This window comes from Engystomops pustulosus, chromosome 9 (genome assembly GCF_040894005.1).
Source record: "Engystomops pustulosus chromosome 9, aEngPut4.maternal, whole genome shotgun sequence".
In the NCBI taxonomy this organism is placed as follows: Eukaryota; Metazoa; Chordata; class Amphibia; order Anura; family Leptodactylidae; genus Engystomops; species Engystomops pustulosus.
In genome coordinates this window covers 101,663,174-101,951,531 of record NC_092419.1, presented here as the reverse complement: position 1 = coordinate 101,951,531, position 288,358 = coordinate 101,663,174, and the positions used below count along the sequence as shown (strand labels likewise).

The 288,358-nt window shown below is 47.2% G+C and overlaps 8 protein-coding genes across 19 annotated transcripts in view; 3 read left to right on the top strand and 5 right to left on the bottom strand.

The window, feature by feature from the left end:
- Nucleotides 1–5,609: 5,609 nt before the first annotated feature.
- OTUD5 (OTU deubiquitinase 5) lies at nt 5,610–40,184 on the bottom strand. 3 transcript variants are annotated; one of them, XM_072124930.1, is made up of 9 exons: nt 39,640–40,184; nt 24,490–24,580; nt 9,995–10,059; nt 9,761–9,917; nt 8,480–8,628; nt 7,511–7,696; nt 7,042–7,243; nt 6,346–6,459; nt 5,610–6,267 (listed from the first exon to the last, which is right to left on the bottom strand). In XM_072124930.1, the coding sequence occupies exons 1-9, from the start codon at nt 40,081–40,083 to the stop codon at nt 6,146–6,148; spliced, it is 1,530 nt and encodes a 509-aa protein (XP_071981031.1). In that variant the 5' UTR covers nt 40,084–40,184; the 3' UTR covers nt 5,610–6,145. The 3 variants fall into 3 exon arrangements, with proteins under 3 accessions (XP_071981031.1, XP_071981030.1, XP_071981032.1); XM_072124929.1 differs by having other exon boundaries at nt 24,490–24,583; nt 39,640–40,183; XM_072124931.1 differs by lacking the exon at nt 6,346–6,459 and having other exon boundaries at nt 24,490–24,583.
- A 3,167-nt stretch (nt 40,185–43,351) lies between these two features.
- On the bottom strand, nt 43,352–84,201 carry KCND1 (potassium voltage-gated channel subfamily D member 1). Of its 3 annotated transcripts, none has more exons than XM_072124927.1 (7): nt 84,122–84,201; nt 73,476–75,034; nt 50,517–50,679; nt 49,928–50,011; nt 49,087–49,179; nt 48,336–48,568; nt 43,352–46,741 (listed from the first exon to the last, which is right to left on the bottom strand). In XM_072124927.1, exons 2-7 carry the CDS (start codon nt 74,588–74,590, stop codon nt 46,540–46,542), a joined length of 1,890 nt encoding a protein of 629 aa, XP_071981028.1. In that variant the 5' UTR covers nt 74,591–75,034; nt 84,122–84,201; the 3' UTR covers nt 43,352–46,539. The 3 variants fall into 3 exon arrangements, with proteins under 3 accessions (XP_071981028.1, XP_071981027.1, XP_071981029.1); XM_072124926.1 differs by lacking the exon at nt 84,122–84,201 and adding an exon at nt 83,694–83,832; XM_072124928.1 differs by lacking the exon at nt 84,122–84,201 and adding an exon at nt 83,495–83,639.
- Nucleotides 84,202–114,524: 30,323 nt separating this feature from the next.
- Nucleotides 114,525–198,690, bottom strand: GRIPAP1 (GRIP1 associated protein 1). Of its 2 annotated transcripts, XM_072124917.1 has the most exons (28): nt 198,503–198,690; nt 197,063–197,129; nt 196,917–196,978; nt 196,412–196,438; nt 195,269–195,376; nt 195,055–195,199; nt 194,651–194,790; nt 194,517–194,565; nt 192,817–192,887; nt 191,451–191,486; nt 185,608–185,639; nt 184,601–184,648; nt 184,422–184,521; nt 183,929–184,006; nt 183,695–183,787; nt 183,047–183,181; nt 180,459–180,554; nt 180,163–180,375; nt 179,359–179,472; nt 178,681–178,758; nt 177,201–177,296; nt 177,012–177,068; nt 176,546–176,645; nt 136,421–136,548; nt 135,514–135,636; nt 134,491–134,584; nt 129,886–130,040; nt 114,525–116,308 (listed from the first exon to the last, which is right to left on the bottom strand). In XM_072124917.1, exons 1-28 carry the CDS (start codon nt 198,542–198,544, stop codon nt 116,219–116,221), a joined length of 2,577 nt encoding a protein of 858 aa, XP_071981018.1. In that variant the 5' UTR covers nt 198,545–198,690; the 3' UTR covers nt 114,525–116,218. The 2 variants fall into 2 exon arrangements, with proteins under 2 accessions (XP_071981018.1, XP_071981019.1); XM_072124918.1 differs by lacking the exon at nt 183,695–183,787.
- LOC140077621 (uncharacterized) lies at nt 189,258–190,724 on the bottom strand. Its single transcript, XM_072124925.1, has 2 exons — nt 190,649–190,724; nt 189,258–190,556 (listed from the first exon to the last, which is right to left on the bottom strand). Exons 1-2 carry the CDS (start codon nt 190,721–190,723, stop codon nt 189,258–189,260), a joined length of 1,374 nt encoding a protein of 457 aa, XP_071981026.1. The 5' UTR covers nt 190,724.
- Nucleotides 198,691–204,661: 5,971 nt separating the features above from the next.
- Nucleotides 204,662–218,292, bottom strand: TFE3 (transcription factor binding to IGHM enhancer 3). The gene is made up of 10 exons (XM_072124924.1): nt 217,941–218,292; nt 213,759–213,872; nt 211,269–211,488; nt 209,568–209,813; nt 208,908–209,000; nt 208,652–208,769; nt 208,507–208,563; nt 206,936–207,011; nt 206,451–206,598; nt 204,662–206,361 (listed from the first exon to the last, which is right to left on the bottom strand). The coding sequence occupies exons 1-10, from the start codon at nt 218,042–218,044 to the stop codon at nt 206,008–206,010; spliced, it is 1,530 nt and encodes a 509-aa protein (XP_071981025.1). The 5' UTR covers nt 218,045–218,292; the 3' UTR covers nt 204,662–206,007.
- An 8,304-nt stretch (nt 218,293–226,596) lies between these two features.
- Nucleotides 226,597–251,067, top strand: CCDC120 (coiled-coil domain containing 120). 4 transcript variants are annotated; one of them, XM_072124923.1, is made up of 11 exons: nt 226,597–226,669; nt 238,318–238,366; nt 242,270–242,342; nt 243,325–243,458; nt 243,972–244,088; nt 245,223–245,463; nt 245,544–245,594; nt 245,664–245,826; nt 246,601–246,702; nt 247,064–247,945; nt 250,287–251,067. In XM_072124923.1, exons 3-11 carry the CDS (start codon nt 242,306–242,308, stop codon nt 250,393–250,395), a joined length of 1,836 nt encoding a protein of 611 aa, XP_071981024.1. In that variant the 5' UTR covers nt 226,597–226,669; nt 238,318–238,366; nt 242,270–242,305; the 3' UTR covers nt 250,396–251,067. The 4 variants fall into 4 exon arrangements, with proteins under 4 accessions (XP_071981024.1, XP_071981023.1, XP_071981022.1 ...); XM_072124922.1 differs by lacking the exon at nt 226,597–226,669 and adding an exon at nt 228,344–228,443; XM_072124921.1 differs by lacking the exon at nt 226,597–226,669 and adding an exon at nt 229,134–229,259.
- Nucleotides 251,068–254,621: 3,554 nt separating this feature from the next.
- On the top strand, nt 254,622–269,351 carry UBA1 (ubiquitin like modifier activating enzyme 1). 3 transcript variants are annotated; one of them, XM_072124904.1, is made up of 26 exons: nt 254,622–254,776; nt 260,344–260,457; nt 260,538–260,596; nt 260,803–260,971; nt 261,055–261,189; nt 261,379–261,485; nt 261,993–262,083; nt 262,595–262,727; nt 262,836–262,933; nt 263,023–263,169; nt 263,252–263,428; nt 263,511–263,621; nt 263,716–263,796; nt 264,246–264,401; nt 264,722–264,887; nt 265,026–265,222; nt 265,853–265,917; nt 266,342–266,537; nt 266,626–266,700; nt 266,783–266,972; nt 267,062–267,150; nt 267,253–267,345; nt 267,596–267,787; nt 267,868–267,969; nt 268,176–268,276; nt 268,470–269,351. In XM_072124904.1, the coding sequence occupies exons 1-26, from the start codon at nt 254,720–254,722 to the stop codon at nt 268,603–268,605; spliced, it is 3,237 nt and encodes a 1,078-aa protein (XP_071981005.1). In that variant the 5' UTR covers nt 254,622–254,719; the 3' UTR covers nt 268,606–269,351. The 3 variants fall into 3 exon arrangements, with proteins under 3 accessions (XP_071981005.1, XP_071981007.1, XP_071981006.1); XM_072124906.1 differs by lacking the exon at nt 254,622–254,776 and adding an exon at nt 254,820–254,932; XM_072124905.1 differs by lacking the exon at nt 254,622–254,776 and adding an exon at nt 257,333–257,486.
- A 17,678-nt stretch (nt 269,352–287,029) lies between these two features.
- The window catches only part of LOC140077611 (transforming protein RhoA-like), a 4,779-nt gene continuing 3,450 nt past the window's right edge, over nt 287,030–288,358 (top strand). Inside the window, exon 1 of one of the 2 annotated variants that reach the window (XM_072124903.1) lies at nt 287,030–287,188. Coding sequence is in view for 1 of the 2 variants with exons in the window: in XM_072124902.1 (XP_071981003.1) it covers nt 287,329–287,365 (37 nt within the window). In the remaining variant the exon portion in view is untranslated. The other variant, XM_072124902.1, reaches the window with a different exon arrangement.

Sequence of the window (288,358 nt, the reverse complement as noted above, 5' to 3'; positions counted from 1 at the left end):
CCTGTTATATCGTCACATACACTGAATCTTCCGGACTATCAGATACCAGATTACTGGATGTGTGTTATAGAGCGAATGTACCAGTATTACTCTGTAAATAGAGACAGAGATGTTGGTTCACTGATAAAACCATTTCCTGTATTCTTACGAAGCCTAAAAATAATTCATCCATTTCCATGTGATACGGATCTGACTTCTGATTTACAGGTTTGAAGCGCCATGAGAAAAACAAACAAACATGTTTTTCTGCGATTTCTCGGGGTGAAAATCAGCAGAGATCAATCATCGGCAGAGATCTCTAGAAATGACTGCTCTGCGTCCTCCTATCATAGACTGACACATTCTGAAACCAATAGTTTGAGTCAGTGAAACTGGGCAGGTGTCACACTGTACCGACACTTCAGCTCTGACAACCGTGCTCGGCCATAACTATCTATTTGCATATGATACAAGGTTCTTCATAATGGGTCCGGACCTTTTCATCCAATGAGCAAGGGATATGGTGATTTGAAGGAGTTAATACTCTGTTGCAGTACTCCAGTATGGCCACTCTACAGTGGATGGAGCCTTGTGTTTCCTGGTTCCAATGACTGGGTGTCAGGTCCTGACCAGTTATTGATGAATAATTACAAGGATGTCCTATTTGGCCACATATTTTAGCCAGTGTCTGCTCTAAGGCTCATAAGTGCCCCCTAGTGGCGGCTTCATGAAAATAAAAATTTTACATGAAAGTTATAATTACATAATGTGGACCGAAATTCACCTTAAGGGTCACTTCACAATTGATGTAATTTTCATATCTTTATATATCATATCTTCTGTGGCAACCTGCAAAAAAAACTATTGAAATCGATTCGTAATGTACTTCCAAAACCTGCTTTGTGTGAACGTAACCTTAGGGTCATGGTCAGGACTAGATACATCCATGACCCACGTCATCACATGAATAGAAAGGAGGGAAGTAATTCTTGTTTATAGAATCCGAAATTATCTCGGATAAGTGTTTGATAAGCGGTTTCTGTTATTTCCAAGGAAAAATAAAAGTGGACACACCCGGAGTGCTCAGCATCAGACAGCTGCTGGGAAAGCATTACTATGGGGCAAGGTATCAGTGTGAATGAGTTCATGTAGAGGAGAGATCTGGGGCAGCTCCGGGGATAGCGTAGAATAGTAGTCCGTGTGTACTGGAGACGAGCTGGCAGAGGCTTCTACCACTTCCCTATCGCTATGTAGAACATGTGAGTACAGGACGGAGTTGGCGCACCTACACATGACAAGTGTTCCTTGAATACAGATGAGCAGCGGCACAAGATACACAGAACATCCCAGATTTCCACAGGATAACCGCACACATGCCAACAGCGCTGCTGCCTGACCGTACAGAATGGTCTAGGAAACACTAATAAGAACACTTAATATCAGCAGACATTTCAGTAAGGACCAGATGAGGGTGTGACTAAACAAAGGCCCTTGGATATGATGGCTATTCATGCCTAATGTGTAGTCAGGTTTGGTTTTCTGAATGGAGGATTGCCCAGGGCTAGTAAAATGGCTGCCGTCTTCCAACATAAAGCACCACACCGATCAGACAGGTCCCGATCCTAAAAAAGGGGGAGACTTGTGAAACCCCAAAGTTGGTGGCCCCCTGTCTAGGCCACTTTTACATGGTCAGTATTTAAAAGCCGAAGTGGACACTGCATAGTGCAAAGCTATAATGAAAAGATCTGGGTTTGGGCTTATAAATACAGGTGCAAAATACTGAACGAATACTGACTTTGTGAATGCAGACCTGATGCACATGATAGATAGCACTCCTCACCCCATCCCTCTCCATAGAAAGCCAAGCACCTACGCATTTCAGACCCGTCCTATATTTTGGGTGCGGCCACCCAGCTAGGTCACAGTGGAGTGAGACACTGTATGCGCACTTTACCGTGCCACAGACTTCTATGGGTGAAACCGTGCAGCCGTATCACCAGCCACCATACTGTCGTGTGTATGAGGCCAAAGGGAGAGAACACGCAGCCAACCACCAGGATGAAGTAGGTGTTAATGGAATCTGGAGCCCCTCAGGCTCATTTGCATATTCTTTCCTGGTGATAGATGTCCTTTAAACTTCCTATTCTACCAACTGTCCCACTGATGAGTAGCATTAGTTGTGTGTGATATTACCCTACAATGAACCAGGGGACAACCTAAGGGCACATTGTCTACTTGCAGAAGGCAGCCATGTTTCTTTTATTATAAATGTCACATTGAAGGTCTGTAATACACGTTTATAAACACATCGTGATTATTAGAAATCATTTACTTTTCAGACATATTTCTGTAAAAAACAGAACCTCCATTGGCCCCGAGCTCTGACACCAATAAAGGAGACATCTCAGTGTGGAGCTTGGAGCATTGCAGTGTCTGATGTGAAGTTCATGCGTCAAACTTAAGTCTTCCTCCGTGTACACAGCGCTAGGATAAACACAGACGGCTTAAGTAAACTGAAAGATGGCCGCCGTGTCAATATGTATCTTTATGAGATGCCCTGTCATACGCTGCTTCACATCCCCGGGCTAAGAGTTCACAGATACAAATATGAATGAACGTTCAACCGGCCACCATGCCGACACTTTAGAAGAGATCGGTGGGCAGACGTCATCAGCTGGTTCCATTTACCGCCATTGTCGTCTTAGCAATGACCGTCACCATCACTACGTCTTTGGCGCAACATGTCAATCCAGTCATTCCTTCATCACCCAGGGTCACATCAGGACCTCACATTTTCCTTCCTATTACCAGACTAAGGCAGTGAGAGCGTATGGCTTCTAGTAATCCCCCCCACCCCCACCATTACAGGGAGTCTTCTCAAAAGTCACATGGTGCGAGAGCCATAACCACATGGTATAACACCTATGACTCAGTGAAGATGCGGCTATTTTCTCGGAGCTCTGGCCACAAATGAGCTGTCGCTGTATGTTGTGAGTTGGATGGTTAAACACGTGGCGAGACACTAAAATTCTTGTGAAGCAACGAGGTATTATCTAGAAAACCCACAGACTCCCAGGACGCTGCTTATTAATGGCTTGTGCCGCCAACAGTCAATAAAGTTTATACGGACATCATCATTTATGGACTACTACATGCACAGGCTTCGTCCAGACACACTAGGCCTCAGCACACTGGTTTATTGCTCATAGCAACCAATATCAGAGTTTAGCTTTTACTTCAAAGACTACACCAGCAATTTGAAAGCTGTGCTGCGATTGGTTCCTATGTTATCTGCCCCACAAATGAATGTAAACACAAGTGATTGGAAAGTTGTAGTAAAAACTCGAGTCGTAGCCTCAAATCTACATCCAGTTACGTCACAGCTCATTCTTATACAAGTGCAATACCAGACACCGCCACTATACTACACACTGTGCTTTGTATGAAATGTTGCAGTCCTTTCAATTCACTGATCCTGGAAAACCCATATAATAAAACTTAGTTATGTGACATGGCCCTAAAAGCTTTGTGCACATTGAGCTGAATGGTTGCCCCTCAGAACTTTCTACAGCACATATTTGATGCTCAGATACCAGAAGATATATATATATTACCATATAGTATACAGATATATGGTGTAATATTAGCCCCTTCCCTCTCACGACCAGGGCTATCCTCACTAGCTTTCATACCTTGATGGTCTAGGCTGCGGCCTGCAGTTGCTCACATATATCAGCTACATAAATCTGTAATGGAATCAGAGATACAAATGATCATCCGTAACAAGTCACTAAACAAATCCTAAACATTATTTACCGGGGGATGAGCATACTTAGAATACCTCACAGGTCCATAATGGTGGCCTGGAAGCATTATAAAAAGATATCTGTCCGACTAGTGGTCTGCAGACCCAAACTTGAAGCACACTTCCCGTTCAGGTCAGTACTCCCACAGTCAGGAGAAAAATTGGTGCCATTTTACAAACATCAGAATGTGCCCTAAATTGTCTTATAGTAATATAAGCCCATGCCAACCAATGCTGTGACTCTTCCATTGCTGTGGAACCAAGTTGTTCAGCAAGTACTCCCATTCTGCAGCTGACAAGACATGCTGGGAGTTATAGTTGCACACCTGTAGAAGACCATAGGACACACTTTACTATTACAATTTGGCTATTACCTAAAGATAAAAACCATCTACAAATACAGAATATTCTGTATTCTAATATTCTAGCCACCACTAAGGGGAGCCATCGAGCTCAATGTATACAGACAACCTCCAAAGAAAACCCTGCCATTGCAATTTAGTTTTTGGCAGTCTCTTTGCTTCTCTTACTTTATGCTTCGCTATCAATATGTCTGAACACAGAACAACAGGAACATTTGTGCCAGCAGAAGGTGCTTTGGTTATCCTCTATATTCTCTGTACAATAGGTATGCAGTCAGGAAGGCTTAGCTCCTTATTCATAATTGTCTCATTATTATATCTGTGTGGAACAATTCTTCATACAGGAAGATCTACTGTCTGAGATAGGGCGACTAAGGCTAGGGTGAGATGGGATGACCTAGGCTCAGATATAGAAGCCGTGTCTCCAGATTCGCAGCACGAAATGAGACGTATACAAAGGGACACATGAGAGATATACACACCACCATAGTGATGAACATGGGAAGTTTTAGTTCTGCTGAGGGTCACTTAAGACATTCAAGGAGTGTTAGCACCACACTAATGAATATAACAGGACTCCCACCATGAGACCGTTAGTGTCACAGCGTTTTCTTTGTGCTTTTAAGCCACTAGCAGCTTTAATATGCTATAATATAGGACATTACATCTGCTTGATCTAATAGTTCACCTACAACATGTACTTAAAGGGGTTTTCCCACCAAATGTTCCTCTCTATGGAGCCAATGGAGATTGCAGAGCCCCCATTCTAGTGATCTGTGGTGGTCTCATCACAGGATGGGGCCTTTTTTGGTGGAAAAATTCCTTAAATGTGATGTCAAAGAAAGCAAGATCCTAGACTTCAAAAGATTTCAGCCAATAGCAGAACTCTGTAACCCCATTACTACAGCGACACTTTTGTCCAATGGCCGTATCTGGTATTGCAGCTCCGCCCAATCTAGCCTCATCCATGTGGTACTGTTTTTTTTTTTAACCAAACAATGGGTGAATTGGCCAGATTACCGGTCAGTGTATGCGCTAATATTCACATCATGTAGAGACAGATAATTCAGCAGAGCAGATACAGGTGATGACATCGGGAGCACATACACAGAAGATCTCCATCCATTCTTCTGGAGGTTCCTGACCCCCATTCTCCAGCGGGATACATTGTACCTTGCATCTGCATGGAAACCCCCATTATGTACATCAATGACTGATGCCTCTGCCAACCAACCACAAGCCCACATGTAATATATATGGGTTTCCCACCGCTATCATGACTCCTAGGTTGGTGGGACCATCTCCCATGAGTACAAGGTTGAGTAGCGCTCGACTTCCCAGCATGCCCTGATGGCCAGAGGTTGGGGAGCTTTCTATACCTTACACAGACCATGTCATCTATATGGGGGTGTCCAAACCCCATTCCCACATTAACTTTCCGGAAACACAAAGGAACAAGACACTTATTGTTCTGTATAAGATTTTTTTTTCAATTTTTTTTTTTTTTTTTTTAACTTTCTTAATAAGAAAAAAAGTTATTCCTAGGTGATTGGAACGTCCTCTTCATAAGATACAAACCAAAAAAAAAAAAATTCAGGAAGATACAAAAGTGGATGTAGCTCCACCGGCTGAGTCCTTCTCTCCCCTGCACACCCCATCCAAACCTATCTTCTAAAAAGGTGTTGCCACAAGTCAGGAGCCAGGCAGGCCGCAACGCCGTCGTCCCGCTGCAGGCCTTCAGAGCGGGAAAAAAAGTCTGGAAGGTTTTTGGGGGTTCGAGGAAGGGGGGGGGCTGTCAATATTTGCTGTAACATGCAGCTATACAAGTCCTCCGTAGGCTAGTAGGAAAGGTACGCTTACAGAAAAGAGTATCATTCATGTGGAGATCACAACGTGAGCATGATAAAAACTCGTTGGAGGAGGAAGGGGTCGGGAGTGGAAGGAGAGGCAAGCAGAAACAGGACGAAGATGGGAGAATTGGATGAGCCCGAGCTGGATATCAGCTGTGGTCGGGGGAGGGATCCCTACGCAGGGCGCTCTTCTTCACCGTGTCTAGATATTCCTGCTGTGACACTGCTAAAACGGAGGCCAGGATGTCGTCGTCGTCCCAGTCGTTCAGACCTGAAATCACATAAAAAGGGGGGAGTTATATAGCGGTACGGACCCCTCCGGACACACTCGATGAGGCGGCACACTCACCAAATGCTGTGGGAGACATGTGCTGCATGAGTGCTCTACACTCCAGGGCTGGGTACAAAGACACAAGGGGTGAGGTGGCGCGGTCGGCACCAGAACATGGCTGGTTGCTTGGGCCTAGGCGGAGAACAGACGTTGTGAGTGCAAGTGTCTGACAAACACAACTTTATTTACCCCATGTCATGCGACAAATCCAACCTCCACAGCAGCTAGCATCTCCTTTCTCATTTATGGGACCTCTCCAGGCCTTTCAAGTCTCTGGGTCTGGCCCAGCTGCCGGATGTAGGTATTACATCACTGGGGTGTGTCTACATCTACGCAACAGGGTGATGGCGCTTTAATTGCTGCAGCTTTGTCAGAACTTGTGTCCAGCATGCATGTGCCTGTTTACTACACATAAAGCTGATTCATAGTAACTTTCAATGGGAGCTGGATGCCGAGCGCTGTACCCAAGCTAGGGACCAGGGGGTTAAACTGTGTTTCTGCGGACTAAGGATCTGTAGGCAATGAACTGCAGGCCTTGCATACACTAGGGTACTGAACAATGATCTTTAACCAGTAGCAATACTACAACTCCCATCATGCCCTGACATGTCCATAGACCGGCCACCACCGAGCAGCGTGGATACAGTAGATGAGCACAATATGTGACATATTGGAAATTCAGCAGAAGTCACAGAAAGAGTGTCTGGCCGTTACCTGGCGCACATGGGGAAGGGGGCTTAGCTAAAACTAGAGTGGTCCCTGGGGAAGACGGCTTGGCTGCTTGCTCTCCGTGGACGTCTGGGTGCTCGGGAGACCCTGCAGTGCTGCGCTGTCTGGGTGAACGACTGCTCCACTCCTCAGGTCCACTGGAGGCTGCGGCTGTGGCAGAACTGCAGGTTGCACTCGCCTTCCGGGGCTGCAGGGGGGGAGAGACATGATTATTCTTAGCACAAGGAACCATGGACTGAAGACATAACATAAGAGAAACCAACAACAGCGCGGAAGAGGAAGCACATGTCCAGTTGAGGCTTATAATACTATAATCTCCGATACTACCACCTATAACACAGGTAATGACCGCACTGCTACTATTAGAAATGTAGAGGGCTGGAGATCAGACACAAATGCAGACAAGATGAAGCACGACAACAGGAAGCAGAGGTGCCCGCAGCCGCCATCTTACCTGTCTGGCCTGCTTCTCTTGGTCCCGTAGCCACTGCAGGTATGATTCCCGCGCCACTTGTTCCTCAATCGCCTCATTCGTGGCCTCCCAGTCTGTGGCCCTCTTTTTGTCTTCTAACATCTGTTGTTCGATCCAGGACTCCTCGGAGGTCCGGATGGCGTTTTTCATCAGGGACTGCTCTGCAAACTGAACACAAAATACACGGTGACCCCCTAATTCACTTACATAGGGACAATCCCAAGACTTTTGCAGATTGGCAGCTCTAAGATTTCATGTACAGGATAAGGTTACCTTCACACGAACGTATGGGGGACGTATATACGTCCCCTCATACATCGCAGTGGCCTCACAGCACCGTACGGGAGCGGTACAATGCAGCACACATGCAACACCGTACCGCTTTGTACCCCATAGAAAGATAGGACATGTCCTATTTTTCAACGGAATACGGCGCCGGGCTCAATGTTAGGCTATGGAGAGGGGCGGGGTGAGCAGCACTCTCCCCCTCGGTATGGCGAGCAACGGTAGTGTGAATGGAGCCTTGGGGGGGGGGGTTGATTGGATGCTGATTGGTGGGGGCATTAAAATTGGTAGCAGCATTAAAATGCTGATTGGTGGGGGTCTAATCTCTGGATCCTATTTCCTCGAATGAATGCAACAACACTAGACGCAACTCAGTGCTCCATTCATTGCACACCCAGTGATCAGTACGTGACATGTGGGTAGTGGATAATATGGCGTCTCAGGAACGGCGGCCGCTCTCTTCATACTTTCCATTCTGTGCCAGCCTAGTAATAGCCTCAAGGATGGAACATGACATGGGGGCTCAAACACACCATCCCCCATACACAGAACAACACAGCAAGTCTGGAGTATCCCTTAAAGAAAATCTGCTCAAGCCCCAATATAATACGGAGACTCGTGACTTGGGGGTTACAGCTGCCGGCCTGACCATGTTTTCTCTCTCACCCCAGGTTTGAAAGCTGGTAGACCCAGGCCGACTCCTATAGTGGCTTTGTTGGGGTTCACCACAGAGTTGTAGTGGATGTTCCGATGGTAGCTGACTCTGATTGGCTCGTCTTCATTTTGTTGGATCCCGTGGAATGTGTTGATTGGTTCTGGAAAACACAAAGCAAAAAGATAAAAATGGAAAGGACAAGATCTACAAGAGGAAAATCCCAGCCTGAGGTCATCTCCCAGAGGCGAAGACAACCCAGGACCTGTGCAAATAACAGAATTATTATTTTCCACGTTCAGATAAATTGTTAGTGGTGTCAAGCAATGAAGGATCTCATGACTCTATCCCTAAAAGCTCAGGCTCCTGGTTATTTGGTTAAAAGGTTGTACCACGTTTAACCATTACCACATTCTGATCAAGGCACCCCCCACAATCACGAAAGCTGGGGTCCTGCTCCCCCTTACTGCCTGAGCACCAGGCGGAGCACACGTCCTGTCACTCTATTCAATGCTACACATGCTCCACTCGCTTTGCCATCAATACGGGACACGGGTTAAACATAGCCCCTTTAATGATAGATCCACAGGTCTAGGAAAGGAAAGTGATTACTAAAAGTTTCCCTGGTGGTCTAGGGCATTGCTGCAGCCCATATTATAGCTGGGGATCTAGACCTGTAAAGAGACAAATACTAAATAATTGAAGACTTAGCCGACAAGTCATCCTTCCAATATAATACCTATAGAGATGGTCTGCATCTGGAGTAAAACTAAAACCCCCATCATGCCCTCACAGCTGGTGGTTTGTCTACATATTGGGAGTTGGATTTTTACTAGGGGTGCAGGAGGGAAACTGAAGGGATGCAGGCTAGACATCTCTACTGTTACCCCTGTACAAAGCGGGCATAAGGGACCCTATGGAGGATGTATGCACTCCTATACAGTGCCATATGTCCCAGGTATCTGCACAACTCAGCTGTAGGGACATTACCCCTGCACACAGCGGTCCTGAGGGACCCTATGGAGGATGTATGCGCTCCTATACAGTGCCACATGTTATTCCTGCACAAAGCTGGCATAAGGGACCCTATGGAGGATGTATGCGCTCCTATACAGTGCCACATGTTATTCCTGCACAAAGCTGGCATAAGGGACCCTATGGAGGATGTATGCGCTCCTATACAGTGCCACATGTTATTCCTGCACAAAGCTGGCATAAGGGACCCTATGGAGGATGTATGCGCTCCTATACAGTGCCACATGTCCCAGGTATCTGCACTAGGAGGGTGGCCTCACCTGTTCCATACTGATACACTTCTACGGGGCGGTTGTACATCTCGGCCATGGCTTGCATCTCTATGTGGTTCCCGTGGCAGTTGTTTTTCCTTTTCCGGTTGATGTAAGTGGTGAAGTCTTCGGTTACGTAGTTGGAGAAATAGTCTGCGTTCTTCATCTGCGTCACAAAGAGAAGATGTGAGGAGGACACTGCACCCACCCCTGCACCCCCACCCCCGGGGGCCGCGCACCTACCAGGTAATCCATGCAGTGCTTCCGGACCACCTCGTGCATGTCCTGGTCGCCGTACACCTGGTCCGCTGTGAAGGAGAGGGTGGGATACACGTCAGGACACATCACGTAACATACAGTCTAGGAATGGACAATATATTTCACCTCAACATTTAGACAATATTGTAATGCGATTAGATGTCTCAGGAAGGTGACAGTGATCCATAATGGAGGTGCAGATCACAAAGTATAAATGGCGGCTGTGATACATCAAGTGACATCAGGCCCAGCAGCGCCACTCAGGTCTTCAGCTTACGTCTGGTACTACAGCTAACATACACTGAAGTTACTGCTGCTAAGCTGCAATTCCACACACAACCTGAACAGAAGCGTGGTGCTGTGGCCGGGCTGATCTAACCGTGTACAAGCCCTTTAAAAGGACTTCATCAGTCCCTTTAAGAGCTAAACATACGAGATGTCCTTAAAGGTGAAGTGTAATGAATCAGTAGCATATTTTTTGGAGAAAATCTACCAGGAATAGCCAGAAATCTTCATTATTTATGTATAAACAGTGTATTTCAGTGCCCAGTGGGCGGGGCCCTAAGGTCTGGTGCGCCCACCACATTAAAGCTGATAAATTGTATAGACGAGCAGCAACAATGTATAACCAGTAAGTATACAGCGTGTGGTGATGAATCACACAGACCGCACTGGATGTAAACAATGTGCCACATGCTAATGAGGGCTATACATGGCTCTCATTCCCGCTCGTCACATGACCCGCTTTCTTAGAAGTTTGGGGGGGGCCGTGGCGGGGGCTCATTGCCGACCAATAGACTTGAAGAAAACGTTTCCCCGCGAAGAGAGAATTTATAACAGGAAACCACAACAGAAGACGAGTTTACAAACGCTGCAAAGAGATCGGAGCGCAGATAAGTGTCTAAGAGTATGGAGCAAAGTGGGTCACTGCACCGCCAGGGCTCATACTGGGCCCAGTGCTTGTAGTATGCATATACTGGCAGCACCGGGCCCCTGCTCAGGGCAGGGAAGCAGCGTGCCCAGAGCCGGGGACATTTTAGGTATCCAAACCTTTACAAGTGTATTCAGATGGGGCACAACCAGTGCTCTCCCCTGACATCTCTATGTGAAAGGCCCTGGCGGGGTAGTGGTAGTGGTAGTGAGTGTATGCCAGGATCATAGGGTCCAGTGCACAGCCCGTCATCTATGAACTGAACCCCGAAAATCCAAGCTCAATTAACATTGTGGGTTCAGATTGTTAAGACAAGAAGATCCAGTCTATTGCAGTGACCATGTGACACAGCCGCCATTGCTGCTTCCCCGGGGACTGTGTGTTCAGCAGCGGTGGTGGAATATACCTTGTGTGCAGGTGTCACAGGTCACCGAGCCTCGGGGATTCACAGAAAATGTTTTCATTGAAACTGAAACCTCTCGGTGGTCTGCAGCGCCGGGGGAAACGCTGAGTCCACAGATGTGACAATGCGGCTCACAGAGCGCCTGCTAATCGTATATTATCCCCAACCATTCTACATAGCACAGCTGCAATACCAGACATGACCAGTGGACAAGTGTGGCACCACCCCACCAAGCTGGCGCCAGACACAGAGGTGGTGAATGGGGTTGTACAATGGTGGACTATTGATCAGGCGCATGGACACTACCGCTACAGTCATTTGGGGTGATAGGACCCCCCCATTCTCATGACTGCTGACTGGTTACAGGGGCAAAACCTTTTAATGATGACCTTTAACTTTAATGATTTGAGGTCTACAATTAATGCCACAATGGCCGGTCACTGTAGAGTGCAAGCTCTTTGGGCAAGTACCATTTCTTGTAGAGATATAGGTTTTACCAAAAGTAGTGAACGACAGCTTATACTAACCTATAAGACGGCAGCACTATGGCACAGCATGGCAGCCAGGACGGCACAGATACCAGGCCGGCTACTACACTGACAGCTCATGGAATCGCAGCTCCAGTAACCGCAGGAAGAGAACACTACAGATGTAAGATTCTCTATGTGAGTGATAGGAAAACGGCGGCAGCACCCGGAGCCCCGCGCTGTCTGCGGTGATAATCATTATCAAGAGCTGCAGCCAAGGGAGAGGCGCCCCATACATCCACAGCTCAGGTACCAGCCCAACTTCTAAGAAACCCAACTCCAGAAGAGCAAGACTTCTAACATCCTACTACTCACCCCGATCCCACACTAGTAGTAATAACGCCCCTCCGTCACCCTCCCTATACTATACCAGGAGTAATAACCTCCCTCCTATATACACTATACCAGGAGTAATAACCTCCCTCCTATATATACACTATACCAGGAGTAATAACCTCCCTCCTATATACACTATACCAGGAGTAATAACCTCCCTCCTATATACACTATACCAGGAGTAATAACCTCCCTCCTATATACACTACACCAGGAGTAATAACCTCCCTCCTATATACACTATACCAGGAGTAATAACCTCCCTCCTATATACACTATACCAGGAGTAATAACCTCCCTCCTATATACACTATACCAGGAGTAATAACCTCCCTCCTATATACACTATACCAGGAGTAATAACCTCCCTCCTATATACACTATACCAGGAGTAATAACCTCCCTCCTATATACACTATACCAGGAGTAATAACCTCCCTCCTATATATACTATACCAGGAGTAATAACCTCCCTCCTATATACACTATACCAGGAGTAATAACCTCCCTCCTATATACACTATACCAGGAGTAATAACCTCCCTCCTACATACACTACACCAGGAGTAATAACCTCCCTCCTATATATACACTATACCAGGAGTAATAACCTTCCTCCTATATACACTATACCAGGAGTAATAACCTCCCTCCTATATACACTATACCAGGAGTAATAACCTCCCTCCTATATATACACTATACCAGGAGTAATAACCTTCCTCCTATATATACTATACCAGGAGTAATAACCTCCCTCCTATACACACTATACCAGGAGTAATAACCTCCCTCCTATATACACTATACCAGGAGTAATAACCTCCCTCCTACATACACTACACCAGGAGTAATAACCTCCCTCCTATATATACACTATACCAGGAGTAATAACCTTCCTCCTATATACACTATACCAGGAGTAATAACCTCCCTCCTATATACACTATACCAGGAGTAATAACCTCCCTCCTATATACACTATACCAGGAGTAATAACCTCCCTCCTATATACACTATACCAGGAGTAATAACCTCCCTCCTATATACACTATACCAGGAGTAATAACCTCCCTCCTATATACACTATACCAGGAGTAATAACCTCCCTCCTATATACACTATACCAGGAGTAATAACCTCCCTCCTATATACACTATACCAGGAGTAATAACCTCCCTCCTATATACACTATACCAGGAGTAATAACCTCCCTCCTATATATACTATACCAGGAGTAATAACCTCCCTCCTATATACACTATACCAGGAGTAATAACCTCCCTCCTATATACACTATACCAGGAGTAATAACCTCCCTCCTACATACACTACACCAGGAGTAATAACCTCCCTCCTATATATACACTATACCAGGAGTAATAACCTTCCTCCTATATACACTATACCAGGAGTAATAACCTCCCTCCTATATACACTATACCAGGAGTAATAACCTCCCTCCTATATATACACTATACCAGGAGTAATAACCTTCCTCCTATATATACTATACCAGGAGTAATAACCTCCCTCCTATACACACTATACCAGGAGTAATAACCTCCCTCCTATATACACTATACCAGGAGTAATAACCTCCCTCCTACATACACTACACCAGGAGTAATAACCTCCCTCCTATATATACACTATACCAGGAGTAATAACCTTCCTCCTATATACACTATACCAGGAGTAATAACCTCCCTCCTATATACACTATACCAGGAGTAATAACCTCCCTCCTATATATACACTATACCAGGAGTAATAACCTTCCTCCTATATACACTATACCAGGAGTAATAACCTCCCTCCTATATACACTATACCAGGAGTAATAACCTCCCTCCTATATACACTATACCAGGAGTAATAACCTCCATCCTATATACACTATACCAGGAGTAATAACCTCCCTCCTATATACACTATACCAGGAGTAATAACCTCCCTCCTATATATACTATACCAGGAGTAATAACCTCCCTCCTATATACACTATACCAGGAGTAATAACCTCCCTCCTATATACACTATACCAGGAGTAATAACCTCCCTCCTATATACACTATACCAGGAGTAATAACCTCCCTCCTACATACACTACACCAGGAGTAATAACCTCCCTCCTATATACACTATACCAGGAGTAATAACCTCCCTCCTATATATACTATACCAGGAGTAATAACCTCCCTCCTATATATACTATACCAGGAGTAATAACCTCCCTCCTATATACACTATACCAGGAGTAATAACCTCCCTCCTATATATACTATACCAGGAGTAATAACCTCCCTCCTATATACACTATACCAGGAGTAATAACCTCCCTCCTATATACACTATACCAGGAGTAATAACCTCCCTCCTATATACACTATACCAGGAGTAATAACCTCCCTCCTATATACACTATACCAGGAGTAATAACCTCCCTCCTATATACACTATACCAGGAGTAATAACCTCCCTCCTATATACACTATACCAGGAGTAATAACCTCCCTCCTATATATACTATACCAGGAGTAATAACCTCCCTCCTATATACACTATACCAGGAGTAATAGCCTCCCTCCTATATACACTATACCAGGAGTAATAACCTCCCTCCTATATACACTATACCAGGAGTAATAACCTCCCTCCTATATACACTATACCAGGAGTAATAACCTCCCTCCTATATACACTATACCAGGAGTAATAACCTCCCTCCTATATACACTATACCAGGAGTAATAACCTCCCTCCTATATATACTATACCAGGAGTAATAACCTCCCTCCTATATACACTATACCAGGAGTAATAACCTCCCTCCTATATATACTATACCAGGAGTAATAACCTCCCTCCTATATACACTATACCAGGAGTAATAACCTCCCTCCTATATATATACTATACCAGGAGTAATAACCTCCCTCCTATATACACTATACCAGGAGTAATAACCTCCCTCCTATATATACACTATACCAGGAGTAATAACCTCCCTCCTATATACACTATACCAGGAGTAATAACCTCCCTCCTATATATACACTATACCAGGAGTAATAACCTCCCTCCTATATATACACTATACCAGGAGTAATAACCTCCCTCCTATATACACTATACCAGGAGTAATAACCTCCCTCCTATATACACTATACCAGGATTAATAACCTCCCTCCTATATATACTATACCAGGAGTAATAACCTCCCTCCTATATACACTATACCAGGAGTAATAACCTCCCTCCTATATACACTATACCAGGAGTAATAACCTCCCTCCTACATACACTATACCAGGAGTAATAACCTCCCTCCTATATACACTATACCAGGAGTAATAACCTCCCTCCTATACACACTATACCAGGAGTAATAACCTCCCTCCTATACACACACTATACCAGGATTAATAACCTCCCTCCTATATATACTATACCAGGAGTAATAACCTCCCTCCTATATATACACACTATACCAGGAGTAATAACCTCCCTCCTACATACACTATACCAGGAGTAATAACCTCCCTCCTATACACACTATACCAGGAGTAATAACCTCCCTCCTATACACACTTTACCAGGAGTAATAACCTCCCTCCTATATACACTATACCAGGAGTAATAACCTCCCTCCTATATACACTATACCAGGAGTAATAACCTCCCTCCTATATACACTATACCAGGAGTAATAACCTCCCTCCTATATATACTATACCAGGAGTAATAACCTCCCTCCTATATACACTATACCAGGAGTAATAACCTCCCTCCTATATACACTATACCAGGATTAATAACCTCCCTCCTATATACACTATACCAGGAGTAATAACCTCCCTCCTATATACACTATACCAGGAGTAATAACCTCCCTCCTATATATACACTATACCAGGAGTAATAACCTCCCTCCTATATACACTATACCAGGAGTGATAACCTCCCTCCTATATATACACTATACCAGGAGTAATAACCTCCCTCCTATACACACTATACCAGGAGTAATATCCTCCCTCCTATATATAAACTATACCAGGAGTAATAACCTCCCTCCTATATACACTATACCAGGAGTAATAACCTCCCTCCTATATATACTATACCAGGAGTAATAACCTCCCTCCTATATATACTATACCAGGAGTAATAACCTCCCTCCTATATACACTATACCAGGAGTAATAACCTCCCTCCTATATACACTATACCAGGAGTAATAACCTCCCTCCTATATATACTATACCAGGAGTAATAACCTCCCTCCTATATATACTATACCAGGAGTAATAACCTCCCTCCTATATACACTATACCAGGAGTAATAACCTCCCTCCTATATATACTATACCAGGAGTAATAACCTCCCTCCTATATACACTATACCAGGAGTAATAACCTCCCTCCTATATACACTATACCAGGAGTAATAACCTCCCTCCTATATACACTATACCAGGAGTAATAACCTCCCTCCTATATACACTATACCAGGAGTAATAACCTCCCTCCTATATACACTATACCAGGAGAAATAACCTCCCTCCTATATACACTATACCAGGAGTAATAACCTCCCTCCTATATACACTATACCAGGAGTAATAACCTCCCTCCTATATACACTATACCAGGAGTAATAACCTCCCTCCTATATACACTATACCAGGAGTAATAACCTCCCTCCTATATACACTATACCAGGAGTAATAACCTCCCTCCTATATATACTATACCAGGAGTAATAACCTCCCTCCTATATACACTATACCAGGAGTAATAACCTCCCTCCTATATACACTATACCAGGAGTAATAACCTCCCTCCTATATACACTATACCAGGAGTAATAACCTCCCTCCTATATATACTATACCAGGAGTAATAACCTCCCTCCTATATACACTATACCAGGAGTAATAACCTCCCTCCTATATACACTATACCAGGAGTGATAACCTCCCTCCTATATATACTATACCAGGAGTAATAACCTCCCTCCTATATACACTATACCAGGAGTAATAACCTCCCTCCTATATACACTATACCAGGAGTAATAACCTCCCTCCTATATACACTATACCAGGAGTAATAACCTCCCTCCTATATATACTATACCAGGAGTAATAACCTCCCTCCTACATACACTATACCAGGAGTGATAACCTCCCTCCTATATATACTATACCAGGAGTAATAACCTCCCTCCTATACACACTATACCAGGAGTAATAACCTCCCTCCTATATACACTACACCAGGAGTAAAAACCTCCCTCCTATATACACTATACCAGGAGTAATAACCTCCCTCCTATATATACACTATACCAGGAGTAATAACCTCCCTCCTATATACACTATACCAGGAGTAATAACCTCCCTCCTATATATACTATACCAGGAGTAATAACCTCCCTCCTATATACACTATACCAGGAGTAATAACCTCCCTCCTATATACACTATACCAGGAGTAATAACCTCCCTCCTATATATACTATACCAGGAGTAATAACCTCCCTCCTATATACACTATACCAGGAGTAATAACCTCCCTCCTATATACACTATACCAGGAGTAATAACCTCCCTCCTATATACACTATACCAGGAGTGATAACCTCCCTCCTATATACACTATACCAGGAGTAATAACCTCCCTCCTATATATACTATACCAGGAGTAATAACCTCCCTCCTATATATACTATACCAGGAGTAATAACCTCCCTCCTATATATACACTATACCAGGAGTGATAACCTCCCTCCTATATATACACTATACCAGGAGTAATAACCTCCCTCCTATATACACTATACCAGGAGTGATAATCTCCCTCCTATATACACTATACCAGGAGTAATAGCCTCCCTCCTATATACACTATACCAGGAGTAATAACCTCCCTCCTATACACACTATACCAGGAGTAATAACCTCCCTCCTATATACACTATACCAGGAGTAATAACCTCCCTCCTATATACACTACACCAGGAGTAATAACCTCCCTCCTATATACACTATACCAGGAGTAATAACCTCCCTCCTATATACACTATACCAGGAGTAATAACCTCCCTCCTATATACACTATACCAGGAGTAATAACCTCCCTCCTATATACACTATACCAGGAGTAATAACCTCCCTCCTATATACACTATACCAGGAGTAATAACCTCCCTCCTATATACACTATACCAGGAGTAATAACCTCCCTCCTATATACACTATACCAGGAGTAATAACCTCCCTCCTATATATACACTATACCAGGAGTAATAACCTCCCTCCTATATATACACTATACCAGGAGTAATAACCTCCCTCCTATATACACTATACCAGGAGTGATAACCTCCCTCCTATATATACTATACCAGGAGTAATAACCTCCCTCCTATATACACTATACCAGGAGTAATAACCTCCCTCCTATATACACTATACCAGGAGTAATAACCTCCCTCCTACATACACTATACCAGGAGTAATAACCTCCCTCCTATATACACTATACCAGGAGTAATAACCTCCCTCCTATATACACTATACCAGGAGTAATAACCTCCCTCCTATATACACTATACCAGGAGTGATAACCTCCCTCCTATATACACTATACCAGGAGTAATAACCTCCCTCCTACATACACTATACCAGGAGTAATAACCTCCCTCCTATATATACTATACCAGGAGTAATAACCTCCCTCCTATATATACTATACCAGGAGTAATAACCTCCCTCCTATATATACTATACCAGGAGTAATAACCTCCCTCCTATATATACTATACCAGGAGTAATAACCTCCCTCCTATATACACTATACCAGGAGTAATAACCTCCCTCCTATATACACTATACCAGGAGTAATAACCTCCCTCCTACATACACTATACCAGGAGTAATAACCTCCCTCCTATATACACTATACCAGGAGTAATAACCTCCCTCCTATATACACTATACCAGGAGTAATAACCTCCCTCCTATATACACTATACCAGGAGTGATAACCTCCCTCCTATATATACTATACCAGGAGTAATAACCTCCCTCCTATATACACTATACCAGGAGTAATAACCTCCCTCCTACATACACTATACCAGGAGTAATAACCTCCCTCCTATATACACTATACCAGGAGTAATAACCTCCCTCCTATATACACTATACCAGGAGTAATAACCTCCCTCCTATATACACTATACCAGGAGTAATAACCTCCCTCCTATATACACTATACCAGGAGTAATAACCTCCCTCCTATATACACTATACCAGGAGTAATAACCTCCCTCCTATATACACTATACCAGGAGTAATAACCTCCCTCCTATATACACTATACCAGGAGTAATAACCTCCCTCCTATATACACTATACCAGGAGTAATAACCTCCCTCCTATATACACTATACCAGGAGTAATAACCTCCCTCCTATATACACTATACCAGGAGTAATAACCTCCCTCCTATATATACACTATACCAGGAGTAATAACCTCCCTCCTATATATACACTATACCAGGAGTAATAACCTCCCTCCTATATATACACTATACCAGGAGTAATAACCTCCCTCCTATATATACACTATACCAGGAGTAATAACCTCCCTCCTATATATACACTATACCAGGAGTAATAACCTCCCTCCTATATACACTATACCAGGAGTAATAACCTCCCTCCTATATATACACTATACCAGGAGTAATAACCTCCCTCCTATATACACTATACCAGGAGTAATAACCTCCCTCCTATATATACACTATACCAGGAGTAATAACCTCCCTCCTATATATACACTATACCAGGAGTGATAACCTCCCTCCTATATACACTATACCAGGAGTAATAACCTCCCTCCTATATATACACTATACCAGGAGTGATAATCTCCCTCCTATATACACTATACCAGGAGTAATAACCTCCCTCCTATATACACTATACCAGGAGTAATAACCTCCCTCCTATATACACTATACCAGGAGTAATAACCTCCCTCCTATATACACTATACCAGGAGTAATAACCTCCCTCCTATATATACTATACCAGGAGTAATAACCTCCCTCCTATATACACTACACCAGGAGTAATAACCTCCCTCCTATATACACTATACCAGGAGTAATAACCTCCCTCCTATATACACTATACCAGGAGTAATAACCTCCCTCCTATATACACTATACCAGGAGTAATAACCTCCCTCCTATATACACTATACCAGGAGTAATAACCTCCCTCCTATATACACTATACCAGGAGTAATAACCTCCCTCCTATATACACTATACCAGGAGTAATAACCTCCCTCCTATATACACTATACCAGGAGTAATAACCTCCCTCCTATATATACACTATACCAGGAGTAATAACCTCCCTCCTATATATACACTATACCAGGAGTAATAACCTCCCTCCTATATATACACTATACCAGGAGTAATAACCTCCCTCCTATATATACACTATACCAGGAGTAATAACCTCCCTCCTATATATACACTATACCAGGAGTAATAACCTCCCTCCTATATATACACTATACCAGGAGTAATAACCTCCCTCCTATATATACACTATACCAGGAGTAATAACCTCCCTCCTATATACACTATACCAGGAGTAATAACCTCCCTCCTATATATACACTATACCAGGAGTAATAACCTCCCTCCTATATACACTATACCAGGAGTAATAACCTCCCTCCTATATATACACTATACCAGGAGTAATAACCTCCCTCCTATATATACACTATACCAGGAGTGATAACCTCCCTCCTATATACACTATACCAGGAGTAATAACCTCCCTCCTATATATACACTATACCAGGAGTGATAATCTCCCTCCTATATACACTATACCAGGAGTAATAACCTCCCTCCTATATACACTATACCAGGAGTAATAACCTCCCTCCTATATACACTATACCAGGAGTAATAACCTCCCTCCTATATACACTATACCAGGAGTAATAACCTCCCTCCTATATATACTATACCAGGAGTAATAACCTCCCTCCTATATACACTACACCAGGAGTAATAACCTCCCTCCTATATACACTACACCAGGAGTAATAACCTCCCTCCTATATACACTATACCAGGAGTAATAACCTTCCTCCTATATACACTATACCAGGAGTAATAACCTCCCTCCTATATACACTATACCAGGAGTAATAACCTCCCTCCTATATACACTATACCAGGAGTAATAACCTCCCTCCTATATACACTATACCAGGAGTAATAACCTCCCTCCTATATACACTATACCAGGAGTAATAACCTCCCTCCTATATACACTATACCAGGAGTAATAACCTCCCTCCTATATACACTATACCAGGAGTAATAACCTCCCTCCTATATATACACTATACCAGGAGTAATAACCTCCCTCCTATATATACACTATACCAGGAGTAATAACCTCCCTCCTATATATACACTATACCAGGAGTAATAACCTCCCTCCTATATATACACTATACCAGGAGTAATAACCTCCCTCCTATATATACACTATACCAGGAGTAATAACCTCCCTCCTATATATACACTATACCAGGAGTAATAACCTCCCTCCTATATATACACTATACCAGGAGTAATAACCTCCCTCCTATATACACTATACCAGGAGTAATAACCTCCCTCCTATATATACACTATACCAGGAGTAATAACCTCCCTCCTATATACACTATACCAGGAGTAATAACCTCCCTCCTATATATACACTATACCAGGAGTAATAACCTCCCTCCTATATATACACTATACCAGGAGTGATAACCTCCCTCCTATATACACTATACCAGGAGTAATAACCTCCCTCCTATATATACACTATACCAGGAGTGATAATCTCCCTCCTATATACACTATACCAGGAGTAATAACCTCCCTCCTATATACACTATACCAGGAGTAATAACCTCCCTCCTATATACACTATACCAGGAGTAATAACCTCCCTCCTATATACACTATACCAGGAGTAATAACCTCCCTCCTATATATACTATACCAGGAGTAATAACCTCCCTCCTATATACACTACACCAGGAGTAATAACCTCCCTCCTATATACACTACACCAGGAGTAATAACCTCCCTCCTATATACACTATACCAGGAGTAATAACCTTCCTCCTATATACACTATACCAGGAGTAATAACCTCCCTCCTATATACACTATACCAGGAGTAATAACCTCCCTCCTATATACACTATACCAGGAGTAATAACCTCCCTCCTATATACACTATGAATACTAGTATTTACTCCTACATTACAAGTAATATCATTTCTCACCCTAATACCAGGCAGCCCCATCATCCTTTGCTGCGACCCTAGCCCCGGCTGGGACGCCCCCCTCCTCAGAGACCCTAGCCCCGGCTGGGACGTCACCCTCCTCCGTGACCCTAGCCCCGGCTGGGACGTCACCCTCCTCAGAGACCCTAGCCCCGGCTGGGACGTCACCCTCCTCAGAGACCCTAGCCCCGGCTGGGACGTCACCCTCCTCAGAGACCCTAGCCCCGGCTGGGACGTCACCCTCCTCAGAGACCCTAGCCCCGGCTGGGACGTCACCCTCCTCAGAGACCCTAGCCCCGGCTGGGACGTCACCCTCCTCAGAGACCCTAGCCCCGGCTGGGACGTCACCCTCCTCAGAGACCCTAGCCCCGGCTGGGACGTCACCCTCCTCAGAGACCCTAGCCCCGGCTGGGACGTCACCCTCCTCAGAGACCCTAGCCCCGGCTGGGACGTCACCCTCCTCAGAGACCCTAGCCCCGGCTGGGACGTCACCCTCCTCAGAGACCCTAGCCCCGGCTGGGACGTCACCCTCCTCAGAGACCCTAGCCCCGGCTGGGACGCCCCCCTCCTCAGAGACCCTAGCCCCGGCTGGGACGCCCCCCTCCTCAGAGACCCTAGCCCCGGCTGGGACGCCCCCCTCCTCAGAGACCCTAGCCCCGGCTGGGACGCCCCCCTCCTCAGAGACCCTAGCCCCCTGGCAGTATCTCCCCCTGGGCCTCTTGTTGCTTTCCTCTAACACCCATTGGACGCTGTGAAGGTGCGAGAGATGATCCTGTGTGACTACAACAATGTTTTTGATGTTACAGCCCGAGTCTTTGACGGCTTTCAAAAAGATCAAGTTTCAAAGGGAAAACCATGATGTCACTTCCTGTATGATATCTGGGTAATTACAGAGATTACGGCCCTCATGGCTACTGGAAATTACTATATCAGGGGGAAAACTCCCCTCCCCCGGCCAAGGAGAAAAACCTACAACAACAGGAAGATGAAGGCAGGTGCAGAAACTAATACAAAGGCTGCAACACGAGAACTTCAGCCGCTGTCTGATACACATGAGCGTATATCCCTCACCACATCTGCTTGCTGTCAGTGAATGAAAGATGCAAATTAGTCTGGGCCCATCTAGCTAACAATTGCAGTAAGTGAACCTTCTGGAATTCCTAACAGCACACGGTGTACATGGAGCAGAGGGTTAGGGTTAGACATGTTTGGAGACACCAACAAGGCAATGAGCAGAGGACTAAGACGATGTGTGTTCTGACAAATTGCAGTCATGTCTATATCCCTAGGGAGATACTGTGCCTGTACCATATGGGGGGGTTCACCATGCATGTTATTGCTCTGTGAGACATGAGCGATACAACTGAAGGCGACTTCCATTGTGCCTACAATTGTGACCGAGATAATACATACACAGAACCTATGGCCATGTGTGACCTGCTCATACACAGGGGTGTAATCTACATCCAGCACCTGTAATGTCAGGGGAAGAGAAACTAGCGCCCTCCGCAGTCCGCCAGCCTCCCTGCCCAGAATATGACACATCAGGATTCCTCCCAGCTGAGTCACTATTCCACGAGCCGGCTGCTGAGTCACTGGAGACGCCTAGCCGTGCCTGCAAGTATCTGGTACAGCCACGCATGCACAGCGCAGGCTGCAGGACTGCCCACACAGACTACCACTCCTAGCATCCTATGCCACCCTATCGCTTCAGAATACAGAAGAAGATTGAGGTGGGATAAGCGGCTGGAGTATAATAATGGGTGGCCGGTGCGCTGGGTGCACAGAGCAGGGACCTTCTGGCTCTACACCCCATCCATTCCTAGAATACACAATCCTATATACAGTGTGAAGAGCAGATCCAACAAGGGACTCACCGACCGCTCTGAACAGGCAGGCGCCATCTTCCTTCATCTGTTTTATGATAAATCCCTTCTTCTCCTGCAATGCCTTCTCAAACCAGTTCTCCTGCTAAAATAAAGATAAAGATGGTGAACCTGGAAGACTCCATACTATACATCAGTGTATAACCTAGAACAGTGATGGCGAACCTCAGAGCCCTCTCTGTGGGCACTCAGGCCATCAGCCCAGGATAGAGTTCACCAAATAGAAACAAATCCATGAAATCTTCCTGCAGTCCTAGGCAACTTATGAGAAGCTGCGCTCAGCACTATTTTACAGGGACACTTCATTGACTGTTTGGAACTGCAGGAAAAGTGAGAAGGTGTGAAAAGAAGTGCAGAGAGACCCTGGAGAGAAGCTACAATGATAGTCTGAATTTTCCCACCTTGTTTCAACTATATTGGTGGCCTCAAGTGGCCGATACAATTAAAGAAGTGGAAGAACAGGTAGCAATAAGTTACTGCTTAAAATGGCACGTTGGCACTTCATGGTAAATAAGTGGGTTTTGGTTGTCGTTTGGGCACCCGATCTCTAAAAGGTTCGCCATCACTGACCTAGAAGATGAGCAACATCTGTATGGTAGAGCAGCCACAAAAACTCAACAGTCATATATTTACTCTCAAGAAAGTTATCCAGACCTCTTCTAAGCAAGTGCAAAGTATCCGCCATAGCAAGAAAATGTATAGCGCTCCGGTAGTATGACCCCAAAACGCCGACAGTACAAATGTGGAAAGCAGAAAATCAATCAAATGCTTCCCCATGAGGCAGTCTCCTACAAACACAGGAATAGTCCAGATAAGTTCGGAAGAATCTGGGGCACATGGTGTGACTCAGGTGAGACACACTATTCACCGCATAGACTCAGGGCAATACCTGCATGTCCCTTCACTGACAAGTTACTTGGGCATGGAGTGAAAGGTGTGGGCCCCCTACAGCCCAGACCCTGGGGAATAGATCTGGGGCACTCAGACTAGAGCTCACTGAAGAGGCTCAAACTAAACAGTCATAAGATAAGGACCTACAGATCCAGAGTTACCAGAATGACCCACAAGTAATGTTTTGTCTGCATTGTAATGTTCATGTGGTTGCATTGTACTATGACATGGCGTCCACCTATGATACGACTGTAACACAGCAAACCACAGCTATGGAGACACACATGCTGTAGGGTAGGCGGTGCTAGATTGAGCGAGCAACTACTGGAACAAAGCGTTTCCAATACAGTTACAATTTTATTTTGTGTGTGTACCAAATAATTGTGTATAATGCAGCTGTATATTTCATGATTCTGGTCAATAAAGCAGTTTGAAAAAAAGGATCCGCCATAACAACCTCCTGTGGTTCCGCAGTCTCACTCTATAGTGAAGGTAGTATGGCCTCTCCTCTAGTAGAGCAGGGTTCCCCAAACTACGGCCCGTGGGCTGCATGCTGCCCGCGGACCGTTTTGATCCGGCCCCCCGGCGCTTGGCGCACCGGCACCGGGCACCCACGGCCTTTGACAGTCGGGCAGGAGCCTCCGTCTGGACAGGAAGCTCCTGCCCGTCCCTGTATAGTGCTCAGTGCGGCCGGAAACGGGCGCTCGAGCATTATTACTGAAGCGATGTGGCCGGAATACAACCCCGGCACACATTGCTCCATGAAATAAGCTGCGCGGCCGCGCGATGACGTCATCACACACCCGCGCACCCCTTCCTGCCCAGACAGGGCAAGAAGATAGAAGAATTAGGTGAGTACAGGGTTTTTATTTTTTATCAAAAAAAAGATTGTGGCGACTGGGGGCCAATAGTTAGTTATGAGGGGCAGCATAGGAAATAATGAATGGTGGGGGCAGCACAGGAAATAATTAATGGTGAGGGGCAGCATAGGAAATAATGAATGGTGGGGGCAGCACAGGAAATAATGAATGGTGAGGGGCAGCATAGGAAATAATGAATGGTGGGGGCAGCACAGGAAATAATTAATGGTGAGGGGCAGCATAGGAAATAATTAATGGTGGGGGCAGCATAGGAAATAATTAATGGTGGGGGCCGCATAGGAAATAATTAATGGTGAGGGGCAGCATAGGAAATAATGAATGGTGGGGGCAGCACAGGAAATAATGAATGGTGAGGGGCAGCATAGGAAATAATGAATGGTGGGGGCAGCACAGGAAATAATTAATGGTGAGGGGCAGCATAGGAAATAATTAATGGTGGGGGCCGCATAGGAAATAATTAATGGTGAGGGGCAGCATAGGAAATAATTAATGGTGGGGGCAGCATAGGAAATAATTAATGGTGAGGGGCAGCATAGGAAATAATTAATGGTGGGGGCAGCATAGGAAATAATGAATGGTGGGGGCAGCATAGGAAATAATGAATGGTGGGGGCAGCACAGGAAATAATTAATGGTGAGGGGCAGCATAGGAAATAATTAATGGTGGGGGCCGCATAGGAAATAATTAATGGTGAGGGGCAGCATAGGAAATAATTAATGGTGGGGGCAGCATAGGAAATAATGAATGGTGGGGGCAGCACAGGAAATAATTAATGGTGGGGGCAGCATAGGAAATAATTAATGGTGGGGGCCGCACAGGAAATAATTAATGGTGGGGGCAGCATAGGAAATAATGAATGGTGGGGGCAGCATAGGAAATAATTAATGGTGGGGGCCGCACAGGAAATAATTAATGGTGGGGGCAGCATAGGAAATAATGAATGGTGGGGGCAGCATAGGAAATAATGAATGGTGGGGGCAGCATAGGAAATAATTAATGGTGGGGGCAGCATAGGAAATAATGAATGGTGGGGGCAGCATAGGAAATAATGAATGGTGAGGGGCAGCATAGGAAATAATTAATGGTGGGGGCAGCATAGGAAATAATGAATGGTGGGGGCAGCATAGGAAATAATGAATGGTGGGGGCAGCACAGGAAATAATTAATGGTGAGGGGCAGCATAGGAAATAATTAATGGTGGGGGCCGCATAGGAAATAATTAATGGTGAGGGGCAGCATAGGAAATAATTAATGGTGGGGGCAGCATAGGAAATAATTAATGGTGAGGGGCAGCATAGGAAATAATGAATGGTGGGGGCAGCACAGGAAATAATTAATGGTGAGGGGCAGCATAGGAAATAATTAATGGTGAGGGGCAGCATAGGAAATAATTAATGGTGAGGGGCAGCATAGGAAATAATTAATGGTGAGGGGCAGCATAGGAAATAATTAATGGTGAGGGGCAGCATAGGAGATAATTAATGGTGAGGGGCAGCATAGGAAATAATTAATGGTGAGGGGCAGCATAGGAAATAATGAATGGTGAGGGCAGCTTAGGAAATAATTAATGGTGAGGGGCAGCATAGGAAATAATTAATGGTGAGGGGCAGCATAGGAAATAATTAATGGTGAGGGGCAGCATAGGAAATAATCAATGGTGAGGGGCAGCATAGGAAATAATTAATGGTGAGGGGCAGCATAGGAAATAATGAATGGTGGGGGCAGCACAGGAAATAATTAATGGTGGGGGCAGCATAGGAAATAATTAATGGTGAGGGGCAGCATAGGAAATAATTAATGGTGAGGGGCAGCATAGGAAATAATGAATGGTGGGGGCAGCACAGGAAATAATTAATGGTGGGGGCAGCATAGGAAATAATTAATGGTGGGGGCAGCATAGGAAATAATTAATGGTGAGGGGCAGCATAGGAAATAATTAATGGTGAGGGGCAGCATAGGAAATAATTAATGGTGGGGGGCAGCATAGGAAATAATTAATGGTGGGGGCAGCATAGGAAATAATTAATGGTGAGGGGCAGCATAGGAAATAATGAATGGTGGGGGCAGCATAGGAAATAATTAATGGTGGGGGCAGCATAGGAAATAATGAATGGTGAGGGCAGCATAGGAAATAATTAATGGTGGGGGCCGCATAGGAAATAATTAATGGTGAGGGGCAGCATAGGAAATAATTAATGGTGGGGGCAGCATAGGAAATAATTAATGGTGAGGGGCAGCATAGGAAATAATTAATTATGAGGGGCAGAGTAGGAAATAATTAATTATGAGGGGCAGTATAGGAAATAATTAATGGTGGGGGCAGCATAGGAAATAATTGAGGGGGGTGCCAGTGTATTATGGATGTGGTCACATGTACTGCTATTTATTTTTAAACTTTAGTCCGGCCCTCAAACGGTCTGAGAGGGATAGTGAACGGCCCCCTATGTAAAAAGTTTGGGGACCCATGGTGTAGAGGATGCCCCCGTCTATGGTGATGTTAGAAGCTCCTCTCCTCTAAGTGTAGAGGATGCCCCCTGTCTATGGTGATGGTAGAACCTCCTCTCCTCTAAGTGTAGAGGATGCCCCCTGTCTATGGAGATGGTAGAACCTCCTCTCCTCTAGGTGTAGAGGATGCTCCCTGTCTATGGTGATGGTAGAACCTCCTCTCCTCTAGGTGTAGAGGATGCCTCCCTGTCTATGGTGATGATAGAACCTCCTCTCCTCTAGGTGTAGAGGATGCCCCCTGTCTATGGTGTTGGTAGGACCTCCTCTCCTCTAGGTGTAGAGGATGTCCCCTGTCTATGGTGATGGTAGAGCTGCCTCTTCTCTAGGTGTAGAGGATGCCCCCTGTCTATGGTGATGGTAGAACTGCCTCTTCTCTAGGTGTAGAGGATGCCTCCCTGTCTATGGTGATGGTAGAACCTCCTCTCCTCTAGGTGTAGAGGATGTTCTGTGTCTATGGTGATGGTAGAACCTCCTCTCCTCTAGGTGTAGAGGATGCCCCCTGTCTATGGTGATGGTAGAACCACCTCTCCTCTAGGTGTAGAGGATGCCCCCTGTCTATGGTGATGGTAGAACTGCCTCTTCTCTAGGTGTAGAGGATGCCTCCCTGTCTATGGTGATGGTAGAACCTCCTCTCCTCTAGGTGTAGAGGATGTTCTGTGTCTATGGTGATGGTAGAACCTCCTCTCCTCTAGGTGTAGAGGATGCCCCCTGTCTATGGTTATGGTAGAACCTCCTCTCCTCTAGGTGTAGAGGATGCCCCCTGTCTATGGTGATGGTAGAACCTCCTCTCCTCTAGGTGTATAGTATGCTCCCTGTCTATGGTGATGGTAGAACCTCCTCTCCTCTAGGTGTAGAGGATGCCCCCTGTCTATGGTGATGGTAGAACCTCCTCTCCTCTAGGTGTAGAGGATGCCCCCTGTCTATGGTGATGGTAGAACCACCACTCCTCTAGGTGCAGAGGATGCCCCCTGTCTATGGTGATGGTAGAACCTCATCTCCTCTAGGTGTAGAGGATGCCCCCTGTCTATGGTGATGGTAGAACCTCCTCTCCTCTAGGTGTGGAGGATGCCCCCTGTCTATGGTGATGGTAGAGTCGCCTCTCCTCTAGGTGTAGAGGATGCCCCCTGTCTATGGTGATGGTAGAACCTCCTCTCCTCTAGGTGTAGAGGATGCCCCTGTCTATGGTGATGGTAGAACCACCTCTCCTCTAGGTGTAGAGGATGCCCCTGTCTATGGTGATGGTAGAACCTCCTCTCCTCTAGGTTTAGAGGATGCCCCCGTCTATGGTAATGGTAGAACCTGCTCTCCTCTAGGTGTAGAGGATGCCCCCGTCTATGGTGATGTTAGAACCTCCTCTCCTCTAAGTGTAGAGGATGCCCCCTGTCTATGGTGATGGTAGAACCTCCTCTCCTCTAGGTGTAGAGGATGTCCCCTGTCTATGGTGATGGTAGAACCTCCTCTCCTCTAGGTGTAGAGGATGCCTCCCTGTCTATGGTGATGATAGAACCTCCTCTCCTCTAGGTGTAGAGGATGCCCCGTGTCTATGGTGTTGGTAGGACCTCCTCTCCTCTAGGTGTAGAGGATGTCCCCTGTCTATGGTGATGGTAGAGCTGCCTCTTCTCTAGGTGTAGAGGATGCCCCCTGTCTATGGTGATGGTAGAACCTCCTCTCCTCTAGGTGTAGAGGATGCCCCCTGTCTATGGTGATGGTAGAACCACCACTCCTCTAGGTGTAGAGGATGCCCCCTGTCTATGGTGATGGTAGAACCTCATCTCCTCTAGGTGTAGAGGATGCCCCCTGTCTATGGTGATGGTAGAACCTCCTCTCCTCTAGGTGTGGAGGATGCCCCCTGTCTATGGTGATGGTAGAGTCGCCTCTCCTCTAGGTGTAGAGGATGCCCCCTGTCTATGGTGATAGTAGAACCTCCTCTCCTCTAGGTGTAGAGGATGCCCCCTGTCTATGGTGATGGTAGAACCTCCTCTTCTAGGTGTAGAGGATGCCCCTGTCTATGGTGATGGTAGAACCACCTCTCCTCTAGGTGTAGAGGATGCCCCCTGTCTATGGTGATGGTAGAACCTCCTCACCTCTAGGTGTAGAGGATGCCCCCTGTCTATGGTGATAGTAGAACCTCCTCTCCTCTAGGTGTAGAGGATGCCCCTGTCCATGGTGATGGTAGAACCTCCTCTCCTCTAGGTGTAGAGGATGCTCCCTGTCTATGGTGATGGTAGAACCTCCTCTCCTCTAGGTGTAGAGGATGCCCCCTGTCTATGGTGATGGTAGGACCTTCTCTCCTCTAGGTGTAGAGGATGCCCCCTGTCTATGGTGATGGTAGAACCTCCTCTTCTAGGTGTAGAGGATGTCCCTGTCTATGGTGATGGTAGAGCCACCTCTCCTCTAGGTGTAGAGGATGCCCCCTGTCTATGGCGATGGTAGAACCTCCTCTCCTCTAGGTGTAGAGGATGCCCCCTGTCTATGGTGATGGTAGAACCTCCTCTCCTCTAGGTGTAGAGGATGCCCCCTGTCTATGACGATGGTAGAACCTCCTCTCCTCTAGGTGTAGAGGATGGCCCTGTCTATGATGATGGTAGAACCTCCTCTCCTCTAGGTGTAGAGGATGCCCCCTGTCTATGGTGATGTTAGAACCTCCTCTCCTCTAGGTGTAGAGGATGCCCCCTGTCTGTGGTGATGGTAGGACCTTCTCTCCTCTAGGTGTAGAGGATGTCCCCTGTCTATGGTGATAGTAGAACCCCCTCTCCTCTAGGTGTAGAGGATGGTCCTGTCTATGATGATGGTAGAACCTCCTCTCCTCTAGGTGTAGAGGATGCCCCCTGTCTGTGGTGATGTTAGAACCTCCTCTCCTCTAGGTGTAGAGGATGCCCCCTGTCTGTGGTGATGGTAGGACCTCCTCTCCTCTAGGTGTAGAGGATGCCCCCGTCTATGGTGATGGTAGAACCTCCTCTCCTCTAGGAGTAGAGGATGCCCCCTGTCTATGGTGATGGTAGAACCTCCTCTCCTCTAGGTGTAGAGGATGCCCCCGTCTATGGTGATGGTAGAACCTCCTCTCCTCTAGGTGTAGAGGATGCCCCCTGTCTATGGTGATGGTAGAACCTCCTCTCCTCTAGGTGTAGAGGATGCCCCCTGTCTATGGTGATGGTAGAACCTCCTCTCCTCTAGGTGTAGAGGATGCCCCTTTGTCCTGATTTCAGGACTAGGTATAAAAAGATATATGGAGAGCTCCTTTTACTGACCAGTCAGATAGTTGTACATGGTAACGTGGTCTCCTCTGAATAACCCCAAATTGTATAATCTGCCCTTGTATTCCACCCTGCCACTAGAGGCGCATGTATTACAGGTGCAGGTACCACTGGACACTGTATAGGAGAGAACAAGGTTTTTATCAATATTCTGGGTGAATTTGCAACATCAAACATTACCCGTCTCCCTGCGAGGTCTCGGTGCCTCGCTGCGCCTCACTAACAAGAGTAGAATACTGCCCCCCAGTGGTGAAACCAAGTCAGTCATGGTAATACAGCATCACAATACAATGTAAAGCATCGTAAGCAGGGAAATGTAAGTTACCAAATCCTCCTCACACCCATAATATACAAGCTAGAACCGGAACCAGAACCACATCCAGCAGCATGAAGGCTCCGGATATACACCCAGGACCCGGGGAACAATGTGTATATAGAGGATGGCGGCTCCGGATATACACCCAGGACCCGGGGAACAATGCGTATATAGAGGATGGCGGCTCCGGATATACACCCAGGACCCGGGGAACAATGCGTATATAGAGGATGGCGGCTCCGGATATACACCCAGGACCCGGGGAACAATGTGTATATAGAGGATGGCGGCTCCGGATATACACCCAGGACCCGGGGAACAATGTGTATATAGAGGATGGCGGCTCTGGATATACACCCAGGACCCGGGGAACAATGTGTATATAGAGGATGGCGGCTCCGGATATACACCCAGGACCCGGGGAACAATGTGTGGCTCTAGGCACAGTCCGAGGTCTTGGGGTGCTCCCGGTATACAGTAGTCTTCTGTATGATGTATAATCAGTGGATGCAGGCGCCACCTGGTGGTGAGGATGGGCAGTGCAGACATAACCCTGTACACGATGCACCGCTATGACCGCAGCACTCGGGTGACACGGGGACATTGCTGAGGAAATACACTGTCACCTATTTCATTTCACATCAAACCAGATAACGACCACAAGTTACAGAGAAACCTAAAGACAAGAAGGATAAGAAGCTTCCTAAGTGATAAAATGGACAAACCCCACAAATGGAATAAATTATAAAAATGCTGAAATTTCCCTTAAAGGACACCTGTCATCAGGTCTCTGCCACTAGTCCTGTCACCTCTACCTGTTGGAGCAGCTCACAAGGATCCCATCCCAGCCTTTATCTAGTTATTTCATACATTATTCATTGTAAAATCATCTATTCTTTATCATGTAAATGAGGCTGGTCACATGGTCAGAGGCAGTGATGTCACCCCTGTTACCCCTCCCCTCTCCTCCCCCTGCTCATGTCTGTGTGTAATGTATAGTAAAGCATTGCTAGTGTGTGTGCTGCATCTGCTGACATGCTGCATCCTCCTAATATACAGGTGAGAGACACAGACATCAGCTACACAAATACCTGACATGGCTGCACCCTGGAGCGGTTGTATCTCTCCTACACACACAGGCTGCAGGGGGCGCCAGCACCAGGAAGCACAGCATTATACAGCCTCACACCATCATACAGGCTGTCAGTCATGTGTATAGGAGTATCTCATACACACAGTGAGGACACAGAGCAGAGCGTCAGGAGAGCAGCCGGGAGCAGTAAGGACAGTGCGGAGCGTCAGGAGAGGAGCCGGGAGCAGTGAGGACACAGAGCAGAGCGTCAGGAGAGGAGCCGGGAGCAGTGAGAACACAGAGCGGAGCCGGGAGCAGTAAGGACAGTGCGGAGCGTCAGGAGAGGAGCCGGGAGCAGTGAGTACACAGAGCGGAGCGGCAGGAGAGGAGCCGGGAGCAGTGAGTACACAGAGCGGAGCGGCAGGAGAGGAGCCGGGAGCAGTGAGGAGCCGAGAGGACACAAATCGGAGCGGCAGGAGAGGAGCCGGGAGCAGTGAGGACACAGAGCAGGAGGAGATGACTCGGCTGTACCCTACCCGGCCTCCTGCACCGATGTTCTGCCTCAGTTCTGGACGCCCTCATTGGACTGTGACTGTCAGCAGAATATGGGCCACCTGAGCCAGCACAGAGACCTCATAACATGTGCAGATCATGTACCTCTCACAGATGAGGGGTCGTTACAATACCAAAATCGTGTACTGCCCATTCCAGTGTCAGAGTGGGCTGGATCCAGGGTGCATGAGGATAAGCGTGTGACATAGTAAGGATGTGCATATGACAATGGGCCCGCAGCAGCCAGCACATTCCTGCCATATCCCAGCAGGGACAGGTGCCGGGTCACATGACCCCAGTACTGGCGGGTGTGTAACATAACCACACAAGTGCCAGGAGAACATACACAAATATAATATAACACGCACAGTACGGAGTATAATCTCCAGGACACATCTACTGCAACAACCGCATCTAATGCCAAACACCAGTGCTGGATTATTATATAAGTGGTTCTGGCAGTAACCCAGGGCCCAAATCTTCTAGGGGGCCCATAGTCACCAAAACCTCTCAAAACACATGTACACAAGAGACATTTCAGGGCTGCAGGAAGGTCCTCCAAAAGCTGCTGAAGCTACATAAACTACAGAAGGGACGAATCGTCAATCTCCATGAAGCTGATTCCAGGACCATACGGAAAGTATTCAGAGCCCATTTTTCGCTCTTTGTTTCGTTGCAGCCAATTCTTGTAAGTTCTTTCCTTCATTAATGTTCAATCTGCCTCCATCTTCATAGGGCAAATATAGAAGTTCTTTAATTAATCTGCAAAAATATCTACAAGAAAAACTGAAATATCACTTGGTCACAAGTATTCATCCCCTTTGTTCAGTTTTGACCTAGTACAGCCATGAGTCTCTCACCTCTGGATTTGGGGATCCTCTGCCTCTTCCTTGCAGATCCTCTCCAGTTCCCTCGGGTTGGATGGTGAACGTTGGTGGAGGACATTTTCAGGTCTTTCCAGAGATGCTCCATTGGGTTTAGGTCCGGGCTCTGTCTGGGTCAGTCAGGAATGGTCACAGAGATGTTGTGAAGCCTCTGCTGTGTTATTAGCTGTGAGCTTAGGGTCATTGTCTTGTTGGAAGGTTCGGCCCAGTCTGAGGTCCAGAGCTGCTGGAAGAGGTTCTCATCCAGGATATCTCTGTACTTGGCCGCATTCATCTTTCCTTCCATTGCCCCCAGCGATCCTGTCCCCCCCATAGCCTGATGCTGCCCCCCATGTGTCACTGCTGGGATTGGATTTGGCAGGTGATGAGCAGCGCCTGGTTTTCTCCATCACTTAGAATTATCACCAAAAAGTTCAATCTCATCAGATCAGAGAATCTTATTTCTCATAGTCTGGGATCCTTGTGTTTTGCACACTGTGTGCGGCTTTCATATGTCTTGCACTGAGGAGAGGCTTCCTTATTCTGCCATAAAGACTCGACTGCTGGAGGCTGCAGTGATAGGAGACTCCCATCTCCCTCCTGCATCTCTGGAGCTGAGCCACACGGATCTTAGGGTTCTTCGTCTTCCCCTCCGCTCCGCTCCTCGTGATGCTGATCCCGGCGCTGTCCTTTGCTGGTCTTTACCCACCCTGGGACGAAGCTTATCATCAGCAGCTCAGAGCCCAGGGATACCCCGCACCCCCCTCTCCCATGTTGGTAGGGGGACGTTACTTCACGCCTTTTGCATGACGTCACCCCGCTCCCCAATGCTCCCGGCACAGGAGGGGGGGGGGGGGTATCCCTGGGCTCTGAGCTGCTGATGATAAGCTTCGTCCCAGGGTGGGTAAAGACCAGCAAAGGACAGCGCCGGGATCAGCATCACGAGGAGCGGAGGGGAGTCATTTTTGGTTTTTTTCTAATGATTTCCTTTAAAACGTCAGTTTAATAAAACCCAGCCGGGCGCTAATGAAGGACGAGAACCATCTTACGGACCAGAAGGAAATGGGGAGCGTGTGAGTTACATATGAGCCCCCCAGCAAAGGGGCTGAATACTTATCACCAGGTGAGATTTCAGTTTTCTTGTTTAATAAATTAGCAAAAATATCTACAGGTTATTTTTTCAAGATGATGCAGAGAAAATAAGAAAAAAAAAAGAACTTTTTGATCTCGCCAATTGGCTGCAATAAAACAAACATCTGAATCCTTTCCGCTCTTTCTAGACTTGCTATAATATTCTGGCAGTCTTACTCCCCCACTTCCCGGGACACATCTACCACTACTACCACACAGTGACCTGCAATCATTATAAGGAGCACAGTAACTCCCAACTCTGTAGTTAGTCCAGGAGTAACAAGATAAGTCCAGCAGATGAATCTGTCATGTAACATGTGGTGGGCACAGGCCTGGCGGGCGAGGTCCCCGGGCACATGACAGGGCGAGTGTACCAGTGCTTTATCATGTTATCCCAATACAGCATCAAAGTAATGAAGAAACCCTGAAGATACAAATGATCACATAACACCGGCAGCGCTTAGTGCCACCGTCCCATCACAGGAGCGCCATCTTGTATGGGAGAAGCCACGTGACCACTAAACGCATTATTCAGAACATTTTTGTTGAAAACAGTTTTTTTTTTCCACAAATTGTTCAGCATAAACACAATTTCTTATACGGTAGTTCTAAGGTATAACAATACATATTCTACCTAAATAACTTGGTTATTGTATGATAATAAGCTTCATTACTACTGTACATTCATCACTTACATGTATGTGTTGTCTGCCTTCCCAACTCAACAGCCCCCTCCTCCCCCTGTCCCCGACATGACAGCTCCCTCCTCCTCCCCCCTGTCCCCGACATGACAGCTCCCTCCTCCTCCCCCCTGTCCCCGACATGACAGCTCCCTCCTCTTCCTCCTCCCCCCTGTCCCCGACATGACAGCTCCCTCCTCCTCCCCCCTGTCCCCGACATGACAGCCCCCTCCTCCTCCCCCCTGTCCCCGACATGACAGCTCCCTCCTCCTCCCCCCTGTCCCCGACATGACAGCTCCCTCCTCCTCCCCCCTGTTCCTGACATGACAGCTCCCTCCTCCTCCCCCCTAACATGACAGCTCCCTCCTCCTCCTCCCCCCTGACATGACAGCTCCCTCCTCCTCCTCCTCCCCCCTGTCCCCGACATGACAGCTCCCTCCTCCTCCCCCCTGTCCCCGGCATGATAGCTCCATCCTTCTCCCCTGACATGACAGCTCCTCCCCCCTGACATGACAGCTCCTCCCCCCTGACATGACAGCTCCCTCCTCCTCCTCCCCCTGACATGACAGCTCCCTCCTCCTTCTCCCCCCTGACATGACAGCTCCCTCCTCCTCCTCCTTCTCCCCCCTGACATGACAGCTCCCTCCTCCTCCTCCTCCCTGACATGACAGCTCCCTCCTCCTCCTCCTCCCTGACAGCTCCCTCCTCCTCCTCCTTCTCCCTGACATGACAGCTCCCTCCTCCTCCTCCTCCTCCTCCTCCCTGACAGCTCCCTCCTCCTCCTCCTTCTCCCTGACATGACAGCTCCCTCCTCCTCCTCCTCCTCCTTCTCCCTGACATGACAGCTCCCTCCTCCTCCTCCCCCCTGTCCCCGACATGACAGCTCCCTCCTCCTCCCCCCTGTCCCCGACATGACAGCTCCCTCCTCCTCCCCCCTGTTCCTGACATGACAGATCCCTCCTCCTCCCCCCTGTCCCCGGCATGATAGCTCCATCCTCCTCCCCTGACATGACAGCTCCTCCCCCCTGACATGACAGCTCCCTCCTCCTCCCCCCCGACATGACAGCTCCCTCCTCCTCCTCCCCCCCGACATGACAGCTCCCTCCTCCTCCCCCCTGTCCCCGGCATGATAGCTCCATCCTCCTCCCCTGACATGACAGCTCCTCCCCCCTGACATGACAGCTCCTCCCCCCTGACATGACAGCTCCCTCCTCCTCCTCCCCCTGACATGACAGCTCCCTCCTCCTCCTCCTCCCCCCTGACATGACAGCTCCCTCCTCCTTCTCCCCCCTGACATGACAGCTCCCTCCTCCTTCTCCCCCCTGACATGACAGCTCCCTCCTCCTCCTTCTCCCCCCTGACATGACAGCTCCCTCCTCCTCCTTCTCCCCCCTGACATGACAGCTCCCTCCTCCTCCTCCTCCCTGACATGACAGCTCCCTCCTCCTCCTCCCTGACATGACAGCTCCCTCCTCCTCCTCCCTGACATGACAGCTCCCTCCTCCACCTCCTTCTCCCTGACATGACAGCTCCCTCCTCCTCCTTCTCCCTGACATGACAGCTCCCTCCTCCTCCTCCTCCCCCCTGACATGACAGCTCCCTCCTCCTCCTCCTCCCCCCTGACATGACAGCTCCCTCCTCCTCCTCCTCCCCCGTGACATGACAGCCCCCTCCTCCTCCCCCCTGACATGACAGCCCCCTCCTCCTCCCCCCTGACATGACAGCTCCCTGCTCCTCCTCCTCCCCCCTGACATGACAGCTCCCTCCTCCTCCTCCTCCTTCTCCCTGACATGACAGCTCCCTCCTCCTCCTTCTCCCTGACATGACAGCTCCCTCCTCCTCCTCCTCCCCCGTGACATGACAGCCCCCTCCTCCTCCCCCCTGACATGACAGCCCCCTCCTCCTCCCCCCTGACATGACAGCCCCCTCCTCCTCCCCCCTGACATGACAGCCCCCTCCTCCTCCCCCCTGACATGACAGCTCCCTGCTCCTCCTCCTCCCCCCTGACATGACAGCTCCCTCCTCCTCCTCCTCCTTCTCCCTGACATGACAGCTCCCTCCTCCTCCTTCTCCCTGACATGACAGCTCCCTCCTCCTCCTCCTCCCCCGTGACATGACAGCCCCCTCCTCCTCCCCCCTGACATGACAGCCCCCTCCTCCTCCCCCCTGACATGACAGCCCCCTCCTCCTCCCCCCTGACATGACAGCCCCCTCCTCCTCCCCCCTGACATGACAGCCCCCTCCTCCTCCCCCCTGACATGACAGCTCCCTCCTCCTCCTCCCCCCTGACATGACAGCTCCCTCCTCCTCCTCCCCCCTGACATGACAGCTCCCTCCTCCTCCTCCCCCCTGACATGACAGCTCCCTCCTCCTCCTCCCCCCTGACATGACAGCTCCCTCCTCCTCCTCCCCCCTGACATGACAGCTCCCTCCTCCTCCTCCCCCCTGACATGACAGCTCCCTCCTCCTCCTCCCCCCTGACATGACAGCTCCCTCCTCCTCCTCCCCCCTGACATGACAGCTCCCTCCTCCTCCTCCCCCCTGACATGACAGCTCCCTCCTCCTCCTCCCCCCTGACATGACAGCTCCCTCCTCCTCCTCCCCCCTGACATGACAGCTCCCTCCTCCTCCTCCCCCCTGACATGACAGCTCCCTCCTCCTCCTCCCCCCTGACATGACAGCTCCCTCCTCCTCCTCCCCCCTGACATGACAGCTCCCTCCTCCTCCTCCCCCCTGACATGACAGCTCCCTCCTCCTCCTCCCCCCTGACATGACAGCTCCCTCCTCCTCCTCCCCCCTGACATGACAGCTCCCTCCTCCTCCTCCCCCCTGACATGACAGCTCCCTCCTCCTCCTCCTCCCCCCTGACATGACAGCTCCCTCCTCCTGACATGACAGCTCCCTCCTCCTCCCCCCTGACATGACAGCTCCCTCCTCCTCCCCCCTGACATGACAGCTCCCTCCTGCTGTGCTCGGTGACCCCCTTCTCCTCTCACCTGCTCCGCCATGTCGGGGTCTATGGCCTGGGTGCGGGCCGCAGTCTCGTACTCGTCCTCGCTGTTGTTTCCGGCACCGTCCTCCCGGTCCGGGGTGTTCCCGGTTCCCGGCAGCCCCCGCTCCCCGGTCCCGGTGCCGCTCACCCCCTGCCGCCGCCTCTTGCTGTGTCCGGGCCCGGAGCAGCAGCAGCCGGGTCCTATCCCCGCCCCATTACAACAACAACAACACGCCAGGCCCCCCAGGCCGTCCGCCCCGGGCCCCGCGCCCCCAGGCCCCCCCGCACCGGGCGGAGGAGAGGCCTGGGCCCAGCGCGGGGGAGGGGAGGAGCGAGGCCGGGCCCCGGAGCGCGAGTGAGAGTGCGAGTCCCCCCCGCCGCTGCCGCTCCGGTCCCCGTCCTCCGGGTCAGAGGGGGGAGGCGGCTTCTTCTTAGGGAGGATGGTCATCGGTCACCTTCACCGGACACCGAGCCTGCGTCACACCGAGCGCCGGACCGGGCAGAGCGTCACTACGCAACACGTCCTCCTACACCACGTGACGGGGCGGATCCCTGCCGCGGATTGGCGAGGATACAAAGGGGCGGAACCAGAAGCGGTGCGTGGTCAGCTGACGTCATGACGTACGTGTTTGCGTTCCAGAACTCGGCTTGGATGAAGAGTTACCATGGGAACCGCTGCAGCACAACCACGGCGTAAATGGAAGAGAAATCCAGCGCTGGTCACGTGATTTGATTCAAGAATCAAATACAACTGCTATAGGAGGAAGACCTGTCCAAATTATATGAAATGTATATGTATAATATAGCAGTAGAGCTCTCTCATATAATATGTGATGTATAATACAGCAGTACAGCTCTCTCATATAATATGTGATGTATAATACAGCAGTAGAGCTCTCTCATCATATAAAATGTGATGTATAATGCAGCAGTAGAGCTCTCTCATCATATATATGTGATGTATAATGCAGCAGTAGAGCTCTCATCATATATATGTGATGTATAATACAGCAGTAGAGCTCTAATCATATAATATGTGATGTATAATACAGCAGTAGAGCTCTCATCATATAATATGTGATGTATAATACAGCAGTAGAGCTCTCATCATATAATATGTGTTGTATAATACAGTAGTAAAGCTCTCTCATCATTAGTGATGTACATGTATAATACGGGAGTAGAGCTCTCTCATGATATAATTTGTGATGTATAATACAGCAGTAGAGCTCTCATCATATAATATGTGTTGTATAATACAGGAGTAGAGCTCTCTCATCATATAATATTTGATGTATAATGCAGTAGTAGAGCTCCCCCGTCATATTGCATGTGATGTATAATACAGCAGTAGAGCTCTCTCATACTATGTGATGTATAATACAGCAGTACAGCTCTCTCATCATATAATATGTGATTATAATACAGCAGTAGAGCTCTCTCATCATATAATTTGTGATGTATAATAGAGCAGTACAGCTCTCATCATATAATATGTGATGTATAATACAGCAGTAGAGCTCTCTCATCATATAATTTGTGATGTATAATAGAGCAGTACAGCTCTCATCATATAATATGTGATTATAATACAGCAGTACAGCTCTCTCATTTAATATTTGATGTATAATACAGCAGTAGAGCTCTCTCATCATATAATATGTGATGTATTATACAGCAGTAAAGCTCTCTCATCATATATGTGATGCATAATACAGCAGTACAGCTCTCTCATATAATATGTGATGTATGATACAGCAGTAGTGCTCTCTCATCAGATAACATGTGATGTATAATGCAGCAGCAGAGCTCTCTCATCACATAATATGTGATGTGTAATACAGTAGTAAAGCTCTCTCATCATTAGTGATGTACATGTATAATACAGGAGTAGAGCTCTCTCATCATATAATATTTGATGTATAATGCAGTAGTAGAGCTCCCCCGTCATATTGCATGTGATGTATAATACAGCAGTAGAGCTCTCTTATCATATAATATGTGATGTACAATACAGCAGTAGAGCTCTCTCATACTATGTGATGTATAATACAGCAGTACAGCTCTCTCATCATATAATATGTGATGTACAATACAGCAGTAGAGCTCTCTCATATAATATGTGATGTATAATACAGCAGTAGAGCTCTCTCATCATATAATTTGTGATGTATAATAGAGCAGTAGAACTCTCTCATCATATAATATGTGATGTGTAATACACAGTACAGCTCTCTCATATAATATGTGATGCATAATACAGCAGTAGAGCTCTCTCATCATATAATATGTGATGTATAATAAAGCAGTAGAGCTCTCTCCTCATATAACATGTGTTGTATAATACAGCAGTAAAGCTCTCTCATCATATAACATGTGTTGTATAATACAGCAGTAGAGCTCTCTCATATAATATGTGATGTATAATACAGTAACGCTCTCTTATCATAAGTGATGTACATGTATAATACAGCAGTAGAGCTCTCTCATCATATAATTGGTGATGTATAATACAGCAGTACAGCTCTCATCATGTAATATGTGATGTATAATGTAGCAGTAGAGCTCTCTTATTATAAAATATGTGATGTATAATGCAGTAGTAGAGCTCTCTTATCATATATTTGATGTATAGTAGTAGAGCGCTCTCATCATATATGTGATGTAAAATTCAGCAGTAGAGCTCTCCCATCATATAACATGTGATGTATAATACACGGTAGAGCTCTCCCATCATATAACATGTGATGTATAATACAGCAGTACAGCTCTCATCATAAGTGATGTACATGTATAATACAGCAGTAGAGCTCTCATCATATAATATGTGATGTATACTACAGCAGTACAGCTCTCATCATGTAATATGTGATGTATAATGCTGCACTAGAGCTCTCTCATCATAAGTGATGTGCATGTATAATACAGCAGTAGTATAGCTCTCTCATCATATAATATGTGTTGTATAATACAGCAGTACAGCTCTCATCATAAGTGGTGTACATGTATAATACAGTAGTAGAGCTCTCCCATCATATAATATGTGTTGTATAATACAGCAGTACAGCTCTCATCGTAAGTGGTGTACATGTATAATACAGTAGTAGAGCTCTCCCATCATATAATATGTGTTGTATAATACAGCAGTAGAGCTCTCTTATCATAAGTGATGTACATGTATAATACAGTAGTAGAGCTCTCCCATCATATAATATGTGTTGTATAATACAGCAGTACAGCTCTCATCGTAAGTGGTGTACATGTATAATACAGTAGTAGAGCTCTCCCATCATATAATATGTGTTGTATAATACAGCAGTAGAGCTCTCTTATCATAAGTGATGTATATGTATAATACAGCAGTAGAGCTCTCCCATCATAAGTGATGTACATGTATAATACAGCAGTAGAGCTCTCTCATCATATAATATGTGTTGTATAATACAGCAGTACAGCTCTCATCGTAAGTGGTGTACATGTATAATATAGTAGTAGAGCTCTCCCATCATATAATATGTGTTGTATAATACAGCAGTAGAGCTCTCTTATCATAAGTGATGTACATGTATAATACAGCAGTAGAGCTCTCCCATCATAAGTGATGTACATGTATAATACAGCAGTAGAGCTCTCTCATAAGTGATGTACATGTATAATACAGCAGTAGAGCTCTTTCGTTATATAATATGTGATGACTGATCACAATAATAAATACATTTCCATTTTTAAATTTTTTTTTATTTCGATTCCTTATCATCAAAATAATCAATTTAAAAGGACAAATGAGATGCAGATTCTGGAACATCCCCCTCCCCCATCCAGGTGACGACAGTCAGACATATAACATGCATGGAAGACAAAATTGTGACACTTGCTCTGAGTGGGCTCATGATTTGGGGGTCCGGATGGATGTGAGCGGCCGCTATCCATGGCTTTGGGAATATTAAGGAAACATGAGCGGTCGCCCATGGGGTTTGTGCTGCAGACATCCTCCAGCCGCCCCTTCATGTCTCACAGAGGCCGGGTGAGTGCTATCCAAATCTGTATTTTCCCTGTGCAGATCTTATAGATCACATGATGATAGATCATCAATATCAAAGTCCCAGAAGGCTTTAACCTCCCTGATGTAATAGCCGGGGGTTGTATAGTGCCCCTAGAGGGGGTATAGTGCACTACACAATTCCTGTGTGATGTATGGATGAGTCCTCCAGGGCAAGAGATGTTCTCCTCTCCGGCCATAGACCTCACATAAGCCAAGTGTGTGTAGAAGGGATAGCTGCTGGAGGTGAGTTATCCCCCGAAAACTAAAGGATGGAGCATGTTGACCCCGACATGCCTGAGCCTTTTCTCCCCTTTTTACGCAATAGATCCTGTGGAAACTGTGGGGGCCTGCAGCGTTTAATGGCATGAAGTGCAATGTTCTGCATCTACCGGAAGATATTCTGGACTGATATTGCAGTTACCATCAAGATTTTAGAACAGGGTAAGCATTTTAGTACACAGAGCATTCTGCACATAACATGAGAGCGATGCTCTGCAGATACTATGAGCAGGGTCAGCAGAGCGGAGCAATGACCTGCAGAGTGGCGATGGGTCAATGCCATGGACAAGGTGAGTGATATGCTAGGGAGACGGCAGATTCAATGCGGGATCTATCTGAAGACAGAGAGGTGCAATGCTCTGCAGCAAGGGTAGGTGAAGGATAACCTGCAGTTCCAATGGACTAGTAAACCTCACTGCAGGTTTTGTATAGAGATAAGACACGGCTGATGTTACAGGAAAGCAATGCTCTGCAGACATCATTGAAAGCGAGGGCAGGGGCAGGGATGCTATCCAGAATAGGAGACAATGGTAATGTGAGGACCTGTACAGAGCCGGATAGTATGTGACCCCCCTCAGTGAGGACGGATAACAGTAATACGCTATCTAGAAGCAATACAATGAAAGAAAACAATCCAAATATTCGCCCCAGGTCTTGTACATCAGGACCATGTGGACAGGTACCTAGAACGGCACCCTGTCAAGCTCAAAATACCCATACGTATCCCCCCCCCCCCCGACACCCTCACATATGGCTGTGTGTGAATTGTGCCCACATGTGCATATATGAAAGTCACAACATGCATAGAACGGCCCTTGTAATGCCCATTGCGAGCCTGCAGATGGCGCCGTCACACCCTGGCATCACCCCACTGTATTGCCACAGACTTGCGCACGTGTGACCTGATTATTTTTTGTTTCGTAGTCTTTGGCCGCACAATGATTGTACAACAATCGCACGATGAACATCGGACCTCAGCAAGAATCGCACAAAAGGAAATAAAATAAGTTGGGGTGGGGGTCCAGTGGTGCGCCCCTCGCTGTCACGCTGCGGAGTCGTCCTGGCATGCAGTGCTCACTGGTTGCAAGGATCAGACGGGGTTTTTGGGTCTTAGACATGAAGACCGACGAGAAAGGAAGAAGAAAATCTGTGTGTCCCTGAGTCAGAAGCTCTTACGGAGTCATCCCCAGTCCCGGGAGGGGGTCTCGGCCCACCACCCCGCTTTATTATGCATAGTCACCTAACCCACGCCTTATCCTGCTCTGCATGGTAGACCCTGGAACACATTGCCTTTATACAGTGCTGTACATCTATATACACATACATGCTGTACCTATATACACCTACAATGCTGTGCACCCTCCCATCTATACTGTGCTGTCTATACCTATAGATATATATACAAGTATCTACACCTATCATACATGTCCAGGCTCTGTACACACCTGTGCCCCCCAGCCATATACATGGGGAATAATATGTGCATAGATTTCCTCTCGAATTGTGCATTACTCTAGACTACAGAAACGTCCGTCCAATCAAGGGTTGTGTCCAATGTGAGGGGCGTATGATGGACAGGTGAGGGCGGAGTTTCCTCTCGGTTCCTATGAAAGTTCTTACTGGCAGGCCAACTAGAAGACGTGGCTCTGAGTATGAGTGAGGATGAATATGAGTGCACGGAGAATGGATGATAATGACCTGTACCTGATCCCATACACTGACCTTCACTTACCCATTAAACTGACACCTTAACTTACCTGCACCTGTCCCTTATACTGAGGGTAATGATGTGTGATGGCCTTGATACCTATAACTTGACCTTTAGGCCTCTTGCCCACATATACTGAGTTCAGTTCTGGTTTCTGAGCGATGGGTCAGATGTTCTAGCAAGTTCACAATGCGAGTGTGACGCATCAAACCTGCTCATGGTCAAAAGGCCTCACACCCATAAATGCTCTTCAGTTACCCCTTTAACCTGACCTGCAGGGTCTGTAAATGTCCACCCCATAACTCTCCCTTCAGGATCTGTAAAGGTCCTTATACCACATACCTCTGTAGAGGTCCTAAAACTCCATAACCTTTCCTTCAAGGTCTTTAATCTGTGACACCCCATATAACCAGTTGTCCTTAAAGGGGTTTGTGGGGGAAATAAATTACCTGACTCCACCCTGCTCTGCCATGTTGTACCCTACATGAGGGTCCTTGTGCCCAGCCCGGGCCACTTACATGGGGCTGTCACTCTGGTCATGGGGTCAGCACCCCCCTAATCTTTGGGGTGACCTACCTGATATCCTGCCAGTCACTACCACCCCCTTCATATATATGTGTGCTTTTAATATGCCGGTTTCCTTTAACCCTTTCATTCGGGTAGACGTGATGATGAGAGGATTATAGTTGTGCTGTTTTGTATGATGACGGTGTTTGTGGCGGGTGCGTCTCTGGTCGGATGGCTTTTTTGCGTCGGTTCTGTCCACGTGGAGATGGGTTGATTGTCTGGTCTATATGGTCGATGTGAGGTGTTCAGCGTCTGTGTGGTGTCACAGTGTGTTTGGAGAAATCACTCCCTCCGGGGTATACCGGACCCTACAAGCTGGAAATCCGGACAGTCTCCTGGTAGTATCTGGCGGTGACGCTGGAATTCCTCACAACGCCAGCGTTTGGTGACGAGGGCTCATCCGGGGTGTTGGCAGGCGGTGTCGGGATGCTGATAATGGCCGCCGTTAGATCGGACGTCTCGCAGTTCAGCTTCAGGTTCCCGTGGGTTTTGGCATTGAGACTGGAGCGACTTCACCCGAAAAGAGAAGACAAAAACCACAAAGACATAAGACACGGAAGTAACATCTCAGGATTTTGGGTGGCAGAGTGGCGCAGCTGGCAGGAGTTCTGAATTAGAACTAAATCAAGGAAAATGTGTCTGGTCCTGGCCCAATAAGAACTTTCCAACAGAGACAACAGGTGGCACCAGAGTCTGCAGTATTGGGCAGAGGTGTCTGTAATCGCACCCTCCCCACCGAAGACTTAAGATGGAACCTTCCTCGCACAGAGCAGCATATTCATTATTAATGGCTATTAATGTATTTATTTAAGCCATGAATTTCCTGTTAAACCCAGTAAGTAGCGGTAATGGCGGCAGCGCAGATCCCGGGACCTCGTCTGGAGCGGATTGTAATTATCTGGGTAGGAATGTATGGCCACCTTATAATATCCAGTATATAGTATACATCTAGTTTTACCGTATGGAAACAGTCTCCCTCAGGGAGGTCCGGCACCATACAAGAGGGGGGCGGCTCTGACTATTGGATCATTATTACATAGGGCAATGGCTCATACATCCTCATAGTAGAGGGCACCCAGTCCTACAGCATGTGGTTACTTGCCCTGCTGAGGTTGGCACACACCCCTTAGTTGGCAGTCAGGCTCTAGATATAGGACATTTTGCTAGAGACCTGGTAACCCGCACCTTTAAGAGAAGTGACATTAATATTTCAGAGTCTGTTCAGAATACATTTCCTTACTTACCTGTAAGTAGACGTTACTGCCAGGTCAGCGCTGACAGCCCACATCAGCAGCTGCCAATCTCCTGTCCATCCCGCAGTAAATGCCTGCCACATCCTCCCCCATTTCTGACAGGTCAGCGCCATACAAGATGTATGATGATGAATGGACGGGCAGCGGATGAGTTATACAGCGCCCGGGGCGTCTGACTGCCACTGCTAATGGGCTCACAGTCTGCCTGGTATTGCTTATGCGGCCAGTCTGACTGGCATCCGGCTGGCTCTGTTCTTACATATGGCGGTCACCCTCCAGCATTTATTGGTACTCTTTGGATGGCAATATTAAATATGACACTGCCTGGCAAACACTCTGAAACAGGCCAGGTATGGCACTACCACCACTGCCTGGCACTGCACACACAGGGCAACCTCTGGCATCTAATGGAGACACTTTCTAGTTGGAAATGTTAATGGTGTTACATACTGGCATTATCTCTGGCTGGCACTGATAGAAATGACTGTCTACTAGGGGAGCTCTCTGGCTGGCACTGCACCTGGGGCACTCTCTGGCACTGATCATAGGTGGTACTCCAGGACTGGCATTCTTTATGGTGTAGCACTGAGAATGGTAATACTGTCTGACTGGCATTAATATTGGGTGTACTGACTGGTGCTGTTTATAGGGGCACTCCCTGGGTACTGTATCACTGGCACTATTTATAGTAGGGGGCACTCTCTGGTTAGCACTGATGATGGAGATGTTTATAGGGGCATCCTGGCAGTGTCTGACTGGCACAGTGTGTGGCTCTCTGTAACTAGTGATATGCTGGGACCCCCAGAGTAAAATAGTTAATAGGGGGGGGGGGTCTGTGACATTTTGCTCACCTCTGGCTGAGCCCCTTCTGTACATGCAGGGTGTCCAGCTCTTGCATGCTGCCACGGCTGACGGAGACGGTGGAGTTAGCGAGTCGTATGGCGCGGCGCTTGGCTCGTCGCGGGCAGCAGGACATAGTGAGACCCTGCTGGGAGGAGACGGAGGTGCTGCGACTGGTGCGGTACCCGATGGACTCCGTCATCAGAGCTTCACTGTACGTGTGCTCATCTGTAAACTCATGGCACTGCGGACCAGAAAGAAGAGAGAAGGAGACAGCAACACAAGCTCAGGTCATGACGGGCAGAGTGGGAAGGCATCAGGGTGTGGGGACCCCTAATAGTATCATATTACAATGTTACACCTGAAATGGTGCCAGCTCCACCAAAACTACTGGGTTTTTTTTAAAAACAGGATCTAAAAATCAGAATTTATTAATATTACATCCAGTAAGCAGACACTATGGGGAGCTCCATCACCTGATCTGCACCGCCGTGTGCTCGACCGGATCAGATCCTGGGTGGGCCCCTCCATAGGCAGGCAAGTGACTGCACCGCAAATCTGACAAAGGCCTCATTCAGACGGACCTAATGGGGACCGATATCTGTCCCCATTGACACCTATGGCATCCGGTCACGGAACGGTGAGCACCTGTTGTATCAATGCACCGCGACCGTGGACGGAGAAATATAGGACCTGTCCAATATTTCGCCATGTTACTACTGGTCCCCGGGAGGAGTCTGCCGGGAGTCTGCCGGTTCTTACCGTGGTCTTCTCCAGGCAGTGCAGCAGGTGGTGGTGCTGGAGCTCGAAGGCCGAGCGGTTCTTTATGCAGAGCGCGTGCAGCTCCGTGTCCTCCTGGAGGGGAAACAGGGGATTCAGGGTGCAAGATATTAATGGAAACTGGAGAATCACAAAACTACAACTCCCAGCATATCCTCACAGCATGCTGGGAGTTGCCAGTCCTTGGGTGCCCTCATCCCCAGGATACAGACCACTTTTCTAAGGTCTTAAGTCTACTCCTTCCTCACATCTTCCTCTCCTCCTCGGCGTCGTCTTTCCTCGACCTCTAAGGAATCTCCGATTTCTCCCTAAGAACAAGTCTGCATCTTGTGACCATCTCTTCTGCCAACATAGCGTCCTGTCCTTACCCCCTCCACCACCTTATCGATTCTCCTCACAGTAACAATCTACAGAAACACCTTGAAAATTCATTCTATTACCTTCTTGTTCTAGTCTTACCCTGGTTACAACCAGAGCTGCATTCAAATGTCTTACTCTAGTCACATCCGAAGCTGTGTCAAATGTCTTACTCTAGTCACATCCAGAGCTGTATTCAAATGTCTTACTCTAGTCACATCCAGAGCTGTATTCAAATGTCTTACTCTAGTCACATCCAGAGCTGCATTCCAGTGTCTTTCTCTAGTCACACCCAGGGCTGCAGAACCTACATATTTAGCGTTCACCCTCTGTATCAGTGCAGGGAACGGATTTGAGGATGTAACACCACAGCTTTGAGAACTGAAGCCCCCACCATTGCAGCTTTAGTTGTGATTGGAGGAGTCAAAGTTAAGTCTATAAGAAGTGCAGTGCCCCCTGCTCTCACCTCCAGGCCGCCGCTCTCCTTGTAGCGCAGGAAGGCGTTAGTCGTGTTGCTCTTTGCTAGTCTTATCCTGGCCAATCGGATTTTCTGTAAAAAAAAAAAAACAACAACCCAAATCAGGGGACAAGTAACACCTTTCTCTTCCCCCAAACCTCACCCTATGACCCTAATTTCCAACACATTCCCTGTGATCTCCCCCCACCTATATCCTACAAATGAATGAGGTCAGGTGGGGGCGCTGTTGTATCTAAGCCTATTGCAGGTGTATAGTGGTGAAATGTGGTACTACAAGTTATAAAAACTGCTGCTTTGTGATACCCGACCTGTGATTTTACCTGAAAAATATGGCTGATATATCTCAGAGACAGCCGTGCGCTGAGCTGCAGTTCCAGATGCAGCCTGTAGGGAGGCGCCATAGAGTAGAAAAGAGCAGCCATGTTTTATTTAAATCCATACAACCCCTTTAAGAGGAGCTCTCACCGCTCCGGACACGGCTTAGTATATGAATGTTCCTCTGTTATTCCTCCGGAAATCCCATTCAGGAGGAATAACAGAGCGTAGTATAAAGCGCAGTGTGAACAGCGGCTCTTACCTGCTGTGCCCGGCGCTTGTCTGCCCTCTGGTTTTGGTGATAAATGCGGCTGAAGTTGGACACAATGACGGGCACAGGCAGCGCAATGACCAGCACCCCGCTCAGGGAACAGATGGAGCCAAAGATTTTCCCGGCTATGGTGTCTGGAACCATGTCTCCATACCTGAGGGCAGAGAGAAGGAAACTGTAAGCAGGAATTGTACTACAGAGGGAACCTGTCAGCAGGTGTGACCATGTAACACTGCAGCCAGTGCTATGTATTGTCCCTGGACTTCTGTGTAACCAGAACGCTCTGTATGTTGTTAGTAGCAGTAGGACTGTAGAATATGATCCTATAGTCCCATAGGTTGTATCGTCACACTGCTGTGCTCTTAGCTCTCTTCCCTGCAAAGCCCCTCTGCAAAGTGTGACAATTTATCTACCAACCAGGTATGACTTTTACTCAAAGAAGAGGAAAGAAGCTATGGAGCAGTGCACAGAGCTAAGAGCACAGCAGTGTGAGGACACGTACCCATATTTCACAGTCCTGCTGCTACTAATAACAACCACAGTGGTAGGATCACACATCTCTCCCGACACAATATCAGATTAGCTGAAAGATGCAGATTTTAAATGATGTAATTCTGGCTGTGAACACTAGGGGGTGTTTTGTACGGATTCGAACTCCATATGTAGTGAGCTCCACCTAGTGGTGACTGAAGGCAAAGGAAATTTTTTATCATGCAGGTTTATGTGGGAGATTTTTTTCATAGATGAAAACTTTCAGACAAGGCAATAATATGAAGATCCTACAGCACACTGGATGTTACTGTGTCACTGCAGTACCTCATGTGGCCTTCCATCCCTCATTCATCATCCTCCACCTTTCTTATTAGTAATAGTCGCCGCGCTATTTATGGCGTCTCCCATTTATCCGCGGAGACGTGTAATAAGTAGCTATTAAGGAGATATGACAGACACCAGCGGAATGTCATTATGAATGATGAATATGATGTGCACAGCAGCGCAGAGTATTTAAGACCAGGCAGTGTCCTACTTGGTACAGGGCAAGGAGTGAGGAGAGGGAGGAAGGACATGGGAATTCAGCAGCGCAGAGTATTTCAGGAGACTCATCATCCTCATCATCTCCTGCACAGATCTCTCGCCGCAGGATCGGAGCAAATGATTTTATATTAAGGGATTATATTGAGGGATTTACAGAACCGATCCAGACACGGCAATTACCAGCGCCTCCAGGACCTGTGGATAATGGATCTATAAGATGTGCTGCGTCCTGCGGGTCTACTTAGAGATGTCGCTCCAAACGGCAGGAGGAGAGGCTGGTGAACACAGCGCCACTCTACTGGCCGTGTCTGGTACTGCAGCAAGGGATGTGGGCCTGGTACAGCGCCACTCTACTGGCCGTGTCTGGTACTGCAGCAAGGGATGTGGGCCTGGTACAGCGCCACTCTACTGGCCGTGTCTGGTACTGCAGCAAGGGATGTGGGCCTGGTACAGCGCCACTCTACTGGCCGTGTCTGGTACTGCAGCAAGGGATGTGGGCCTGGTACAGCGCCACTCTACTGGCCGTGTCTGGTACTGCAGCAAGGGATGTGGGCCTGGTACAGCGCCACTCTACTGGCCGTGTCTGGTACTGCAGCAAGGGATGTGGGCCTGGTACAGCGCCACTCTACTGGCCATGTCTGGTCTGCAGCAAGGGATGTGGGCCTGGTACAGCGCCACTCTACTGGCCGTGCCTGGTACTGCAGCAAGGGATGTGGGCCTGGTACAGCGCCACTCTACTGGCCGTGCCTGGTACTGCAGCAAGGGATGTGGGCCTGGTACAGCGCCACTCTACTGGCCGTGTCTGGTACTGCAGCAAGGGATGTGGGCCTGGTACAGCGCCACTCTACTGGCCGTGTCTGGTACTGCAGCAAGGGATGTGGGCCTGGTACAGCGCCACTCTACTGGCCGTGTCTGGTACTGCAGCAAGGGATGTGGGCCTGGTACAGCGCCACTCTACTGGCCGTGTCTGGTACTGCAGCAAAGGATGTGGGCCTGGTACAGCGCCACTCTACTGGGCGTGCCTGGTACTGCAGCAAGGGATGTGGGCCTGGTACAGCGCCACTCTACTGGCCGTGTCTGGTACTGCAGCAAGGGATGTTGGCCTGGTACAGCGCCACTCTACTGGCCATGTCTGGTACTGCAGCAAGGGATGTGGGCCTGGTACAGCGTCACTCTACTGGCCGTGTCTGGTACTGCAGCAAGGGATGTGGGCCTGGTACAGCGCCACTCTACTGGCCGTGTCTGGTACTGCAGCAAGGGATGTTGGCCTGGTACAGCGCCACTCTACTGGCCGTGCCTGGTACTGCAGCAAGGGATGTGGGCCTGGTACAGCGCCACTCTACTGGCCGTGTCTGGTACTGCAGCAAGGGATGTGGGCCTGGTACAGCGCCACTCTACTGGCCGTGTCTGGTACTGCAGGAAGGGATGTGGGCCTGGTACAGCGCCACTCTACTGGCCGTGTCTGGTACTGCAGCAAGGGATGTTGGCCTGGTACAGCGCCACTCTACTGGCCATGTCTGGTACTGCAGCAAGGGATGTGGGCCTGGTACAGCGCCACTCTACTGGCCATGTCTGGTACTGCAGCAAGGGATGTGGGCCTGGTACAGCGCCACTCTACTGGCCGTGTCTGGTACTGCAGCAAAGGATGTGGGCCTGGTACAGCGCCACTCTACTGGGCGTGCCTGGTACTGCAGCAAGGGATGTGGGCCTGGTACAGCGCCACTCTACTGGCCGTGTCTGGTACTGCAGCAAGGGATGTTGGCCTGGTACAGCGCCACTCTACTGGCCATGTCTGGTACTGCAGCAAGGGATGTGGGCCTGGTACAGCGTCACTCTACTGGCCGTGTCTGGTACTGCAGCAAGGGATGTGGGCCTGGTACAGCGCCACTCTACTGGCCGTGTCTGGTACTGCAGCAAGGGATGTTGGCCTGGTACAGCGCCACTCTACTGGCCGTGCCTGGTACTGCAGCAAGGGATGTGGGCCTGGTACAGCGCCACTCTACTGGCCGTGCCTGGTACTGCAGCAACGGATGTGGGCCTGGTACAGCGCCACTCTACTGGCCGTGTCTGGTACTGCAGGAAGGGATGTGGGCCTGGTACAGCGCCACTCTACTGGCCGTGTCTGGTACTGCAGCAAGGGATGTTGGCCTGGTACAGCGCCACTCTACTGGCCATGTCTGGTACTGCAGCAAGGGATGTGGGCCTGGTACAGCGCCACTCTACTGGCCATGTCTGGTACTGCAGCAAGGGATGTGGGCCTGGTACAGCGCCACTCTACTGGCCGTGTCTGGTACTGCAGCAAGGGATGTGGGCCTCGTACAGCGCCACTCTACTGGCCGTGTCTGGTACTGCAGCAAGGGATGTGGGCCTGGTACAGCGCCACTCTACTGGCCGTGTCTGGTACTGCAGCAAGGGATGTGGACCTGGTACAGCGCCACTCTACTGGCCGTGTCTGGTACTGCAGGAAGGGATGTGGGCCTGGTACAGCGCCACTCTACTGGCCATGTCTGGTACTGCAGCAAGGGATGTGGGCCTGGTACAGCGCCACTCTACTGGCCATGTCTGGTACTGCAGCAAGGGATGTGGGCCTGGTACAGCGCCACTCTACTGGCCGTGTCTGGTACTGCAGCAAGGGATGTGGGCCTGGTACAGCGCCACTCTACTGGCCGTGTCTGGTACTGCAGCAAGGGATGTGGGCCTGGTACAGCGCCACTCTACTGGCCGTGTCTGGTACTGCAGCAAGGGATGTGGACCTGGTACAGCGCCACTCTACTGGCCGTGTCTGGTACTGCAGGAAGGGATGTGGGCCTGGTACAGCGCCACTCTACTGGCCGTGTCTGGTACTGCAGCAAGGGATGTGGGCCTGGTACAGCGCCACTCTACTGGCCGTGTCTGGTACGGCAGCAAGGGATGTGGGCCTGGTACAGCGCCACTCTACTGGCCGTGTCTGGTACTGCAGCAAGGGATGTGGGCCTGGTACAGCGCCACTCTACTGGCCGTGTCTGGTACTGCAGCAAGGGATGTGGGCCTGGTACAGCGCCACTCTACTGGCCGTGTCTGGTACTGCAGCAAGGGATGTTGGCCTGGTACAGCGCCACTCTACTGGCCGTGCCTGGTACTGCAGCAAGGGATGTGGGCCTGGTACAGCGCCACTCTACTGGCTGTGTCTGGTACTGCAGGAAGGGATGTGGGCCTGGTACAGCGCCACTCTACTGGCCGTGTCTGGTACTGCAGGAAGGGATGTGGGCCTGGTACAGCGCCACTCTACTGGCCGTGTCTGGTACTGCAGCAAGGGATGTTGGCCTGGTACAGCGCCACTCTACTGGCCATGTCTGGTACTGCAGCAAGGGATGTGGGCCTGGTACAGCGCCACTCTACTGGCCGTGTCTGGTACTGCAGCAAGGGATGTGGGCCTCGTACAGCGCCACTCTACTGGCCATGTCTGGTACTGCAGCAAGGGATGTGGGCCTGGTACAGCGCCACTCTACTGGCCGTGTCTGGTACTGCAGCAAGGGATGTGGGCCTGGTACAGCGCCACTCTACTGGCCGTGTCTGGTACTGCAGCAAGGGATGTGGACCTGGTACAGCGCCACTCTACTGGCCGTGTCTGGTACTGCAGGAAGGGATGTGGACCTGGTACAGCGCCACTGTACTGGCCATGTCTGGTACTGCAGCAAGGGATGTGGGCCTCGTACAGCGCCACTCTACTGGCCGTGTCTGGTACTGCAGCAAGGGATGTGGACCTGGTACAGCGCCACTCTACTGGCCGTGTCTGGTACTGCAGCAAGGGATGTGGGCCTCGTACAGCGCCACTCTACTGGCCGTGTCTGGTACTGCAGCAAGGGATGTGGACCTGGTACAGCGCCACTCTACTGGCCGTGTCTGGTACTGCAGCAAGGGATGTGGGCCTCGTACAGCGCCACTCTACTGGCCGTGTCTGGTACTGCAGCAAGGGATGTGGGCCTGGTACAGCGCCACTCTACTGGCCGTGTCTGGTACTGCAGCAAGGGATGTGGACCTGGTACAGCGCCACTCTACTGGCCGTGTCTGGTACTGCAGGAAGGGATGTGGACCTGGTACAGCGCCACTCTACTGGCCATGTCTGGTACTGCAGCAAGGGATGTGGGCCTCGTACAGCGCCACTCTACTGGCCGTGTCTGGTACTGCAGCAAGGGATGTGGACCTGGTACAGCGCCACTCTACTGGCCGTGTCTGGTACTGCAGCAAGGGATGTGGGCCTCGTACAGCGCCACTCTACTGGCCGTGTCTGGTACTGCAGCAAGGGATGTGGACCTGGTACAGCGCCACTCTACTGGCCGTGTCTGGTACTGCAGCAAGGGATGTGGGCCTCGTACAGCGCCACTCTACTGGCCGTGTCTGGTACTGCAGCAAGGGATGTGGGCCTGGTACAGCGCCACTCTACTGGCCGTGTCTGGTACTGCAGCAAGGGATGTGGACCTGGTACAGCGCCACTCTACTGGCCGTGTCTGGTACTGCAGGAAGGGATGTGGGCCTGGTACAGCGCCACTCTACTGGCCATGTCTGGTACTGCAGCAAGGGATGTGGGCCTGGTACAGCGCCACTCTACTGGCCATGTCTGGTACTGCAGCAAGGGATGTGGGCCTGGTACAGCGCCACTCTACTGGCCGTGTCTGGTACTGCAGCAAGGGATGTGGGCCTGGTACAGCGCCACTCTACTGGCCGTGTCTGGTACTGCAGCAAGGGATGTGGGCCTGGTACAGCGCCACTCTACTGGCCGTGTCTGGTGCTGCAGCAAGGGATGTGGACCTGGTACAGCGCCACTCTACTGGCCGTGTCTGGTACTGCAGGAAGGGATGTGGGCCTGGTACAGCGCCACTCTACTGGCCGTGTCTGGTACTGCAGCAAGGGATGTGGGCCTGGTACAGCGCCACTCTACTGGCCGTGTCTGGTACGGCAGCAAGGGATGTGGGCCTGGTACAGCGCCACTCTACTGGCCGTGTCTGGTACTGCAGCAAGGGATGTGGGCCTGGTACAGCGCCACTCTACTGGCCGTGTCTGGTACTGCAGCAAGGGATGTTGGCCTGGTACAGCGCCACTCTACTGGCCGTGCCTGGTACTGCAGCAAGGGATGTGGGCCTGGTACAGCGCCACTCTACTGGCTGTGTCTGGTACTGCAGCAAGGGATGTGGACCTGGTACAGCGCCACTCTACTGGCCATGTCTGGTACTGCAGGAAGGGATGTGGGCCTGGTACAGCGCCATTCTACTGGCCGTGTCTGGTACTGCAGCAAGGGATGTTGGCCTGGTACAGCGCCACTCTACTGGCCATGTCTGGTACTGCAGCAAGGGATGTGGACCTGGTACAGCGCCACTCTACTGGCCATGTCTGGTACTGCAGCAAGGGATGTGGGCCTGGTACAGCGCCACTCTACTGGCCGTGTCTGGTACTGCAGCAAGGGATGTGGGCCTGGTACAGCGCCACTCTACTGGCCGTGTCTGGTACTGCAGCAAGGGATGTGGGCCTCGTACAGCGCCACTCTACTGGCCGTGTCTGGTACTGCAGCAAGGGATGTGGACCTGGTACAGCGCCACTCTACTGGCCGTGTCTGGTACTGCAGGAAGGGATGTGGGCCTGGTACAGCGCCACTCTACTGGCCATGTCTGGTACTGCAGCAAGGGATGTGGGCCTGGTACAGCGCCACTCTACTGGCCATGTCTGGTACTGCAGCAAGGGATGTGGGCCTGGTACAGCGCCACTCTACTGGCCGTGTCTGGTACTGCAGCAAGGGATGTGGGCCTGGTACAGCGCCACTCTACTGGCCGTGTCTGGTACTGCAGCAAGGGATGTGGGCCTGGTACAGCGCCACTCTACTGGCCGTGTCTGGTACTGCAGGAAGGGATGTCGGCCTGGTACAGCGCCACTCTACTGGCCGTGTCTGGTACTGCAGCAAGGGATGTTGGCCTGGTACAGCGCCACTCTACTGGCCATGTCTGGTACTGCAGCAAGGGATGTGGGCCTGGTACAGCGCCACTCTACTGGCCGTGTCTGGTACTGCAGCAAGGGATGTGGGCCTGGTACAGCGCCACTCTACTGGCCATGTCTGGTACTGCAGCAAGGGATGTGGGCCTGTTCTAGGTATTGGGGTAACAATGTGTGAATGGGATACCATTCTGTCCATTTCTGCATATACATGTAACCGCCAAGTCTGTGCCCTCTGCGAGTGTCACAGGAACCGCCAAGCTTGATACCTTCTGTAAAAGCAATTTAAGGAGAGGTGCCCAACAATAAAGTGGCGCAATACCCCTTTAAGAACCTTGTGTGTACAGTCTTGTATATAACAATGGAGGATGAACATGTTATTCATGCAGACTGCCAGGCCCGGGAGGTGACAGCGATGCGAGCGTGTGTGACGCTGCCAGGCACATCAGATACAACCAGAATGAGCAAGAACCCAGAACCCTCACCCCCAGCCAGAGGAATTATCTACAGCACTGACAGAACCATCCGGACGGGTGAACTGCAACACAGAACTGCAATCAGACTCTGCGGATATTGTTTTCTTGGAAACTTCCCTTTGTAGAGCTGCAGTTTGTGCTCCAGAGCTGAACTTCTGACCATAGACTGCTGCCTGTAGTCACCGGGACATACAATGAGATCAGGGGATACACAGGGGCCCAAACTGGGGCAACTGCCTCTGTCCAAAACTTCTCTCCAGGGGTCTGTATGAAGGTTCTAGAACCTGGACATTGTGTAATAGCATCTGTAGCCTATACCTGGAAAGGCAATAGTTAAATGGGGGTGAGATGCTATCCAATTATGTGGCTGCATTGTTAGCTGAAGTGTGATTGGAGAGGTGCTACTCCAGGGGAGTATAAAACCCCTGTGAAGTCCAGAACTCAGGGTCCAGTCTCTTAGCACATGGACAGAGTGAAGAGAGAGACAGTGTCAGTACACCTTCAGTACTGACACAGAACCCAATCCCAGGACCTGAGTCAGGAGACTCTAGCCCAGAGCTGCAGCTTCCACAGTTTGGACACAGCTCCATCCCAGGCTGCATGTACTACCAGGCCGGTGCACTACTACTGAGGACCCTCTCCATGACCACTCCAGTAACCAGAAACCGAATCTGCTGCTGTTATGTTTGGCCGTTGCCTGCTGTTCAATAAAGAACTGTAAGTTGATTTGCACAATGTTGCCTTCGTCTGATCCCTGGATATGGCTGTCACCACCATGGGCTTCCCCATCCATTACTCAGGGACTCATCCTACAGACACTTCAGTGGTTGCCCCAGGGAGAACCAGTACCACAGCCTCTCCCTCCATATTTCTTGCACACACCACCTGCTGGAGACCTGCCAGGCTGTAGGACATCCCTCCAGTCCCTATACCAAACACCGTGACATCAGCGTGCCTAGGCCGCAACTGCCAGCCACTCCGGTATTCTGGGCCCCGGCTGCCTCCAGGCCCCAAGAAAGGGCTAGGCCCTGGTGGCGTCACGAACAGGATATCTACTTCTGTGCCTTATACTGGCTGTATAGACTGTGCTGCCATCCGGATTAAGGCCCAAATGATTGGGATTTACAACATAAGCTGAGTTATTTTCTTTCCACATGCTGTCAAGTGCTGCTCCAGCACCCAGGAGGTTAATCCCTGCAAAAGAACTGTGTCAGCTCTGCTACATCCGACGCTGCAGCCCCCAAAGCGTTAACGTCTGGAAGTCTGTGTGGCGCAGCAAGGCGTTCCAAAATCCTCACTGGCGGGAAACCAGGCTACTCACTAAGCTCCGCCCCCTGCGCATGTGGAGGAAAGTATGTTGGAGGAGGAGCCGGAGCGACTGCGGCCCAGCGAGGAAGAGGGTTAATCTTGGATTTCGGTGCAGGCCGCGACCAAGCCTGCCGATGTGTGTACCAGGGCCCCGTGGCCTATATCACAGTGACTGATATCATCTCTCCCTTAGCCCTGGCTGTGGTACAGTCCGGCCCCCCTGCAGAGGACCACCATTGTCCCTTAGGAGGCCCGGCTACAAAAGGGACTGTCTTAAAGGGGCCTGACCCCTTATGTAAAGATACTGACCAGGGTGCTGAGTACCCAGGACCACCTGCCAAGAGACCCAAGATGTCCGGTGAGAACGCTCTGCCAGCTACAGAGGCTGCCACCGCCAGCTTAGGAGCACCCCCCAAAAGCTGCAGGTCAGTCCGGGAATTACACTCTTCCTATTGCCAGCCACTCCAGTATTCTGGGCCCCCCACAATACAGACACCACTACAGCCCCCATCATCACCTGACCACAATACAGACACCACTACAGCCCCCATCATCACCTGACCACAATACAGACACCACTACAGCCCCCATCATCACCTGACCACAATACAGACACCACTACAGCCCCCATCATCACCTGACCACAATACAGACACCACTACAGCCCCCATCATCACCTGACCAAAATACAGACACCACTACAGCCCCCATCATCACCTGACCACAATACAGGCACCACTACAGCCCCCATCATCACCTGACCACAATATAGACACCACTACAGCCCCCATCATCACCCGACCACAATACAGACACCACTACAGCCCCCATCATCACCCGACCACAATACAGACACCACTACAGCCCCCATCATCACCTGACCACAATACAGACACCACTACAGCCCCCATCATCACCCGGCCACAATACAGACACCACTACAGCCCCCATCATCACCCAACCACAATACAGACACCACTACAGCCCCCATCATCACTCAACCACGAGACACTACTACAGCCCCCATCATCACTCAACCACAATACAGACACCACTACCCTAGTACCCCACATAGACAGCACTACAACCCCCATCATCCCCCGACCACTATACATGAACATATTACACTATAAAGAGAGCACTACAAACCCCATTATGCCCCAACCACATTATAGACGACACTACACCTCCCATCATGGACATGAGCCTAATATGCTATATAGACAGCAGTACAACCCCCAACATCACCCAACCACTGGACATGAGCATAAAACACTATACAGAGAGCACTACAACTCCCAGTGGACAGATGGGAGCACGTTGTGGTCTGTGTGCCTCCAGTAATATTACTAATGGGGTAATAATCACATCACCGCGCTATGTGGAAGCGATATATGTGCTGTAAATGAGCTCCGTTCCCGGATGCTGTAATATAATCCATGGAGAAACACTGGGAATGTAAGTGCAGAGCCTGATGTATGGAGCCCGTCACATGTAATGTCTGTAATATGTATATCCAGAACTGGCTGCTCCCTCTCCCCTCTCACAGCAGGAAGTGCCAGAAGGCAGGTTCACACTTTGGTACTACGGACCTGGGGGTCACCTGACTACCTTAAAGGGAACCTATCAGCAGATTTACTCGTCCCCTAAGGTTGGAGATGAAATGTTTAGAATTCCATAGGTTCTATAGCACCTAGAAACATGCTGCTGGTGTCATATTAAAGTCATTTTCAAGACTGCCTTAGACTTGTAGTTCAGTGATCTAGAGTTAAAGACATAGGGGCTCATTTACTAAGTTCCTTGCGCCAGTTTTCTGTAGCACATGTATTTACAAATACATGATATGTGGCGGCCATGACCCTATTGTGGCGCTGCTTCACTATCCTTCAAGCATCACAAATTTCGGGGGTTCTGGTGCACAGTCGGACCGTGTCACACGCGCATGTTAAAGGTGCACCAAAAAAAAAAGGTGCACTCTGTTGGAGCAGTGCTGGGGGCACCGGGTTTATGATGAACTGGCGCCCACTGCAATGCTCTTAGTACATGTGCCCCATAGTTAGAGAACTGAGCAGCCTGCATGGCAGGTTCTGCAGAAAGTCTGATGCTATCTGAAAGATGAGATTTTTATCTTTAATATGACACCAGCAGCATGTTTCTGGGTGCGTCTGAAGTGACCCTCCTTCTGCGGCTTCTCAACTTGACTCATCTCAGGTAAAATCTGACTCTTCTCTCCTCTTTTTCACATGACTTTGGAGGAGATTTTTTTTTAGGTATAGGGAGCAGTGTAGGTATATACAGCTGTCTCCTCTCTGTATAGGGAGCGGTGTAGGTATATACAGCTGCCTCCTCTCTGTATAGGGAGCAGTGTAGGTATATACAGGGATGTATAGCTGCCTCCTCTCTGTATAGGGAGCGGTGTAGGTATATACAGCTGCCTCCTCTCTGTATAGGGAGCGGTGTAGGTATATACAGCTGCCTCCTCTCTGTATAGGGAGCAGTGTAGGTATATACAGGGATGTATAGGGAGCAGTGTAGGTATATACAGGGATGTATACGGAGCAGTGTAGGTATATATAGGGATGTATAGGGAGCAGTGTAGGTATATACAGGGATGTACAGGGAGCAGTGTAGGTATATACAGGGATGTATACAGTGTCGGACTGGCTTTCTTTAGGCCCATCAGAGAAAATCAATTTAGGGGCCCGCTCTTCATTTAACTCCACGAAATATACTCTAGCAGCCTCCAAATTTTGGTGCTTTCTGATGGACCTCTGGAGTTCATTATTGGGTTGAGCCAGGGCCCACCGGAGGATCCTCTGGTACTCTGGTGGGCCAGTCCGACACTGGATGTATAGCAGCCGCCTCTCTGTATAGAGAGCAGTGTAGGTATATACAGGGATGTATAGGGAGCAGTGTAGGTATATACAGGGATGTATAGGGAGCAGTGTAGGTATATACAGGGATGTATAGGGAGCAGTGTAGGTATATACAGGGATGTATAGGGAGCAGTGTAGGTATATACAGGGATGTATAGGGAGCAGTGTAGGTATATACAGGGATGTATAGCTGCCTCCTCTCATTATAGGGAGCAGTGTAGGTATATACAGGGATGTATAGGGAGCAGTGTAGGTATATACAGGGATGTATAGCTGCCTCCTCTCAGTATAGGGAGCAGTGTAGGTATATACAGGGATGTATAGGGAGAAGTGTAGGTATATACAGGGATGTATAGGGAGCATTGTAGGTATATACAGGGATGTATAGGGAGCAGTGTAGGTATATACAGGGATGTATAGGGAGCAGTGTAGGTATATACAGGGATGTATAGGGAGCAGTGTAGGTATATACAGGGATGTATAGGGAGCAGTGTAGGTATATACAGGGATGTATAGGGAGCAGTGTAGGTATATACAGGGATGTATAGCTGCCTCCTCTCATTATAGGGAGCAGTGTAGGTATATACAGGGATGTATAGCTGCCTCCTCTCAGTATAGGGAGCAGTGTAGGTATATACAGGGATGTATAGGGAGAAGTGTAGGTATATACAGGGATGTATAGGGAGCATTGTAGGTATATACAGGGATGTATAGGGAGCAGTGTAGGTATATACAGGGATGTATAGGGAGCAGTGTAGGTATATACAGGGATGTATAGGGAGCAGTGTAGGTATATACAGGGATGTATAGGGAGCAGTGTAGGTATATACAGGGATGTATAGGGAGCAGTGTAGGTATATACAGGGATGTATAGCTACCTCCTCTCATTATAGGGAGCAGTGTAGGTATATACAGGGATGTATAGCTGCCTCCTCTCAGTATAGGGAGCAGTGTAGGTATATACAGGGATGTATAGGGAGAAGTGTGGGTATATACAGGGATGTATAGGGAGCATTGTAGGTATATACAGGGATGTATAGGGAGCAGTGTAGGTATATACAGGGATGTATAGGGAGCAGTGTAGGTATATACAGGGATGTATAGGGAGCAGTGTAGGTATATACAGGGATGTATAGGGAGCAGTGTAGGTATATACAGGGATGTATAGGGAGCAGTGTAGGTATATACAGGGATGTATAGCTGCCTCCTCTCAGTATAGGGAGCAGTGTAGGTATATACAGGGATGTAAAGGGAGAAGTGTAGGTATATACAGGGATGTATAGGGAGCATTGTAGGTATATAGAGGGATGTATAGGGAGCAGTGTAGGTATATACAGGGATGTATAGGGAGCATTGTAGGTATATAGAGGGATGTATAGGGAGCATTGTAGGTATATACAGGGATGTATAGGGAGAAGTGTAGGTATATACAGGGATGTATAGGGAGCATTGTAGGTATATACAGGGATGTATAGGGAGCATTGTAGGTATATACAGGGATGTATAGGGAGCAGTGTAGGTATATACAGGGATGTATAGGGAGCATTGTAGGTATATAGAGGGATGTATAGGGAGCATTGTAGGTATATACAGGGATGTATAGCAGCCTCCTCTCTGTATAGAGAGCAGTGTAGGTATATAGAGGGATGTATAGGGAGCAGTGTAGGTATATACAGGGATGTATAGAGAGCAGTGTAGGTATATACAGGGATGTATAGGGAGCAGTGTAGGTATATACAGGGATGTCTATCTTCCTCCTCTCTGTATAGGGAGCAGTGGAGGCATATACAGGGATGTATAGCTGCCTCCTCTCTGTATAGGGAGCAGTGTAGGTATATACAGGGATGTATAGCTGCCTCCTCTCTGTATAGGGAGCAGTGTAGGTATATACAGGGATGTATAGCTGCCTCCTCTCAGTATAAGGAGCAGTGTAGGTATATACAGGGATGTATAGCTGCCTCCTCCCTGTATAGGGAGCAGTGTAGGTATATAGAGGGATGTATAGGGAGAAGTGTAGATATATACAGGGATGTATAGGGAGCAGTGTAGGTATATACAGGGATGTATAGCTGCCTCCTCTCTGTATAGGGAGCAGTGTAGGTATATACAGGGATGTATAGGGAGCAGTGTAGGTATATACAGGGATGTATAGCTGCCTCCTCTCTGTATAGGGAGCAGTGTAGGTATATACAGGGATGTATAGGGAGCAGTGTAGGTATATACAGGGATGTATAGGGAGCAGTGTAGGTATATACAGGGATGTATAGCAGCCTCCTCTCTGTATAGGGAGCAGTGTAGGTATATACAGGGATGTATAGCTGCCTCCTCCCTGTATAGGGAGCAGTGTAGGTATATACAGGGATGTATAGGGAGCAGTGTAGGTATATACAGGGATGTATAGGGAGCAGTGTAGGTATATACAGGGATGTATAGGGACAAGTGTAGGTATATACAGGGATGTATAGCAGCCTCCTCTCTGTATAGGGAGCAGTGTAGGTATATACAGGGATGTATAGCTGCCTCCTCTCTGTATAGGGAGCAGTGTAGGTATATACAGGGATGTATAGCTGCCTCCTCTCTGTATAGGGAGCAGTGTAGGTATATATAGGGAGCAGTGTAGGTATATACAGGGATGTATAGGGAGCAGTGTAGGTATATACAGGGATGTCTATCTTCCTCCTCTCTGTATAGGGAGCAGTGTAGGCATATACAGGGATGTATAGCTGCCTCCTCTCTGTATAGGGAGCAGTGTAGGTATATACAGGGATGTATAGCTGCCTCCTCTCTGTATAGGGAGCAGTGTAGGTATATACAGGGATGTATAGCAGCCTCCTCTCTGTATAGGGAGCAGTGTAGGTATATACAGGTATGTATAGGGAGCAGTGTAGGTATATACAGGGATGTATAGCTGCCTCCTCTCTGTATAGGGAGCAGTGTAGGTATATACAGGTATGTATAGGGAGCAGTGTAGGTATATACAGGGATGTCTATCTTCCTCCTCTCTGTATAGGGAGCAGTGTAGGCATATACAGGGATGTATAGCTGCCTCCTCTCTGTATAGGGAGCAGTGTAGGTATATACAGGGATGTATAGCTGCCTCCTCTCTGTATAGGGAGCAGTGTAGGTATATACAGGGATGTATAACAGCCTCCTCTCTGTATAGGAAGCAGTGTAGGTATATACAGGGATGTATAGGGAGCAGTGTAGGTATAAACAGGGATGTATAGGGAGCAGTGTAGGTATATACAGGGATGTCTATCTTCCTCCTCTCTGTATAGGGAGCAGTGTAGGCATATACAGGGATGTATAGCTGCCTCCTCCCTGTATAGGGAGCAGTGTAGGTATATACAGGGATGTATCGCTGCCTCCTCCCTGTATAGGGAGCAGTGTAGGTATATACAGGGATGTATAACAGCCTCCTCTCTGTATAGGGAGCAGTGTAGGTATATACAGGGATGTATAGGGAGCAGTGTAGGTATATACAGGGATGTCTATCTTCCTCCTCTCTGTATAGGGAGCAGTGTAGGCATATACAGGGATGTATAGCTGCCTCCTCTCTGTATAGGGAGCAGTGTAGGCATATACAGGGATGTATAGCTGCCTCCTCTCTGTATAGGGAGCAGTGTAGGTATATACAGGGATGTATAGCTGCCTCCTCTCTGTATAGGAAGCAGTGTAGGTATATACAGGGATGTATAGGGAGCAGTGTAGTTATATACAGGGATGTATAACAGCCTCCTCTCTGTATAGGAAGCAGTGTAGGTATATACAGGGATGTATAGGGAGCAGTGTAGGTATATACAGGGATGTATAGGGAGCAGTGTAGGTATATACAGGGATGTCTATCTTCCTCCTCTCTGTATAGGGAGCAGTGTAGGTATATACAGGGATGTATAGCTGCTTCCTCTCTGTATAGGGAGCAGTGTAGGTATATACAGGGATGTATAGGGAGCAGTGTAGGCATATACAGGGATGTATAGCTGCTTCCTCTCTGTATAGGGAGCAGTGTAGGTATATACAGGGATGTATAGCTGCCTCCTCCCTGTATAGGGAGCAGTGTAGGTATATCCAGGGATGTATAACAGCCTCCTCTCTGTATAGGGAGCAGTGTAGGTATATACAGGGATGTATAGGGACAAGTGTAGGTATATTCAGGGATGTATAGCAGCCTCCTCTCTGTATAGGGAGCAGTGTAGGTATATACAGGGATGTATAGGGAGCAGTGTAGGTATATACAGGGATGTCTATCTTCCTCCTCTCTGTATAGGGAGCAGTGTAGGCATATACAGGGATGTATAGCTGCCTCCTCTCTGTATAGGGAGCAGTGTAGGCATATACAGGGATGTATAGCTGCCTCCTCTCTGTATAGGGAGCAGTGTAGGTATATACAGGGATGTATAGCTGCCTCCTCTCTGTATAGGAAGCAGTGTAGGTATATACAGGGATGTATAGGGAGCAGTGTAGTTATATACAGGGATGTATAACAGCCTCCTCTCTGTATAGGAAGCAGTGTAGGTATATACAGGGATGTATAGGGAGCAGTGTAGGTATATACAGGGATGTATAGGGAGCAGTGTAGGTATATACAGGGATGTCTATCTTCCTCCTCTCTGTATAGGGAGCAGTGTAGGTATATACAGGGATGTATAGCTGCCTCCTCTCTGTATAGGGAGCAGTGTAGGTATATACAGGGATGTATAACAGCCTCCTCTCTGTATAGGAAGCAGTGTAGGTATATACAGGGATGTATAGGGAGCAGTGTAGGTATAAACAGGGATGTATAGGGAGCAGTGTAGGTATATACAGGGATGTCTATCTTCCTCCTCTCTGTATAGGGAGCAGTGTAGGCATATACAGGGATGTATAGCTGCCTCCTCCCTGTATAGGGAGCAGTGTAGGTATATACAGGGATGTATCGCTGCCTCCTCCCTGTATAGGGAGCAGTGTAGGTATATACAGGGATGTATAACAGCCTCCTCTCTGTATAGGGAGCAGTGTAGGTATATACAGGGATGTATAGGGAGCAGTGTAGGTATATACAGGGATGTCTATCTTCCTCCTCTCTGTATAGGGAGCAGTGTAGGCATATACAGGGATGTATAGCTGCCTCCTCTCTGTATAGGGAGCAGTGTAGGCATATACAGGGATGTATAGCTGCCTCCTCTCTGTATAGGGAGCAGTGTAGGTATATACAGGGATGTATAGCTGCCTCCTCTCTGTATAGGAAGCAGTGTAGGTATATACAGGGATGTATAGGGAGCAGTGTAGTTATATACAGGGATGTATAACAGCCTCCTCTCTGTATAGGAAGCAGTGTAGGTATATACAGGGATGTATAGGGAGCAGTGTAGGTATATACAGGGATGTATAGGGAGCAGTGTAGGTATATACAGGGATGTCTATCTTCCTCCTCTCTGTATAGGGAGCAGTGTAGGTATATACAGGGATGTATAGCTGCTTCCTCTCTGTATAGGGAGCAGTGTAGGTATATACAGGGATGTATAGGGAGCAGTGTAGGCATATACAGGGATGTATAGCTGCTTCCTCTCTGTATAGGGAGCAGTGTAGGTATATACAGGGATGTATAGCTGCCTCCTCCCTGTATAGGGAGCAGTGTAGGTATATCCAGGGATGTATAACAGCCTCCTCTCTGTATAGGGAGCAGTGTAGGTATATACAGGGATGTATAGGGACAAGTGTAGGTATATTCAGGGATGTATAGCAGCCTCCTCTCTGTATAGGGAGCAGTGTAGGTATATACAGGGATGTATAGGGAGCAGTGTAGGTATATACAGGGATGTATAGGGAGCAGTGTAGGTATATACAGGGATGTCTATCTTCCGCCTCTCTCTATAGGGAGCAGTGTAGGTATATACAGGGATGTATAGCTGCCTCCTCTCTGTATAGGGAGCAGTGTAGGTATATACAGGGATGTATAGCTGCCTCCTCTCTGTATAGGGAGCAGTGTAGGTATATACAGGGATGTATAGCTGCCTCCTCTCTGTATAGGGAGCAGTGTAGGTATATACAGGGATGTATAGGGAGCAGTGTAGGTATATACAGGGATGTATAGGGAGCAGTGTAGGTATATACAGGGATGTATAGGGAGCAGTGTAGGTATATACAGGGATGTATAGGGAGCAGTGTAAGTATATACAGGGATGTATAGCTGCCTCCTCTCTGTATAGGGAGCAGTGTAGGTATATACAGGGATGTATAGCAGCCTCCTCTCTGTATAGGGAGCAGTGTAGGTATATACAGGGATGTATAGGGAGCAGTGTAGGTATATACAGGGATGTCTATCTTCCTCCTCTCTGTATAGGGAGCAGTGTAGGTATATACAGGGATGTATAGCAGCCTCCTCTCTGTATAGGGAGAAGTGTAGGTATATACATGGATGTATAGCAGCCTCCTCTCTGTATAGGGAGCAGTGTAGGTATATACAGGGATGTATAGGGAGAAGTGTAGGTATATACAGGGATGTATAGCAGCCTCCTCTCTGTATAGGGAGAAGTGTAGGTATATACAGGGATGTATAGCAGCCTCCTCTCTGTATAGGGAGCAGTGTAGGTATATACAGGGATGTATAGGGAGAAGTGTAGGTATATACAGGGATGTATAGCTGTCTCCTCTCTGTATAGGGAGCAGTGTAGCTATATACAGGGATGTATAGCAGCCTCCTCTCTGTATAGGGAGCAGTGTAGGTATATACAGGGATGCATAGCAGCTGCCTCTCTGTATAGGGAGCAGTGTAGGTATATACAGGGATGTATAGGGAGCAGTGTAGGTATATACAGGGATGTATAGGGACAAGTGTAGGTATATACAGGGATGTATAGCAGCCTCCTCTCTGTATAGGGAGCAGTGTAGGTATATACAGGGATGTATAGCTGCCTCCTCTCTGTATAGGGAGCAGTGTAGGTATATACAGGGATGTATAGCTGCCTCCTCCCTGTATAGAGAGCAGTGTAGGTATATACAGGGATGTATAGCTGCCTCCTCTCTGTATAGGGAGCAGTGTAGGTATATACAGGGATGTATAGGGAGCAGTGTAGGTATATACAGGGATGTATAGCTGTCTCCTCTCTGTATAGGGAGCAGTGTAGTTATATACAGGGATGTATAGCAGCCTCCTCTCTGTATAGGGAGCAGTGTAGGTATATACAGGGATGCATAGCAGCCGCCTCTCTGTATAGGGAGCAGTGTAGGTATATACAGGGATGTATAGGGAGCAGTGTAGGTATATACAGGGATGTATAGGGACAAGTGTAGGTATATACAGGGATGTATAGCAGCCTCCTCTCTGTATAGGGAGCAGTGTAGGTATATACAGGGATGTATAGCTGCCTCCTCTCTGTATAGGGAGCAGTGTAGGTATATACAGGTATGTATAGGGAGCAGTGTAGGTATATACAGGGATGTCTATCTTCCTCCTCTCTGTATAGGGAGCAGTGTAGGTATATACAGGGATGTATAGGGAGCAGTGTAGGTATATACAGGGATGTATAGCTGCCTCCTCTCTGTATAGGGAGCAGTGTAGGTATATACAGGTATGTATAGGGAGCAGTGTAGGTATATACAGGGATGTATAGCTGCCTCCTCTCTGTATAGGGAGCAGTATAGGTATATACAGGGATGTATAGGGAGCAGTGTAGGTATATACAGGGATGTCTATCTTCCTCCTCTCTGTATAGGGAGCAGTGTAGGTATATACAGGGATGTATAGCTGCCTCCTCTCTGTATAGGGAGCAGTGTAGGTATATATAGGGAGCAGTGTAGGTATATACAGGGATGTATAGGGAGCAGTGTAGGTATATACAGGGATGTCTATCTTCCTCCTCTCTCTATAGGGAGCAGTGTAGGTATATACAGGGATGTATAGCTGCCTCCTCTCTGTATAGGGAGCAGTGTAGGTATATACAGGGATGTATAGCTGCCTCCTCTCTGTATAGGGAGCAGTGTAGGTATATACAGGGATGTATAGCAGCCTCCTCTCTGTATAGGGAGCAGTGTAGGTATATACAGGTATGTATAGGGAGCAGTGTAGGTATATACAGGGATGTATAGCTGCCTCCTCTCTGTATAGGGAGCAGTGTAGGTATATACAGGGATGTATAACAGCCTCCTCTCTGTATAGGGAGCAGTGTAGGTATATACAGGGATGTATAGGGAGCAGTGTAGGTATATACAGGGATGTATAGGGACAAGTGTAGGTATATACAGGGATGTATAGCAGCCTCCTCTCTGTATAGGGAGCAGTGTAGGTATATACAGGGATGTATAGCTGCCTCCTCTCTGTATAGGGAGCAGTGTAGGTATATACAGGTATGTATAGGGAGCAGTGTAGGTATATACAGGGATGTCTATCTTCCTCCTCTCTGTATAGGGATCAGTGTAGGTATATACAGGGATGTATAGGGAGCAGTGTAGGTATATACAGGGATGTATAGCTGCCTCCTCTCTGTATAGGGAGCAGTGTAGGTATATACAGGGATGTATAGCTGCCTCCTCTCTGTATAGGGAGCAGTGTAGGTATATACAGGGATGTATAGCTGCCTCCTCTCTGTATAGGGAGCAGTGTAGGTATATACAGGGATGTATAGCAGCCTCCTCTCTGTATAGGGAGCAGTGTAGGTATATACAGGTATGTATAGGGAGCAGTGTAGGTATATACAGGGATGTATAGCTGCCTCCTCTCTGTATAGGGAGCAGTGTAGGTATATACAGGTATGTATAGGGAGCAGTGTAGGTATATACAGGGATGTCTATCTTCCTCCTCTCTCTATAGGGAGCAGTGTAGGTATATACAGGGATGTATAGCTGCCTCCTCTCTGTATAGGGAGCAGTGTAGGTATATACAGGGATGTATAGCTGCCTCCTCTCTGTATAGGGAGCAGTGTAGGTATATACAGGGATGTATAGCAGCCTCCTCTCTGTATAGGGAGCAGTGTAGGTATATACAGGTATGTATAGGGAGCAGTGTAGGTATATACAGGGATGTATAGCTGCCTCCTCTCTGTATAGGGAGCAGTGTAGGTATATACAGGGATGTATAGGGAGCAGTGTAGGTATATACAGGGATGTCTATCTTCCTCCTCTCTGTATAGGGAGCAGTGTAGGTATATACAGGGATGTATAGCTGCCTCCTCTCTGTATAGGGAGCAGTGTAGGTATATATAGGGAGCAGTGTAGGTATATACAGGGATGTATAGGGAGCAGTGTAGGTATATACAGGGATGTCTATCTTCCTCCTCTCTCTATAGGGAGCAGTGTAGGTATATACAGGGATGTATAGCTGCCTCCTCTCTGTATAGGGAGCAGTGTAGGTATATACAGGGATGTATAGCTGCCTCCTCTCTGTATAGGGAGCAGTGTAGGTATATACAGGGATGTATAGCAGCCTCCTCTCTGTATAGGGAGCAGTGTAGGTATATACAGGTATGTATAGGGAGCAGTGTAGGTATATACAGGGATGTATAGCTGCCTCCTCTCTGTATAGGGAGCAGTGTAGGTATATACAGGGATGTATAACAGCCTCCTCTCTGTATAGGGAGAAGTGTAGGTATATACAGGGATGCATGGCAGCCTCCTCTGTGTATAGGAAGCAGTGTAGGTATATACAGGGATGTATAGGGAGCAGTGTAGGTATATACAGGGATGTATAGGCAGCAGTGTAGGTATATACAGGGATGTCTATCTTCCTCCTCTCTGTATAGGGAGCAGTGTAGGCATATACAGGGATGTATAGCTGCCTCCTCTATGTATAGGGAGCAGTGTAGGTATATACAGGGATGTATAGCAGCCTCCTCTCTCTATAGGATGTATAACAGTCGCTGGGCCCGTACAGTCTCCTCTCTATAGGAGAAGTTCTCCTCCACCCACAAGTATTTTTAGAAGCATCTGATGAATAATGCAGCTGAGGTGGGGAATGGAGGTCCATGGCTGCTGAGTCACATCAGACAGGCCGGGTGCTAGGGACAATCTGCCTAAAGGTCCTGGGATCGAATCCCACCTGGGTCAACATCTGCAAAGAGTTTGTGTGTTCTCTCCGTGTTTGCGTGGGTTTCCTCCGGGTCCGCCGGTTTCCTCCCACACTCCAAAACATACTGGTAGGTTGATTAGATTGTGAGCCCCATTGGGGACAGGGACTGATGTGACATACTTTGTGCAGCGCTGCGTAATCTGTGTGCACTATATAAATAATGGAATTATTATTATTATTATTAAACAACGACTATGTTGTTGTCAGGTAGATGCACATTGTTAGCAACAATCTCAGATCAGTCAGAGCGGCACAATATACCATATCACACAGTCTGTCTATACCTAAGATATGAGCAGAAGCAAGATAGAAGATCATTTGTTGTCCTTAAAGGGGTTTTCCACTTTCAGGAAATAATGGATATTGTTTGTGTAATAAAAAGTTCTCCAATTCTCCAATATACTTCCTGTATTAATTACTCACAGTTTTGTAGATCTCAGCTTGCTACTTGTTTTCTTGTATCCATCTGTCCCTGGTCATGTGATGTCACACAGGTGCACAGCTTGTTATATCTCTGGTCATGGGATGTCACACAGGTGCATGGCTCTTTATATCCCTGGTCATGTGATGTCACATAGGTGCACAGTGTGTTATATCCCTGGTCATGTGATGTCACACAGGTGCACCGCTTGTTATAACCCTGGTCATGTGATGTCACACAGGTGCACGGTTTCTTATATCCCTGGTCATGTGATGTCACACAGGTGCATGGCTCATTATATCCCCAGTCATGTGATGTCATACAGGTGCACAGCTTGTTATATCCCTGGTCATGTGATGTCAGACAGGTGCGCGGCTCATTATATCCCTGGTTAATATGATATCACACAGGTGCCTGGCTCATTATATCTCTGGTCATGTGATGTCACACAGGTGCATGGCTCGTTATATCACAGAGTAAACAGAGCTGTCTGTTATAATGAGCCATGCACCTGTGTGACATCACATGACCAGGAAATAATGATCCGTGGATAATTGTTTTCATTACACAAACATCATCCATTATTTTTTGAAAGTGGACAACCCCTTTAAGGGTCAAAATACTGGGCAAAGGCTTTGTCTTGGAAGACACTGCAGTATGACTGGTGGATAAATTTGGGGAGGAGGGGGGGCTTTCACAGTGGTTCATTTATCATCAATGAAGCCAAAATCATTGTCTTCTCCAGGGCGAAGACGCTTCCTAGTCATACGATTAATTTGCGGGTTGCCAAAGTAACATCAACACTTACTAATTTAGCGTTCATGGACTCACCCCAGTGTTGTCATAGTAACGATAGTGTACCAGAAGGCCGCAGGAATACTCGTGAACTTTGTCTTGCTGGTCCCCTTCTCCGCATAGAACATCACAGTGGCGAAGATGATGATGGCCATAGTCAAGGAGAAGAGGAGGAAGCCAAGCTCGGAGGCGCAGCTCTTTAAGGTGTAGCCAAGAATCCGTAGTCCTTGGGAGTGGCGTGAGAATTTGAAGATTCGGAAGACTCGGAAAACACGTAATGTGACAAAGGCACCGCTCACATTGTCGTTCTCTGGCATGACCAGCTGTATGTAGTAGGGCATGATGGCCACCACGTCGATGATACTCATAACACTACGCATAAACTTACAGCGGCTCGGGGCGGCAAAGAGTCTCATGAGGTACTCAAAGGTGAAGATAAGGACACAGGCCGTATCCATGCAGTCAAAGGCTGTCATATACTTGTCCCCACAAGGCAGATCCTTAAGACGCCCCGGTGGTGGACGACAAGGCACCGTTTCCACCACATTGGCAATCACCGAGACAGCGATGAAGAAACCGGTGACGTAGTAGAAAACGAGAGCCATAGTGCTGGTGTGAGGGTTTTCAAAGGCCCTCCACAGTCTCTGTCGGAAAGTACTGTTGGGGGGTAGAGGGGCATCAGTAGCGGTTTCTGCCTCGTTATCCTCCGCTAGCCTCTCCAGGTTCTCTTTTTTACGATCGCGATATTCTTCTAGACAACAATCTCCAATGATCTCCGGTATGATGCCATAGAACGACAGCTCCTCGTCAAAGGCTTGGATGCACTCTTGGCGTGGATAGTGCAACTTGCCCGTCCGGTAGAAGTTGAGGATGTGTCTGAACATCTCCGGATCACGGTCGAAAAAATATTCCTGCGTCTCCTGGTTGAAGAAGAATTCCTTCTCGGTGCTTCCCAACAAGGTGTCTGGATAGCGGTCCAAGGTATTTTTCCACGTCTGGAACTTCCTTCCACTGACGTTGACCACCAGAATTTCATCATTTCTCTTTCTCTTGTCGCTCGGAGGTTTGGGCATTGGCCTCTTCGCGAGAGGAAGCCATCCCACCGCTGCCGCTCGAGCAAACGGAAGCCATGTCGCCACTCCAGCAGCCATAGTTCAGTGGCTAAGTCTTCAGTGGCCACAAGTCCAGTGTTTGGATCCAGTATGTGACCATGAAAAGGTGGTCCTGCCTTAAGGAACTAGAGGCTCGTTGAAAAATTTTTGGTAATTTTAGTTCAAGTCCAGGAAGGCAGATAAGACGGAGAGTTTCAGATGGTGACCTCAGCCCAGCAATGTTCCTCCAGAGATCTGAGCTTCACTAAGACGAGGCGGACAACATGTGGGCTTGTGATACTCAATAAAGTTCATGAAGGTCTACATCCACAGCTGCACTGGAGACTTAATCAGAGCGTCGGGTACCATAGTGGTAGACTGTATTGCTATTTTTCATTCCAAATTCTCATTCTCCTTGGATTCTCTGCCTGCATCCTACAGATTCTTCCTGTGTTCCTCTCCCACACAATCTGTAATTAGATTTCTCTCCAATATACTGTTGCTCTGTTGGCAAATTAAGACAATTTCAGAATATATAAGATATGCAGAAGAAAGTAACATTATTTCTGGTTAATATCTTCTCCTAATAGACAGATAGATTGACTATGGACCTCTTACTGTCACCATATGCTGGTCCGATCTATCTACCACCTTCTAATACACAAACATTAGGACAGAGTCCTATCAGCACCACCATCAAAGAGTCTTGAGGTCCTTCTATCTTCTCTAAGACATGGACATCTTAACCCAAACCACAGTCATCAAGTAGAAGAACCATTGTCCACCACCTATTACCAAATTCAGACCTGGAGAGTGATCAAGGACTTCAGATAGTATCAGGTCATATGGAAGTCCCTCCATACTGGTTGTCTCCCTCCACATAAACATGAAATATAACACCGCACAGTAGACTACTCTCCCCACTATCCACCATTAGTATAATCCTCTCCTGAAAGAACGGGTTGCTATCTAGGAGCTGTCATCCTGAGGAAACTGATCCGGGAGGGACTGTCACTCAGGATCCCTCGCAGTTACGCTTTATCTTACTTCTGTGCTGTTATGGATGGAAATCCAGGGAAATCTCTGAGCTACTGTCACACAACCACCGCTACTAATATTCATCACCCTGACTAATAGAGGGGGGTCCTGAGGTGGGGGACAGAGATATTTAGACATTGATGATCTTATGATATTCCTAATATTAGTGATTATACAGCGCTCTTATATTCACTTCTCATCTGCTTGATGGGGCATATTGGATTCCAGCATGTCTAATATTCCCTTCTCCTTATTCTAATTACATGCACACTCAGCTAAGCCGAGAATACGTGTCTATGGGGGTGATCTAAAGTGTACAACTGTATAGAATACGGTACAATATAGAATCGCCTATACAAGATTCCCTATACTACACAGGACTTCTCCACCAATAATATCTATGGGACAGGACGTCCTGTGTGGTACAGGGTTCAGTGTAATATATCATGTCCTGTTTACTTTTGGCTAAGGATATAAGACACAAACAAAAGAGACAGAATCCACAGTAAAAAAAAAAAATTTAAGATGGGGAAAAAACAATATAAAAGTGAAAATAAATAGAAGGGAAAGGGTATTAGCATCCAAAAAAGTAGAAAGAAGAAGATGCATGGAACTCGTACAAAAAAATAAAATCCTGCACCGCCGTTTATCAAAGTCCTGACATCCTAATGGGCTTGAGGAATATTGAACTGTCATAGGTCAGGAGCTCCTTAATGGAGAACATTAGGACTCCCCATTCATCTTACCCGTGTCCGGGGCGGTGACTGACAGCAATGTGGCTGTAAATGTGCAATTAAATGTGCATGAGACTCAAATCAGCCTCCAAATGATGCGTCTGACAGACAAATGGTGATCCGTCCTAAGGGATTCTCCACCTAATTGGTTATTCACCAAAATCTGCTAACCACGGCAGCAAGAGACCCGGGAAATTTATTTTTTTACATTTTAGCCAATTTACCTGTCACCACATTGTCCCCTCAGGTAGGGCATGAAATTTCCTTTCTAAAATTCGCTAATTTATGTGAAACAGGTTTTTCTCCTCTAATCCAGGTGACAATGAACAGAGAAGAGTCATATTTATCTTAGGTGAGTCAAGTTTAGAGGCTGCGGGGTCACTTTAGACACCTATGTCTTAGGCTCTATAGCACCAAGAAACATAGGGGAGATGTATCATACGCCGGCCTCCCCGGCTCCTACCGGATCTATTGGGAGATCCAACCTGGCGTACAAGTGCGCACAACAGCCCCCTATCTGCCCAAGCAGCGAATGGGATGGAGTAGTCAAAATTCCTGTCTCTGCATCTGGTACCGCTCCCGTACGGTACCGCGAGGCCATAGAAGTGTATGGGGGACGTATAGATTGTGATACCTTTTAATGGCTGACTGAAATAGAAGATGTTATTACAGTCAACCATTAAAAGGTATGACAATCTCAACAAGGTTATTTTCTTCAACTAGCTAACACTGTACAAACATTATCCCATCATGGAGTCTCATCCGTCACATTACCTCAGGCCTAGGTGCTATAGACCTGGAGAAAGACACGTCTGAAGTGACCCTTCGACTCATCTCGGGTAAAATCTGACTCGTCTCAGCTCATTGTCACATGACCTGGAGGAGAATTGTTATAGAAAGGATGTTTCAGGCCCGACCTGGGGGGGCTGGGAGTTTAATGGGGTAAAATCTGGTAAAGATGGTAGATGTGCGAATTCAGCTTTGGAAATAAATGGATGTCTCTTCTCACATAACATGATGTAGTTGAAATAAAAATTATGACTCATAATAGAGATCTGCCAAAATAACCCAGGGGTCAGTGCTTGCTTTTGTTAACCTGGGCTGTGGAGACCCCCCATATAATGTCTGACGCTCTGCTAACAAAGACAATCATAGAAGTCGTGCTATATACAGGAACTATGGGGGAGACTTATCACAAATTTCTGAGGTAAAATTGTTTTAGTTGCCCCTGGAAACCAATCACAGCTCAAATTAAATTTTATAAACAGCTGTTGGAAAATGAAAGCTGAGCTCTGATTGGTTGCTGCTTTCAGACACGTCTGATAAATCTCCCCCAGTGTCACTTTCCTGTGTATTTTATATATATATATATATATATATATATATATATATATCATTATCCATCTCTATTATCCATCTCATATTATTGTCATATCTATTAATTATCCATATATATATATATATATATATATATATATATATACTGTATATATCATATCTATTTCTCTATTTCATATCTATGTATTTGTCTCATATCTATGTATCTATCTATCTATCTATCTATCTCATATTATTGTCATATATATATCTATTTCATATCTATGTATATATCTTTCTGCGATCTATCCATCATGTGTATGACGGCTATAAAGCAGGGCCAAGTTCCTGGTAATGCAGTCCTAGAAGCGCTATATAAGCAGGTCTGTGGGGTGTAGAGGTGTAGCCTCCCTGTCCCTGGCTATATTTAAGCACAGGCAGCTCCATCAGCTGTTTGTAAATGATATTTTAGATGAATAATTCACTGTTGTTTATGGAAGTGCTATGTTATGCAGGAGCACTCCGACCCATCGTCCCCGCCTCCTCATTTACATAGTGGGAGGGGCTGAGACTACTTAAATATTAGCTCAGCAGTTCGGTCATGACTTGCACAAAGTATCACTGGCTGTAATTTATACAGTACTGAGGGATCCCAAGCAAATCGGACCCACATTTATCATCTACTCTTTAAAAAGTCATGAGATCATCCCTTTAAATACCAAAATGGCTGCCGACAGTGCAAGATGGAAGGGCCCCCTGCCTTAGAGGGATCATCTCATCAGAACAACCCAACATTAGAGCAAATAGGGCCTCATACAGAGACACCCCTCTAAGAGCCGTAAGCAGGGGCAGAGCTGAGATCTGATTGGCTCATTCTATAACCCCTCCCCCCGAGGAGCCTGTGCTGCGTAGCAATCTCCGCCGTCCTAATGTGACACTGATATATCCAGTCACACCAGACGCTCCGCTGGATTCTTCGTTCCCAACAAATACAATGAAATCTTGATTATCCGCACTAATGACGCCGTATAGCCGATGAGAGCTGCTCCAGAGAACGACTCGCTTAATTATACAACAAATGGGAAGCACAGCTGGGAGATAAAATACTGGGATAAAAAACTACCAAATGTGCGTCTAATGATGGCAAACACTGAAACAGTCCCTAGTGTCTGCGTAGTCCTATCTATCTATAATCTATCTCTCTATCCATTTATATCTATTATCTATCTATCTCATATCTATCTATCTCCTATCTATCGATAATCTATCTCTCTATCTCATATCTATCTATCTCATATCTATTTATCTATCTCCTATCTATCTATCTATCTATCTATCTATCTCATATATCTCATATCTATCTATCTCATATCTATCTATCTCATATCTATCTATCTATCTATCTATCTATCTATCTATCTATCTCATATATCTCATATCTATCTATCTCATATCTATCTATCTCATATCTATCTATCTATCTATCTATCTATCTCATATCTATCTATCTATCTCATATATCTCATATCTATCTATCTATCTATCTATCTATCTATCTATCTCATATCTATCTATCTCATATCTATCTATCTCATTTATCTCATATCTGGCATTTTGGGAACACCAAATACAAGTTAGCATTGCCAACGCATTTACAAAATATGGGTTTGTGGGGGATGGAGTGAGGTGAAGGGTGAAGACAGGAAGAGGGGAACATGGGGCGCAGGGATTCTAGTAGTCAAAGGTACAGGCAGTCCCCGGGTTACGTACAAGATAGGTTCCATAGGTTTGTCCTTAAGTTGAATTTGTATGTAAGTCGAAACCGTATATTTTATAATTGTAGATCCAGACAAATTTTTTTTTTTTGCCCCAGTGGAGTTTCAACATTTTTTGCTGTGATCGGACCAAGGATTATCAATACAGCTTCATTACAGACACCTCACAGCTGATCATTGTAGTCTGGGACTATAGTAACATCCAGAGAGCTTCACCAGAGGTCACAATGGGCAGAGGGGTCTGTCTTTAACTAGGGGTTGTCTGTAAGTCGGGTGTCCTTAAGTAGGGGACCCCCTGTATCATATAGATCTCAGTCCTATAGCTCTGTGTGAATATAGTAACCCACAAGTTTTTACGTTAATATTGGCGTGCTGACATTTTTTGCAAGCTAAATTTTTCATCAAGTCCAAGAGGTGTGCACCCAACTGCTCCTGGGGCAGCTGATGCTTTTAGACTTTAGATAGATTATAGATAGATACGATGGATGATAGATAAGAATGGATGATAGATACGATGGATGATAGATACGATGGATGATAGATATGATGGATGATAGATAGATACATTGGTAGATTATAGATAGATAGATGTATGATATATATATATATATATATTATGGATAAATGGATGATCTATATATATATGAGATAGATAGCTAGATAGATTATAGATAGATGGATGAATAGATGATAGATATGAGAGAGATAGATAGACAGATGGATAGAAAGATACGTACTAGAAAAAAGTTAAAAGGTGGTTTCTTTATTCCATAGTGATGTGTGGCGACATTTCGGCGCCCCCTGAGCCTTGCTCAAGCCAGAAAGCATCAGAAATGTCACCACACATCACTATGGAATAAAGAAACCACCTTTTAACTTTAAATTGGCCGTGTTGGAGTGCGGCTTTTTTCTAGTACATAATATTGGGACCTTTATGCTTAGCCCTTACTGGCGTGCACCCTCTTGTTTTAGATATAATTGTGCTGCTAATGACTTTCCTTAGTTAGATAGATAGATAGATAGATAGATAGATAGATAGATAGATAGATAGATAGATAGATAGATATGAGATAGATAGATGATAGATAGATATGAGATAGATAGATAGATAGATAGATAGATAGATAGATAGATAGATAGATATGAGATAGATAGATGATAGATATATAGATATGAGATAGATAGATAGATAGATAGATAGATAGATAGATAGATAGATAGATAGATATGAGATAGATAGATGATAGATATATAGATATGAGATAGATGATAGATATATAGATATGAGATAGATGATAGATATGAGATAGATAGATAGATAGATATGAGATAGATAGATAGATAGATAGATATGAGATAGATAGATAGATAGATAGGAGATAGATAGATAGATAGATAGGAGATAGATAGATAGATAGATAGATAGATAGATAGATAGATAGATAGATATGAGATAGATAGATGATAGATATATAGATATGAGATAGATAGATAGATAGATAGATAGATAGATAGATAGATATGAGATAGATAGATGATAGATAGATATGAGATAGATAGATAGATAGATAGATAGATATGAGATAGATAGATGATAGATATATAGATATGAGATAGATAGATAGATAGATAGATATGAGATAGATAGATGATAGATATATAGATATGAGATAGATAGATGATAGATATATAGATATGAGATAGATGATAGATATGAGATAGATAGATAGATATGAGATAGATAGATAGATAGATAGATAGATATGAGATAGATAGATAGATAGATAGGAGATAGATAGATAGATAGATAGATAGGAGATAGATAGATAGGAGATAGATAGATAGATAGATAGAGAGATAGGAGATAGATAGATAGATATGAGATAGATAGATGATAGATAGATAGATATGAGATAGATGATAGATATGAGATAGATAGATGATAGATATATAGATATGAGATAGATAGATAGATAGATAGATAGATAGATGGTAGGAGGGATATGACATCAGAGCACACAGCGGTACGGTATATAGGAGCGGCATTATGGTCACACACCTTCCTTGGTGTATAGGGGATTACAGACCCTCCTTGTTCCTATAGGGGAGGACTTTGCTGGTTACTGATGAGAGATTTGGGACATATCCTACAGATAAGCCATAGATGTCCATGGTCGGGGTACACCCCCCCATGTCTTTGTGGGGTTCTCCCATCTACTGTGCCTGGTGTAGCCGGATGATTTTCCAGCAGGGTTAACCCCTTCCTGGTAGCTGAGATTCCAGGATGTCTCCTCCATGTCCTGGAGACTGTATCCCCAGCAGCCGCTCGCATCTCTCTGCATCTTATTGATTGGCTCATGTGGCGAGTGCTGGCGGTAATGGGAATTCATTCACACGCCGGACTGCAGGCATTCTCGTAAACACAGCGCCAGGGAGAGAGATGCTGGCACTGCCGGCCGGGGTGGCTGCTGCCTGATGCAGTGCCATGCTGTATACTCCACCAGGTGTTCCCGGCTTCTCCCATCAGGTCTCCATCTACAGTCCCGTCCTGCTCTCCACAGTCAGTGGATACCCGCTCTCCTCCATCTGTCCTCAGGTTTTCCACCATCTGCACCTACTTGTTCTTCATCGTAGGTCTGAGACGTCTGCTGTCCCTCATAGCTCTCTATCTAGATTATCCTGAGGAACCCTACATCATGTTCTCAAGAAGATGTCCAGCACTAAAGAAGGTGCTAACACCTCTCCACCAGTCCATATCACCTCTCCAGCACCACCAAATCTATTGTGTAACAGAGGTTCCTCTAGATTCCTCTCCAGGTTCTGGTATCTGGTGGCATCATCCAGGGGTTATCTTCACACATCCCCTTCCTATGCTGTGCCCTCTCACCCCATCTCTCTACTACACTAGTCCTCATGTTCTTCACCAGATGTCTTCTTCCATGTTTTTCCATATGTGCTTTAGTCCAGTAGTCCAAACCATTCCTCACCAGTCAGCCTTCTGACCAGCTGACCATTCATGATTGACGCTTGGTTCTGCACCAACAAACCATCTCTTTTCAGCGGTCCCCTCAATCGCCTTGTTCTCCACCAGCACTCCCATCCTGTTATCCACCATTACTCTTGTATCCACCAGCACTCCCATCCTGTTATCCACCATTACTCCTGTATCCACCAGCACTCCCATCCTGTTATCCACCATTACTCTTGTATCTACTAGCAGTCCCTTTCTTCTAGTATAACCCTTTCCACCATCGCTCGCCTTTGATGTCCTCCGGCAGACCACCCAAAGATCTCAAAAAAGTAGTCTCACAAGTCCTCATGCAGCCCCTTCCATTTCTCCATCAGCAGTCCATACTATTCTCCACAGGTAGTCCTAGTACAGTTTCCTCACATGTAATCTCTACCAATAGTCCTCACCAGAACTTCACTAGAGGTCTCCTCTGGTCTGCACCTCATGCTTTGCCTTTGTGCACACCAGTGCCTGTAGTAGTGCATTACTGGAAGTCCAACAGTCCCCCATCTGATTTCCAGCAACAGTCCTCATGTTTTCTCCACCAGGAGTCCCCCACTAGGTTTACAGCAGTCCCCCACCTGACCCCCACTTGAAGGCCTTATCCCTACTCCCCAGCAGTCCCTCTCTGATCTCCACTGGCTGTCCTAATGTTTTTTTTACCAGCAGTCCATCACATGATCCTCAACTGCAGTCCCTTTCTGATCTGCACCAGTAGTCCCCAACAGGTTTCCAGGAGTCCCTCTTCTGATCTCCACCAGCAGTCCCTCTACTGATCTCCACCAGCAGTCCCTCTTCTGATCCCCCCTGCAGTCCTCAAGTGATCTCCATCAGCAGTCCCTCTTCTGAGACCCCCCTGCAGTCCCCTTCTGATCTCCACCAGTAGTCCCCTATAGATTTCCAACAGTCCCTCTTCAGATCTCCTTCTGCAGTCCCCATGTGATCTCCCCCAGCAGTCCCGCTTCTGATCCCAACCAGGTGTCCAGCAGTCTACAATCTGACTCCCACCAGCAGTCCTCATGTGACCTCCACCAGCAGTCCCTCTTCTGATCCCCACCAGGTGTCCAGCAGTCTACCATCTGATCCCCACCTGCAGTCCAGCTCTGATCTCCACCAGTAGTCCCGTATGGATTTCCAGCAGGTCCTCTTTGGATCTCACCCTGCAGTCCCTCTTCTGATCCCCACCAGGTGTCCAGCAGTCCCTGTGGCACCTGCATTCTCCCCAGCACTCTCTGTCTGCTCTGTCTCTGCTGTCTCCTCAGTCTGCAGTCCACATCATTGGTCCTTACCTGGTCTCCATCAGTAGTTCCTGTGGTCCAGGTAGCTCCTACTCTCCACAGCGGTCCAGCAGAGATACAGGAGTCACCCGGGGGCTGCCTTCCTGCATCTCAGAGCCTGGATTAGGAGAATTCCCCCTCCCTATCATCACTCCCCTCCCTCCTCTCTCCATCCTCACTCACTCCCTTCTTCTCATCTCTTAATCGCTCTGCAGGAGGAGGGACCTGGCGGAGACTCTAGCATTGATGCCAGGGAATAGGGGCTTCGAGTATTGGGGTCTGCATGGGGCATTAACCCCTGATGCTCTGCAGCTGGACACCATGGACTGCAATGAGAATTAACCCCTAGATGTGCTGCAGATATGGGAGTTGTAACCTTTGCACCATGGATGGTATACAGTCATAATTAGGAGACATGTACTAGATACAGGAGCACTTACCTCTTCATGGCAGAATGAGAAGAAGATACAGCAGAGAGGATGGGAGTAGTAATCTAATGCAGTGCAAGTTCTGCAAACCTAGAGCCAAACACAAGAAAGATGATAGGAGTATTAACCTCTGCACTGCAGCACTGGAGCCAAATCCAGTCCTCAGGATTGGAGAAATAACCTGCAGGCACATAAAAGGGTTAAAACAGGGAGATTAACCCTTACACTACAGCACCGGCATCAAATACAGGGAGAGGGAAAGCACCATTAACCTGTGCAATGCAGCACGTGAGGGAGAGCGAGAGCCTTCACCTCTGCACTGCAGTGTAATACTGGAGATAAGGAGCATCCTGGTATAACCTGGGGATCTCCTGTATATAGAGATATGGAGCATCCTGGTATAACCTGGGGGTCTCCTGTATATAGAGATATGGAGCATCCTGGTATAACCTGGGGGTCTCCTGTATATAGAGATATGGAGCATCCCGGTATAACCTGGGGGTCTCCTATATATATAGATATGGAGCATCCTGGTATAACCTGAGGATCTCCTGTATATAGAGATATGGAGCATCCCGGTATAACCTGGGATTCTCTTGTATATAGAGATATGGAGCATCCTGGTATAACCTGGGGATCTCCTGTATATAGAGATATGGAGCATCCCGGTATAACCTGGGGATCTCCTGTATATAGAGATATGGAGCATCCCGGTATAACCTGGGGGTCTCCTGTATATAGAGATATGGAGCATCCCGGTATAACCTGGGATTCTCTTGTATATAGAGATATGGAGCATCCTGGTATAACCTGAGGATCTCCTGTATATAGAGATATGGAGCATCCCGGTATAACCTGGGATTCTCTTGTATATAGAGATATGGAGCATCCTGGTATAACCTGGGGATCTCCTGTATATAGAGATATGGAGCATCCCGGTATAACCTGGGGATCTCCTGTATATAGAGATATGGAGCATCCCGGTATAACCTGGGGGTCTCCTGTATATAGAGATATGGAGCATCCAGGTATAACCTGGGGATCTCCTGTATATAGAGATATGGAGCATCCTGGTATAACCTGGGGATCTCCTGTATATAGAGATATGGAGCATCCTGGTATAACCTGGGGATCTCCTGTATATAGAGATATGGAGCATCCCGGTATAACCTGGGGTTCTCATGCATATAGAGATATGGAGCATCCTGGTATAACCTGGGGGTCTCCTGTATATAGAGATATGGAGCATCCTGGTATAACCTGGGGATCTCCTGTATATAGAGATATGGAGAATCCTGGTATAACCTGGGGATCTCCTGTATATAGAGATATGGAGCATCCCGGTATAACCTGGGGATCTCCTGTATATAGAGATATGGAGCATCCCGGTATAACCTGGGGTTCTCATGCATATAGAGATATGGAGCATCCTGGTATAACCTGGGGGTCTCCTGTATATAGAGATATGGAGCATCCTGGTATAACCTGGGGATCTCCTGTATATAGAGATATGGAGCATCCTGGTATAACCTGGGGATCTCCTGTATATAGAGATATGGAGCATCCTGGTATAACCTAGGGATCTCCTGTATATAGAGATATGGAGCATCCTGGTATAGCCTGGGGATCTCCTGTATATAGAGATATGGAGCATCCCGGTATAACCTGGGGGTCTCCTGTATATAGAGATATGGAGCATCCAGGTATAACCTGGGGATCTCCTGTATATAGAGATATGGAGCATCCTGGTATAACCTGGGGATCTCCTGTATATAGAGATATGGAGCATCCTGGTATAACCTGAGGATCTCCTGTATATAGAGATATGGAGCATCCTGGTATAACCTGGGGATCTCCTGTATATAGAGATATGGAGCATCCTGGTATAACCTAGGGGTCTCCTGTATATAGAGATATGGAGCATCCTGGTATAACCTGAGGATCTCCTGTATATAGAGATATGGAGCATCCTGGTATAACCTGGGGTTCTCTTGTATATAGAGATATGGAGCATCCTGGTATAACCTGGGGATCTCCTGTATATAGAGATATGGAGCATCCTGGTATAGCCTGGGGATCTCATGTATATAGAGATATGGAGCATCCCGGTATAACCTGGGGGTGTCCTGTATATAGAGATATGGAGCATCCTGGTATAACCTGGGCATCTCCAGTATATAGAGATATGGAGCATCCTGGTATAACCTAGGGATCTCCTGTATATAGAGATATGGAGCATCCTGGTATAACCTGGGGGTCTCCTGTATATAGAGATATGGAGAATCCTGGTATAACCAGGGGATCTCCTATATATAGAGATATGGAGCATCCCGGTATAACCTGGGGGTCTCCTGTATATAGAGATATGGCGCATCCTGGTATAACCTGGGAATCTCCTGTATATAGAGATATGGAGCATCCTGGTATAACCTGGGGATCTCCTGTATATAGAGATATGGAGCATCCTGGTATAACCTGGGGATCTCCTGTATATAGAGATATGGAGCATCCCGGTATAACCTGGGGTTCTCCTGTATATAGAGATATGGAGCATCCTGGTATAACCTGAGGATCTCCTGTATATAGAGATATGGAGCATCCTGATATAACCTGAGGATCTCCTGTATATAGAGATATGGAGCATCCTGGTATAACCTGGGGATCTCCTGTATATAGAGATATGGAGCATCCCGGTATAACCTGGGGGTCTCCTGTATATAGAGATATGGAGCATCCTGGTATAACCTGGGGATCTCCAGTATATAGAGATATGGAGCATCCCGGTATAACCTGGGGGTCTCCTGTATATAGAGATATGGAGCATCCTGGTATAACCTGGGGGTCTCCTGTATATAGAGAGATGGAGCAACCCGGTATAACATGGGGATCTCCTGTATATAGAGATATGGAGCATCCTGGTATAACCTGGGGATCTCCTGTATATAGAGATATGGAGCATCCCGGTATAACCTGGGGTTCTCTTGTATATAGAGATATGGAGCATCCTGGTATAACCTGGGGATCTCCTGTATATAGAGATATGGAGCATCCTGGTATAACCTGGGGATCTCCTGTATATAGAGATATGGAGCATCCCGGTATAACCTGGGGGTGTCCTGTATATAGAGATATGGAGCATCCTGGTATAACCTGGGCATCTCCAGTATATAGAGATATGGAGCATCCTGGTATAACCTAGGGATCTCCTGTATATAGAGATATGGAGCATCCTGGTATAACCTGGGGGTCTCCTGTATATAGAGATATGGAGAATCCTGGTATAACCAGGGGTTCTCTTGTATATAGAGATATGGAGCATCCTGGTATAACCTGGGGATCTCCTGTATATAGAGATATGGAGCATCCTGGTATAACCTGGGGATCTCCTGTATATAGAGATATGGAGCATCCTGGTATAACCTGGGGGTCTCCTGTATATAGAGATATGGAGCATCCTGGTATAACCTGGGGATCTCCTGTATATAGAGATATGGAGCATCCTGGTATAACCTGAGGTTCTCCTGTATATAGAGATATGGAGCATCCTGGTATAACCTGGGGATCTCCTGTATATAGAGATATGGAGCATCCCGGTATAACCTGGGGGTCTCCTGTATATAGAGATATGGAGCATCCTGGTATAACCTGGGGATCTCCAGTATATAGAGATATGGAGCATCCCGGTATAACCTGGGGGTCTCCTGTATATAGAGATATGGAGCATCCTGGTATAACCTGGGGGTCTCCTGTATATAGAGATATGGAGCAACCCGGTATAACATGGGGATCTCCTGTATATAGAGATATGGAGCATCCTGGTATAACCTGGGGATCTCCTGTATATAGAGATATGGAGCATCCTGGTATAACCTGGTGATCTCCTGTATATAGAGATATGGAGCATCCTGGTATAGCCTGGGGATCTCCTGTATATAGAGATATGGAGCATCCAGGTATAACCTGGGGTTCTCTTGTATATAGAGATATGGAGCATCCTGGTATAACCTGGGGATCTCCTGTATATAGAGAAATGGAGCATCCCGGTATAACCTGGGGGTCTCCTGTATATAGAGATATGGAGCATCCCGGTATAACCTGGGGATCTCCTGTACATAGAGATATGGAGCATCCCGGTATAACCAGGGATTCTCTTGTATATAGAGATATGGAGCATCCTGGTATAACCTGGGGATCTCCTGTATATAGAGATATGGAGCATCCTGGTATAACCTGAGGATCTCCTGTATATAGAGATATGGAGCATCCTGGTATAACCTGGGGATCTCCTGTATATAGAGATATGGAGCATCCCGGTATAACCTGGGGGTCTCCTGTATATAGAGATATGGAGCTTCCCGGTATAACCTGGGGATCTCCTGTATATAGAGATATGGAGCATCCTGGTATAACCTGGGGGTCTCCTGTATATAGAGATATGGAGCATCCTGGTATAACCTGGGGGTCTCCTGTATATAGAGATATGGAGCATCCCGGTATAACATTGGGATCTCCTGTATATAGAGATATGGAGCATCCCGGTATAACCTGGGGATCTCCTGTATATAGAGATATGGAGCATTCTGGTATAACCTGGGGGTCTCCTGTATATAGAGATATGGAGCATCCCGGTATAACCTGGGGTTCTCATGCATATAGAGATATGGAGCATCCTGGTATAACCAGGGGATCTCCTGTATATAGAGATATGGAGCATCCTGGTATAACCTGAGGATCTCCTGTATATAGAGATATGGAGCATCCTGGTATAACCTGGGGATCTCCTGTATATAGAGATATGGAGCATCCCGGAATAACCTGGGGGTCTCCTGTATATAGAGATATGGAGCATCCCGGTATAACCTGGGGATCTCCTGTATATAGAGATATGGAGCATCCCGGTATAACATGGGCATCTCCTGTATATAGAGATATGGAGCATCCCGGTATAACATGGGCATCTCCTGTATATAGAGATATGGAGCATCCTGGTATAGCCTGAGGGTCTCCTGTATATAGAGATATGGAGCATCCTGATATAACCTGGGGGTCTCCTGTATATAGAGATATGGAGTATTCTGGTATAACCTGGGGATCTCCTGTATACAGAGATATGGAGCATCCTGGTAAAACCTGGGGATCTCCTGTATATAGAGATATGGAGCATCCTGGTATAACCTGGGGGTCTCCTGTATATAGAGATATGGAGCATCCTGATATAACCTGGGGGTCTCCTGTATATAGAGATATGGAGCATTCTGGTATAACCTGGGGGTCTCCTGTATATAGAGATATGGAGCATCCTGGTATAACCTGGGGATCTCCTGTATATAGAGATATGGAGCATCCTGGTATAACCTGGGGATCTCCTGTATATAGAGATATGGAGCATCCTGGTATAACCTGGGGATCTCCTGTATATAGAGATATGGAGCATCCTGGTATAACCTGGGGATCTCCTGTATATAGAGATATGGTGAATCCTGGTATAACCTGGGGATCTCCTTTATATAGAGATATGGAGCATCCAGGTATAACCTGGGGATCCCCTGTATATAGAGATATGGAGCATCCCGGTATAACCTGTGGATTTCCTGTATATAGAGATATGGAGCATCCCGGTATAACCTGGGGGTCTCCTGTATATAGAGATATGGAGCATCCTGGTATAACCTGGGGTTCTCTTGTATATAGAGATATGGAGCATCCTGGTATAACCTGGGGTTCTCTTGTATATAGAGATATGGAGCATCCTGGTATAACCTGAGGATCTCCTGTATATAGAGATATGGAGCATCCGGGTATAACCTGGGGATCTCCTGTATATAGAGATATGGAGCATCCCGGTATAACCTGGGGGTCTCCTGTATATAGAGATATGGAGCATCCTGGTATAGCCTGGGGATCTCCTGTATATAGAGATATGGAGCATCCCGGTATAACCTGGGGGTCTCCTGTATATAGAGATATGGCGCATCCTGGTATAACCTGGGAATCTCCTGTATATAGAGATATGGAGCATCCTGGTATAACCTGGGGATCTCCTGTATATAGAGATATGGAGCATCCTGGTATAACCTGGGGATCTCCTGTATATAGAGATATGGAGCATCCCGGTATAACCTGGGGTCCTCCTGTATATAGAGATATGGAGCATCCTGGTATAACCTGAGGATCTCCTGTATATAGAGATATGGAGCATCCTGGTATAACCTGGGGATCTCCTGTATATAGAGATATGGAGCATCCTGGTATAACCTGGGGATCTCCTGTATATAGAGATATGGAGCATCCCGGTATAACCTGGGGGTCTCCTGTATATAGAGATATGGAGCATCCCGGTATAACCTGGGGATCTCCTGTATATAGAGATATGGAGCATCCCGGTATAACCTGTGGATTTCCTGTATATAGAGATATGGAGCATCCCGGTATAACCTGGGGGTCTCCTGTATATAGAGATATGGAGCATCCTGGTATAACCTGGGGTTCTCTTGTATATAGAGATATGGAGCATCCTGGTATAACCTGAGGATCTCCTGTATATAGAGATATGGAGCATCCGGGTATAACCTGGGGATCTCCTGTATATAGAGATATGGAGCATCCCGGTATAACCTGGGGTTCTCCTGTATATAGAGATATGGAGCATCCTGGTATAGCCTGGGAATCTCCTGTATATAGAGATATGGAGCATCCCGGTATAACCTGCGGGTCCAATGTATATAGAGATATGGCGCATCCTGGTATAACCTGGGAATCTCCTGTATATAGAGATATGGAGCATCCTGGTATAACCTGGGGATCTCCTGTATATAGAGATATGGAGCATCCCGGTATAACCTGGGGTTCTCCTGTATATAGAGATATGGAGCATCCTGGTATAACCTGGGGATATCCTGTATATAGAGATATGGAGCATCCCGGTATAACCTGGGGTTCTCCTGTATATAGAGATATGGAGCATCCTGGTATAACCTGAGGATCTCCTGTATATAGAGATATGGAGCATCCTGGTATAACCTGGGGATCTTCTGTATATAGAGATATGGAGCATCCTGGTATAACCTGGGGATCTCCTGTATATAGAGATATGGAGCATCCCGGTATAACCTGGGGTTCTCTTGTATATAGAGATATGGAGCATCCTGGTATAACCTGGGGATCTCCTGTATATAGAGATATGGAGCATCCTGGTATAGCCTGGGGATCTCATGTATATAGAGATATGGAGCATCCCGGTATAACCTGGGGGTGTCCTGTATATAGAGATATGGAGCATCCTGGTATAACCTGGGCATCTCCAGTATATAGAGATATGGAGCATCCTGGTATAACCTAGGGATCTCCTGTATATAGAGATATGGAGCATCCTGGTATAACCTGGGCATCTCCAGTATATAGAGATATGGAGCATCCTGGTATAACCTGGGGGTCTCCTGTATATAGAGATATGGAGCATCCTGGTATAACCTGGGGGTCTCCTGTATATAGAGATATGGAGAATCCTGGTATAACCTGGGGATCTCCTGTATATAGAGATATGGAGCATCCTGGTATAACCTGGGGATCTCCTGTATATAGAGATATGGAGCATCCTGGTATAACTTGGGGATCTCCTGTATATAGAGATATGGAGCATCCTGGTATAACCCGGGGGTCTCCTGTATATAGAGATATGGAGCATCCTGGTATAACCTGGGGATCTCCTGTATATAGAGATATGGAGCATCCTGGTATAACCTGAGGTTCTCCTGTATATAGAGATATGGACCATCCTGGTATAACCTGGGGATCTCCTGTATATAGAGATATGGAGCATCCCGGTATAACCTGGGGGTCTCCTGTATATAGAGATATGGAGCATCCTGGTATAACCTGGGGATCTCCAGTATATAGAGATATGGAGCATCCCGGTATAACCTGGGGGTCTCCTGTATATAGAGATATGGAGCATCCTGGTATAACCTGGGGGTCTCCTGTATATAGAGATATGGAGCAACCCGGTATAACATGGGGATCTCCTGTATATAGAGATATGGAGCATCCTGGTATAACCTGGGGATCTCCTGTATATAGAGATATGGAGCATCCTGGTATAGCCTGGGGATCTCCTTTATACAGAGATATGGAGCATCCAGGTATAACCTGGGGTTCTCTTGTATATAGAGATATGGAGCATCCAGGTATAACCTGGGGTTTTCTTGTATATAGAGATATGGAGCATCCAGGTATAACCTGGGGTTCTCTTGTATATAGAGATATGGAGCATCCTGGTATAACCTGGGGATCTCCTGTATATAGAGATATGGAGCATCCCGGTATAACCTGGGGGTCTCCTGTATATAGAGATATGGAGCATCCTGGTATAACCTGGGGATCTCCTGTACATAGAGAAATGGAGCATCCCGGTATAACCTGGGGTTCTCTTGTATATAGAGATATGGAGCATCCTGGTATAACCTGGGGGTCTCCTGTATATAGAGATATGGAGCATCCTGGTATAACCTGGGGGTCTCCTGTATATAGAGATATGGAGCAACCCGGTATAACATGGGGATCTCCTCTATATAGAGATATGGAGCATCCTGGTATAACCTGGGGATCTCCTGTATATAGAGATATGGAGCATCCTGGTATAGCCTGGGGATCTCCTTTATACAGAGATATGGAGCATCCAGGTATAACCTGGGGTTCTCTTGTATATAGAGATATGGAGCATCCAGGTATAACCTGGGGTTTTCTTGTATATAGAGATATGGAGCATCCAGGTATAACCTGGGGTTCTCTTGTATATAGAGATATGGAGCATCCTGGTATAACCTGGGGATCTCCTGTATATAGAGATATGGAGCATCCCGGTATAACCTGGGGGTCTCCTGTATATAGAGATATGGAGCATCCTGGTATAACCTGGGGATCTCCTGTACATAGAGAAATGGAGCATCCCGGTATAACCTGGGGTTCTCTTGTATATAGAGATATGGAGCATCCTGGTATAACCTGGGGATCTCCTGTATATAGAGATATGGAGCATCCTGGTATAACCTGAGGATCTCCTGTATATAGAGATATGGAGCATCCTGGTACAACCTGGGGATCTCCTGTATATAGAGATATGGAGCATCCCGGTATAACCTGGGGATCTCCTGTATATAGAGATATGGAGCATCCTGGTATAGCCTGGGGATCTCATGTATATAGAGATATGGAGCATCCCGGTATAACCTGGGGGTGTCCTGTATATAGAGATATGGAGCATCCTGGTATAACCTGGGCATCTCCAGTATATAGAGATATGGAGCATCCTGGTATAACCTAGGGATCTCCTGTATATAGAGATATGGAGCATCCTGGTATAACCTGGGGGTCTCCTGTATATAGAGATATGGAGAATCCTGGTATAACCAGGGGATCTCCTATATATAGAGATATGGAGCATCCCGGTATAACCTGGGGGTCTCCTGTATATAGAGATATGGCGCATCCTGGTATAACCTGGGAATCTCCTGTATATAGAGATATGGAGCATCCTGGTATAACCTGGGGATCTCCTGTATATAGAGATATGGAGCATCCTGGTATAACCTGGGGATCTCCTGTATATAGAGATATGGAGCATCCCGGTATAACCTGGGGTTCTCCTGTATATAGAGATATGGAGCATCCTGGTATAACCTGAGGATCTCCTGTATATAGAGATATGGAGCATCCTGATATAACCTGAGGATCTCCTGTATATAGAGATATGGAGCATCCTGGTATAACCTGGGGATCTCCTGTATATAGAGATATGGAGCATCCCGGTATAACCTGGGGGTCTCCTGTATATAGAGATATGGAGCATCCTGGTATAACCTGGGGATCTCCAGTATATAGAGATATGGAGCATCCCGGTATAACCTGGGGGTCTCCTGTATATAGAGATATGGAGCATCCTGGTATAACCTGGGGGTCTCCTGTATATAGAGAGATGGAGCAACCCGGTATAACATGGGGATCTCCTGTATATAGAGATATGGAGCATCCTGGTATAACCTGGGGATCTCCTGTATATAGAGATATGGAGCATCCCGGTATAACCTGGGGTTCTCTTGTATATAGAGATATGGAGCATCCTGGTATAACCTGGGGATCTCCTGTATATAGAGATATGGAGCATCCTGGTATAACCTGGGGATCTCCTGTATATAGAGATATGGAGCATCCCGGTATAACCTGGGGGTGTCCTGTATATAGAGATATGGAGCATCCTGGTATAACCTGGGCATCTCCAGTATATAGAGATATGGAGCATCCTGGTATAACCTAGGGATCTCCTGTATATAGAGATATGGAGCATCCTGGTATAACCTGGGGGTCTCCTGTATATAGAGATATGGAGAATCCTGGTATAACCAGGGGTTCTCTTGTATATAGAGATATGGAGCATCCTGGTATAACCTGGGGATCTCCTGTATATAGAGATATGGAGCATCCTGGTATAACCTGGGGATCTCCTGTATATAGAGATATGGAGCATCCTGGTATAACCTGGGGGTCTCCTGTATATAGAGATATGGAGCATCCTGGTATAACCTGGGGATCTCCTGTATATAGAGATATGGAGCATCCTGGTATAACCTGAGGTTCTCCTGTATATAGAGATATGGAGCATCCTGGTATAACCTGGGGATCTCCTGTATATAGAGATATGGAGCATCCCGGTATAACCTGGGGGTCTCCTGTATATAGAGATATGGAGCATCCTGGTATAACCTGGGGATCTCCAGTATATAGAGATATGGAGCATCCCGGTATAACCTGGGGGTCTCCTGTATATAGAGATATGGAGCATCCTGGTATAACCTGGGGGTCTCCTGTATATAGAGATATGGAGCAACCCGGTATAACATGGGGATCTCCTGTATATAGAGATATGGAGCATCCTGGTATAACCTGGGGATCTCCTGTATATAGAGATATGGAGCATCCTGGTATAACCTGGGGATCTCCTGTATATAGAGATATGGAGCATCCTGGTATAGCCTGGGGATCTCCTGTATATAGAGATATGGAGCATCCAGGTATAACCTGGGGTTCTCTTGTATATAGAGATATGGAGCATCCTGGTATAACCTGGGGATCTCCTGTATATAGAGAAATGGAGCATCCCGGTATAACCTGGGGGTCTCCTGTATATAGAGATATGGAGCATCCCGGTATAACCTGGGGATCTCCTGTACATAGAGATATGGAGCATCCCGGTATAACCAGGGATTCTCTTGTATATAGAGATATGGAGCATCCTGGTATAACCTGGGGATCTCCTGTATATAGAGATATGGAGCATCCTGGTATAACCTGAGGATCTCCTGTATATAGAGATATGGAGCATCCTGGTATAACCTGGGGATCTCCTGTATATAGAGATATGGAGCATCCCGGTATAACCTGGGGGTCTCCTGTATATAGAGATATGGAGCTTCCCGGTATAACCTGGGGATCTCCTGTATATAGAGATATGGAGCATCCTGGTATAACCTGGGGGTCTCCTGTATATAGAGATATGGAGCATCCTGGTATAACCTGGGGGTCTCCTGTATATAGAGATATGGAGCATCCCGGTATAACATTGGGATCTCCTGTATATAGAGATATGGAGCATCCCGGTATAACCTGGGGATCTCCTGTATATAGAGATATGGAGCATTCTGGTATAACCTGGGGGTCTCCTGTATATAGAGATATGGAGCATCCCGGTATAACCTGGGGTTCTCATGCATATAGAGATATGGAGCATCCTGGTATAACCAGGGGATCTCCTGTATATAGAGATATGGAGCATCCTGGTATAACCTGAGGATCTCCTGTATATAGAGATATGGAGCATCCTGGTATAACCTGGGGATCTCCTGTATATAGAGATATGGAGCATCCCGGAATAACCTGGGGGTCTCCTGTATATAGAGATATGGAGCATCCCGGTATAACCTGGGGATCTCCTGTATATAGAGATATGGAGCATCCCGGTATAACATGGGCATCTCCTGTATATAGAGATATGGAGCATCCCGGTATAACATGGGCATCTCCTGTATATAGAGATATGGAGCATCCTGGTATAGCCTGAGGGTCTCCTGTATATAGAGATATGGAGCATCCTGATATAACCTGGGGGTCTCCTGTATATAGAGATATGGAGTATTCTGGTATAACCTGGGGATCTCCTGTATACAGAGATATGGAGCATCCTGGTAAAACCTGGGGATCTCCTGTATATAGAGATATGGAGCATCCTGGTATAACCTGGGGGTCTCCTGTATATAGAGATATGGAGCATCCTGATATAACCTGGGGGTCTCCTGTATATAGAGATATGGAGCATTCTGGTATAACCTGGGGGTCTCCTGTATATAGAGATATGGAGCATCCTGGTATAACCTGGGGATCTCCTGTATATAGAGATATGGAGCATCCTGGTATAACCTGGGGATCTCCTGTATATAGAGATATGGAGCATCCTGGTATAACCTGGGGATCTCCTGTATATAGAGATATGGAGCATCCTGGTATAACCTGGGGATCTCCTGTATATAGAGATATGGTGAATCCTGGTATAACCTGGGGATCTCCTTTATATAGAGATATGGAGCATCCAGGTATAACCTGGGGATCTCCTGTATATAGAGATATGGAGCATCCCGGTATAACCTGTGGATTTCCTGTATATAGAGATATGGAGCATCCCGGTATAACCTGGGGGTCTCCTGTATATAGAGATATGGAGCATCCTGGTATAACCTGGGGTTCTCTTGTATATAGAGATATGGAGCATCCTGGTATAACCTGGGGTTCTCTTGTATATAGAGATATGGAGCATCCTGGTATAACCTGAGGATCTCCTGTATATAGAGATATGGAGCATCCGGGTATAACCTGGGGATCTCCTGTATATAGAGATATGGAGCATCCCGGTATAACCTGGGGGTCTCCTGTATATAGAGATATGGAGCATCCTGGTATAGCCTGGGGATCTCCTGTATATAGAGATATGGAGCATCCCGGTATAACCTGGGGGTCTCCTGTATATAGAGATATGGCGCATCCTGGTATAACCTGGGAATCTCCTGTATATAGAGATATGGAGCATCCTGGTATAACCTGGGGATCTCCTGTATATAGAGATATGGAGCATCCTGGTATAACCTGGGGATCTCCTGTATATAGAGATATGGAGCATCCCGGTATAACCTGGGGTCCTCCTGTATATAGAGATATGGAGCATCCTGGTATAACCTGAGGATCTCCTGTATATAGAGATATGGAGCATCCTGGTATAACCTGGGGATCTCCTGTATATAGAGATATGGAGCATCCTGGTATAACCTGGGGATCTCCTGTATATAGAGATATGGAGCATCCCGGTATAACCTGGGGGTCTCCTGTATATAGAGATATGGAGCATCCCGGTATAACCTGGGGATCTCCTGTATATAGAGATATGGAGCATCCCGGTATAACCTGTGGATTTCCTGTATATAGAGATATGGAGCATCCCGGTATAACCTGGGGGTCTCCTGTATATAGAGATATGGAGCATCCTGGTATAACCTGGGGTTCTCTTGTATATAGAGATATGGAGCATCCTGGTATAACCTGAGGATCTCCTGTATATAGAGATATGGAGCATCCGGGTATAACCTGGGGATCTCTTGTATATAGAGATATGGAGCATCCCGGTATAACCTGGGGTTCTCCTGTATATAGAGATATGGAGCATCCTGGTATAGCCTGGGAATCTCCTGTATATAGAGATATGGAGCATCCCGGTATAACCTGCGGGTCCAATGTATATAGAGATATGGCGCATCCTGGTATAACCTGGGAATCTCCTGTATATAGAGATATGGAGCATCCTGGTATAACCTGGGGATCTCCTGTATATAGAGATATGGAGCATCCCGGTATAACCTGGGGTTCTCCTGTATATAGAGATATGGAGCATCCTGGTATAACCTGGGGATATCCTGTATATAGAGATATGGAGCATCCCGGTATAACCTGGGGTTCTCCTGTATATAGAGATATGGAGCATCCTGGTATAACCTGAGGATCTCCTGTATATAGAGATATGGAGCATCCTGGTATAACCTGGGGATCTTCTGTATATAGAGATATGGAGCATCCTGGTATAACCTGGGGATCTCCTGTATATAGAGATATGGAGCATCCCGGTATAACCTGGGGTTCTCTTGTATATAGAGATATGGAGCATCCTGGTATAACCTGGGGATCTCCTGTATATAGAGATATGGAGCATCCTGGTATAGCCTGGGGATCTCATGTATATAGAGATATGGAGCATCCCGGTATAACCTGGGGGTGTCCTGTATATAGAGATATGGAGCATCCTGGTATAACCTGGGCATCTCCAGTATATAGAGATATGGAGCATCCTGGTATAACCTAGGGATCTCCTGTATATAGAGATATGGAGCATCCTGGTATAACCTGGGCATCTCCAGTATATAGAGATATGGAGCATCCTGGTATAACCTGGGGGTCTCCTGTATATAGAGATATGGAGCATCCTGGTATAACCTGGGGGTCTCCTGTATAAAGAGATATGGAGAATCCTGGTATAACCTGGGGATCTCCTGTATATAGAGATATGGAGCATCCTGGTATAACCTGGGGATCTCCTGTATATAGAGATATGGAGCATCCTGGTATAACTTGGGGATCTCCTGTATATAGAGATATGGAGCATCCTGGTATAACCCGGGGGTCTCCTGTATATAGAGATATGGAGCATCCTGGTATAACCTGGGGATCTCCTGTATATAGAGATATGGAGCATCCTGGTATAACCTGAGGTTCTCCTGTATATAGAGATATGGACCATCCTGGTATAACCTGGGGATCTCCTGTATATAGAGATATGGAGCATCCCGGTATAACCTGGGGGTCTCCTGTATATAGAGATATGGAGCATCCTGGTATAACCTGGGGATCTCCAGTATATAGAGATATGGAGCATCCCGGTATAACCTGGGGGTCTCCTGTATATAGAGATATGGAGCATCCTGGTATAACCTGGGGGTCTCCTGTATATAGAGATATGGAGCAACCCGGTATAACATGGGGATCTCCTGTATATAGAGATATGGAGCATCCTGGTATAACCTGGGGATCTCCTGTATATAGAGATATGGAGCATCCTGGTATAGCCTGGGGATCTCCTTTATACAGAGATATGGAGCATCCAGGTATAACCTGGGGTTCTCTTGTATATAGAGATATGGAGCATCCAGGTATAACCTGGGGTTTTCTTGTATATAGAGATATGGAGCATCCAGGTATAACCTGGGGTTCTCTTGTATATAGAGATATGGAGCATCCTGGTATAACCTGGGGATCTCCTGTATATAGAGATATGGAGCATCCCGGTATAACCTGGGGGTCTCCTGTATATAGAGATATGGAGCATCCTGGTATAACCTGGGGATCTCCTGTACATAGAGAAATGGAGCATCCCGGTATAACCTGGGGTTCTCTTGTATATAGAGATATGGAGCATCCTGGTATAACCTGGGGGTCTCCTGTATATAGAGATATGGAGCATCCTGGTATAACCTGGGGGTCTCCTGTATATAGAGATATGGAGCAACCCGGTATAACATGGGGATCTCCTCTATATAGAGATATGGAGCATCCTGGTATAACCTGGGGATCTCCTGTATATAGAGATATGGAGCATCCTGGTATAGCCTGGGGATCTCCTTTATACAGAGATATGGAGCATCCAGGTATAACCTGGGGTTCTCTTGTATATAGAGATATGGAGCATCCAGGTATAACCTGGGGTTTTCTTGTATATAGAGATATGGAGCATCCAGGTATAACCTGGGGTTCTCTTGTATATAGAGATATGGAGCATCCTGGTATAACCTGGGGATCTCCTGTATATAGAGATATGGAGCATCCCGGTATAACCTGGGGGTCTCCTGTATATAGAGATATGGAGCATCCTGGTATAACCTGGGGATCTCCTGTACATAGAGAAATGGAGCATCCCGGTATAACCTGGGGTTCTCTTGTATATAGAGATATGGAGCATCCTGGTATAACCTGGGGATCTCCTGCATATAGAGATATGGAGCATCCTGGTATAACCTGAGGATCTCCTGTATATAGAGATATGGAGCATCCTGGTACAACCTGGGGATCTCCTGTATATAGAGATATGGAGCATCCCGGTATAACCTGGGGGTCTCCTGTATATAGAGATATGGAGCTTCCCGGTATAACCTGGGGATCTCCTGTTTATAGAGATATGGAGCATCCTGGTATAACCTGGGGGTCTCCTGTATATAGAGATATGGAGCATCCTGGTATAACCTGGGGATCTCCTGTATATAGAGATATGGAGCATCCCGGTATAACATGGGGATCTCCTGTATATAGAGATATGGAGCATCCCGGTATAACCTGGGGATCTCCTGTATATAGAGATATGGAGCATTCTGGTATAACCTGGGGGTCTCCTGTATATAGAGATATGGAGCATCCCGGTATAACCTGGGGTTCTCATGTATATAGAGATATGGAGCATCCTGGTATAACCTGGGGATCTCCTGTATATAGAGATATGGAGCATCCTGGTATAACCTGAGGATCTCCTGTATATAGAGATATGGAGCATCCTGGTATAACCTGGGGATCTCCTGTATATAGAGATATGGAGCATCCCGGAATAACGTGGGGGTCTCCTGTATATAGAGATATGGAGCATCCTGGTATAACCTGAGGATCTCCTGTATATAGAGATATGGAGCATCCCGGTATAACCTGGGGGTCTCGTGTATATAGAGATATGGAGCATCCTGGTATAACCTGGGGTTCTCTTGTATATAGAGATATGGAGCATCCTGGTATAACCTGGGGATCTCCTGTATATAGAGATATGGAGCATCCTGGTATAACCTGAGGATCTCCTGTATATAGAGATATGGAGCATCCTGGTATAACCTGGGGACCTCCTGCATATAGAGATATGGAGCATCCTGGTATAACCTGGGGGTCTCCTGTATATATGGAGCATCCTGGTATAACCTAGGGATCTCCTGTATATAGAGATATGGAGCATCCCGGTATAACCTGGGGGTCTCCTGTATATAGAGATATGGAGCATCCTGGTATAACCTGGGGGTCTCCTGTATATAGAGATATGGAGCATCCCGGTATAACATGGGGATCTCCTGTATATAGAGATATGGAGCATCCTGGTATAACCTGGGGGTCTCCTGCATATAGAGATATGGAGCATCCCGGTATAACCTAGGGGTCTCCTGTATATAGAGATATGGAGCATCCTGGTATAACCTGGGGATCTCCTGTATATAGAGATATGGAGCATCCTGGTATAACCTGGGGTTCTCATGCTTATAGAGATATGGAGCATCCTGGTATAACCTGGGGATCTCCGGTATATAGAGATATGGAGCATCCTGGTATAACCTGGGGATCTCCTGTATATAGAGATATGGAGCATCCCGGTATAACATGGGGATCTCCTGTATATAGAGATATGGAGCATCCCGGTATAACCTGGGGGTCTCCTGTATATAGAGATATGGAGTATTCTGGTATAACCTGGGGATCTCCTGTATACAGAGATATGGAGCATCCTGGTAAAACCTTGGGATCTCCTGTATATAGAGATATGGAGCATCCTGGTATAACCTGCGGGTCTCCTGTATATAGAGATATGGAGCATCCTGATATAACCTGGGGGTCTCCTGTATATAGAGATATGGAGCATTCTGGTATAACCTGGGGGTCTCCTGTATATAGAAATATGGAGCATCCTGGTATAACCTGGGGATCTCCTGTATATAGAGATATGGAGCATCCTGGTATAACCTGGGGATCTCCTGTATATAGAGATATGGAGCATCCTGGTATAACCTGGGGATCTCCTGTATATAGAGATATGGAGAATCCTGGTATAACCTGGGGATCTCCTTTATATAGAGATATGGAGCATCCTGGTATAACCTGGGGATCTCCTGTATATAGAGATATGGAGCATCCCGGTATAACCTGTGGATTTCCTGTATATAGAGATATGGAGCATCCCGGTATAACATGGGGATTTCTCGTATATAGAGATATGGAGCATCCTGGTATAACCTGGGGATTTCCTGTATATAGAGATATGGAGCATCCCGGTATAACCTGGGGATCTCCTGTATATACAGATATGGAGAATCCTGGTATAACCTGGGGATCTCCTGTATATAGAGATATGGAGCATCCCGGTATAACCTGGGGGTCTCCGGTATATAGAGATATGGAGCATCCTGGTATAACCTAGGGATCTCCTGTATATAGAGATATGGAGCATCCTGGTATAACCTGGGGGTCTCCTGTATATAGAGATATGGAGAATCCTGGTATAACCTGGGGTTCTCTTGTATATAGAGATATGGAGCATCCTGGTATAACCTGGGGATCTCCTGTATATAGAGATATGGAGCATCCCGGTATAACCTGGGGGTCTCCTGTATATAGAGATATGGAGCATCCTGGTATAACCTGGGGATCTCCTGTACATAGAGAAATGGAGCATCCCGGTATAACCTGGGGTTCTCTTGTATATAGAGATATGGAGCATCCTGGTATAACCTGGGGATCTCCTGTATATAGAGATATGGAGCATCCTGGTATAACCTGAGGATCTCCTGTATATAGAGATATGGAGCATCCTGGTACAACCTGGGGATCTCCTGTATATAGAGATATGGAGCATCCCGGTATAACCTGGGGGTCTCCTGTATATAGAGATATGGAGCTTCCCGGTATAACCTGGGGATCTCCTGTTTATAGAGATATGGAGCATCCTGGTATAACCTGGGGGTCTCCTGTATATAGAGATATGGAGCATCCTGGTATAACCTGGGGATCTCCTGTATATAGAGATATGGAGCATCCCGGTATAACATGGGGATCTCCTGTATATAGAGATATGGAGCATCCCGGTATAACCTGGGGATCTCCTGTATATAGAGATATGGAGCATTCTGGTATAACCTGGGGGTCTCCTGTATATAGAGATATGGAGCATCCCGGTATAACCTGGGGTTCTCATGTATATAGAGATATGGAGCATCCTGGTATAACCTGGGGATCTCCTGTATATAGAGATATGGAGCATCCTGGTATAACCTGAGGATCTCCTGTATATAGAGATATGGAGCATCCTGGTATAACCTGGGGATCTCCTGTATATAGAGATATGGAGCATCCCGGAATAACGTGGGGGTCTCCTGTATATAGAGATATGGAGCATCCTGGTATAACCTGAGGATCTCCTGTATATAGAGATATGGAGCATCCCGGTATAACCTGGGGGTCTCGTGTATATAGAGATATGGAGCATCCTGGTATAACCTGGGGTTCTCTTGTATATAGAGATATGGAGCATCCTGGTATAACCTGGGGATCTCCTGTATATAGAGATATGGAGCATCCTGGTATAACCTGAGGATCTCCTGTATATAGAGATATGGAGCATCCTGGTATAACCTGGGGACCTCCTGCATATAGAGATATGGAGCATCCCGGTATAACCTGGGGGTCTCCTGTATATATGGAGCATCCTGGTATAACCTAGGGATCTCCTAAATATAGAGATATGGAGCATCCCGGTATAACCTGGGGGTCTCCTGTATATAGAGATATGGAGCATCCTGGTATAACCTGGGGGTTTCCTGTATATAGAGATATGGAGCATCCCGGTATAACATGGGGATCTCCTGTATATAGAGATATGGAGCATCCTGGTATAACCTGGGGGTCTCCTGCATATAGAGATATGGAGCATCCCGGTATAACCTAGGGGTCTCCAGTATATAGAGATATGGAGCATCCTGGTATAACCTGGGGATCTCCTGTATATAGAGATATGGAGCATCCTGGTATAACCTGGGGTTCTCATGCTTATAGAGATATGGAGCATCCTGGTATAACCTGGGGATCTCCGGTATATAGAGATATGGAGCATCCTGGTATAACCTGGGGATCTCCTGTATATAGAGATATGGAGCATCCCGGTATAACATGGGGATCTCCTGTATATAGAGATATGGAGCATCCCGGTATAACCTGGGGGTCTCCTGTATATAGAGATATGGAGTATTCTGGTATAACCTGGGGATCTCCTGTATACAGAGATATGGAGCATCCTGGTAAAACCTTGGGATCTCCTGTATATAGAGATATGGAGCATCCTGGTATAACCTGGGGGTCTCCTGTATATAGAGATATGGAGCATCCTGATATAACCTGGGGGTCTCCTGTATATAGAGATATGGAGCATTCTGGTATAACCTGGGGGTCTCCTGTATATAGAGATATGGAGCATCCTGGTATAACCTGGGGATCTCCTGTATATAGAGATATGGAGCATCCTGGTATAACCTGGGGATCTCCTGTATATAGAGATATGGAGCATCCTGGTATAACCTGGGGATCTCCTGTATATAGAGATATGGAGAATCCTGGTATAACCTGGGGATCTCCTTTATATAGAGATATGGAGCATCCTGGTATAACCTGGGGATCTCCTGTATATAGAGATATGGAGCATCCCGGTATAACCTGTGGATTTCCTGTATATAGAGATATGGAGCATCCCGGTATAACATGGGGATTTCTCGTATATAGAGATATGGAGCATCCTGGTATAACCTGGGGATTTCCTGTATATAGAGATATGGAGCATCCCGGTATAACCTGGGGATCTCCTGTATATACAGATATGGAGAATCCTGGTATAACCTGGGGATCTCCTGTATATAGAGATATGGAGCATCCCGGTATAACCTGGGGGTCTCCGGTATATAGAGATATGGAGCATCCTGGTATAACCTGGGGATCTCCTGTATATAGAGATATGGAGCATCCTGGTATAACCTGGGGATCTCCTGTATATAGAGATATGGAGAATCCTGGTATAACCTGGGGATCTCCTGTATATAGAGATATGGAGCATCCCGGTATAACCTGTGGATTTCCTGTATATAGAGATATGGAGCATCCCGGTATAACCTGGGGATTTCCTGTATATAGAGATATGGAGCATCCTGGTATGACCTGGGGATCTCCTGTATATAATGATATATGTACAGTCGGTATAACCTGGGGATCTCCTGTATATAATGATATATGTACAGCCGGTATAACCTGGGGATCTCCTGTATATAATGATATATGTACAGCTGGTATAACCTGGGGATCTCCTGTATATAATGATATATGTACAGCCGGTATAACCTGGGGATCTCCTGTATATAATGATATATGTACAGCTGGTATAACCTGGGGATCTTCTGTATATAATGATATATGTACCGCTGGTATAACCTGGGGATATTCTGTATATAATGATATATGTATAGCTGGTATAACCTGGGGATCTCCTGTATATAATGATATATGTACAGCTGGTATAACCTGGGGATCTCCTGTATATAATGATATATGTACAGACGGTATAACCTGGGGATCTCCTGTATATAATGATATATGTACAGCCGGTATAACCTGGGGATCTCCTGTATATAATGATATATGTACAGCTGGTATAACCTGGGGATCTCCTGTATATAATGATATATGTACAGCTGGTTTAACCTGGGGATCTCCTGTATATAATGATATATGTACAGCTGGTATAACCTGGGGATCTTCTGTATATAATGATATATGTACCGCTGGTTTAACCTGGGGATCTCCAGTATATAATGATATATGTACCGCTGGTATAACCTGGGGATCTCCTGTATATAATGATATATGTACAGCCGGTAGAACCTGGGGATCTCCTGTATATAATGATATATGTACAGCTGGTATAACCTGGGGATCTCCTGTATATAATGATATATGTACAGCCGCTATAACCTGGGGATCTCCTGTATATAATGATATATGTACAGCCGCTATAACCTGGGGATCTCCTGTATATAATGATATATGTACAGCCGGTATAACCTGGGGATCTCCTGTATATAATGATATATGTACAGCTGGTATAACCTGGGGATCTCCTGCATATAATGATATATGTACAGCTGGTATAACCTGGGGATCTTCTGTATATAATGATATATGTACAGCTGGTATAACCTGGGGATCTCCAGTATATAATGATATATGTACAGCCGGTATAACCTGGGGATCTCCTGTATATAATGATATATGTACAGCTGGTATAACCTGGGGATCTTCTGTATATAATGATATATGTACAGCTGGTATAACCTGGGGATCTCCTGTATATAATGATATATGTACAGCTGGTATAACCTGGGGATCTCCTGTATATAATGATATATGTACAGACGGTATAACCTGGGGATCTTCTGTATATAATGATATATGTACCGCTGGTATAAACTGGGGATCTTCTGTATATAATGATATATGTACAGCTGGTATAACCTGGGGATCTCCTGTATATAATGATATATGTACAGCTGGTATAACCTGGGGATCTCCTGTATATAATGATATATGTACAGACGGTATAACCTGGGGATCTCCTGTATATAATGATATATGTACAGCTGGTATAACCCGGGGATCTCCTGTATATAATGATATATGTACAGCTGGTATAACCTGGGGATCTCCTGTATATAGTGATATATGTACAGCTGGTATAACCTGGGGATCTCCTGTATATAATGATATATGTACAGCCGGTATAACCTGGGGATCTTCTGTATATAATGATATACACTCACCGGCCACTTTATTAGGTACACCATGCTAGTAATGGGTTGGACCCCCTTTTGCCTTCAGAACTGCCTCAATTCTTCGTGGCATAGATACAACAAGGTGCTGGAAGCTCCTCAGAGATTTCGGTCCATATTGTCATGATGGCATCACACAGTTGCCGCAGATTTGTCGGCTGCACATCCATGATGCGAATCTCCCGTTCCACCACATCCCAAAGATGCTCTATTGGATTGAGATCTGGTGACTGTGGAGGCCATTTGTGTCCAGTGACCTCATTGTCATGTTCCAGAAACCAGTCTAAGATGATTCCAGCTTTATGACATGGTGCATTATCCTGCTGAAAGTAGCCATCAGATGTTACAGGGTACATTGTGCTCATAAAGGGATGGACATGGTCAGCAACAATACTCAGGTAGGCTGTGGCGTTGTACCAAGGGGCCCAAAGACACCATGACACCACCACCACCAGCCTGAGCCGCTGATACAAGGCAGGATGGATCCATGCTTTCATGTTGTTGACGCCAAATTCTGACCCTACCATCCGAATGTCGCAGCAGAAATTGAGACTCATCAGACCAGGCAACGTTTTTCCAATCTTCTACTGTCCAATTTCGATGAGCTTGTGCAAATTGTAGCCTCAGTTTCCTGTTCTTAGCTGAAAGGAGTGGCACCCGGTGTGGTCTTCTGCTGCTGTAGCCCATCTGCCTCAAAGTTCAACGTACTGTGCGTTCAGAGATGCTCTTCTGCCTACCTTGGTTGTAACGGGTGGCGATTTGAGTCACTGTTGCCTTTCTATCAGCTCGAACCAGTCTGCCCATTCTCCTCTGACCTCTGCCATCAACAAGGCATTTCCGCCCACAGAACTGCCGCTCACTGGATGTTTTTTCTTTTTCGGACCATTCTCTGTAAACCCTAGAGATGGTTGTGCGTGAAAATCAAATCACCTTTCTTCCCCATACTGATGCTCGGTTTGAACTGCAGGAGATTGTCTTGACCATGTCTACATGCCTAAATGCACTGAGTTGCCGCCATGTGATTGGCTGATTAGAAATTGTTAACGAGCAGTTGGACAGGTGTACCTAATAAAGTGGCCGGTGAGTGTATGTACAGCCGGTATAACCTGGGGATCTCCTGTATATAATGATATATGTACAGCTGGTATAACCTGGGGATCTCCTGTATATAATGATATATGTACAGCCGGTATAACCTGGGGATCTCCTGTATATAATGATATATGTACAGACGGTATAACCTGGGGATCTTCTGTATATAATGATATATGTACCGCTGGTATAACCTGGGGATCTTCTGTATATAATGATATATGTACAGCTGGTATAACCTGGGGATCTCCAGTATATAATGATATATGTACAGCCGGTATAACCTGGGGATCTTCTGTAAATAATGATATATGTACAGCCGGTATAACCTGGGGATCTTCTGTAAATAATGATATATGTACAGCCGGTATAACCTGGGGATCTCCAGTATATAATGATATATGTACCGCTGGTATAACCTGGGGATCTCCAGTATATAATGATATATGTACAGCTGGTATAACCTGGGGATCTCCTGTATATAATGATATATGTACAGCTGGTATAACCTGGAGATCTCCTGTATATAATGATATATGTACAGCCGGTATAACCTGGGGATCTCCTGTATATAATGATATATGTACAGCCGGTATAACCTGGAGATCTCCTGTATATAATGATATATGTACCGCTGGTATAACCTGGGGATCTCCTGTATATAATGATATATGTACAGCCGGTATAACCTGGGGATCTCCTGTATATAATGATATATGTACCACTGGTATAACCTGGGGATCTTCTGTATATAATGATATATGTACCGCTGGTTTAACCTGGGGATCTCCTGTATATAATGATATATGTACAGCCGGTATAACTTGGGGATCTCCTGTATATAATGATATATGTACAGCTGGTATAACCTGGGGATCTCCAGTATATAATGATATATGTACCGCTGGTATAACGTGGGGATCTCCTGTATATAATGATATATGTACAGCTGGTATAACCTGGGGATCTCCTGTATATAATGATATATGTACAGCTGGTATAACCTGGGGATCTTCTGTATATAATGATATATGTACCGCTGGTTTAACCTGGGGATCTCCAGTATATAATGATATATGTACCGCTGGTATAACCTGAGGATCTCCTGTATATAATGATATATGTACAGCCGGTATAACCTGGGGATCTCCTGTATATAATCATATATGTACAGCCGGTATAACCTGGGGATCTCCTGTATATAATCATATATGTACAGCCGGTATAACCTGGGGATCTCCTGTATATAATGATATATGTACAGCCGGTATAACCTGGGGATCTCCTGTATATAATGATATATGTACAGCCGGTATAACCTGGGGATCTCCAGTATATAATGATATATGTACAGCCGGTATAACCTGGGGATCTCCTGTATATAATGATATATGTACAGCCGGTATAACCTGGGGATCTCCAGTATATAATGATATATGTACCGCTGGTATAACCTGGGGATCTCCTGTATATAATGATATATGTACAGCCGGTATAACTTGGGGATCTCCTGTATATAATGATATATGTACAGCTGGTATAACCTGGGGATCTCCAGTATATAATGATATATGTACCGCTGGTATAACGTGGGGATCTCCTGTATATAATGATATATGTACAGCTGGTATAACCTGGGGATCTCCTGTATATAATGATATATGTACAGCTGGTATAACCTGGGGATCTTCTGTATATAATGATATATGTACCGCTGGTTTAACCTGGGGATCTCCAGTATATAATGATATATGTACCGCTGGTATAACCTGAGGATCTCCTGTATATAATGATATATGTACAGCCGGTATAACCTGGGGATCTTCTGTATATAATGATATATGTACCGCTGGTTTAACCTGGGGATCTCCAGTATATAATGATATATGTACCGCTGGTATAACCTGAGGATCTCCTGTATATAATGATATATGTACAGCCGGTATAACCTGGGGATCTCCTGTATATAATGATATATGTACAGCCGGTATAACCTGGGGATCTCCTGTATATAATGATATATGTACCGCTGGTATAACCTGAGGATCTCCTGTATATAATGATATATGTACAGCTGGTATAACCTGGGAATCTCCTGTATATAATGATATATGTACAGCCGGTATAACCTGGGGATCTCCTGTATATAATGATATATGTACAGCCGGTATAACCTGGGGATCTCCTGTATATAATGATATATGTACAGCCGGTATAACCTGGGGATCTCCTGTATATAATGATATATGTACAGCCGGTATATACTTGGGGATCTCCAGTATATAATGATATATGTACAGCCGGTATAACCTGGGGATCTCCTGTATATAATGATATATGTACAGCCGGTATAACCTGGGGATCTCCAGTATATAATGATATATGTACCGCTGGTATAACCTGGGGATCTCCTGTATATAATGATATATGTACAGCTGGTATAACCTGGGGATCTCCTGTATATAATGATATATGTACAGCCGGTATAACCTGGGGATCTCCTGTATATAATGATATATGTACAGACGGTATAACCTGGGGATCTTCTGTATATAATGATATATGTACCGCTGGTATAAACTGGGGATCTTCTGTATATAATGATATATGTACAGCTGGTATAACCTGGGGATCTCCTGTATATAATGATATATGTACAGCTGGTATAACCTGGGGATCTCCTGTATATAATGATATATGTACAGCCGGTATAACCTGGGGATCTCCTGTATATAATGATATATGTACAGCTGGTATAACCTGGGGATCTCCTGTATATAATGATATATGTACAGCTGGTATAACCTGGGGATCTCCTGTATATAATGATATATGTACAGCTGGTATAACCTGGGGATCTCCTGTATATAACGATATATGTACCGCTGGTATAACCTGGGGATCTCCTGTATATAACGATATATGTACCGCTGGTATAACCTGGGCATTTTTATAACACATGTAGTTGGTTATCTAAATTGTGTTGCTAATAGTTATCTCTCCTTCCTTCAGGATTCTATAGATTTCCCGTCGGGCCACTTGCAGACCTGTGTAATTGTTTCTTGCGCTGTGCGTGACGGCCTGACCTGCTCTGAATTGCAAATGTGCAGCGCGTGGAGTTATACTGGGCTGCACGGCTGTAATAGGCCTGGGGTCAATGAGCTGGGGGGGGGGGGGCCTCCTTATATACGCAGATCGTTAGCTGTCACTACACTCACCGTAATTACCAATCGGTACAGTAACCAGCTGCAGACACATCATGGAGTCCTGCAAAGTATCCAAAGATATAGCCCTTTACATTATCTATACATTATACTAGGACAACCCCCAATTATGAGAGCAGGGTCCCTTTAAATAAGATGTGGGGGTATTGACACATCCAGTATAGCAGCCTTATTAATGACCACTAATTCACATGATTATAGTCATCCATGAAGCCAAGTCTCCACCTCCCTAAGGGTTATGGTCCTTATAGGTGACAGGTACTCACAGCAGCATCGGTGTCCACAGATGACTATGCTGCTGTGAGTTCAGGACTCTGTATAGTTACCACTGTGGGACAAATGGCTGATATGTCATCCCTCTATCCCAGCATGGTAACTCACAGCAGAATAGTGGTCACTGGTAACCCATGCTGCTGTAAGTACCTGCCTCCGCCTAGGAATGAATACAATACATTGTTGCTGATTTGTAACTGCCAAATTTCAAAACGGTTACAAATCTAAAGAATAATTACAAATATTTATCAACTGCCAAGGTTTGACTTTACAAAAAATTCTCGCTAGCACAAGCCTCAATTCCGCGACCTCGATGATAGCCTCATTTTAGGTTTTTTTTTTGTGATGCACAGAGGAGTCGTTCCCGCAGCCTGCGCTCGGCCCTGCCAATAACTGCAGAGAACTTGGAGACATTTTTTTTTTATAGCAAATGATGGCACTGGGTAATGTCACCCTCCAGCAAGAAGAGAGGAAGTTTACATAGAATATCAAATAAAAAAAAAATGAAAACAGAGGAAAATGTTTTTCTTTTCTGCCCCTCGGAGAAAGTGATGGATGTGACGTTTAGACATGTAGTGGAATAATTAGAGTAAATGAAAACTTTAATTAGTGAAGAGTGATTATGCCGGGGGAATTACGAAAAAAATCTAACTAATGTCGTAGCTATAGGACACGATGTACGATGCTCTGAATTTCTCTGCATTTAAAGGGGTGCTCCAGATAAAACCGATCCGTGTGAGGTCAAGGGGCGGGGCTTGAGATAACTTCCATTCCAACTGATTCCACATGGATTACATTGTATCAAAATGCTAATGAAATTCTAAAGCGTGAACATTCCCTTACATCTAAACACTAAAAACAGCGCCACCACTGTTTACAGGTCGGATGTGGTATTGCAGCTCAACTCCATTGAAGTAACAAAGAGAAGCCTAGATTTTGGCCGGACTTAGCTATGTAATATGGGAGATACTACTTCATTAGTCACTTAATTTATCCCTTGAAGGGGAATCTCATGTGTAATGGCAAACAATGTCCTTAAAGGGGAATTCCCGTGTTTGGTTATGACATACATACATAGAGACCTACATACACAGGCAGCTCCTCGGTCACTCCTGCAGGTAAGTCGTACACTAGAAGCAATAAATAAGACAATCAGGATCTTCATGGATGCGGCTGTGCAGCTGCAGACTGACACTGAGGCGACTATACTACTGACTTATCCTCTTACCTGATGTTTTCATCTCTACATTCACAATTCTTCTGGATTTGCGGTTATTGGAGAACAGTGCATTGTGGGAGCAAAGTGAAGCTAAGTCGTAGTCTGTTACCCGTGGAAACCTACAGAAATTCTGGCTGAAACAGTAACAATTTCTTACTCCATCTGATATCTGTTGGTAATGGACAATAAGGACGTCACCCATAGCAACCAGATCCCGGCCGCCACGATCTTTCAGCCATTTTGTTGCCATGGGAAACTTCTCAGCTTATGTCTATACAGAAAAATTAATTTATGGGAAGTCCATAGCCTATGCTGTGGATATATTATCAGAATATAAGACCCCATAGACTGCAGTCCCTGTTAGGTATTGTCCCTGAGAGATGTGTAATCATACTGCTCTGTATGTTGTTAGTAGCAGCAGAACTGTGAATTAAGCATTTATATTCCAGGATAGTAGTTTCTCCAAGTGCGCTGGAGGCATGTCCTCACACTGCTGTTCTCTGAGCTCTCTACAGTCAGTGATTGGTATGGGACCAGGACTGCAGCATTGTATTGGGGGGGGTGTCCTCACACTGCTGTTCTCTGAGCTCTCTACAGCCAGTGATTGGTATTGGACCAGGACTCCAGGATTATACTGGGGGTGTGTCCTCACACTGCTGTTCTCTGAGCTCTCTACAGCCAGTGATTGGTATTGGACCAGGACTTCAGCATTGTACTGGGGGTGTGTCCTCACACTGCTGTTCTCTGAGCTCTCTACAGCCAGCGATTGGTATTGGACCAGGACTCCAGGATTATACTGGGGGTGTGTCCTCACACTGCTGTTCTCTGAGCTCTCTACAGCCAGCGATTGGTATTGGACCAGGACTCCAGGATTATACTGGGGGTGTGTCCTCACACTGCTGTTCTCTGAGCTCTCTACAGCCAGTGATTGGTATTGGACCAGGACTTCAGCATTGTACTGGGGGTGTGTCCTCACACTGCTGTTCTCTGAGCTCTCTACAGCCAGCGATTGGTATTGGACCAGGACTCCAGGATTATACTGGGGGTGTGTCCTCACACTGCTGTTCTCTGAGCTCTCTACAGCCAGTGATTGGTATTGGACCAGGACTCCAGCATTGTACTGGGGGGGGGGGGGGGGGTGTCCTCACACTGCTGTTCTCTAAACTCTCTACAGCCAGCGTTTGGTATTGGACCAGGACTCCAGGATTGTACTGGGGGTGTGTCCTCACACTGCTGTTCTCTGAGATCTTTATACTGAACTGTTCCATTACGTGCATTATTTAGAATTCAGCTAGAACTCTACTACAGTTTCTACTCAAAATTACAGAGGAAGATGTGGAACAGCTCTAAACATTGCTCTAAGAGCACAGCAGTGTGAGGACAACATCTCCAGTGCACTTGGATTAGGTACAATCTTGGAATTTACACCCAAATATCACAGTCCTGCTTTTACTAACAACATACATAGCGTTATGATAACATATCTTTCCAGAGGACTTGCATGTGCCCAGCAGTAAATGGGGTCAGTATCCACCTCCTAAATGAAGAAATCTTACTATCACGCTTGCTCTGGGGAGGGTTGCCATGGCAACACAGACATCCTGTCACATGACAGGAATCTAATACTGAATTAGTCATGGCAACCCCAGAGCCAGCAGGATATTTACCTAATGAATATATGATATATGATAAGGGGCGAGTGACCCCAGAACGCAGGTCGTAAGGGATAAAAACCACATTAAGCATGAATAAATGACAGTCAGGAGGCCTATGACACCAAGCTTTATCGACAAACAACACAGGGGTGAAGGTTTTAACACTTTATTTCCCGGTCACGTCCTCTGCGGGCAGATGGCATGCGTGACATTAGAATATGGCTGCTGGCGCCGTTCCCCGCCATGATGCGGATCTGCACGTTATAAAGAAACTAAAGTGTCCAGAGAAGAAACAAATCCATCATTCCTCCAGTGTAACCCGTCACAGACAAGGAGATATATATATATGTACAGGTCATTATACAAGTCACAGGGCATTAAATAGAGCTGCAGAGCATCGCACATAACATTATATACAGTATATCATCCTCAAGCTCCAGGGGGCGCTGGGTGCAGGGTCATCTCCGTGGGCGGCCATGATAAGCTCTCAGTGACAACCTCAATCATAGGCTAGCTCTGCTAAACTGCACTTAAAGGGGATGTCCAGGATAAGGAAAACAGCGCCACCCCTCCTTAGAGGCTGTGTCCGGTAATGCAGACCACCTCTGCAGTTTCACATTTCACCAGTTAAGGGGAGCCATGTTTTCCTTTTAAGAATTAAAAAAAAATTATATATTTTTTTTACCTTCTTTCCTCATTTTCTGTGCTTTGAACATGAAATAAATAAGATAACACTTACTGGCATCTATACGGGTAACAGACCTGCCTAGACCTTAAAGGGGAACTACACCTACATGCACAGGGGTGAAGGCAGATATAAGATGGGAGACAAATTCTGTGTCAGCATAAAGTGCAGCGCCCCTCTGTGGCCACATTCAAGAACATAATTTTTGGGTGGATTCTCCTCTGAAGAGGTCCTCCAGCTCAGCTGGGAATTGTCATGTCCTCTGCTGAGATGATATTCCATTATTATCTTCTGTTTCAGTGTAGCTTAGATATCATAACCACAACTCTTTAAAGGGATACTCCAGCCTAAAGCTTCCAGGTGCAATAGTGTGACTGTCCAGCAGGGGGTGACCAAACTAACCAGAATATAAACTTTTGATTGGAGCTGCCCTTTTATAGTAAGCCTCAAAGGAAAACATGAGATGGATCTGAAATGTAATAGCCAGTTGCTTCTCTCTGACTGTAACCCCTCCAAGTTTATGTCTAATATTTAGCACGGTGTTACTTTTAGGTCCAAATCCCGATGCTGAAGTCTCTATAGCCTTTGGGGCTAATACAAAAGCACGAAATAAAACACATAGAGCTAAATAATACAGTTACAAGGGCCTGCAGCCACCACTAGAGGGAGCTCAGGAGCTTATGATACTGTTTATACCGTGAAAGCAGTGAGCTCCTCCTAGTGGTAAATCCAGGAACTGCATTATATGTCTGCACTGGGGATTTGAAGCTTTGTGTAATAAGGTGGAATCAGTGGGGACCTCTGGCAGATGACGGTGTAGAAAATTGATCAGTACTTAATATTTTACAATAAAAACCCTAAAACCTTAGCAATTGTGAAACGGGGGGGGGGGGGGGGGGGATAAAGGGGGAGGGTCTTATCTGTATCACCATAATCTGTGCAAATTTCGTACATACTAAACCAGAATCACCGAGACCCCGCAACATCCGGAAGAGGAAATGCTCATAGGAGGCAACTGAGATCAATGGACGCACATGGAATGCACAAGCCTAGGGGGCGACGTAAGACTAAAAATCAGGAAGGGGCCCACATACAGTCCAATAGGGGGGCTACCACACTAGTGGGGGAGGGGATGAGATGGTGGAAGAAAGTCCCGGCTTCAGCTCTTGGACGGAGTCTGGGGGCTCCCATGTGGCGGCAGACATTCCTTACTTAGCCGGACAATCTCCTGGGAGAGGGCTTCTAGGTCCTGGACGAGAGAAGGAGAAAGAGTTAAAGATTTCTGTCTATCCAATATGGCCACCGTCCGCAGGTCTGTCCTATCCAGATAGTAAATGTGGCAAAAAATAGGCATCATAAGCTGAGATACATAACTCAGCAAACCATGCTACACATACCAAGATCAGATACTCAGGATCAGTACAAGTATCACAAATCAGGGGCTTAGATACATAACTCAGCAAACCATGCTACACATACCAAGATCAGATACTCAGGATCAGTACAAGTATCACAAATCAGGGGCTTAGATACATAACTCAGCAAACCGTGCTACACATACCAAGATCAGATACTCAGGATCAGTACAAGTATCACAAATCAGGGGCTTAGATACGTAGCTCAGCAAACCGTGCTACACATACCAAGATCAGATACTCAGGATCAGTACAAGTATCACAAATCAGGGGCTTAGATACGTAGCTCAGCAAACCATGCTACACATACCAAGATCAGATACTCAGGATCAGTACAAGTATCACAAATCAGGGGCTTAGATACATAACTCAGCAAACCGTGCTACACATACCAAGATCAGATACTCAGGATCAGTACAAGTATCACAAATCAGGGGCTTAGATACATAACTCAGCAAACCGTGCTACACATACCAAGATCAGATACTCAGGATCAGTACAAGTATCACAAATCAGGGGCTTAGATATGTAGCTCAGCAAACCATGCTACACATACCAAGATCAGATACTCAGGATCAGTACAAGTATCACAAATCAGGGGCTTAGATACGTAGCTCAGCAAACCATGCTACACACACCAAGATCAGATACTCAGGATTAGTACAAGTATCACAAATCAGGGGCTTAGATACGTAGCTCAGCAAACCATGCTACACATACCAAGATCAGATACTCAGGATCAGTACAAGTATCACAAATCAGGGGCTTAGATACGTAGCTCAGCAAACCATGCTACACATACCAAGATCAGATACTCAGGATCAGTACAAGTATCACAAATCAGGGGCTTAGATACGTAGCTCAGCAAACCATGCTACACACACCAAGATCAGATACTCAGGATTAGTACAAGTATCACAAATCAGGGGCTTAGATACGTAGCTCAGCAAACCATGCTACACATACCAAGATCAGATACTCAGGATCAGTACAAGTATCACAAATCAGGGGCTTAGATACGTAGCTCAGCAAACCATGCTACACATACCAAGATCAGATACTCAGGATCAGTACAAGTATCACAAATCAGGGGCTTAGATACATAACTCAGCAAACCGTGCTACACATACCAAGATCAGATACTCAGGATCAGTACAAGTATCACAAATCAGGGGCTTAGATACATAACTCAGCAAACCGTGCTACACATACCAAGATCAGATACTCAGGATCAGTACAAGTATCACAAATCAGGGGCTTAGATATGTAGCTCAGCAAACCATGCTACACATACCAAGATCAGATACTCAGGATCAGTACAAGTATCACAAATCAGGGGCTTAGATACATAACTCAGCAAACCGTGCTACACATACCAAGATCAGATACTCAGGATCAGTACAAGTATCACAAATCAGGGGCTTAGATATGTAGCTCAGCAAACCATGCTACACATACCAAGATCAGATACTCAGGATCAGTACAAGTATCACAAATCAGGGGCTTAGATACATAACTCAGCAAACCGTGCTACACATACCAAGATCAGATACTCAGGATCAGTACAAGTATCACAAATCAGGGGCTTAGATATGTAGCTCAGCAAACCATGCTACACATACCAAGATCAGATACTCAGGATCAGTACAAGTATCACAAATCAGGGGCTTAGATACATAACTCAGCAAACCGTGCTACACATACCAAGATCAGATACTCAGGATCAGTACAAGTATCACAAATCAGGGGCTTAGATACATAACTCAGCAAACCGTGCTACACATACCAAGATCAGATACTCAGGATCAGTACAAGTATCACAAATCAGGGGCTTAGATATGTAGCTCAGCAAACCATGCTACACATACCAAGATCAGATACTCAGGATCAGTACAAGTATCACAAATCAGGGGCTTAGATACATAACTCAGCAAACCGTGCTACACATACCAAGATCAGATACTCAGGATCAGTACAAGTATCACAAATCAGGGGCTTAGATATGTAGCTCAGCAAACCATGCTACACATACCAAGATCAGATACTCAGGATCAGTACAAGTATCACAAATCAGGGGCTTAGATACGTAGCTCAGCAAACCATGCTACACACACCAAGATCAGATACTCAGGATTAGTACAAGTATCACAAATCAGGGGCTTAGATACGTAGCTCAGCAAACCATGCTACACATACCAAGATCAGATACTCAGGATCAGTACAAGTATCACAAATCAGGGGCTTAGATATGTAGCTCAGCAAACCATGCTACACATACCAAGATCAGATACTCAGGATCAGTACAAGTATCACAAATCAGGGGCTTAGATACATAACTCAGCAAACCGTGCTACACATACCAAGATCAGATACTCAGGATCAGTACAAGTATCACAAATCAGGGGCTTAGATACATAACTCAGCAAACCGTGCTACACATACCAAGATCAGATACTCAGGATCAGTACAAGTATCACAAATCAGGGGCTTAGATATGTAGCTCAGCAAACCATGCTACACATACCAAGATCAGATACTCAGGATCAGTACAAGTATCACAAATCAGGGGCTTAGATACATAACTCAGCAAACCGTGCTACACATACCAAGATCAGATACTCAGGATCAGTACAAGTATCACAAATCAGGGGCTTAGATATGTAGCTCAGCAAACCATGCTACACATACCAAGATCAGATACTCAGGATCAGTACAAGTATCACAAATCAGGGGCTTAGATACATAACTCAGCAAACCGTGCTACACATACCAAGATCAGATACTCAGGATCAGTACTAGTATCACAAATCAGGGGCTTAGATACGTAGCTCAGCAAACCATGCTACACATACCAAGATCAGATACTCAGGATCAGTACAAGTATCAAAAATCCGGGGCTTAGATACGTAGCTCAGCAAACCATGCTACACACACCAAGATCAGATACTCAGGATCAGTACAAGTATCACAAATCAGGGGCTTAGATACGTAGCTCAGCAAACCATGCTACACACACCAAGATCAGATACTCAGGATTAGTACAAGTATCACAAATCAGGGGCTTAGATACGTAGCTCAGCAAACCATGCTACACATACCAAGATCAGATACTCAGGATCAGTACAAGTATCACAAATCAGGGGCTTAGATACGTAGCTCAGCAAACCATGCTACACATACCAAGATCAGATACTCAGGATCAGTACAAGTATCACAAATCAGGGGCTTAGATACATAACTCAGCAAACCGTGCTACACATACCAAGATCAGATACTCAGGATCAGTACAAGTATCACAAATCAGGGGCTTAGATACATAACTCAGCAAACCGTGCTACACATACCAAGATCAGATACTCAGGATCAGTACAAGTATCACAAATCAGGGGCTTAGATATGTAGCTCAGCAAACCATGCTACACATACCAAGATCAGATACTCAGGATCAGTACAAGTATCACAAATCAGGGGCTTAGATACGTAGCTCAGCAAACCATGCTACACACACCAAGATCAGATACTCAGGATTAGTACAAGTATCACAAATCAGGGGCTTAGATACGTAGCTCAGCAAACCATGCTACACATACCAAGATCAGATACTCAGGATCAGTACAAGTATCACAAATCAGGGGCTTAGATACGTAGCTCAGCAAACCATGCTACACATACCAAGATCAGATACTCAGGATCAGTACAAGTATCACAAATCAGGGGCTTAGATACATAACTCAGCAAACCGTGCTACACATACCAAGATCAGATACTCAGGATCAGTACAAGTATCACAAATCAGGGGCTTAGATATGTAGCTCAGCAAACCGTGCTACACATACCAAGATCAGATACTCAGGATCAGTACAAGTATCACAAATCAGGGGCTTAGATATGTAGCTCAGCAAACCATGCTACACATACCAAGATCAGATACTCAGGATCAGTACAAGTATCACAAATCAGGGGCTTAGATACGTAGCTCAGCAAACCATGCTACACACACCAAGATCAGATACTCAGGATTAGTACAAGTATCACAAATCAGGGGCTTAGAGACGTAGCTCAGCAAACCATGCTACACATACCAATATCAGATACTCGGGATCAGTACAAGTATCAAAAATCCGGGGCTTAGATACGTAGCTCAGCAAACCATGCTACACATACCAAGATCAGATACTCAGGATCAGTACTAGTATCACAAATCAGGGGCTTAGATACGTAGCTCAGCAAACCATGCTACACATACCAAGATCAGATACTCAGGATCAGTACAAGTATCAAAAATCCGGGGCTTAGATACGTAGCTCAGCAAACCATGCTACACACACCAAGATCAGATACTCAGGATCAGTACAAGTATCACAAATCAGGGGCTTAGATATGTAGCTCAGCAAACCATGCTACACACACCAAGATCAGATACTCAGGATCAGTACAAGTATCAAAAATCCGGGGCTTAGATACGTAGCTCAGCAAACCATGCTACACATACCAAGATCAGATACTCAGGATCAGTACAAGTATCAAAAATCCGGGGCTTAGATACGTAGCTCAGCAAACCATGCTACACATACCAAGATCAGATACTCAGGATCAGTACAAGTATCACAAATCAGGGGCTTAGATACGTAGCTCAGCAAACCATGCTACACACACCAAGATCAGATACTCAGGATTAGTACAAGTATCACAAATCAGGGGCTTAGATACGTAGCTCAGCAAACCATGCTACACATACCAAGATCAGATACTCAGGATCAGTACAAGTATCACAAATCAGGGGCTTAGATACGTAGCTCAGCAAACCATGCTACACATACCAAGATCAGATACTCAGGATCAGTACAAGTATCACAAATCAGGGGCTTAGATACGTAGCTCAGCAAACCATGCTACACATACCAAGATCAGATACTCAGGATCAGTACAAGTATCAAAAATCCGGGGCTTAGATACGTAGCTCAGCAAACCATGCTACACATACCAAGATCAGATACTCAGGATCAGTACAAGTATCACAAATCAGGGGCTTAGATACGTAGCTCAGCAAACCATGCTACACACACCAAGATCAGATACTCCGGATTAGTACAAGTATCACAAATCAGGGGCTTAGATACGTAGCTCAGCAAACCATGCTACACATACCAAGATCAGATACTCAGGATCAGTACAAGTATCACAAATCAGGGGCTTAGATACGTAGCTCAGCAAACCATGCTACACATACCAAGATCAGATACTCAGGATCAGTACAAGTATCACAAATCAGGGGCTTAGATACATAACTCAGCAAACCGTGCTACACATACCAAGATCAGATACTCAGGATCAGTACAAGTATCACAAATCAGGGGCTTAGATACATAACTCAGCAAACCGTGCTACACATACCAAGATCAGATACTCAGGATCAGTACAAGTATCACAAATCAGGGGCTTAGATATGTAGCTCAGCAAACCATGCTACACATACCAAGATCAGATACTCAGGATCAGTACAAGTATCACAAATCAGGGGCTTAGATACGTAGCTCAGCAAACCATGCTACACACACCAAGATCAGATACTCAGGATTAGTACAAGTATCACAAATCAGGGGCTTAGATACGTAGCTCAGCAAACCATGCTACACATACCAAGATCAGATACTCAGGATCAGTACAAGTATCACAAATCAGGGGCTTAGATACGTAGCTCAGCAAACCATGCTACACATACCAAGATCAGATACTCAGGATCAGTACAAGTATCACAAATCAGGGGCTTAGATACATAACTCAGCAAACCGTGCTACACATACCAAGATCAGATACTCAGGATCAGTACAAGTATCACAAATCAGGGGCTTAGATATGTAGCTCAGCAAACCATGCTACACATACCAAGATCAGATACTCAGGATCAGTACAAGTATCACAAATCAGGGGCTTAGATACGTAGCTCAGCAAACCATGCTACACACACCAAGATCAGATACTCAGGATTAGTACAAGTATCACAAATCAGGGGCTTAGAGACGTAGCTCAGCAAACCATGCTACACATACCAAGATCAGATACTCAGGATCAGTACAAGTATCACAAATCAGGGGCTTAGATACGTAACTCAGCAAACCATGCTACACATACCAATATCAGATACTCGGGATCAGTACAAGTATCAAAAATCCGGGGCTTAGATACGTAGCTCAGCAAACCATGCTACACATACCAAGATCAGATACTCAGGATCAGTACTAGTATCACAAATCAGGGGCTTAGATACGTAGCTCAGCAAACCATGCTACACATACCAAGATCAGATACTCAGGATCAGTACAAGTATCAAAAATCCGGGGCTTAGATACGTAGCTCAGCAAACCATGCTACACATACCAAGATCAGATACTCAGGATCAGTACAAGTATCAAAAATCCGGGGCTTAGATACGTAGCTCAGCAAACCATGCTACACATACCAAGATCAGATACTCAGGATCAGTACAAGTATCAAAAATCCGGGGCTTAGATACGCTAGTAAGTCAGTATCGTACATAATGAGATTAGCTAAACAGATCAGGGTCACACAAAGGTTTAGATACACCTGTTCAATAACTGTCTCCGTAGAGTATCACACGTGATAGGCTTACATACAAAGTTCAGGAGTCAGTATCATGCATGATTAGCTTAGATACACAGCTAATTAGAAGGTATATATTACACGGCGTGGAAGGTAGGCTTAGATACACAGCCTCGGCAGACACATCACGTATGACAGGATTACATTTATCACACATAACTGGATTAGATACACAGCTCAGCAGACAGTATCACACAAAATAAGATACACAGACTCAGCAGACAGTATTACACAACAGGATTAGATACACAGACTCAGCAGACAGTATCACACATAACTGGATTAGATACACAGACTCAGCAGACAGTATTACACAACAGGATTAGATACACAGACTCAGCAGACAGTATCACACATAACTGGATTAGATACACAGACTCAGCAGACAGTATTACACAACAGGATTAGATACACAGACTCAGCAGACAGTATCACACATAACTGGATTAGATACACAGACTCAGCAGACAGTATCACACATAACTGGATTAGATACACAGACTCAGCAGACAGTATCACACATAACAGGATTAGATACACAGACTCAGCAGACAGTATCACACAACAGGATTAGATACACAGCTCAGCAGGGAGTATCGCACATAACTGGATTAGATACACAGCTCAGCAGAGAGTATCACACATAACTGGATTAGATACAGCAGCTCCAATGAGATGCCACACACTGTATTACTGCTCTCCGGGGTGAGATAATCTGCAGATACTGAGATGTGCTGTATATGACGGACCCCACCTCACCACCTATGACTATCATGTCGGCTCCCCTTCCCCTGGTGTCTGTGATCATGGCCGTCACGTGGCTCCCTATGCTTCGTACATGAAGGTTAAGGCGACACTTAAGATTTCTGCTTCTCCCAGCAGTAGGAAGAGGCTTTTCATGTTGCTATTCCCAGGCCGCAGGTTCTATGCAATCGGAAAATCAATGGGATGGATTCCTTGCACACTGGCAGCCGGAGATCTGTGTGACCTTCCCCTGTCCTCCCCACAACAAGAGAGTACAAACCGCAAGAATAGCCTGCAAGTCTGTGTGTGCAGCTTGTGTAGTGACCGGAGGGGACGTGCAGCTTGTGTAGTGACCGGAGGGGACGTGCAGCTTGTGTAGTGACCGGAGGGGACGGTGTGTGTGTAGTGACCGGAGGGGACGGTGTGTGTAGTGACCGGAGGGGACGGTGTGTGTGTGTAGTGACCGGAGGGGACGGTGTGTGTGTGTAGTGACCGGAGGGGACGGTGTGTGTGTGTAGTGACCGGAGGGGACGGTGTGTGTGTGTAGTGACAGGAGGGGGCGGTGTGTGTGTGTAGTGACAGGAGGGGGCGGTGTGTGTGTGTAGTGACAGGAGGGGGCGGTGTGTGTGTGTAGTGACAGGAGGGGGCGGTGTGTGTGTGTAGTGACAGGAGGGGGCGGTGTGTGTGTGTAGTGACCGGAGGGGACGGTGTGTGTGTGTAGTGACCGGAGGGGACGGTGTGTGTGTGTAGTGACCGGAGGGGACGGTGTGTGTGTGTGTAGTGACCGGAGGGGACGGTGTGTGTGTGTAGTGACCGGAAGGGACGGTGCGTGTGTGTAGTGACCGGAGGGGACGTGCAGCTTGTGTAGTGACCGGAGGGGACGGTGTGTGTGTGTGTAGTGACCGGAGGGGACGGTGTGTGTGTGTAGTGACCGGAGGGGACGTGTGTGTGTGTAGTGACCGGAGGGGACGGTGTGTGTGTGTAGTGACCAGAGGGGACGGTGTGTGTGTGTAGTGACCGGAGGGGACGGTGTGTGTGTAGTGACCGGAGGGGACGGTGTGTGTGTGTAGTGACCGGAGGGGACGGTGTGTGTGTGTAGTGACCGGAGGGGACGGTGTGTGTGTGTAGTGACCGGAGGGGACGGTGTGTGTGTGTGTAGTGACCGGAGGGGACGGTGTGTGTGTGTAGTGACCGGAGGGGACGGTGTGTGTGTGTAGTGACCGGAAGGGACGGTGCGTGTGTGTAGTGACCGGAGGGGACGTGCAGCTTGTGTAGTGACCGGAGGGGACGGTGTGTGTGTGTGTAGTGACCGGAGGGGACGGTGTGTGTGTGTAGTGACCGGAGGGGACGTGTGTGTGTGTAGTGACCGGAGGGGACGGTGTGTGTGTGTAGTGACCAGAGGGGACGGTGTGTGTGTGTAGTGACCGGAGGGGACGGTGTGTGTGTAGTGACCGGAGGGGACGGTGTGTGTGTGTAGTGACCGGAGGGGACGGTGTGTGTGTGTAGTGACCGGAGGGGACGGTGTGTGTGTGTAGTGACCGGAGGGGACGGTGTGTGTAGTGACCGGAGGGGACGGTGTGTGTAGTGACCGGAGGGGACGGTGCGTGTGTGTAGTGACCGGAGGGGACGTGCAGCTTGTGTAGTGACCGGAGGGGACGGTGTGTGTGTGTGTGTAGTGACCGGAGGGGACGGTGTGTGTGTGTAGTGACCGGAGGGGACGTGTGTGTGTGTAGTGACCGGAGGGGACGGTGTGTGTGTGTGTAGTGACCGGAGGGGACGGTGTGTGTGTGTAGTGACCGGAGGGGACGGTGTGTGTGTGTAGTGACCGGAAGGGACGGTGTGTTTAGTGCCCGGAGGGGACGGTCTGTGTGTGTAGTGACCAGAGGGGACGGTGTGTGTGTGTAGTGACCAGAGGGGACGGTGTGTGTGTGTAGTGACCGGAGGGGACGGTGTGTGTGTAGTGACCGGAGGGGACGGTGTGTGTGTGTAGTGACCGGAGGGGACGGTGTGTGTGTGTAGTGACCGGAGGGGACGGTGTGTGTGTGTAGTGACCGGAGGGGACGGTGTGTGTAGTGACCGGAAGGGACGGTGCGTGTGTGTAGTGACCGGAGGGGACGTGCAGCTTGTGTAGTGACCGGAGGGGACGGTGTGTGTGTGTGTAGTGACCGGAGGGGACGGTGTGTGTGTGTAGTGACCGGAGGGGACGGTGTGTGTGTGTAGTGACCGGAGGGGACGGTGTGTGTGTGTGTAGTGACCGGAGGGGACGGTGTGTGTGTGTAGTGACCGGAGGGGACGGTGTGTGTGTGTAGTGACCGGAAGGGACGGTGTGTTTAGTGCCCGGAGGGGACGGTCTGTGTGTGTAGTGATTGGAGGGGACGGTGTGTGTGTGAAGTGACCGGAGGGGACGGTGTGTGTGTGTGTAGTGACCGGAGGGGACGGTGCGTGTGTGTGTAGTGACCGGAGGGGACGGTGCGTGTGTGTAGTGACCGGAGGGGACGGTGCGTGTGTGTAGTGACCGGAGGGGACGGTGTGTGTGTGTAGTGACCGGAGGGGACGGTGTGTGTGTGTAGTGACCGGAGGGGACGGTGTGTGTGTGTAGTGACCGGAAGGGACGGTGTGTTTAGTGCCCGGAGGGGACGGTGCGTGTGTGTAGTGACCGGAGGGGACGGTGCGTGTGTGTAGTGACCGGAGGGGACGGTGTGTGTGTGTAGTGACCGGAGGGGACGGTGTGTGTGTGTAGTGACCGGAGGGGACGGTGTGTGTGTGTAGTGACCGGAAGGGACGGTGTGTTTAGTGCCCGGAGGGGACGGTCTGTGTGTGTAGTGACCAGAGGGGACGGTGTGTGTGTGTAGTGACCGGAGGGGACGGTGTGTGTGTAGTGACCGGAGGGGACGGTGTGTGTGTGTAGTGACCGGAGGGGACGGTGTGTGTGTGTAGTGACCGGAGGGGACGGTGTGTGTGTGTAGTGACCGGAGGGGACGGTGTGTGTGTGTAGTGACCGGAGGGGACGGTGTGTGTGTGTAGTGACCGGAGGGGACGGTGTGTGTAGTGACCGGAAGGGACGGTGCGTGTGTGTAGTGACCGGAGGGGACGTGCAGCTTGTGTAGTGACCGGAGGGGACGGTGTGTGTGTGTGTAGTGACCGGAGGGGACGGTGTGTGTGTGTAGTGACCGGAGGGGACGTGTGTGTGTGTAGTGACCGGAGGGGACGGTGTGTGTGTGTGTAGTGACCGGAGGGGACGGTGTGTGTGTGTGTAGTGACCGGAGGGGACGGTGTGTGTGTGTAGTGACCGGAGGGGACGGTGTGTGTGTGTAGTGACCGGAAGGGACGGTGTGTTTAGTGCCCGGAGGGGACGGTCTGTGTGTGTAGTGATTGGAGGGGACGGTGTGTGTGTGTAGTGACCGGAGGGGACGGTGTGTGTGTGTGTAGTGACCGGAGGGGACGGTGCGTGTGTGTAGTGACCGGAGGGGACGGTGCGTGTGTGTAGTGACCGGAGGGGACGGTGCGTGTGTGTAGTGACCGGAGGGGACGGTGTGTGTGTGTAGTGACCGGAGGGGACGGTGTGTGTGTGTAGTGACCGGAAGGGACGGTGTGTTTAGTGCCCGGAGGGGACGGTCTGTGTGTGTAGTGATTGGAGGGGACGGTGTGTGTGTGTAGTGACCGGAGGGGACGGTGTGTGTGTGTAGTGACCGGAGGGGACGGTGCGTGTGTGTAGTGACCGGAGGGGACGGTGTGTGTGTAGTGACCGGAGGGGACGGTGTGTGTGTGTAGTGACCGGAGGGGACGGTGTGTGTGTGTAGTGACCGGAGGGGACGGTGTGTGTGTGTAGTGACCGGAGGGGACGGTGTGTGTAGTGACCGGAAGGGACGGTGCGTGTGTGTAGTGACCGGAGGGGACGTGCAGCTTGTGTAGTGACCGGAGGGGACGGTGTGTGTGTGTGTAGTGACCGGAGGGGACGGTGTGTGTGTGTAGTGACCGGAGGGGACGTGTGTGTGTGTAGTGACCGGAGGGGACGGTGTGTGTGTGTGTAGTGACCGGAGGGGACGGTGTGTGTGTGTAGTGACCGGAGGGGACGGTGTGTGTGTGTAGTGACCGGAAGGGACGGTGTGTTTAGTGCCCGGAGGGGACGGTCTGTGTGTGTAGTGATTGGAGGGGACGGTGTGTGTGTGTAGTGACCGGAGGGGACGGTGTGTGTGTAGTGACCGGAGGGGACGGTGTGTGTGTGTAGTGACCGGAGGGGACGGTGCGTGTGTGTAGTGACCGGAGGGGACGGTGCGTGTGTGTAGTGACCGGAGGGGACGGTGCGTGTGTGTAGTGACCGGAGGGGACGGTGTGTGTGTGTAGTGACCGGAGGGGACGGTGTGTTTAGTGCCCGGAGGGGACAGTCTGTGTGTGTAGTGATTGGAGGGGACGGTGCGTGTGTGTAGTGACCGGAGGGGACGGTGCGTGTGTGTAGTGACCGGAGGGGATGGTGTGTGTGTGTGTAGTGACCGGAGGGGACGGTGTGTGTGTGTAGTGACCGGAGGGGACGGTGTGTGTGTGTGTAGTGACCGGAGGGGACGGTGTGTGTGTGTGTAGTGACCGGAGGGGACGGTGTGTGTGTGTGTAGTGACCGGAGGGGACGGTGTGTGTGTGTGTAGTGACCGGAGGGGACGGTGTGTGTGTGTGTAGTGACCGGAGGGGACGGTGTGTGTGTGTGTAGTGACCGGAGGGGACGGTGTGTGTGTGTGTAGTGACCGGAGGGGACGGTGTGTGTGTGTGTAGTGACCGGAGGGGACGGTGTGTGTGTGTAGTGACCGGAGGGGACGGTGTGTGTGTGTAGTGACCGGAGGGGACGGTGTGTGTGTGTAGTGACCGGAGGGGACGGTGTGTGTGTGTAGTGACCAGAGGGGACGGTGTGCGTGTAGTGACCGGAGGGGACGCCGTGCGTGTAGTGACCGGAGGGGACGCCGTGCGTGTAGTGACCGGAGGGGACAGTGTGTGTGTGATGACCGGAGGGGACGCTGTGTGTGTAGTGACCCTTTAAACAACGTTGCACGATGTAGAGCATTTGCAATGAGGAGCTTTTGTCCAGGTCATAAATGAATTATCCGCTGTGCTCCAGGATTGGGTGCTGAGCCAGGACATTGCGAGTCAGGCTATATGCGGAGTGCTTCATCATCAGGACTTTAGAACAGCTTTACTAAGATTCTGCCATTGATTGATATGGCTTCCACCTCCAGTAACATAATGGGGGTTAGCACTACTTTAAGTGATAGAGAATACATCAGAACCCTTGCTACTCTTGCTGTACTACTACTCTCATCATCTGCTGGATGTTCTTACCCTGTCTGAGCACAGGATATTACACAGGATGTACATGAGTAGGAGTCATGCCGGCACAGGTGGGCAAGGTACTGATGATCGGCGGCCGCCGGCACACTGATCGCTCACACAGGCAGGCGGGCAGCCCCTGAGTGCTCCTGTATCAGCACATTGCTAAAACCATCATTTCCAACTATTGATTTCAAGTCTTGCGAAATGATAAGGCTGATCCTGCCGCGTGGCTTATTTCCCCAGGTCTATTACCTGCCTCAGCAACATCAGCGACAGGAGACCTCAACCACGTCATGGGAATACCCCAGAGGAGCAGGCCGAGGGGGCTGGCGGCACGTGTCCCCTCTAGGACACGCTTCGTCACAATCGTGTGTGTGCCTGACTGAGCCGACTGTCAGCAGCAATTATTTCCTTGTCACGATGTTCGGAGAGTGGGCTGCATTTCCCAGCATGCTCTGCGATAGGGGGAAGAGCGTGCGCATTGCCATCATATTATAACCTGAAGCTGCAGAGGCCCGATATGTCATATATACACGTGGAAACACATTCCTGTGATCTGGGACCAACACTGACCCCTCTGCAAACGGAGGAAAGCCCAAATAAATCCCAGAATGTTGAATTCTCTATGAAGGGTCAAAGGAGCACGTGTCTTGGGATATTAATATAGAGCTGGTCACCCTCTCGTGCCCATCACTTGTATGCTCCGGGAGACCCCGGACGTGTCACTCACCTTCTGCAGGTGCATGTTCTTGGTGAGCTGCTCCTCCAACATGTTCTGCAGCTTCTTGTTCATCTCCCGCAGGTTCTCATCACCCGGTTTCACCAGATCCCTAAGGACGCTGCTGAGGCTGCTGCGATCTACCTGCCCGTGGAGGCTCGAGACATCTGCAAGAAGGACACAAGACATTAGTTACCCCTGAAGGAAGTCTGCAAGAATGTCATAGACCCTAGTGAAGGATTACACAAAGCCCTACAACCATCTGCTAGTAGGGGTATTCTTCATGGAGCATGGAAATAAGATTCCTGCTCTGCTGGGAATATGATGTGGATCAAGGTCCTGGCCCTGCGTATCCCCCGCAGCTGACCCCTGCAGGAGCGCCCCCCTTCCCCCGGCTACATAGGAATCATACAATGGTGTTTTGATTGTCACGTAAATAATTCAGGTTCTTATCATTTCCGTCTATCTTCTCAGCAGCTACATTTGCCCACACTTGTCTGTCTGCTCCGTCTTTTTCGGCACAGCCCTCACCTCTCCATTTTATGCCTTAGTAAATAAAACATCAGCCAATCTTCCTGCAGCTAAATTATTCACACCTTGCAGCCCCCCACTTGCTGACGGCCTCAAAATCCACAATGCATGTCAGGTCCTGTTAGACTCAGATAGGGGAGGATGGGGTCGAGGCCTGGCATCGCCCGTGTCATATATAATTGGAGGGGAAGCCTGGCACTGCATTAAGTATAGGCCGGGTCCCCATACTCTCTGCTGTACTTACAGAGCAGGGGGGACAGAGGGCACAGCCTGGCACGGATAACACATTGGCAGCGACGCTGTGCACCCGATGCAGTAACATATGTCAGGCTGGCAGGGAATGTATTACAGTCTTACACCGGGCATGGTGGCAGCATACCGCCGGGCATCTGCTTGGTACCTACCCTGTGCTAGACTGCTGGAAATCCCCGGAGAAATCACCTCCAGCATGGCAATGTTTAACCCATTCTTTCCCACACGGCATAGTCACTTACATAATCCTCAGCCGCCATGTCCCCATTACATTCAGCCTTACACAGTGATATTTAACCCCTAACCTCCCCCCAGCTACACATGGGCAGTAATTGCTGCCAAAGACCCACTTATCTCCTCTACAGCAGCCGCTCCACAGCCTCTTGTGACTAAGACGAGTATTTCCTGACAGTCAACGTCAGTAACGTTTGTCCCCTTGATGTATTATATCTATAATTACGGCAGAGGAGAAGTCGTCTGGCAGATTTGGTTTCCCTTAATCTATTAATAACGTCTTGTATGGGCGGCGTGACTCAGCCGTGCCAAGAAGCCACCGGATGGAAATCCCAGTGATGTCACGCGATGACATCACAGCAATTCCCCTGTATAGACAGCTCTGAGAGCGATCCCTACAACACAGCGGGGGATGCTTCCCATGGAACGTTTTCCTGTCTTCTTCTGAAGGCTCAGGGGTGGATGATGGGTGATACGTTATGTGATGATGCGCCATCAGTCAGGTATGATGCAGCCATCCCAATTCCACTTACAATTTGCTGAAATATTCATAAAGTTATTAAAACCTTAAGTGAATGTTTTCGCTCTTTCCTGTGGAGCTCAGCAGTCCGCCGGATCCTGACGTTACAAAAAGATCAATTCTGGGAGAATATCATGGAGGAGACCAGGGAATGAGTCAGATCATACAGGTTACATCCATCTACATCTGATTATTATTACTTATATAGCTGCAACATAGTCCACAGCGCTGTACACAGACTGTAACTTCCTCACAAGTAACTATAGCCAGAGGAGCTTACAATCTAACCTGGCGTGGGGCTATGTTTTATTGGGCACACTGCGGTCATTTGATAAGTAGCTACTTATCAAAGGGGCAACACTTATACTACAATAATTAAGGGTTACAAAAGCTCCCCCTAGAGGCCGGCGCAGGAAGCTAGAAATGTATCAATAAGATTTCTACATTCCAAATGTTTTGTGTGGGGGTCATGAAGGAGCACACATGGGTGAGACCCATTCTACATGGGTCCCTTTTGCCATTTTGAATATGTAGGGGCACAAATGTGGTTCCGTTGACAAAGTAGTTTGAATTTTGGGGGGTCTAGTTTCTGGGGTACCATTTTCAAACTGGAATGAGGTGCCCATAGAAATCAACAGAGAGGCCACACATCCACAACTTTTCAATCTAAGGGACCCCATAACTTATTATCGCTGGAGGTCCTGGTGGTCAGACCCCTTGGATCAGACAGTTCAACCTTCTACCTGCATCTATCTAGAAAAATGGGTTCAGAGACCCCCCCATCCCATGGCCGATGTGTATGGGTTAGTGGTTACCCACCAATGGGCCCATTCACTGATGTCTAAGCAGTGCCACGTCTCCATTCACAGCAGCCACAGGAGCCGCTCTCCACATAGGTGCAGGATGTGTGGATAGTTTATAGAATATCCTGTCAGGAGAAAACCCTTTAAGCCTCTGATCTACAGCATTACATGGGTTTCGCAAACAGCGCCACTCAAGTCGTCCACAGTTTTTGCTAAGTACTGCAGCTCAGTCCCATTCACTTCAAGGTAAGTAAATTGTAATACCATGCACAGCCTATAGACAGGAGTGGCGCTATTTCTAGATGAAAGCGACCATGTTTAACAACCCATAATGACAACCTAATAATTCCCAGGTGAGGACCCCTATCTATACAATGATCCCACTCCCGAGGCCGCGGTGGAGCAGCGATGTCTTTGATAAGTTTGTAGGTCACGATCTGAGGCTACGCAAGTGGAGAGAAAAGAGGTAACAAGATCCAGTGACAATCCAAGGACAGAGAGAGTAAAGCGATCCAACAAAAGCCCGGGAAGAGATGGAGGATCGAAGCGCGGATGCCAACGCAGACTGGCAAACAGGTGCTGGGAGGAACAGTCAGGCTGGCATGTCACCCGCATCCGCTCACACACCCACAGCGCTTGGCAATGAGCGATGTGAAAGGCGAGCTCCCGAAATCTCTACAGGAAAGTGTTTACTTACCGACAGCGCACGCACACGAGTAAATAACCGCAAGGAGGGCAGTGGTTACACCCGTACTGCGCTCCTCAGTGGACACACGCACCCCCGGCCTCCCACCACACACATCCAGGAGGAGCAGATACTTAAGACGCATTAACCGGAGTAAAGTGCTAATGATGCCCAAACCTCAGCGGGGGAACGGCCGAGATTTATACCATCACTTGTACAGATGGAGGAGAATAGATGGAAGTAATGGACGGATCCAGTCTGGGCTCATTACCTAGGTCTCCATACTAGTCAAAGTGCTCCAAACCCTCCGCACGGACATACACTGAACGGCCACTGTATTACAGACTCCCATCTACTAGCTCATTGGGCATCCTTTGGCTATTGTGTTGAGAAGCCAAATGCACAGAGCACAGCAGTGTGAGGACATGACCTTGGTGTATTTGAAGGAGCAACAATCCTAGAATGTGAATCCAAATTTCACAGTCCTGCTGCTACTAACATACACAGGGTATGATCACACCTCTCTCAAGGGTCAATATCTAACACTGCCTACAGAGAGCACAGCAGTGTGAGGAAATGCCCATAGTGCACTTGAAGAAGCTACAATGCACAGAGCACAGCAGTGTGAGGACACAGCTCAGTGCATTTGAAGAAGCTACAATCCTAGAATGTGAATCCTTAGTTCACAGTCCTGCTGTTACTAACAACATACACAAGGTATAATTATACCTCTCTCAAGGGTCAATATGTAACACTGCCTGCAGAGAGCACAGCAGTGTGAGGATACACCCACAGTGCACTTGGAGAAGCTACAATCCTGCAATGTGAATCTATATTTTACAGTCCTGCTGCTACTAACAGCATACACAGTGGTATTATTAGTACTCCTCTCTCCAGGGTCAATATCTAACACTGCCTGCAGAGAGCACAGAGCACAGGAGTATGAGGACATGCCCCAAGTATATTTGGGGAAACTACAATTGTGGAATGTGACTCCATATTTCACAGTCCTGCTGATACTAACAACATACACACTGGTATGATTACTCCTCTCTCCGAAGTGAACAGCAGTGTGAGGACACATATCCAGTGCACTTACAGAAACTACAGCCCTGGAATATAAATCCATATTTCACAGTCCTGCTGCTACCAACAACACACACACACCTTCTGTAGAGTGCGCCAGATTATGACAGCCCGGTACTCAGTCTCCAATAATCTGGCGCACCCTGCACACACCGACAGTGCTGAAACGGAGCGCACCAGTTTAATGGCCGAGCGCCCCACAATTATGTTGGAAGGCCCCCTTCAGGTGCATAACACATCATAAGTACATGTGCCAGCCGTCTGCACCTGATACATGTGGGGTCAATGACAAAGTAATGGGGCGCAGGCAGAACATACACCCCACAAGAGATACTACATGTCCATCCTCCAGTGCCGGGGGTGAATGAGGTCACGACTCCCCTGGGTTACATTCCTGACCTCTTTTCTGCAAGGATGAAGTTATTTTTATATTTTTATGTAAAAGGTAGAAAATGATGTAATGTGATCACTGTGATTCTGATCAGGTACCACAGGGGGGCGCTCACCTATCCTGCTGTCCATGACGTAGGCCTCAATGATGGCGCTCTTCCTGCACAGATCCTCCGCCATGGACGCGCTGCTCACTTCTAAGTGCTTGACCTGCGGGAGAGACAATAAACCCAAATCCAATGAGTGGTCGGTCCGGATGCTGAAGACACTACATGAGTATAAGAGACATTTATACCAGCTCTATGCCCCCTGCCTCTCCTCTATCAGCAGAACCATATAAGACGATATAGAGACCTTTACACTTGGTGTGATTATAGAAAACTTACTATTAGCTGCAGCGTCTCTTGTGTTTCTCCTTAGCTGCTGCTGCATCCTCCCCCTCCCCTCTCCATAGACTCATATCATAGTTTAAACGGTTGAAAAAAGACATATGTCCATCAAGTTCATCCAAGGAAGGGAAGGGATTGGATGAGGAAGGGATTTAAGGGAAACAATTCTATATAACATAACCATCACTGTTATTTATTTGTAATCTAATACCTCTGGAAACTCATATCTTGTTTAGTTTAGGGGGAGGAATGACACTGGTCCATCTTTCTAAAGGTGGTTGTTCCAAGTTTCCATGTTATGGACAATGAATGTGAGTGCCGGTGATAACTGAGCGCTCTGCTCGGCAATCTTTGACGTTCCCATAGTACTGAATGTAGTAGCAGGACCCATGCTCCCCCTCCGCTCACCCTGGTTCTGTGCATTGCTGGAGATCTGCTCTTGTGATTGTTGGGGATTCCAGCAATCGGGTCCTTAATGATGCCTAAAATGTAATAGAGCCGCTTATGCGCACTTGTAATAAATTCTGCTGAGTCTCCATCTGTCATGGTGTCACTTCTAGGTCTCTGAGACATCACATGTGCAGCCCAAACTGAATATCTCCATCCAGGTGTGAGAATAGAGTTTGTGTATGTGCTGGACCTCAGCTAATGATGTTGGACACAGTACTGTCTGCAGAGAGCGCCCTCTAGTGGTGGCTGCAGGAAGCAGAAAAGTAATAATTAAGAAGAGACTGGACAGGCCGAGGGTACCTTTTCTTCCAGCATCCATTTCTCCTGTTGGATCTCGGCTAACCTCTCGAACAGGTCGGATACCTCCTCATCAGACAGCTCGGCCGGCCTCTGTGGCTGTGACTGGGGGCTTCCGCTGTTAGACTAGAGCAGAAAGGTAAGACTTAGCACCCCCTCCGCGTCACACCCGCCCGCGTCACACCCTTTCAGCCAGTGTTTTTTGAATAAAGTAAAGAGAATGCTGCAGTACCGACCACAGGCTCCGTAAAAGGTTGGCGCTGTTGCTCGAATAAAGACATAGATTAGTGTTTTTTATTTTATATAGGTTTGAGCTGCAATACCGGGCATGGCCAAGAGTGTCACTGTTTTTGGAAGAACAGAACCCTTTGAAGATTTTGTACAAGTTTAGATAAAGTTTTGTTCCATTGTGGGGATCATTGTGTGCCCGGGGTGTCAGCGACACAATATCCCAGCATCACAAGTCCTTCATCTTCTATAGGATGAATACATCACAGGCTGCTCGCTGACACCCGCACCCGGCAGGAGCGAGGATCCTGCCAGCCAATTAACCTGCGGAGATGGTTTCCCTTGTAGGAAGAGCGCGGCGGTGTCTGGAGGAAAGCCACCCAGGCAATCATAATAGGTCTGCTAATATCTCGCTCTAGTACAAGGTCCCATCTCCAGCACCCCCTCCATTACTGAGGATCTGAGGCGGCCGCTTGTCACATCTCTCCTTCCAGAACAAGGACTGATGATGCAAAAGCTTAGAGCAAGGGGAGTCCAATGTCAGGAGCGAAGCCATCAATGTTTAATCCAAGATGGCGCTGAGCTAAAGCATCGGCCGCCACACTGCGGAGATACTACAAATCTCAGCATGCCTAGGGATGTGCCTAGGGAGCAGCGGGGGTCCCATACACGGGGGTCTTACCTTATTGCTGCTGGGAGTGGCGTTCTCCTTCATAATCTCCCGATAGCTGAAGGACGAGACGCTGCTGCTGTCACCGGTCTGGGTGCGACTAGGAGAGCTGATCTCCGCTAACACCAGGTCCTCCAAACCTACAGCGGAGAGGGAGGGGTTAATAGATGGAAACATGGAGATAGAACAAGTATATGGACCCACTGGCAGCACTATACACAGTGTGGCGGCGACATCTCTGCACTATACACAGTGTGGCGGCGACATCTCTGCACTATACACAGTGTGGCGGCGACATCTCTGCACTATGCACAGTGTGGCGGTGACATCTCTGCACTATGCACAGTGTGGCGGTGACATCCCTGCACTATGCACAGTGTGGCGGTGACATCTCTGCACTGTACACAGTGTGGCGGTGACATCTCTGCACTGTACACAGTGTGGTGGTGACATCTCTGCACTATGCACAGTGTGGCGGCGACATCTCTGCACTATGCACAGTGTGGCGGTGACATCTCTGCACTATACACAGTGTGGCGGTGACATCTCTGCACTATACACAGTGTGGCGGTGACATCTCTGCACTATGCACAGTGTGGCGGTGACATCTCTGCACTGTACACAGTGTGGTGGTGACATCTCTGCACTATGCACAGTGTGGCGGCGACATCTCTGCACTGTACACAGTGTGGTGGTGACATCTCTGCACTATGCACAGTGTGGCGGCGACATCTCTGCACTATGCACAGTGTGGCGGTGACATCTCTGCACTATACACAGTGTGGCGGTGACATCTCTGCACTATACACAGTGTGGCGGTGACATCTCTGCACTACGCACAGTGTGGCGGTGACATCTCTGCACTACGCACAGTGTGGCGGTGACATCTCTGCACTACGCACAGTGTGGCGGTGACATCTCTGCACTACGCACAGTGTGGCGGTGACATCTCTGCACTACGCACAGTGTGGCGGTGACATCCCTGCACTATGCACAGTGTGGCGGTGACATCTCTGCACTATGCGCAGTGTGGCGGTGACATCTCTGCACTATGCACAGTGTGGCGGTGACATCTCTGCACCATGCACAGTGTGGCGGTGACATCTCTGCACTATACACAGTGTGGCGGTGACATCTCTGCACTATACACAGTGTGGCGGTGACATCCCTGCACTATGCACAGTGTGGCGGTGACATCTCTGCACTATACACAGTGTGGCGGTGACATCCCTGCACTATGCACAGTGTGGCGGTGACATCTCTGCACTATGCACAGTGTGGCGGTGACATCTCTGCACTATACACAGTGTGGCGGTGACATCCCTGCACTATGCACAGTGTGGCGGTGACATCTCTGCACTACGCACAGTGTGGCGGTGACATCTCTGCACTATACACAGTGTGGCGGTGACATCTCTGCACTACGCACAGTGTGGCGGTGACATCTCTGCACTATACACAGTGTGGCGGTGACATCTCTGCACTATGCACAGTGTGGCGGTGACATCTCTGCACTATGCACAGTGTGGCGGTGACATCTCTGCACTATGCACAGTGTGGCGGTGACATCTCTGCACCATGCACAGTGTGGCGGTGACATCTCTGCACTATGCACAGTGTGGCGGTGACATCTCTGCACTATGCACAGTGTGGCGGTGACATCTCTGCACCATGCACAGTGTGGCGGTGACATCTCTGCACTACGCACAGTGTGGCGGTGACCTCTCTGCACTATGCACAGTGTGGCGGTGACATCTCTGCACTATGCACAGTGTGGCGGTGACATCTCTGCACCATGCACAGTGTGGCGGTGACATCTCTGCACTACGCACAGTGTGGCGGTGACATCTCTGCACTATGCACAGTGTGGCGGTGACATCTCTGCACTATGCACAGTGTGGCGGTGACATCTCTGCACTACGCACAGTGTGGCGGTGACATCTCTGCACTATGCACAGTGTGGCAGTATTACGTTGCCCTCACCTCCAGCACTTTCCTCCCTGGTTTGGCTGTCGCTGCCTCCCTCCTCCTGACTCATCACAGACATGAAATATTAATGCTCTGCTGAAAGTCTTAATGCTTCTAGTGGGATTATGGGGAAGGAGGGAGGTGCCGGAGCAGCGCACTAGTATGGCCGAGGGGCGGGAGATGGGGACCACCGCCGGGAAACCGCACAAAACCCCCGGGAAACCGCAGCAGGAAGATGCAGCGTCCCCATCCAAATACACAGAGTATATACAGTAATCCAAACATCCCAATACACAGAGTATATACTGTAATCCAAACATCCCAATACACAGAGTATATACAGTAATCCAAACATCCCAATACACAGAGTATATACAGTAATCCAAACATCCCAATACACAGAGTATATACTGTAATCCAAACATCCCAATACACAGAGTATATACAGTAATCCAAACATCCCAATACACAGAGTATATACAGTAATCCAAACATCCCAATACACAGAGTATATACTGTAATCCAAACATCCCAATGCACAGAGTATATACCGTAATCCAAACATCCCAATACACAGAGTATATACTGTAATCCAAACATCCCAATACACAGAGTATATACTGTAATCCAACCATCCCAATACACAGAGTATATACTGTAATCCAACCATCCCAATACACAGAGTATATACTGTAATCCAACCATCCCAATGCACAGAGTATATACTGTAATCCAAACATCCCAATACACAGAGTATATACAGTAATCCAAACATCCCAATACACAGAGTATATACAGTAATCCAACCATCCCAATACACAGAGTATATACTGTAATCCAAACATCCCAATGCACAGAGTATATACTGTAATCCAAACATCCCAATGCACAGAGTATATACTGTAATCCAAACATCCCAATACACAGAGTATATACAGTAATCCAAACATCCAAATACACAGAGTATATACCGTAATCCAAACATCCCAATACACAGAGTATATACTGTAATCCAACCATCCCAATACACAGAGTATATACTGTAATCCAAACATCCCAATACACAGAGTATATACAGTAATCCAAACATCCAAATACACAGAGTATATACCGTAATCCAACCATCCCAATACACAGAGTATATACTGTAATCCAACCATCCCAATACACAGAGTATATACTGTAATCCAACCATCCCAATACACAGAGTATATACTGTAATCCAACCATCCCAATGCACAGAGTATATACTGTAATCCAAACATCCCAATACACATGACCCATAAGGTAGCGCTGTATAACAAGTAATACTCCTGACCCTGGGAAAGCTGGGGAAGAGTGGAAATCACCACTTTTATAGTGTCAGTATCTACTGCAATCCTAGCATTATATTCCTGAACCTGGAGGAAACTCAACATTTGTGTAACGTTGTCCCTTTAAGGTCTCCTCATTATTAAGAACTCTGCTTGCTGTCAGTGAATGGTAACATTGCTCATCACCTTCAGGTGTTTAGCCCTCCGGATACAAGCAGGAGGCTTTCCATCCACTGGCAGCAAGCAGAGATCCTGAAAGCTTAGTTGAAACTCAAAGTTTATAAAAAGTAAACAGGGGGACCACCCCAATCCGGAAACACCCGCTCAGCAATTTCGTTACACATTCTCAGGAGAAATATCAGAGGAATAACAATACAGCGCACACGTGTCAGGGGAGGGGGCAGCAGGACACTATCACCTCTATTGTGGCCCAAATCTGATTTCTAATCATCTGAGCGCTATTTTTGGTTCAGGCAGAGCAAGGGTTAATGCAGAATCAATCGATAGGAGTCATGAGAGGCCATTTTTGCTATCGACAAAAAAAAAAAAAAGGTTTACTTTTACAATTTTTTCTAAAGGAATAAGCTGCCAGACACAGCACCCCTAGTGGTCACATTTGTATTACCAGCTGTCAGGGCATGCTGGGAGTTGTAGTTGTGCATCAGCTAAGGCACATTGGAGATCACAGCTCTGTAGTGACAATTCTCCGGGGTGTAGTGAGTATTTTATTTAGTCCTTACCGGATGTTATCAGTACCTGGGAAAGCTGGGTGCTAACCACTATTGTGGATATTACAGTTCCCATAAGGATATCCCTGAATTTGGACTTCTGACTACCGTACCTATCTATTGAAGGGAAAATAGAAAATTAAATTCCAGGATTGTACTGAGAGTGTGTCCTCACACTGCTGTGCTCTGTGCTCTCTGCAGATAGTGTTAGGTATTGTCCCTGGAGTAAAGTGTTATCACTCCCCTGTATAATGTTGCTAATAGCAGCAGGACTGTGACATATGGATTTATATTCCCGGATTGTACAAAGGGCGAGTCCTCACACTGCTGTGCTCTCTGGTTAGGTTACCCAATGTTAGGTATCTTCCCTGGGTAAATGTGTAATCTTTGTGTAACCTTTCCTTAAGTTGTCAGTAGCAGCAGGACTGTGAAATATGGATTTATAATCCAGGGTTGCAGTTTCCAGGGTGGTGTCCTCACACTGCTGTCCTTTGCTACTCCTAAGCTCCTCTCTCCCACAGTCTCAATGAATCAACCAGAAACCTGAGACACCACTTACTTACAGAAGAGAGAAAGGGGCTGTGGAGGAAATCAATGCAGAGAGCACAGAGCACAGCAGTGTAAGGACACGCCCCCAGTGAACTGGAATACAGATCCATATTTCACAGTCCTGCTGCTACTAACCACATACACAGCGGTCCCCCATGGACAGACCCTCACCCTGGTTGCAGACCCCATATTATATGGGGCCCCGGGTGAGGGCTCCTGACCCCAGACGCTCCCATAGACGCGGAGTACTGCAGCAGGATCACCTTACAGCGCAAGGCTCCACTGCAGCGCGGCCGAGGATTGGAGATTGTGTGTCAGGGAGAAAACAAAACCCTGACAGCTACATTTATAGGCCAGCGGCCGAGTATTGGCAATGATGTGGAGATAACGAGACGTCCCCGGAGGCCGAGCCTCACACTGCAGAGCCTGGAGGAGAGCGGCGGAGGAGCACGTACACAGCGCCCCGCCCGCTACACCCATAAATCACCCCCTGTACCATGTGTACCACCGCAGCACTCCAATATATCACCGCAGCCCCCCAAAATAACACCGCAGCCCCCCCAATATAGCACCTGTACAAGGTATAACACTGCAGAGCCTGGAGGAGAGCGGCGGAGGAGCACGTACACAGCGCGCCGCCCGCTACACCCATAAATCACCCCCTGTACCATGTGTACCACCGCAGCACTCCAATATATCACCGCAGCCCCCAAAATAACACCGCAGTCCCCCCAATATAGCACCTGTACCAGGTATAACACTGCAGAGCCTGGAGGAGAGCGGCGGAGGAGCACGTACACAGCGCGCCGCCCGCTACACCCATCACCCCCTGTACCATGTGTACCACCACAGCACTCCAATATATCACCGCAGCCCCCCAAAATAACACCGCAGTCCCCCCAATATAGCACCTGTACCAGGTATAACACTGCAGAGCCTGGAGGAGAGCGGCGGAGGAGCACGTACACAGCGCGCCGCCCGCTACACCCATACATCACCCCCTGTACCATGTGTGACACCGCAGCCCCCCAATATATCACCGCAGCCCCCAAAATAACACCGCAGCCCCCAAAATATAGCACCTGTACCAGGTATAACACTGCAGAGCCTGGAGGAGAGCGGCGGAGGAGCACGTACACAGCGCGCCGCCCGCTACACCCATAAATCACCCCCTGTACCATGTGTGACACCGCAGCCCCCCAATATATCACCGCAGCCCCCAAAATAACACCGCAGTCCCCCCAATATAGCACCTGTACCAGGTATAACAATGCAGAGCCTGGAGGAGAGCGGCGGAGGAGCACGTACACAGCGCGCCGCCCGCTACACCCATACATCACCCCCTGTACCAGGTATACCACCGCAGCACTCCAATATATCACCGCAGCCCCCCAATATAGCACCGCCTGTACTATGTATAACACCGCAGCACCCCAATATAGCACCGCCTGTACTATGTATAACACCGCAGCACCCCAATATAACACCGCAGCACCCCAATATAGCACCGCCTGTACTATGTATAACACCGCAGCACCCCAATATAGCACCGCCTGTACTATGTATAACACCGCAGCACCCCAATATAACACCGCAGCACCCCAATATAGCACCGCCTGTACTATGTATAACACCGCAGCACCCCAATATAGCACCGCCTGTACTATGTATAACACCGCAGCACCCCAATATAGCACCGCCTGTACTATGTATAACACCGCAGCACCCCAATATAGCACCGCCTGTACTATGTATAACACCGCAGCACCCCAATATAACACCGCAGCACCCCAATATAGCACCGCCTGTACTATGTATAACACCGCAGCACCCCAATATAGCACCGCAGCCCCCCAATATAACATCGCAGACCCCCAATATAACACCGCAGCACCCTAATATAGCACCGCCTGTACCATGTATAACACTGCAGAGCCTGGAGGAGAGCGGCGGAGGAGCACGTACACAGCGCGCCGCCCACTACCCCCATTCATCACCCCCTGTACCAGGTGTACCACCGCAGCGCCCCAATATAATACAACCAGTACCATTTATAACACAGCGGCACCCCAATATAACACTGCAGCACCCCAATACATCACCGTCTGTACCATGTAAAACAACGCAGCACCCCAATATACCACCTGTACCATGTATAACACCGCAGCACCCCAATACTTCAACACCTATGCATTGTATAACACCGCAGCACCCCAATATAACACAGCAGCACCCCAATATAACACAGCAGCACCCCAATATAACACCGCCTGTTCCTGATACCAGAGCACTCTGCTACATCTGTCCTGCAGTGCACCATTCCCTGCATCCTCCCTGCTATTCCTGATACCGGAGCACTCTGCTACATCTGTCCTGCAGTGCACCATTCCCTGCATCCTCCCTGCTATTCCTGATACCGGAGCACTCTGCTACATCTGTCCTGCAGTGCACCATTCCCTACATCCTCCCGGCTATTCCTGATACCGGAACACTCTGCTACATCTGTCCTGCAGTGCACCATTCCCTGCATCCTCCCTGCTATTCCTGATACCGGAGCACTCTACTACATTCCTCCTGCAGTGCACCATTCCCTGCATCCTCCCTGCTATTCCTGATACCGGAGCACTCTGCTACATCTGTCCTGCAGTGCACCATTCCCTGCATCCTCCCTGCTATTCCTGATACTGGAGCACTCTGCTACATCCGTCCTGCAGTGCACCATTCCCTGCATCCTCCCTCCTATTCCTGATACCGGAGCACTCTGCTACATCTGTCCTGCAGTGCACCATTCCCTGCATCCTCCCTGCTATTCCTGATACCGGAGCACTCTGCTACATCTGTCCTGCAGTGCACCATTCCCTGCATCCTCCCTGCTATTCCTGATACTGGAGCACTCTGCTACATCTGTCCTGCAGTGCACCATTCCCTGCACCCTCCCTGCTATTCCTCATACCGGAGCACTCTGCTACATCTGTCCTGCAGTGCACCATTCCCTGCATCCTCCCTGCTATTCCTGATACCGGAGCACTCTGCTACATCCGTCCTGCAGTGCACCATTCCCTGCATCCTCCCTGCTATTCCTGATACTGGAGCACTCTGCTACATCTGTCCTGCAGTGCACCATTCCCTGCATCCTCCCTGCTATTCCTGATACCGGAGCACTCTGCTACATCCGTCCTGCAGTGCACCATTCCCTGCACCCTCCCTGCTATTCCTGATACCGGAGCACTCTGCTACATCCGTCCTGCAGTGCACCATTCCCTGCACCCTCCCTGCTATTCCTGATACCGGAGCACTCTGCTACATCTGTTCTGCAGTGCACCATTCCCTGCATCCTCCCTGCTATTCCTGATACCGGAGCACTCTGCTACATCTGTCCTGCAGTGCTCCATTCCCTGCATCCTCCCTGCTATTCCTGATACCGGAGCACTCTGCTACATCCGTCCTGCAGTGCACCATTCCCTGCATCCTCCCTGCTATTCCTGATACTGGAGCACTCTGCTACATCTGTCCTGCAGTGCACCATTCCCTGCATCCTCCCTGCTATTCCTGATACCGGAGCACTCTGCTACATTCCTCCTGCAGTGCACCATTCCCTGCATCCTCCCTGCTATTCCTGATACCGGAGCACTCTGCTACATCTCTCCTGCAGTGCTCCATTCCCTGCATCCTCCCTGCTATTCCTGATACCGGAGCACTCTGCTACATCCGTCCTGCAGTGCACCATTCCCTGCATCCTCCCTTCTATTCCTGATACCGGAGCACTCTGCTACATCTGTCCTGCAGTGCCCCATTCCCTGCATCCTCCCTGCTATTCCTGATACCGGAGCACTCTGCTACATCTGTCCTGCAGTGCCCCATTCCCTGCATCCTCCCTGCTATTCCTGATACCGGAGCACTCTGCTACATCTGTCCTGCAGTGCTCCATTCCCTGCATCCTCCCTGCTATTCCTGATACTGGAGCACTCTGCTACATCTGTCCTGCAGTGCACCATTCCCTGCATCCTCCCTGCTATTCCTGATACCGGAGCACTCTGCTACATCTGTCCTGCAGTGCACCATTCCCTGCACCCTCCCTGCTATTCCTCATACCGGAGCACTCTGCTACATCTGTCCTGCAGTGCACCATTCCCTGCATCCTCCCTGCTATTCCTGATACCGGAGCACTCTGCTACATCCATCCTGCAGTGCTCCATTCCCTGTATCCTCCCTGCTATTCCTGATACTGGAGCACTCTGCTACATCTGTCCTGCAGTGCACCATTCCCTGCATCCTCCCTGCTATTCCTGATACCGGAGCACTCTGCTACATCCGCCCTGCAGTGCACCATTCCCTGCATCCTCCCTGCTATTCCTGATACTGGAGCACTCTGCTACATCCATCCTGCAGTGCACCATTCCCTGCATCCTCCCTGCTATTCCTGATACCGGAGCACTCTGCTACATCTGTCCTGCAGTGCACCATTCCCTGCATCCTCCCTGCTATTCCTGATACCGGAGCACTCTGCTACATCCCTCCTGCAGTGCACCATTCCCTGCATCCTCCCTGCTATTCCTGATACCGGAGCACTCTGCTACATCTGTCCTGCAGTGCCCCATTCCCTGCATCCTCCCTGCTATTCCTGATACCGGAGCACTCTGCTACATCCGTCCTGCAGTGCACCATTCCCTGCATCCTCCCTGCTATTCCTGATACCGGAGCACTCTGCTACATCTGTCCTGCAGTGCACCATTCCCTGCATCCTCCCTGCTATTCCTGATACCGGAACACTCTGCTACATCTGTCCTGCAGTGCATCATTCCCTGCATCCTCCCTGCTATTCCTGATACTGGAGCACTCTGCTACATCTGTCCTGCAGTGCATCATTCCCTGCATCCTCCCTGCTATTCCTGATACCGGAGCACTCTGCTACATCTGTCCTGCAGTGCACCATTCCCTGCATCCTCCCTGCTATTCCTGATACCGGAGCACTCTGCTACATCAGTCCTGCAGTGCACCATTCCCTGCATCCTTCCTGCTATTCCTGATACCGGAGCACTCTGCTACATCTGTCCTGCAGTGCACCATTCCCTGCATCCTCCCTGCTATTCCTGATACCGGAGCACTCTGCTACATCCCTCCTGCAGTGCTCCATTCCCTGCATCCTCCCTGCTATTCCTGATACCGGAGCACTCTGCTACATCTGTCCTGCAGTGCACCATTCTCTGCATCCTCCCTGCTATTCCTGATACCGGAGCACTCTGCTACATCCCTCCTGCAGTGCTCCATTCCCTGCATCCTCCCTGCTATTCCTGATACCGGAGCACTCTGCTACATCTGTCCTGCAGTGCACCATTCCCTGCATCCTCCCTGCTATTCCTGATACCGGAGCACTCTGCTACATCCGTCCTGCAGTGCACCATTCCCTGCATCCTCCCTGCTATTCCTGATACCGGAGCACTCTGCTACATCTGTCCTGCAGTGCACCATTCCCTGCATCCTCCCTGCTATTCCTGATACCGGAGCACCCTGCTACATCTGTCCTGCAGTGCACCATTCCCTGCATCCTCCCTGCTATTCCTGATACCGGAGCACCCTGCTACATCTGCCCTGCAGTGCACCATTCCCTGCATCCTCCCTGCTATTCCTGATACCGGAGCACTCTGCTACATCTGTCCTGCAGTGCACCATTCCCTGCATCCTCCCTGCTATTCCTGATACCGGAGCACTCTGCTACATCTGTCCTGCAGTGCCCCATTCCCTGCATCCTCCCTGCTATTCCTGATACCGGAGCACTCTGCTACATCTGTCCTGCAGTGCACCATTCCCTGCATCCTCCCTGCTATTCCTGATACCGGAGCACTCTGCTACATCCCTTCTGCAGTGCACCATTCCCTGCATCCTCCCTGCTATTCCTGATACTGGAGCACTCTGCTACATCTGTCCTGCAGTGCACCATTCCCTGCATCCTCCCTGCTATTCCTGATACTGGAGCACTCTGCTACATCTGTCCTGCAGTGCACCATTCCCTGCATCCTCCCTGCTATTCCTGATACCGGAGCACTCTGCTACATTCCTCCTGCAGTGCACCATTCCCTGCATCCTCCCTGCTATTCCTGATACCGGAGCACTCTGCTACATCCGTCCTGCAGTGCACCATTCCCTGCATCCTCCCTGCTATTCCTGATACCGGAGCACTCTGCTACATCCCTTCTGCAGTGCACCATTCCCTGCATCCTCCCTGCTATTCCTCATACCGGAGCACTCTGCTACATCTGTCCTGCAGTGCACCATTCCCTGCATCCTCCCTGCTATTCCTGATACTGGAGCACTCTGCTACATCTGTCCTGCAGTGCCCCATTCCCTGCATCCTCCCTGCTATTCCTGATACCGGAGCACTCTGCTACATCTGTCCTGCAGTGCACCATTCCCTGCATCCTCCCTGCTATTCCTGATACTGGAGCACTCTGCTACATCTGTCCTGCAGTGCACCATTCCCTGCATCCTCCCTGCTATTCCTGATACCGGAGCACTCTGCTACATCAGTCCTGGAGTGCACCATTCCCTGCATCCTCTCTGCTATTCCTGATACCGGAGCACTCTGCTACATCTGTCCTGCAGTGCTCCATTCCCTGCATCCTCCCTGCTATTCCTGATACCGGAGCACTCTGCTACATCTGTCCTGCAGTGCACCATTCCCTGTATCCTCCCTGCTATTCCTGATACCGGAGCACTCTGCTACATCTGTCCTGCAGTGCACCATTCCCTGCATCCTCCCTGCTATTCCTGATACCGGAGCACTCTGCTACATCTGTCCTGCAGTGCACCATTCCCTGCATCCTCCCTGCTATTCCTGATACCGGAGCACTCTGCTACATTCCTCCTGCAGTGCACCATTCCCTGCATCCTCCCTGCTATTCCTGATACCGGAGCACTCTGCTACATCAGTCCTGCAGTGCACCATTCCCTGCATCCTCCCTGCTATTCCTGATACCGGAGCACTCTGCTACATCTGTCCTGCAGTGCACCATTCCCTGCATCCTCCCTGCTATTCCTGATACCGGAGCACTCTGCTACATCAGTCCTGCAGTGCACCATTCCCTGCATCCTCCCTGCTATTCCTGATACCGGAACACTCTGCTACATCTGTCCTGCAGTGCACCATTCCCTGCATCCTCCCTGCTATTCCTGATACCGGAGCACTCTGCTACATCTGTCCTGCAGTGCTCCATTCCCTGCATCCTCCCTGCTATTCCTGATACCGGAGCACACTGCTACATCTGTCCTGCAGTGCTCCATTCCCTGCATCCTCCCTGCTATTCCTGATACCGGAGCACACTGCTACATCTGTCCTGCAGTGCACCATTCCCTGCATCCTCCCTGCTATTCCTGATACCGGAGCACACTGCTACATCTGTCCTGCAGTGCTCCATTCCCTGCATCCTCCCTGCTATTCCTGATACCGGAGCACTCTGCTACATTCCTCCTGCAGTGCCCCATTCCCTGCATCCTCCCTGCTATTCCTGATACCGGAGCACTCTGCTACATCAGTCCTGCAGTGCACCATTCCCTGCATCCTCCCTGCTATTCCTGATATCGGAGCACTCTGCTACATCTGTCCTGCAGTGCTCCATTCCCTGCATCCTCCCTGCTATTCCTGATACCGGAGCACTCTGCTACATCAGTCCTGCAGTGCACCATTCCCTGCATCCTCCCTGCTATTCCTGATACCGGAGCACTCTGCTACATTCCTCCTGCAGTGCTCCATTCCCTGCATCCTCCCTGCTATTCCTGATACTGGAGCACTCTGCTACATCTGTCCTGCAGCGCACCATTCCCTGCATCCTCCCTGCTATTTCTGATACCGGAGCACTCTGCTACATTCCTCCTGCAGTGCACCATTCCCTGCATCCTCCCTGCTATTCCTGATACTGGAGCACTCTGCTACATTCCTCCTGCAGTGCTCCATTCCCTGCATCCTCCCTGCTATTCCTGATACTGGAGCACTCTGCTACATCTGTCCTGCAGCGCACCATTCCCTGCATCCTCCCTGCTATTTCTGATACCGGAGCACTCTGCTACATTCCTCCTGCAGTGCACCATTCCCTGCATCCTCCCTGCTATTCCTGATACCGGAGCACTCTGCTACATCTGTCCTGCAGTGCACCATTCCCTGCATCCTCCATGCTATTCCTGATACCGGAGCACTCTGCTACATCTGTCCTGCAGTGCTCCATTCCCTGCATCCTCCCTGCTATTCCTGATACCGGAGCACTCTGCTACATCCGTCCTGCAGTGCACCATTCCCTGCATCCTCCCTGCTATTCCTGATACTGGAGCACTCTGCTACATTCCTCCTGCAGTGCACCATTCCCTGCATCCTCCCTGCTATTCCTGATACCGGAGCACTCTGCTACATCTGTCCTGCAGTGCACCATTCCCTGCATCCTCCCTGCTATTCCTGATACCGGAGCACTCTGCTACATCTGTCCTGCAGTGCACCATTCCCTGCATCCTCCCTGCTATTCCTGATACCGGAGCACTCTGCTACATCTGTCCTGCAGTGCACCATTCCCTGCATCCTCCCTGCTATTCCTGATACCGCAGCACTCTGCTACATTCCTCCTGCAGTGCCCCATTCCCTGCATCCTCCCTGCTATTCCTGATACTGGAGCACTCTGCTACATCAGTCCTGCAGTGCACCATTCCCTGCATCCTCCCTGCTATTCCTGATACCGGAGCACTCTGCTACATCCGTCCTGCAGTGCACCATTCCCTGCATCCTCCCTGCTATTCCTGATACCGGAGCACTCTGCTACATCTGTCCTGCAGTGCACCATTCCCTGCATCCTCCCTGCTATTCCTGATACCGGAGCACTCTGCTACATCCCTCCTGCAGTGCTCCATTCCCTGCATCCTCCCTGCTATTCCTGATACCGGAGCACTCTGCTACATCCCTCCTGCAGTGCACCATTCCCTGCATCCTCCCTGCTATTCCTGATACCGGAGCACTCTGCTACATCTGTCCTGCAGTGCACCATTCCCTGCACCCTCCCTGCTATTCCTGATACCGGAGCACTCTGCTACATCTGTCCTGCAGTGCACCATTCCCTGCATCCTCCCTGCTATTCCTGATACCGGAGCACTCTGCTACATTCCTCATGCAGTGCACCATTACCTGCATCCTCCCTGCTATTCCTGATACCGGAGCACTCTGCTACATCCGTCCTGCAGTGCACCATTCCCTGCATCCTCCCTGCTATTCCTGATACCGGAGCACTCTGCTACATCCGTCCTGCAGTGCACCATTCCCTGCATCCTCCCTGCTATTCCTGATATCGGAGCACTCTGCTACATCTGTCCTGCAGTGCTCCATTCCCTGCATCCTCCCTGCTATTCCTGATACCGGAGCACTCTACTACATTCCTCCTGCAGTGCACCATTCCTTGCATCCTCCCTGCTATTCCTGATACTGGAGCACTCTGCTACATCTGTCCTGCAGCGCACCATTCCCTGCATCCTCCCTGCTATTCCTGATATCGGAGCACTCTGCTACATTCCTCCTGCAGTGCACCATTCCCTGCATCCTCCCTGCTATTCCTGATACTGGAGCACTCTGCTACATCTGTCCTGCAGCGCACCATTCCCTGCATCCTCCCTGCTATTCCTGATATCGGAGCACTCTGCTACATTCCTCCTGCAGTGCACCATTCCCTGCATCCTCCCTGCTATTCCTGATACCGGAGCACTCTGCTACATCTGTCCTGCAGTGCACCATTCCCTGCATCCTCCCTGCTATTCCTGATATCGGAGCACTCTGCTACATCTGTCCTGCAGTGCACCATTCCCTGCATCCTCCCTGCTATTCCTGATACCGGAGCACTCTGCTACATCCGTCCTGCAGTGCACCATTCCCTGCATCCTCCCTGCTATTCCTGATACTGGAGCACTCTGCTACATTCCTCCTGCAGTGCTCCATTCCCTGCATCCTCCCTGCTATTCCTGATACTGGAGCACTCTGCTACATCTGTCCTGCAGCGCACCATTCCCTGCATCCTCCCTGCTATTTCTGATACCGGAGCACTCTGCTACATTCCTCCTGCAGTGCACCATTCCCTGCATCCTCCCTGCTATTCCTGATACCGGAGCACTCTGCTACATCCGTCCTGCAGTGCACCATTCCCTGCATCCTCCCTGCTATTCCTGATACTGGAGCACTCTGCTACATCTGTCCTGCAGTGCTCCATTCCCTGCATCCTCCCTGCTATTCCTGATACTGGAGCACTCTGCTACATCCCTCCTGCAGTGCTCCATTCCCTGCATCCTCCCTGCTATTCCTGATACTGGAGCACTCTGCTACATCTGTCCTGCAGTGCACCATTCCCTGCATCCTCCCTGCTATTCCTGATACCGGAGCACTCTGCTACATCTGTCCTGCAGTGCTCCATTCCCTGCATCCTCCCTGCTATTCCTGATACTGGAGCACTCTGCTACATCTGTCCTGCAGTGCACCATTCCCTGCATCCTCCCTGCTATTCCTGATACCGGAGCACTCTGCTACATCCGTCCTGCAGTGCACCATTCCCTGTATCCTCCCTGCTATTCCTGATACCGGAGCACTCTGCTACATCCGTCCTGCAGTGCACCATTCCCTGCATCCTCCCTGCTATTCCTGATACCGGAGCACTCTGCTACATCCGTCCTGCAGTGCACCATTCCCTGTATCCTCCCTGCTATTCCTGATACCGGAGCACTCTGCTACATCCATCCTGCAGTGCACCATTCCCTGCATCCTCCCTGCTATTCCTGATACTGGAGCACTCTGCTACATCTGTCCTGCAGTGCACCATTCCCTGCACCCTCCCTGCTATTCCTGATACCGGAGCACTCTGCTACATCTGTCCTGCAGTGCACCATTCCCTGCACCATCCCTGCTATTCCTGATACCGGAGCACTCTGCTACATCTGTCCTGCAGTGCACCATTCCCTGCATCCTCCCTGCTATTCCTGATACCGGAGCACTCTGCTACATCCCTCCTGCAGTGCACCATTCCCTGCATCCTCCCTGCTATTCCTCATACCGGAGCACTCTGCTACATCTGTCCTGCAGTGCACCATTCCCTGCATCCTCCCTGCTATTCCTGATACCGGAGCACTCTGCTACATCCGTTCTGCAGTGCTCCATTCCCTGCATCCTCCCTGCTATTCCTGATACCGGAGCACTCTGCTACATCCGTCCTGCAGTGCACCATTCCCTGCATCCTCCCTGCTATTCCTGATACTGGAGCACTCTGCTACATCTGTCCTGCAGTGCTCCATTCCCTGCATCCTCCCTGCTATTCCTGATACTGGAGCACTCTGCTACATCCGTCCTGCAGTGCACCATTCCCTGCATCCTCCCTGCTATTCCTGATACCGGAGCACTCTACTACATTCCTCCTGCAGTGCACCATTCCCTGCATCCTCCCTGCTATTCCTGATACTGGAGCACTCTGCTACATCTGTCCTGCAGTGCACCATTCCCTGCACCCTCCCTGCTATTCCTGATACCGGAGCACTCTGCTACATCTGTCCTGCAGTGCACCATTCCCTGCACCCTCCCTGCTATTCCTCATACCGGAGCACTCTGCTACATCCCTCCTGCAGTGCACCATTCCCTGCATCCTCCCTGCTATTCCTGATACCGGAGCACTCTGCTACATCCGTCCTGCAGTGCACCATTCCCTGCATCCTCCCTGCTATTCCTGATACTGGAGCACTCTGCTACATCAGTCCTGCAGTGCACCATTCCCTGCATCCTCCCTGCTATTCCTGATACCGGAGCACTCTGCTACATCCGTCCTGCAGTGCACCATTCCCTGCATCCTCCCTGCTATTCCTGATACCGGAGCACTCTGCTACATCTGTCCTGCAGTGCACCATTCCCTGCATCCTCCCTGCTATTCCTGATACCGGAGCACTCTGCTACATCCCTCCTGCAGTGCTCCATTCCCTGCATCCTCCCTGCTATTCCTGATACCGGAGCACTCTGCTACATCCCTCCTGCAGTGCACCATTCCCTGCATCCTCCCTGCTATTCCTGATACCGGAGCACTCTGCTACATCTGTCCTGCAGTGCACCATTCCCTGCATCCTCCCTGCTATTCCTGATACCGGAGCACTCTGCTACATTCCTCATGCAGTGCACCATTACCTGCATCCTCCCTGCTATTCCTGATACCGGAGCACTCTGCTACATCCGTCCTGCAGTGCACCATTCCCTGCATCCTCCCTGCTATTCCTGATACCGGAGCACTCTGCTACATCCATCCTGCAGTGCACCATTCCCTGCATCCTCCCTGCTATTCCTGATATCGGAGCACTCTGCTACATCTGTCCTGCAGTGCTCCATTCCCTGCATCCTCCCTGCTATTCCTGATACCGGAGCACTCTACTACATTCCTCCTGCAGTGCACCATTCCCTGCATCCTCCCTGCTATTCCTGATACTGGAGCACTCTGCTACATCTGTCCTGCAGCGCACCATTCCCTGCATCCTCCCTGCTATTCCTGATATCGGAGCACTCTGCTACATTCCTCCTGCAGTGCACCATTCCCTGCATCCTCCCTGCTATTCCTGATACTGGAGCACTCTGCTACATCTGTCCTGCAGCGCACCATTCCCTGCATCCTCCCTGCTATTCCTGATATCGGAGCACTCTGCTACATCTGTCCTGCAGTGCACCATTCCCTGCATCCTCCCTGCTATTCCTGATACCGGAGCACTCTGCTACATCCGTCCTGCAGTGCACCATTCCATGCATCCTCCCTGCTATTCCTGATACCGGAGCACTCTGCTACATCCATCCTGCAGTGCACCATTCCCTGCATCCTCCCTGCTATTCCTGATACCGGAGCACTCTGCTACATCCGTCCTGCAGTGCACCATTCCATGCATCCTCCCTGCTATTCCTGATACCGGAGCACTCTGCTACATCCGTCCTGCAGTGCACCATTCCCTGCATCCTCCCTGCTATTCCTGATACTGGAGCACTCTGCTACATTCCTCCTGCAGTGCACCATTCCCTGCATCCTCCCTGCTATTCCTGATACCGGAGCACTCTGCTACATCCGTCCTGCAGTGCACCATTCCATGCATCCTCCCTGCTATTCCTGATACCGGAGCACTCTGCTACATCTGTCCTGCAGTGCACCATTCCCTGCATCCTCCCTGCTATTCCTGATACCGGAGCACTCTGCTACATCCCTCCTGCAGTGCACCATTCCCTGCATCCTCCCTGCTATTCCTGATACCGGAGCACTCTGCTACATCCGTCCTGCAGTGCACCATTCCATGCATCCTCCCTGCTATTCCTGATACCGGAGCACTCTGCTACATCTGTCCTGCAGTGCACCATTCCCTGCATCCTCCCTGCTATTCCTGATACCGGAGCACTCTGCTACATCCGTTCTGCAGTGCTCCATTCCCTGCATCCTCCCTGCTATTCCTGATACCGGAGCACTCTGCTACATCCGTCCTGCAGTGCACCATTCCCTGCATCCTCCCTGCTATTCCTGATACTGGAGCACTCTGCTACATCTGTCCTGCAGTGCTCCATTCCCTGCATCCTCCCTGCTATTCCTGATACTGGAGCACTCTGCTACATCCGTCCTGCAGTGCACCATTCCCTGCATCCTCCCTGCTATTCCTGATACCGGAGCACTCTACTACATTCCTCCTGCAGTGCACCATTCCCTGCATCCTCCCTGCTATTCCTGATACTGGAGCACTCTGCTACATCTGTCCTGCAGTGCACCATTCCCTGCACCCTCCCTGCTATTCCTGATACCGGAGCACTCTGCTACATCTGTCCTGCAGTGCACCATTCCCTGCATCCTCCCTGCTATTCCTGATACCGGAGCACTCTACTACATTCCTCCTGCAGTGCACCATTCCCTGCATCCTCCCTGCTATTCCTGATACCGGAGCACTCTGCTACATCCGTCCTGCAGTGCACCATTCCCTGCATCCTCCCTGCTATTCCTGATACCGGAGCACTCTGCTACATCCCTTCTGCAGTGCACCATTCCCTGCTATTCCTCATACCGGAGCACTCTGCTACATCTGTCCTGCAGTGCACCATTCCCTGCATCCTCCCTGCTATTCCTGATACTGGAGCACTCTGCTACATCTGTCCTGCAGTGCACCATTCCCTGCATCCTCCCTGCTATTCCTGATACTGGAGCACTCTGCTACATCTGTCCTGCAGTGCACCATTCCCTGTATCCTCCCTGCTATTCCTGATACCGGAGCACTCTGCTACATCCGTCCTGCAGTGCACCATTCCCTGCATCCTCCCTGCTATTCCTGATACCGGAGCACTCTGCTACATCCCTTCTGCAGTGCACCATTCCCTGCTATTCCTCATACCGGAGCACTCTGCTACATCTGTCCTGCAGTGCACCATTCCCTGCATCCTCCCTGCTATTCCTGATACTGGAGCACTCTGCTACATCTGTCCTGCAGTGCACCATTCCCTGCATCCTCCCTGCTATTCCTGATACTGGAGCACTCTGCTACATCTGTCCTGCAGTGCACCATTCCCTGTATCCTCCCTGCTATTCCTGATACCGGAGCACTCTGCTACATCTGTCCTGCAGTGCACCATTCCCTGCATCCTCCCTGCTATTCCTGATACCGGAGCACTCTGCTACATTCCTCCTGCAGTGCACCATTCCCTGCATCCTCCCTGCTATTCCTGATACCGGAGCACTCTGCTACATCAGTCCTGCAGTGCACCATTCCCTGCATCCTCCCTGCTATTCCTGATACCGGAGCACTCTGCTACATCAGTCCTGCAGTGCACCATTCCCTGCATCCTCCCTGCTATTCCTGATACCGGAGCACTCTGCTACATCCGTCCTGCAGTGCTCCATTCCCTGCATCCTCCCTGCTATTCCTGATACTGGAGCACTCTGCTACATCTGTCCTGCAGTGCACCATTCCCTGCATCCTCCCTGCTATTCCTGATACCGGAGCACTCTGCTACATCTGTCCTGCAGTGCACCATTCCCTGCATCCTCCCTGCTATTCCTGATACCGGAGCACTCTGCTACATCCGTCCTGCAGTGCACCATTCCCCGCATCCTCCCTGCTATTCCTGATACCGGAGCACTCTGCTACATCCATCCTGAAGTGCTCCATTCCCTGCATCCTCCCTGCTATTCCTGATACCGGAGCACTCTGCTACATCCGTCCTGCAGTGCACCATTCCCTGCATCCTCCCTGCTATTCCTGATACCGGAGCACTCTGCTACATCTGTCCTGCAGTGCTCCATTCCCTGCATCCTCCCTGCTATTCCTGATACCGGAGCACTCTGCTACATCTGTCCTGCAGTGCTCCATTCCCTGCATCCTCCCTGCTATTCCTGATACTGGAGCACTCTGCTACATCTGTCCTGCAGTGCACCATTCCCTGCATCCTCCCTGCTATTCCTGATACCGGAGCACTCTGCTACATCCATCCTGCAGTGCTCCATTCCCTGCATCCTCCCTGCTATTCCTGATACCGGAGCACTCTGCTACATCTGTCCTGCAGTGCTCCATTCCCTGCATCCTCCCTGCTATTCCTGATACCGGAGCACTCTGCTACATTCCTCCTGCAGTGCACCATTCCCTGCATCCTCCCTGCTATTCCTGATACCGGAGCACTCTGCTACATCCGTCCTGCAGTGCACCATTCCCTGCATCCTCCCTGCTATTCCTGATACCGGAGCACTCTGCTACATCCCTCCTGCAGTGCACCATTCACTGCATCCTCCCTGCTATTCCTGATACCGGAGCACTCTGCTACATCCCTCCTGCAGTGCACCATTCCCTGCATCCTCCCTGCTATTCCTGATACCGGAGCACTCTGCTACATCTGTCCTGCAGTGCACCATTCCCTGCATCCTCCCTGCTATTCCTGATACCGGAGCACTCTGCTACATCTGTCCTGCAGTGCACCATTCCCTGCATCCTCCCTGCTATTCCTGATACCGGAGCACTCTGCTACATCCGTCCTGCAGTGCACCATTCCCCGCATCCTCCCTGCTATTCCTGATACCGGAGCACTCTGCTACATCCGTCCTGCAGTGCACCATTCCCTGCATCCTCCCTGCTATTCCTGATACCGGAGCACTCTGCTACATCCGTCCTGCAGTGCACCATTCCCTGCATCCTCCCTGCTATTCCTGATACTGGAGCACTCTGCTACATCTGTCCTGCAGTGCACCATTCCCTGCATCCTCCCTGCTATTCCTGATACCGGAGCACTCTGCTACATCTGTCCTGCAGTGCACCATTCCCTGCATCCTCCCTGCTATTCCTGATACCGCAGCACTCTGCTACATTCCTCCTGCAGTGCCCCATTCCCTGCATCCTCCCTGCTATTCCTGATACTGGAGCACTCTGCTACATCCCTCCTGCAGTGCTCCATTCCCTGCATCCTCCCTGCTATTCCTGATACCGGAGCACTCTGCTACATCTGTCCTGCAGTGCACCATTCCCTGCATCCTCCCTGCTATTCCTGATACCGGAGCACTCTGCTACATCTGTCCTGCAGTGCACCATTCCCTGCATCCTCCCTGCTATTCCTGATACCGGAGCACTCTGCTACATTCCTCATGCAGTGCACCATTCCCTGCATCCTCCCTGCTATTCCTGATACCGGAGCACTCTACTACATTCCTCCTGCAGTGCACCATTCCCTGCAACCTCCCTGCTATTCCTGATACTGGAGCACTCTGCTACATCCGTCCTGCAGTGCACCATTCCCTGCAACCTCCCTGCTATTCCTGATACTGGAGCACTCTGCTACATCTGTCCTGCAGTGCTCCATTCCCTGCATCCTCCCTGCTATTCCTGATACCAGAGCACTCTGCTACATCCGTCCTGCAGTGCACCATTCCCTGCATCCTCCCTGCTATTCCTGATACCGGAGCACTCTGCTACATCTGTCCTGCAGTGCACCATTCCCTGCATCCTCCCTGCTATTCCTGATACCGGAGCACTCTGCTACATCTCTCCTGCAGTGCACCATTCCCTGTATCCTCCCTGCTATTCCTGATACCGGAGCACTCTGCTACATCTGTCCTGCAGTGCACCATTCCCTGCATCCTCCCTGCTATTCCTGATACCGGAGCACTCTGCTACATCCCTCCTGCAGTGCACCATTCCCTGCATCCTCCCTGCTATTCCTGATACCGGAGCACTCTGCTACATCTGTCCTGCAGTGCACCATTCCCTGCATCCTCCCTGCTATTCCTGATACCGGAGCACTCTGCTACATCTCTCCTGCAGTGCACCATTCCCTGTATCCTCCCTGCTATTCCTGATACCGGAGCACTCTGCTACATCTGTCCTGCAGTGCACCATTCCCTGCATCCTCCCTGCTATTCCTGATACTGGAGCACTCTGCTACATCTGTCCTGCAGCGCACCATTCCCTGCATCCTCCCTGCTATTCCTGATATTGGAGCACTCTGCTACATTCCTCCTGCAGTGCACCATTCCCTGCATCCTCCCTGCTATTCCTGATACCGGAGCACTCTGCTACATCCGTCCTGCAGTGCACCATTCCCTGCATCCTCCCTGCTATTCCTGATACTGGAGCACTCTGCTACATCCGTCCTGCAGTGCACCATTCCCTGCATCCTCCCTGCTATTCCTGATACCGGAGCACTCTGCTACATCTGTCCTGCAGTGCTCCATTCCCTGCATCCTCCCTTCTATTCCTGATACTGGAGCACTCTGCTACATCTGTCCTGCAGTGCACCATTCCCTGCACCCTCCCTGCTATTCCTGATACCGGAGCACTCTGCTACATCCCTCCTGCAGTGCACCATTCCCTGCATCCTCCCTGCTATTCCTGATACCGGAGCACTCTGCTACATCCGTCCTGCAGTGCACCATTCCCTGCATCCTCCCTGCTATTCCTGATACCGGAGCACTCTGCTACATCTGTCCTGCAGTGCTCCATTCCCTGCATCCTCCCTGCTATTCCTGATACTGGAGCACTCTGCTACATCTGTCCTGCAGTGCACCATTCCCTGCATCCTCCCTGCTATTCCTGATACCGGAGCACTCTGCTACATTCCTCCTGCAGTGCACCATTCCCTGCATCCTCCCTGCTATTCCTGATACCGGAGCACACTGCTACATCTGTCCTGCAGTGCACCATTCCCTGCATCCTCCCTGCTATTCCTGATACTGGAGCACTCTGCTACATCCATCCTGCAGTGCTCCATTCCCTGCATCCTCCCTGCTATTCCTGATACCGGAGCACTCTGCTACATCCGTCCTGCAGTGCACCATTCCCTGTATCCTCCCTGCTATTCCTGATACCGGAGCACTCTGCTACATCCATCCTGCAGTGCACCATTCCCTGCATACTCCCTGCTATTCCTGATACCGGAGCACTCTGCTACATCCATCCTGCAGTGCACCATTCCCTGCATCCTCCCTGCTATTCCTGATACCGGAGCACTCTGCTACATCCGTCCTGCAGTGCCCCATTCCCTGCATCCTCCCTGCTATTCCTGATACCGGAGCACTCTGCTACATCAGTCCTGCAGTGCACCATTCCCTGCATCCTCCCTTCTATTCCTGATACCGGAGCACTCTGCTACATTCCTCCTGCAGTGCACCATTCCCTGCATCCTCCCTGCTATTCCTGATACCGGAGCACTCTGCTACATCTGTCCTGCAGTGCTCCATTCACTGCATCCTCCCTTCTATTCCTGATACCGGAGCACTCTGCTACATCTGTCCTGCAGTGCACCATTCCCTGCATCCTCCCTTCTATTCCTGATACCGGAGCACTCTGCTACATCAGTCCTGCAGTGCACCATTCCCTGCATCCTCCCTTCTATTCCTGATACCGGAGCACTCTGCTACATTCCTCCTGCAGTGCACCATTCCCTGCATCCTCCCTGCTATTCCTGATACCGGAGCACTCTGCTACATCAGTCCTGGAGTGCACCATTCCCTGCATCCTCTCTGCTATTCCTGATACCGGAGCACTCTGCTACATCTGTCCTGCAGTGCACCATTCCCTGCATCCTCCCTGCTATTCCTGATACCGGAGCACTCTGCTACATCTGTCCTGCAGTGCACCATTCCCTGCATCCTCCCTGCTATTCCTGATACCGGAGCACTCTGCTACATCCCTCCTGCAGTGCACCATTCCCTGCATCCTCCCTGCTATTCCTGATACCGGAGCACTCTGCTACATCTGTCCTGCAGTGCACCATTCCCTGCATCCTCCCTGCTATTCCTGATACCGGAGCACTCTGCTACATCTGTCCTGCAGTGCACCATTCCGTGCATCCTCGCTGCTATTCCTGATACCGGAGCACTCTGCTACATCTGTCCTGCAGTGCTCCATTCCCTGCATCCTCCCTGCTATTCCTGATACCGGAGCACTCTTCTACATCCGTCCTGCAGTGCACCATTCCATGCATCCTCCCTGCTATTCCTGATACCGGAGCACTCTGCTACATCTGTCCTGCAGTGCACCATTCCCTGCCTCCTCCCTGCTATTCCTGATACTGGAGCACTCTGCTACATCTGTCCTGCAGTGCACCATTCCCTGCATCCTCCCTGCTATTCCTGATACCGGAGCACTCTGCTACATCCGTCCTGCAGTGCACCATTCCCTGCATCCTCCCTGCTATTCCTGATACCGGAGCACTCTGCTACATTCCTCCTGCAGTGCACCATTCCCTGCATCCTCCCTGCTATTCCTGATACCGGAGCACCCTGCTACATCTGTCCTGCAGTGCTCCATTCACTGCATCCTCCCTGCTATTCCTGATACCGGAGCACTCTGCTACATCTGTCCTGCAGTGCTCCATTCCCTGCATCCTCCCTGCTATTCCTGATACCGGAGCACTCTGCTACATTCCTCCTGCAGTGCACCATTCCCTGCATCCTCCCTGCTATTCCTGATACCGGAGCACTCTGCTACATCAGTCCTGCAGTGCACCATTCCCTGCATCCTCCCTGCTATTCCTGATACCGGAGCACTCTGCTACATCTGTCCTGCAGTGCACCATTCCCTGCATCCTCCCTGCTATTCCTGATACCGGAGCACTCTGCTACATCTGTCCTGCAGTGCACCATTCCCTGCATCCTCTCTGCTATTCCTGATACCGGAGCACTCTGCTACATCTGTCCTGCAGTGCACCATTCCCTGCATCCTCCCTGCTATTCCTGATACCGGAGCACTCTGCTACATCTGTCCTGCAGTGCTCCATTCCCTGCATCCTCCCTGCTATTCCTGATACCGGAGCACTCTTCTACATCCGTCCTGCAGTGCACCATTCCATGCATCCTCCCTGCTATTCCTGATACCGGAGCACTCTGCTACATCTGTCCTGCAGTGCACCATTCCCTGCCTCCTCCCTGCTATTCCTGATACTGGAGCACTCTGCTACATCTGTCCTGCAGTGCACCATTCCCTGCATCCTCCCTGCTATTCCTGATACCGGAGCACTCTGCTACATCCGTCCTGCAGTGCACCATTCCCTGCATCCTCCCTGCTATTCCTGATACCGGAGCACTCTGCTACATCTGTCCTGCAGTGCACCATTCCCTGCATCCTCCCTGCTATTCCTGATACCGGAGCACTCTGCTACATCTGTCCTGCAGTGCACCATTCCCTGCATCCTCCCTGCTATTCCTGATACCGGAGCACTCTGCTACATCCGTCCTGCAGTGCACCATTCCCTGCATCCTCCCTGCTATTCCTGACACTGGAGCACTCTGCTACATCTGTCCTGCAGTGCACCATTCCCTGCATCCTCCCTGCTATTCCTGATACCGGAGCACTCTGCTACATCCGTCCTGCAGTGCACCATTCCCTGCATCCTCCCTGCTATTCCTGATACCGGAGCACTCTGCTACATCCCTCCTGCAGTGCACCATTCCCTGCATCCTCCCTGCTATTCCTGATACCGGAGCACTCTGCTACATCCCTCCTGCAGTGCACCATTCCCTGCATCCTCCCTGCTATTCCTGATACCGGAACACTCTGCTACATCTGTCCTGCAGTGCTCCATTCCCTGCATCCTCCCTGCTATTCCTGATACCGGAGCACTCTGCTACATCTGTCCTGCAGTGCACCATTCCCTGCATCCTCCCTGCTATTCCTGATACCGGAGCACTCTGCTACATCTGTCCTGCAGTGCACCATTCCCTGCACCCTCCCTGCTATTCCTGATACCGGAGCACTCTGCTACATCCGTCCTGCAGTGCACCATTCCCTGCATCCTCCCTGCTATTCCTGATACCGGAGCACTCTGCTACATCCGTCCTGCAGTGCACCATTCCCTGCATCCTCCCTGCTATTCCTGATACCGGAGCACTCTGCTACATCCCTCCTGCAGTGCACCATTCCCTGCATCCTCCCTGCTATTCCTGATACCGGAGCACTCTGCTACATCTGTCCTGCAGTGCACCATTCCCTGCACCCTCCCTGCTATTCCTGATACCGGAGCACTCTGCTACATTCCTCCTGCAGTGCACCATTCCCTGCATCCTCCCTGCTATTCCTGATACCGGAGCACTCTGCTACATCTGTCCTGCAGTGCACCATTCCCTGCATCCTCCCTGCTATTCCTGATACTGGAGCACTCTGCTACATCCCTCCTGCAGTGCACCATTCCCTGTATCCTCCCTGCTATTCCTGATACCGGAGCACTCTGCTACATCTGTCCTGCAGTGCACCATTCCCTGCATCCTCCCTGCTATTCCTGATACCGGAGCACTCTGCTACATCTGTCCTGCAGTGCACCATTCCCTGCATCCTCCCTGCTATTCCTGATACCGGAGCACTCTGCTACATCTGTCCTGCAGTGCACCATTCCCTGCATCCTCCCTGCTATTCCTGATACCGGAGCACTCTGCTACATCTGTCCTGCAGTGCACCATTCCCTGCATCCTCCCTGCTATTCCTGATACTGGAGCACTCTGCTACATCTGTCCTGCAGTGCACCATTCCCTGCATCCTCCCTGCTATTCCTGATACCGGAGCACTCTGCTACATCTGTCCTGCAGTGCACCATTCCCTGCATCCTCCCTGCTATTCCTGATACCGGAGCACTCTGCTACATCTGTCCTGCAGTGCACCATTCCCTGCATCCTCTCTGCTATTCCTGATACTGGAGCACTCTGCTACATCTGTCCTGCAGTGCACCATTCCCTGCATCCTCCCTGCTATTCCTGATACCGGAGCACTCTGCTACATCTGTCCTGCAGTGCTCCATTCCCTGCATCCTCCTTGCTATCCCGGCTCCCTGCACTCTCCCGGCTCCCTGCACCTGTGTAGGAGATAATGCATCTGCCAGAATCTAATGACTTGTCCGGAGTTAATTATATTCAGTGTTTAGAGGGAAATTTGCCTGGAATACGGCATATCAATCAGGTTTCAGCTTCTCAAATAAAATGATTTCTGCCGAAAATGAGAAAGGTGAGAGCAGCTACCAGCGTACACACTGCCCCCCCCCCCCGCACTCAGTGCCCCCCCTGCGCCGTGCACACTGCCCCCCCCGTACACACTACCCCCTCCCACCGTGCACACTGGCCCCCCCCCCCCTGCGCCGCACTCAGTGACCGCCCCGCAGTGCACTGACCCCCCACCCCGCCGTGCACTGACCTGCCCGCGTCGTACACACTGATCCCCATCCCCCGCTGTGCACACTGATCCCCCCCCCGTGCACACAGACCCCCCCCCCCCGCCGTGCACCCCCCACACACTGACCACGCCCCCGCAGTGCACACTGACCACACCCCCGCAGTGCACACCGACCACCCCACACACACTGACCCGCCAGCATCATACACACAGCACCCGCCAAACCCCGTTCTGTTCTGACGCCATCACATGTCATACGTTACATACAAGTCATGGAATTTTACATTCTCATCCGGGGAATCTGCAGCTCACAACTGGGTCGTGGGGGGTCAGAACCTCTCATGGGCTTTACTTAAAGGGGTTGTCCATTGATAGTCTGGCTTGCTGATCAGTGATGATCAGAGGAGTGTGTTGCAGCCAGTCCCACCTGCACCGGCTACACTATCCATCTCCACGGAGCTTTAAAGGGGATGGCTGGAGGATAACAGGATAACAAAAACAGTTTCACACCTTTGCATGGGCAGTGCGATGTATTACAAATTAGCTCCATTCATCTCTAGCTGCAATACCGTTACCCACCATGGTCAGGTGTGGCGCTGTTTCTGGAGCAGCCATGTTTTTCAGCCCCCAGACATGGAAGCCTCTAAATACCAGGACCCCTTTAAGAGCCATTACACTGCTCATCGATAGAGAAGGGTTAACCCCAGCCCGCGCTTCCTCTAGCAGCGGTAATGAGTAATCTTCGCCTCACACTTGGTTTAATTTCCCACCGAAATGGAATTAAAAAGCTGCCGTGTTTTTTTTCCAGCTGTATTAATCCTCCATTTTGTCCATTTGTAAACTAATGGGAATGATGTAACTGCGGCCATTAGGATAATTGGATTTTTATGGGAGATTATAAGGAGGCCACTTTACGGAGTTTGCTGGTATTTTCGATGGATTCCTGAGGCCCCGCGCTCGCTGGACTGCGATATTTGTTTCAGCGGCTGATCCGTGCGGAGACATATTCCCAGGAAAGCCGTTCTCATCCATGCATAGCGCGGCCGGAGATTCCGAGATTAATCAGTGTCCTCTCGGAATTGTGAATTTTATTCCTTATAGCCTGCGGATGGTTATTAGGTCCGGGGGGAGATGGGGACGTGGGCATCCGAATAATAACCTGCTCATTGGGCAGAAGGGGAGCCATGATTATTACCAGGATGCATGGATCCCCCCAGAGCTCCTTCATCCTAAGAAAGATGATTTACCCCCATCAGGAGACTTCTGCGTGGGGCACAATATATATCAGAAAGAGCAAAGACATCTTCATATTGTAATACATAGGGGGGTAGTGATACTACAGTAACCCAGCATGTCCTATACATAGGGGGGTAGTGATGCTACAGTAACCCAGCATGTCCTATACATAGGGGGCAGTGATACTACAGTAACCCAGCATGTCCTATACATAGGGGGGTAGTGATACTACAGTAACCCAGCATGTCCTATACATAGGGGGGTAGTGATGCTACAGTAACCCAGCATGTCCTATACATAGGGGGGTAGTGATGCTACAGTAACCCAGCATGTCCTATACATAGGGGGGTAGTGATGCTACAGTAACCCAGCATGTCCAATACATAGGGGGTAGTGATGCTACAGTAACCCAGCATGTCCAATACATAGGGGGTAGTGATACTACAGTAACCCAGCATGTCCTATACATAGGGGGTAGTGATACTACAGTAACCCAGCATGTCCTATACATAGGGGGGTAGTGATACTACAGTAACCCAGCATGTCCTATACATAGGGGGGTAGTGATACTACAGTAACCCAGCATGTCCAATACATAGGGGGTAGTGATACTACAGTAACCCAGCATGTCCAATACATAGGGGGTAGTGATACTACAGTAACCCAGCATGTCCTATACATAGGGGGGTAGTGATACTACAGTAACCCAGCATGTCCTATACATAGGGGGTAGTGATGCTACAGTAACCCAGCATGTCCTATACATAGGGGGGTAGTGATGCTACAGTAACCCAGCATGTCCAATACATAGGGGGTAGTGATGCTACAGTAACCCAGCATGTCCTATACATAGGGGGTAGTGATGCTACAGTATCCCAGCATGTCCTATACATAGGGGGGTAGTGATACTACAGTAACCCAGCATGTCCTATACATAGGGGGTAGTGATGCTACAGTAACCCAGCATGTCCTATACATAGGGGGGTAGTGATGCTACAGTAACCCAGCATGTCCTATACATAGGGGGTAGTGATACTACAGTAACCCAGCATGTCCTATACATAGGGGGGTAGTGATACTACAGTAACCCAGCATGTCCTATACATAGGGGGGTAGTGATACTACAGTAACCCAGCATGTCCTATACATAGGGGGGTAGTGATACTACAGTAACCCAGCATGTCCTATACATAGGGGGTAGTGATGCTACAGTAACCCAGCATGTCCTATACATAGGGGGGTAGTGATACTACAGTAACCCAGCATGTCCTATACATAGGGGGTAGTGATGCTACAGTAACCCAGCATGTCCTATACATAGGGGGTAGTGATACTACAGTAACCCAGCATGTCCTATACATAGGGGGGTAGTGACACTACAGTAACCCAGCATGTCCTATACATAGGGGGTAGTGACGCTACAGTTACCCAGCATGTCCAATACATAGGGGGTAGTGATACTACAGTAACCCAGCATGTCCTATACATAGGGGGGTAGTGATACTACAGTAACCCAGCATGTCCTATACATAGGGGGTAGTGATACTACAGTAACCCAGCATGTCCAATACATAGGGGGTAGTGATACTACAGTAACCCAGCATGTCCTATACATAGGGGGGTAGTGATACTACAGTAACCCAGCATGTCCTATACATAGGGGGGTAGTGATGCTACAGTAACCCAGCATGTCCTATACGTAGGGGGTAGTGATGTTACAGTAACCCAGCATGTCCTATACATAGTGGGGTAGTGATAATACAGTAACCGAGCATGTCCTATACATAGGGGGTAGTGATGCTACAATAACCCAGCATGTCCTATACATAGGGGGTAGTGATGCTACAGTAACCCAGCATGTCCTATACATAGGGGGTAGTGATGCTACAGTAACCCAGCATGTCCAATACATAGGGGGGTAGTGATGCTACAGTAACCCAGCATGTCCAATACATAGGGGGTAGTGATGCTACAGTAACCCAGCATGTCCTATACATAGGGGGGTAGTGATACTACAGTAACCCAGCATGTCCTATACATAGGGGGGTAGTGATGCTACAGTAACCCAGCATGTCCTATACATAGGGGGGTAGTGATACTACAGTAACCCAGCATGTCCTATACATAGGGGGGTAGTGATGCTACAGTAAACCAGCATGTCCTATACATAGGGGTTAGTGATGCTATAGTAACCCAGCATGTCCTATACATAGGTGGGGGGGGGGGGGGTAGTGATACTACAGTAACCCAGCATGTCCAATACATAGGGGGGTAGTGATACTACAGTAACCCAGCATGTCCTATACATAGGGGGTAGTGATGCTACAGTAACCCAGCATGTCCTATACATAGGGGGGTAGTGATACTACAGTAACCCAGCATGTCCTATACATAGGGGGTAGTGATACTACAGTAACCCAGCATGTCCTATACATAGGGGGGTAGTGATACTACAGTAACCCAGCATGTCCTATACATAGGGGGGTAGTGATACTACAGTAACCCAGCATGTCCTATACATAGGGGGTAGTGATGCTACAGTAACCCAGCATGTCCTATACATAGGGGGTAGTGATGCTACAGTAACCCAGCATGTCCTATACATAGGGGGGTAGTGATACTACAGTAACCCAGCATGTCCTATACAGAGAGGGGTAGTGATACTACAGTAACCCAGCATGTCCTATACATAGGGGGTAGTGATACTACAGTAACCCAGCATGTCCTATACATAGGGGGGGTAGTGATACTACAGTAACCCAGCATGTCCTATACATAGGGGGTAGTGATGCTACAGTAACCCAGCATGTCCTATACATAGGGGGGTAGTGATACTACAGTAACCCAGCATGTCCTATACATAGGGGGGGTAGTGATACTACAGTAACCCAGCATGTCCTATACATAGGGGGTAGTGATGCTACAGTAACCCAGCATGTCCTATACATAGGGGGTAGTGATGCTACAGTAACCTAGCATGTCCTATACATAGGGGGGTAGTGATGCTACAGTAACCCAGCATGTCCTATACATAGGGGGGTAGTGATACTACAGTAACCCAGCATGTCCTATACAGAGAGGGGTAGTGATACTACAGTAACCCAGCATGTCCTATACATAGGGGGTAGTGATGCTACAGTAACCCAGCATGTCCTATACATAGGGGGGTAGTGATGCTACAATAACCCAGCATGTCCTATACATAGGGGGGTAGTGATACTACAGTAACCCAGCATGTCCTATACATAGGGGGGTAGTGATACTACAGTAACCCAGCATGTCCTATACATAGGGGGGTAGTGATACTACAGTAACCCAGCATGTCCTATACATAGGGGGTAGTGATGCTACAGTATCCCAGCATGTCCAATACATAGGGGGGTAGTGATACTACAGTAACCCAGCATGTCCAATACATAGGGGGTAGTGATGCTACAGTAACCCAGCATGTCCAATACATAGGGGGTAGTGATGCTACAGTAACCCAGCATGTCCTATACATAGGGGGGTAGTGATGCTACAGTAACCCAGCATGTCCAATACATAGGGGGGTAGTGATGCTACAGTAACCCAGCATGTCCAATACATAGGGGGGTAGTGATACTACAGTAACCAAGCATGTCCTATACATAGGGGGGTAGTGATACTACAGTAACCCAGCATGTCCTATACATAGGGGGATAGTGATACTACAGTAACCCAGCATGTCCTATACATAGGGGGGTAGTGATACTACAGTAACCCGCATGTCCTATACATAGGGGGTAGTGATACTACAGTAACCCAGCATGTCCAATACATAGGGGGGTAGTGACACTACAGTAACCCAGCATGTCCTATACATAGGGGGTAGTGATACTACAGTAACCCAGCATGTCCAATACATAGGGGGTAGTGATACTACAGTAACCCGCATGTCCTATACATAGGGGGTAGTGACACTATAGTAACCCAGCATGTCCTATACATAGGGGGGTAGTGATACTACAGTAACCCAGCATGTCCTATACATAGGGGGTAGTGATGCTACAGTAACCCAGCATGTCCTATACATAGGGGGGTAGTGATACTACAGTAACCCAGCATGTCCTATACATAGGGGGTAGTGATGCTACAGTAACCCAGCATGTCCTATACATAGGGGGGTAGTGATGCTACAGTAACCCAGCATGTCCTATACATAGGGGGTAGTGATGCTACAATAACCCAGCATGTCCTATACATAGGGGGGGTAGTGATACTACAGTAACCCAGCATGTCCTATACATAGGGGGTAGTGATGCTACAGTAACCCAGCATGTCCTATACATAGGGGGTAGTGATGCTACAGTAACCCAGCATGTTTTATACATAGGGGGGTAGTGATGCTACAGTAACCCAGCATGTCCTATACATAGGGGGTAGTGATGCTACAGTAACCCAGCATGTCCTATACATAGGGGGTAGTGATGCTACAGTAACCCAGCATGTCCTATACATAGGGGGTAGTGATGCTACAGTAACCCAGCATGTCCTATACATAGGGGGGTAGTGATGCTACAGTAACCCAGCATGTCCTATACAGAGAGGGGTAGTGATACTACAGTAACCCAGCATGTCCTATACATAGGGGGTAGTGATGCTACAGTAACCCAGCATGTCCTATACATAGGGGGTAGTGATGCTACAGTAACCCAGCATGTCCTATACATAGGGGGGTAGTGATGCTACAGTAACCCAGCATGTCCTATACATAGGGGGGTAGTGATACTACAGTAACCCAGCATGTCCTATACAGAGAGGGGTAGTGATACTACAGTAACCCAGCATGTCCTATACATAGGGGGTAGTGATGCTACAGTAACCCAGCATGTCCTATACATAGGGGGTAGAGATGCTGTAGTAACCCAGCATGTCCAATACATAGGGGGTAGTGATACTACAGTAACCCAGCATGTCCAATACATAGGGGGTAGTGATGCTACAGTAACCCAGCATGTCCAATACATAGGGGGTAGTGATGCTACAGTAACCCAGCATGTCCTATACATAGGGGGGTAGTGATGCTACAGTAACCCAGCATGTCCTATACATAGGGGGGTAGTGATGCTACAGTAACTCAGCATGTCCTATACATAGGGGGGTAGTGATACTACAGTAACCCAGCATGTCCTATACATAGGGGGTAGTGATGCTACAGTATCCCAGCATGTCCAATACATAGGGGGGTAGTGATACTACAGTAACCCAGCATGTCCAATACATAGGGGGTAGTGATGCTACAGTAACCCAGCATGTCCAATACATAGGGGGTAGTGATGCTACAGTAACCCAGCATGTCCTATACATAGGGGGTAGTGATGCTACAGTAACCCAGCATGTCCAATACATAGGGGGGTAGTGATGCTACAGTAACCCAGCATGTCCAATACATAGGGGGGTAGTGATACCACAGTAACCCAGCATGTCCTATACATAGGGGGTAGTGACACTTCAGTAACCCAGCATGTCCTATACATAGGGGGATAGTGATACTACAGTAACCCAGCATGTCCTATACATAGGGGGTAGTAATGCTACAGTAACCCAGCATGTCCTATACATAGGGGGTAGTGATGCTACAGTAACCCAGCATGTCCAATACATAGGGGGTAGTGATGCTACAGTAACCCAGCATGTCCAATACATAGGGGGGGGGGTAGTGATACTACAGTAACCCAGCATGTCCTATACATAGGGAGTAGTGATGCTACAGTAACCCAGCATGTCCTATACAGAGAGGGGTAGTGATACTACAGTAACCCAGCATGTCCTATACATAGGGGGTAGTGATGCTACAGTAACCCAGCATGTCCTATACATAGGGGGTAGTGATGCTACAGTATCCCAGCATGTCCTATACATAGGGGGTAGTGATGCTACAGTATCCCAGCATGTCCAATACATAGGGGGGTAGTGATACTACAGTAACCCAGCATGTCCAATACATAGGGGGTAGTGATGCTACAGTAACCCAGCATGTCCAATACATAGGGGGTAGTGATGCTACAGTAACCCAGCATGTCCTATACATAGGGGGTAGTGATGCTACAGTAACCCAGCATGTCCAATACATAGGGGGGTAGTGATGCTACAGTAACCCAGCATGTCCAATACATAGGGGGTAGTGATGCTACAGTAACCCAGCATGTCCAATACATAGGGGGTAGTGATGCTACAGTAACCCAGCATGTCCTATACATAGGGGGTAGTGATGCTACAGTAACCCAGCATGTCCTATACATAGGGGGGTAGTGATGCTACAGTAACCCAGCATGTCCTATACATAGGGGGTAGTAATGCTACAGTAACCCAGCATGTCCTATACATAGGGGGTAGTGATTCTACAGTAACCCAGCATGTCCAATACATAGGGGGTAGTGATGCTACAGTAACCCAGCATGTCCTATACATAGGGGGGGGGGGGGGGTTAGTGATACTACAGTAACCCAGCATGTCCTATACAGAGAGGGGTAGTGATACTACAGTAACCCAGCATGTCCTATACATAGGGGGTAGTGATGCTACAGTAACCCAGCATGTCCTATACATAGGGGGGTAGTGATGCTACAGTAACCCAGCATGTCCTATACATAGGGGGGTAGTGATACTACAGTAACCCAGCATGTCCTATACATAGGGGGTAGTGATGCTACAGTATCCCAGCATGTCCAATACATAGGGGGGTAGTGATACTACAGTAACCCAGCATGTCCTATACATAGGGGGCAGTGATGCTACAGTAACCCAGCATGTCCAATACATAGGGGGGTAGTGATACTACAGTAACCCAGCATGTCCTATACATAGGGGGGTAGTGATACTACAGTAACCCAGCATGTCCTATACATAGGGGGTAGTGATGCTACAGTAACCCAGCATGTCCTATACATAGGGGGTAGTGATGCTACAGTAACCCAGCATGTCCAATACATAGGGGGGTAGTGATGCTACAGTAACCCAGCATGTCCAATACATAGGGGGCAGTGATGCTACAGTAACCCAGCATGTCCAATACATAGGGGGTAGTGATGCTACAGTAACCCAGCATGTCCTATACATAGGGGGTAGTGATGCTACAGTAACCCAGCATGTCCAATACATAGGGGGGTAGTGATGCTACAGTAACCCAGCATGTCCAATACATAGGGGGGTAGTGATGCTACAGTAACCCAGCATGTCCAATACATAGGGGGGTAGTGATACTACAGTAACCCAGCATGTCCTATACATAGGGGGGTAGTGATACTACAGTAACCCAGCATGTCCTATACATAGGGGGTAGTGACACTACAGTAACCCAGCATGTCCTATACATAGGGGGATAGTGATACTACAGTAACCCAGCATGTCCTATACATAGGGGGTAGTGATGCTCCAGTAACCCAGCATGTCCTATACATAGGGGGTAGTGATGCTACAGTAACCCAGCATGTCCAATACATAGGGGGTAGTGATGCTACAGTAACCCAGCATGTCCAATACATAGGGGGGGGGGGGGTAGTGATACTACAGTAACCCAGCATGTCCTATACAGAGAGGGGTAGTGATACTACAGTAACCCAGCATGTCCTATACATAGGGGGTAGTGATGCTACAGTAACCCAGCATGTCCTATACATAGGGGGGTAGTGATGCTACAGTAACCCAGCATGTCCTATACATAGGGGGGTAGTGATACTACAGTAACCCAGCATGTCCTATACATAGGGGGTAGTGATGCTACAGTAACCCAGCATGTCCTATACATAGGGGGTAGTGATGCTACAGTAACCCAGCATGTCCTATACATAGGGGGGTAGTGATGCTACAGTATCCCAGCATGTCCAATACATAGGGGGGTAGTGATACTACAGTAACCCAGCATGTCCAATACATAGGGGGTAGTGATGCTACAGTAACCCAGCATGTCCAATACATAGGGGGTAGTGATGCTACAGTAACCCAGCATGTCCAATACATAGGGGGGTAGTGATGCTACAGTAACCCAGCATGTCCTATACATAGGGGGTAGTGATGCTACAGTAACCCAGCATGTCCTATACATAGGGGGTAGTGATGCTACAGTAACCCAGCATGTCCTATACATAGGGGGGTAGTGATGCTACAGTATCCCAGCATGTCCAATACATAGGGGGGTAGTGATACTACAGTAACCCAGCATGTCCAATACATAGGGGGTAGTGATGCTACAGTAACCCAGCATGTCCAATACATAGGGGGTAGTGATGCTACAGTAACCCAGCATGTCCAATACATAGGGGGGTAGTGATGCTACAGTAACCCAGCATGTCCAATACATAGGGGGGTAGTGATACTACAGTAACCCAGCATGTCCTATACATAGGGGGGTAGTGATACTACAGTAACCCAGCATGTCCTATACATAGGGGGTAGTGACACTACAGTAACCCAGCATGTCCTATACATAGGGGGGTAGTGATGCTACAGTAACCCAGCATGTCCTATACATAGGGGGTAGTGATGCTACAGTAACCCAGCATGTCCTATACATAGGGGGGGTAGTGATACTACAGTAACCCAGCATGTCCTATACATAGGGGGGTAGTGATGCTACAGTAACCCAGCATGTCCTATACATAGGGGGTAGTGATGCTACAGTAACCCAGCATGTCCTATACATAGGGGGTAGTGATGCTACAGTAACCCAGCATGTCCTATACATAGGGGGTAGTGATGCTACAGTAACCCAGCATGTCCTATACATAGGGGGTAGTGATGCTACAATAACCCAGCATGTCCTATACATAGGGGGTAGTGATACTACAGTAACCCAGCATGTCCTATACATAGGGGGTAGTGATACTACAGTAACCCAGCATGTCCTATACATAGGGGGGTAGTGATACTACAGTAACCCAGCATGTCCTATACATAGGGGGTAGTGACACTACAGTAACCCAGCATGTCCTATACATAGGGGGATAGTGATACTACAGTAACCCAGCATGTCCTATACATAGGGGGTAGTGATGCTCCAGTAACCCAGCATGTCCTATACATAGGGGGTAGTGATGCTACAGTAACCCAGCATGTCCAATACATAGGGGGTAGTGATGCTACAGTAACCCAGCATGTCCAATACATAGGGGGGGGGGGGGGTAGTGATACTACAGTAACCCAGCATGTCCTATACAGAGAGGGGTAGTGATACTACAGTAACCCAGCATGTCCTATACATAGGGGGTAGTGATGCTACAGTAACCCAGCATGTCCTATACATAGGGGGGTAGTGATGCTACAGTAACCCAGCATGTCCTATACATAGGGGGGTAGTGATACTACAGTAACCCAGCATGTCCTATACATAGGGGGTAGTGATGCTACAGTAACCCAGCATGTCCTATACATAGGGGGTAGTGATGCTACAGTAACCCAGCATGTCCTATACATAGGGGGGTAGTGATGCTACAGTATCCCAGCATGTCCTATACATAGGGGGATAGTGATGCTACAGTAACCCAGCATGTCCTATACATAGGGGGTAGTGATGCTACAGTAACCCAGCATGTCCTATACATAGGGGGGTAGTGATACTACAGTAACCCAGCATGTCCAATACATAGGGGGGTAGTGATACTACAGTAACCCAGCATGTCCAATACATAGGGGGTAGTGATGCTACAGTAACCCAGCATGTCCAATACATAGGGGGTAGTGATGCTACAGTAACCCAGCATGTCCAATACATAGGGGGGTAGTGATGCTACAGTAACCCAGCATGTCCAATACATAGGGGGGTAGTGATACTACAGTAACCCAGCATGTCCTATACATAGGGGGGTAGTGATACTACAGTAACCCAGCATGTCCTATACATAGGGGGTAGTGACACTACAGTAACCCAGCATGTCCTATACATAGGGGGATAGTGATACTACAGTAACCCAGCATGTCCTATACATAGGGGGTAGTGATGCTACAGTAACCCAGCATGTCCTATACATAGGGGGTAGTGATGCTACAGTAACCCAGCATGTCCAATACATAGGGGGTAGTGATGCTACAGTAACCCAGCATGTCCAATACATAGGGGGGGTAGTGATACTACAGTAACCCAGCATGTCCTATACATAGGGGGTAGTGATGCTACAGTAACCCAGCATGTCCAATACATAGGGGGTAGTGATGCTACAGTAACCCAGCATGTCCAATACATAGGGGGGGTAGTGATACTACAGTAACCCAGCATGTCCTATACATAGGGGGTAGTGATGCTACAGTAACCCAGCATGTCCAATACATAGGGGGGTAGTGATGCTACAGTAACCCAGCATGTCCAATACATAGGGGGGGTAGTGATACTACAGTAACCCAGCATGTCCAATACATAGGGGGTAGTGATGCTACAGTAACCCAGCATGTCCTATACATAGGGGGTAGTGATGCTACAGTAACCCAGCATGTCCTATACATAGGGGGTAGTGATGCTACAGTAACCCAGCATGTCCAATACATAGGGGGGTAGTGATGCTACAGTAACCCAGCATGTCCAATACATAGGGGGTAGTGATGCTACAGTAACCCAGCATGTCCAATACATAGGGGGGGTAGTGATACTACAGTAACCCAGCATGTCCTATACATAGGGGGTAGTGATGCTACAGTAACCCAGCATGTCCTATACATAGGGGGTAGTGATGCTACAGTAACCCAGCATGTCCAATACATAGGGGGGTAGTGATGCTACAGTAACCCAGCATGTCCAGTGCTTGAGAAAGACATATAGTCGAAATGTTGTTTGGTGAATAAAAGGAATACTTTTATCCTCTGAACTTGGGAGCGCTGCTTCCTGTTTTGGCTTATTATTTATCCTTAGGACAGGTCATTAATACGTGATTGGAGAGGTGTGGATCGGCTGCTATGTATGAAAAAGCATATTTACTGTATATATGTTTTTGTGAAAAAAAATTATATATATATATATATATATGTGTCCACTGCAGCCAACACCCAGTGATATTCCACCATTTCCTGAATTTTTATGCAGCTTATGAGACGTCCAGGACGTCCTTATTACATCAGAGAGATAATAATGTCTCATCCTGCCCGTCTTGTAATCTGTCTTCCAGTTTTATAAGTCCACTACAGTCATAAAGCCGGAACTTTACATGGGGAAGATGGTGCAGTAAAACCGTGTGGGTCATCACTGAAGGATCGGACATAAACCTGGGAATTTTAGTTCTTCCATCTTTCCTGGCCTGAGAATGGAATAGAATCTTCTGAACGAAACTTATGGCAATTTATAATACTCTGAATTTCAGAACGACCTACATGAGGTTGTGTAGGTCCTTTGGGACAGACTTTCCAGGACAGTCCCTGGTAGTGTCCCCCGTCCTCCCGGTGGTGGAGGGAGCTTACACATAGTCACTGCATGGATGTTCTTACAACTCCTATTGTGTTCTGTAAGTAGTGTTCATCTACATCCACTGTGCGCCCCCTTGTGGTGGCCAAGAGGCTATCACTTTAATGTGTTACAGCGTGGGAAGCAACTTTGGACCCCTGATCTATATTAGGATCAATTAAATGACGAACATTAAGCTTTAATTAAAATAAAAAAGTCCTATTTTCTGAGCTCTCATTTGGTGGTAAGGACCATTCTGAGAGGGAGGGACACATAATCGAATAGACACATGAATCCCATTACATCCATTGGATCGTGGGCGATTTACCTGTGCGGGTTTTACTATTGGTGAGGATCTCTTGAAGACGCTCCTGCAGTTTATCCGCCCTCTTCCGCTCCAGGTGCAGCTGGCGTTTAAGATCTTTTAGCTGGAAGGAAAGAAATATGTCAATTATGTGTATAGGAGATATCAAGGCTTCATGTACAGCTGCTGAGCCCCACAGGTCTCTTTATATATGGACCTCATGAGGCTCGTGGCCCTGAGTGAGACCCTGTCCTCTGAACCCCCTGATTGTGCAGATTGATGATGTGATGACATGAATAACTATTGCAATGTAAGCATTTGGGATCAAAAAGAGGTTTTATCCATCTATGGACTGGGTGGGAGGATCAGGTCAACCAGAGTGATAGCTGCAGATTCTACATTGGTTTAGGAAAGAGAAAATGATCCCCACCCCCAATGGTGAGATGAGAGAACCATACATAGTATACACATAGTATACATATATACTCACAGCTGCACTTCCTCTCTTCTCCAGGATTCTCTGTCCATCCGCTGTATCCTTTACTTCCTAATGATGAAAACACCAATCAATATTCAGTACATATGACACCCCTAGACTGCCCCACCTCTATAAGCGCCCGCAGGCTGCCCCACCTCTATAAGCGCCCGCAAACTACTGGTCCGCTGCAGAGTTTCTCACCTGTTTTAGCCGCTCTATTGTTTCGTGAAGACTTTCCTTGTCTTTCTCATTAGACTTTATTTGCTCTGTCAGTGCCTCCAGCTCCTGGTGCTTCACCTTTGCAGGAAGGGCAGAAGGGACTCATTACCGGATTGTAATATTTATGTATTTGTGAAGACTCCTCATACAACATCAGCTTCTAGAGCACAGCAGAGATGGCAGGAAAGATTCTGATTTCAGCGTGATAAATAATATTAGTATCATCCATTGCTGATTGCCAAGTTTTCTGTTAGTGAGACATCGGGGCGTATTTACTAAGGGTCCACGACCGCAGTGACAGGTATTTAACAGGTGATTGTGTCGCACGCGATTGGATTGTGGCGCCAAACCTTAAAAGGTTCTTAAATGTAATCATGACAACAAAATAACACACTCTAATTCAATGTTATTAACAAAATTACATTTAAAAGATATAATTCCAACCTATCTCTATCAGTCCTAGTGTACACAATTTCAGTTGCCCCTAGACACGACCTTGTAACTTCTCACTTAGGGTCGGGGAAGCCATCTTGGATATCTGTGTGACACAATGCGGCTGAAATTTCTCTCTCTGCTCCCTGCACTCTAGCCCCGCCCCGCCCCCTGCAGGGCGGAGCTCACAGACACTCACTTTCTGCCAGCGCATTGTTAAGACAGAGAAGCTGCATGCTACAGGCAGATAAGTTATCCATGGAAAGGGGATGCAGGCACATTTCTGAGAGAACATATATGGAGCAGAGCTGACAGTGTGTAATTTGCATTTCATGCATCTTATCTCTGATCTGTCTCATCTCTCCCTTTCTATGTGTCAGATACTAGTGAATTTTCAGAAGGTAAATGAAAGTGTATGTAAACCTTGTATCCTGATAATCTAAGCACATTGTCAGCACACAGCATCTCACAGTACAGAGAAATCATAAAGTGTCTGGTTACAGAGTCCCCGCTCACACCCCGGGATTTTACACTGACCATCACTGAGTGATAGAAGCTACAACAGCAATAAAACTGAGTAACATTGTAAAGTAAGGGGTTAAAATTATTTTGTAATCATCACTAGGGGATTGAGATTTGAGAATTCTGTTTCGTGGGAAAACAAACCCAGGGGGTTTTTAAGTTTCCATTTTTCAATCTTCTGTGTACACAGCTGTATGGGGGCTTGTTTTCTGCATAACAAACTGCACTTCCTAGTTTTTACAGATTTCATTGTGCGCTCCAAAGAGCGCCCCCCCCCCCCTTTTATTCTTTGGGTCGGTTTGATATTGGAGATACTGAATATATATAGGTTTTATTAGGTTTTAGTAGATTTTAAAATTAAAGTAAAGATTTACTTTTGTACAAATTTTATGGAAGTTTCTTTTCTTCTCTTTCCCGTTGAGACCACATCCAACTGGCAAGAATCAGCCAAGAAAGTCATCTCACGTGTATGGCCATCATGAGCGATCGCATAGAGCTTCAGACTCACCTGCAGATTAGCGGAGTGCTCCCGTCTCAGGTTGGCCAAACCCTCTTCATGATGCAACTGGTTCTTCTCAATGGTCTCCTAAAAATCATCCGTAAAAAATAAATAAATGAAAGATCTGAACTTGACTTTACACACGAGTCCAGCACCCAACACGAGGATCAGCCAAATTGGCTCACAGAATGGAGGTCTCATGTGAATCGGCTTTAGGTAGTCTATGAGACATCCCTGGAACATAGGTACAACTTATAGAGGATCAATCAAGATGAATTTTAAGTCCCATCCTAGATGGTCCCTATAGACACTACAAGTGACAGGCTACAGTGTCTACATCCTTGCTGGGTACTGGTATAGGGGGCGGAGGGTCAGAAGTAAGGCTACATTCACACAGCCATATGGGGGATGTATATACGGGCGATATACATCCCCCATAGACGACAATGGGCGCACGGTGCCCAATGTGAGCGGTACCGCTCCATCCCGCATAGAAAGATAGGACATATCCTATCTTTCTCCAGAATATGGTGCCGTGCGCCATACATTCCTGAGGGGGGGGGGGGGTGAACTGCGCTCTCCCCCTCCTCTTCTCCCTGGTACGGCGGGCAGCGGCATTGTGAATGTAGCCCAAGTATACTGCTAGTAACCACTAAAAGTCAATGGCTCCATAACTCCTGCACTCACTTCTGCCTCCTTCAATCGCCGCTCAAACCAGCCTTTGGTTCCTTCTAGGGACTGAATCTGTAAGCGAAGTTCTTCTGTTGTTTGCTGCAATCCTTCCAACTCCCGACATCGAGCCTAACGAGAAAATAATATTTATTATTAGGAAAAAATCATTTGTCACATTCCATTACAACAATTTTGTTGTGACTCCTCTGCTAACTTCTAATGATAATACAGGCAGTCCCCGGGTTACGTACAAGATAGGGTCTGGAGGTTTGTTCTTAAGTTGAATTTGTATGTAAGTCGAAACTGTATATTTTATAATTGTAGATCCAGACAAAAAAAAATTTGGTCCCAGTGACAATTGGAGTTTAAACATTTTTTGCTGTAATGGGACCAAGGATTATCAATAAAGCTTCATTACAGACACCTTACAGCTGATCATTGCAGTCTGGGACTATGATAAAGCATTCAGAAAGCTTCACCAGAGGTCAGAGGGGTCTGTCTGTAACTATGGGTTGTCTGTAAGTCGGGTGTCCTTAAGTAGGGGACCGCCTGTACTGGGGATCCCAATGTTACTGCCATGGGTAGTACCCTGCTGTTATAGTAATTGATATGTGAATCACTTTGTCTTATCTTATATATGCAGCTCTATCTGCATTCTGGGTAATGTATGTATACCTTATGGATGTCACATGGACCTAACTTCTCAACCCTTAGCTTGTATGTGTGGCTCCTTCTCCATTTTGGGTAATGATGTCCTCTGGATGTCACCTCTCTTCTCATGTCTTCTTAGTTTATATGTACCTCTATAGTCTCTCATACCTTCTCATCCCTCAGCTGTCCCCTCAGATCTTCCTCTCCGCGGTTCTTCTCCTCGTGAAGCTCCCTCAGCTCCTTCTCGTACTTGGCTCTTATACTCAGCACCTCCTTCTCATGCTGGAGCTTAAGGTTTCCCACCTCTTCTTTGTGCCGTGTCTTCTCCTGCTGCATTTCGATGGCCATCTCATCCAGCATGCCTTTCCGCTTATCAGCGCTCTGCAAGACACAGGGGCATGTGCTACCTCCCAGATTTGAGGAGGGCGAGAACAAAAAGAGGAAGACACAACAACATCTGGTACCTTTCGAGCTTCTTCAAGATCTTGCTGCAGCTTCTGCATCTCCTGCTTCTGCTCCTGTAGCTGCTCCGCCAGTCGGCCATTGGCACGACTGGACTCCTAGACGAAAGATAACGAGAGAGAACATGGAAATGAATGGCAGGTACCTGAATGGAGTAAATCTTGAAGTGTGAATAAAAAAGTAGAAGACAGACTTAGAAGCACCTGGAACCAACTTCACTCATTCCTTCATACACACTCTGGCAGCCGTACGCCATAGCCTCAGTTCACACCTGTGTTCGACTGGTATCTTTCGTTATTGCATAGCGTCTTTATTTTAATATATATTTAGAATTTGTCTAACAGAAGGTAAACCTACGTACTTTGAAGTCTATGGGAAACGGTGTCTTCTGGTTTTAGTATCCAGAACACTCTATTAAAATGGAGAGCGTAATGGAAAGCACTGATACAGGTGTGAACTGAGCCTTAGATGCTGCACACCCACAGTGGCCAACTGTAGCAGGATGATGAAGGTAATACTTTATATAAAGGAAAAAATCACGAGGTCGCTACCACCATCCGCAGCATCTTGAGTAAGCAATGTTTTCCAGCCTACCAGGAATTCTTGGGATAGATCATCAGTATTTGATTAGAAGTGGCCTGACAACTGGACTGTCCAGCTATGAAGTGGGCACAGCTAAAAGCAGAATATTTTGTGCATATATAGTGGCCGTACTGAGGTACTGCAACTTACTTCTGACTCACTTATAAAAGGAAAGCTAATCGTGCGGGGTCTGCATGTAAGACCCCCACTCATCACATACTTATGACCTATCCAGAGTAAAGTTCAACAGTGTTTGAGATGCCCTGGAATACTAGGAAAGCCTGTAACTGGCACAGTGATCCAGTCTTGAAGCCCGTATGGTTATCATCAGGTACATTGATGATGTGCTGCTAATATGGACATCACCAGAGAGCTTTGAAAAATTTGTAATGAGACTTAATTGCAACAACCTGGGTCTACATTTCACGTCGGAGATACAGGATCACAAAATAGCGTTTCTGGATCTAGAGATCAGGAAAACCGCCGAGGGGCAAATAGCAACAACAGTATATAGGAAAACAACTGCCACAAATAATTTATTAAAATGGGATAGTTGCCATCCATACCCCCTCAAGAAGGGGATCCCAAAAGGGCAGTTCCTTCGTATGAGAAGGAACTGCAGCGGTTTTGGAGAATTTAGAAAAAAATCCAGAGATCTCCATGACCGTTTCACACGACGGGGATTCCCATCTGATATTTTGCACAAAGCATACCATGAAGCGTGCACGGTGGATAGAGGTTCTTTACTCACACCAAAAACAAAAGATGGCAACGATGAACAAGTAACTCGAATTATTGGCACATACGATGGTAACAACAAAGAGATTAGAGGAATCATCAGTAACTTTTGGGATATCCTGCTACATGATAAGGAGATAGCCAAAATAATCCCTCCTAATCCAGCAATTACCTATAGAAGAGGGAGAAATCTGAAGGACCTCTTGGTCCATAGCTATCTACCCCCATCCAAACCGAAGGGAACATGGCTGGATAGAAGACCTAAAGGAACATTCCGCTGTGGACACTGTTCAGCATGCGAATCTATTACACCTTGTAAGCAGGTGACAAGTGCGTCCACAGCTGAGAGCTACGAGATAAGGGACTTCATAAACTGCTCCACGGTTGGAGTGGTTTATCTAGCCACCTGTACATGTCCTAAAGACTACGTGGGAAAGACGTTCCGGCAATTTAAGAAAAGGATCCAGGAACACCTGCGGGACATTAGGGACCAAAGGGACACCCCAATAGCGAAACATATGGGGCGATACCATGAGAGCAACGTGAAAGAAATATCATTCAGGGGCATAGAAGTGGTAAAACAATCTATAAGAGGGGGAGACTGGGACAGAACAATTCTCAGGAAAGAGGCCCAGTGGACCTTTAAAATTAACTCTATGAAACCATATGGAATCAACGATTTCATATCCTATGCTAGTTTTATTGAATGACACAATGGGGGCAATGGTGGGACCACTAGGCCCCCACCCCCTATCCTTCCTGCAAATAGTGCCACGGTTACCTCACATATGGACAGAGTGGAATCCCTTTTGTCGTATGGCTACCAAGATAAAACGCAGTTACCGCTACCTTGTCATGTACTCACTAAGACCATGTAAGAGCACCTCTATATGCCTCTAAGTATAATTTTCAATATCAATCATTATGACTGCCAGTTAGTCCCTGCAATAAAAGCACTGGAAGCAGTGCTGTTCCATGAAATAAGAAAAATATCCCAGATCTTTGCAAAAGAGACGCAACAATCAGAGTAGGATACACTAGCCTGCACAGTTCATGTACCTACCTAAAGAAAAACTAACGAAGCAATCACTTTCATGTTGTATGTTGATAATCACAGTTTTGTCCTCACTTTTATTAATGTGAAATAAAAGCTACGTTTTAATTTCCAAATAATAACTCCAAAGTCAGTGAATTTAGTTTAATTAAAGGAGCTATTGGTCAAACACCGCTAAACAATTTTTCAGTGAAAAAAATGGTTATCATGTCCCACCTGCAGCTGGGTTTTGAGGTCCTCTCTCTGGGCCAGCAGAGTCTCCTTCTCATTCTGCAGCTGTTGCAGGTCGGCCGTCAGCGCTGCACTTTGGTCTCGTAGTAAGCTCAGCTCCTGCGTTCTGGACGTCTGGATCTATATAATAAAGAACCGGTTAGTAATAAAGTTTACAAAAGTAATATTCATTTCCATTATTTCTGCATAAACATAAATCTGTGCACCATGCATAGGGGTGTGAGGCTTTGCCATGCAAATCGTTGGCTAATCTTGCAGTAATGTTGTGGAGGGGTTAAATCGTTCAATGAGAAGTCATTAATACTGAAGCAGAGGGATGGATAAAAGATTGTACTGCATACCCTCTACGTAAAAAATTAAGCAGCATTGGTAACCTCCATAATGAAATTTCATCCCAGCCCCATTAATATGTGTTGTGTCTGTACATGCAGCTGTGCCCGGGGCCCAAACTTATACCCATTCCGGAGGGCACATGGATATATAGTGAATAGATATACAATATTCACACTCATTGCCATCACAATGATTGATTAACTGTGAATATAATTATAAAGCGGAGATGAGTATGATTGAAGGGATCGGGTAATTTTCCGTTCATTAGATTGATTTGATTGATGGTGAGGGATGTTATACCTGCTCCAAGGCTGCTAGGTTGGTACGCAGGGCATCATTCTCTGACAAAATGTTGCCAACCTGCTCCTGGCTCTCGGCACTTTGCCACGCTACCTGTACCCAGCAAGGCAGCGGCATAGAGAGAGGAGGAGACAAGCAGAGGACAGGAGAAGAGCAGGAAAGAGGAGAGTTCAGTGACAGATCCAGAAGATGGCAAACAGCACTAGCAGGGCTACTGGTCGGCGGGCTACCTACCTGCTCCTGGAGTCCATGCAGGGCCTTCTCATGATCTTGTTTCAGGCTCTGGATCTGCTCCTTCAGATCAGTGCAGGTCTGTAGGGAGATGACCCCATATATGGCTTCAAGTTTTAAACTACAACTCCCATCACTCACTGGGAATGTTGAGAGTTCATTACATACAGTCTGTTACTCATATATAGTTGCACTTGTTCGCAGCACATCGTCCTGTTGTAATGGGATCCTGTGCGGTCCACAATCTTGCGTAAAAGACTTGTAGTGCAGTGCAGGAGCTGCTGGTTCTTATCAGATGCAGATCAGCTCTGCAGTATATATCAGGACAGTACATACTCTGTACCAGGGACTTATATGTCAGCTCCGGATACAGAGAAGATCAGCATCATGTTCTAAAAACTGTGAAAGTGTGGCAAGACGGTAACAGGGGAAAATGGCTGAAGTAAAATTATATGCCTCAAGGCTCAATAGCGACTAATAGAACGTCCCCAGGTACCTGCTGAGCTGCACTCAGGTCTTGCTGTAACTTCTGGTTGCGTGCGGTCAGGGTCTTCAGCTCTTCCTCTTTCCTCTGTTGGATTTCCTCTATTTTCGTTCTTGTTTGGAGAGAACAAAGTCAAGGCACAGCGGCCATCACAGCTCCCGTCCCCCCTGATCTATGAATAATGGACTCACCGGCTGTCGTTGTACAAGGCTTCCTTGTCTGTTTGGAGGCGCAGATAGCTGTAAGGGAAGGGTGCAATAGCTGAAGACACTGCAGGGTTTATACACATATGGCCAATAGCAGAATAGTGGTCTTCTATGTAATATATACAAAGGCCTCCTGACAGCAAATGACGAGCGAGAGTAGGATCAAGTTGTTACAATTCTGCATGTCTGATCCTTTTACTTCTCAAGGAATTAAGTCTCGATCACCTGCGTCCAGCTTATTCCCATCTATCTATAGAGGAAACATGGACACTGCGCCCAGCATCCATGATCAGGAGGAATAGCTACCAAAGATATGGTCACCTTAACAAAACAAAAGCCTAAGAAATGATTGTAAGGAATTAGGAGGGTCGGGAAAGATTTGTAAGCTTTCCGCTACCCTTCTTTTAGTGTTTGAAGCTACTCTGACTCAATGACACTTACCCACTACTCATAAGGGAGAAGTGTCAGACCTCTGAGAATCCGACCACTAGGACCCCACAAATGGGATGGAAAGTCCCGTAAATATATATGATGGGTGCTTCATTCATGTCTATGGGGAGTGTGATCTTACACGGCCCCATCATAGCTTGTTCCCTTAATACATGAACTATTTTATAAGCAGTACAGAAAAAACATTGAAGTTTTACAAAGGGAGTGACCCGAGCCGGGCCAGAAGCCAAATGCAGGTGCCCTGTAGGCACTTCTCCCCATACCTGCCTCTGGTTACACCTATGTTTTCTAGGAATTACTGAAGAAATGTAGATTTATGTAACAGCTGGGCTGTACAGTAAGCTGCTCTGGAATAAGTCAACAGTAATGTGATGAGAGGTTTCATATATATCACACACCCTCATCAAATGGATCTGCAAATGCCTCAGATGCTCAACCACTAAAGACAATGGGATTGTCTCCAGCCACAATGGCCGGATGAAGTAATGGTTCTATACAATGGCGTCTTCCTATTTGTCATGTCATCCAGTGCTCACACTTACCTGTCATGTTTCTTCTTTAACTTTTCGGATATCTGCAAAAGAAATCATCAATTGTGTCTATTGATATTTTCCATCACATAACACTCAGCATGCAAATCTATAGGTCAGGAGGCAGCGCTGGCGAGGCCTGTCCTTTGCCACGAGCTACATATGTCCAGGCCTAAAATTTGGCTTTGCTGTATCCAGCCTGGTCTATACTATGTATCAAATACACAAAGTTCGCTCTGTTATTGATACACGATACCATGTATCAGAGCACACAGACTGTTTTGACTAAAGATCATGGTTTAGACTAGATACAATTGTAGCAAATTCTCAGCTGACGGAAGAAAGAAGTCAAGATCATCCAAATGGTAAGTAATGGAAGCACAGAGAAAAAGTGAATTAGTCTTACCGGTAATTCCATTTCCTTAGTCCACCATGACGGCCCACCTGGAGGATGACCCCTTGACCTCTGTAGGGACAGGAAGCAGAGAAGTTAAAAGGCCCCACCCCGGCATCCGTACTCCAGTGTCTACCAAATAACTACACCGGCTTGGATGCAACCCGATTTATTGCCTGTTAATATGCACAAACAATTAAATCAAGCAAGTTTTTAAATACATTAAATGACATATCTAGGGTGGGAAAAAATATATGGGCCGTCATGGTGGACTAAGGAAATGGAATTACCGGTAAGACTAATTCACTTTTTCCCTTACGTCCCCATGACGGCCCACCTGGAGATATACCAGATTAATTATTTTTTAGGGAGGGACTACGGCCTGTAGTATCTTTCTCCCAAAGGAAAGGTCCATGTTATTCGGAATGTCCAATCTGTAATGTTTAGCGAAGGTAAGAGAAGAAGACCAGGTAGCCGCTTTACATATCTGCTCAATTGTGGCTCCTCTTCTTTCAGCCCAGGAGGTAGCCATCGCTCTTGTGGAATGGGCTTTTATGGTATCTGGGACAGCCATTTCCAGAGCCTCATAAGCCTCTTTGATAACGGTTTTTATCCATCTGGATAAGGACGATTTTGAGGCCTTCTTCCCTTTGTTTTTCCCTTGGAATTGGAGAAGAATATTAGAGTCCTTCCGCCAGTTCTTAGAGACTTCCATGTACCTGAGTACTACTCTCCTTACATCCAGGGAATGCCAGCTGATTTCCTTAGCGGCTCTTGGATTCTGGCAAAATGAAGGTAGGACCACTTCCTGGTTTCGGTGGAAAGCTGTGCAAACCTTGGGAACAAAGTTTGGGTCAAGCGTTAAAATGATCCTGTCATCTGAAATTAAACAATAAGGTTCATTTATAGACAGTGCCTGAATCTCGCCAATCCTTCTTGCAGTAGTGATTGCAATTAAGAAGGTAGTTTTCAAGGTAAGGTTTCTAAGGCTTACAGATTCAATTGGTTCAAACTGAGGTCCAGTAAGAAAATTTAGCACTAAGGATAAGTCCCAGGGAGCTACTGAAGGTTTCACTGAGGGCCTGATTCGGACAGTTGCTTTTACAAACCTCTTTATCCATCTATGATCCGCCAGGGATGAATCAAAGAACACACTTAGTGCTGCAATCTGGACTTTAAGGGTACTAGTCTTAAGGCCCATGTCGAACCCAGCTTGCAGGAATTCTAAGATCTGTAAGATATTAGGAGAAGATTGATTGGGAACTGCTGGACCACAGAAAGAAATAAACTTCTTCCATATCTTCAGGTATATAGCTGAGGTAACTGGTTTTCTACTGGATTGTAGAGTAGAGATTACCTTGTCCGAAAGGCCTTTTGCCCTCAAAAAGCTCCTTTCAGGATCCAGGCCGAGAGCTTGAGATCCTGTGGCTTTGGATGAAAAAGCGGCCCTTGATGGAGATCTTCCTGAATGGGTAGCATTAGAGGTTCTGCTAGAGCCATCTTCTTTAGGAGCGGAAACCAGCTCTTTTTGGGCCAGAAGGGAACAATGAGAATGACCTTGGATTCGTCTCTTTGAATTTTCCGGAGAACTCTTGCAATTATAGGCAGAGGAGGAAAGGCATATGCCAGAGGAGCGTCCCACTTGTGGCTGAATGCATCTAACTTCGAGGTGGTCTCTGAATAACTGAGAGAGTAAAAAAGTTCCGCTTTCGTATTTTCCCTGGTGGCAAACAGATCCACTACAGGTATTCCCCATATCTGGGTTAGAAGCTGGAATACTTTTTGGTTCAGACACCATTCGTTGTGGTCTAGTTTTTTCCTGCTCAGAAAATCTGCCACCTTGTTGTCCTTCCCTCTCAGATGAACTGCCGATAAAGACTTGATGTTCAATTCTGCCCATGCGAATATTTCGCTCGAGAGGTCTGAAAGGTCTGGAGATCTTGTACCCCCTTGATGCTGTAGGTAGGCTATTGTCGTTGAGTTGTCCGATAGGACTTTCACGTATTGTCCCGCCAGAAGATGACTGGCTGTCTTCAGGGTTTCCAGGACTGCCCTCAGTTCTCGATAGTTGGATGACATTCTTTGGATATGAGGAGGCCAACTTCCCTGGAAGAAGGATCCTGCTATGTTCGCACCCCAGCCCTTTTGACTTGCATCTGTCTGGACTATAGATAGGGGCCAAGGATGCCATGGAACTCCCCTCTGTAGGTGTGTAGGAATGGTCCACCACACTAAGGACTGTTTGACCGCAGGAGTAATGCTGATGCAATTGTCCAGATGTAGGGGATCTTTGTCCCATGATTGTAGTATCCAACCTTGCAGGACTCTCGTATGGTTCTGTGCCCACTGGACACACTGGATGCAAGATGTTAACTGCCCCAGGAGCTTCATAGCATCTCTTATCGAGCATCTCTGGCGATGGAGAAAAACGTTGATCTGATCTACCAGGCGTTCTGACTTTTCTCTGGGAAGATAAGATTTCTGGTTCACAGAGTCCAGGAGGGTTCCCAGGAAAAGGATCTGAGTATCCGGATGCAAGGCAGACTTCTCCCAGTTTATAATCCATCCCAGATTCTGTAGCGTTTGGATCGTAAAGTCTCGGTGTAGAATAAGTTCTTCTCGATTTTTCGCTATTATGAGTAAGTCGTCCAGGTATGGAACGACCAGGACTTGATGTGTTCTTAAGAAGGCTACGACCTCTATGATGATTTTTGAAAACACTCTTGGCGCTGATGCTATCCCGAAAGGTAGAGACCTGTATTGGAAGCATAGTTTCTTCCCCTGTGGTGAGACTATTGCAAACCTCAAAAACTTTTGAGACGGAAGGTAGATAGGGACGTGGTAATACGCGTCCTTCAGGTCTATCGTGCACATGTAGGCTCCTGGATGGATCAGTGTTACTGCAGACTTTATTGACTCCATCTTGAACTTCCTGTACAAGAGATGCTGGTTCAAACCTTTGAGGTTGCAAATCATCCTGTGGGATCCATTTGGCTTTTGGATGAGGAACAAGGGGGAGAAGTGACCGTCCTTCCACTTTTCTTCTGGAACAGGTGTAATTACATCCATCTGAATGAGTTTCTGGACTTCCTGAAAAATTAAAGCAGTCAACTTTTGAGATCCCAGCCTGGTCAGGATAAACTTTTGGGGAGGAAGAGATGTTAATTCTAGCTTGTACCCTTGCTTTATTATGTCCAGAATCCAAGGGTTGGATGTGATCTGGGACCATCGTGCAAGGAACCCTAGTAACCTTCCTCCCACTCTGGCGTCATTGTCTCCCAAATGAGGTTGAATTACTGGAGCTGAGGAGGAAGCCTCTACCTCTACCTCCTTTCGGATGGCTCCAGCGCCCTTGCTTGCCTTTGCCTCTGTATGAATTTTTTCGGTCTCTAAAGTCCTGAAAGGGCTGTTTTCTGGGTGGTTTTTTAACCTCAGGAAACCCCTTCTTTTTGTCCGCCGCCTTCTCCAGAATAGAGTCAAGTTCAGGACCAAACACAAATTCTCCCTCAAATGGAATGCTGCAAAGTTTGGACTTTGACCTGAAATCCCCACACCATTGCCTTAGCCATAGCGCTCTTCTAGTTGCAATGGACAATGCTCCTTCTTTTGCAGAGAACCTGACGGATTCACCAGATGCATCAGCAATAAAGGCAGTAGCCGACTTTAAAGTTGGAAGAGTCTCTAACAGGAGTTCTCTGGGAGTGCCTTCCCTAATGTGATTTTCCAGCTCAGATAGCCAGAAGTACATCGTACGGGCAACCGAGGTAGTGGCTACATTTGCTTTTAGATTAAGCATAGCCGACTCCCAAGCTTTTTTAAGTAAACAGTCAGCTTTCCTATCCATAGGATCTTTTAGCTGGATAGAGTCTTCAAAGGGCAGGTCAGTGCGCTTTGTTAATTTTGTTACCTGGACATCAACCTTGGGAGGTGAATTCCAGAATTTAGTATCATTTTCGTCAAATAATAGACGATTCCTGAATTCCTTAGACACAGAAATCCTCTTTTCTGGATCTCTCCACTCTTCCCGAATGAGTTGTTTGAGAGTATCGTTAATGGGGAATACTCTCTTTTTCTGGGATCTAAGGATGCCAAACAGCTCATCCTGAATGGATCTAGCTTCTTCCACTTCTTCAATTTTTAGAGTATCACGAATGGCTTTAAGCAATTGGTCTAAGTCGTCAGAGGAAAACAGATATCTGGATTCCATTTTTGAAGCGGATAGGGAAGTGGACGGCTCCAGGTCTAGAGAATCCTTAAAGGAGGAATTATCCTCTGAGTCAGGGTCTGATTCTGAGGCACATATTAAGGCCCTTTTGGGTGGGGGCCCAGGGAGGCTAAGTGAGGCTATGGAGGAGGCTACAGAAGAATGGACTTCTTCTTTAATGAAAGCACGTATCTCTTCCCTAAAGCCTGTTCGCTCTTCTTTTAGAAGGTTATCCAGACATTCCTTGCATACTGGTTTTTTATAATTGGAATTAAGCCTTGTATTGCACATGTTGCATTTACGATAGGCTGATTTCTTCCCATCTTTTGAGGGATCTTTGCTCCTCACTTTCTCTTTCGGCTCCTGCCAAGAGATAAGTGACAGCTTAGTATTTACAGGGGATATAACATATATATGAATAGAGCCCCTGCCCCATTAATCTTTAAGACACTCACAAGGCCTGTAGACAGGGGATCTGATACAGAAGATTCCATGGCCAGGACCTCGCTAGAAAAGATAGATACTTCCATGGGTCCTATAATCATAGGTAAGGGGGGCTTATTCACATACAGCAGTACAATATATACAGAATCAAGTACATTAACACATCAGCCTAGTGTACAGTACCTTATCGGCGTAGTGGTAGGCGATCTAGACCTCAGAGTCAGAGTGACTACCTGCGACCAAACTTTTAAATTTTGGCGCCGCCGAGCCCCCAAACGTCACTTCCGGTGCGACCGGAAGTCCTGTAATTCGTGTGCCGCAGCACGTGATCCGGCCTCGGCCAATCAGTGACTCCAATCGTCACTTCCGGTGCGACCGGAAGTTCACCAATGAAGCGTCGGAGCACGTGACCGAAGCCACCACGCGTGCTCCGACTTCCGGGTACCCTGGAACTACGCGGAGTCGGGGGTAGAGCCGGCACAACAGTTCCCCACGGAGCCAGGGAGGACGCGCGATGCGCCGAGGCGAGGTCCGGGAACTGGCAGGGTAAGGGTCGGCCCGTGCCTGCAGACTTGTGCTCCCCCCACTGCCCCCCTGGAGGAGGCCCGTGAGGAGAGATCTATCTCTGCTCCCTGCCCTGTGTAGGGACAGGAAGACACTGGAGTACGGATGCCGGGGTGGGGCCTTTTAACTTCTCTGCTTCCTGTCCCTACAGAGGTCAAGGGGTCATCCTCCAGGTGGGCCGTCATGGGGACGTAAGGGAATGTAAGTTATAGAAGCTGTAGGACTTGATGTGGTGAGTAACCTCCGTACCTTTGTGTTTTCTTCTTGAAGTTTGGACATCTCCCCCTGCCCAGAAACAAAAGAAGAGACAATGAAAGTCAGCCTCACATACTGCCCATGGAGACAAGTCATGGGACAATCTGTTAATTCATCATGTAAATGCATCAACCAACAGGCAATGCCCGGTCCTAGGAAGGTTTATTCCTCATTACTGCAGAGTCACTCGGCAGGTGCCATCTGAGGCCAATCATTGTCTCTATGTCCACATGCACAGTGACGCTGCCACTCCAGAGACTCTCACACCTCATTATTACTGTACTCAGGTCCTTTGCTGAATAAGGTCCCCTAGTGCGATCGCCAAAAATGTCTAATACAAGTGGACATTAGCCAACTAACGCAAATAACCAAAATTATTTGTATCAAGTAACATAATCCTCACAGTTCTCTAGATCTCTGCATGCTGTCATTTTATAGGAAGTTTCATTGTTAATTTCTTAAAGGACATTTACCACCAGATTACTAGTGGTAGGCTGCTTGTTCCGTTTAGGGGATGGGGACAGTTTATTACACATCTTTAATAACGAAATATTAACAGGAATTGATACAGAAAGTATATTGGAGAATTGTATAACAGGGCATAGCTGGATGCAAGAGCTGTAGGAGAAAAAACGGAATAATCTGAGGAGGAACGTGGAGAATGAGAAGGTGCCCCCACAACAAGTAAGAATGTGAGGGGGCCTCTGGCAGCTCTTATCCCCACTATGGTTGCGGCCGGTCCCTGCCTCTGTCTGTTCAGAATCTTAGATGAAGAAATGTGGACACACCATGAGAGAATATTTCTGAGGGAGTCCTTATTTATGGTACGTGGGGCTATAGTCTTACGTTGGATGAGTGATAAGAAACCCTCCCTTACCCAAAGGAAAAAGTCATATATTGGCATAGAGGACGCCCAGCAAAATCCTATAAGGTTTAGGTGCGAGTCTGATCTCACCACCTACTCCCCGGATGAAATGACTGTTTTGGTGAATAGTATATTCCTTGATATGAATGTACCTACCTACTCGGTTATACTGCACTGCTCTTTATTCTGCTATTTCTCACCCTACTCCAGTGTATTGTCTTGAGTTATGGGCAATTGTTAGCATCTTTTTTCCTTTTAATCTCCAAATAGCAATGTATACTGATGATGTGATAGAGAGCGAAAGTTATGTTGGGCGCCCAATATGTAGAATTGCGTTAGAACTGCTACAAGTACTTATCTCTATGATTTGCGCCTTGTGCAAGCACCTGAAACCATATGTGATGTCAATGCAGATTCATGTTATGACTGTACACAGACTAGGACCTGACTTATTGAGGGCTGATGACCCCTGCATTGCCCCCGCTCTGCACCTACCTGTAGAGTGTCTATCTTGTCTCTCAGAAGTTTGTTCTCTTCCGTCTGTGTCGCCAGTTTCAGAGTTACACCTGGGAGAGTGGAAAACTAAATAGTTAATACCAAATCAAAGCAGAGTTCTGCTCTAAAACACACTGCTTTACACTGCTGCGCTGCTTTAATAGGGCCCAGTTACTCTCAGTGAGCTGGACTGACCCATTACATTCTGAGAACTCACCAGAGCCTCAGGGTGCTGCTCTGCTTATTCAGATCGAGTGTAAAAGTCTACAGAGTAAAGCGGCAGTCCAGGATCTGCTCACTATAGCATACAGTGCCATACATTATATAGTGGATGCATTTGGTATTGCAGCTCTGTTGACTTGAAAATGATACTTCTATACAGTACTGGGCCTCTATGGGTTTCATGTTCATCAAGCGAGTTCAATAATGATCTTTTTTAAATCTACGGGCGGCAATGGACGCAGGGATGCTATTTATGTGGGGTTTTGTGTTATGATTTAGACTTTTTTTGCGTTATTTATCTCTTTATATATTTATGGGCCTTATCAGCATCTTTATTAATTTATATTTATTTAAGAACATTTTTTACTTTTCTTATTAGATCCAGCGGTCGTGCTGTGGCATTTAACGGGCAAAGCACCTGCCATCCGAGCCCACTCCGACCAGGGGTGTTACAGCTGACACCCACTGTATTTCAATGCCCAGCTTCGCTGCAAGGCATTTTCGAGTTCTTCTGAGCAAATCATAACCAATTTTTACGCAGATTGCACCACATGCCGTAATTCATCGCTATGATATACCATATCGCTATACACTGACATTATCTATATCTGCTTCTTTATAGGCAAATTTTCCATTGTGATCTGACGCCAGCCAATATCCTTCTGACCCCTGACGGCCACATCAAAATTGCAGACTTTGGCCTTGCTGTGACCCCTGAATTTTATGGTGACTGCCGTAGGGGTACACCAGGTTATGCAGCCCCTGAATTGGTACAAGGCTTGCTACATACTAGTGCACTATTTCTCCATTGGCATGATACTGTATGAACTGTTGACATCCAGGACGCCCTTCTCTGGTAACGATCAAGCAAAACGCAAGATGTCCGTCCTCAATCATACCCCAGTTTTGCCAGAGTCTCTGATGCCAGACGCAGTCAGCATCTTAAAGGCACTGTTACACAAGAGCCAGTTCACACCGCAGGGGCTCTGGGTTCCCTAGATGTAAATGGTGCCTGAAGCCCCTCAGTCTCATTTGAATAATTTTTAAACCTTTTCTTCTTATAAACAAGGGTATAGGAAGCTTAAAGAAGAGCAGATCCTGCCAGTGGGGACACACAGTGTGTCAGTGCTTGGTTTACAATCCTTGATCCAGGTGGTAGATGTCCTTTAAGGTCTGACTGCTTAGTACTTGTAATAAATATGACTTGATGCATAAGAATATGAACAATAAAGGAAGAGCAATCCCATTGATCAGATACATAATGTGCCTGTACAGATTAGATGAAAAGTAGACACGGCTCATTGCCCTCTCCCTACTGAAAACACATGCACACTCATCCCAACATGCGTGTGGCGTAAGGAGGACAAAGGCCCCATCTGAGGGGCAATGTCTACATCTATTTGAGGGGGAAGGGCAGATGTTAACATAACTTAATATTAAGATGTTAATAAGTGTATGCATTCACAGCTCCCACTCACCCTGCAGATTGTCATCTCTCAGCTCCCAGCTCTTGGACTGCTCACCATCCTGTAATAGAAGACAGGTCACAATATGTAAAGCAATAACTACATGTAACAGACCTTATTCCAGACCCCAGCTATGAGTAGGGCACCTGCTGTATATGGGCCTGTCCGTCTGTCTGTGCATCCTGGTCATCGCCCTCCTGTCCTGTATGTGCAGTGCGGAGACCATTGGCCTGTGTGTCTGGGCTCCTCAGTGACGCCATTTGCTTTTCATGCCGTTCTTGTAGAGCTAAATGACCGAGATCAACATTTAGGTCCCAAATAAAACCAGCAAAAAAACATCCCAACTTTCTCCCAAATAAGGATTTTCAACATGCTGGATTTCTTTTTGTACATAATGGAGATAAGAAACCATCTAGCTGCAGTTTCCTTCCATTATAACACATGTATGACCAAGCCGAGGGTGCAAGTGTGTACGCAAGTTGGAAGGAATGGCTTCTGCTGAACCAGCATTCATATACTAGAAGTGTATTGCTGCATTAATGTGTCTTACAGCCAATCGTCCTCTGTAGAGCGGTGTTCTCAGCCTGAAGTCTTCTCAGCTCGCCTTCCGCAGCCCCCGGGACCACCTCTTGTGACGGACCCCCTTCCTTCAGCTGTTGGTTTTCAGTTTCCAGTTGCTCAATTTGTGAACACAGCTGTGAACGGAGACAAGAGTTATCAGAGAAGAGACAAGTGAAGCCCACCCCGGACCCCACTCGTGGTACCTTGGACAGCTCCTGCATTAATGTGCTGTTCTGCAGCCTGAAGTCGTCCTCCTGACTGTGCAGCTTCCCTTGGAGCATTTCATTCTCGCCCAGCAAAGCCTCCACCTCCTGCCGAGACACACAGAAAATTTCTGAAATTATTGCCATGTCGCCACCTGCAACTCCCGACCACCTACCAGGTCTCCCCCGAGTGTGCATGTGTCCAGGGATCCCGTAGATTCTCCGGTCATCAGTCATATGTCAGGCCCTCTACACCTTCCCCATAATATTACATATCAGCACAAGCTCCTACATTGTGCAGTCCAGGGTCATGACTTCGGTTAAGGAAGAACTCTAGAAGGGAGATCAATCATTTGCAAGTCTTACAATACCTACAGGTGGAAGAAAGTCTAGGGTACTGTTCACACCAATTAGTGATCCTCACTTTTAGGTGAATAACTATGAAACTACACCGTTATATAACACGTCATAACATCCAGATCCACTGAAGCTGTGTAAACCAAGCATAGGCTCAGATCAGAGACGAAACCTGGTCGTAGAACTGAAGCGACATCTATTCCTCTAGACCAGTGATGGCAAAGCAGTAATTTGTTTCTCCTCGTTCTTTGACAACTTTAAATCATTCAGCCTCCTAAAGAGACCAACACAGTTGAAAGGAGGAGGGCAAATTCACCTATCATTGTAGGAAGATTCTTTGGGTCCTGTCTGGTGTACTTCATGCTGGGGTGGTGGCCTGGGTGCCCACAGAGAGGGCTCTGAGTGGCGCCTCTGGCACCAGTGCCATTGGTTTGCCACCAATGCTCTAGACAATACCATACACATGCACCCTCAGTTTGGCAATGCATGCATCAGTTTTCAGTATAGAGATGCAAAAACAGCAATGGATCTTATCTAACTTGAAATTCAGGTCAGCTGATCCTTCATCATGCCAACATCTGGCATTGGGGAGAGGTTGGTAGCCACATGTGTTTTAGATGGGTGCCCTCTGCTGAGTGTGCAACTCATCTCATGTGTAGGGCTACTATGTGTGCTATGGAAGATCACCCAGGATGATGGAGAACGGAAAGTGTTACAATCTGCAAACAATCCAACTAAGAAGAAGAGCGTTACGCCCAGCATTGGCTGCTGGAGATCTGGTCTTACCTGCGCTTTCTTGCTTTTGCTGAGGGCCTGCAAGTAAACCAGGAATAAATGTCAATCGCTCAATCAGTGAAGCAAAACCCCATCAGTATGACATATACAACTCACCGGCCTGTGTTACCCTCTGGCCAAGCATGCAGACGTATACACTCACTGTATACATATATATATATATAAGCAAATACAGGCAAGTGGGGGCATGGAGAGTCTTTCCTGCAGAGTGATGTATATGCACAGCGGAGGCCATAATAGCTTATGAGGGACAGATGCAATATACTGCATCCATCCCGACTTCTGCTGAGCGTACACTAAGGCAGGTACTTCAGTAACGTTATTGTCCATATAAGCCAATCACTTGCTCACTCCTGCTCCTGCTTTCAGGGGGATATGTCCTGGCCCTCCGTTGTAAGGATATGATGGGAATCTGCCTGGCGTATCCTTACAATGGAAGGCTATAAATAAGATATGATTTTGATAACAGGGTGCAGCACCCACTCATAGCTCTCACCTTCTGGGCCTTCTGAAACTCTTTCTCCAGTGACACATGTCTCTGCCGAAGAGATGTAAGTTCTAGAAATAAGAAAATATATAAGTGACTGGTAAATGATACAGCCCGGTCATCCCGCAGAGCAATGATGGGGGTTATCTCCTCACCCTGGCTGTTCTTCCGCAGGTTGTCTGATAGCTGGTAGTTCTGGGTCCTGAGCTCCAGGAGCTGAGCCTGTAATACAGAGATCACCAAATACAGGGGTTATATCAATGCTGTATGGAGACGTGACATAATTTGGACATTTTCGGTCTGTGATCCCTTTAAGTACACAGTTCAATGACCTCACACACAAAGCACAGAGTCTGCCCCAGTCACATGTGAACCTAGTGATCCCGCGAGCGATGGAGGCAGAACTAATCGTAGCAGCGTGACAGGGGCACCGCGGCATGCTGGGAGGAGACGGATTAATTGGAAAAATGTAGGGAATGTACGAAGGAAAGCTGGGTGACTAATCAGGAGAGCTCCCATACACTGTAATGACATGTCACCTGCTGTATGGCACAGAGGACATGGGCTACCCTGACAGGCAGAGTGGCACCACTGACTGGCATACATGGCACAGATATTACAGGCACACCTCACGTCACTGGCACCCCTGGCAGGCACGCCTCACGTCACTGGCACCCCTGGCAGGCACGCCTCACGTCACCGGCACCCCTGGCAGGCACGCCTCACGTCACCGGCACCCCTGGCAGACACGCCTCACGTCACCGGCAGCCCTGGCAGGCACGCCTCACGTCACCGGCAGCCCTGGCAGGCACGCCTCACGTCACCGGCACCCCTGGCAGGCACGCCTCACGTCACCGGCAGCCCTGGCAGGCACGCCTCACGTCACCGGCACCCCTGGCAGGCACGCCTCACGTCACCGGCACCCCTGGCAGGCACGCCTCACGTCACCGGCACCCCTGGCAGGCACGCCTCACGTCACCGGCACCCCTGGCAGGCACGCCTCACGTCACCGGCACCCCTGGCAGGCACGCCTCACGTCACCGGCACCCCTGGCAGGCACGCCTCACGTCACCGGCACCCCTGGCAGGCACGCCTCACGTCACCGGCACCCCTGGCAGGCACGCCTCATGTCACTGGCACCCCTGGCAGGCACGCCTCACGTCACTGGCACCCCTGGCAGGCACGCCTCACGTCACTGGCACCCCTGGCAGGCACGCCTCACGTCACTGGCACCCCTGGCAGGCACGCCTCACGTCACTGGCACCCCTGGCAGGCACGCCTCACGTCACTGGCACCCCTGGCAGGCACGCCTCACGTCACTGGCACCCCTGGCAAGCTTGTCTGATGTCACTAGCATAGGTGCTGACAGATGACATCACAGGGACCTTGCACAGACAGGTGCCATCACCCATGCCATGGCACGTTCTGGCAGCGCTCCTGCTGACTATTCTTACTCCATTCATTTCATTGAGAGAACAATAGAAGCCGCAGCTCTGCGCTAAGCTTTACCTGCCGGTCAAACATGACGTCACCGTGTTGTTTGGCATGACGTCACCCATCAGTCACCCCTCGCACAGGCCTCAGTGCAGCCTTACCTGCATCCGCTGGAACTCGTCCTCAGACAGAGCCTGCGCCATCTTCCTGTCACCCTCAGCGGACACCGGCACCGCACCCCCCGCTTCTCAGATCAATGGTATGGTCCAGCTGACACCATAGAGTGAACCCCACAACAGACAGGAACTGGGCGCTACCAAGGAGGCAGCGGCTGATGGGATAGAGAGACCGAGGGGCGCGCGCCCGCCACCTGCTGGCCCTGGTAGGTATTGCAGGGTGGGAATCTTCTGTTTGTGTTTGCATTTTGGCTTCTATTACAAACTAAATCATCTAATTCTAATCTAATCTGTGGCTTTGTCCCTCGTTCTTACCTTCACAATCTGCAGCTGAATCACTCACCAGCAGTGGCCTAACCATGGGCGGTGCAGAGGTGGCATAGGCCCCCCTGCCCCTAGAGCCCCTGAGGGGTCACTGGTACTGCCCCTAGAGCCTGGGGGGTCACTGGTACTGCCCCTAGAGCCTGGGGGGTCACTGGTACTGCCCCTAGAGCCTGAGGGGTCACTGGTACTGCCCCTAGAGCCTGAGGGGTCACTGGTACTGCCCCTAGAGCCTGAGGGGTCACTGGTACTGCCCCTAGAGCCTGAGGGGTCACTGGTACTGCCCCTAGAGCCTGGAGGGGTCACTGGTACTGCCCCTAGAGCCTGGAGGGGTCACTGGTACTGCCCGTAGAGCCTGAGGGGTCACTGGTACTGCCCCTAGAGCCTGAGGGGTACACTCCTTTGTTATATGTAAGAGCAATTGCAGGCTTCTGGTTAGATATTACAGCAGAAGGGAGGGGCTGTTAAATGCATACATCAAAAAACAGAGCTGTGTGAAGAGTCTCCCACAAGTCCAGCTACAATACTGGAATATAAATCAATTACAATACACAAAGGATCTCTAGGGGTGCTACTTTTCACTGTCCACTCCCTGTAGATTTTCTTTTTTCAAATAATTTAATTTTTTTAAACTTTTTAAAACATAACAAAATGTCTCCATGATTGTAAAGCACTGCAGAATATGTTGGCGCTATCTAAAGATTTAGTATTATTTTTATTATATTAAAAGAAAAAAAAAAGGAAAAGGACGGGACATTAAAAGGTTAAAGTGAAGGAATAGCAAAAGAATCCATTGGGGAGGATATTAATATGCAGGCTCACTTTTTAGGAACCAACCAGGATTAGGGCGGCACGGTGGCTGAGTGAGTAGCACTTCTGCCTTGCAGCACTGGGGTCCTGGGTTCGAATCCCACCCAGGGACATCTGCAAAGAGTTTGTATGTTCTCTCCGTGTTTGCGTGGGTTTCCTCCGGGTACTCCGGTTTCCTCCCACACTTCAAAACATACTGGTAGGTTGTTTAGATTGTGAGCCCCATGGGGACAGGGACCAATTTGATATGCTTGTGCAGCGCTGCGTAATCTGTGTGCGCTATATAAATAAAGAATTATTATTATTATTATTATTAGGGGTCACTGGTACTGCCCCTAGAGCCTGAGGGGTCACTGGTACTGCCCCTAGAGCCTGAGGGGTCACTGGTACTGCCCCTAGAGCCTGATGGGTCACTGGTACTGCCCCTAGAGCCTGATGGGTCACTGGTACTGCCCCTAGAGCCTGAGGGGTCACTGGTACTGCCCCTAGAGCCTGAGGGGTCACTGGTACTGCCCCTAGAGCCTGAGGGGTCACTGGTACTGCCCCTAGAGCCTGAGGGGTCACTGGTACTGCCCCTAGAGCCTGAGGGGTCACTGGTACTGCCCCTAGAGCCTGAGGGGTCACTGGTACTGCCCCTAGAGCCGGAGGGGTCACTGGTACTGCCCCTAGAGCCTGAGGGGTCACTGGTACTGCCCCTAGAGCCTGAGGGGTCACTGGTACTGCCCCTAGAGCCTGAGGGGTCACTGGTACTGCCCCTAGAGCCTGAGGGGTCACTGGTACTGCCCCTAGAGCCTGAGGGGTCACTGGTACTGCCCCTAGAGCCTGAGGGGTCACTGGTACTGCCCCTAGAGCCTGAGGGGTCACTGGTACTGCCCCCAGACTTATAGCAGAGCAGCAGGATGGGATGGGGCTGTCATTAAAGATTGCTTAGGATACACTGATGTATGACATGTTTCCATTCACTGACAGCATGCAGAGATTCTGTAGATAGTGTAGAAACTTTTCATTTTTAAGTGAATTTTTTTTAATCCAGCATTTGATCATTTGGTACCTTTATAATGTGTATTGTAAAGTGTGGTGAAAAAGGTAAAACCAGATGATAATGGGGTTGTCTTATCCTGCAGGGTGTTGGTTCTGTGCCGAGTTTGTCTTTGGGTTATGGACTGAACACTTAATACATTGAGGGTGTGTTCACATGTTCAGTTTTTCAGATGCAGTTTTTTCCAAACCAGGAGTGGAGTGAGAAAACAAGCAGCTCTCAATGATATGTTCTCATCCATTATGAGCCACACTTGTTTTTGGCATCAAAAACTGCATCTGAAAAACTGAATGTGTGAACAGTCTAGTGCTGCCCTCTACTTTCCATCAGCCCTATAGACTATGAATGGAGCCACAAGGAGTTCAACTACTGCTCCATCAAACTGGGTGACACAGGACTCCCTCCCCTTACATGTAATCTGTAGGGGTCCTTGGGGTATAGATTACACAAGACTGGGACAGGAATTCTGGTCCAATCCCTTTAATCATGAGTTTGAGCCATCAGTGTATGAACACATTGGAGAGGTGACCTCCTTTGTCAACCTGTGCGTTCCCCTGATTGCCTTAGGCCCTGTTGGAGGGACCCCAAGTCCAGTATTGATGTCCCATTTTGATTCGATTTTACAAGCTTCAGTGGACTACATACAACCAAAAATGTAATGTACTTCAGTCACATTTCTAACATGGCAGCCTGGATACAAAAGCTTAACTTCCAACTCCAATTATGACTTCTCAATTTCCCCAACTTTGACTCAACGCCAGCTCCACAGTCCTGTTTTCCTGGTCCCTCTTCCCAGTGCCTTATTCCTCTAATCTGTAGCAGAGGAGCTTCACTACTGAGCATGTACATAAAGTGCAGCCACAATCATCTCAACTAAAAGCCATGCCAGCGGGCCAAATGCAGCCTGTCAACCCATAAGTTGCTGTATGCAACCTGCTGACAGCAAGGGTCCAGTGAGTATTTCTATAACTGGCAGCAGATCATTGATGCAGGGGCCGGGTAGTGGTGAGTACAACCGAGAAGTTCTCACTGCTCCCAGGTCCTGTCCTACCGGTCCTCTCTGTGTCCTCCCTGCTCCCGGCTCCTCTCTGTGTCCTCCCTGCTCCCGGCTCCTCTCTGTGTCCTCACTGCTCCCGGCTCCTCTCTGTGTCCTCACTGCTCCCGGCTCCTCTCTGTGTCCTCACTGCTCCCGGCTCCTCTCTGTGTCCTCACTGCTCCCGGCTCCTCTCTGTGTCCTCACTGCTCCCAGCTCCTCTCTGTGTCCTCACTGCTCCCGGCTCCTCTCTGTGTCCTCACTGCTCCCGGCTCCTCTCTGTGTCCTCACTGCTCCCGGCTCCTCTCTGTGTCCTCACTGCTCCCGGCTCCTCTCTGTGTCCTCACTGCTCCCGGCTCCTCTCTGTGTCCTCACTGCTCCCGGCTCCTCTCTGTGTCCTCACTGCTCCCGGCTCCTCTCTGTGTCCTCACTGCTCCCGGCTCCTCTCTGTGTCCTCACTGCTCCCGGCTCCTCTCCTGCCGCTCCGCTCTGTGTCCTCACTGCTCCCGGCTCCTCTCCTGCCACTCTGCTCTGTGTCCTCACTGCTCCCGGCTCCTCTCCTGCCGCTCCGCTCTGTGTCCTCACTGCTCCTGGCTCCTCTCCTGCCACTCTGCTCTGTGTCCTCACTGCTCCCAGCTCCTCTCCTGCCACTCTGCTCTGTGTCCTCACTGCTCCCGGCTCCTCTCCTGCCACTCCGCTCTGTGTCCTCATTGCTCCCGGCTCCTCTCTTGCCACTCCGCTCTGTGTCCTCACTGCTCCTGGATCCTCTCTTGCCACTCCGCTCTGTGTCCTCACTGCTCCCGGCTCCTCTCTGTGTCCTCACTGCTCCCGGCTCCTCTCTGTGTCCTTACTGCTCCCGGCTCCTCTCTGTGTCCTCACTGCTCCCGGCTCCTCTCTGTGTCCTCACTGCTCCCGGCTCCTCTCTGTGTCCTTACTGCTCCCGGCTCCTGTCTGTGTCCTCACTGCTCCCGGCTCCTCTCTTGCATGTCAGCTATGTGTACCCACTGCTCCAGGATCCTCTCTTGCCACTCCACTCTGTGTCCTGACTCCTGATGCTGGTTGAATGCGGCTGGGGCCAGGGCACAGCAGAGCGGGCCCCGGGAGCAGGAGAGGACCTGAGAAAGGTAAGTACTTGTCAGCTGCCTGTACTGTACTGCTCCTGGGTCCTCCCCTGCTCCTGGTACAGATCTGTTCTGGGTCCTGATGCTAGCAGATGCAAACACTGGGAGCACAGAGCTGAGCGGCACATTAAGGAGCGAAGAAACTGCAGTCTGGAAAGGAGATGATTTATTTTAATTTTGTCTGCTATGGGGTCTCCGGTATTAGTAGTTTGATGCTCTTGGGGTCTCAGTATTATTTGTCTGCTCAGAGGGTCTCTAGTGTTATTAACTACTTTGGGGTCTCCAGTATTTGTCTGCTCTGGGGTCTTTAGTATTAGTAGTTTGATGCTCTTGGGTCTCCAGTATTATTATCTGCTATGCAATCTCCAGTATTATGTGTCTGTTCTGAGGGTCTCTCCATTATTATTGTTGTATGCTCTATGGTCTTCAGTATAATTACTTTCTGCTCTGGGGTCTCCACTATTATTGTCTCCTCTTAATGCAGTATTTGGTTTGAGTTGAGCAGTATGACAATGTGGCCCTAAATCTAAATCCTTAGATCAGGAATAGAATAAACATTCAAAGGAAATGTCATAATTTATATAATTTATTTTATTTTATTATTATATGTTTGTGGAGTAAGAGTTGATTCATTTTATCGCGTCTATAACTCCAGCCCCGCCTACAACAAACCTCACAGGAGTGAATACCCAGCTATAGGGAGAAGTCTGCCTTCCTGCATCTATCACTAGGGGGCGCTCAGTGCACAAGGATTTCTACCATTGCACTCAATAATAAATTCATGTGCAGTTATCGACATCTAATGGAGACACAAAAAAGTTTGGCTAAGTCTTATAAACTTTTACCACTTACTACTAGTGGCCCTTATTTGTCTGCTGCTATAATAATTTATATAAACCCTTATCTATTCATCTCAGTGTCTGACATCAAGCTTGAACTGGTGGAACATGAGAAGGAGAAGTGTCGAGAAGCGGAGCATCTGGTCTGGGGTCTGTCAGCGGTCAAAAGGCCTGGGGTCCTTTAAAACAAGCGATCTGTAAAAAGAAGGCTGATCTGCTTGGGTGTCTGTATACATGGGGGGCTGGTGTGTGTGTGTGTGATACACACACACACATCTATCAGAACGGTCCTCCCAGTATATGGACATCAGACCACTGGCAGACACACTTTACTATACTGGTGCCCCTGTATACAGACCACAGACCGGTCCATATATATATATACACCCGCCTGGTTCCTCTGTATATGGACCCCATATACGGAATGGTCTGGGGTCCATATACAGAGGAACCAGGCTGGTGTGTGTATATATATATATATGGATCAGTCTGGGGTCTGTACACTGAGGAACCAGTCTGGGGTCTATGTATTAATTGATCACATCAGGTGTCTATACACAGGGGGTTCTACTTGTTTGGGGTTTGTATTCAGTGATTGTTTGCATAGATAGAGGGTCAAGCTAGGGTTTGCATGTAGCTCTGGTCTGTACATATGGGGGATCTGGTGGTGGTGGTTCTTAAAGTTTTCTTTGCATATGTTTCCTTACAAAATGAAAAATCCACATAATTCCAGATTAAGATGTAAGATCAGATTGAGTCTTGCATATATCATTTGCATTTACTGAAAATAAACACGTGCAGTTGCAGCTGTAATGACTAGAGGGCGCTATGCACTGCTCTCATAGTCCATCCAAATAGTCATGTTCTCCATAGACCCCCTCAGCCCCAGGACCACGTGTGACTTTGCCATCCTAAATGCATTGTGCCCGCTGCCCACCATTAACCCTTTACATCAGCAGAAGCATGCGGCCAGCCAGGGTGTAGTGTGTAAAATGTTTTATTTAAAGTATAGAGTAACATTTAGTAGACTGTAGTATATAAAACACATAACATAAATCTCTATATAGAAACATTCTCAGCGAGGAAATGGGGAGACCTGCACCCGCAATATTCTCACTGTCCGTTATTTGCACCCCCAGAGCCCCCTGTATATCACTCATCACCCATACACCCATCATCTGAGCACTCCCATCATCCACATACACTCATACACATAAGTGCTGCTCTCATACCACACCTTATAATGTGACGCCCCCCCATGGGCTCAGTAATGGAGTGTGAATAGAGCCCACCCCGAACATGTGATAGGGGCAGATCCAGAGAATCTATCACTCATCTAATGTCCAAAATGTATCTGACAACAAGTCTCACATCTATGAAATGTGTTGTCAGAGTAAATGACCTAATACCCACTGAATGCCATCACATCGCCACCCATGGGTGTAAAGTGAGCTGCAGCAACCTCAATACATCTACATAGCCACGTCGCATCCGTCATGTAGTCACATCTGCAGGGTCTTGACAAAAATAACATTTGTTTTGTCTTCCCTAGATCATCCAGATCAGCGCTTCTGTCTATTAAAGTATGAAAAGCATTTTGTGAAATGCTTAGAGCGGGTACAGGGCATCCTGTGGGTACTGTGGGCAGATGACGTGGAGTGTTCTGTACCCCAGAGAAACAAGGGATTGCCACCGGGTACCATCATACCCACTTTTAAGATGCCACCTGCTACATAATGCCCTTTCATATTCTATGTCTCAGCAAGACACTTCCTATGTCCTCTGTGCACCAACATGCCACCATGCCCACTGTTTACTATCATACGCCATACTGTATACCAAGCTGAGCATTCACTCTGTCACCCTCTTGTGTGCCAGTCTCCATTCTACCCCTAGTAAGATGCCAACATGACCTGCATTCATCCCCAGACATCATTGTGCGTATCACGCCCTCCGCCAGTGACTCCCGGATCCATACTCATCATCCGCCATGTTCCCGGCTCCTTTCTATACATTGTGCTGATGTCTTATATTTGGGCGGGGGGTTACATAAACTGGCTCTGATGTGATAAAGATTTTAGAAGCAACTATCAGTCTTCACTACAAGGTCTCCGCGTGCCCATGCCCCCTCCTCACCAAGCTGTTAGGAATATTTGAGAAACCAAACCTCACCACAGGGTGAGAAATAAGATGAGGGTCATTCCAGGAGAGACTTGAAGGAATACGCCTGGCCGCCAGGAAGGGATATGGATTGGGATTTCTTGTTGAGACTCGACAGAAAAGTACTAAAGGAGTCCGACTGTTAAAGTCCAACATCTAGGGACTGATCAAGAATCCTCCTCCATGCTGAAGCTGCTGTGGGGGCTGCTGGTCTTCGATGCTCCTGGAGAGACAGAAGACAGGAGAGGGTCTCCTCCGAGGGGCGATATCACATCATCCATGAGAATGTCTGCAATGGCCGAGTCCCCGGTCAGATGGAAAGTCAGGCTCTCGTCAACCAAGTCATTCAGCTGGTCTGAGAAGTGAAGAGTGCCCAGGTCCAGGGTGGAGGGGTCTGGGAGATGTGGGGGCTGGGCACCAAACCGGGACATAATGTTGGACATTGACTTGGGAACCTCTGTGGACATTGTGGAGGGTTGAACGGTTGTAATCCCTTGTATCTGAGCCTGCATTTCCAGCTCCTGCAAGATAATATTTCAGGATTGATCAGTGATGCATGGACATACACATACCTGTGTATGGGGAGCCTCGTATAGGATGTATAGGTTACCTGCACACGCAGCAGCAGGCTCTGGTTCATGTGCTCCAGCTTGCGCTGCCTGCCCTCCAGCTCGCGCACTCTCTGCTGGTCTTTCTGCAGCTTTCGGATGTACTCTACGGAGGCCTTTAAGATGGTGCCTTTGTTCCAACGCAGCTCCCTGTTGGGGGTGAAGAGACGGGGCACATAAGCAATGACACAAGAGATATCCAGATATCTTTATATATTTCAAAGTTACGTCTAAAAGGATCCATAGCTGAGGACATTAGAGTTTGTGTGCTGGAGAGGTCATTCCACTAGGACCCCCATTGATCCTAAGACCCCCACTGATCATATCTCCAAACCCATTAAGATGAACTGAGTGGCAGTCCACCTGTGCGACCATTGCTTTTTCTGGACAGGCTACACCAGCCCCCAGTTCTTGATCGATGGGGGAACCTTATCCTATGGAAAATCCCATTTTATACCACTATGAAAGTCATAGAAGTCTCACTTACGGGTCACTGGATTTGGGGATGAGCATCCCAAGTTCTTTGATTCGATCATTGATGTTGAATCTTCTACGTCGTTCAACTGCAAAAGACAAGAAGTCATCAAATTAGGAGAAGTTACACCATCAGGACTGAGATCTTATTGGCTGCTATGGTTGCTCAATGGTCAGACGCCTCCATGTGTCACCCTGTCATTAGGATATATGGAGCCTGCATATTATATATCGGGGAGGAGAGCAGCTTGTGTGCTGGTTTGGCTCTGTTGTTAGTGCTACATGTACGGGCAGATCATCTGCAGCTCCAGGCCTGGAAGATATTCCCTTATCCTCCAAGAATGCCGGCCCAGCCGGTCCGGCCAGTTTGGGTGTTGTTTCTATTGACAAGGTCCTTTTGTTTCGATTTTTATTTCCTACACCGCAACCTTACCGACCCCAAGTGGCTGCAGATATTTCTATCAAAGGAACCTCCAGCAGACGATGATGTAAAGTGTAAAGATCATGTGAAAAAATAGAGAAGTTAGTGAAGGGCAGGAACCCGCAGAAGGCAGGGGCTGCTGGTCTGATATGGGGATGAAGACAGACAGAAGCACAAATGTGGGGTCATGTACAAGCGCTGAACATACTTTTCACAGCTGCTATTCTGCTCCTTTGTAGGAAATGCAAGAAATAAAGTGTTTCCTGTTGGGGGGTTTCCTGTAAAGGGGTAAAGCGCAGGGAATACAGGAAGGAGTGCAGGGAATACAGGAATTGGTGTAGGGAAAGCAGTGTCTCTTCTCCCGGAAAAAGCACAGGGAATCAAGTATCTCTCCTGCCGGAAGAAGCGCAGGGAAAGCAGCGTCTCTCCTCCCGGAAAAAGCGCAGAGAAAACAGCGTCTCTCCTGCCGGAAAAAGTGCAGGGAAAGCAGTGTCTCTCCTGCCGGAAGAAGCGCAGGGAAAGCAGCGTCTCTCCTCCCGGAAAAAGCGCAGAGAAAGCAGTGTCTCTCCTGCCGGAAAAAGCGCAGAGAAAGCAGCGTCTCTCCTGCCGGAAAAGTGCAGGGAAAGCAGTGTCTCTCCTGCCGGAAAAAGTGCAGGGTAAGCAGTGTCTCTCCTGCCGGAAAAAGTGCAGGGAAAGCAGTGTCTCTCCTGCCGGAAAAAGTGCAGGGAAAGCAGTGTCTCTCCTGCCGGAAAAAGTGCAGGGAAAGCAGTGTCTCTCCTGCCGGAAAAAGTGCAGGGAAAGCAGTGTCTCTCCTGCCGGAAAAAGTGCAGGGAAAGCAGTGTCTCTCCTGCTGGAAAAAGTGCAGGGAAAGCAGTGTCTCTCCTGCTGGAAAAAGTGCAGGGAAAGCAGTGTCTCTCCTGCTGGAAAAAGTGCAGGGAAAGCAGTGTCTCTCCTGCCGGAAAAAAGGGCAGGGAAAACAGTGTCTCTCCTGCCGGAAAAAAGGGCAGGGAAAACAGTGTCTCTCCTGCCGGAAAAAAGGGCAGGGAAAACAGTGTCTCTCCTGCCGGAAAAAGGGCAGAGAAAACAGTATCTCTCCTGCCCTGTACCATGGGTTTGAACAACCTGAAAATGAAATAGTTGCATACACCCCATTGACTACTTACTTAGATTGTGGTTATCTTTCTTCTGCCGCTCCTTCATCATTACTTTTGCTTCGTGGTCTGTGGAGGAGGAGGATGAAATATTGGTGAGTTTCTTTCTGCCATCTCTTGCACACCACCCAGGCTCAGTATACAGCTAATGTCTCACCTGAATATTCCTTCTTGATGTTGGGCAGGTCGGCCGGGCAGGAGTTGCTCGCAGTGATGGCCTGCGTGGTCAGTCCAGAGGCGCAGTACATATCCAGGAGGTTTGCGGATACAGGGAGCTGAAGAGATATGATTGTGTTTATACATATCATGTGTCCTATACATACAGGTCCTTCCAGTAGCCAAGAAAGTCCCTATTCCAACCACCCCTTAATTTACCAAATACCATAACTAAAATAATACTGGATATCACTTACTGTGCTGGGTAGGTTCCCTCTTTCCACATATCCCATAAATTCATCATTGAGGCTAGACTCCAAGCTTATGATCTCATCGATGACATCATCAATCTAACATCATGAATAAAAACTGTTAGTAGGAGAGTACATTATCAATGGAAATATCAGCTTTACCATGTGTGGCTATACATAAAGGAAGGAGGGGCCTTATGTGAGGCTATACATAAAGGAAGGAGGGGCCTTATGTGGGGCTTTACATAAAGGAAGGGGGAACATATGTGAGGCTATACATAAAGGAAGGAGGTGCCTTATGTGGGGCTATACATAAAGGAAGTGGGGACTATATGTGGGGCTATACATAGAGGTATAGGGGGCCATGTGTGAGGCTATACATAAAGAGAGGGGGACCATATTTGAGGCTATACAAAGACGAAGTGGGAAACATGTGTAGCTATACAATGAGGAAGGGGGGCCCATATGTGGGGCTATACGTAGAGGAAGGGGGGACCATATGTGTAGCTATACGATGCAGAAGGGGGGACCATATGTATAGCTATACATAGAGGAATGGGGGCCCATATGTGGGCTATACACAAAGGAATGGAGACCATATGTGAGGCTATAAATAGAGGATTGGGGGGCCATATGTGGGCTATACATACATACATATAGAATTACCTCTTTCTCTGAATTGGAGCCTATGTTCAGCATGGCTAGGGGACTGTTGGGAGCGCTGCTGGCTGTAGGGAGCAATGCCTGCTCAGGATGCGGTGATGCTCCGGCAGGGTTAATGGTGGTGGTAGTCGGGGCAGAGGTGTGCAGGGGCATCTTGGTCCCCATGGTGGTGGACAGATACTGTTTGACCTGCTGCCTCTGAGACTGCTGAATGTGATACTTTGTCGGATTTTCTAAATGTGTCTGAACCTGAAAAACACCAGAAATGGAGGTTTATTATCAGTCCAGGTAACACATGACCTCATTCTCCGGGGATGACATCACTGAGCCGCTATTTATTAGCATTACTAAGCATAAGTGAAATACACACTGGGATTTTAGTTGTAAACCGAGCGCAACAAATGACAAGCAGCAGCACATTCACAACTTTTCCTGCCGATATATACTACTACTTACTGTGCTCCTGACGCTATATACTACTACTTACTGTGCTCCTGACGCTATATACTACTACTTACTGTGCTCCTGACACTATATACTACTACTTACTGTGCTCCTGACACTATATACTACTACTTACTGTGCTCCTGACACTATATACTACTACTTACTGTGCTCCTGACACTATATACTACTACTTTCTGTGCTCCTGACACTATATACTACTACTTACTGTGCTCCTGACACTATATACTACTACTTACTGTGCTCCTGACACTATATACTACTACTTACTGTGCTCCTGACACTATATACTACTACTTACTGTGCTCCTGACACTATATACTACTACTTACTGTGCTCCTGACACTATATACTACTACTTACTGTGCTCCTGACACTATATACTACTACTTACTGTGCTCCTGACACTATATACTACTACTTACTGTGCTCCTGACACTATATACTACAACTTACTGTGCTCCTGACACTATATACTACAACTTACTGTGCTCCTGACACTATATACTACAACTTACTGTGCTCCTGACACTATATACTACAACTTACTGTGCTCCTGACACTATATACTACTACTAACTGTGCACCTACCGCTATATACTACTACTAACTGTGCACCTACCGCTATATACTACTACTAACTGTGCTCCTGACGCTATATACTACTACTAACTGTGCTCCTGACGCTATATACTACTACTAACTGTGCTCCTGACGCTATATACTACTAATTACTGTGCTCCTGACGCTATATACTACTAATTACTGTGCTCCTGACGCTATATACTACTAATTACTGTGCTCCTGACGCTATATACTACTACTTACTGTGCTCCTGACGCTATATACTACTACTAACTGTGCTCCTGCCGCAATATACTGTGCTGACTGTGCTCCTGCCACTATATGCTACTACTTACTGTGTTCCTGACTGCATATTCTACTACTATCTATGCTCCTGCCACTATATACTAGTACTACTAACTATGCACCTACAGCAATTATACTACTACTAACTACACACCTACCACTGTAAACTACTACTTACTACATACCTACTGCTGCATACTACTACTAACTACACACCTACAGCTGTATTCAACTACTAATCGTGAATAATAATGTGCACCTACCCCAATATACTACTAACTGTTCTTCTGCCGCTACACAGAATCTTCTTCCAATATATTATAAGTAAGAATACACTATCATTACATGGAAGTAGTTATACCCACTTACCTTTAAGACCTCCAGGGGCACCTGTGCGGGGGTGGGCCGGCTAGCATTACTGACACTGATGGCCGGTGTGGATGGTGCAGCGATCTGGGCGTTTTGCTCTTGTTCTCGCCTCTCCTGCTCCTGGGCCTGAGCCCTCATCAGCTGCTGCCGGAGTAGGATACGTGAAGACATTGTGCTCTGTGTCTGGAAGGAGGATGGAGGGGACTGCGCCGGGCTCTGACTGTTAGGAGAGAATAAGAGGGGGATTAAGACCGGATCCATTCAGTAATATTAGGTACTTTCTGCTGTGATTTCCCTGGTTGTGATCTATAGCATTGGAAGGACATGTCTCCTACTGCAGGGTCTACACCCAATTCTAAGGTCCAGCATTGGCTCCTACCACACAGGAGTCATTAGGAGTACATATAGAATATACAATACATATAATTTACTGATTACTGGCATATAATCCACTCCCTGGTAGGCTTGTGCTTCTAAATATGGGGAAAAAGACAGAGGAGCAAGTATAACTACAGTATACAGCACAAGACAGGGCTCTGCCAGCAGTGTGAGGTATTGTCCCTGGAGCAATGCGTTATCAGACCTCTGTGTATGTTGTTAGTAGCAGCAGGACTGTGAAATATGGATTTATATCCCAAGGTTCTAGCTGTTCCAAGTGCCCTGAGGGTGTGTCTTCACACTGCAGAGAGCACAGCAGTGCCAGGACATGCCCCAGAACATAAATCAATTTTTAACAATCCTGTTACTGATAACATACATGTTTCTAAAGTCAATATCTTGTACTGTCTGCAGTCTTAGGCCAGTTTCACAATAGCCCATGACGTAAAAAGTGATGACTCTGTACTGTAATGTGAATAAAGCCGTATAGGAAGTGATGGATTAAAAACTACCTCCGACTCTCATCAGTGCAGTATATCACTGCGCCTTATCTTTGACTGTATGTATAGTGCACCTTTTATAGGAATTTCATCTGTTATTATGTGTTATGTTGGGTTCTTGAATGATTTTATATCTCTCTTGACACTGACTCATGTGGCTACTTATCGAAAAGGAGATCTTCTTACTGCATACCTGCAGGGGCGTAACTTGAAGGGGTGCAGAGGTTTAGGGGGCCCTTATGGTGTCACTTTCCCATATGAGAAGACTATTACTATAAACCATACATTATAGTCGGGGGCCTGGCACAGACTGCACTGGGGCCCATCAGCTTCTAGTTACGCCACTGCATACCTGGGATGGGTACATCCTATACAATATTTCCCTGTGATCTATTATGATTATTTGCAACTACCAGACGGTTTTATGTCCAGGTCTAGGGGTGGTGTTTCCAGTTTTGTTGTGTGCATATTTCATATTTGTACTTTTTAAATTACTTTTAGAATGTACATGTATCTGTCTTTTGTCTGTATTTGAAATAAAGATTGTTCTTTTTATTTTTTTGCTTATATATGGCACACTTCTTTTTCTTGTACAAGCTTATTGTATGTATGGTGCAATAATTGCAGATCAGTATACATGATGAGAAGTGCATCTCACTAAAGATAAGTGCAAATGTGACTTGAGTTGTAGCAAATTTCACAATTGAGTGAATTGGGCAAACTTCCCTTTATTGGAAGTGCATTGCACAATGGTGCAACATTCCACAATTGCTATAGGAACCGCAAAAACACACAAGGTCAGGAGTCTACGGCTAACTAAAGATGGCTGTACACCAGGGGCGTAACTTGAGGGGGTGCAGAGGGTGCGATCGAAACCGGGCCCAGGAGGCTTAGGGGCCCATAAGATGTCACTTTCCCATATGAGAAGACTAGTATGATAAAACATACATTATAGTCAGTGGGCCTGGCACAGACTTTGCACTGGGGCCCTGCAGATTCAAGTTACGCCACTGCTGTACACTACTTTATAACTGTAAGGGGGGGGAGCAAACTTGCTGACAAAAATAAATAATATATATGAGCTAATCGTGGTTCAGAATACAAGTGGATCGAATAGTAAAGAGGAATAGCTGCATAACTAAAGTATCAGGTGTGACCATGTAGTCCGAAGCCGGTGTTGGGTATTGTCCCTAAAGACATATCATACATCTGTGTATGTTGTTAGTAGCAGCAGGACTGTGATATATGGGATTTATATTCCATGATTGTAGATTCAGGGGCGTGTTCCTCACACTGCTGTGCAAGAGCACTCTGCATTGAACTGCTCCACAGCCCCTCCCCTCTTGGTGACTACTGTAGGCATGACGCAATGTCTTTATGTAGTGTTCCTTTAAGTTGCTGTGTATGAGGAATGTTGCGGCACTGGAAACTGCTGAGTGTGTGGCGGCTTATCTTGTATGGTGCCGGCCATTATCAGTGTGGCTGTTTTTGTCCTGGATGTCTGCTGCTTATCTCGTCTTCCTGTTGTCCGCTTGTACCGTTTCTGCGATGTCAGGCATTCCTCCTCGGTGTCTGGGTCAGGCATGGACACATCCTGTATCTGATATCTCACCTGGGAGGGATGGGCTGGCTCTTCAGCTGGTAAAACTGCTCCTCGCTTGGCTCTAGTGCGCACTCGACGTCAATGTCTTCTACAATCCCAGACTCGGGCAAAATCGGGCTCAGACTGTTGGGAGGAGATGGAATAAGAGAGGTTAATTATTACACTCTGCCCGTCTTCTTAAAGTGACCCTCCACCCACAAAACAAAATGTAACCATTAATTAGGCAATGAATATTTAACATATCTCGTACTCGCTATTCTGCTTCGGTTGCCTTATACTTTATTTACCTTCACGTCCGGTCTCTACTAAAATAGCTGAATATTAGTCCCTCTTATACCACAGATGCTCCTCTCCTGACAAGCAGGACAAAAGCTTGATTTTATTGGCTGTCCTGCAATGTACTTTACTGTGAGGGAAGAGTGACTGAGTTGTGTGTTTTCTAGCAATGGATGGACGCGCACATTGCTATACACTTTGAACATCAGGTGGTGCCATACTATGCACTGAATATAATATTTAAAGGGGTTGTTGAAAAGTAGAAATTGATGGCCCGTCCTTAGGACAGGTCATCACTAGCAGATTAGTTAGAGCCGTCACAGATTACTAGATTATTGACATGTAAACAAAGGAGTTGACATGTTACCAAAAGCAACCAATCAGCTCTTATCATCTTTTATTCTCCATTGCCTAGTTTTTAAATAAAAGCTGCAATCTAATTGGTTGCTATCAAAAACACATCCCCTTTACCTCTGTAATACAGAAAGTGGAGCAGTTATGCGTAGGAACCAATCAGCTTCCAGCTCACATTGTCCAGTTCCTCCTTTTTAAGTAAAAGATGCAACCTGATTGGTTGCTCTGGAGTAGACTCTTGATTACCCTTTACCTCTGTAATACAGAAAGTGGAGCAACAAATCAAACTCCTTCTTTTATTTTTCAGACTAGCTGAGACATATAAGAGCTGTCACCCGATTGGTGGCTACGAGTGACTACTTTCGTTTTACTAGAGTCAGCTCTTAGTGATTGGCACTTACTAATAATATGGGAGGAAGTGTCCGGGCCTGGCGTATGACCCAGATTTCCTGCTCGGGGAAACTGGATGCTCAGTGCTGCCCTCCTGCTGAACCCAACACAATACAATAACGGAGGAGGGGAACCTCTTATGTATATATTATGTCCAGTAACTGTATACAGGCTATTGTTCTCTGTTATCAGCCCCTAATCTTTATAAGCCCATATGTGATGAGCAGTAGGACCTCCATTATCTTGGTGGGGGTCTGTTACCCTCCCCAGACTGGTGTCAGGCCTGCATTTTGCCTGTAGTTTGTATTTCCCCCGATACCAGATGAAACATTTCTTTTGTCCTACTCATTAATCGCTTCCAAATGTTTCACATTCGTTGTCCCAAAATATCCTCTCCTTAATAAACCAACATATGTAAAGGATCAAGTATGGCCAGTCTGCAAAACTCTGCAATCCACATACACTGCCGTGTACTCTACTCACACCCAAAGCTGCTTTCAAAATCTTGTTTGAAGAATTTCGAATACAACTCTGGATGTAAATGGAGTTCATGTAGGAAACATTATGGCCTACTTATTGCTCATCTATCAAAGATCCATACTATGCGATCGCTATGATGTCATCCATGGGGGAGGGGCTTCTATGAACACGTCACTGTCCCTTTAAGACTTTCCCTGGTGATTTATTATCCCAATGTTACATTTACCGCTATTAGATTTTACAGCCCGTAATAACATTCTCCTGTACTACAGGATCCGTCCTATCACCTCTCCAAATGGACTTTCCACATTGTAATGTAAATTTATCTCATCTTGCGTTATCTCTACTACCCGCATATTTCTGTACTGAGGTGATGATATGGCAGCGCACCCTCCTGTACCCCTTACGGATCCTGTAACTTCTACAAGATAGTGGCCACCGGATATGGGGGTATTACTTTGGAAGAGCCAAAGTCCCAGGGTCAACATCTGCAAAGAGTTTTTATGTTCTCTCCGTGTTTGTGTGGGTTTTTTCCAGGTCCTCTAGTTTCCTCCCACACTACAAAACATACTGGTAGGTTGATTAGATTGTGAGCCCCATTGGGGACAGGGACTGATCTGACAAGCTCTGTGCAGCGCTGTGTAATCTGTGTGCGCTATATAAATAAAGGCATTTTATACAGTGTTAGAGTCAGGTGCGATGCTCTGCAGTACATAGGACTGTTGGACTAGCAAGTAATAGGCCGTCCTCCACTAGTCTGAGGAATCCAGTACCATCGTTGGCCCAGTCTCCCAACCAGCATTCCTATATCCAGATGTGATGGGGGAGGGGTATTTATCATTGGTTTTCCTGCATTTTTTTGGGCGTAAAAAAAGTCACATTGAGGGTTTTTGAGACTTTTCACAGCTAAAAAGTCTCTTAGGACTACACCTCTTCATTAATATGGCCTTAACATACAGAACTACTGCTTGTGCAAAGCCACATTCATGACTTCAGACTTTTGCAAAAAGTCACATAAAAAGTCTCATAGTCACTCCAGTCCCCTGCTGGTCTATGTGCTGAGACTTTTTATGCATTTTGAGACTTTTTTGGAACTTTTTGAAAAAAAAAAAATCCCAGGCAGAAAATAGACCATAAGAACATTTATTAAAGGACCAAAGCCACTTGAATGAATCTGATGGGCAGCAGAACTCCAAAATGAAACTGTCCCAAGGAGCTGGTCTAATGATAAATATGCCCCATTGACCTACATATATTAAAGCCCCTGCGCCAGTTTTCTCTCTGACTTTGCACATGTTTTCAGTGCAAACTGCTTGCACATGTGTTTATAAAATGTCCGCGAAGTGACACAAAATTCTGCACTTAAATGGGTGTTCCGGTGCACAATTGGACCATGCGCCACATTTATCATGCAAAATCCAACAGAATGAAGAATTCATGAAGAATGTGCTCCAGAAATTATGAATTTGGCGCCCCCTGCACACTACAGAGGCAAACTGCACATGGTGCAGTTTTTGATAAATGTGGGCTATTGCGATACTTTAATGCAATTTTTTTAATATTTGTTTCAAATTGTATCCTATGTATTCAAATTAGTGAAATACTTTATAATCTGGTAGGTGTAAAAGCTGCCACATTGGGTACACATTGGTTTGGAAGATCCAAGAAATCCAAGGTGACTCCAGTTTTCAGCAATTCAAAAAGAATTTCTCCACTTCCATTGAGTGGAAAGAGATCTGCTGTGGATCTGCTTGGGAAAGCTGACATGCTGCAGATATGTGGTGTATACGCAAATCCTCACACAGGGTAGATTTAGTCCGAAATTTCTGCAAATGCTCCTTACACCGATGAATGGAACAGATTTTCCATCCCACAAATTTCTGCAACAACATTCGCAACATATACAGGTTCCTAAAAAGGCTGATAACAGAGAACAATAGATTGCATGCAGCGGCATTATCAAATTACTTTAATTCAACCTTCAGATTATGTATAATAGTTTAACCCTCGCATTACACATTACACTATAGCGTGTTTTTTTTTTTTTTGAAAGTGCAGTTCATGAGTCGGGGACTAGAGGGCGACTGTGGGGCCCTTAGCCGGCATGTTGTTTGGGGGTCCGTCACACTGTGACAACACAGACTTTGCCTGAGTTTCTTGGTGATTGCACAACTTCAAGGCAGAGGAGGGGGTGGTGGGCACAGTCCTGCTGATGTCAGCCATTCTCCCTTGTCTTATGTATAAGAATTAACCCTATCACCCAGATTAGCATTTAACCCCTGGATTGCTGACACAAGCCTCTGATTTGTGAGGGCCATTGATTAACCCTTCCTGTGAATGCCATGCCCGGCTTCACTAGATTCCCATGTGTTTTCACCCGCCGCCTCTTTCTGAATGACTAAGCAAAAGCCGAGTATTGCTCCATCCGGCTGCTCGCTCCAAACGCCAACAGCGCTGCCCCATTTCTCCAAGCCATACCCCCCTCCAAACATATACAATGCCCACGCGTTACCCCCAAGGATCTATGATATCAAATGGCAAGACTGTGCCACCAGGTGCAGACCCCAACAACAATGGTGCCATTATCTATCCGTATAACACCCATATAGTGCCCCCACCCAATTATATCCCTAGCCCCTACATCTGCGTAGTATCGGGGGGCAGCGCTTCTACAAAGTTGACGCCACATACCTGAGCAGCTGGATGCTGTCAGCGCTGGATCCCACCAGGACATAGACTGTGTGCTGCGGGTTGTCGTGCACTTTGGGGGTCTCACAGCCTATATCATTAGACATCGCTGGCGACTTCCAGACTTTCGGGGGGGTCCGCGTCACTCCGATGGTTTAAGCCCCCTCTTGATTGACTTTTTTAGAGGGGCGTTCTTCTCTTCCTAGAATACGGTATAGATTTTTCGGATGTGCTAGAACGTCTCCTTATTGGGCAGCGTCGATTTTTGGGTCTTGTTTTTCGATCTTGCTCGCCTTACTATGTGCTCAGTTCATACTGTACTTCCCATAACTGGAACAGAGCAAAACAAGCCCCCCCCCCCCCCTCCTGGTTCTCCACTGCCCCCTCCCTCACTTTCCTCTCTACCCCCTCCTCCTGTGCCTGCACCCTTGCTATCCTGAATCAGGTGTATTCTTGCAGCCTGGCTCTTGCCTATGGCTTGGCGGCGGCCTCTGGCACTCGAAGGGTGTATAGATGACTCATAGGGAAGGGAAATTCCGCAGCAAGCATGGGCTGACATAGGGACAATGGGGCGGCCAATCCATGGCCATCAGGAGGGGGACGTCATCTATTAACCCTGTGCTCCCTGCACGCAGGCGCTGTAAACACAGGCCGGCGTCTGCTCTAGCAGAAAATAGCTGCTGGGTTTATCTGTGCCCGGCTCTTAAATATAGAACATTTTTTCTGTATTTCTGCATTCCTAACCCATATTCTCACCAAACATTGCCGCGTTACGTAATCTGCAACATGTTCCTCCACCAACTACGGCTCCAGTCATCTGCAGCATGATGGGATCAATACTTTATACCAACTACAGCGCCATCAGCTCCAGAACTTGTACTGCAGAAATTTTCCATCTATAACTTTAATGCTGTTGGGGAACTACAACTCCCATGGTGCTGAGAAGGAGGCAGGGTGTATAATGGGAGTAGTAGGTCTGTAACATCTAGGGAGTGATGGGCTGCAGACCACTTTTCAAAGCACACACACAGCAGTGACTAGATTGTGGTCTGATGAACTTAGGGGTCTAGTGTGGGGTCTGATAAACTTAGGGGTCTAGTGTGGGTTCTGATAAACTTAGGGGTCTAGTGTGGGGTCTGATAAACTTAGGGCTCTAGTGTGGGGTCTGATAAACTTAGGGCTCTAGTGTGGGGTCTGATAAACTTAGGGCTCTAGTGTGGGGTCAGATAAACTTAGGGCTCTAGTGTGGGGTCTGATAAACTTAGGGCTCTAGTGTGGGGTCTGATAAACTTAGGGCTCTAGTGTGGGGTCTGATAAACTTAGGGCTCTAGTGTGGGGTCTGATAAACTTAGGGCTCTAGTGTGGGGTCTGATAAACTTAGGGCTCTAGTGTGGGGTCTGATAAACTTAGGGCTCTAGTGTGGGGTCTGATAAACTTAGGGCTCTAGTGTGGGGTCTGATAAACTTAGGGCTCTAGTGTGGGGTCTGATAAACTTAGGGCTCTAGTGTGGGGTCTGATAAACTTAGGGCTCTAGTGTGGGGTCTGATAAACTTAGGGCTCTAGTGTGAGGTCTGATGAACTCAGGGATATAATGTGAGGTCTAATGAACTCAGGGCTCTGTTAGGTCAGAGGTATGGATTTATATAGAGGTATGGTCTAGTGACGGATTTATTTAGGGGGCTGGTGGTCTAAAAGTCTGTATTAATGTTAGAATCTAATCTAGGACCTCATAAATCTATAAGTGTGATGTTGGTTATATTATTAATATATTTATTATTATTATTATTATTATGTGTAATAATAATCTTTATTTATATAGCACCCCCCAATGATGATACCTCACACATTACTAGTCAGCTATTAGACACAGACATCTAGTATCTAGTACCTTACAGGGGCCGATCTTCTCCATCAGGAAGAGGACTTCTTTAGGATTTCTGCCGGCCATGGTTCATCCCTGCTAAGTTCACAGTCAAATGTCACAACTCCAGACGGCGCCCCTAAAAAAACCACAGTCACTTACATTATAATGGAGTCTGTTCCTAAATACACAACATGACTGAACACACTATTCCCCACATAAAACTTTCTTTATATAGTCCAAAATAATTTATAGTATCTACAGCATCCACAATTTATTATGTATATCAGGCCCCCAGAACTTCAGCATCCAGATTTATATACATACCTGGTTTTATTTATATATATATATTTTTTTAATACATTTATTTATAACAGCTCCCATATAAATACTCCCAAATTTAATTATATACAGTACTCCATATAAGGCCACCCAGTTTACTTAAAATCCAGCCCCTATACAGGCAGTCCCGAGGTTACGTACAAGATAGGTTCCATTGGTTTGTTCTTAAGTTGAATTTGTATGCAAGTTGAAACTGTATATCTTATAATTGTAGATCCAGACAAAATTTTTTTCCCCAGTAACAATTGAAGTTTCAAAATTTTTAGCTGTAATTGGACCAAGGATTATCAATAAAGCTTCATTACAGACACCTTACAGCTGATCAGTGCAGCCTGGGACTATAGTAACATCCAGAGAGCTTCACCAGAGGTCACAGGGGGCAGAGGAGTCCGTCTTTAACTAGGGTTCGTCTGTAAGTCGGGTGTCCTTAAGTAGGGGACTGCCTGTATACGGATCCCCCATAGACAACGTATAGAACTATGCCAACCTCAGCAGCACACAGCATCCCCCAGTAGTACATAGCCTCCCCCTAATATAAACAGCTCCCCTCCTACCGTAGTATACAACCTCCCTCAGTATTACACAGCCTCCCTCAGTATTACACAGCCGCTCCAAGTATTACACAGCCTCACCCCAGTATACACAGCCTCCCTGAGTATTACACAGCCTCCCTCCAGTATTACACAGCCTCCCCCCAGTATTACACAGCCTCCCCCCAGTATTACACAGCCTCCCCCCAGTATTACACAGCCTCACCTCAGTATTACACAGCCTCCCTCCAGTATTACACAGCCTCCCCCCAGTATTACACAGCCTCCCCCCAGTATTACACAGCCTCACCTCAGTATTACACAGCCTCCCCCAGTATTACACAGCCTCACCCCAGTATTACACAGCCTCCCCGAGTATTACACAGCCTCCCCCAGTAATACACAGCCTCCCCAAGTATTACACAGCCTCACCCCAGTATTACACAGCCTCACCCCAGTATTACACAGCCTCCCCCAGTATAACACAGCCTCCCCGAGTATTACACAGCCTCACCCCAGTATTACACAGCCTCCCTCAGTATTACACAGCCTCACCCCAGTATACACAGCCTCCCCGAGTATTACACAGCCTCACCCCAGTATTACACAGCCTCCCTCAGTATTACACAGCCTCCCCCCAGTATTACACAGCCTTCCCCAGTATAACACAGCCTCCCCCAGTATTACATAGCCTCACCCCAGTATTACACAGCCTCCCCCAGTAATACACAGCCTCCCCCCGGTATTACACAGCCTCCCCCCGGTATTACACAGCCTCCCCCCGGTATTACACAGCCTCCCTCCGGTATTACACAGCCTCCCTCCAGTATTACACAGCCTCCCTCCGGTATTACACAGCCTCCCTCCAGTATTACACAGTCTCCCCCAGTATTACACAGCCTCCCCCCAGTATTACACAGCCTCCCCCCAGTATTACACAGCCCACCTGGTAAATACAGCCTCCCCCTCAGTAGTAATAGTATATACAGCTGACATCCACAAAAATAATAAAGCTTCTACTTAACTCCAACCCCTGTGCTCCTGTGTCCAGCAGAGCATTGCACGCCGGCACGCTGTTCTGCAGCTCTCTGCCTATCAATTACGTCAGCGCTGTAAAGGCGCCCATGCTATTGTTTTTTCAGGTAGTATGGACTTGCCAGCATTTGGCGAGTCTGTACTACCGGCAGTAATCCGCTGCCCCCCAAAAGGGTCTGCAATCAGCACTTTTACAAATATATTGGGTATATATAAAATTAAGGATCTGGTTTATGGTCTGGTGAGAGGTTAGGATTTATATAGAGGGATGGGCTTCAGTATGATTTATTGTGGGGCTAAGTATTAATATTAGAATCCAGTCTGGGGTTAATTTTAGGGTCTATCGTAAACTTCATTCTAAGATCTGGTATGGGGTCTGATTTTATTTTGGTGATTGGTTTTTAGATTGTGGGGAATTAATTAATTTTGGGGTCTGCATTTATTTAGGTATCTGGGGTCTGAATTCTTTATCGGGTCCGTCTTGAGGTTGGAATCAAATTTTTCTACTCCGGAATCTTTTTTATTCAGGGGTCTGATCTGAGGAGTGTGGATTTTTTTTTGTCTGAGGTCTGTATATATTTAAGGGTCTTATTCATTATGGTGGTCTTGTCTGTGATGTATTGATTTTTTTAGGGGTCTGGTCCGAGGTCTGAAGTAATTTTGGAGTTTAGTCTGTATAGATTTAGAGGTATGAATCATTTAGGGAGGTCTATATTTGTTTAGGGGGTTTAGTCTGTGGTCTGAATTTGAATCTACAACCAGGATGAAGGATTGTAAACCAAGCACACTGACATACTGGTGTTTGGAACTACTTTTCCTTAACCTTTCTAGACCTTTGTTTTTAAGAAAAAAAAAGGCTTTAAAATTATGCAAATAAGCCTGAGGGGCTCCAGACTCTATTAACATCTCTGTAACCTGGAGCCCCTCAGGCTCATTTGCATAATTTGAAAGCCTTTTTTTTCTTAAAAACAAGGGTATAGAAAGATTAGGATTTTTTTTTTTGTAAAAACCAGGACAAAAGAACCTAAAAGAAGAGCAGATGCTTCCATAAGGGGGCACACACCAGGATGTCAGTGCTTGGTTTACAATCCTTCATCCTGGTGGTAGATGTCCTTTTAAGCGGTATAATCTGAACTTCTTCTGCCGCCTCTGCTGGCACCATCTACATTTTCTGCTGGCTAGTAGGATGTGCGGTACTTTGTATATGTTATACAGTAAAACATGACAGTAAGTACATGTGGTCACCAGCATCTCTCACTGGTGCAGCCTCAGGCCTCTCACTATATATCTATAGTGGATAAGCAGCACGTTAATGTCTGACAGATTGTTATTGGCAGCATAATCTGTCAAATTGTCACAGATTACAGATTATCAGCACTGATACTCGCTATCAGTCTTACCCACAGGGTTATCTGGGGGTGCATGACTCTCACTGTACTGTATTCCCCAGTCTGAGGCTCTCCTTTTCGGACTACAATGCCCAGCATGCCCTGCCAGCTACAGTTACCTGGATAATTTGGGCTGTCACGTGGCCGTTTCTTCCTCAATGAAGACAAGTGACCACAGAGAGAGTCATGAAGTGCAGGGAGGACTACTCAGTAATGGGTTTTTGGATGCACCATGTTTAGAGAGCAGAATTTTTTACTTCAGAGCTGCTCTTCCTGCTATTAATTGATACAATGGTCAATTTAAAGGAATTTTTCCATTAAATACAAGTATCTACTGTTAGTGGGATTGAGAATAAATGTCTGATTGTGAAGAGGGATTCTTCTGGAGGAACAATAGGATTGGACAGGTTGGAATCCGACAGCCTGATCATTCTGTACCAATATGGGACCTCCATCTGATACATATATATAACTCCCCCGCACACTGTGACTACACACTGATCGGTACTAAGTCAATCTTTAACCATCTTTACAGCTATAGGTTACCCTGTGTGCACCGGGGTGTGATAGGAGGGTGCACTTCTCCAATGTGCTGTGAATGATTATAGGAATAGTAGATAATAGTACAGGTTCCAGTAGGTGCCCACTAATGAGTAATGTTTAGGGGGATGGGCACATACTTGGATATTTGGACTGGGCGTTAGATGACACTCAGTGTGGATTTATAACTTTCTTAAATATTTGTGTTTCAATACCTCACCATTTACAAGATCTCTGCTACCTGTCACTGAATTTTCTTAGCACTTCTGAAAATCTAGGTATATGTGGGGCGGATTTCTGGACCCCCAAACTGATCATCTGTTCCGGCGGGATTCAGGGGCTATATAGTGGATGGAGCTGGAAATATGAGCTCAGATGTCACTTAAAGGAAATCTACTACCAGGATGAAGGACTCTATGCAAATGAGCCTGGGGGGCTCCAGGCTCCATAGGTGTTAACGGAGCCTGGAGCCCCACAGGCTCATTTGCATACCGTCTTTCATTCTGCTGGTAGATGTCTTTTAAAGCTTTGGGCCCGGATGCAATTTTGTACCCAGCCCCCAACTATAATGTATTGTGTATAATAGAACTATCCTCATACTGGGAATAGACAACTGCTTTCTTTGCCCCTCTCTAGCTCCGTCCTGTACAGTGGTGGTGCCGCAGTACTGCAGCTTTGTTCCCTTGCACTTGAATGGTGGAGCTGCAGTCTCCATATGGCTCCAGGTGAGGTGTGGGTGTGTTGGCCCCCACTATTCAGATTATAATGGTAATTGCAGATCAGGCAGAAAAGCCTTTCATATTTATAAAATAACTTGATACATTTGGCCTGTGCTGATACATTGTTACAAACAATCTGCTGATGAATATCTAAACTTGATACAATTGTTGCAAACCCTCTCCCCTGTGAGAACTATTAGGGCACTGGGGAATTTTCGGCGTTTGAATGTATACAGGAATTTCCGCCAAATCTCATGGAGATGTTAAAAAAATGGGGAGTAACAGAAAGTAATTAGGAATTTGCATTAGTGTTCAGTCTTTGTTGCATGGGGATGATCATGGCAGCAGGGAGTGTTCTGTGCCACTAGGGGACGCTGTTGTATGAGCGTTCCAGCCTTTGTTCCATGGCGGCAGGGTGCTGCCACTTGTTGCTGGCAGACAGGAGTAAAGAGCGGCGTAGGCGAATGTTACGTCTGAGACTACGACTCGCCGCAGAGCATCGCATTAGTATTATGCGCTGTGAAATCACTAAACATAATGTGACAAATCAGCGTAACACCAGGCTACGCCACATCCCACCATGACGCCCCCTGCTGTAGAAGGGAGAGAACTGCAGCCACTGCCAATGACGACCTGTTTACATGCAGTGATTCCCCACCTATAACACCCCTTTAAGGGGAAATCACCTAATTTCTAGCCTCCGTCAGATGCTCGACAGTGATATAGATCTCACCCAGTTTAATAAAATACAAATCTGCAACAAATCAATGTAAATGAATAGGATTGACTATAGAGCCAAACATATAGTCTGGTCTGGGGTCTAAACATACTGATGTTTTTATGTTTTTCTGGTGGGTGTGAATTTGATTAGAGGTCTGGGGTTTGATGTTATTATAGATTATTCTAATCTGTGAATTTATAAGAATACAGAAGTCTAATCTTGGGACTCATATTAATCAGTATCCATAGTCTGAAGATGGGGAGGGATATTTTAATAATAATTCTTTATTTATATAGCGCACACAGATTAAATTATTTGTTACTAATATTAAAGGTATTTTCCAATAATTTAATATTGATGACTGTGCGGCACCAAATCTGTATAGTTAGAGAAGTCCCCATCTACTTTATGCGGGACATGCTGACAAGCTGCAGTGTATCGACTTGAAGTGAAGATGTAGCACCCCAATTATATTTAGGGGTATAATATTAATTAAGGGGACTAGTCTGGGGTTTGATATAAATTATATGGATCTGCTCTGGGGTCTAATATTAAAATGGAAATCTGGTCACTCCAGGTGTTCCCCTATGCACAGGATAAGAGATAACTTGCTATGTGGATGTAAAGACCCTCAAAAAACATAAGAACAGGTTCTATTGTAACCTAAGTGAAGGGAGCAGCAGGTCAGACTACTTATGGCACTGATGGAAGTACTGCGATGCTATCTCTGTTAGCGCCATGGAGAGGAAGGTGCATGAGCAATCAGCTTCTCTATTCATTTGGGCGTACAAGAGACCTTGTGATCTCAAACCGGGGGTCCTACTTGTAGTGATAGGACAAAACCTCTAATATAGAGATCTGGTTTGGGCTCTGATCTTAAAGGGATCTGATAGTAAAATTGTAACTGATCTGAAGTCTAAGGATATGGCTTGGGGGCTAATATTAATATCGGGGTCTGGTCTGGGGGTCTGATGTTAATATTAGGATCTGGGTTAGGCTCCAATATTTATATAGGGGTCTGATATGTATAATGGGATATGGTCTGGACTCTAATATAGATCTAGGGAGCTGGGCTGGGATCTGATGTTAATTTATTGTCTGCTCTGATATTAAAAGGTATATATATATTATATTTAGCCACTCTCTTCTACATAAGCTAAACCTATCATGAAAGGTTCCTTCTATTTTTCCATGACCTGCTACTGTCCTAGGTTGACCTTCCTTAATCAGGAGGCAGTTCAGACAGGCAAATATCTCAGATTAGATAGAAATGAACTCAATACTGTGGGCAGGATACCAGTGCCCGCTGGTTATGATATAGAAAGGGGTGTTACTGCCAACATACTGTATATGATTTGTTCTAGGAACAAATTGTTGTATAAACCTTAGGCCCCACAAATCCTATGGTTTACGTGATCCCATATCAGAAGCCGCTGTAATAAATCAGGTTATTGACATTAGATACAGAACCTTCCATTATGTAACAATGACACATTATTTGCTATTTCAGCAGATCGGAAAGTATGATGTAAGGGTCAGCAAAGTCAAAGTGAAAACCTGGAAACAGCTGTGAAATGTGAGCCAACCGCACCTTGGGTAAAGTACACGTATGTTACGTTATAGTGTGTACAAGTGTCAACATATGACTTCACTCTCAGGATTGTACGTGCACTAAGGTGTTCAGCCACCAGATGGCGCAGCACCTCCATCAATGATGGAACCCAATTCATTCTCCTCCTCCAATGGCTTCTCATGTGCAGGAGACAGAGACTATGGGAAGAGATTGGATTTTTGGAGCAGTTTTATATTATAATAGCTTGTCAAGAAAAATGAAATCATATGTAAATAACGCAGGTGCGGCTGCCATAGCAACTCTCGCCCCAGAGTTATCATGTTCTGTGTGTAACTAGGGAGCCACAGTCAGATGAGGTCTAGTGAATTTTAACACAACTTCATTTGTTTGCTAAAGAAGGAATTTCTCTGCAGCCACTAGGGGGAGCTCACCGCATTTGGATTTACTACTGAGTGCTGTGAACACAACCCTATGCAGGGAGCTCCCTCTAGTGGTCGCCACAGGGAGCGACAATTACATAATGTGACTATCTATGCCTGGGTGCATGGAGAAGAGGGTCGATAGATAGATATATAAATATGAGATAGATAGAAAGAAAGAGTGGAAGAAACATAAGTTGTACAATTGTCAATTGTTTAGAAAAGGCGGGTGCAGGCTATAAAGGAAGGGGCAGGAGGTCCTCCATAAATTATGTCCAAGTTAAAAGCAGCCCACCAAAAATAAGGTGATAGAGATAGAGCTCAATAACGGATCTTTTGCTGCTTATTTTTGGTGTGCTGCTTTTTACCTGGATACTAGATAGAAAGATATATAATTCTTTTCAATAGGATTTTTCACACTTTTTTTCAGAAAACACATTGAAAAGAATGGGTCATTAAGGTATCAGTGATAAATCACTGACCCCAGGAAGAAAAAACAAATCTGTATGTGTCAATAGATCAAAGAGGTTTAGTGAAAAATCACTGATGTGAAAAACACACCAATGTGAAATCACCCTAAGAAAACCAAAATGGAATAAACCTTCCCTTTTTTTACATTTGCTTTGGAGTCCTGACTTTCTTATGCATTAGAAGAGACAGATTATTAGATAGATAGATATGAGATAGATAGATAGATAGATAGATATGAGATAGATATGAGATAGATAGATAGATATGAGATAGATAGATCCAATACTTTCTGTCCATTTTCGTGTAGCAGTGAGTGTAGGATTAGTGTGGACACAGGCAGAATACAGATTACCTTGGTTAACCCTGTGATGACTGTGACAGCTGTCCTCCATATTGATGCGTCTATAAGGGTCTATGTATTCGAAGCCCCCCAGCAGCCCTTCCTGTCCCCCCCCCCCCCCTTCTCCTCAGGACAATATAGGACTGTTTTCTGTCATATAAAGGGGATGTCACAGGGACAGGATTTGGCCTCATCTGCAGCCAAATCAGTCCCTGTCGCTTAACCCCTGCACTGCCAAAGCCTGGCACAGAACCGCCATCTAATGGATTAGGATACATTCACATGCAACAGAATTCTGTTTCCATTCATCTAATTGAGGAGCCTAATGTCACAGACACAATGATTTCTCTGCGTCTCATTCAGATGAATGGAATCGTCATAGATTTCAGCTGTGTGTGAACATTCCCCTAGACTTCTAGCAGATGTCATGCGCCTGGGGGCTATAGTTACATGAGCAGCCGCTTTTCGGTAGCCTGATGATACCTGTGGATGCTGCAGGCTGGAGACAAGGGGAGATGTTTCTTTAGCTGTTTCTGGGATAGCAGAGTGACCCGCCAGCTCTCCCAGGTAGATGAATGGTAAATCTGGCTGGTTGTGCAGCAGTAAAGTCATTTCAATGCTTCTAGTTCTGCAACTTAACATGAATTGAAAAAGAAATCCAGTCTTCACTGTGTCAGTCTACACTGCAGTGCTGGCTCTCTATTCATATATTGGTTACATACCTGTGCCCATGGGATGTAATAATGGTGTCCAACTGCTGTGGCATTGAATGGGTTACACACCTTGGTTCATATTCTATGGCATAAAATGGGTTATACACCTATGCCCATAGCTTGTGGTAACGACGGCGTTAAGCAACTGTGCCCATAGTTTTTGGTAGTGAAGGGGATTAGCAATTGTGCCCATAGATGGTGGTAGTGAAGGTGTTAATCATCATAACTTGCGGCAGTGATGGGTTAATCACCTGTGCCCATAGCTTGTGGTAGTAAAGGGGTTAATAATTTGTGCCCATAGCTTGTGGTAGTGAAGGGGTTAAGTACCTGTGCCCATAGCTTGTGGCCGTGAAGGGGTTAATCATCTGTACCCATGGATTGTGGTACCTGTGCCCCGTACCCGCCCACTACCTGGCGGTGCCCACAAACGTCTGCGGTAACGAAAAGGTTAATGGTTCATTCCTGGAATTTTTGGAATCCAGAACCTTGAGGTCGGACTGTACCAAATCACAGACAGGTCTGCAGGGGGAGGGAAGAGCGAGGACAACCTCTGTGGGGAATGGTTTGATCTTGTAGCCAGGGCTCCCCCGTTTTGGATGTGCAGTTGGTGCGCTCCGCTGGAAGCTCCTGTGTGAGCGCTGAGGGCAGGACGGTACCTGCGGCCGGAGAGGTGAGAGAGACCAAGGTGCACGGGGGAGGACGTGTCCGCAGTGTACTGCATGTGCGATCAGGCGAGTGTGTGCACTACAGGTCATGTATACAGTATGTGCTGTGTGTTATACATTGTGTATCTGATGCTACTATACGAGTGTGTGGATACACTGCTCCTGTATATGTATTCTGCCCTGTATATCACGTATGTTATGTGTGTGAATACACTGTTACTCTATATATGTGTATGTATACTGCCATGTATATCATGTATGTGCATGTATTATGTATCTGATGCTACTATACGAGTGTGTGGATACATTGTTACTATATATGTATTCTGCCCTGTATATCATGTATGGTGTGTGGATACACTCTATCTATCTATTGGATCTGCTGCTACTATATGTATTTTATGTGTGTATCCACAGTCTGCCCTATATGGACAGTTTTATGTGTGTATATACTGTATAGCATGTATGTGTTATGCTGTCCTGTGTATCATGAATGGTATATGTATAGATCTTCTGTATACTATGTGTGTACCTGACTTGTGTATCATGTGTTTCTATGGCGGATGTATATTATGTGTAATACTCTTTCATACGTTAGCTGTATCTGTGCCCTATATATCACACACAGGTTACTATGGCTCTGTTCACACCTGTGTGTGTGATATCTGTATATCTGGTGGTTTCTATATTTACCTGCTGACAACCTGAGGATTATGTGTGTGATCTGTTTCTATATAGTATTTGTATACATGCCAGGTCTACTATCCTATGACTGTGCGCCTAGTGCCTCTTATACACCAGTATTGTATCTGTGTGTATAATCAATATCTTATATACACTCTAGTTATATATACTGTATCTGTGCTATGTACCTCATTGTCATATATGCTCCAGATAGTGGATATATCTGTGTGCCCCCCCCAATACTTTTGTGTATACATTTGTATTATCTCTGTGTATCCCCATACTCTATACATTGGATAGATCTGTGCTATGTATAGGTGTGCAAGCTCTTATCTTACCAATATTATAATGTGTATCCATTGTATATAGAGTCTGTAAGATAAGAGGTTAGACATACATGGCACAGTGCAGGTCAATTCAATGTATAGAGTTTGCGGATACAAAAAAGGTACAGTGTATGTACCCTATATACAGGGGGTACATATGTACTATGTTATCTGTATGTGTCTCCTATACACTTGTATGATATTTGAGGGTCCCTCTTCTATATGATATGTGTATCCCCTATCTGCTTTGTATACAGTGTATAATATCCCGGTATACCCCTATACATTATGTAGACGTCAGCTCTAGTATAGATATCAGTTTTTCTTGTGAATTGGCTCTGTGTTTCAGCTGTTACTGTGTATTAGTATGTGACCCCATACCTGACCCTATATATGCATTGTGTGGGATACATGTAACTTCCACAGGAGGGAAGAAATCCATTGTACAGGTCACTGACCTCTATGGGAAGCAAATATCTGAGCGCAGTGGGTCAACAGTCCAGCCTGCCGGGCACCCTGGTGCGAGCTGGTACCGCCATGGAGGAGAATGAGCCCTTTATGGCCGTATTACAGATTGTCCACTATATGACATCCCATATCTTATATGGACACCTGTTATCCTGCAGACCAGGGCTAGACTGCACATCCGCCATTATTATACCGCCACCTTGTTGTCTGGCTGCTGACAGAATGTTTACTCTTGTTTCCGGAGCTCGAGATGTTCCGGCATATGGGAATTTTCATTCATCCCATATGCGCAGGCTGTGAAGTACTTGCTATTATTTCTACGGGAGAGCATGTCCCGCTAGGAAATCTCATACACCCCCATCGCTTTGTGGGGTCATAACCAAAATGTCCAGTGTCCTGGCAGCCATATTGGTTGTCAGGAGTGTAGATTTGCAGTATTTCGGTTGCCTTGTGACTCCTCACGTGTCTGCCGAAATCTCACCTGTTGGTATTTTATAAACAGGAAATAATCTTCTAATAAAACTAATTGATGGCGTCGCCTGCGCTAATTGCGTTCTCTGGTAAATTAATTGAGGATGTATATGTTAAGGTACAGGTGATGAGCGGACATGATCTAGGCATCTTCCAAGTTTCCTATTGGGGTGCATGGAGGAAATGCGCCTCCCACACATCAGGCTAGTTTATGTATTACATGGTCAGCTTCTGTATTCACCCAGCTTTCCCTATGTATAACATGGTCAGCTTCTGTATTCACCCAGCTTTCCCTATGTATAACATGGTCAGCTTCTGTATTCACCCAGCTTTCCCTATGTATAACATGGTCAGCTTCTGTATTCACCCAGCTTTCCCTATGTATAACATGGTCAGCTTCTGTATTCACCCAGCTTTCCCTATGTATAACATGGTCAGCTTCTGTATTCACCCAGCTTTCCCTATGTTTTACATGGTCAGCTTCTGTATTTACCCAGCTTTCCCTATGTTTTACATGGTCACATTCTGTATTCACCCAGCTTTCCCTATGTATTACATGGTCAGCTTCTGCGTTCACCCAGCTTTCCCTATGTATAAAATGGTCGGCTTCTGTATTCACCCTGCTTTCCCTGTGTATTACACGGTCAGCTTTTGTATTCACCCTGCTTTCCCTATGTATTACATGGTCAGCTTCTGTATTCACCCTGCTTTCCCTATGTATTACATGGTCCGCTTCTGTATTCGTACAAGCTTTCCCAGAAACGTTTAGAACTAAGATCGAGGACCTTTCTGCGTGATTATTTTTTGTCTCTGTGTATTTTTGCGGCCCTGTTTACACCTCTGTTATCCGCTAAGGTCACTGCTGATGTAGAATACACTAAACATAGTCGTGCTGTTTGATGTGAAATGTAATCTCGTATTATTACACCGTGTCACCTTGATGACTACTCCGAGCCAGTAGCGGCTTTTGTCAGCGACTTTAGAGTGAGGTCACCCACTCAAAAAAGTGGGTGCCTCTGAAGGGTTTAAATACTAGGAACACCTAGTACAGCTGGATGAATTTACCGCTGTGCAGATGCCGTATGAGAGGAACTTTGCATTGTTATACAGGGAGCTGGCGGAGGGGCGGGCATGACACAGTCCTTGACTTATGCTCCGCCCATTTAGTTCCTATGCTGCGGTAACACAATATATTATTAATACCTATCCCTTTTAAAGATGGATAAATCGGAGAGCTTGTTGCAAATCGGGCTCCGCCTGCAGTGCACTTGACGACAAATCAGTCCCGGCTCCACTGCACTTCAAGCTTATTTGCATATCCGTATGCAAGTGATTATGTCTGCATTGGTTTTGTTCTCATTGTGGTAGCTCTTTCAGTCATGGTGGTTATATGTAGACGCCACACAGACGCCCTGTGGGAACTGTTGTCTGTGGGAAAAACCCCTGAATGTGGAGGTTGGAGACGACAGCGTCTTGAAGTTGAGGATTAAGGTTGGGGGATTATGTCACAAGAAGCCACATTTCGGGCCTGGACGAATTGCAGCATGTTCAGAGCGGTGAGGTCACACATGAAAGCTTCATCCTAAAGTGCGAGGAGCAAGTCACAACAACGCCGGCTAGGTCCCGGGGTGCGATGGGTGCTAACGGGGCAGTGTGTTATCAGAGGAAATGTTTAAACATCTGTCATTGAGATATTTCCGCTAATATTATTCTCTGCATTCATAGAGATACAACCAGTGACTCGAAGATGTCCCATTACATCTTATACATAATGGGCCCCCCATGCACTTGGTATTTGCCCTCTGGGGCCTGTCTGACAATGCGTCTGTATGTAGTAATGTCTGTGCCCAAATCCAGACCTGAGGGCTGTGAACGGCTGTAACGGACATGAACATCAACACTTAAAGCTGTTATGTTATGTAGGAGCATAATTTTAAAAGTTGATTTAAGAATGAAGGAGGCCATGGATAACAAATATAAGATTACCACAGTCGTGGTACCTGGATCTGAGTGAGTGCCCCTGGTTTATTATGATTGATTTGGTAGATTTCCTTAAGTTTTCCTATTCCCATTCAAAGGAACGCTGACTACGACTACATATTCACACGCAGCGGATTTGTTTTTTTGAAATTTCTGCATCTTTTATTCTATCTTTTTAAAGGAAATCTACAAACAGGATAAAAACTGTATGCAAATGAGCCTGAGGGGCTCCAGGCTCCATTTACACCTATGATGACTGGAGCCCCTCAGGCTTATTTGCATACAGTCCTTCAACCTGGTGGTAGATATATGTCTGGATGTGATTTTTCAACAGATCTGCTGCATGTAAATTCCCTCCTAGCCTTTTTTAATAAACCCAAGTGTTATAAGTTTCCCTTTTAAATAAGTGCAGGTCGAAGATGCAGCAAATCTAACCCACCTGTGTTACAAAATTATGGCAAAACCCACAGATGCACATTTTTTTTTTTTTTTTTGAGAGAACAATGCGCTGTCTGTAAGTCAGACCAAGCCATCCAGGAACCGAGACTATTGCTACATCCTTGCCGCCTCTGATTACCTCTCCCCAGATTTAAAGGAGATGGAAATATTTCATGAAAATTTCCAGTCTTTCGGTTTTTAGCCCAGCTTTCCTGAGTGGCAGTGAATGGAATCAGTGGATTTCTTGAATGGAATATGTCTTTTGCCCTTCAGGATTCAAGGAAAGATGGGGACTATCCCCTGTTTGGGTTACAATGGCAGCCAGTGGCATAACTAGAAGCTGAAGGGCCCCAGTGCAAAGTCTGTGCTAGGCCCCCGACTATAATGTATGATTTATAGTACTAGTCTTCTCATATGGGAAAGTGACACCATAATGGCCCCCTAAACCTCTTGGGCCCAGGTGCGATCGCAACCTCTGCACCCCCTAAAGTTACGCCCCTGATGGCAGCCATATTGTCTTTAACCGTTGGTTTCACTGACAGGAAAATTTACCTATTTATGCAGTGACGTATCTAATTTGCGCAGTATGTATGATCTAAGGTAAATATTATCCGAGGCGTGTCTGTTTTTCTTTTGCCGGTTTATCCGATTCACCACAAAGCCATTAGGCGGTAATGTCACAACCTTGTCTCATGTCTTGTGGCGCGGAGATTCTCTAGTCAGTGGGGACGCCCATTACTTAGTGTGAAACCTGACAGGATCTGAAACTGTCCTGGTACCATTTACTGTGCAACTGAATACAATCTATTGTTCCCTGGTATCGGCCATGTTAGAAATTCCCTCATCATGACCGCACTTCCTCCAGCAACATTTTTCTGCTTAGGTGTGAATGAGGTGCTGAATTTAGGTTTAGTGTCCCTTCAGGAAAACCAGCTTCCAATCACTTCAGTTTTATGGCCTAGTTTCTACCTGTGTGAACAGGCTCCTTTTTATATGTAATGTCACAGAGGCTATAGATACTGGTCATGTAGGGAGTCAGGGCGCCATTTTGAAGCGCTTGCTGTATATATGATTATAGCCCTCGTGTATCGGACATGTTTATTATAATGATATGGTTACCACATATCAAATATAATGTCATAAAGTGCAATAACGTAGGCAGCTACTCGCAACACCCCATCCTTCCCACCACGTCATTGAGTAATTGTTAGATAAGCGTCTTCCAGAACTGACTGACACCACTTATCTCCATGTTGAGAACCTCTGACCCATGTAATTATCATGGTATCTATATTTAGATTATTGCCAATCTGTATGTTCTGTCCTGGTCAAATCTCGTAATATTTTTGGGAGGACTCCGGACCTGTACATGTGATGGATGGTAATTAGTTACAGGAACTGGCGGTGTACACAGGAAGGCTGCAGAGCGTTCTGCCTTGGGAGCGGGAGCATCTGCGGCTGAGTCAGTAAGTCAGGTCTGGCGTGTACTCACCTGCTGGGTGTATATATGTATTGTGCAAGGGCTTCCTGCTGATCCAGATATTTACCTGGACGGCTGTATCTAAGCTTACCAGATGTGAGACTGTGTATCTACTACGGTTTGCTGAGGCATGTATCTAAGCCTGTCCTGTGTGATAATACCGCCTGCTAAACTATGAATCTAAGCACGTAGTGTGTGCTACTAAATTGGTACACTGTGTATCTAATCCTATCAGTGTGATACTGTCTGCTGAGTATCTAAACATACCCGTTGTACACAAGCCAGTATTCTTTGATGCTACTGTTTCATCCATGTATCTAAGCCTATTACTTGAGTTTGAGTTTGCTGAGACATGTATCTAAGCCTATTATGTGTGATAAATCTTCAGGGCCACACAGCATTATACATTATGAAATATTCCGTTCTACAGTAAGATGAGAGGGACATTTCCAGAATAGCTGACAACTACGGTAGATGGAGGCATCAGTCGTCTGTATACAGCATTTGTGGTTGACGTGTCTTGTTATTGACCCAGAGATTGCGGTATGACATCATCCTGGCTTGTGATCGGGAGTGAGGATGATGTCACCATTACCTGTCTGGCCAGGTATGTAGTGATGATGACACAAGACAATGACAGGACGCTGAGCCAGACAGATACGTGACCTATTACCTAGTGTAACTCTGTTGGAATTTTACTTAAAGGGAACCTGTCACCAGATTTTACCGCATTTAGAGCTCATTTACACAGCATGTTCTCACCTGGACTGGATCCTGGGCACGTACCAAGAAACCTGCTGCACTTGTCATATTAAAGTTAAGAATCTCATCGTTCAGATCACATCAAGATCACGGTTCGGTGAAGTACATAATCCAAGATAAAGGCAGTCAAACTAAAAAAAAGTAGGATTTTTTTTTTTTTTTTTTTTTAGGTGGCATAGATCCAAAGATAAACATGACTCATCTCAGGCAAAATATGACTCTTCTCTGCTTATTTGCATATGAGAGAGGAAATTGTTTTTTAATAGATGAATGCGTGGAAATTCTAGAAAGGTTGTTTCATTCTCCACCTGAGGGTTCTGGTAGTGTAATAGGGTAAAGTCTGCTAACGGGTTCCCTTTTAAACCTTCTAGCTTTAGATCTAATTGATGGTTCTGGGACAGTTGAGTATCCACCATCATGTACCTGTCACATGGCTATTATCATTTGTGCTTATACTAACTATCCAGAACCCAATCTCCCTCATAGTTCGCTGGGTGACCTCACCTCTGTTCCGTCACTTTTTCCGGAACAGATTGCGAAACGGCAGCAGCATCAGCGGGATTAAATGCTATAATACAGTAACAGATTAACAGAGTCATTAATTCATGTGCATCTAAAATTATCACATTACATAATCCTCCTACACCCGCGTGGGGTGGTATTTGTTGTAGCGATCGGTGTGCTAAGGTTAAGAACGAGGTGGAGCACACGTACCGTCCTGCGTCGGATGATAACAGTAACCGTACCCTAAGCCTACCCTGTAACTGTACCCACGAGTGCCGCTGCCAACCTGTGCCCTAGTTAACCAGATCTTTTCCTGCCATCAAAACCGATGACAGGCGGCACAGCTATCACTATAGAGATGGCAGAGGTGTAAAAGGAATCTGTCAGCAAGTATGATTATTATTACCATGCAGACAGTGTTGGGTATTTTCGCTGTAAAGATGTGTAATCATACATTTGTGGATGTTATTAGTAGCAGCAGGACGGTGATATTATGGATTGTACTCAAGGCTGTACAGTGTCCTCACACTGCTGTGCTCTTGGCTCTCTGCAGTCACGTCTGTAATTATACATTTTGTGTGTATATTATTAGCAGCAGGACTATGGCATATGGATTTATACACTGGCATTGTAAATTTGGGGGCGTGCACTTAATGCTGAGTACTGAACAGCCCCTCCCCTCGGTTCTAAGCTACTGCTGTAGTATCCAACTAGAAGCCTGCTAAAGTACAAAGCCGTGGAAGCCAAGCAATTTAATACACAGAGCTAAGAGCGCAGCAGTGTGAGGACACTTCCCTGAATCTACAACCCAGGATGAACATACACAAAAGTTTTCTCTCCTTGTCCTGCCTGCTAATTGTACACAGCAGAGTGTCCTATCTGATCAGCTCCTCCTGCTCTATAACATGCTGCCTGCAGATAGGACACTATGGTAAACTTCTCAGCGCCTCCTGTTCTATAATATACTTCTTGCTGCTTGGACAAACCCTGTCTTCAGTTTTTTTTTTTATGGTCAATACCGCTAACACCCTCTAGGTTTTATAATTCTCTAAAGTCAAGTCTACTCCATGTGCGGTCATGGGGTGTTGCAGGGATGAAGTAGGTGTGTCCGGAGAGCTGTATTGCCAGGCAGGGAGTGTAATTATTATAAGTGTATAATTGCCATACAGTGACATCATGATGCTGGACACTGCCAGCAACACAATGTTATTTGTACTTGGAAGCAATTTGTCCCCTTCCCCCTGCCGAGACCTGCCCTGGTGAATCACTTCTGCGTGGCATCCCGGCAGTGCTCCCCTCGTGGTGCTAGTTTGTGCCACTGGATTGCAATAGGATTGAGACTTACTCACATTTAACTGCAGACAGTGTTGGGTATTGTCCCAGGAAAGATGTCTGTGTAAGTAGCAGCAGGACTGTGAAATATGGGTCTACATTCCAGGATTTCTCACCCTGCTGCACTCTTGGCTCTCTGCATTGAATTGCTCTACAGCCCCTCCTCCCAAGCTGTGTGATTGAATATTAGAGCAAAGGGGGAGGAGTCTTTGAACAGTTCATTGCAGAGTGCTAAGAGCACAGCAGTGTGAGCTAAATTCTAGAATATAAATCTATATTTCACAGTCCTGCCGCTACTAACCACATACACAAAGGTCTGATTACACATCACTCCAGGGACTATGCCCAAGACTGGCTGCGGGGAGCAAAGCGCACAGCAGTGTAAGGACAGACTACAATCCTGAAATGTGAATTTGTGTTTCACAGTCCTGCTGCTGCTGACAAATTCCCTTTTAATGACTTGTCATTAGAGGGTGTATCAGGGCTGGAGAAGAGGGTTAAAAAAACATACACAATAACATTGCTTTGTCATGTATCGCGCTCCGCTCTGCTGTGTTCACAGGTTCGGCACTGCTGTGTCCTTGGCTTGTATTTATACGTCTTCTTCTTTGCTTTCAGGTTTGGGGCAGTGTTGTCCGGTGAATGGCCGTCTGCTGGATCACTGACGGTAAGAATCGACACCGAAGTGGGTTACATATGGGGGGTGGTATGTATGATTACTGCTGTAGGGGGTAAAGTATAGAGGTAAGTAGTGCAAAACCTACCTACGATACCTCCAAATTGTTATCAGGGAAAGCTGGGTGCCGCCACAAGAGCTGGCACTATCAATCAAAATCGGCGTCGTAAGGCGTCTGACAGGTTTCGTGTTTTCCTTCTATTATGAAATCGTACAGCAGCCTGTGTCTTATTTTTTATTTTTTTTTTTCCTGCTATTTTTAACGGAATTGTAATGGAAGGCACCCTTCTATGGGTTGAAGTCAATAGGGAACAGAGGGTGAACGGACAATCGCCATTGTCCGGAACCCCTGAGCCTAACCCAGAATTCTAGAATTCTGATTTCAAGGGGTCAGTTTAAGGATACAAGATTCTTAAATGTCTTAAGATTTGGGAGAAATACATGATGATGATCACATTACACTGCAGTATGGTAAGGGTCTAAGTGATGCCGGGTTCTGGGGGGCAAATTCCAGGGTAACTTTTGGGGTGCATGGCTTCTCCAGGTATGTGCACTATCCCATATCCCTTGTAACCGGCTGCAGATGATTGCACCTCACAGCGTAGCTGACAGTCCTAATTGCTATTTACATCACCAGGATTTTGTGACCCAAATCGCATCAGGAATTTACAAAGCTTAGTGCTCAGTTGTCACCCAGAGTCCTGAATGGTAGATGTTCCCAATGGAGAGAATGTTATGCTATAGTGCGGCAGAACTGTGGTATCACCCAGCTTTCCCCGGATCAGAAAAGATGTCAGTAAAGGATGCATTTTCTCACTAGGTTCCATTAGTCCTGATGGGTGTCATACAGATATTGGTTTAGTAATGTGAGGCGTGGACAATGGCATGCATTGTGTTAATGAGTGATCGGGGAGGTGTTGTGAAATCCGTCTATTCTGGTTCATGTGTTATAGATCAGAGGCTTAGGACACGCAGATCCCGTGTGACGCTCGCTCCAGGAACAATCCCCGGCTTGTTACACCGGATTACGTGTATTTGCAGAAGTGACACGGGCGCCTGATCGCGCAATGATTCACATGTAACCTAGGCAGTGCCACACAGGGGGGCAGGTGAGGAAGCTCCATGTTTTGGGCTTTTACCCTAGAGTTCCTAGTTCTGATGCCAACGGTGCATGTACCAACAGCTTTGTTGGCAAAGGGATGGTATGTCTTCTAAAAGGGGCATCCACCACTAATACTAGGATCACTGTGCCCAGGGGGTGCTGCTTCACTGCCTTACTTGTGAGTATCCACCACATACTTGTGCCCAGGGGGTGCTTGGTCTAGTGCCAGGATTGCATGTACCAGCTGGATCATTGGCAGCCATAGGCCTGTCTTCTAGTTGGAGGCATACTACGAGTAGAGGGGGCTTGTATTGCTTATTACCACCCCCTCCCTTCATGTTTATGCCAGGATAGAGAGTTTGCTTCTTGTGCCAGCCCTGCAGGCTGGATCATTGAGAATTGATTGTCTGGCATACATAGAGTAGGGGAGGCTGCTTATCTTACTGTATACCCCTTCTCATTGCTTAGGACAGGATAGCTATGCCTAGGGGTACTTAGACCTGATGCCAGCCTTGCATGTACCAGCTGCTTTGGCAACTCATGGTCTGTTTTCTAGAAAGTGGGTTTAGAGTTTTGGGTGCATCATACTGATCCTCACGCCCTCCTGTGCCTACTTTATAACTCATGTAGATAAAAAGGGAGAAGAGACATGATGCAAACTTTGCACTCAGTGCCCTGCGATGGTTTACAGGACAGTCTCATTACCATCACTCCATACACTGCTCACTATACAATGGTCACCTAAAGCACCGCTCATCCAGAGCCTCATGGTTCATAAACGGATTGAGAACTACTAGTACTTGCACAGGTCGCAGGGTTATTGTGACTTCATTACTTTTGCTATGTAGCAATGTGTTTGGAATGATTGTACTGAAGGGGTTAAACGCCCGGCCCTTCGGAGACGGTTTCTGAGACGTCTCGCTGCTGACCTTGTACACTTTAAGTGTGTCATGTCTCCACGGGCCTTCCAGCCATATAGTCCTTGTCATGTCACGTTTATGTATTTCCGACAGAGCCACAAGTTCTCCTCCTCAGTAAATATTCAACAACAACGTGGGGAGATTGTATCCGACGGGCGGAAAAAGGGGCAAGCAATTCCACCCAAAAACCACAAAAAATTTGCGTAGTCCTTCATCCTATCCGATCCTGTTGTTCCGTGGGATACGCGGTACTGGAAGTAACTGGCAGCCCCTGATCTCTTCCCTCACTGGACAGCGAGGGGATCAGGATACCTGCCCTTCCCATGGGGCTCCCCCAGTGGCGGTGTCTCTTCTGTTAGGTTTGCGGGATACCTGCCCTTCCCATGGGGCTCCCCCAGTCTCTGGCGCCTCTTCTGTTAGGTTTGCAGGATACCTGCCCTTCCCATGGGGCTCCCCCAGTCTCTGGCGTCTCTTGTGTTGGGTTTGCAGGATACCTGCCCTTTCCATGGGGCTCCCCCAGTCTCTGGCGTCTCTTGTGTTGGGTTTGCAGGATACCTGCCCTTCCCATGGGGCTCCCCCAGTCTCTGGCGCCTCTTCTGTTAGGTTTGCAGGATACCTGCCCTTCCCATGGGGCTCCCCCAGTCTCTGGCGTCTCTTGTGTTGGGTTTGCAGGATACCTGCCCTTTCCATGGGGCTCCCCCAGTCTCTGGCTTCTCTTGTGTTGGGTTTGCAGGATACCTGCCCTTTCCATGGGGCTCCCCCAGTCTCTGGCGTCTCTTGTGTTGGGTTTGCAGGATACCTGCCCTTCCCATGGGGCTCCCCCAGTCTCTGGCGCCTCTTCTGTTAGGTTTGCAGGATACCTGCCCTTTCCATGGGGCTCCCCCAGTCTCTGGCTTCTCTTGTGTTGGGTTTGCAGGATACCTGCCCTTTCCATGGGGCTCCCCCAGTCTCTGGCTTCTCTTGTGTTGGGTTTGCAGGATACCTGCCCTTTCCATGGGGCTCCCCCAGTCTCTGGCTTCTCTTGTGTTGGGTTTGCAGGATACCTGCCCTTTCCATGGGGCTCCCCCAGTCTCTGGCGTCTCTTGTGTTGGGTTTGCAGGATACCTGCCCTTTCCATGGGGCTCCCCCAGTCTCTGGCTTCTCTTGTGTTGGGTTTGCAGGATACCTGCCCTTCCCATGGGGCTCCCCCAGTCTCTGGCGCCTCTTCTGTTGGGTTTGCAGGATACCTGCCCTTCCCATGGGGCTCCCCCAGTCTCTGGCGCCTCTTCTGTTAGGTTTGCAGGATACCTGCCCTTCCCATGGGGCTCCCCCAGTCTCTGGCGTCTCTTGTGTTGGGTTTGCAGGATACCTGCCCTTTCCATGGGGCTCCCCCAGTCTCTGGCTTCTCTTGTGTTGGGTTTGCAGGATACCTGCCCTTCCCATGGGGCTCCCCCAGTCTCTGGCGCCTCTTCTGTTGGGTTTGCAGGATACCTGCCCTTCCCATGGGGCTCCCCCAGTCTCTGGCGCCTCTTCTGTTAGGTTTGCAGGATACCTGCCCTTCCCTTGTGGCTCCCTGCTGCCCGGCGCCTCTCACGCTTCTCTTATCTGTCTAGCAGATGTCCTTGGAGTTGTGTTTTAGTTCCTTTGACGTCCAGCATTTGGTGTCTGCTGGAGGGGGTAGGACTTAGAAGTTTATTGGTTCTCAGCTTAACTTTTCATCCCCCTTCCCCCATCAATCTCCTTTCTATTCACATCAGGCCGTATTGACAAGGCAGAAGTCAGTTCTTTGATGCTGGAGGGGAGAGCCCGGTGCGAGGGTCGGGGGTTACTACAGGCTTGTATGTATATACTGTATATACCCTTGTATGTGACCGCTGTCCCTTATCTCTCTAGGCTTCCACCAGCGCTGGTAGGAGCTGCAGAACAAATATGGAGGTGAAAGGTCCCTGCGGCATCTCCACATCAGGTAAAATACTGCATCTACTCCTATAGTTGCCAAATACATTGGGGTCTCTTATTAAGAGAATGGGGGGGGGGGTGTTTGCATTCCCCTAAATAATGAAACGACAGATTGAACATGCACCCTTCAGTACATTGATCTGCCTTTCCATTCATTAGTGTGAGCAGGACCCCCACTGACCATATCGGTCCTTTGCACATGTTATCCTGTGGACAGGGCACAACAGGCAAACTTGGGAAACCACTTTAATGCAAATGTTCTATAAAAATCCATGCCCAGGGGCCTGAATGCTAATCTCTGAGACAATGGACTTCCCAGAGAGATGGGGCATGTCTGGAGGGGGTGCAGAGGGTGCAAACAAACTGCAGCCAAAGGTGTCTCTTCTCCATATGATTATGAATAATGCACTATAGTTGGGGGGCTTGGTACAGACTTTGCATAGGTGCCCATTGTTTCAGGTTATGCCTTATCAGAAACACCTCTTTAAAATATAGGGTAAACTCAGTGGGGCAGTGGGTGCATCTGGCTCTAAATGACACCCCTAAAATGAATACCCCCCCCCCCCCTTGTATTTGTGTATGGATTGACTGTATATACACATTCCAGGGCTCAGTATCCCACCCCGGCAGCTCGGCACACGGGAGGAGAGGAATGTGATGGCGGACAGCTGCTGTGCTGCACACAGGGGGATGTGAGACACAACCTCAACAAGTCAGTGCAAGTGTAAAAACAGCCCCGTACCTGCTGGTGTAGCGTGATGGGAGGATGAAATGGGGAGGGGGTTTAGGTTTTGAGGCCACACGGTGGGTAAGGTAATGGAGAGGAACCATGCAGCCACATCACATTCTTGACATGAGTGCCCAGTTATAGTGGTATTATTTGGGTACTAGATGTTATTGTTGGTGTTATGAGGTAGTATTACTGCCATTTGGACCCCATGGAAAAGTATCAGTAACATTGATTATGTTTCTCGTCCTGTTCTCTACAGTTGGCGCTCTATTTGACTCCTCATCCAAGCATCGAGTCCAAATGATCTCGGACCTGTCGGAGAAGCAGCGGGATCTCCAGGAATCCCTAAGACAGAAGGTGAATGAGCTGCGGAGGCTGTGCCTGCAGGAGGCGGTGAGTAATGGATCACTTACAAGATGCCAGTCTATGCCACAGTTCACAGCCTTCCAACTTCTACCCGAGTCAGGAGGACCGTTCTCATCCGGGGGAAGGGAGGCGATCCCCATCCTGGGTACATTTGGCTTGCAGAGCAGTGGTTGTCACTTTGGAGCCCTGCAGCTGTCCCATACACATATGGATGTAAAATGGGCATCCTGGAGGCAGGGATACTTGTGGGCTTCCTATCTGAAGAACACTCCTGTAATGGCTGATAACAGGGAACAATAGATAGCATTCACTAGAGATAAGACGGCTTGAGAGCAGAGTGGTTTACACTTGTAAATGAATGTCAGATATTGGTGACACAGCATGGCAGCCCTGATCCCTGCCCCCACTGCTGGGACATTGTAATTGATGAGGCTCTGCTGATCTCTGCTGCCTGTATTGACTGACCCATTAAAGAGACCCTGCAGCCTTTCCTTCTAAACTTTAGATTACTGAATAACTCAATGTTGTTATACCCTACAGGAACTCACGGGGCAGGTCCCCCCAGAGTACCCTTTGGAGTATGGCGAGAGACCCCCAATTGTCTCAAGGAGACAGAGAGCGTTTCGGGTGAGCGCTGCCACTGTGACCAGAGCAGAGGTGAGTTACAGGTTCACAATTACCCCTTGAAGGGGTTCACCCAGATCAGGGGTGTATAGGGGTGAAATATAGGGCCAGGTGGGGGTTTAAAAATAACAAGTGTAATGTATTACCCTGCTGCCCTTAATTGGTGGATTCGGTGGTGATGGGTGGCACCACCTTGAACCCAGAAAACCTGAGAGGGATAAGTATATTCCATTTATTACTTTTTGCCACCCTTGCCCTTCCAAGCAGTAATATTTAAGGACCCCAGTTCTTGGGGGGGAAAACCATCTTCTTCTTCTTTTATTTATCACAATTTTTTTAAAGGATAGGGAAGAACTTGTTTACCAATTTGGGGTCCCAGCAAAAGGACCCCCTAACAATCTACAGGTCATCTCATATGTTTAGAAAAATGGTGGTCCCTTATACCCCCAACTGAATGGGGGTACAAAGGGAATGGTTCCAACTGCTGAGATTCCCCCCCTAGTGATTGTTAAAATGAGGGAACAAGAATCCCCCTTTTGCTCATGCACAGCTAGTGGGGGTATATATGTGTGATTGTAGTCAGACTCTCTATAGCGAATTTGATCACATTCGTAGTTTCATTCATATTCGTCATTTTTCCTGGCAACCACCAAGCCTCATCCAGACCTAATATCCTGCAGGAAGAGCAAAGATCCCAGACTCGGAATGAAACTCTTGATGCATGCGAATGAACGTGGCTTGTGTCCAACGCAGTCAGGTGCTGTGTTAGGATCCCGCCGCCCCCGTCCTTGGTAGAAAACACAGTGGATGACCTTGAGACTTGTGTCGGATAGCATTATTGTTATTGTTGGTCCTCCCAGGATTTGGGGCTTTATGAAGCAAATTGCCAATATTCCCTTCTCATTTATTCTGTATTATAGTAGATAATGAGGGATGTGCGTGTGGGCTGCCATCTACTGGCTGATCCTTGCATTGCATCTGTGATGGTGTTGATAGAAGCAGTCCTTAGGTGTGGCTCTCCAGCTGTTGTGAGACTACAACTCTCAACATGCCATGATGGATACAAGCCGCATGCAAACATACACTACACAGTGATTGGTGCAATCATCACAATGTGCTTGGCATGTGATGGCACTGCACTGATAACCTGGGCTTTGTCTCCCGCAGGAGGTCCAGCTGGAACGCTTGGAGAGGGACTTTTCCTTGCAGCTGCAGATGGCCGAGGCGGCCCGGAAGCTGAGTTTGGCAGCGGAGCAGAGTGCGGAGCTGACGTTGGAGCAGCGCAGGAAGCGGAGGCTGGTGTATCTGGATGCACTACGGAGACTGCAGGAACTAGAGGAGCAGAGTAACAACCTCCGCAGGAAGCTGGGCCTGAGACCCACGCACAGAGTGCCACACAGCCTGCTGGGTGAGTTACCACCTGCACTGGCACGCTTCTGTCATTGTTTGGCAGTCACATATTATATGTTGTGTTCTTTATCATTGCAGATGAGGCATACCAGTCTGAATGCAGCTCGCTATCGGAGAGCGCCAGTCATGGTAAGACCATTACTGATGATGGGGTGAGGACATTATGGATTTGTTTGTGACTCTTCTCTTCTCCTGCAGAGGATGTCCTGGCATCTGGCATGCGGCCATCTCCCCCTCGACTCTCTGACCACTCCAGGGCTGTTTCCAGTAGTCCGGAAAGAAGAGTCGGGTGGAAAGCTTCACCTGTAGAACTGTACTGTGAGGTCCACAACCGGCGTAACTCAATGGCCAGTGCTGCGAGGTGAGTCACTGGTGATGGAATAATAATAGTCCGGCTTGACAGTAAATGGCTGCCGAGCGGCTCTGATATAAAAACCCAGTATATGGCCCAGGTATCTAGATGTTATCTGCTATGGCCTGTGTGCTTTATCTACAGGATAGGGGTTGAAATATTGACTAGTAGAGGTCTGGGACCTCCAATGAGAATGAAGGTTGTATTCGCTCTTCACAATGCCTCCTGTCACTCCAATCATTGGCAGAAATAATGCTGTGTCTCTGGAATTCCTGCAGTGACAATGGAGCCAATATGTAGGCCCAACACTCTTCACATGATTGATGAGTGGTCCAGCAATCATAACCCCCACTATCCGCATGGTATTCCCATCCTGTGGATAGGGGATATGGTCAGATCTTAGGACAAGCCTTCTAAGGCATTATAATGAAGGTGGTGTTGGTGATCCACTTTAAAGTTCGCACAACAATCGGCAAGCTCTTCATTTCGGCAAGAAACCCAGCACCATACATATCCATGGTTATATCTAGTACTTCATCCCAATTCAAGTGAAGAGCTAAGCTGTAGTACCAGTCACATCCACATGGACTAGAGCAGCGCTATGCTCCGACCATTCACGCTATAATGAATGTTAGTATAGTATTAGTATAAAGGAGTGTGATGCCAATTAGTTATGCTGTAGCCTAGATCATTTTTTTTCTATACATCATATCTACCTAATCGTTGACGTAATACAATACACAACTGATTTCCTTTAATAAATGGATGTTTATTCTCCCACAGTCCTACTCGGTCGTTCCCTCGGAGTCTGTCCAGTCTTGAGGGCCGGAGTGTTCCTGCTACCCCCATACTGAGTCGCAATGCCTGCAGCAGCTCTGCCCTGAGGTTAGTAAAGATGATATGCAGAAGAGTTAAAGAAGTTGTACCAACTTTGATTGTTATCCCATATCCACAAAATAGGATGTAACAATCTGATTGACAGGAGTTTGACTGCTGGGACCCCCATAGTACACAGGAACAAGGGTCCATATATATTACTAATGACTGAATGATGACAGTCAAAGTTTGTCTCTTTTAAGGGGGTTATACAAAGTTAACTGATATGTAGAGGGTCGCTACAGGGGGCACCAAAATAATAAATCCCCACAGACATTAGATGGTCCACTAATCCTATATAATCGGGTATGGCCAGCAGCTGTGCCCACATCTCACAAGTTGTTGTGCCAATCACTGTCTCTTCTTCCAGGGCGGATGGTTCCGGACTCTCTCAGAGACAGTGGACTGGCAGCCAGGACTCTCAGGTGGGCTTCCCCAGCGATCGCACAAACATCCATTCCACGCGGAGTCGACGCAGTAACAGCTCAGAAGCTTTGATTGAAAGACCGCCACCAACAGAGACCCAGGGAAAACCATCCTTCAAAAGTTCTGAAGCTCTGAGTGAGCGCCCACAGCCTGGTGCAGCACCCTCTCATCACCAGCAACGGGGGGCAAGATCTCCAGACCCCCGAACGCCTAATGCTAATCCTCGGCTTCCTTATGAAGACATCTTGCTGGATTATTACATGGAACGGCAGCAGCAGCAGCAGCGAGGGTGGGTGGAACCTGATGGGCACTGGTGGGTAGAACCTGAAGCTCCTTGGTGGGCAGATCCTGACGGGAGCAGCAGCCATTACTCGCGGCGGGATGGCTACTATGAGGGGTATCCGGGAAGCCCAGCCCTAAGGAGCCGTGCGGAAACACAGCAGCAGCGCAGGAATGTCTCCCGCAACAAGTCATGTGGCCCCCATTTGACTGACACATCCCACTTCCAGCAGCCGTGGCACAATGATGGCTTCCAACAACGCCCTGCTCCTCAGGTTTCCCATCCAGGTCCACGCTCCCGGAGCCAACCCAGGGCTCCACCACCTGAGACAATGGAGAGGAATGTGCATAAAGCTTTGGCGCTGGAGGGACTGCGGGACTGGTACATTCGTAACTCTGCAGCGCCTGCTGGAGTGCAAAGGGGCCCAATCCCTCCACACATGCAGTATCAGAGATACTACCGCCCCGGGTACCACGATGGACACTATCAGGCTGGATCCCCTCTTCCACACTCTATCAGTTTCACTGGGGCCCCAATGCATGGCAGGTATGAGATCCTCTACTAGAAGCCACCACCTCCGCTCAGACTCCTCCGGTCCTTCCGGATCTGCTATGGCATTAGAGGTTTATTACACGACAGCTTTAGTAATATAATAACCTGCACTTTTTCCTGTCCAGGCTACTGCTGGTTCACATATAATGTTATGCAGAAATCTAAACATTTAAAGGGGCTCTCTGGTATGGCAGCATCTGGTCTCATACAAGCAGTAAGTAATGGATTCTCTCTGGGATGTGTATGGTGTAGTACAAGCTGCTGAGTCAGCTCTTATTCTCTATGGAGTCTACAGACACCTGCACAGGACGAATCCTGAGGGGCCTCATTGTCTGACACAGATGTGCGGCCAGAAACTGCGATACCTGGAGTCTAAAAGCTGAACTATACTTAGAATATTCTAGTGCTGTCCACAGTGACCAATTACACTCCTGCGTTACATCATATGTCCATATGTGAACACCATTGTGTAGTGTGTGTGTGTGTATATATAGATGTAGTCTACAGTGTAATTTTATGCTTGCAAACAAAGCACAGTACACAGATTTATCAGCCATACAGTTACATCCTGTATTATACTCCAGAGCTGCACTCACTATTCTGCTGCTGGTGCAGTCACTGTGTACATACATGACATTACTTATCCTGTACTGATCCTGAGTTACATCCTGTATTATACTCCAGCGCTACACTCACTATTCTGCTGGTGGTGCAGTCACTGTGTACATACATGACATTACTGATCCTGTACTGATCCTGAGTTACATCCTGTATTATACTCCAGCGCTACACTCACTATTCTGCTGCTGGTGCAGTCACTATGTACATACATGACATTACTTATCCTGTACTGATCCTGAGTTACATCCTGTATTATACTCCAGAGCTGCACTCACTATTCTGCTGGTGGTGCAGTCACTGTGTACATACATGACATTACTGATCCTGAGTTACATCCTGTATTATACCCCACAGCTGCACTCACTATTCTGCTGCTGGTGCAGTCACTGTGTACATACATGACATTACTTATCCTGTACTGATCCTGAGTTACATCCTGTATTATACCCCAGAGCTGCACTCACTATTCTGCTGGAAATCAACTAATATACGGGACATGACTGTACAGTGCCTGGTGTATACCCAGCACTTACTATAATGCATATTATAAGACCATGCTCTGTACAGAAACTGAAAAAGCAGGGAATGTTGTAAGATTTCAGCTCTGAAGACTGCAGTAGAGTAAATGCAACTCTGAAATGTGTTACATGCTGACACTATGGGTACAGTGCATTTATACAGTGACCCCACATTGTTATGGAACTGCACTGGTGTTTGTAGATGGATATATGATGTGAAAGTGACATTTTTACATCAAGCAAAGACTGATGTAAGAGGAAATGGAAAATTTTAAAGACAAAGTGGCTGCCGTATTTGCGCTGCACTGCTCTATAGACTCCCTAATAGTAACATTATATCTGAAACTTTATATTTTTTGCTGAAATTGCTTAGATTTTTTATTAATTTTCCAGACTGCAGTCCTGCCTTGTCAAAGTGTGGCTCCACCTCACGTACATCCAGCATATAAAGACCCAGCTACACTGAGGCCCCTTGCACGCAGATGTTTATGGCGGCAGCTATCACACGGCTGGCATAGAAGTGCATTGTGCACGGTACAGTCGGCACACGTGTGTCACCGTATTGGGCCGAGCGTGTTCTATATTTCGCCATATATACGGTCGGGCTGTACTGCCAGCTCTCCTCGCGCTTCGGCCTTGGCGTAGAATACGTCCGTGTGTAAGGAGCCTGAATGTGAGACTGCTGGGAGACTGTCAGTATGGCCTTGAGACCCCATTCATTCTAGCACTTAGAAAGCTGTAGGTGACGCTGAACATGGCCCTTATTCCATTGCCACCCAGCTTTTCCACAGTCCTGAATAGCAAATCTTATCTAGCAGTTAATTTGATAACCAATATGGCCACCTATGAATTTATCATTCAGCTTTCCCAGGATGTGGGGCTACACTTTGGGTTCTTAGATGATGTCTGCTGTGATTTCTAATGCTTTGTTTCTGCTTTCCCCTCCTCCTCCTCCTCTGTCTTATCTCCATCTTGCTCCACTCGCCGCCATATAACCCCTCTTCGCATCGCACATTAATCGCCAATCTATAACTTGCTGTATCTCCGACTTCTCCACATTCCTTCATTTTCCTGCTTTCCGCCCAAAATGCTCCTCATATCGACCCGCTGCACCCCGATCGGGATCACGCTACACCCACCTATTACAATTCGCACCCCTTATCCCCCTCCCCATCTATCACTGGCTGCTTCACCAGACACTTTTCAGAGTACGTGGATGAAGAAGTGTACAACCAGACGAGCGCGCTGACCCGGGCACAAGGACAGCGGTCGGCAGAGGGCACGCCGCCCGGGACCTTAGTCTGACACTGGACCCAGCACAGAGACTCCACCGCCGACACATGAAGACTGATCTTCCAAGAGAAAGGACCCGAAAAACCCTCCACCATCGCTCCTGCAGCAATAAGGTGTGGAGAAGGTAGCGGTACAAACTTTCCCTGATGCGTCATGGCTTCTAGTGCAATAAGTACCCGCCTTGATTTTGCGCCGATTTGGGCAAAAAGAGGTTTGTTCTGTATTTTTGCCAAGTATCAATGATCATGGACGGATCCCTCCCTGGCGGGAGAGTGTTATATCTATGTCCGGGCCACTTGTTATGTGTTCTGTACAGTCTCCCCCAGAATGGCTGCCTATGGACACTACAATGATGCTGCCGCTTGTCCCGCTAGGACCTGGAGCTCAGCGGGCGACTACTGAGAGAGACCCTCCCTATGTATATGTGGCTATTACTGTCTTCACACTGAATGTTACAAGAAGAGACACTGGAGAAATACTGCAGGGCAGGAGTATTGCCCCAGGACGGAGGGGGCCGAGCCGGACTCGCTGCCCCCGGGGGGAAAAGAAGAATCATCCGACTTTGTAATATCTTGTGGTTGCTTTTAACTGTTACTAACACTGAGTTGTGACTGGATAACACTGTGCAATATGTACAAACTGAAAATTTTATTGGGGGGGGGGGGGGGACTTAATTTGATATTGGTCGGGACAGTTTAACAATAAATAATAAAAATATACCAAAATAAAAATCGGATTTTATGTTCACTGGTGTCACACATGGGAATTGTAAGGTTATATGATCAGTACATACGTGTACACCCTGTATTATACCCCAGAGCTGCACTCACTATTCTGCTGCTGGTGCAGTCACTGTGTACATACATGACATTACTTATCCTGTACTGATCCTGAGTTACATCCTGTATTATACCCCAGAGCTGCACTCACTATTCTGCTGCTGGTGCAGTCACTGTGTACATACATGACATTACTTATCCTGTACTGATCCTGAGTTACATCCTGTATTATACTCCAGAGCTGCACTCACTATTCTGCTGCTGGTGCAGTCACTGTGTACATACATGACATTACTTATCCTGTACTGATCCTGAGTTACATCCTGTATTATACCCCAGAGCTGCACTCACTATTCTGTTGCTGGTGCAGTCACTGTGTACATACATGACATTACTTATCCTGTACTGATCCTGAGTTACATCCTGTATTATACTCCAGAGCTGCACTCACTATTCTGCTGCTGGTGCAGTCACTGTGTACATACATGACATTACTCATCCTGTACTGATCCTGAGTTACATCCTGTATTATACTCCAGAGCTGCACTCACTTTTCCAATTTTCATCAGACTCTTTTATAATTTGGCTATGGTTATGCACTTTAGCTTGGAGAGTTTCTGGCTTCCACTTTTTCTCTTCTTCTCCTACTTATGACATTTGGGTATCTACACTCACCGGCCACTTTATTAGGTACACCATGCTAGTAACGGGTTGGACCCCCTTTTGCCTTCAGAACTGCCTCAATTCTTCGTGGCATAGATACAACAAGGTGCTGGAAGCTCCTCAGAGATTTTGGTCCATATTGACATGATGGCATCACACAGTTGCCGCAGATTTGTCGGCTGCACATCCATGATGCGAATCTCCCGTTCCACCACATCCCAAAGATGCTCTATTGGATTGACATCTGGTGACTGTGGGGGCCATTTGAGTCCAGTGACCTCATTGTCATGTTCAAGAAACCAGTCTGAGATGATTCCAGCTTTATGACATGGCGCATTATCCTGCTGAAAGTAGCCATCAGATGTTACAGGGTACATTGTGCTCATAAAGGGATGGACATGGTCAGCAACAATACTCAGGTAGGCTGTGGCGTTGTGCCAAGGGGCCCAAAGAGTGCCAAGAAAATATCCCCCACACCATGACACCACCACCACCAGCCTGACCCGCTGATACAAGGCAGGATGGATCCATGCTTTCATGTTGTTGACGCCAAATTCTGGCCCTACCATCCGAATGTCGCAGCAGAAATCGAGACTCATCAGACCAGGCAACGTTTTTCCAATCTTCTACTGTCCAATTTCGATGAGCTTGTGCAAATTGTAGCCTCAGTTTCCTGTTCTTAGCTGAAAGGAGTGGCACCCGGTGTGGTCTTCTGCTGCTGTAGCCCATCTGCCTCAAAGTTGGACGTACTGTGCGTTCAGAGATGCTCTTCTGCCTACCTTGGTTGTAACGGGTGGCGATTTGAGTCACTGTTGCCTTTCTATCAGCTCGAACCAGTCTGCCCATTCTCCTCTGACCTCTGGCATCAACAAGGCATTTCCGCCCACAGAACTGCCGCTCGCTGGATGTTTTTTCTTTTTTGGACCATTCTCTGTAAACCCTAGAGATGGTTGTGCATGAAAATCCCAGTAGATCAGCAGTTTCTGAAATACTCAGACCAGCAACAACCATGCCACGTTCAAAGGCACTCAAATCACCTTTCTTCCCCATACTGATGCTCGGTTTGAACTGCAGGAGATTGTCTTGACCATGTCTACATGCCTAAATGCACTGAGTTGCCGCCATTTGATTGGCTGACTAGAAATTAAGTGTTAACGAGCAGTTGGACAGGTGTACCTAATAAAGTGGCCGGTGAGTGTACATGAAGAAATGTAATACAATGGTTTTTGTAGTACTGTTAAAACTTTATATGTTTGGATACAGCAGCTAGGCTTCACACATGCTGGGTTTACAGGGCACAATAAGGAGCCAAACACTCCAACATTACAAACTTCTAAAACAGAGTTCTAGTAGGATGCTGCAATATGGACACATATCCAGTTCTGTCTAGTGGTCAAAGTGATGGGTATTGTCCCTGGAAAGATGTGTAGTCAGATCTTTTTGCATGTTGTTAGTAGCAGCAGCAGGATTGTGAAATATGGATGACATACACAAACGTACTCAATCAAATTTCTGCGCCAACTTTTATTGAGTAGAAAGAAGAGACTATGGAAATTAAAGGGTTTTCCCCATATTTTCAAGATGATTGTGGTCAGACAGCTGGTTCCCAGAAAATCATTTGGAAAATGACAGCGTCTCCGCGATCACGATTATTCTGAGGTCTATGCCAGTACCTGCTTCCAAATCAGTGTCTTTCTCCAGACAGCGGCGTCGATGGAAATGAGTGCAAGTAGAAGAGAAAATGAATCGACTCTTATTGCTGCCCCATCACATAGGTATGGATGAATTCACACACAGCATAATTTTATTCTATGGCCAATTCTAAGTGCCGGGGACTCAGAGCTGCTGGGGGGCCCACATAAGGAATCCATGGGTGAGGGGGGCTTATATAAAATAACCATATGGGAGGCATATTCTAGGAAACCGGAGTCTGTTTTAGTTTCTGAACTTTTAATGAAAATGAGTTCACTGCAAAGGGGCCCACTGAAACACGGAGCCGACCCCCGACTCTGGCACACACAAGGATTCACCTGTCAGGTCTTTGCACTTCACCTGATTATAAAACTGTGTATGAAATCTGATTTTACACTATGAAACGTGAACTGAACCTGCCAGAGCCATGGTAAAATCCTGGATATTTTAGACCTGACTGCCCCCAAGTAAACAACATTCCAACTAAAAATTAATTCACGTTCATGTTTCATAGTGTAAAATCAGATTTAATCCAGAGTTTTCCAATCAGGTGAAGTGCAAAGACATGATTGGTGAATCCTTGTGTGCGCCAGAGTCGAGGGTCGTCTCTGGTTTTCGGTGGGCCCCTGGGTGACAGAGCCTCAGTGGGCCCCTTTGCAGTGAACTCACATTCATTAAAAATTCAGAAACTGAAACAGTCTCCTGTTCCGTTAAATATGCCGCCAATTATAAACGTATCGGTGTGAAGGCGACTTAACACGTGCATAATTTTGCAACTTATTTGTCAGCTATATAAAATGGGTTACAGTGTTTATCTCGCCTTTTATTTATGGTGGGAAGAGATAAGCGGCTTACAGTCACCGCCGTCCTTATCAGAGGGCACAGAACCAGGAAATTCTTGTCATTAAGCTAAAGTCAGAAATTATATAACAAAGGTAGAAACATGGAAAAACCTATTAAAAAAAATTATTCTATTAAACAAATTAGTGTCATGTTACCCATTTCACACACAAACAACCCCCCCGCTACCACTATTCATGGTTCATTCCATTCACTCCCCCCCCCCCCCCCCCCCCCCATACACCAACAGAGGGATCTTCCATTCGCAGCCAGAGGGACGTCATTCCAGTAGACCCCAGAGCTTCATCGACGTCATCACTAGGCGCCGTTTCTTCGACGTCATATCACGCGACGCGGGAGACATGGAGGAGCGGCCGGCGAGGGATAGCGACAATTCATTGTGTGATAACCGGTCCCAGGTAACAAGTGGCGGGTGCTGGCGGGGGCCTCCGCGGGCTTCGGGGCTCATCTATTGGGGGTTTGGTGGGCGATCTGTGGCACGTGCGACTGCGTTCCATGCGCATAATAGACTCGGAGCGGGCTACAAAGGCTTTGTATTGAGACACGTGGGGCAGGTGAGCAGTGTAGCGCTGTGTGCCGGGGATGCATGTACTCCTGCTGGATGCTCTGCAGCCTGGAAACTACAAATCCCAGCATGCCCTGCCAGCCGCAGCCTGAAACGTGGAGTTAGATAACAGCTGGACAGCCACAGGTTGTAGGGAAGTTGTATTCATGCTGGAGATTCCTCTAGTACCATACAGGATGTGTGATCTGCTGCATTCTATAACAGGCTACATGACTAGGGATGGTGTCCTCTCTGGGGTCCCACTACTGGGACCCCCACTGATCACAAGCATGGGGGGGCTATGTTACGCCTCATAATATCCACAGTACAGATGTATAGAACTAAGCTGTGGTGCCTGATCTCTGTGGTCTAACTAGTGGGACCCCTTGTAATCACAAGAATAGGGGGAACTCTGGTGATATGACTTGTGATGTCTTTGTTATTGATGAATATAGAGGAGTCTAGTACTAAGCTGTGTTGTCTGATCTCTGGGGGGTCCAACTACTGGACCCCCACTGATCAAAGTATTGGGGTCCTATGTTCACCTCTGAATCTTTGGTGATAAAGATGGGGTTCTCAGATTCCTGGGGTTCTAGTGAGTGGAACCCCCCCCCCCCCCCCGATCACAACAGTGAGGGTCCTGTGTCCCTCCTTGAGTGTTTTGTGATACAGCATGTAATATGTGTTACTGAAGATAGAGCCGAGTATAGATTAATTAATTTTTTTATGGGGTTTCAACTGTTTGGACCCCATTAATTGTGCTCCCTTTAAAATGTTGATCTTAATGGATAAAAGCAATTGCATTGCCAAATTGTTTGGAGATCACTGGCAGTCCAGCAAGTGTGACCCCCGACTGATCACAATAATGTGGGGTGCTCTGTCCCCATATGAATGCATACTGCAAAGTTAGTCTGTTGGAATGATGGATATAGCACATATAACTAGTGTCTGATTTTCTTTAATGGGTGGATTTGACCTGATGGGATCATGAGAATTGGGCTCCCCTTTTAAATGCATATAATGAGACCACACAGTGTGTGGCTATATCCAGTGATCTCAGCCACAGCATCCAGAACCCAAGTGATGCTACACTTGATATCCATATTTTTGTTTTCCTTGTTATTGAATGTCAGTATCCAGTCATTTGTAACATCCGATTTTGGGATGTGCTTGAGTGTTTTAGGATGAGGCACTTCCCAATTTTAGGTGTTGCATCTATTACACCTTATTATCGCTACTGTACAGTTGATTATATGTAATACATTGGGAAGTTTCCATCATATTTTTATAAAAACTTATCAAAGGCAAGAAATTCTGTTGTTGTGTTCTTCCAAACACTATCATGGTGGTGACCCCTGTATCTATGGAGTGGCAGGGCACATGCGTCACCACCACCACTGCTTTCAGGATCCTCAGAAGCGTCATGTATAACTTTGGAGATGTCTTTGCGTCCAATGCTTCAGCTGTGGGATTGACTTCAACAGCCAAAGCCTGAAGCTGCAGTACAGATGTCTGGTGTAATCTTGTCATGGATAACTCTCATCACCTTCTTCCACAACAACATCCCCAATTTCCAAATCCCAGCAAATATCTCTAGATGTGCTCTCATCATTTCCTGACGGTGGTACAGCCTCAGGCTTGGGCCTGTAACTGTCAAATGTCTCTTAAGAAGTACAAAATTTTATATGGAAAATGGAGTACAAAATGGAGTTTTGTAACTGGTTGGTCTCCTGACTGCTCAAATCCTCTGCCCATGATGGCGGACGTAGTGGTCTGTATGATATGTATATGTCATGGATTCCGGTGCTTTCCTGGTGTTGGCGAAGGCGACTGATCTGATTTATAATCCTAATTTTCCTGACTTTTGTTGGGAGGATAGAAGGGGGGGGGGGGGGTTCTATATTTTCTTGACACTTAAAATATTTTTTGTTCTTTATTCAGATCTTGTGGTAATGTTTTATCTTTTTGATACAATGAACAAGGTCCTGTTTTTCACCTGGGACTTTTTGTATATCCAAGAAACAAGTCCCAGCAAGTCTTGCTCTGTAACTTCATGTGAACAACTTGTTGCTCAGTGTGCCTCGACATGAAGTTATTTACAGATGGCTGTGGTACCTAACACATGTATCAGAAACCGTTATGTCACATGTTCTGCCCCCCTTCCAAAAAATAGACGTCCATATTTGATCAGGATAGTTAGTGCGTTCCACGGTGGAACGCAAAGCCATTTTAGCTTTTCCATCCTTGCGAAGGGGCGGGCGGTCACGTGACCAGGCGGAGGCGCGCTCCGCGGTCGTCGCACTTGCGCCCCGCCCCCAAAGCTGTGACACGCAGGCACGTGGTTTTGAAGCTGTCAGAGCTGACGTAGTAGGCGTGGTTTTGCCGCGTCCTCGGCTTTCTATTGGCGGATGTTTGCCCCGCCTATGCTGTATAATAATGAGGCCGGGCGCGCTGCGCTCTTTTCTGCCGTGTTCCGGGCAGCCGCCATCTTGTTTTTGTGTTAGGCCGGAGCCGGTTGTGCGCGGAGATTAGAGAGAAGAGCGGGGCGCGCCCCGGTGGGATTGGTGAGTGCTGTGCCCCCGGATGTCCCGGGGCCTGTCCTGTGCGGGTGTCGCCATGTTCCTTTGTATTCCGCGGGTGTCTCCCACAGCCCTGTCATCCCTGTGTGTGCTGTCACTGAGTCATCCCGGCCGCCTGTGTGACTGTATATGTGTTGTGTATCTGTATACTGCCCCACCTGCTCTATATTACACCGCGTATCCCCCAATTATAACATCACTACACACATGACTTAAGTGACGGGCGATTTACACCCGATTCCTCGCCCTCCAGCTGTCAGGGTCCCCACACACTTATATTAACCCCTCGCAGACTGGAGGCGCAAATCTGTGACCATCACCGCTCTGGGCCCGGGGGGACACGACTTTCACTGCTGTGACTTTTTGTGCCAGAACTTTGCGGTGCTGATGTGCTCGGGGCGGTGCTGACGGGCCGGCGGTGTCACATATGTGACTCTTATTGTGTGTGTGAGGTCCGGTGCGTCACATTAAGTTTCATCAGATCTAGATAATGGGAGGGGGGGCTCACTTTCACTTTTCGGAGGGTCCTGGAACTGCACCAGGACCTCAGATCCCCCATCGCACACTCTACAGTCCCACCTGGATCTACGGACAATTGTGCGGCGGAGCAGACGCAGGGTTAATTCATTTACTTTCACTGATGGATTCCAGACCGGGGCGTGGACTGCGTGAACCTGACGCCCGGCGCCGCCCTGGGCTGACGGCTTCCTCTTCCTGGAAGGGATTAACCCCCGGAGTCCCCATACGGGGATTTCCAAGCTGGAACTAGTAGGCGGCGCTTGCAATATATATCTTGGAGTAAAAATACTGTTTTCGTTTTCTCACGGTGTCATTCATCATGTTCTGCCACACGACGCCTGGTGTCCAGTACGCAGTTGGATTGGTTCTGATTTGGTTGGTTTCGGGCAGTTTTTCCTGTTTTCTTCACTCTGAAATTTTCTAGCACTTTTTTTTGTAGTGTCCTCTGAGCCTCAGGTGCTGGGAGACGCAATGGCGGCACCTGCTGAGCTATGACGCTGTTCCCTTCCACTGACGTTGTGGCACCTGCGTTCACACCCAGCAAATCTGCAGACTGCCAAAAATACCTGATAAGTAGGCGGGCGCCCTATAACATGCAGAATGTAATGGCTGCATTCACACGTTGCATTTTTATTCCGCCCTGAAATGTCATTCATGCGTTTATTCCTATCGTAGATCTATTGAGACCCAAACGCTGGCTCTCAGGAACTAGCACCACGTGTAGTGGCCTCGCTGAACACCTTAAGTGTAAACACATATGGGATCAGGCAAAACGCCCCCCCTCCTTCCTAGTTGTGCTTGGATTCTGTGACTCAAAGCAACGTGTGAACGTAGTAGTAAATGGAGGTTATTTACTCCATGACGGTCTGGAGTCTGGTAGATTTACTGATCAGCTGTTACATTGTGCTATTGGCACACAGTAAGAGATCTATCTACAAACACTGCAATACAGATGTGTGCAGCAGTATATAAAAAGTCATCAAAAGGTCGTACAGTCTTACAAATGTTATCATGTCCTGCAAAAAAAACGCCACCTTACACAGCTCCCTAAGCCAAAGTATGAAAAAGTTATTCATGTCAGAATATGGAAAAATGAAGAATTAAAAAATCAAAACCTGTATAAATTTGTGATCCCCAAAATTGCACTGACCCGAAGAGTATATGGGAGTTGTGCCTTTGGGCTGCATTGTGAAAGCTGTAATAACAGGGCCCACAAGGACACAGTTCAAGAAAAGTTCAATGTATTTGTAGTTTTACTTCCTGCTTCCCAGTACATGGCATGGAAAATCACATAATGTCACAGGGAAGCGCACACAAAACCAGCCCTGATGAGCCTCCGGAGGTGGAAATATAAAGAAAAAGGTTATGGAGTATTAAAAAACTGTGCTTACAAGTTACTATAAAGTCTCCACATTAACAAGTGCGCTGATACACTGTAACAGATCTGACATCTGCTTGATGTAATGTACAGCAGAGGAGGGTATGATACGGCTTGGGCCCAGTTCCCACCTCCTGTTATTATCATTATAGTGACGGAAGATAGCGCAGGGGTGACTGATGTGTATAACCTCAGGCTTGTCCAGCGCCATCAGATTTTATTTGGGCATGTATTGTGCACCAGAAAGCTGGAGTACAGGTCCTGATAAATGTCTCTCTGACATCCAGTAGAAAGTTGTGTCCTCGTTCACTATGGGGTTGTCAGCTATAGGGTAAAGCTATGCTGGAAACCTCATTGGGTGTAGCTCCGCAGCACTGGCTTAACCCATAATGTATTTGGTGGACCAGCAAATCAGAAATACTGCCAACACTCCAGGTGAGCTGCTAAAAATGAGGTTTTTATTTACCCTTGCACCATAGTGTTGAAAAAGACCCAATGGGAGTGGAAACGTCTCTGTTCTCCTGAGTGGGTATAAACCTCTGCTTTTTATCATCTTATGGAGTGCAGCCGCTTCTTCATGTGGATCCCTGCACCAGGATTACCAGCACCCACCATAATTGGATGGTCTACCGGACCTACCTCCTGCGACTGCTCTATTTCTACCTACCTAGCGGAACATGGTGGAGCTAAGGGGATGCATCTGTGGGATTCTCAACTGCATCTGGGAATGTTGGGGGTGTCCCCAAGTGATGAGAGCAGCCGGACCCTCATTGCTGGAGCAGCTTCGTAATTATCGGTCACTTCACTTCCCTGTTGTGATTTTTGTCCACAGTTATTAGGGAGGGGGCGCAGCTGTTGTGTGAATGTGGGGGGGTTTATCATCTTGTGTCCTTCATGCATCACCCGGCTGTCATGTAATGTGATCTCTCCCTCTTATATTTGCAGATGTCCAGCTCGCCGGTGTCTAAGAAGCGTCGCGTGGCCGTATCTGATACAAAGACGGGTTCAAACTGCGCCTCCTCCAATTCTGTGAGCACAGAGCAGACTGCGCCAGCCAACGTAAGCACCCGGGCGCCTCGTCCATGGTTATAGGTCACGTGTAGATCGTCTCCGGTGCTAATCCCGATGTTTTCTTTCAGGGCATGGCTCGGAACGGGAATGAAGCCGAGATTGATGAGGGGCTGTACTCTCGTCAGCTGTAAGTATGAGCAGATAACACGGGGCTGATCTGTGTCATCTGTAATGTTTATATAGCCAGATCAGCAGCGCCTCGTGTCTGTCTTGTGTTGTCTCTGTAAGGATCCTGTCTCCTTAGTACATAGTGGGATAAGTGCTTACTCACAAGCAGCAGAAAACCCTGTTAAGTGTATTGTACTCCTTAGTAATGTGTGTTGTAACTTTCAGCTACGTCTTGGGCCATGAGGCAATGAAGCGGATGCAGAACTCCAATGTTCTCATCTCCGGAATGGGCGGCCTCGGCGTGGAGATTGCTAAGAACATTATCCTAGGAGGCGTCAAGTCAGTCACCATCCATGACCAAGCAAACACAACATGGGGAGACCTCTCCTCTCAGGTCAGCAGACGGCTGTAGACGGTCTGGTAGAGCTCCGCTTTTTGTGGCGCTCAGTCACTGATCATCATGTTCTTGAATGACAGTTCTACCTCCGTGAGGAAGACATTGGCAAGAACCGGGCAGAGGTAGCCCACCCCAGACTGGCCGAGCTGAACACCTATGTGCCTGTATGTGCCTCCAGCAGCCCCCTGAATGAGGAATTTCTCTCCAGCTTCCAGGTGAGTCGTTCTTGGATCTTGTACCCATTTCACCCCAATGTGACCCACTCCTCAGGTTCCTTACAGAAAGTGCCCTTTTGATGGTGTCACTTTTGTGTAGTCTGTAATATGTAGACACTGGTTGTACAAGATGGTGACGGGCTGCACTTCTACCCTGTATGTCGCCCTAATAATGTTATCTTTTTCCAGCTTGTGATTCTCGCTGATTCTACACTAGATGAACAGCTACGAGTTGGCGACTTCTGCCACGGTCACAATGTTAAGTTCATTGTTGCGGACACCAGGGGTTTATTCGGGTAAGTAGTTATTATGTGGGTTTATGACCAGTGGAGAGATGTTATAAGAGATGTATTGCACAGTGTGGACCTAAGTGCAGGACTTAAGTTTGGAGGTAACACATTGGGAGGGCTATAGGTTATGAAACATATAGGGGTATGGCACAAGGACATCAATGTATAGTCAGTGTCTGACACCTCCATAATCTTGAGAATAAAGTAGCGGCACTGTTGCTGTTGTGCGGAAGTACTCTTTTCTCAGGATCACTTGGGGTGGGGTCCTCAAGTCTTCATATGCCCCCCATATTTTCTGTATTGAATACTCGATGTATGTACTTATGGGGAGGTGGTGGCTCTTGGCATGTTAGGTGCTTAGTCGATCCTTCCTTGTACGATGTGTTGGTTTGTGAGATGCAGCAACATATGTTCTATATTTCACGGACCATACATAAAGGCTTCTCTGGATCAGTTATATCTGCTGGACTGAGTAATATCCTGCATTACATCTCTGATTTCTCTCTATTACAGGCAGCTGTTTTGTGACTTTGGGGATGATATGGTTGTACTGGACCCCAACGGAGAGCAGCCCTTAAGTGCCATGATTTCAATGATCACCAAGGTATGAAGATAAGGTTTCCTGGGTATCATATGTTGGAGTATATATTTTTGAATAAACCTTTTACTTTACATTTAAATCAACTATTTAAAAAAAAAGGCTAAAGATACTCTCCTCCGCTCTTCTTCATCTTGATACTGGTTCTTGATACGATTGGATCACCTAGAAAGGAAACTTCTAACTAGCAGCATGGAGCGTGAGGACAAGATGTCCGGTGCTCCAGGCTGCTTAATATGCAGATCTCTTGCATGACATCACCTCCCTCTCCAAGGAGGTGCGGGGGGCGTGCATAATTAGCAGCCCGGAGCGATGGACATCTTGTCCTCGCTCTCTGTGCTGCTAATTATAAGTTAATTTTCTAGGTGTTCCAGGCGTGACAAGCGCTGGGATCAAGATGAAATGGATCAATGGTTGATTTCCTTTAATGGCAGAGATGATTGACAGCTGGATAGGAGGGATGTTCTCTCAATGTATTTTGATATTCATATATCTTATTAGTGTGTCTTATTCCTAGGATAACCCGGGTGTGGTTACCTGCCTGGATGAGGCTCGGCACGGCTTTGAGAGTGGTGATTATGTAACGTTCACTGAATTACAAGGCATGACAGAGTTGAATAATGCTGATCCTGTGGAAATCAAAGTACTGGGTACGATCGTCCTTTCCATGTCTCCTCCATTGCATCACAGTAACCTGTCCTTAAATGTCTGTACATCTGTATGCACTCCATTGCATCAAACCTGTTTTTCTCCTGCAGGACCATACACGTTCAGCATCTGCGACACAACCAAGTTCACAGACTACGTCCGCGGGGGCATTGTCAGCCAAGTAAAAATGCCGAAAAAAATCAGCTTTGTAAGTGACTGAGCTGCTAATGATTCAGGAGGAAAATTGTTCTGTCTGAATCTTGTGCTGAATTTACCCAAACTATTCAATTCTTTTAGAAACCCTTAAAGGAATCTCTCCTGGAGCCAGAGTTCATTATCACAGACTTTGCTAAGTTTGACCATCCCGCGCAGCTGCACCTGGGCTTCCAGGGCCTCCATGCCTTTCAGAAGAAGAATGGGCGACTTCCAAAGCCACGCAATGAGGTGGGCGCCTGCGCCTCTTATGTTTTTCGCCAAGTGCTGGTGAGATATTTGGTGATTGATGTGGAGTCTTTATTGATCATAGGCTGATGCCGACGAGTTGCTGGCGCTAACCAAAGAGATCAATGATAAGTTATCAGGATCTGCAAAACAAGACGAACTGAAAGAAAGTCTCCTGAAGAAGCTGTCCTTCCAGGCCACTGGGAACCTCGCCCCTGTCAATGCTTTCATTGGGGGGTTAGCAGCACAGGAAGCCATGAAGGTACCGCATGTAACAGTCTGTCTATGTAGCTGGTGGGACGATGGTTCTGGCACTGGATACAATGATTGTTTTCTGTCTTCAGGCCTTGTCAGGGAAGTTCATGCCAGTCATGCAGTGGTTGTACTTTGATGCCATTGAGTGCATGCCTGAAGAGAATGAAGACTCCCTGCTCACCGAGGAGAACTGTAGTCCTGTAAGTGTCCTGCTTCTGGCCTGTCATTGTGATGTGACTCGCATCATACATTCAGCTTCTTCCTAACGTGTTCTCTTTTTTTTTCATCCAACAGAAAAAATCTCGCTATGACGGGCAAATTGCTGTGTTTGGGTCCGACTTTCAGGAGAAAATTGGCAAACAAAAGTACTTTCTGGTATGTGCGTTCTCTCCTATATTGTCCCATAGAGTAGTATTTCTGCAATAAAAACGATTAGGTGGTGAGAGGCAAGATGGCTGCCCACTATTGTAGGCCACAGTGTGTACACACAGAAGGAAGAACTGGCTCCATGTGCACACTGATGTTGATGGAGCCGAGTCTTTCATGTCTTTATACTGTGGATTTTGGAAAGGGGACAATCCATTCTAGGAAACATTTTGTAGGTGTCCAAATTTTGACAACAAAAATGTATTTTTCTTTCCTTCTAAAGAGTTACTGCTGTCTAGGCCATACACTAACTCTTTACTGGGGTTTTTCCAAAACCAATCTCCATGTAGTGAACCAGTAGGCAGTGTGTGTTTCATCTTGCTGATGAAGGAATGTTTCAATTATTTGTCCAAATTGTTATGAAATTTTAAGTAAGATGTCCCCTGTTTCATATTCAGGTTGGCGCTGGGGCCATTGGCTGTGAGCTGCTGAAAAACTTTGCCATGATTGGCTTAGGAGCTGGAGAAGGCGGTGAGGTCATTGTGACAGATATGGACACTATAGAGAAGTCTAATCTGAACAGGCAGTTCCTCTTCAGGCCTTGGGATGTTACGGTGAGTGCAGATTTTCTTTATATGAACATCGGTTGAATCTAACGATTGTAGCGTCGATCAATGTAATGTGTAAAAGGTGTTCTTGCTCTCCCAGTGGGTAAGATGCATCTGACATGGTCTTACATTATCAGAATATAATGTGCTTAGTCCTTTCTGCCTTTTGCAAGCACTTGCATGCTCAGCCAAGTCTCGTCTCTGTGTGTTTAGATGGGCTGGAAAAAATGGCTGTCGCTCCCTTTTGTGTCATAGGACAGCTGTGAGGGAATAGATTTTTATTCTGGTTTCCAATTTGCTGAACTTGTTGTTTTTACTTTCAACAGAAAATGAAATCCGAAACAGCAGCTGCAGCAGTGAAACAAATGAACCCAAGCTTGCACGTCACCGGGCACCAGAATCGCGTGGGCACAGACACGGAGAAGGTTTATGACGATGATTTCTTTGAAGCACTAGATGGAGTGGCCAATGCACTTGATAATGTAGATGCCAGTGAGTAGGCTGCGAATATTATGTTTTAGGGTTCTATTCATGGTAATGCAGTGGCCCCACTTCCATGCTCCTTGGTTGATGGGTGCCATTCTGCGGTGTAGCCTTTCATGAAGTGACTTGTATTCTATGTTTCTATAGGGATGTACATGGACCGTCGCTGCGTCTACTACCGTAAGCCACTTCTGGAATCGGGAACGTTGGGAACCAAAGGGAATGTCCAAGTTGTCATACCTTTCCTCACAGAGTCTTACAGCTCAAGCCAGGACCCCCCAGAAAAGTCCATACCAATATGTACCCTGAAAAACTTCCCCAATGCTATAGAGCATACCTTACAGGTAAATGGCGATGGTGGAATCTGTTCCTGATATGCCCAGAGGAAATGCATAAAGCTGCCAACGTGTAATGAACTTCATAGCACAAGACATGATCAGAGGACTTTACAGGCAGCCCCCTGGTTTATGTACAAGATAGGTTCCATAGGTTTGTTCTTAAGTTGAATTTGTATGTAAGTCGAAACCTGGACCGTGCGCGCGCCTACATAGGAAGTGCCGGAGACGTCGCGCGCAGTGCTGAAGCAGCTTCAGCTTTAAACATTAAAAAGTGTTTAAACCGCAATACCGCGGTTTATAACACTAACAAAAGTAAGCAACGGCACCAGCTCACCCTGAGCTGGTGCTCGGTATTTACAGCTTACACCTACCATTTGAACTGGTAGGTTTCCTTTAAGTAGGGGACTGCCTGTATTGTGATTTTTCGGAGGTTTCCCACAAGATGGTCATGCTATAGCACCACGGCTTAGACATCCTGAGGATATCGGTAGGAACCCGATATCCCCCCCCATCCTCCACCCCACCCCAATAATTTATCTATGGCGTTGACCTCTGTGTTACGGCCGTGCATATCTGTCTATAATCTCTCTATGTGAGCGTCAGTCAGGTGACCGCATCTTCTGTGATTATTTGCAGTGGGCTCGGGATGAATTTGAGGGACTCTTTAAGCAACCAGCAGAAAACGTCAATCAGTATTTAACGTGAGTATCAATGGTCCAGGCACAGAGTGTTTTCGCATGGATTTACATGTTATGTTGGGGGAAACTTGTGCTACAATTTTGCCAGGCGAATAACATGGTCGCCCATCCTCCTAGTGTAAAGATAGAAGAGTAAAATTCCAATCCCTGGCACCCCCCTTAAAGTAGTCGTGCCACAAAATACTCCAGTCTCCAGAATAGAATAAGTTTTCTATACGAAATGGAAAGTAGGTGTTAGTGGTCGACCTGCGCTCCATTCCCTTCTATGGGTCTTCAGAGACTGTTATACTGAGTCCCTAGATGTGAATGTAGCACGGGGCAAGCATTGTACACCTGTGCCTATGGGTCAGTTCAATGGAGTTTTCCACTCATTAGGTCTATTCATGGAAGTGAATTTTATTTAATGAATTTTTGTGTTGGACCTCAGGGACCCCAAATTCATGGAGAGGACATTGAAGTTGCCCGGTTCTCAGCCTCTGGAGGTGATTGAAGCCGTGTACAAAAGCCTCATAAATGACAGGCCCAAGAGCTGGACAGAGTGCGTGTCCTGGGCGAGTAACCACTGGCACACTCAGTACTCCAACAACATCCGACAGCTCCTGCACAACTTCCCACCAAATCAGGTAAGTGGCCTCTGACCCCCATGTCCTATACAGAGAAGATTAATGACAGGGGATCCATACTTACCTCTGCTCTCTTGTATCTTTGCAGCAAACCTCTTCTGGTGCACCCTTCTGGTCTGGCCCCAAAAGATGTCCTCACCCACTGACCTTCGATGGGAACACAGTAAGTTTTTGCAGGTATTGGGCGGAAGGGCCTGTGTCTGAGTTTATGGGTGATCTAGACGATGTTGTGCTCTCCTTCGCAGCCCTTGCACTTGGACTATATCATGGCCGCTGCTAACCTTCTTGCACAATCGTACGGTATTGCTGGATCCACAGACAGAGCTGCTGTGTTAGAAATCCTCAAGTCTGTCAAAGTGGTAGAATTTACTCCCAAATCTGGAGTGAAGATTCACGTGTCGGACCAAGAGATGCAAAATGCAAACGCTTCCATGGGTATGAGCCTTGTTTTAGGGGCATCACCAGGAGAGACTTATTATGGGGGTGGACAATGCTTTTAACTGAAGGCGCCATTTATTTTGTAGATGACAGTCGTCTGGAGGAGCTGAAGCATAATCTCCCTACACCAGAAAGTCTGTCTGGGTTCAAAATGTTTCCCATTGACTTTGAAAAGGTAATAAATCCTACGTATGGACATGAGTTGATGTTATGGGGCTGTACTCTAAGTTAAGGGATTGCCCGGCCTCCCTCACAGTGGATGTTGTCTGTTTTGTAGGATGACGACACCAACTTTCACATGGACTTCATTGTGGCCGCTTCTAATTTGCGAGCTGAAAACTATGACATCCCACCTGCGGACCGTCACAAGGTATGGACTGGTACAAGGGGCATCTAGTGTCATGTAATAAACTATTAATGAAGCTGGACAAGTCCATTGGGTAGATTGCCATAAACGGTGCATTTGCTCATAGGCTGAGGTGTTTGCCTAGAGGCCTAGCCTAGTGTGCATGTGAATATGGGGCTATTGTGTATAGCCGGTTAAGGGATCCTCTTTGGAAGTGTTCTGCCTGTTTGGTCAGGATGTATTACTCTTCAGTTCTGCCCTTCATTCTTTATAGAGTAAACTGATCGCAGGGAAGATCATTCCAGCCATTGCCACCACCACAGCGGCCGTGGTCGGCCTGGTCTGTCTGGAGCTCTACAAGATTGTTCAGGGACACAAGAAGATTGAATCCTTCAAGAATGGTTTCATGAACCTGGCCCTCCCGTTCTTCGGCTTTTCCGAGCCCATTGCTGCACCGAAGCACAAGGTAGGTTCTCGTCTTGTATGATTTACCTTTTAGCTCCTTCTTCTTGTGCATCAATGTAAGCGTTTATTAACTCTTTACAGTACTACGAACATGAATGGACTCTCTGGGACCGGTTTGAAGTCAAAGGCGTCCGGGAAAACGGAGAGGAGATGACGTTAAAGCAGTTTTTGGACTATTTTAAGGTGAGCAAGTCCATTCATCCTTTCCTGTTTGGGACGTTGTTACTTATCTGGCGTTGCCCATAATGTGACCTATAGCCGCTGCCGCTACCTGGGCCTCCGGGGTTGATACAAGTGGGAGTTGAGGGATAAGATGAGTCACTTTCTTACTGGATGATTAGCTGTCATTAACCAGCGAGGCAATGAACGAGTATTTCTATTGTCTGCAGAAAGAACATAAGCTGGAGATCACAATGTTGTCACAGGGAGTGTCCATGCTCTACTCCTTCTTCATGCAAGCCGCCAAGCTGAAGGAACGTCTCGAGCTGCCGTAAGTTTCCTTATCCATTTCTAATAAGTGAACTTTATTCCTTGTGGTTGTGGGTGCCTGTCGATGTGTGTTCTTATCCTTCTTGGTCCTGTCCCTGTGTGTTCTGCTCTGATCAACATGGTGGTCTTGGAGGGGGGCGGGGGATTGTTGTTCAGCACCTCTTGTTCACTCTTGTATCTTTCTGTCTTTGTAGGATGACTGAAATAGTCTCAAAGGTGTCCAAGAAGAAGATTGGGAAGCATGTAAAGGCTCTGGTGTTTGAGCTCTGCTGCAACGATGATGATGGAGAGGACGTAGAGGTCCCCTATGTCCGCTACACGATCCGCTGAGCTTCACCACATCTCCAGCTGCAGTGCACATTGGGGAGAGGTCTCTGGAGCAGATTGGAAATGGGCACAGGAGATGAGGGGGAGGGGAGCTTTAAAAAGTAAAAATGGAAAAAAAAAAGTAAAAGTTTAGGGAGTTTTACTGCTATTAACCCTTCTGTGCGGTGAAGGGATCATGACTTGGGGGGTGCACGAATCTCATTGTAAAGTAATCCTATCACCCGTCTGGTGTCGTGTGAGGTTTGTGATCATTTTCTGTGATATGACCATTTTTAACACCTAAAATCCGACTAACCTGCACCTTGTCCTGTCACCTGCACTCCCAGGCCTGACCCCTCCACCCCCCACTCCCTGAACCTGTCCAGTCTCTTCAGCACTTCTTTTTGCCAGGCTCCGGCCTCCGATGACATTTCCCGCTCCATGTATCTGTACCGTTAGTCGTCTAGTGCACAGGTTTGCTTAACCCTTCTGCCGCATGAGATCCCGTTCTGTAGGGAGAAGGGTTATTGGCTGTAAAGACGGGAGCTGGAGAGTTCTGTGCTCTTACCCGGACACCAAGTGCATGGGGAGCGTACAAATAGTTTTTTGCCTTGCCCACACTAACATCCAGAGCGTGCCAGTGACCTGAGGGCTACAGACAGTAAGATATAGCTTTAGTGTAATGAGAAATACAGTACTGCTGTTCTTGTAGAAATGTCTCTTTATACTGTGTTTGAAACCTGAAAAAATAATAAAAAACGAGAAAGGAATGAACGTCTGACCAAGATGTCTTATTATATACACAAGCAAGATTTACATACACAGTACATGGTAATTCTATCCTATGTTATACTCCAGAACTGTACTCACTATTCTGTTTGTGCAGTCACTGTGTACATAAATGACATTACTTATCCTGTACTGATCCTGAGTTACATCCTGTATTATACCCCAGAGCTGCACTCACTATTCTGCTGCTGGTGCAGTCACTGTACATACATGACATTACTTATCCTGTACTGATCCTGAGTTACATCCTGTATTATACCCCAGAGCTGCACTCACTATTCTGCTGCTGGTGCAGTCACTGTGTACATACATGACATTACTTATCCTGTACTGATCCTGAGTTACATCCTGTATTATACCCCAGAGCTGCACTCACTATTCTGCTGCTGGTGCAGTCACTGTGTACATACATGACATTACTTATCCTGTACTGATCCTGAGTTACATCCTGTATTATACCCCAGAGCTGCACTCACTATTCTGCTGCTGGTGCAGTCACTGTGTACATACATGACATTACTTATCCTGTACTGATCCTGAGTTACATCCTGTATTATACCCCAGAGCTGCACTCACTATTCTGCTGCTGGTGCAGTCACTGTGTACATACACGACATTACTTATCCTGTACTGATCCTGAGTTACATCCTGTATTATACTCCAGAGCTGCACTCACTATTCTGCTGCTGGTGCAGTCACTGTGTACATACATGACATTACTTATCCTGTACTGATCCTGAGTTACATCCTGTATTATACCCCAAAGCTGCACTCACTATTCTGCTGCTGGTGCAGTCACTGTGTACATACACGACATTACTTATCCTGTACTGATCCTGAGTTACATCCTGTATTATACTCCAGAGCTGCACTCACTATTCTGCTGCTGGTGCAGTCACTGTGTACATACATGACATTACTTATCCTGTACTGATCCTGAGTTACATCCTGTATTATACCCCAAAGCTGCACTCACTATTCTGCTGCTGGTGTAGTCACTGTGTACATACATGACATTACTTATCCTGTACTGATCCTTAGTTACATCCTGTATTATACTCCAGAGCTGCACTCACTATTCTGCTGCTGGTGCAGTCACTGTGTACATACATGACATTACTTATCCTGTACTGATCCTGAGTTACATCCTGTATTATACCCCAAAGCTGCACTCACTATTCTGCTGCTGGTGCAGTCACTGTGTACATACATGACATTACTGATCCTGAGTTACATCCTGTATTATACCCCAGAGCTGCACTCCCTATTCTGGCGGCTGCACGTTCTGGTTCCAAAGCTGGAGCTAAAGTACATGCGCAGTAGGCGAAGCTGCCGGTTCTGCATACATGGTCTATGCAGGGCACGGACGTAGCTGCACGCTGAAGATCTTGTGGTAGGAGGATCAAAAGAGGCTACTGGGGCGTGTAGTAGCTGTGCAGTGTAGCCTCTATGGCTAATTTGCATATTATGGCAACAAAACATTTTACAAACTTATCGGCCACTAAAAGATTGGTCTTAAAAAGGGCTGTGATGGCATTTATTAGAAGAACCTGCCTCCGGATCTACCTTAACAGGTAGATGGTAGGTCTCCTTATGGTGATGCCACACGTGGCGTTTTGAACCTGTTTTTGGTCCGTTTTTAAGCAGTCCGCCAAAAAACGCATCCGTTTTTGACCAGTTTTAATTAAGATAATTGGTAAAACCTGTCAAAAAATGCATGCGTTTTTTAGCGGACTGCTTGAAAACGGACCAAAAAACGCGTTCAAAATGCCATGTGTGGCATCACCCTTACAGGAAAATCCCTTATCCTGATCCAGTGGTGACTCCTCTTCCGGAGGAAATGCTGATGATCCTGTGATGGCCATTCGCAGGCCTCTGTGATCACAGGCGAGTACAGTGACGTCCTGCAGCGTTGACGCCATATTTGTTCCAGTGAATTATGGACGTTGGCACTTGGTAGTAAAACGGAGGCGACAACATGAATAAAGGATTATTATAAAAACTTGATTGTTCACCTGCACACAAGCACTGTTGTATAATAAATGGCCCCCATAGACTTTTAGGCCGCGATCACACATTCCGCTAGCGGCACGTTCATAACAAGACGCGTTCTGAATGGGACGCTAGCGGAACGTTTGACCCGCAGGCTTAGGGTGCGGTCACACGTAGCGTTTTGAACCTGTTTATGTCCCCTTTTTAAGCAGTCCTTAACCCCTTAAGGACGCAGCCATTTTGTAGCTTAAGGCTCAGCCCGATTTTTTGGATTCTGACCTGCGTCTCTTTATACGGTTATAACTTTTGAACACTGTTACTTATCAAAGCGATTCTGAGATTGTTTTTTCCCCACATGTTGTACTTCATTTTAGTGGTAAATTTTGGCAGATAAGTTTTGCGTTTATTTACAAAAAAAAAAGAAAATATGATAAATTTTTGGAAAAATTTGCCATTTTCGAGATTCAAAATCATTGCGTTTTCAGGTAGATCGATTTACCACCTAAATAAGTTGCTGAATAACATTTCCCATTTGTCTACTTTACATTTTCATAATTTCTGAAATGTCTGGATAATTTATTTTGATGTCACGCGGCTTACAAATAGAATATCGCTTTTCCGGATTTTCAGAATTGACTATTTTGGGGATAAATACAGTTTTGAATGAAATTTTACATATTTAGCATCAAAAACCCCTATATAACCAACCCATTTTCAAATCTGCACCCCTCAAGCTATCAGAAACAGCTTTTACGAAGATTGTTAACCCCTTGAGATCTTCATAGTAATTGAATCAAAATGGAGGTGAAATTTAGAATGGTCATATTGTTCCCTTATACGTTCATTTAGCCCTAAAATTTACACATTTCCAAAAGATAAAAAGATAAAACCCACCATACAATTTGTTCTGCAATTTCTCCTGAGTACAAAGACCCCCCACATGTGGCTGTGACTTGTGTTATGGGGGCACAGCGAGGTGCAGAAGGGAAGGAGGGCGCTGCAGCTGCCAGGATTTTAGTTTCCTCATTGGCCCCTTTTGAAGGCTATAAAATTTTCGCTTTTCCGTTATTGGGGCCATGTGATGCCATTTTTTTTGCGGGATGAGATGCTTTTTCCAATGTTACCATTTTGGGGTTGGTATCACCTATTGTTGAAAATTTAGGAACTTTTTTTGAGGACAGGAGTAGAAAAGCATCAATTCTGTACTGGACTTTTTACTTCTTTTTTTTTTGGTGTTCACCGTGTAGACTAATAATCATGTTATCTTTATTCTATGGGTTGATACGATTACGGGGATACCAGACATGAATATATTTTCTTACGTTTTACTAAATTTGTCAAACAAAACCCTAATGTGGGAAAAAATCTATCATTTATGTATTGCCGTCTTCCAAGTGGCATAACATTGTTACTTTTTTGGCTACGGAGCTGGTTGATGGCTTGTTTTTTGCGGGACATGTTGTACTTTGCACCAGTATCATGTTGCAGTACATATGGTTTTTTGATCACATTTTATAGCATTTTTTGTGGGATTGAAAAGGTAAAAATCATAATTTTTGGAGGGTTTATAACAGTTTTTTTTTACGGCGTTTATCGTGCGGGTTCAATAATAATTTACTTTTATTCTACGGGTTGTTACGGACGCGGTGATACTATATATGTGGGGTTTGTCTTATGATTTAGACTTTTTTTTTGAGTTATATGTCTCTTTATATGTTTTGGGGGTTTGGGGCATTTTTAGTGATTTATGTCTTTATTTTTTTATTGAATAACTTTTTTTTTTACTTTTTCACTTTTTCCACCATGGGACATGAAGAAGCAATCATCTGATTGCTTCTTCATGATAATATTCTGCAATACATCAGTATTGCAGAGTATTATCAGTGTCAGCCTATACACTTGCATAGGCTGGCACTGTGCCAGTAAGATGACGTCACAGACGCCATCTTACTGGCAATTCTTGCAGGTAACTCTGGGGTCCAGATCGGACCCCAGAGTTACTATAGCAACGATCGGCGCACCCCGAAAACGGTTCGGGGGGGCCGATCGTGGGGGAAAGACCCCCCAGATACATGTTAGATGCCGCGGTCGCGCTGACCGCGGCATTTAACGGGTTAAGCACCCGCGATCGGAGACAACTCCGATCGCGGGTGTTACACTGGGGTGCCGGCTATCAGTCACAGCCGGCACCCCGTCTTTCCCGATGCCGGTTCGGCTCAGATCTTGAGCTGAACCGGCATCAGCTCAGCGTCCGATATATCGGACGCTGAGCGCTAAGTCACTGCGCTCAGCGTCCGATATATCGGACGCTGAGCGTTAAGAGGTTAATAAAACGTATGCGTTTTTGACCAGTATTAAGATAATTGAGAAAACCAGACAAAAACGCATGTGTTTTTTTTTTTTAACCCCTTCGTGTCTATGCCATTTTAGACCTTTAGGACCAGGCCTGATTTTTAAAAATTTGCTCTGTGTCATTATAGGAGGTTATAACTTCGTGGCGCTTTAACTTAAACAGGGGATTTTGAGATTGTTTTACCGTCACACATTGTACTTCAAAGTAATAGAAAAATTTTGATGATATCTTTTGTGTTTAGTTATGAAAAAAATTGAAATTTGGAAAAAATTTCTTAAAATTATTCATTTTCAAAGTTCAAAATGTTCTGCTTTTCAGGCAGATAGTCATAGCACCCAAGTAACTTTATAACTAACATTTCCCTAATGTCTGCTTTATATCGGCGCAGGGTTCTATGCCTCCTCTCTCTTTTCTAGGTTGTTAGGAGGTTCAGAATTTCGGTTGCAATTTTTCTCATTTTTATGAAAATCTCCAAAACCCTTATTTAAAGGCTCCTCCTCAGCTTTAACTGACTTTGAGAGGCCTAAATAACAGTAAAACCCCATGTATCACGCCATTTTAGAAACTACACCCCTCAATGTGTAAAAAATCAACTTTAAGAAGTGTGTTAACCCTTTAGATGCTTCACATGGGTTTAAACAATATGAAGGTGTAATTTACAAGCTGTAATTTTTTTAGACAATGTATTAATTTTGGCCAAAAATTAAACCGTTACAAAGTATTAAATGACAAAAAACTCCACAAAGTTTGATACCCAATTTCTCCCGAGTATAAGGATGCCCCATACGTGGTGGTGACTGCTCTATGGGCGCACGGCCGGGCATAGAAGGGAAGCAGCGCCATTCAGAGCAGATCTGCAACGTCACATCTTACAGGCTATAAAATGTTTATTTTTTTGTAATTTGGACACATGGGAGATTATTTTTTTTGTGGATGAGATCCACTTTTCAGGTACATAATACAGGGGGGCTCAATAGCTAATAATCAGATTTTATTAACTCTTTCTTGGTGGTGGTTAAAAAATCATTAATTCTTGTTTATGGTTTTTAGCATTTTTTTCGCCGGATGTTCTCCGTACCATAAAAATAATGTATTATCGTTATTCTATGGGTCATCACGATTACGGTGATACCCCATTTATATGGCTTTTTTATGGTTAACTTGTTCTGCAGAATATAGAACTCATTTTGTGAGAAATTTGTTTGTTTTTGTGTCGCCATGTAACAATGGGCAGAACATTTATATTTTTTTTGTTTACAGAGCTGTTTTATAGCTTATTTTTTGCGGGACAAGCTGTACTTATTCTTGGTATCATGTCGGGGTAAATGTTACTTCCTCTCGTCCTACAGGCAGCACTGATGGGTAAGAGTCTGGAGTCCTAATTATGACAGAAGAACACAATAACAATGTTAATTAACAATAAATCAATTAACCGACTGCCCTATAAGTATCCTAGGAGTCAAGGAAGAGGCGTGTTTTTTTCTTCTGTCCTAATTAGGTTTACTGCCAGTATCCTCTTGCTCCCCTGAGGCCTGGGCTGTGGTGCACGTCCAGCAGGGTAGAAGCAAATGTCTTACCAATGGCAATCCTGGTGAAATTACATTCTGAGGCTGTCCTTCCCCCCGTGGTGGCGGAAGTCCAGTATTTTCGGAGTTTCTGGATAAACTCCCCTCCTACTGCGTCTCCCATTGGAAGCGGGAACCGCTGTATTCTCAGGTACGGCTTTCGAATAAGCAGAGAAGTGGAGGTCAGATTTGTGTTGCACTCAATACTTTGGGATATAGCTGCTGTTTTGCCGCATCTCCCCCTTCCTGAAGCCACCATCTACAATGTACCGTAAGGTGGTTTCTATATTGTTGTGAACAAAGCTTGCTAACCTTAGGGCTCAGCGCGTCCCCTGCATCCTTTTCTTATGTTAGAAGGATTTGGTTGTTAGCCCGGGTGTCGCCTCTGACCAGGTGCATTGCATTTCCTGTTGGGAATGTTTTAAGGCTGTACTGTTCAGGTATGCTCTCTGCACCTGCCAGGCAGCAGAGTCAGTCTGAGCTTAAGGTTTGTTCCTTTCATGAGTGCCCTTGTTCCTTCATTTGGCATGTCCTAACACTTGTTGTTTGTGTTACAGATGTCCAGCCTTGGTAAAAGGAAGAGAAAGTCTCATCATAGAGACTGTATTAGCTGTGAGCAGCCTATACCAGATGATTGCCCTGATGATGTTTGTGCCCCTTGTGCAGCTCCTGCTCAGACTTCAGGAGGAGACGTATTTTTTCAGTGGATGAAGGAAAAAATGTCTGCTGTATTTGATGAGATGAGTTCAAAGAAAAAGAAGTCTAAAAGACATCATAAACATAGAAAACATCATAGGCAATCATCTTCTATATCTTTACCTTCTAGTAGCTGCTCAGAAGCCCATATAATTTCTGGGGATAGCCCTGAATCGGAAGGTTCTGGGCCAGATGTATCTGAGGATTTTTTTCTGTTTCACAAAGATAAAACCTCTAAATTGATCAAGGCGGTTAAAAGTGTAATGGAGACAGATGAGAGTCATAATGACTCTGTTAACCAAGATGCACTTTTTTATTTTCCCAGAAAAAAAGCCAAAGTATTGCCTAGTCATCCTGATCTTAAAGTCCTCTTTGAACAGGGTTGGTCTAAGCCTGAAAAAAGATTTGATTTGGGGTCTCGTTTTCGAGCAGTATACAAAATCGACCCTAAAGAATCTGAAGAATGGGAATTGCCTCCCAAGATTGATATCCCAGTGGCTAAACTATCTAAAAAATCTATTTTTCCTGCAGATGAATCTTCTTTACTTAAAGACCCTCTTGACAGGAAAGCTGACGCTATGCTCCGCAGAAGCTATCAACTCTCAGCAGCCATGGCTAAGGCATCTCTTGCTACTGTGCCTGTTGCACGAGCCTTAAGATTATGGCTAAGCCAGATTGGTCGGGACATTTTGGATGGAGTCCCTAGAGAAGAAATTTATGAGAATTTGTCTTCTGTTAAACTTGCAGGCGATTTTCTGTGTGATTTTTCTCTTGACTCTTTAAAACTTGCATCTAAGAACATGCTAACGGCTAACTCTGCACGTCGTGCCCTGTGGATAAAACCCTGGACAGGGGATGTAGCCTCCAAACATCACTTCTGTTCACTTCCCTTCCACCCATCTTCCTTGTTTGGGAAAGACCTGAAGGAGGTGTTGAAGAATCTTAGTGAAGATAAGGGGAACTCTTTTCCACAAGTAGCCAGTACCTCCAAAAAACCGAGCTTTCCGCCTAGAAAAGCAAGACCGGAAAGACCTTTTCGTGCATTTCGTAACCGACGTAGAGGAGTTCAGAAGTCTAAAGACAGAACTGTCTTCCACAGTAAAAAAAACGAGAAGCCTGACTTCTGACGCCATGCCAGGTCTGTCTCCAGTAGGTGCAAGGGTGGCAGACTTCGCTCACTTATGGACAGACATCACATCCGATGCTTGGGTACTGTCCACAGTAAAAAACGGATACGCTTTGGAATTCGACAAGATTCCGCCAGAAAGATTTTTGAGTACAAAAATCGAAAAATCTCAGATCCTTCCCTTGTTGCACGAATTTATCCAAAAAAGAGCTCTAGAAGAAGTCCCTTTGTCAGAAAGAGGAAAAGGAGTGTACTCCGCCATATTTGCTGTACCAAAGCCAAACAACAGGTGGAGATTAATTATAGACCTCCGCTATCTAAACAAATTCTTGACCAAAATTGCATTCAAGATGGACTCCATAAAATCAGCCACCGCCATTCTACAGCAAAGCAACTACATGGCCAAAATAGACCTGGCCGATGCTTATCTCCACATTCCCATCAGGAGAGGTCACAGAAAATATCTGAGAATAGCAATTGTGACCAATTCAAGAACTCTTCACTACCAGTTTACCTGTCTGCCATTCGGCATTACATCAGCCCCTCGCGTCTTCACCAAGACCACCATAGTTCTGGCGGCTGCACTGAGACTTCGGGGGATACAGATCGTGCCCTATTTGGACGACTGGCTGATCATAGCAGAGAATCAATCTCTCTTGAAACTTCATCTTCAGATGACAATCGATCTTCTACAACAACTGGGTTTCCTAATCAATTGGGAAAAATCCCTTCTTATTCCAACAACCAGAATTCAGTTCCTGGGGTATATTCTCGACTCGTGCAGTATGACTATTCATCTTCCTCAGGAGAGAATCTTGAAAATCAAGCAGTCCGTGCACTACCTTATCAAGACAAGATGCACAACGGTCAGAACAGCCATGAGGGTCCTGGGTCTGATGACTTCAATAATAGAAGCAGTTCCTTGGGCAAAGGCACATTTCAGACAGCTACAACTCAACATTCTGGCTGTTTGGAACAAATCTCCAGCAGGATTCGACAAACCGATTGTACTAACTCCTCAGACCAGAGTCAGCCTCGGTTGGTGGTTGAGGAAGAATTTGGCGTCCGGCAGATCTTTACGTTTTGTTCAACCCCAGATCCTGACAACCGATGCCTCATCCTCAGGTTGGGGGGCCCACCTCGGCAATCTCTGGGTTCAGGACAAATGGAATTACACAGACAGGACTCTGTCCTCAAATCAAAGAGAATTGAAAGCCATTTATTTAGCCCTGAAATTCTTTCAGACCCAGCTGAAAAAACAGCATGTGAAGGTACAGACCGACAATCTGTCATGTGTTTATTACATAAACAAGCAAGGGGGTACCAGGAGCACACCCCTCATCAAACTGTGTCAAAAGATTATCTCCTGGGCCGAGGAAAACCTTCAGAGTCTGTCAGCAGTCCACATTCGAGGGTCTCTGAACACTCGGGCAGACATTTTAAGCCGCTCTCAACTAAGACCAGGGGAATGGTCCCTGAACAGTGTTATCTTCCAACAGATTGTCAGTCGGTTCGGTTGTCCACAAATGGACATGATGGCGACCAAACAGAACTCGAAGTTGCCAATGTTTTGCTCTCTTTACAGGTCAGACCAACCCTATGCAGTGGATGCCCTGTCTCTTCCCTGGACCAACCTGTTCATTTACATATTTCCTCCGATACCGCTCATTCAGAGGATACTTTACAAAATCAAAGAAGAGAAACCGAATGCAATTCTGATCCTACCATTTTGGCCACGCAGAGTATGGTTTCCTCTTGTAATGAGGTTGTCCAAGGGCGAATATTGGAAACTTCCTGCAGTTCCACATCTCTTGGAACAGATGGGGTTTTTCCATCCATCACCACAGAAGCTACAGCTTACGGCCTGGAGATTGAGAAGAAGACCCTAACAGGTCTAGGTCTTTCATCCAGAGTTATAAAGACATTGTTGTCAGCTAGAAGACCAGCGACCATTAAGTCCTATGGTAGAGTTTGGAAAGTCTTCACATCCTGGTGTTCAGATAATTCTGTATCTGAACCTTCAGTCTCAGATATTCTTACTTTTCTACAGGATGGCCTTGATAAAGGTTTAAAACCTGCTACCTTGAAGCTTCAGTTTGCTGCAATCAATGCTTTAAATAACAATAGATTCTCATCTAATCATTTAGTACGGAGATTCTTCAAGGCTTTACGGAACATCAAACCTCCTATTAGGCCACCATGTCCACAGTGGGATCTTGCCTTGGTCCTACATCATCTCACAGAACCTCCCTTTGAGCCTATACAGGAAGCTTCTCTCAAATGTTTATCGTGGAAGACCTTCTTTTTAGTTGCCGTTTCCACTGCTAGAAGAATTTCAGAGCTGCAAGCCTTATCCTGCAAAGAACCATACTTACAGATAAGACCAGACTGCATCATACTAAGAACAGTTCCATCGTTTATTCCTAAAGTGGCCTCAGTTTCTAATTTAAATCAGGAATATTATCTTCCAGCTTTGTGTCCAACTCCTGCTAATGCTCATCAGCAAGTTCTGCATCTTCTGGATGTTAGAAGATCCGTCTTGACTTATCTAGAGAAGACAAAATCTTTTAGAAAATCTGAATCTCTGTTTCTCCAATTTCAAGGTCCAAGAAAAGGGATGAAGGCCTCTGCAGCCTCTCTCTCTCGATGGATAAAGCAGAGTATTTCTATGGCTTACAGAGCCTTGGGACAACCTTCACCTTTACAGATTAGGGCTCATTCTACAAGATCTACTGCTACTTCCTGGGCAGAGTATGCAATGCTCTCTATAGATCAGATCTGTCAAGCAGCTTCTTGGACTTCTTCTAATACTTTTGCTAAACATTACAGGCTGGATGTCTCCTCAGCTGGCTCAGCCTTTGGCGTATCGGTGCTATCTACAGTGGCTTCGAAAATTTGTCCCCCCCTTTGATTTGCTACCTAAATCCCATCAGTGCTGCCTGTAGGACGAGAGGAAGATCTAAATTTTGCTTACCTGAAAATTTCTTTTCCTCGAAGTCCAAAGGCAGCACTATTATATTCCCTCCCAATAAAATAATTTTTTTGCTGCATAAAACACGCCTCTTCCTTGACTCCTAGGATACTTATAGGGCAGTCGGTTAATTGATTTATTGTTAATTAACATTGTTATTGTGTTCTTCTGTCATAATTAGGACTCCAGACTCTTACCCATCAGTGCTGCCTTTGGACTTCGAGGAAAAGAAATTTTCAGGTAAGCAAAATTTAGATCTTTTAGATTACTTTTGAGGTCAGATGTAAAAATTTCATAATTTTTGCAAGTTTTTTTGTGTTTTTTTTACGCCGTTCACCGTAAGGGTTCAGTGACGTTTTTATTTTATTGTACGGGTTGTAACTGACGTTGTGATGCCCAATATGTTGTGTTTTTTTTTGTGATTTTCACTTTTTTATTTTTTATTGGGTAATTGCATGGGATGGGACTTCAAGGGACTTTTATTCTTTTTTAATAATTTTTTTTAATTGCACTTTTTTTTTTAAAACTTTTTTTTACTGTTTTATTTTGTCCCAGGGTGGGACATGAACAAGTGATCATTTGATCACTTGTTCATTGTAATATACTGCAATACTAATGTATTGCAGCATATTACATAGTCAGCCTATGCATTCTGCATAGGCTGACATCAGCACTGTTAGATCGTGCTGTAAACACGATCCTAACAGGCTTCTAGTGAAGGCAACCCTGGGGTCCTTATCGGGCTTCAGGGTTGCCATGGCAACGATCGGCACCTCCGTACCTTGCACGGAGGGTGCCGATCGTCGCGGCGATTCACCATAGACGCTGCGGTCACAATGGCCGCGGCGTCTATAGGGTTAAACAGCCGGGATCGCGATAGTCGCGATCCTGGCTACCGCGTACCACCGCGATCCTGCGGCGATCGCCCGGGTTATCACCATGACGTGATACTACGTCAAGGTGTGGGAACGACCCGCATCCTATGACGTAGTATCACGTCAAGGTGCAGGAAGGGGTTCAAACCTGGGTGCGATTTATGAATGCGAGTGTTATGAACGCGACGCTAGCGGAATGTGTGAACCCGCCCTTAGGGTGATGGCACACATGGCGGTTTTGGCGTTTTCCAAAAACAAATGCGTTTTTAACAGACTGCTTAACCCCTTAACGCTCTGCGCCATAGCTCTACGGCGCAGAGGTATAAGGGATGTATGAAGAGGGCTCACGGGCTAAGTCCTCTTCATACAGAGGTGGGGGTTTTTGCATTTTGCAGAAAACCCCCACCGCTAATAACCGCGGTCGGTGCTTGCACCGTTCGCGGCTATTAACCCTGTCATTGCCGCCAGCAAAGTCGCCAGCGGCGTTTAAAATACAGCGGCGCGCGGGATCTTTTTTTACGATCGCCGCGGGGCCCCGAACGTCATCGGGGGGCGGCGATCGGTTGCCATGGTAGCCTCGGGTCTTCTTTTGACACGAGGCTACATGGCTTCTGGAGATTCGTTACAATGAGCCACTGGCTCATTGTAATGAATGACCTGCAAAAATGCCATATATTGCAATACAGAAGTATTGCAGTATATGGTAGGAGCGGTCTGACAATCTAGGGTTAATGTACCCTAGATGGTCTAAGAAATAGTGGGGGGAAAAAAAAAGTTTAAAAAATTTAAAAAATTAATAAAATATTAAAAATTCAAAAACATATTAGGTATCGCCGCATCCCAAAATGCCCGTTCTATCAAAATATAAAAACGGTTACGGCCGGCGGTGACCTCCGAGGTGGGAAATGGCGCCCAAATGTCCGAAATGCGACTTTTACACCTTTTTACATCACATAAAAAATGAAATAAAAAATGATCAAAATGTCGCACAGACCTCAAAATGGTAGCATTGAAAACGTCGCCACATTTCGCAAAAAATGACACCTCACACATCTCCGTGCGCCAAAGTACCGTATATTCCGGCGTATAAGACGACCTGGTGTATAAGACGACCCCCCTACTTTCCTGTTTAAAAAAAAAAAAAAAAAAAAACAGATTTGAATTTAACATGGTCCTTTTTTTAATTTAAATTCTTATGACATGCAGGTATATAGCAGGAAAACTGTCGCTCATAAACATAAGGCATACAACAACAACATTACCATTACAGCACAGCCCCCAGTAGTATACAGCACAGCCCCCAGTAGTATACAGCACAGCCCCCAGTAGTATACAGCACAGCCCCCAGTAGTATACAGCACAGCCCCCAGTAGTATACAGCACAGCCCCCAGTAGTATACAGCCCTGCCCCCAGTAGTATACAGCCCTGCCCCCAGTAGTATACAGCCTGCCCCCAGTAGTATACAGCACCGCCCCCAGTAGTATACAGCACAGCCCCCAGTAGTATACAGCCAGTCCCCAGTAGTATACAGCCCTGCCCCCAGTAGTATACAGCCTGCCCCCAGTAGTATACAGCCTGCCCCCAGTAGTATACAGCCTGCCCCCAGTAGTATACAGCACAGCCCCCAGTAGTATACAGCACAGCCCCCAGTAGTATACAGCACAGCCCCCAGTAGTATACAGCACAGCCCCCAGTAGTATACAGCCAGTCTCCAGTAGTATACAGCACAGCCCCCAGTAGTATACAGCCAGTCTCCAGTAGTATACAGCCCTGCCCCCAGTAGTATACAGCCAGTCTCCAGTAGTATACAGCACAGCCCCCAGTAGTATACAGCCAGTCTCCAGTAGTATACAGCACAGCCCCCAGTAGTATACAGCACAGCCCCCAGTAGTATACAGCACAGCCCCCAGTAGTATACAGCCTGCCCCCAGTAGTATACAGCCCTGCCCCCAGTAGTATACAGCCCTGCCCCCAGTAGTATACAGCCCTGCCCCCAGTAGTATACAGCCTGCCCCCAGTAGTATACAGCACAGCCCCCAGTAGTATACAGCCAGTCCCCAGTAGTATACAGCCCTGCCCCCAGTAGTATACAGCCTGCCCCCAGTAGTATACAGCCTGCCCCCAGTAGTATACAGCACAGCCCCCAGTAGTATACAGCACAGCCCCCAGTAGTATACAGCACAGCCCCCAGTAGTATACAGCCAGTCTCCAGTAGTATACAGCACAGCCCCCAGTAGTATACAGCCAGTCTCCAGTAGTATACAGCCCTGCCCCCAGTAGTATACAGCCAGTCTCCAGTAGTATACAGCACAGCCCCCAGTAGTATACAGCCAGTCTCCAGTAGTATACAGCACAGCCCCCAGTAGTATACAGCACAGCCCCCAGTAGTATACAGCCTGCCCCCAGTAGTATACAGCCAGTCCCCAGTAGTATACAGCCCTGCCCCCAGTAGTATACAGCCTGCCCCCAGTAGTATACAGCCTGCCCCCAGTAGTATACAGCACCGCCCCCAGTAGTATACAGCACAGCCCCCAGTAGTATACAGCACAGCCCCCAGTAGTATACAGCCAGTCTCCAGTAGTATACAGCACTGCCCCCAGTAGTATACAGCACAGCCCCCAGTAGTATACAGCACAGCCCCCAGTAGTATACAGCACAGCCCCCAGTAGTATACAGCACAGCCCCCAGTAGTATACAGCACAGCCCCCAGTAGTATACAGCACAGCCCCCAGTAGTATACAGCCCAGCCCAGCCCAGCATTAAAAAAAACCCAAAAACTTATATACTCACCCTCCGGTGGCCCCGATGTGCTGCTCCCCCGATGTCCGCGCGGCTCGTCTTCAGTGTTCTGCGCCGTCTTCTGCTGGGCGCCGCCATTGATCTTCCCCGGCAGGCGCCTAGTATGACGCGCCGTTGCTGGGAAAAACACGGCGGCGCCCAGCAGAACACAGAAGACGGCGCGGAAGACTGAAGACGAGCCGCGCAGACATCGGGGCCAACGGAGGGTGAGTATGCGCCCCGATGTCTTTTTGAGGCTCTCGGCAGCCATCGCTGTGAAAACACCCGCGATCGGTGCTAGCAATATGCAGCAAAGACTTACCGGCTATGGAGAGGGCTCAGCCCGTGAGCCCTCTCCATGCACCGGGACCCGACCGCCGCCGTGAATACACGGCGGGCGGTCGGGATTACCGGCGTATAAGACGACCCCAGAGAAGACAGAAGATTTTTCTGTCTTCAAAAGTCGTCTTATACGCCGGAATATACGGTATGAAAAAGTTATTAGCTTCAGAAGATGGCAAAATTTTTTTTTCTTTTTTGTACACATTCGTTTAATTTTTGAAAATGTATTAAAACACAATAAAACCTGTATAAATTTGGTATCACCGCGATCGCACCGAACCAAAGAATAAAGCTGAGGTGTTATTTGGAGCGCACAGTCAAAGTAGAAAAAACTGAGCCCACAAGAACGTGACGCTCGTGCGTTTTTTTTAAAAATTTTTCCACATTTGGATTTTTTTTTCAGCTTCGCAGTACACGGCATGTTAAAATAAATAACATTAAGGGAAAGTAAAATTTGTTACGCACAAAATAAGCCCTCACACAGGTCTGTACACATAAAAATGAAAAAGTTATGGATTTTTGAAGTTGGAGAGCGAGAAATGAGCGGAAAAACCCTCCGTCCTTGAGGGCGCGTTCACACGTTCCGCTAGCACACAGTGGGCGGGGCTCGGGCCGATCGCATATGCGTTTCCCGGGAAACGCATGCGATTAATAACCCGATCGCATGTGTTTCTCTGGAAATGCATATGCGATCGGCCCGAGCCCCGCCCACTGTGTGCTAGCGTGGCGTTATGAACGCGACGCTAGCGGAACGTGTGAACGCGCCCTGAGGAATTATAAATATGGCCCAAAAACGCGTTCAAAATGCCACGTGTGCCATCACCCTCATAACGCGACGCTAGCGCACAGTGTGCCATCACCCTCATAACGCGACGCTAGCGCACAGTGGGCGGGGCTCGGGCCGATCGCATATGCGTTTCCCGGGAAGCGCATGCGATTAATAACCCGAACTCTGCCCCCTGTGTGCTAGCGTCGCGTTATGAACGCAGCGCTAGCGGAACGTGTGAACGCGCCCTCAGGACTCTGAAAAGTTCTGGGGGACCAACCAATAAGACAGCCAGCATTTGTCCCAGGTGATTTCAAATGTAGCCACAATTACAATTCCTAATTAATACATTGCACACACGCGTTAGGGCGCGTTCACACGTTGCGTTTTGACCTGCGTTTTCATCGCGTTTGAAACGCATATACAACAGCTGAGGAGAGGTGATTTGCCTAATTATATCACAGTTAACATTTCCGTTTACAAAACGCATCGTAAACGCAATGTTAACGAACACGTTAACGCATGCGTTTTGTTAACGCATGCGTTAACATTGCGTCAACAAACGTAAATGGTAATGTAGTTAGGCAAATTACCTCTCATCAGCTGTTGTAATGCATTTCAAACGCAATGAAAACGCGACCAAAACGCAACGTGTGAACGCGCCCTTAGGGTGATGTCACACGTTCAGTTTTTCAGATGCAGTTTTTGATGCCCAAACCAGGAATGGAGTAAAAGTAGGAGGAGCAGCAGCTTTCAATTATTTGTCTCACCCATATTTTTTAAAACGCATCCGTTTTTGACAGGTTTTCCGAATTTTTTTAACGGAGTGCTTAAAAACGGACGAAAAACAGTTTCAAGACGCCATGTGCGGCATCATCCTTAGGCTGGCGCCACACGTAGCGCTTTGTCTGCGCTTGCAAACGCAAACAAAGCCGCGCCCCGATCGCATCGGTGTTTCTATGGAAACGCCTGCGATCGGGAACGAGCCGCCGGTGTTTTGCATTAAATTAACGCAAAACACCGGAGGCTCGTTCCCGATCGCAGGCGTTTCCATAGAAACGCCGATGCGATCGGGCCGAGGCCCGCCACGGTGGGCGCGACTTTGACTGCGTTTGCGTTTGCAAGCGCAGACAAAGTGCTACGTTTGGCTCCGGCCTAATGATCTTATTGTTGTCAAGTGAAAAGTTGTCCTCAACTCAGGCCTGATGCGTTTTATCAGTAAAGTTTTGTGTTATTGACTTATATCGGACACTTTGCACTGAATGTTTATTAGGGTGGGTGTCAAGAAGATAAAGGGTTAACCTGCCCACCTCAGGGCAATCCTTATGTGGTCTATGAGGTAAGATTGGTTTGTGGCATTTGGAATAATGTTTTATGAGGGTGCGTTCACACGTTGTGTTTTGGTTGCGTTTTCATTGCGTTTGAAACGCATATACAACAGCTGATGAGAGGTGATTTGCCTAATTACATTGCCGTTTACGTTTATAAACACAATGTTAACACATGTGTTAACGCGTTGTTAATGCATGCGTTAACATCGCGTTTACGATGCGTTTTGTAGACGGAAATGTTAACAGTGATGTAATTAGGTAAATAACCTCTCCTCAGCTGTTGTATATGCGTTTCAGATGCAATGAAAACGCAGGTCAAAACGCAACGTGTGAACGCGCCCTGAGGTGATGGCGGATGTTATTAAGGGTGCGGTCAAACGCTGGAGGTAAAACTGCATCACAATTAGTTTTGTGGTGGTTTTAGGTGCAGTTTTGTCAATTTCACAGGTGAAAGACATGAACTGAATGGCCGATTTTGATTCTGAAAGAGAAAGCTGCTCCACAAATTTCATTCACCTGTTGATTTGATGTCTTTCACTTGTTATAATATGTAATACCACCTAAAGCCACCCCAAAACTAATTGTGATGCAGTTTTAACTGCAACGTGTGACCGCACCCCAAGAGAAACTTTATTTCCATCCTATTATTATTAGACTGCACACAGCTGGGGCAGGCACCCCTATTGCTCAGATTTCCTTTTCCATGGAATTTATAGGGTGGAGCTCTGCCCAGCCCTTTGCCCTTTTCCAAAATGGAGACCACACGCACTCGGTCATGTGATCAGCGCACCTGAATTAAGTCATAGGAAATAGGACGGGCGAGTCTGCCGGATTTCTGATTGGCTGATTTGAGGCGTCAATCACGTCCTTTTCCTGTCACTCGTCCGTTCCTCTGGATCCGCTTTCTATTGGTCTGCCGGCCTGTCAATCTTGGGCGGCGCTCGCGCTGATTGGCCGAGAAGGCGGGCGCTTGACACGTCACAGCTGATCGGACGGGTGGAAGCAGCGGGACAGAGCGGACGGTAAGTGGGCCGTAACCGGGGACGGAGGGCGAGTCTTGCCTCGTGTTTCGCCGAGAAGGTTCGCTGAGCGTTCATGTCCAGCGGGAGACTCTTTGTTTGAGAGCGGACGACGTTTAGGGTGTTTCCCGCCTGTGTGGATCATGACGTCACTAGAAGCGAAAATGACGTCCAGGAAAGGTTAGAAATGGGGAGGGGATGGGATGATAGCGCCGAATGTTAAGGATTGTACATATCTGTTAGTTTATAGTTATGCTGTCATCATACAGTGTGGATGACGTCATGCCATGTGGGCGGGGCTACACATCCTGAGGAGGAAGTAGTCAATGTAGTATAGTAGTAGTAGTATAATGTCCAGACATCTATAGGTGACATCTCCTGCCCCTTACATGTCACATGATCCACAGGAAGGCGACCACAGAGTCGTATCTACAAGCTTGTGGGTGCAGGATGGCGCTGTGATGTCACTGATGATGTCACACGGTCACGTCGTGGTCATTGGGTGCACAATTAGTAGTGAGCGCGTAATGTGTATCTTGTGTGTGTGTGTGTGTGTGTGTGTATTTGCCTTCTTTGGTCTGTAGCCCCGCCCATGAAGGGTATGATGTCTGCGCCAAATGTTGTCATAAGAGACCGTGTAGTCCCCTTCTATGGCAGTGCTGCTAGCGCCGGGGCGTGCACCCCCCCCCCCCCCCTCCCCGGTGGGATGACGGTCCTGCTAGCGCCGCACCAGGGGGTGTGTGCCCCCCTGGTGCGGTGGCATAATGTACAGGAGGCCCCATGCATCAGTGCGCCCTGGAATCTGGCATATTGGGGGTGTGCATATACTATGAAGTATTGTATTGTGATGGGTGTGTATATACTGAGTGATTGTATACTCGCATACACGAGTCACAAATATGTTTATTTTTGTTTAGGGGGAACCCCATTCAGAAGTCCTGATAGAGCAGCTGGGGTCAGTGTGATGGTCTCTTCAGTGTCTGGAAAACTGTGTATCGATCAAGTACCTCCCCTTATGGCAATATGTGCAAAATACTGGGGAGAAGGCAACAGCACTCAAAGGACATCTACCACCAGGGTGAAGGACTGTATGCAAATTAGCCTGAGGGGCTCCAGGCTCCATAGGTGTTAATGGAGCCTGGAGCCTCTAAGGCTCATTTACATACAATCTTT

Bases quoted from the DNA above. Each gene is read 5' to 3' on its own strand.
- TFE3 (XM_072124924.1), bottom strand. From the start codon at position 218,044: ATGTCTAATGATATAGGCTGTGAGACCCCCAAAGTGCACGACAACCCG. The intron at 209,001-209,567 runs GTAATTCTATAT...TCATGATGTTAG, and splicing joins GCTCCAATTCAGAGAAAGAG to ATTGATGATGTCATCGATGA. The intron at 207,012-208,506 runs GTAAGTAGTCAA...TGTCTTTTGCAG, and splicing joins GAAAGATAACCACAATCTAA to TTGAACGACGTAGAAGATTC.
- LOC140077621 (XM_072124925.1), bottom strand. From the start codon at position 190,723: ATGGAAGTATCTATCTTTTCTAGCGAGGTCCTGGCCATGGAATCTTCT. The intron at 190,557-190,648 runs GTGAGTGTCTTA...ATCTCTTGGCAG, and splicing joins ATCCCCTGTCTACAGGCCTT to GAGCCGAAAGAGAAAGTGAG.
- OTUD5 (XM_072124929.1), bottom strand. From the start codon at position 40,083: ATGACCATCCTCCCTAAGAAGAAGCCGCCTCCCCCCTCTGACCCGGAG. The intron at 8,629-9,760 runs GTGAGGCCACCC...TGTGTTTTCCAG, and splicing joins AGTGTATCAGTATGGAACAG to AACCAATCAACACATTCCAC. The intron at 6,268-6,345 runs GTGAGTGTGCCG...ATGTGATTTCAG, and splicing joins CATGTCTCCCACAGCATTTG to GTCTGAACGACTGGGACGAC.
- GRIPAP1 (XM_072124917.1), bottom strand. From the start codon at position 198,544: ATGGCGCAGGCTCTGTCTGAGGACGAGTTCCAGCGGATGCAG. The intron at 197,130-198,502 runs GTAAGGCTGCAC...TCTGTATTACAG, and splicing joins ACGAGTTCCAGCGGATGCAG to GCTCAGCTCCTGGAGCTCAG. The intron at 196,979-197,062 runs GTGAGGAGATAA...TCTTATTTCTAG, and splicing joins CCTGCGGAAGAACAGCCAGG to AACTTACATCTCTTCGGCAG.
- CCDC120 (XM_072124923.1), top strand. From the start codon at position 242,306: ATGGAGGTGAAAGGTCCCTGCGGCATCTCCACATCAG. The intron at 245,595-245,663 runs GTAAGACCATTA...CTTCTCCTGCAG, and splicing joins ATCGGAGAGCGCCAGTCATG to AGGATGTCCTGGCATCTGGC. The intron at 245,827-246,600 runs GTGAGTCACTGG...ATTCTCCCACAG, and splicing joins TCAATGGCCAGTGCTGCGAG to TCCTACTCGGTCGTTCCCTC.
- KCND1 (XM_072124927.1), bottom strand. From the start codon at position 74,590: ATGGCTGCTGGAGTGGCGACATGGCTTCCGTTTGCTCGAGCGGCAGCG. The intron at 50,012-50,516 runs GTAAGAGCCGCT...TTTTTTTTACAG, and splicing joins ACAAGCGCCGGGCACAGCAG to AAAATCCGATTGGCCAGGAT. The intron at 46,742-48,335 runs GTGAGCAAAATG...TTTCGGGTGAAG, and splicing joins CAGAAGGGGCTCAGCCAGAG to TCGCTCCAGTCTCAATGCCA.
- UBA1 (XM_072124904.1), top strand. From the start codon at position 254,720: ATGGAGGAGCGGCCGGCGAGGGATAGCGACAATTCATTGTGTGATAAC. The intron at 260,597-260,802 runs GTAAGTATGAGC...TGTAACTTTCAG, and splicing joins GGGCTGTACTCTCGTCAGCT to CTACGTCTTGGGCCATGAGG. The intron at 261,486-261,992 runs GTAAGTAGTTAT...TCTCTATTACAG, and splicing joins GACACCAGGGGTTTATTCGG to GCAGCTGTTTTGTGACTTTG.